Source organism: Heteronotia binoei, chromosome 17, assembly GCF_032191835.1.
Source record: "Heteronotia binoei isolate CCM8104 ecotype False Entrance Well chromosome 17, APGP_CSIRO_Hbin_v1, whole genome shotgun sequence".
In the NCBI taxonomy this organism is placed as follows: Eukaryota; Metazoa; Chordata; class Lepidosauria; order Squamata; family Gekkonidae; genus Heteronotia; species Heteronotia binoei.
Genome location: NC_083239.1, coordinates 14,412,886 through 14,689,461, shown reverse-complemented (window position 1 = coordinate 14,689,461; position 276,576 = coordinate 14,412,886). Strand labels below are relative to the sequence as shown.

Below are 276,576 nucleotides of genomic sequence, written 5' to 3'. Positions count from 1 at the left end.
CAGGAATCTATGAAAGAGCAGAAAAAGGAGAGTAATATTGTCCCCAAATAAGGTTTGATGGGGGGGAGCTTTAAAATACTAGGGGAACACTGGGGAAACTTTCAGAAGCCAAACGGGGAAGGCGGTGCTGGATAAATTTTCCAAGAAGCATCTGCCACATTGCTTGTCCCTCTCATCTGCAGCCAATTCGTAATAAATCAGAAAAGACCGCAGAATAAATGATGCAAAGAAGTGGTGCCAACATACTTAGTGTGCATAACATTTGCAAGTCACAGACTTCAGTTCTTCTTGGTTCAGAATTTGGAGGGGTGGGTAAAATTGCCCCCAGTTGCAGTGTTGAATTTAAAGTTTCATCTAGTCTAGAAGCTGCAAGGGGCTGAGGCACAATCAGGTCCTGAAGGGATTCCTGTCAAGCCTCAGAATATCCTGCAATTTCAAAAAAAAAAGGCATTATAAACACTTTCTCCCTTATCAGTAGATTCTAAGGACTCTTTAATTCCCTCCCCCCACCCTCCGCCTCGTATTTGCAAAGCCCTTCTCATACATCTCAGTTGCTGCCTCAGAAGCAGTCCAGAGGCCTCTGGAAGTGCCTCCTTCCTCGTATGACCATACCTGAGGGCTTTGTTAGAGCCTCTGTTGCTGCTTGTGCTGGGGAGGCGAGCGTTAAAGAGCCCTTTGCCCCTGACTCCATTTCAGATGAGAGGGTCAGTGGTCAGAGCCAACACAGCATACCTGTCAGCTTATGTTTAGCTCCAGGGAGGACCTCTCCTGAAACGTAGCTTGCCATCCAAGGGTGTAAATAGACGCAACTATTGCGTAGCAGCCAGTCACAGTGCTGGTGAATCCCCACCAGTGGCTTGTGCAAGCAAGCTGGCTGAGTCACTGTATTGGATTGTCCTGTGTCACGTGGTTTGTGGGACAGGTCATCCGGTGATGGAACCAATACAGCCTCTGATACAAACATGAGCTGTCACTTCTAGCATGTGGCGGGAGTGATTGGAAAAGGTCACTAGGAGGCATGATTTGAGCTGGGCCAATGTCAAGGAGTTGGCTCCTGCCTGTTTTACCTGCTGGATCCTTATTTGGAGAGAGAAGAGAGTGCAACATGACAGAGAGGCCACTGTAGAACCAAGGCAGGCGATGTGCTGCAAAGCTGCACTAACAGAATCTGAGTTTTGTTTGGCCAGGCATTTCACAGAAGCTTCTAAAATGAATGTGGTCGGAAACATGGGGCTGTCATCAAAAATTGCATCCCCATGTCACTTTCTCCCCTACTACACATAGTAAAAATTACCACATGCCCTACATTGCTCCACTCTCTTAATGGCACCCAGCCACTAGTGTTATGTGGCAGGTGAGAGACTAGTCATTACCAGGACTTTTTTGCACAGGAGCTCCTTTGCATATTAGGCCACACACCCCTGATGTAGGCAATCCTCCAAGAGCTTACAGGGCTCTTAGTCTACTGCAAGCTCTTGGAGGATTGGCTGCATCAGGGGTGTGTGCCCTAATATGCAAAGGAGTTCCTGCTACAAAAAAAAAGCCCTGATCATTACACAGAAAGGGAGAATTTAGCTCTGCTCTTTTGGGTGGCAGAGATAGCAAAATAAGCCTAACTCTTGCTGAGAGAGTAACCCACTGGTGGAACTGTACTACTGCAGAGTGCCCCTCTATTCCCCAAAATACTCCCTGCACATAGAAGGCAAATGTTAGCCCCTCACAGTAAAGAGCTCTGTGAAGATCAAAAGCCTGCACCTAAGCTCAATAAATAATATTCTAAATAATAATAATATATTAAACCAGCAAATGTGTGGCTCAGGATATATTTAAAAATTAATTCCAACATATCACTATCAGTAGGTTAAAGCTAGCAAATGAGTCAGTAAAACCTGATAACAGAAGGCAGAAGTGGAGTTCCAAGCATAGAGATGAAGGAAAGTCTAGAGCAACACACAGTGTGGATTTCTGGAACTGCACTCAAAGCTGCTTTTGAATAAAGATAAGGGCCTCATCTCTACAGCACAAGTTATATTTGGCTAGCACCAGTGTTCCCTCTAGGCTGAGTTAGTGTGAGCTAGCTCACAATTTTTTAATTTCTGACTCACACATTTTTGTCTCAGTTCAGGAAAAGTGGTCTTAGAGCAAGCTAATTTATGCAGTAGCTCACAACTAGTAGCTCACAATTTTAATGCCAATAGCTCATGAAGTAGAATTTCTGTTCATGAGACTCCACAGCTTAGAGGAAACACTGGCTAGCACTAAACCAGTGCAACAACCATGTGAGAGCCAGTTTGGTGTAGTGGTTAAGTGCGTGGACTCTTAGTGGGAGAACCGAGTTTGATTTCCCACTCCTCCACTTGCAGCTGGTGGAATGGCTTTGGGTCAGCCATAGCTCTAGCTTCTGGGAGAGCTCTCTCAGACCCACCCACCTCGCAGGGTGTCTGTTGTGGGGGGAGAAGATAAAGGTGATTGTAAGCCGCTCTGAGGCTCTGATTCAGAGAGAAGGGCGGGGTCTAAGTCTGCAGTTCTTCATGGACAAATCAAAACAACAGTGAACACAAAGGATTGGATCCTGTTGAGCTTTCCCATTAGCGAAGGTGCTTCCTGAAAAGACCCTTTGCTGGAGGAATGGATCTGTACCTAAGAGGTCAGCTCAGTGTCAAGGTCATTTCTAGCATTGCCAATGTCCAAGTGAGGCTTGGAGATCTCCCAGAATTACAACTGATCTCCAGACTACAGAGATCCGTTCCCCTGGAGAAAATGGCTGTTTTGGAGGGTGGATCCTGTGGCATTATACCCTGCCAAGGTCCCCTACTTCCCTAAATCCTCACCCTAGTTTCAAAGAGATAGATCCAGTGGGCTCAAAATTTGAGCTTTAGATACATGAGATGAAATACTCCACGGCTCTGAATGTTCAGAGACCCCTTCTTTTCTCTCCCCCACATCCTCTTTTTGTCAATTCTGACCATGTGCCAGTTCCCTGAAAACCACCTACATTCACCCTTCAGACCTATGCCAGACATACAACAAAAGCCCTCTTCACATGTTTTAATGAATGCACGTACAGCATGCATGTGTGTGTATATGCAACATTTGTAAGAAGGAGTCAGCATGTTCACTTTTACAAATGAAATCAGGGACCAGTCCTTGTATAAATGGGAGATTTCAACTGTACTTGTGTTGAATGCAACATGAGAGTTGCTCACCGCACAGCAGTGTACAGCATGCATAGATAGTTGTAGATAGGTTCACTGTAACTTGTGAACAGGGCTAAAAGCATCCACTGCAAAGCAATAACATATTAGGAAATGCAACACTCCCCTCTGCTGGCAGACTGGTGAATCCAGAAAAAGGCCCTCCCTTCTCTCCTTATGAGCCACATTCCCCTCTGGTCTTTGCGATTCCCTTTTTTCTTCCTGCTGGTTCCACTGCTTACAGCTGACCCTGGGAGCAGACCTGTGTTGGCAGGCCAGCATTAGCCAGGGAAAGCAATTCATTCTGTTTCCAGGGTCCTGCTAAGAGCCCACTGAAAATCTGTTGCAGAACCTCTGGCACGTTGCAAAGAATTCTGGTGAGCTGAGAAACCACAGGGTGGCCTGGCTTATAGTTTGAAAGCCACTGGCCTCAAGGTGACAAGCTGCACGGGAAGATAAAGATTGTCATGAAGTCTTTTTGAAAGCCTCTCAATTCAGCTGGGGCTTTCCACTTAGAACAGATTTTTTTTTTTTGCATTTATGATCCCATTTAAAAGCAAGCCAGTACCAGCTCCAGTTCCCACCCACCCCTCTTTCTAGTACAATACTGTTCCAGTAATCCTCAACTCCATGGGAAAACATTGCCATAAACTGGCTTATAATTTTTCTGTGGCTCCTTTTTCAAGGAATTGCAGTCTATTGTAATAAAGATGAGATTCAACCATGCCCCCAAAAAAGGTCAGCATATAATACTGTTTATTTAGAAGGGACTGAATTTTAGGTTTGCTTTATTCCACCACCACCACCACCCCACTCCCAAGTTCCCTCTTATGATATGGTGTGGTCTTCTTTGGCCCAAAGGTGCATAAAGAAAGAGGAGCTGGAAATGAGGGTGCAGTGTGGACTTCAGACTGCAGGTGGTGGATTTCACCTTTGAATGTGGGGCTGCCAATCCCCAGGTGGAACCTGGAGATCTCCTGTTATTACATTTGATCTCCAGGTGGCCAAGATCAGTTCCCCTGGAGAAAATAGCTACTTTAGAGAATGAACTCTATGGCATTATATATGCTGCTGAGGTCCCTCCCCTCCCCTCTCCGTACCATGCCCTCCCCAGGCTCCACCACTGAAATCTCCAGGTAGTTCCCGACTCAGAGCTGGTAACCCTATTTGAATGTTCTTTTGCACACAAATACAAATAGAAACCCAATGCCATACAAACAGAAAGCTAGCATTGCAGGAGGGGTTTTTTTCCCCTCCCACTTTGTGATGCCGGTTTTCTACTTGCAAGGAGTTTTTAATAGAGGCGCATCCTCCACCTTCAGTTTGAAGTGCTGCAGTGCACTCTACCACCCTCAAGACTCAGCCACTTCCTCCTGCTGTATATGCAACCCAAGCCTCAGCAGTGACCAAAAGGAAATCAGTGAAGTTGTAGAGTAGGGACCTCCAGGGTCATCTAGTCCAACCCCCTGCACAATGCAGGAAATTCATAAATATCTCCCCCCCCCCCGACATACACACACTCAGTGACCCTGTCTCCATGCCTAGAAGATGGTAAAAAACCCTCTATGATCCCCAGCCAATGTGGCCTGGAGAAAAATTGCTACCTGACCTCTAAAGTAAGGTGCTTTCACACATAGCCCTCAGACACACACAGTAAACATCAACAGTAAAGTATCAGGGAGTAAATTAACACTGTTTTGAAGCGTCCACACAAACCACAATGAAGTACTTTACCGCTGACTTTAAAGTGGAGACGACTGAGATTTTGTGACAATTTTTTCCTCTCTCTTTGGTTTGAGCCATGGTACAGACGAGGCCTTTTCCTCCTGCACCCACAGAGACCCCTTGCAGACAGTTCTGGGTGTGCTTGCTGTCCCTTGTGGAGCGGCATGGAATATTCTTGTGGAACTGAAACTAGAAGCTCGTTGTGTCTCTGCACTCAGCCACTAACACTTTTACAAGTTTAAAAACTACCAATAGGGTAGCCACACATCCATAAAAACCCAAGATGAAGATCTAGATAAATTGCATGACTGTATATAGCATCAAGGGATGGGGGTGGGGTCAATCTACAGCCTAGTTAATCATGTTTTCTATTCCTTATAGTTTATTTCCTAAAAGGCCAAGTCTAGCAGTGCCGCCAAATTTTGCCTAAAGTGAGTTTTAAAAAAAACAAAAACAAAAAGAAATCGGAGGTTCCGATGAAATAATTGTTGCAGAAAGGATTTCAATACGATTTAGTGAAATTTCTCAGGGGGCTTTTTCACACTTTTAAATTGCCACCAAATTTCACCCTGAAGACAACTTCAAGGTGGGTTTGGGAGGCACCGCTCAGGCAAAACATCTGTCAAAATTTCTAGAGAAACCTTTTAGACGTTTACAAGATGTCTCGGGGAGCAGGGGCGGGGAACCATTCTGCATCTCTAGCCAAGACTTTGTATGCCCGAGGGCTGGAAGTACCTTTGAATATCTCCTCAGCACCACCTTTGAAGACAGCTTACCTGATTATATGTAGACCCCTTCTGGTTATGAGAGCTCTAAGCACTGGGATGGGGAAAGTGCTAGGCTTGGTGATATGCAGGAACAGACCGGCCACTTAATGTACCAGGAAAGTTCCTGATGAGACCCTGCCCTGGAAGCCCTCTAGAGATGAATCGCAAGCTCAGGCAAGTAATCTTCACACCACAGGGGCATCTTGTCTAGGACTTGGGTCATGGTGTCAGCCATCATAGCCAAGTCAGCCATCCAAGCCAAGTGGATCCCAGTCTTCTCCTGGGGATACAGCTAGCAAGAAAGAGAAATGCCATCACTTCTGGAAGCCAGGTGATTCCTTCCAGCTCCAGAAGTTCTCATACATCACGTATTCCTGCCCTTCTCTTGCTTTCTGCCCATAAAGTCCACTCCCTGCCCATCCACAATGGAGCATGTTCCATGATGTTGTGGAAGAAGAACCTTCCCTGACTTTCTGTGGAAGCGGAGGGTACCAGCATCCTACTCAAGGGGAAGAGGGCTGGGTGGCAACTCTGCATCCCAGGAAAGAGCTACGCGCTACCTTTTTGAGGCTTCGAACCAGGGAGCCGCCTGCACTGTGAAAACCCTCCAAGGGGCACCCCTTTGTAATCTCACCCTCGGCTGCTGACTGGGGAGCGGCTCTGTCTCAAGCAGGAAAAGGGCCTGAAAAACAGACACACTCCAGACATCACCACTGGGCCATGCGTTCACAAGCAAGGACAACACCAGGTCTGCCTGGCTTTCTTCTGAGCATGCCATTCCCTGACTAGGTGCCATGATTGGACTTTGTAGACACTTTGGGACTTCCTGCCTAATGGATGCTGGGAAATCACACGGGTAAGCAAGGCGCTGTCTGCCGCTCCCCAAAGCAAGCATTGTCAGGGCACAAGACAGAAATGATGTTTCGTTCTGACGGCTGCTGTCCATCCCTCATCAGCAGGATTTTTAATGTCATTCCTTTACTGAAGGATTCTGAGTGACCAACAAGCACAACAACTAAGGCTGGTTGGGATTTTTTAAAAACCATTTCAGCAGAGCATAAAACTGCATTATAAAAGTTAAGTGCTAGAAGCAGACCCATCATGCATCTGCCCTTTATTTCTACATCAGATTTGTACACACCAACATGTCAAAACAGTGCGGGGGGATTAACAAAGAAATCCTTGGTTAAATCTTGATTTCGCCACAGGAGGTGTTTTTGTAGATCAGGGGAGAATGTGCAAGAATCTCTCTCTCTCAGGTAGTGGCTGTGGCTCAGTGGCAAAGCATCTGCTTGGCATGCAAAACGTCCCAGGTTCAATCCCCAGCACCTCCGGGTGAAAGGATCCAGAAGGTGGTATGAAAGACTGCTGCCCGTTGGAGTAGACAACACTGACCCTGATGGACAGTATAGGGCAGCTTCATGTGTCCTTGTGTGATGAATGCTCCCTTCAGTGCATTTATGATGCAAATTCATACTGAAACCTTAATAGAGCTGAACTAAAAGGGGGAGGAGAAACCAAAACCTAGCAATAAATCAATCAAATGTCATAGGTAACACAAATTGATTTTTTGGAGTCCAGATGAATGTCTTTTGAAATTTGAAAATATAAGGCAGCTTGGCCCAGCATATGTTGTGACCACTGGTTTCCAAAAATATTACCATCTCATCTGTTCCGCTGTTATTTCCAAATGACTCTGTTTTAATTTTACCTCCAATGGCTCTTTGCACTTCAGCAGGAAAAGTAGCTTTTCAGCAGCCTGTCAGTCACCTGAGAGGTTAGAGCAGGTAGTGCTCCTGCCTCTGCCCATTGATCTGTGGAGTTCAATATTGCCTATTCCAGCTGCCAACAACTGCCTAGGATTTCCCCTTCTACCAGAGATCCTTTAACTGGAAAAGTCAGGATTGAACCCAAAAACAACAGCATGCAAAGTGAGTGTTCTGCCCTGAATGATCCCCCTTCCCTGGTTATGAGGTCCCTACACACTCTCCCATAGGAAGGATAGTTCAAAATGTTTAGGAAAGTATGCAAAAAAAAAAAAAAAGGAAGAAAGGATCTATTCAATTTCCTGGTGGATCTGTCCCACTGCATTCAATTGAGTTGTCCGCTGATGGTGATTTCAAGCTCCTTCTCTAAACTTCCACCTTCCATGAAAGTATGTAAGCATTTTCCTTGTGGAGATATAAGAGAAAGTGTGTGGCAGTAGTTCAGCCCAGTTGCTCAGTAAGGAACTTGCACACCAGCTCCTACCTTTCAGGAATGCAAAGGAAATGAAATAGCCCTCAAGCATCAGCACCATGTATTTACATTTTATGCAGTTACATTTTATTGTATTGATAGTACAATCAACTTTACAAATATGAGGCTAAATTTAAGTACAAGTTGTTATGTACTGTTTTCCCCACCTCCAAGTGCAACTGCTAGGCTCCACACAGTTCCTGCTATAGACCTACTTTACAACTAGTAGGGTTGTCAACTTCCAAGTATGGATCTCACAGAATTACAACTCATCTCCAGACTATGGAGATCAGTTCCCCTGGAGAAAATGTCTGGTTTTGAGGGTGGATTCTGGGGCATTATGCTACATTTCCACAAACCATACCCTCCCCAACTTCCACTCTCAAATCTTCAGGAATTTCCTAACCTGGAGTTGACAACCCTAACAGCTAGCAGTGTTCCATGTGTATTGCTTCTGAGGAATCCCGTTTCTTGCCCTCCCTGTTCTACACAGAGAACTTCATGAGAGAGCTGGGGCAATTTCCCATCCGCCCCCACATTTTTAGAAATCGTTTTACCACTGACTGTTATAGAAGTTCTCATAAGACCTCTTTAAAAAAAATTTCAAGAGAAAAATCCCAAACAGCCTTAGGTACTCTGAGCACAGCCCTCCGGAAATGGTTTCCCCGTGAGTCCCTCTGAAATCAGTCGGAGCTGTACCGTCATTTCAGTGGGATTTGTGCTGGGAAACCTGACGGTGGGGTGTGCCCCAAATCTTCTCACCCTCTGGGTCCAGTCTGTCCTAGCAGTGGAAGGAATGATACCACAACCTCATGTCTTAGTAATTTCTTGACAATTGATGGATCTCAAAGGCTTCTCCCAGGACTTGGAGCCGCTCAGCCTGAGATCTGTCTGTAGCTAGAGACACGAAGGGGCTGAGACCCCCTCTTTTCTTGGGGCCCAGCCTGTTTTCTCAATGCCGCACCAGGGAACTGAGAGACTGTCTTCTCTTGACTCCAGCCTCTGTCCACACCTTAGTTCTTAGCAATGTGCCTGGAAGCAGAATCCCTTCCACTTGAACGACAAACAAAATACTGTACAGTGACCGTGCCATGTGGTTCCATTTTTATTGTAACAAAATTTAGCCGTAATGGGAAAATGGTAATAATAACAATTAAAAAATGACTCTTTGATTACTCCAGGCCTGGTGCGTTGCTTGTCAGGTGTGCCAAGGGCCAGGTCGACTGTTATTTCTTGCCTCTGGAGTTTTGCTTTCATTCCTCTGTGCAGGGAAAGGGAAGCCTGCAAATGGTGGGGGGGGGGGGGGTTGCATTCGGGACACCACAGATAACAGTTAAGAAAGCAGAGGCCGTGTGTGCCATGTGTGCCCTGGAAGGGTCTTGGGCACCCCTGGAAATGGCGAAACCTTTCAGGGGAAGAGAGGGGAGATCACCATCCCAGCAGGGTTAAGCCTTTTGCAGGCCAAGGTGTCTAATCCCAAAACTGAAAAGACAAGCTTGGGTGAGTTTCCAAAAGCCAATCCAGGCATCCCTTCGAAGGGAGCGTTCCTGGCAGGAATGGCTGCAGAGTCAGGAGCTGAAGCAGGTGCAGATTAGGATTGCCATTTGCCTGCTGTAAGTGGACAACTCTCCACCAGTGTTCCTCTCATCTGCCTCTGGTGCTCACTGGAGTGGCAGGAGGCAAAATGGGGAGAATGACATCATCAGGTCAAGCAACTTTCTAGAGCTTTTTCCCAATCCTTACCGTAGAGGGCGGGGGGATTCTTAGACCATCACTTGACACAGTGGTGTCACTCCTGGGACTTCATCCAGAAGTGACCTAGCGTTGCCAGGTCTTACCTAGCTGTCAGTGCCCAATGTGCCTGGCATAATGACATCACCTGGAAGGGGTACCATTGCATCAGGCACATTGTATAGGGGGTGCTCTAGCATTTGGGTAAAAGCTCTATGACACCATAGAGTTTTTTACCCAAGTGCTAGAGCATCCCCCACATGACATGCCTGGTGTGATGACATCACTTCTGGGTGATGTCATCACGCTGGGCACATTGGGCGATGATGGAGCTTTTGGGGGGTGGGGGTCTCTGTGCCAGTGGGTTGGAGGCTCCGGGGGCGGGGGAATGGGAACCCTGAAATGACCACTCCCCCTACCCCTATCCCAACAAGCTGCCTCTAGTGCCAAGGACAAGCCTGACAGCCCTAGCTCAAACTGGGTGATAGATAAGAGCGCTCAGCAATAGCATGATATAGAGGCCCAAAGTTTGCTAACAAGGAGTTTCGGTAGACACAAAAAAAGGCTATTAGCTCATCACTGTGGGTAGGAGCACAAGGAAGGGGGAAAGCCAGTAGAATTACTGGGGCCAGCATGGAAAAACAGTTTTGCAATAAATGTAAGAATAGCTCCAGGATCCAGCTCAGCTCCTGAGAGGCCTATGGTCCGAGTCCACCATCCAATGGGTCTGATAATACATTAGCAGGAGATCCAATTTCTGCTTTTGCCCTTCAGATGCTGCAGGGATCTTTGGCAGTCAAGATGGGGAGGGATGGAAGGGACAGCTTGCTGTTGTCTAGTAACTGAAGAGATGGTCTCTCCCTGGTCCTTTTGGTGTACCCTCAGAAAGAGATCAAGGGAAACGGGTCAATGTGTAGGTTCTGTAGAGGAGGGAAGCTGGTACGTGGGAGGAGGCCTAGTAAGAAGACACACAATTATATAGAGGTTCCCCAGTCCTCTCTCTTTACACATTGGCCTCTCTGCTGTAACGCTAACACCACCACAGACAACACAGGATTGAAATGAGGGCACTTGGTATGTTATTAGAAACCTCTTTTTCATGAGCCTACATCAACCACTTTTATTTGCAAAATCTCCCCAAGATTTTCATGAACAGAACATAAAGAGTAGCCATGATGGCTCAAATCATCTACTCCAGCATCCTGTTGCACAGTCTATCCAATTAGATACCTCTGGAAGGCCCATCAAGCAGGGCATGGAGATCAAATCCAACCCCATTTTGCCCAGGAAAGCCCAATCTTTTCAAATCTCAAAAGCTGAGCAGTGTTGACACTTGTAAGTACTTGGATGGGAGACCTCCTTGGAATACCAGCAGTTGGGAGGCAGGGACAGACTTGATTCAGTTACCTCTCTGAATATCCTCCAGGCCCCTAGTAGAGGTCAGTCACCAGAGGTCACCATAACTTCCAGGTGCAGACACACACTCACACATGCACATATAAAAAATGCAAACCCCCCCCCAAATTCCTCCCTGTTTTGTTGCCCTCCCAACACTCGTAGTCAGGGGGTTGCTGCCCCTCAACATGGAGGGTCCAGTCAGGCATTGAGGCTAATAGCTTCTGATGGGCTCTTAGGGTTGTCAGCCTCCAGCTGGAGACTGGAGTTCTTCTGGAATTACAGCTGATCTCCAGATGAGAGATCAGTCCCCCCCCCCCCCAGAAAAAATGGCAGGCTTGGAGGGTAGACTTTATGGCACCAGACCCCTGCTGGGCTCCCTCCACCTCCCCAAGTTCCACCCACAAATCTCCACCACTTTCCCAAGCTGGAGTTGGCAAGCCTACTTCTCTTTCAAGAATTTGCCTAATTCTCCTTTTAAAGCCAACTAAATTCCTGCTGATCAGTGCATTCTTGTGATCGCTACAGTGAATTACACCATCAGAGCAAAGACGTCCTTGCTTTTGTCCTGAATTTACTGCCCATCAACTAGATTGGGTAACCCTGAGCTCTCCACTCTGTGCGTAATGCTATAATCATGCCCCCCCCCCCATCTTTAATATTCATTTTGCTACACTAAAGAGGCTCAACCATCTTCGTCTTCCATCACAGGAAAGGTGTTCCAACTCTGATCATTATGATTGCTCTCTTATAGCACGTCAACTTCATTTTGAGGAGGAACGAGAACTGTACTCACCATTTCAAATGCAGATTCATACAAGGACATTACAATACTGGCCATTCTGTTCAGTCCTTTCCCTATGATCCCTAACATAGATTTGATCAGGACTTTTTTTGAAAAGGAATGCACAGGAACACAGGGGGTGTGGCCTAATATGCAAATGAGTTTCTGCTGGGCTTTTTCTACCAAAAAAAAAAAAAGCCCTGGATTTGATCTATTTCACAAGAGTGGCACAGTCAGCTTCTTCATTGAGCTATCCACCACAATCCTCAGTCAGGTCTCTTTTCCCAGTCACATAGTGGCAGCTGAGACCCCCTGTCATTAGGATTTTTCACTCCGATGTGCATTTACTTTACATTTGTACAGCTATAATTTGCTTGCTACATTGTGATCCACTCATCCAGCTCAGAAAGATTCTTGTGGAATCTGCTTTGGTTGAATGTTATTTGCAAGTCTGACAGCATCACTATTCACGTGCAATTCCTGATCACTCATGAGCAAATTCAACAGCGGAGGTCCCAGTATGGATTTCTGTGGAGCCCTACAGCAATCTTCCCTGTCTTGTGCGAACCGTTCATTCACTCCTCTTCTCAGCTCCTGTTACTTCTCTCGTTTCTAATCCACAACTCATCCTGTCACTGCTTACTCAGAAGCCTTTGATTGGGGCTTGGGTCAGCATACCCTGAGGTAGGGCAGCTCTCAGGGGTTTTGGTGGGGCCCACTGCCATCAAACCCCATCTACACACCTCACCTCCTGCTTACCCCTTCCTTCACCTGCTCACAAGTGCTCCACCACCTGCGCTTCTAGCAAAACACACGGCCCAGCATTGTTAGGAAAGGACATGCAGGCAGTACATCCAGCACTGCCAATTTAGGGTTGGGAACGAACTGGATATTTGGGGATCGAGAGTTTGGGGAGAGGAGAGACCACACCAGGGTATAATGCCATACAGTCCCCCCTCCAAAGCAGTTCTTTTATTAAGGGGAACTGATCTCTGTAGAGATCAATTGCAATTCCACAAGATTTTCAGGCCCCACCTGGAAGTTGGTAGCCCTAGGGGGATGACAGCAGTGTACCTGGCAGCCATAGCAACAGCACCTCCCACTACATACCTTGCCTTGTGCTATTGGGCAGAGGGCATGCCGGCTGCAAGTGCCAGTGGTGGGAAGTCTCTCACGCAGGGGGGGGGGGTGCATGGGTGGGGGTGGGAGATATGACTGGCCTAGTGGTAGGCAAAGTAGGTGGGACATGGGAAGTTTCTTCCCTGGGGTCCCCAAAACCTGGATCTACCCCTGCTTTTATAATGGACTGCATCAAAAGCTATTAGGCAACTCAAGCATATGTATGGTGTCTACCAAATGACCTTTGTTTGTTCATCCTCTCAAAGAACTCCAAAAGACTAGTGAGACAGGGCTTTCTTTTACAGAAGCTATGCTGATTCTTCTTCAGCAGGACTTATTCCTCTATGTGCTTAGTAATTATATCTTTAATAACATTCAGCATTTTCCACTGAACAGATATTAGGATAACTGGCTTGTACTTTCTGGGATCTCTTTTTAATCCATTTTTCAAAATCAGAATTATATTTGCTCCTTTTCTGACCCTACTGTAGGCAGGCTGATTTTAGTGACAATTGACTGTATTTGTTAGATCAAGAATTTCACACTAGAATTGCTTAGGAGCTCTTGGGGCCATGTCATCTAGGCCCAGAAACTTCTTAATTTGTCTATAAACCCTTGGATTTCAGTTCCTCAGTTCTATTTGACTTCCAACACATTTCCCAAAAACAAAACCTTTGGGATGGGTGACTGCATTTTCCCAAGGAAAACCAGCACAAAGAATTCATTCCATTTCTGTGCAATTTTCCTCTCATCCTTGAGTGGTCTTTTGCCCCATTATCCCTTTGTCTCTCTCTCTCTGACTGGCTTCTTATCATATATGTCAATAAATTCCTATTAGCTTTAATATTCTAGCAATCTTCTCATATTCTCTTGTCATCTCCTTTATCACCAACTTACATTTGTTTCACCAGGACCTGCGCTACTTCTCATTCACCTTGCTTGGTCAAGACTTGCACTTTTTAAATGAAACCTTCTTGCCTATTTTGGCTTCCTTGACTGTGCTAGTTAACCATGCTGGCAACCTCCTCATAGAATCACAGAGTTGGAAAGGGCCATATAGGCCATTTAGTTCAAACCGCCACCCTCCCGCACCCACACTCAATGCAGGATCAGCCTAATAATAGCATTTCCCATTTGCAGGGTTGTGACCCAGTACCGGGCCACACAAGCCTCAATGCCGGGTCGCCAGGGGCAGCCCAACTGCCCCCTCCCCCCCACTCTATCTATCTTTGGCACCACAATGTAGTGCCACACTCCAGTCCCTGCCCTCCACGCCGCTGCCAACTGTAGCACTCTCTGAGTGTCCCCCAGGTGGAGGATGCTCAGAGAGCACTACAGAGACCACATGCTGGCCAGAAGCCCTCCCCTGTCTCTCTCTGATGTTCGGAAACATCAGAGAGGGCGGGAAAAGCTTCTGGCCATCGCACAGTCTTTGTATCGCTCCCTGAGCATCCTCTGCCTGGAGAACACTGAGGGAGCGATACTGAGACTGTGCGCTGGTCAGAAGTCCTCCTCCATCCCTCTGTGATGTTTCAGAAACATCAGAGAGGGCGGGGAAAGCTCCTGGTCAGTGCACAGTCTCTATATCAATCCCTGAGCATCTTCTGCCTGCCGAATGCTCAGGGAGTGATACTGAGACTGTGCACTGGCCAGAAGCCCTCCCCTGTCCCTCTCTGATGTTTAGAAACATCAGAGAAGGATGGGAAAAGCTCCTGGCTAGTGGGCAGTCTCTGTATCACTCAGGGAGTGATACTGAGACTGCACACCAGGCAGGCACACTCCTCCACCCCTCTCTGATGTTTGGACCATGGGGAAAAAACCTCCGCCCGGACCTCCACCTGGACCACGGGGGAGGGGGGGACAGGCCACGGGGAGGGGGGGAGTTTGGGAAACCCTGGCCTAGAGCATCCTTGACAAGTGTTTGTCCAGCTGCTGTTTGAACACTGCTAGTGAGAGGGAGCTTACCACCTCCCTCAATATCTGATTCCACTGCTGAACAACTCTTACTGTAAAAGAAGTTTTTCCTAATATCCACCCAGTACCTTCCCATCCTTAATTTAAATCCATTATTGTGTGTCCTCTCCACTACAGCTCCTCTTCGATCGGGTGGTGCCTTTCCTAATCAATGGTATACATTCTCTCTGAAGCTGCATCCACAGATTATCAGACACTGTGCTATTGTCACACTATAGCAATCATTTGCCATTAGATTTTCCTGTGTGGACAAGAGAATCCAGGTGCAAATGAGTGCTATAATGCAACAATAGTAGAATAAGCAATGATGTATGGATGCAATTTGGAATAAATCCCAGTGGGTGCTTTGTGACATGTGCAATTGCTTGGCCAATGGCTGATCACTTGATTTGACTCACAGCTCTGCATCCCTGATCATTAAAGCCCCATTTCAACTAATGCATTTTTTCCAGACAATCGGCTTGAACCCCAACACGATTGCTATTTTCCTAAGACCTGTCCCATAAAGGAAAAGAAGAATTACTATCTATAGGCAGGTTCCAGTCAAAACAAAACAGTCCAGAAGATAGAGTGGAAGGTCAGTGAATTACACCATCAGAGCAAAGACATCCTTGCTTTTGTCCTGAATTTACTGCCTATCAACTAGAATGGGTACCCCGAGACTGGATGAAACCCCACTTCTTTCATAGCTTCAGCTATGAGGAAGTTAAAGAAGATGATCTGATACTGAGTGGAAATCTGTTTTCTGGGAGTGGCGGTGGCAGAGGTGGTGGCAGCGGGGGCGAGGGGAGCGGGAGGCAGCGTGTAAACTTCTGCACCATCCTCCACAAGTCAGTCCGGAAGCGCTTGATGGAGAAGCAATAGATAAGCGGGTCAATGCAACTGTTGAGGCTCAACAGAGCTACACTGAGCATGTGGAGGTTATCCAGGAATGACGGAGGCCTGCAAAAGGAAACGGACATCCAGGCAGCTACCCAAGGAACCAGGGAGAGGTGATAAGGAGCCACACAGACCACAAACACCAAGAGCATGCCCAAGACCATGGCACGAGCCCGCCGCCGGTGTCCCCCTTGGCAGGTGCTGGCTGCAGCCGAGAGGGATCTCATGATGGACATGTAGGCCCCTAACACCACCAGGAAGGAGGCCACAAAGAGAGCCACCATGGCATAGGCGTAACTCCTCTGGCCTGAATGCTGCTCAAAGCATTTTGTGTTTTCAGATCCTGCCTGGTGGGTCTGCTGAGTGGTCAAGGAGGGGACGGCACAAGCCAAGCACAACGTCCAGGCCACAGCGCATCCCACAAGTGCCCCCTGAGGCCTGTTCAATGCCAACTCCAGCTTAGCAACTGTGCAGTAGCGGTTCAAACTGATGAGGGTCATGAAGGCCATGGCGCTATAAGTGGCCAAGTAGTAGGTAGCACCAGCCAGGCGGCAAGCAACCTCTGGAAGTTCCCAGTTGCCCCCTGCTAGGTAGTAGGGGATCCAGAAGGGTAAGGTGAGGTTGAAAAAGATGTCAGCCAGCGTGAGGTTGATGAGGTAGATGCGAATGGCCTTCCTTACCCGTCCACTCTGCAGAAAGACAAGCAAGGCTGCCAGGTTGCCCGGCAACCCCACACACAACACCAAGCAGTAGATGGCTGGAACCAGGATGAACTGCATGGGATCATTGGGCTGGCACTGCCCAGCTACTAGCCATGAAGTCGTGGAGTTGTTCATTCCAGTGAAGCTGAAAGACAGTGAAAAGAGAGTCAGCCAAAAGAAAGCAAGAAGCAGAGGGAAATGAGGGAGATGGCCAGAGAAAACAACTCACCAGCTTTGAGATGCTGATTAATGGGTGGACAAAAATGTGGGTGCTTTGATGGATGGGTGGACAGATGAATGGGCAAGATAATTTGTATGGACGATGACTAGAAGTGTGCATTTGGATATTTCTGAACAAAAAAAGTCTCTGAAATCCCCTTTTTAGTTTTGGATCAAAATACCCAATTGAAAATAATGGGGCAATTCAAGCGCTGTTTCAGTTTCAAAATATCAGAATGCACACTCCTAGGACACATGATTATTGTGGATGGAGAAAGGGATGGAAAGACAGTACACTTCCTATCTACATCACGTTTATCTGACCCTTCCTCTAAGGAACTCAGAACAGCGTATGTCTATGTTACCCTCACGACATACCTGGGAGGTAGGTTAGGCTGAGAGATGGAGCAACTGGCTCAGAGGCAGCCACTGGGTGGCATAGCTGAATTTGTACTCAGGCCTCCTCATGCTTTGACTACCACATCACACTTTGTCAAGGGATGGTGGATGGATTAAAAAAACATTGCAAGACATCATGAATGGATGGGCAGTTAAAAGTGATGGACCTTTATGGATGGGCCCTTGGTGGATGATTCATTGAGTGGATGGACCTTTATTATGAATGAATGGATAGACCTTTGTAGATTATTGGATGGATGGACACCTGGAGGTATTGATGGACCATTGTGAATGGGCTTTTATGAATGGGTGGATGAAGCCTTGTAAATGGAAGGAGCGGCCTTTGTGAATGGATGGGAGCATCCACCTACAAAGGCAACAAACCTCTCCATACCAGTGCTGGACAGCAGTAGCAGGGAAAGCCCCCAGCCTCTATCCCCTGTTTGTTTGACCCTCCTACACAAGAAGTTAGCTGATTTGTGAGACAGGATGCTGGGCTAAATGGATCACTTCACTGGTTTGATCCAGGCAGGCTCTTTTTGTGTTCTTATGTTCTTTCTAAATGGATGAATGGATGAGCATATATGAAGACAGATGGATGGACCTTTGTGAATAAATAATGTATAGAGGAAATCTATGGACCAAGAAACGGAAGCTAATTTGGATAGCCATAAAGACATTTTGGGGATTGGATAAACATAGGGTACAAGGATGAATGTGAATCCTCAGACACTGATAGATAGGAAAGGCAAGAGAATAGGAGGGTATGGGCAGATGGACAGAGGGATGGATGGACACACACAGGCAAAAGAGGGCATGTGTTGAGAGAAAGGCAGGAAAGCAGAAGCAGTTGCAGCAGCTGTAGCTGACTGAACCTTCCCCACCCCCAGTAATCCTCAAATGGGACAAGGACAATTTAAGCCAAGAAAATCTCCATTCGCATTCCAGGAAGCGGGAGCGTCTCTCCTCCCAGCCCCACTCTCTGCACTCTGCTCTGAGGTTTGGAGGCAGGTTCTTCGGGAACCTACGGAGCCACACAGCTGCAAAGAGATGCATCCAAGGGCTGCCGCCCACTGTTGGAGACACGGCTCCTGGCTCCAGCTCACAGCTGCTGGGGCTTAGCACCAGCAAGGCCCCTGTGCCAGAATGTCTCCCTGGCTCCAGCCGCAGATCACCTGTTGTAATCCCAGGATCCCTGCCAAACCAGAAGCACAGCTGAGGCTGGGGACAGCAGACGGTTCTCGCTTGGTAAGCCTGACCCACTCCTTCCCCTTCATCTGTTTCTTGTCTTCCCTCAGATACAAAAAAGAAGAAACCCAATCCAAAATATTTCTCCAACCTGAAATTTAGTGTGAGTAGGTTTTTTTCCCCACATGGAAAAATTAGAGGATCTTGGGACAGAGAATTTGACTTCTCAGTGGACAAATTCAAGCCAGGCAGGCAAAAATGTTTAAAAAAAAGAAAAGAAATAAGAATTTTCTTCTCCATGATGTGTGTATTATTTGTAGTATGGAGCACAATGCAGCCAAAAATTATGCTTTTAATCTCCAATCGATTTAAAAGGGAAAGCTGTTTTAATACATTGATATAATGATACCACCTCTTTTTTAAAATGTCAGAGAAGTTTCAAAATACATATTGACAACTGAAGGATGGGAGACAGCATGCGTAAAGACCTAATAACTTCTGACTTGGCTTCAGATACGCAGGCCTGGTTTTCGGCAGCAGCATGTTCTAATCAAACTTAGGGAGGTCACTTCAAGACGAGCCCTGCTGCTCTCCAAAAGTTATAACCAGGGTTGCCAGGCAAAGCAACTGGGGAGAAGTCCAGGAAGGCAGAGACATGGGCACCATCAACAACGGCATGATGTCACTTCCAGGGAAATGACATCACGCCTCCTAGAAAGATTGGTGTCACTTCCAGGTTTTCCTCAGAAATTATGACACATTGTTTTCAGCTGTCAGGAGACCTGCAATTCTGTTTTTATCTGTCCACTTATATATACACTATCCATCACTGGAAATCAAATTTCAGTGCTGGCACGCTGAGGCAAACTTAAGCATTGTCCGTTTCTATGTTATTTAAACACATCCCCTTATTCTTATGTTATTTAAACAAATTACAGTCTTGGTGCCTGGGTGTTTTGTACAATTTTTAAAATTTAAAAACAAGGCAAACCATATTCTGAATCTGAAACTTAGGAGTTGCCAGCTTTTTTTCTTGGCCCTGTTCTTGTGCCTTTAACAACAGCCCAGTATGCAGCAGTTAAACTTTTTCCTGACATCAAGTGATGAGGATGAATGCTCGGATTGCCGTGTTTCTACCTGTCAGGCTAGTGGTCAAGGCACAGGAGCAATTATACAAAAACACTGGCAACTCTGAGGGGTATATCACCTCAGAAAACTGGTTCTAAGGGCAAATAAACATTCAACTTAAATAGTCTTTAAGCAAAACTGTATGGCACTAGCATTTAGAGAATGAGAGCTTCTTTTAGAAGAGTAAAACCAAGGGTTGTGCTCCAACTTCTACTGCCCATCCAACGCTTCCCTGGGATGGGAGGTGAATTTTCTTTATGTATTTCGCACCCCCCCCAAAAAAAAAAAAAGTTGTTCGTCTTACATGAAAAAAGGTGCATGAATGTTGGAAATCACTATAAAATTCTACTTTGTCTTATAGGTTTCTAATGGTAAAAAGTTCTAGGCAATAAAAGATACACCAAACCTACCACACAGGGTTGTTGTGAGGATAAAATGGAGGAGAACTATGTAAGCTGCTTTGGGCACCCATTGGGAAGAAAGGTGGGATATAAATAAAGTAAATAAACAAATAAATTTTGAGTTTTGCTACAGGATTCTAGAAGTTTCTATAGGTAGAGAAGGAAATCAAAGATGTTACCCTTTGTTCCTTGGAAGCATCTCCTGGAAAGAGAGCAGCCCCACCTAGGAAAGGGAACCCAGAGTTTCATTTCAGTCTCTTACCTAGCTGATACAGCCTGAATTCCACAGAGGGTGCCTGGATATGAATCCTTCTGTTCGCTTGGCAGTATCCAGCAATTGTGCCTCCGGAAAGCAGAGAAGCTCTTTCGACAGGCCAGCAAACAAACTCTGGTCGTTTATGTGGTTATTTATCACAACTGAGTCATTTTCTGCACCAGCTGGGGAATATGCTACAGGGATAAAACAGGTCGGCGGGAAACAGTTGTCCTATTATTCACAAAAGAAGCAAAGCCCAACTTGGGCTGCAGAGGGTGACGTGGGAGAAAGGGGGATTCTTTTGGCTCAGTGTGGTGGGGGGGATAGGGAGCATGGAAGCCACTACTTCAAAGTTACAAGTGTGGGTCATGTGAGGATTGTCCTTATAAAGCATCAATTGATGAAGTTCCCTAGGGCTATTTATTCCCTGGGAGGACTGAGTGGGGGGAGTACAGCTTGCACCTGCCTAGCAGAGGGAAGGCTGCAGGCACACTGTGAGGTCCCCTCATAAAGGTGAATCCTGGTCAAATGGAATGCCATCTTGGCTGCTCAAATTTGGCAGGAGTCATTATACCAAAGAGATGCCTACAACAAGTAAGAAGCAAGATCATTTTGCTTCATTTGACACGCTTGAAGAAGTCCATGCTGCAGCCTCAGCTATGGCCAGGCCCAGGCATGGCTAGGGGCAGAAAAAGCCCATCAGGAACTCGTGTTAGGCCACACATTCCTGATGCCAAGCCAATCAGAACTGCATTCCTGTTCAAAAAAAGCCCTGGTGGCTAGGGGTGAATGGGAGGAGCTGGAGCAGACCATCCCTTTCATTTACTACAAAACTTCATGGTGGGCCTGGAGTAAATGAAGGCAACCAGCTCTGGGGACAATTATGACTACAGCCAGCTTGCTCCAGAGTAGAGATGCCAGCCTCCAAGTGAGGCCTGGGGATCCCCTGGAATTACAACTCATCTCCAGACTACAGAGATCACTTCCTCTGGATAAAATAGATGTTTTGGAGAGTGGCATTATGCTCCACTGAGGTTCCTTGTCTTCCCCAGGCTCCATCCCCAAATCTCCAAGTTTTCTAACCCCCACCTGCAGCCCTATTTCCCCACCCTGTCAGGAGTTAGGGAGGACCTGGCAACCCAATGGATCCAGGGCTATTACAACTTACTAGCCCAAAGGAAGGAAGGGAGGGAGGAAGGTGGTTAGAGTGGATTGAGTATTTTTCTGATGAAGGAGGACAATTTTGGAGCATAAGGAAAAGGCTACTGAGCAAAGGAAGGCAGGAATTTGATAAACATATCAAAGGTGCCAAGACAGAATATGGCCAACAGATAACAAATAAAAAAGGTAGGCGCATAAAAGACCAAGATAAAAGACAGAAGCAGCAGCTAGAAAAAGACAGGAGAAAGAGAGACAGCTCTCTCTACCCTGCCAACTCAAAATTAATTTGAAGCGGACTAATGGTTGCTGCTGTGAACTCCTGTGGGACTCCTGTGAACTTGTCATTTGACACAGAAAAAATAAAAGCATATTGGAGATCACTAATAAGCAGTAGGGATGCCAGTCTCCCAGTGGGACCTTGAGATCCCCTGGGATTACAGCTCATCTCTAGACTACAGAGATCAGTTCCTCTGGAGAAAATGGTTGCTTTGGAGAGTGGACTTTATGGCATTGTATCCCACTGAGCTCTCTGTCCTCTCAAGCTCCACCCCCAAATATCCAGGAATTTCCAAACTTGGAGCTGACAACCCTACCCCCCCGCCCACTCCCATCAATGGTTGGGGGGATATGGCAACCCCAGGGAAAACTATGGCTGGTTTCAAGCTACTTTAATCTGGTTTCGACCCTGTTTTCAACCTGTTTAAATGTGTAGTTCACTGATTTAATTAATGTAAGAAACGTTTTCCAAATAAGCTGCTTAAGGGAGTGAGCACAACACGAGTCCCCATAATAACAATTCCAAAAGCCCTTGCAATATAATGCCAGCTCAAACCACTAAAAACATTAATCAGTATCTGTAAGAAAAGCAGTACAGCCTGTGTGCGGGGGAGCCTAAAATCTGTCAAGGGAGATACAAGAAAATAAAAACACTTTTTACCTGGCATCTAAAAAAAATAGAGAAGGCACCTGGCACACCTCCTTGGGATGAGGTTTGGAGGTGGCGTCGGCTCCCTGAACAAAGGAAGTAGGTCACGCAGGACTCTCCAGGCTCATCATCTGTCGCATGGAACTTTTAACTCCTACATGTGACATGGAAACGACTGCCAATGCCTTGCTATAGAGCAGCCCCAGGCATATACCCCAATCCAACCTTTACCAGTGGCTTCCCCCAAATTGCCACCTGCCAATCCAAGAGGCGTCAATATTTTTGTAAGTTACCCTTACCATGGCTTATCGCTTGCATTGTGGTATTCTCTTTCTTTAAAGAAGTCCTGTTAGAACCTATCTGTTGCGTCAGTCTGATTTCTCCCTCCTGAAGGGTCTCTCTCCTTTCATGTCAGAAGTTAATCCTTGTAATTGCACAAGCTCCCTAGCCGCTGGAAGGCAAAGCACCTGTGTGTGTATGTAAAAGCCAGTTTGACCAAAAAGAACAGGCAGTCACAGAGAGGAACCAGGAGACCATGCAGCCCACTCTCATGTCCCCCAGTGCCTCTCATGAACTCCTGCATATTAACCCACAAACAGTAGGTCCTGACAAGTGACAAGCAGTGAGCAGGAGCAAAATAGGAGAAAAAGTTGCAGACAGCTCAGCTAAGCGAATCCTGCCACATCTATTGCAGAAGACAAGCACTGGCATTGCAAACTCACAAGGGCAGGAATCAGGGCTTTCTTTACATAAGAAAATAAGAACAGCCTTGCTGGATCAGACCAGCAGTTTATCTAGCCCAGCATCCTGACTCGCACAGCAGCCAACCAGTTGCCCTGAAGGGCCAACAGACAGAGCATGAATGCCAAGGACTTCCCCTGATGTTGCCTCCTGGTGCTGGTATTACTGCCTCTGAATGTGGAGGTTCCCTTAGTGACTGTGGCTAGTGGCCACTGATAGACCTGCACAATATGAATCTGCCTCCCCTTCCCTCTTTCCTTTCCTCCATTCCATCCTTCCTTTTCTTATTCATACCTTTCTTTTTTCTTTCTTTCTTTCTTTCCTTCCTTCACTTTCTTTTTCAGATGTTTTTCTTTCATTTCTTTTTTTCTGCTTCATTCCTTTTTTGTTTGTTCTGTTTTGTTTTCCTTCCCATTTTCCTACCTTCCCTTTTTCCTTCTTTCCTCCCCCTCTGGTACTTTGTAAATTGTCATGTACATTGATGGTGTTATATGAACATAGCATTTTCCCAAAGAATAATGGCTGGAAATCTGTGAACAACTTCCATGTAAGTTAGATGGTCTCTGCTGTAGAGCACATTAGTGCTAGTGCAAGAGGAGCTGTGCTCCGTGGCAGAGATTACTTAGCATGTATGGATCCAAGCCAAAAATCTCAACAGCATATAACAACTATCCACCTAGGAATCTAACACAATTGGAGTATAAACAAATGAATTTATTCATGTCTCTCAGATGCTTCCAGAAATGTGCCCAAGGCAGCTTACAGAGCACTAAAAATACAAAGCCAGCCACAGTGGTACTGTTCCAAAAGCATTTAAAGCACTCAGAACCATTTTTCAGAGTTTAAATATCATGACCAGAACTCAGATTGAAAATGCATTTCAACATAAAGTCAGTCTTTTGCTGATGTCAGAAAGCCAGCAGTGAAGATGGTAAATGTGAGTCCAGTGGAAGGGAATTCCAAAGATTAGGGATTCTGATAACTACCGGTAAGTTGTCAGGCAGGGGAGAGAAAAGTTGTGCCTTTGAAAACTCCCTTCTGCACAACTTTTAAAGGTAATGGTATCCCCAGAGTTAATCTGGTGTTAATTATGCTGTAGTTTGAAAAGATATTTAATGCAAATGGTGGAAAGGGCTTGTAGGGGGTGACATTTGGTGAATGTGAAGGCAGCATATGTGGTTTCAGACCAAAGCAGTTGATATCTTAGGAGGTGTGTTGTCTCTTCCACTTTATTGTTACAACCTTGTGAAGTAGATTGAGCTGAGAGGGGCTGGCCCAAGATCAAGCTTCCATGGCAGAGCGGAGATTGAAACCTTGGCCCGATTCCACAGTTGTCTTTGCCCCGGCATCACGACTCTATAAGCCCCGAGGTTAATGTCAGATTCCGCACGTTTTGATCCAGCGCTGCAGTTTGACCTGCTTCTCTACCGTTTTTGCACCGCGCTGATGTGATCCTCATTTTTCCAGAAGTGCAACACTCGAACCACAGTGGCAGCTCCATCTTCTGCCTGGCTTGAAAGGATTTCAGATGACTGATACAGCCCTATGCCGGCTCATCTCCAAATTAGATTGGTATATCTGGAGATACATTAGTGGCAGCAGGGGGTAGTGGGGGGGGTTGGGGGGGGTTAGCAGGAACACACCAGAATGCAGTTCCAGCTGGTTTGGTGTCAGGGGATGTGGCCTAATATGCATTCCTGCTGAGCTTTTTCTACAAAAAAAGCCCTGTGCAAAACAAAGGTGATATCAGGGTGTGTGGCCTAATATGCAAATGAGTTCCTGCTGGGCTTTTTCTGAGTGGCAAGTTGCACTGGATCCATCAAAGTCTTGGGATAGGTCTGTCATCCACATGTTCCCTAGACTTAGATGTTACAGTTAGAATTTTTCCCTCCCCCCCCACACCCTACACACACATTAGCAAAGCAAAAAATTTCAGCAGATCGACATGGTACAGTCACACATTCTACATACTTATGACACAAAAGCACACTCATTTTATTTATTTATTAAAATTGACTTATAGCACTGCAGTGGTTATTTTGAGCTACAGGGCTCTTTTTTGTAGAAAAAGCCCAGCAGGAACTAATTTGCATATTAGTCCACATCCCCTGATGCCAAGCCTGCTGGAACTGTGTTTCTATGCATTCCTGCTCAAAAAAGCCCTGACCAAAATAACCATAACTGATGCTCTGAAACAATACCTATCCCTTTTTAAAAGAAAAAAGAGAAATGTTGACTGCACACACCAATAGGCTTTCATATCTTGCTGAGGATCTTCCCCACCACCCACACACACATCCCAAAAAATCTGAAAGGTAGCCCCACAGGGAAGGTGTTTCTATCGTCCATCCACCACCACCACCTCACTGCTTTCCTGTTAACAGAACTTTGTATCACAAAATAGCCAGAGCTAAGCAGAGAGACGTGGGGAGAGGATATGAATCAGCACTGGGGGGAAAGGACATCTGCTAACAAAGGCATGCTGCCCACCCACGGAACCCTGCAAGGTTTAAAGCTGAAGAACAGTAATATGGGTATCAAACAAAGGCAGTTCCTTTCAAGCCGCTCTCTCCTCACCATCCAAGTAAGAAAGATTAATCTAGCCTTCTCGAGTCCCAGTGAGCCTCGGTGTGAAAATCTGTTTCCCCTACCTACACACACCACATTAGCTGTTTCCACTATTTGAGAAGGATCATTCAAATCTGTTGAGTAGGTGCGGTGTCTCATTAGGGAGTCTTTTTGCTGGTTTCAAAACATCAGGCAGCCTGTGGTGATTACAGGGGAAATGTATTTATTTCATTTATACCATTTCTTTCTCCCCACCAGGAAACCAAAACAGCTCACATCCTTTTCTCCTCCATTTAATTCTCACAACCCTGTGAGGTAGGTAAGGCTGAGTGTGTGATAGGCCCAAGATCACCCACAGAAGTATGGGGATTTGGATCTGGAATCCCCATCATTCTAACCACTATGCCACACTGGCTCTTATTTAGAACAGTTAGGTCTCAAGAAGTGATCTCTGCCTGCAGAAAAAATCTTTGAATGCCCTTTCCTTCATTTGATTCCTGAAATTTATTTTTCTGTCTGTGGGAAGGTCATGTTGTTGTGGTTCAAGTGTTGGACAAGATCTTGGAATACCCAGGTCCAAAACTGGGTGACCCTGGGACTTCCAGGGTAGGAAAATGCCGAGCTGAGCCGCTTCTCATAAAGGGAGCAGGCTGGAACTTCTGTTCGGGGTAGTGGAAGGCAAATTAATGCCTACTGCCTACTTCTTTCAGTCAGAGATTAGTCCAAGATATGCACAGAAAACTTTGAGGAGATTTATCTTGGCTAAAAGGGAGTCCCGGGGAGGACTCCTTTGAGGGGTCTCCGGAGAAGAGTTGCATTTTCATCATCTGCAGAAGTTTACAGAGTCATTTATTTGACATAAGCTCGACAGAATCCTAACCTTCTTGGACATTACTAAACATCTAAAGCTATACAAGACCGGTGTGGATCTGGATAACTTGCAGAAAAGGTACAGATTACTATCTTTCATTCCGGGACTATTTAAAGTTAAACAGAATAAACTCAGAAGGTGGGAAATGGAAATCTAGAAAGCTTGAAAAAAGAAGGGATGAAGAGGTGAAATTTGGACTTTTTAAATTTAAAGGACAGTGCTAAAAAGCAAGAAGGAATTTATTGTTTGGTCTACTTGCGGTTTTGAAAAAAGAGCACCATCGTCACAGACCTGCAGTACACACAGTCAACACAGGAAGTACATCAAGTATCGTGAGATCTCTCTACCAGCGAAAACGGGATTTGGTGGCAAGTAAAGCAGGAAGCATTGGATGAAAAGCCTACTCTAGGATTATAATACCATAGAAAAACATCGGCGGCCATTACGAGGAGGTCAAAATTAAAATAATATTTTAAGGTGTTCGGGACATTAAAATTTATTGGAAATAATTGAGGTAGTGATGAAAAGATAAATACTATTGGACATTATTGTTAATAATAGATTTTAGAAGCTTTTAAAGGAAAAAAGAAATTTTTTTAAAAGGGAAGTAGAAAATCGTAACTGCCATTTTGAAAGAAATAAAAACTTTAAAAATTAATATCCAGCCTAGGAGGCTCTGAGGACGGCGAAATTAGGCTTGTTGGAAAAAGCAAGCTCTAATCTTTTGAACCTGATAGTTAAATTTTAAATTGGTGAGAATAAAATTTTCGGTGTTTTTTAAATGTCAGAGCATAAGCAAACCCGTAGAAGGGCTACTTCTCTGGAGAAAATGCAGGAACAATTAGAGGCAATGGAGGCTCGAATGATGAAAGGTATGAAAGACATGATAACTGCCTCTAAGAAAGAAATTATGGAAGAGATTAAAAAAGATATTGAGGATCTCAGAAATGAGACTGGGGAAACTTCTAAGAAAGTGCAGGAGGTAGAAGGGAGAATGAATGTACATGATTCCACCTTGTTGAAAATACAAGAAAAAGTGGCAATCCATGACTGCAAATTGATGGAGACTCAGATACGTCTGAGAGGAGTACCTGAAAAGGAAGAAAGTGACTTGAAAGAATATATAATAAAAATAATTGCAGAATTTTTGGAGAAAGATTCTGAAGAGACTAAAAATATGTATGACTATATGTACAGAGTGAATTCATTCTATGCAAAAAAAAATCTACCAAGAGATGTGGTCATAAGATTTATGACAAAGAAAATGGTGGGAAAGATTATGAACAAAAATTTTGAAAAGACATTGATAGTGGGAGGCAGTAGAGTAAGAATCATGAAGAAGTTACCAAGGCAAGTGATAAATGACAGAACATAATACAAAAAACTGACAAAGAAATTACGGGACAATGAAATGAGGTATAGATGGATAATACTTGAAGGTTTGAGCTTTGAACTTCAGGGGAAAAGAATTACAATTACAAATGAACAGGAACTGTGTAGATTTTATGAAGAACATAAAGAATTTGCACCATGATGGATTACAAATTATTATCTTGGAATGTAAATGGACTAAATTCACCACAAAAAAGAAGGGCAACATTTCATTGGATTAAAAAGCAAAATTGTAATATAGTTTGTCCACAAGAAATACATATAAAACAGAAGGATTATAAATTTTTATGGAATAAACAATCGGGATTAGAATTTTATTCGTTGGCTGAGCAGAAGAAAAGGGGAGTAATTTTTTATGTTAAACAGGAATTGGATCCGAAATTAGTACTTAAAGATAAAAATGGAAGATTTGTAGCAGTAGAAATAATGTTGAATGGGAAAAAAAACATTGTTATTGGGACTGTATGCACCAAATGGGGTGAAGGATGTATTTTTAAGGAAATTACACAACAACTTGATAAATTGACATATGATCAAGTTTTGACAATGGGGTACTTTAATGGAACAATTCAGAATGCATTGGATAGATCTGGACAAAAAAAATAATAAAGAAGGAAAATTGCCAAAATCTTTTTTTGAACTGGTTAAACGAGAAAATCTGGAAGATATATGGAGGAAATTTAATCCTGAAGTACGGGACTATACCTTTTTTTCAGCAAGACATAATTCTTTCTCTAGAATTGACATGTTGTGGGGCACTAAAGATTTGGGCCTTATAACAAAGAAAATTTCCAAAAGAAGATAAAACTATAATTTGGTACCTGCTCTCAGCTGCTAGGACAGTATATGTGCAGTTGTGGAAGCAAGAGAAAATACCAGAGAAATGGGATTAGATTTGAAAAGTTATAACATGGAGTGAAATGGACAAATGGATAAGAATTTTAAGAGACTATGATCTAGAAACTTTTAGGTTGGAGTGGAAGAAGTTTAGAAGCTGTATAGAAAAAGAGTGAAAAATAAAAGGACATTGGACAATTTTTGATAATGATTAAGTCTTAAAAGAAAGATAGAAATTTTTGTTTTATTAGTGGTACCTTTAAATATTAGTATTTTAAGTATATAATACCGGCGGGGGTCAAATAACAGGGGGAGGGGGGATTAGAAAAGTAATATATGGGATAGATAAAAATAAGTAATTAATAATGCAAATAATTGATTATTACCATATGTTATTGGAATAAAAAATTGTTTTAAAACAAAACTGGGTGACCCTGGGCCAGCCACATTGTCAGTCTCACTCACCTAACAGGATTGTTGTGAAGATAAAATGAAACTGGAAGGAGTAATGTATGCCATCTTGAGCTCCTCAGATAAAAGACAGAATAAAAATACTATTACTAAAGTAAAAAGTAATGTCTGAAAAAGTCTCAAAATAATTGTATTTACCTGTCAGTATTGTTCATTGAGTTGTCTGTGCAGGCACACACTGGGGACTGTGTTTGTGCAGGCTGGCCACTGGAGGTCTCTACCAGCATTTTCTTAGGAAATAGTTTTGTAGAAGAGCCTCCACTCAGGAGCATGTTAGCTGCCATTTTCCCACCCAAGCAGCCACATGCTCCAAAGAAGGCGCTCCCCACTCCCTCCGTTCTCCTAAGCTGCCATGAGCAGAAGCTCAAAAAGGAGAGTGCACAGAGGGGCAGGAGGGAGGGAATTGTGCTTGTACAGAAGACAACTTGATGAACAACAAGTAAATACAGCCCTGTCAGGCTCTGTAACTTTCCTGTGGTAAAAGCCATATAATACTAACCAAATGGACTCTTCATACTAACCCCAAAAGCCTTTGTTGTGTTATAGCTAGTATGCATATCAAAGAGAGACTGTTTGAAGTGTTAACCTTGTGTAGAGTGTGAAAGGAGCAGAAGAATGTGGCCGTTAATAGATACCATGTCTGGCCAGCATTCTCCCTTAGGCAAAGAGATAAGGGAGAGCTCTCATGTGAAAGTTTGAACCTTCAGTTTCTTTTGTTACGAGAACCACTTTGTTTAGACAATACTTTGATGTAGAATTCCATAAGACCCAGGGACCCCTAGTCTCTGGTATTAGTCTCAACTTCTGTATCTTGCAATGAGTTTCCAATAAAGTGTCCATTTTATCAATGAACACAGCCTTGAGTCTCCATCGCTTGACAAGCCCTGACCTGGATAATAGGGGTGTGCATTCAGTTCGGCCGAACTGCATATACAGCCGAATCACCACTGATTCGGCTGTATATGGAATCGGCTGTAGCCAATTCCCATTGAAGCCTATTATGCGGCAGCCGAATACGGCTTGCCGTAGACTGCCGAATAACTATAGCTAATACGGCTGTCAATGCAAAAGGCGGGAAAGTAGCTTCTGCAGCCTCAGGGGAGCTGCTTGCCTACTTTCCCGCCTTTAGTAGCCTCTTCCCGCCTCTCCCATAGCCTCCCTGGGATCAGGGATGGGGGGAGGGGGAAGAGGAGCCCCAGCAGCCAATCCAAAGCATGCATTTGCAAAATGCATTGCAAATGCATGCTTTGCAGGGCTGTTGTGTAGCTGATGGCCCAGCCATCAGCTACATTGTTGTTATTTTGATCTTTTGCTTACTTGGGTATCCAAGTAAGCACTGTTGTCTGGCCAATCAGAGAGCAGTGCTATTTTTTGAAATTGCTCTCTGTAGGGCCAGAGAACCTTTTAAAGGAGTCTTCCTGGCTGGACTCCTCCATTGCTGCTGTGTTGGTGTATGTTGGTTGGTGTGAGAGAGATTGTGCTGCTGCTGGCTGGCCCTTGGCTTCAGCTGCTGCCTGCTGCTCTCTCACTCAGCCTTACCAGACTTCCCTGGAGTAGAGAAGACAAGGTAAGAAAGTTTTGGGGTTCTTCTTGTTTTAGTTTTTGTTGGTAAAAGGACTAGAGCCCCTTCACTTATCCAGATTTGGGTGGGTGAGTACTGAGTGGGTAGCCTATTTGGGGTTGGGGTTAGGTTCTGCTGGGGATGGGGGCCTGGGGTGGGGGGGTTGCTAATTTGCCCATATCTTAATTTAGTGAGAGAATTTTTAAAAGTGCAGTGTCCTTTTACTTCTCCTGATTTGGGTGGCTTGGATTTCTTGGGGTGAGGGTGAAGGGTGTTTTTTTTGGGGGGGGGGGTTGGCAAAGTTCCTGTATTTTTAAAAGTTGAGTTTTTTACTGTTTTAAAAGTATTCAGTGTTTGATTTGTTGCTGCTGTGTTGTGCTGCTGCTGTTACTCTTCTCTTCTGGTTCTTGGGGGTGGGGTGCTGTTTGGCCTAATTTCCTAAGTTCCTGTATTGTTAAAAGTTATTTTTTTTACTGTTTTAAAAGTACTGTTTGATTTGTTTACTATTTGATTTGTTTACTGTTTGATTTGTTGCTGCTGTGTTGTGCTGCTGCTGTTACTCTTCTCTTCTGGTTCTTGTGGGGGGGGTGCTGTTTGACCTAATTTCTATTGTTTAAAAGGCCACTTTTGTCCCCCTTTTCCTGGTTCAGGTTTTTTTGGGGGGTGTTGTTGACTTACCCGTATTTTTCGGACGATTAGACGCACCGGACCATAAGACGCACCTTCGTCTACGTGCGAAAATGGCCATCTTCGGTGATGCGGGCACCATTGCAGCCTTCGGGCCGCCTCGGCCGGGGGCCGCACAGCCGGAGCCAGGCACGCAGGTGCGGGAGAAGCATGCCGGAGCCTGCGAAGTGCTGGATTTGCGGTGAGGGCGATCTCGCCGCTTGTCTCCCAGCCAGGCACGCAGGCACGGGGGAAGCATGCCTGGCTGGGAGATAAGCGGCGAGATCGCTCCCTGCGAAGTGCTGGGTTTGCGATGGGGGTGGAGGGAGCAATCTTGCCGCTTGTCTCCCAGCCAGGCGTGCTTCCCCCACGCCTGCGTGCCTGGCTGGGAGACGAGCGGCGAGATCGCTCCCTTCGCCCCCATCGCCAACCCAGCACTTCGCAGGGAGCGATCTCGCCGCTTGTCTCCCAGCCAGGCACGCAGGTGCGGGGGAAGCACGCCTGGCTGGGAGACAAGCGGCGAGATCGCTCCCTGCTAATTGCTGGGTTGGCGATGGGGGCGGAGGGAGCGATCTCGCCGCTTGTCTCCCGGGAGCTGCAGGCCCCTCCCCCCTCATCTTTTAGTATTCGGACAATAAGACGCACGCACTTTTCCCCCCACTTTTTGGGAGGGGGGAAGTGCGTCTTATGGTCCGGAAAATACGGTATTTGGCCTGAGCTTTCTTGTTGGTGAAAAGGCCACTTTTTTCACTTGGCCTTTTGTGATTCTGCTGGTTTTGTTTTGTTTTTTTTAAATTACCTCTGGTTGGTGTGGGGGTTGGCAAGGGTGTGTGTGGGCTGTGTGTGCTGGGTCACTTTCTTGTTTTTATAGAGTAGATTGTGTGTTCTGTGGCAGGGAAGCTGGCACCTGGGTGAGAGACCCAGAACCAGCAAGCTTGTTGTGGTTGGCCAGCTCTCCCCGTGTTGTTTGGGGCAGGGCTGGAGAGCTGGCATCTGTAGATTGCGTGTTCTGTGGCAGGGAAGCTGGCACCTGGGTGAGAGACCCAGAACCAGCAGGCTTGTTGTGGTTGGCCAGCTCTCCCCGTGTTGTTTGGGGCAGGGCTGGAGAGCTGGCATCTGGGTTTGCTGCAGCCAGGTCTGCAGAGCAGACCTTGAGCCGATTGTGTTTTCTGTGGCAGTGATGTTGGCAACTGAGTTTATATTGGTTCCAGGCCTGCAGGGTTCATAGAGTAGATAGAGGGATGTAGTGCATTTGGGTCCTATAGAGATTCTCTGGTGTGAAGTTAGGTTTGGCTTTGGGTGCCCCAGGAATTGGACCCCCTGGTCCAATTTTTTTTTGGCCTTGTGGGTTTTATGTGGGACAGTGCCCTGAAGCTGCACAGCAGTTTGGGGGGCTCTCCTCAAAACCCCCTGCCCCCCAGAGCCACTTTTCCTACGACAATTACAGTGAGGAAGTGGCTAATTGAGCTTTCCCCATCATTGTTGGCAATGGGCCTTTTGGGGAGCCCAAAGACAGGGACCCCCTGGCCCAATCTTATTGGGACTTGGGGGTTTTGTAGGGTAGAGTCCCCTGCGGGTTCCCTGCAGTTTTTGGGGCTCTCCCTCAAACCCCCTGCCCCCAAGTAGCCTCTAATTATGCCCTATGTTGCCATTGATTTCTATGGCCCATAGGGTATAATGATGGAATAGGGGCACCCTCTTTGGGTGCCCCTGGAATGGGATCCCCTGGCCCAATCTTTTTGGGACTTGGGGGGGTTGGAGGGGAGAGTCCCCTGCATGTCTCCTGCAAATTTGGGGGCTCTCCCTCAAACCCCCTCCCCTCCAGGCGGCTTCAAATATACCCAATTTGCCATTGATTTCAATGGCCCATAGGGTATAATAGGGCCGTATATTCGGAAATAGCTGCGCATCTGCCGTATATGCGGCTATTCCGAATGCGGTATTCGACAGTATACGGGGATTCCGTATTTTCTCCCCCCGTATACTTCCGAATCCGTGTAATACCGATTTTTTTTTTTTTTTTTGCACATCCCTACTGGATAAGCCAGGCAAGCCGGATCTTGTCAGATCTCAGAAACTAAGGGCAACTCTGGCAAGTACTTGGATGAGAGACCTCCTTAGAATACCAGAGCCGGAAGCAGAGCAGGCTTTATTCCCCCACCTCTCTAAATATCCTCCATCCTCCCAGTGGGGATCAGTCACCAGATATCACCATGACTACCAGGTGTGCGTATGGACACACACACACACAGAGAAATACAAAAATACCCCCCAAGAAAGGTAGAAGAAAGTGCAAACTGTTTTCATCTTTGGTCTTCTGTGCAGTTCCACATTGCGATATTAGCGAGCTACTCACCATGGAACAAAAAATGCAAAACCGCTTTTCTCATTGGAGTCTCTTCTAGCATTCACATCAACAGAATGATGCTTAAAAAACATGTCAGTGGACAACCACATGGCTGCCCTGCAGATGTCCATGAGTGGTGTTCTGTGGGGCTCACACGTTTGAGCCCCCAGACCCCACAAAGCCTGAAGATAGAAATGTGGGTAGATCATGCATTTGGCATATCAGCCTGAGCTGCCCACGTTGTGTCTGAAAGGCTAAAAAGGCGCAGACATCTTACACTCGTATTCACGCTTCCTTTTGCTGACACATGTATTCTTGACAACTGCTGAGCTGTAGACTAGGCAGACACGACTTCATGGTAAAGGGGGGGTTGTCTTCTGGTTAGTGCTTTTGTCTGTTCGATGCTGTAAGCTGGTTTATTTCTGGCGCAACTGATGCAGAGATAAATAAACCCTTGCTCAGAGAGGCAAGGCAGAAGCATTTTCTCCTCAAGACGCGTGTTGTGTGGTTCATTCCAACAGTGTTCCACAGTGAAAGACTGCCCGTGTTGTTTGTGGCCGTGTAGACTGAACACCAATGCTGAGAGGGCAGGGTAACTTGACTTGTTGATAGCAGATCCTAATAGCATCCATCCTGTTCTAATAACAGTAACCATACATCTAGATAAGGTTTGGGAAGTGGCTGCCCCAGGCCCGTAGCCAGAAAATTTCTGGTGGAGGGACCCCAGGGAAAAAAAATTGGGGGGGCCACGGGGCCACAAGAGCAGCAGTGGGGAGATAGGGTGGGGGCAGAAACGGCTCTAGGCTGGATAGCACCCTAGTCAGGTGCCCCTCCTGCGGCACTCCGTTCGCCCCCACTCGCTGCTGCCCTCTACCGCTGCACTCTGCTCGCCCCCACCCCCTGCTAGCTAAAACTAATTCCCTGCTGCTGGCTTCTTTTCGCAGCCCGCACCTGCGTGCTTTGTTGAGACTCTCTTAATATAAAATGCGCAGGTGTGAGCTGCAAGAAGCCGGCATCAGGGCTTAGTTGTGGTTATGGCAAGCGGGGGGGGGGGAGTGGAGCATCGCCGCGGGGGCAGCAGAGGTGGTGGTGGCAGGCCGGAGAGGGCTAGCAGCGACGGCAGCAGGGGGGAGGGAGGCAAATCAAGCACTTGCCTGACGAGGAAAGGAGGGGCCATACATGTTGAGGGGGGGGGTGGAGCCGGGCCCCCTGCCTCCTCCCCTGCCCCCTCCCCCTTGTGGCTACGGGTCTGGGCTGCCCTCCTTTTAGAGGGACTTGAGCAAAAAATAAACAGTTGTAGAGTTTTCTGAAAAGACTGTGTTCTATTAATGTAATACAATAAAGTCCTGCTAACATCCAACAAATAGAGAGTTCTTTCCACCTGACGTGGGACAGGGAAAGAAGACAGGCAGGATAATGTCCTTTGCTAAGTGGAAAGATGATACTGCTTTAGGGAGGAACTGTAGGCTAGTGCAAAGTTCTACCTTTTTCCCATGAAATTTAATAAACGGTGGGTCAGGCGGTAAGGCAGCTTCTAGCACATGTGATTGCTACTATAGACACTACTTTGATGGAAAGGAGGTTTAGGTTGCACGAAGCAAGTGGTTCAAAGGGTGGAGCATGAGCTGTGCAAGAACTGTGGATAGAGAGCATTGAGGCACAAATAAGTTAATAACCCCTTCAAGAACCGTTTAGAATCCTGATGGGAAAACATAGTTCTGACATCAACTAGGGAGTGAGAAGCAGATATGACTGCCAGGTGAACCTTTATAGAAGTCACTGCTAACCCTGAATCCCGTAGAGAAAGGAGATATTCAAATATGAGTGGAAGGGGGCAGGTAGGTGTGAGAATCCCCTTAGCTAATGCCCACTTGGGAAAGTGAGGCCATTTGGCAGTATAAGAGTACCTTGTAGAGGATCTACAAGCATTCAGGAGAATGTCAGTCACCCTTTCAGAAAAAATTAACTGTTGATTTAGCAACTACGCTGTTAAGTGCAACATGCGGACATCATAGTGAACGAGGGAGCCCTTGCATATGAGGTCTGGCTTGAGGGGTAGATGAATGAAAATTCCCTTGGAAATCTACAGTAAGATGTGGAACCATGTCTGCCTTGACCAAAAAGGGGCAATGAGGATATATGTGGCACTTTCCCATTGAATCTTGGATAGGATCTTGATTAGAGGTATGGAGGGGAAACAAAAAAGAGCTCCTGTTCACTGAAACGGAAAGGCATCCTCTACAGAGCGGCAGTTGCTGCCTGCCCTGGAGCAGAAAACTTGGGCCTTGGCATTTTCTGCAGTAGCAAACACGTCCACAGCAGGAGTTCCCCATTTGGCAAAAACGCAGAGGTACTCCATTCCTATAGACAATTAGTGATCTGAGAGCTCTAATCTGCTCAAAATATCTGCCCTTAAATTGATCGTGCCACCAATGTGTATAGCTTGCAGCATAGTCCCTTGAGCAACTGCCACGTTGGGCGGCAGTTTCTTTGGAGAGGAATGGTGGCTCAGTGGTAGAGCATCTACTTGGTAAGCAGAAAGTCCCAGGTTCAATCCCTGGCATATCCAAAAAAGGGTCCAGGCAAATAGGTGTGAAAAACCTCAGCTTGAGACCCTGGAGAGCCGCTGCCAGTCTGAGAGGACAATACTGACTTTGATGGACTGAGGGTCTGATTCAGTATAAGGCAGCTTCATATGTTCATATGCTACATTCCAAATGTCTGTTGTCTCCCTGCAGAGAGCCAATGAAGCCTTGCCCCCTTTGTCCGTTTATATATGCCATGACTGCTGTATTATCCATTTATATTTGAACCAGTTATCCTCTTGTGAGAGCTGAAAGGAGGTAAGGGCATATTGTACTGTATGTAATTCTAAAAGGTCAGTGTGCAGGGTTGTCATTTTGGGTAACCAGATATTTAAGATAGCATAGGGGTCACAGTGGGCACCCCAGCCCTCCAAGGAGGCATTAAAAGTTACCTGTGGAGAAGTGAAACTAAAGCAAACCCCCACCAACAAACTGGCATTGTTCAGCCACCAAATGAGCTGATGAATAATGTATCTAGAGGTAGACAGCCTAGTGTTTTGTGAACGTTAATAGTGCAAATCTTCTAATGAGCCAGTTTTGAAGGGGACACATTCTTAGGCAAGCTCAGGGAACTGTGGCTATAGTGGAGGCCATCAGTCCAAGTAATTTCTGGGGGGAAAGCACAAACTGGAATCTATTTCTTGTTAGTTGATGAATTAGGGTCTTAATTCGTATGACTCAGAGAGAAGGAACACTTGTGCCCTAGTGGAGTCTAAATGGGCACCTATAATGGTGGCTGGCCTAGCTGGCACAAACACTGGCTTTTTGAAGTTTTTGTATCACGCCAGGTACACTTCTTAAAAAGCACTTTCTGAGACATGATTGCAAGAAGCCCCCAACAAAAAAACCCCATCTCTCCTTGACTTTTTTCTTTTTTTAAAAAAAAAAAAAAAAGCTCAGCTTGAACTACTAGGAATCCTGTAGAGATGATGGAAGAATGACCTTCTGCCACTGCGGCAAAAGACAAAACAAGGGAGAGGGGAGCACCCCCTCTGGAGTACGTAGCCATTTGGGTGGGAAAACAGCCACTAATGTACTCTGGAGGGGAGGGGATCCCCTAAGACTGTTTCTTTCCTAGGAAAATGATGGTAGACCCTCCTGTGGCTGGCCTGTGCAAGTGCAGTCTCCACAAAATTGTGGGATTGCACAAAAGACCGACAATGAACATAATCTTCAATTACTTGGGATAATCCCAAGTATCTGCTGATCATAGTAAATTGTTGTGTGCTAAACTGACCACTATCTTTTCTATTAGCATTCTAAAACTGAAACAGTTGGCAGATACATGCCAAACTGCATGCCCTAACTCTGAAGCCATCTATTCTAGAAAAATATATTACTAGAAAAGAAAGCAGTGAATTGAAGACACCTCTGTTCAAATCCCCACTCAGCTGTAAAACTCAGAGTAACCTTCATTCAGACACCTTTTCTCTCTCAGCCTAATTTGTACCTCACAGGTAGTTGTGGCATGAAACAGAAAGAGCCGTGTATTGCCATACTGAACTCCATGGAGAAGGAAAGGAAAGGTCCCCTACGCAAGCACCAGTCATTTCCGACTCTGGGGCGGCGTTGCTTTCACGTTTTCACGGCAGACGTTTTACGGGATGGTTTGCCATTGCCTTCCCCAGTCATCCACACTTTCCCCCGAGCAAGCTGGGTTCTCATTTTACCGACCTCGGAAGGATGGAAGGTTGAGTCAACCTCGAGCCAGCTATCTGAAAACCCAGCTTCTGCTGGGAATTGAACTCAGGTTGTGAGCAGAGTTTAGGATTGCAGTACTGAAGCTTTCTCTGCGCCACAGGGCTCTTGCCCATGGAGAAAGGATGAGGTAAATCTTCTGCTAGATGCTCCTATGCCCACCAGCACCACATTCAGTATGAATTGGCACAGAGTCTCCATTAACACCAGCAACCATCAGACAGGAGAGGCACTGGCGAAGAGCTTCTCTGGACAGTTGCAATGTGCAAATTAAAAATTTGGGTAACTGGGAAAAGCACCCAATAAGCTAGTTATCAAGTATCATTTATTTACTTAATGTATACACCACTTTTCTCCACAGTTGGATCTCAAAGCAGCTTATGTTCTTCTCTACTCTGCTTTATCCTCACTACTCTGAGAGATAGGTTAGCCTGAGAGTGTACAACTGGCCCAAGGTCACCCAGCAAACATCCATGGCAGAGTGGGATTCAAACCTGGGTCTCCCAGGATCCTAGCCTGAAACACTAATCACTACACCATGCTAGCTTTCACAAAGAGGATGCTGCACAAAAGGTACATAACCCAGCACAAAGATATTACCACAAAGATACCTTAGAAGGAATCCTTAAACTAACTAGCTGCTAGCCAGCACCAAAACTGAACTGTAAAGTGCCAAGAGGATGAACTCCAGGATTTCCTAGTAATGCAAGGTTCAAGGGCCAGGACAGCCTTACAGAGCTTGGGAGCAATTTTGGTGAGCATCACCACAAAATGGCTGCCATGGGGAGGGTCCAGGGACAGTCATAAAAAATCACTGCCAGGGGGCACTGGGGCCAATTACAAAATGAGGGAAGGTTGTATGCCAAGCATCTTCATATGATGGAAGCAGCTGTTTGGGGGCACAAGGGCAACACCTCTTGGCCTCTTCTGAAGCATTTCCTGCTCTGCTGAGATAGAAGAAAGTCCAGATTGGATTTTAAAAAATAAAATTCTAGGTACCAGGAAGCCCATTGGTAGGTGCCACATTGGGGATTACCGCAATAGATTGCACAGTACTGCAGGGATTCCCAATGTGATGCCCACCAGATTAGAAAGTGGGGCAGGTCAGGTGAGGCTACTATTAGAGACTTGACTGGCTATGCAGATTTTTTTGGCTACCTCAGCACAAGGATTTTCAGTGTGATTGAATGTAAGGTGCAGCAGACATTTTGTGGCTGGCTCTGTCTCCTGCGACAGCCATTTTGTAGTAGCCATTTTGCAGCTGCACTACGTTTGCCAGCTCCATGTTGGAGATTTTGGGGATGGAGCCTGGGGAAGGTGGCGTTTGTGCAAGGGAGGGACTTCAATAGGGTATAATGCACCTTCCAAAGTGACCATTGTCTTCAGGTGAACTGAGATCCGCAACCAACACTAACAGGCCCTGTTCAGACGCAAAGTATAATCATGTCACTGCTGTTTCCTTCCGGATTTAAAGTGGCTGATCAGACAGCAACATCTGCCTCCCAGTATTAACTCGTGGTAGCCGCCCCCCCCCCCAATCCTTCTCAAAACCAGATTATTTTGTTACCTGCTCTTTTGTGGTGTTTTTTGAGTTTTCCGGTTTCACCTCATAGTTTTCTCCGTCTGGATAGTTCTGCTGCGATATTAACCAACTTCCGGATGTCTGAAGGCTGTCCCAGAGCAAAAGGAGCCTCAGACATCTGGTTTACGGTTGCCATTTTTTTTACTACTTAGCGATATGCGCATAACCACACATTTTAACCTATGCGCATAATGCGTGCATGTGCATAATAGCGGAGAAAAAAAGAACTGTATGGTGCTGTTGTGTGGACGGCAGAAGACGGTTTCACTGCGGAGTGATACGAATTGCAGTATGGCAGCCTGATCGATATTCAGAACAGAACTAGGTCAGTTTAACACGGACTCAACACTTTGTGTGAACTGGGCCACAAATTGGCAACCTCAGGTTGTACATACCATGCTGTGTCAGAATCCCAAAAGTGCCTACAGGCTCAAACAGGTCGGGGACCTCTGGTTTATCACATTGTTATCCTGCCCATCCTCCAAGGATGTCAGGGCATCAGACATGGCTTGCCAAGGCAGGAATCCTATCCAAAGTGGAAGGGACAGAGTCAACTCAGGGACTCTGAATGAGCTAAGAGAGAACTCTGCAGTTTGACACTTTCTGTTCCTGTTCTCCCCGGAACCTGTCAAAGGAAGCCAAGACAGCCTTAATTTTTCAAGGGCAATGGCTGTGAAAAAAAGGGAACAAGGAGACAAAAGAAAAAGATCAAAGATTAAAGCACTGGGACTCTCAAAGTGAAGTTCAGACTTCACTGGATCAAAAGGAACAGGCGAGGCTTAATGATACTTGTGTTTATAAAAAGCTTTGTCTTTGGCAAGCCCCACTTTTGCAACATGTGACAGATTCAGGAGAGAATTAAGAACAAATACTTTCAGACTCCAGTTCCCCATGCCAAGCGATCTGTAAAAAAGCTCTTCTGCAAACTGCCAACCTCAGAATCAGAAGGTTTGGGTGATTTGCTACTGTTATCTTCTGGCCAACCTGGAACATTTTTTTTTTTAAAAAAAAGACCATATAGAACAAGTCCATGTTTTTCAGTCAGGGTGTGATGCTCGTTTATCAGAAGCGTGCTTATTTTTGTACTACTCTATTTTCAAGAATGAGGCTTTCAAATCAGCTGGAGTTTTTGTTTTTTGAGACCAACTGCTGGGAGAATAGATAGCAGGAAAGTTTGTCAGGTTCTGTTCATACACTCACCTAAAGTGTATGCAGCTGGGAAGGGGAGCTGTTAATGCTCACAATCTTCTGGCCTGAAGGATGCATGGTAAATTAGCACAAGCTTCCTCCCTCCATCTCTGGGGTAAGGATCTTGTGAGACACAAGCCCCTCTTCCCTTCTGGCTCCCCTCAACCACACTGACCAACCAATCAGCCAGCATGGACCACTGCAATATCAGAGCAATGGTCACTGGTGTAGGACCCAAACCCATTAAGGGGTCAGATTCAGAAGCTTCCCCTGACCTGGATAGCCCAGGCAAGCCCAATCTCATCAGATCTCAGAAGCTAAGCAGGGCCAACTCTGGCAAGTACTTGTGGATGGGAGACTTCCTTGGAATATCAGCAGTTGGGGGGCGGGGTAGGCTTCATTCAGTCACCTCTCTGAATAACCTTCAGGCCCCCAGAAGGGATCAGTCACCAGAGGTCACCATGTCTTCCAGATTCACACACACAAAAAATACAAAAGAAAAATCAGAATCGCCATAATTCTATGGAAGTACATCACATGGAAATGGATGTATCATCTCCATTTCCATTTGTAAAAAAAAAAAGGTAAGTTCCTCCCTGTTGCAACTGTGAAGATATGCATAAAACACATGTACATTAAATTAACATTAATTCAGACAAGTAAAAAAAATCCATCAGTCTTAGCAGAATCTTGTTTATTTTGTGCAAAGTACACACAGTTCAGAGCTTAATCCCCACAAATATGGCAAAGCACTTCAGCAAATTTAATCCAGGGGTGTTTTAGCCACATATAAGGGCCTACTTCAGAGGTTATGGTGTGGTTGCATTCCATTTCTGTTACATGGGTTGCAGATCACAACCACGCTGGTGTTTAGACTATCATTTGTCCCAGCAAGAAACTAAGGAAGTAAAGAACCTCTAATTACTCACAGACTGTTTTCTCACTTCTACATTGCTTCCTCCTCAAATTAATCTCCTGAAGGCATACAACCTTCAGAAGTTAAAGTTAGGGAGTCACAATCATCTGACGCCACAAAGAATTTTAACTATAAAACTAGACTCCTAGTTTTGGGGCAAAGGAATCTGGGTAGAAAACTGGCTGTTTTGATTTTTTTTTTAAATGTAGGGCTGGATTGACTGCAGGGTTGATTGAGTGCCCCACATAATTAGGTACATATTTCCTAGCATATACTATTAGACAAGTGCCAAAAAATTCTAGTATTTGGAGAGGTAGATTTGTATGACATGTTGTAAAAACACTTTGGGGAGATTCTTGTATGCAAAAATGTATCTACATTACCAACATAAAACTGCTTTGATAACAGTGGAATTGTCATGACTGCCTTCAATAGGAGAGACTATTGCTGAACAGCAGAGGGCCCAGGTTCAGTCTCTGGCAGCTCCCCTTAAAACAGTCTTAGATAGCTCATCTGGGAAAGAACAATGCTTGAAGAACCACTGCAACTCAGTGCAGACATTACTAAACAAGATAGACCTAAAAGCAAATCTGTCTCAGTTGAAGATACGATTCTAACTAGTAGGATGGTTTGGGGGTGGGAACATGGCAGGGAGGTGACATCATTTGCATCACCAGCGGTGGAAAACCAGTCCAAGTGAGATTAGTAAAAGGGAACACAGGCTGTGGCAAATCAAATGCAAGACTGTGATCAGGCAGGCAAAAAGGGACTATGAGGAGCATATTGCAAAAAACATAAAGACCAACAATAAAACTTTCTTCAAATATATTAGAAGTAGGAAACCAGCCAGGGAGGCAGTGGGGCCCTTGGATGACCATGGGGTAAAAGGATTACTGAAGGAGGATAGGGAAATGGCTGAGAAGCTAAATGAATTTTTTGCCTCCGTCTTCACTGTAGAAGACGAGAACTTTTTGCCCGCCCCAGAACCACTAATTTTGGAAGGGGTGTTGAAAGACCTGAGTCAGATTGAGGTGACAAATGAGGAGGTCCTACAACTGATAGACAAATTAAAAACTAATAAGTCACCGGGTCCGGATGGCATACATCCGAGAGTTCTGAAGGAACTCAAAGTTGAACTTGTGGATCTTCTAACAAAAATCTGTAATCTTTCATTGAAATCTGCCTCCATTCCTGAGGACTGGAAGGTAGCAAATGTCACCCCCATCTTTAAAAAAGGTTCCAGAGGAGATCCGGGAAATTACAGGCCAGTCAGTCTGACTTCAATACCGGGAAAGTTGGTAGAAACCATTATCAAGGACAGAATGAGTAGGCACATTGATGAACACGGGTTATTGAGGAAGACTCAGCATGGGTTCTGCAAGGGAAGATCTTGCCTCGCTAACCTGTTGCATTTCTTTGAGGGGGTGAACAAACATGTGGACAAAGGAGACCCGATAGATGTTGTTTACCTTGACTTCCAGAAAGCTTTTGATAAAGTTCCTCATCAAAGGCTCCTTAGAAAGCTTGAGAATCATGGAGTAAAAGGACAGGTCCTCTTGTGGATCAAAAACTGGCTGAGTAATAGGAAGCAGAGAGTGAGTATAAATGGGCAGTCTTCGCAGTGGAGGATGGTAAGCAGTGGGGTGCCACAGGGCTCGGTACTGGGTCCCATGCTCTTTAACTTGTTCATAAATGATTTAGAGTTGGGAGTGAGCAGTGAAGTGGCCAAGTTTGCGGATGACACTAAATTGTTCAGGGTGGTGAGAACCAGAGAGGATTGTGAGGAACTCCAAAGGGATCTGTTGAGGCTGGGTGAATGGGCGTCAACGTGGCAGATGCGGTTCAATGTGGCCAAGTGCAAAGTAATGCACATTGGGGCTAAGAATCCCAGCTACAAATACAAGTTGATGGGGTGTGAACTGGCAGAGACTGATCAAGAGAGAGATCTTGGGGTCATGATAGATAACTCACTGAAAGTGTCAAGACAGTGTGCGTTTGCAATAAAAAAGGCCAATGCCATGCTGGGAATTATTAGGAAGGGAATTGAAAACAAATCAGCCAGTATCATAATGCCCCTGTATAAATCGATGGTGCGGTCTCATTTGGAGTACTGTGTGCAGTTCTGGTCGCCGCACCTCAAAAAGGATATTATAGCTTTAGAGAAGGTGCAGAGAAGGGCAACTAGAATGATTAAAGGGCTGGAGCACTTTCCCTATGAAGAAAGGCTGAAACGCTTGGGACTCTTTAGCTTGGAGAAACGTCGACTGCGGGGTGACATGATAGAGGTTTACAAGATAATGCATGGAATGGAGAAAGTAGAGAAAGAAGTACTTTTCTCCCTTTCTCACAATACAAGAACTCGTGGGCATTCGATGAAATTGCTGAGCAGAAAGGTTAAAACGGATAAAAGGAAGTACTTCTTCACCCAAAGGGTGATTAACATGTGGAATTCACTGCCACAGGAGGTGGTGGCGGCCACAAGTATAGCCACCTTCAAGAGGGGTTTAGATAAAAATATGGAACAGAGGTCCATCAGTGGCTATTAGCCACAGTGTATGTGTGTATATAACATTTTTTGCCACTGTGTGACACAGAGTGTTGGACTTGATGGGCCGTTGGCCTGATCCAACATGGCTTCTCTTATGTTCTTATGTTCTTACTACCTCACTTCTGTGGAAAATCCAGAAATGACTTGGAGTAGCTCTAGAAATCTCCAGAAACTATACTGTAAAACCATTGTTTCCAGCAGTTCCTAGAGTCATCCATGTCACTTCCAAGTTTTTCCCAGAACTGACATAACAATGCAGCCAATATCAGCCATTTTATTTTCCCTCCCACCACAACTTGGAGCAGCACCAGCAACTAGGACTGCTGGCAGGAGGCCTCCTGTCATGGTGGGAGGGCTGACAGAACTAGTAGAAGCCATCCCAGGTTGCAAATATGGGAAATGATTCTGCTATGGCCTTGGGGAGCAACAGCAAGTCAGAGTTCTCATCTAGGCAAGAGCCAACAGTCCATAACATAGTTTCACCAGAAGATCTGAAAAGTTTAGAAACATTCTCTGCTGTGCTGGACTCATGATGCAAAAAATTCTGGGTGGAAATCGGTCACTTCAGATCCTTTTTCTTAGGCAAAATTTAATAGTATGAACATAAGACGACCCATGCTGGATTAGACCAAAGGCCCATCTGGTCCAGCATTCTGTTCACACAGCAGACTACAGCTACTACAAACAAGACTGCATCATCCAGCCTGTGCTCCCTAGCAACTTTTAAAGAGACATATACTACCTCTGGTATTGGAGGGAAGAGATAGCCATCATTGATTAGTACCCACTCATAACCATGTCCTCCATGAATTTGTCCACTCCCCTTTTAAAGCCTTCCAAGTTGCCAGCCATGACCACATCAATGAGTTCCACAAATGAACTATATTCAGTGAATAAATATTTCCTTTTGTCTGTCTTTAATCTTTCACCCTTCAGCTTTGGGTGGATAGCCCCAGGTTCTAGAATTATGGGGAACGGAGAAACTCCCTGTCCTTTCTCTAAGAAATCTTTCTGATTTCTATTCTTCTATAATATATAAAAGCCATGCATGCTGGCACTTTCTGGCTCTCCCACTGGCTGTGATGCATATCACATCAGCCATTGCCCTGTGAATCACCAGTCAAGACAACTTGCATGCCGTTGGCTGGGTCTGCTCTTCTCCCCCACTGACTGCCAGCCCCAGGACAGACGAGGACTGGGCCACTGAGAAAACTGCTAGACAGTAGCTGTTAGGCAATCAAGTTTGCTTCTGTCAGTAAAAGGCAACCAACCTTGGTTCTATCAGTAACAGGCAGGGGAGAAGGCTCTTTCCAGGCCTATTTTGGCCTTTGAGGGAGAACACACTGGGCCCAGTCCTGACTACAGTTGCCAGTTCCAGGTTGGTGGGATATTCCTGGAGATTTTGTGGCGGAGTTGGAGGAAGGCAGGATCAGTTGTGATCCCAGGAGATCTTCAGGCTCCATCTAGAGGTTGGCTACCCTAGGTCTAGCTGCTTGCAACTGCTGCTGGGAAGGAGATAGGGTTGCCAATTCCAGGTTGGGAAATTCCTGGAGATTTGAAGGGTGGAGCCTGAGATTTAAGGAGGGGTGGGACCTCAGACAGATACAATGGCATTGACTCTATCCTCCGAAACAGCCAGTTCCTCCTATGTTATCATTGTTGTCAATCTACAGGAGAGCGCTGGAGACCACTCAAAATTGCAACTGTTCTCCAGATGGCAGAGATCAGCTCCCCTGGAGAAAATGGCTGGTTTGCAGGGTGGACTCTGTGTCATTATCCCCTGCTGAGGTTGCTTCCCTCCTGCTTTGGTGCACACTGTGATTTTGGAACACTTACAGACTTTCAGCCTAAAACCTACCTTACAGGGTTACTGTACATATCAAAAGGGAGAGAGGAGAATGATGTGAGCTCCACATTATGAAGAAACACTGTACTTTTCCTAGGTAGAAGCTGCAGGGAGGCAGGAGGAGATGGAAAGCTGAGGTTGGGGGGAGTAAATGCATTCACTTGGGTGAGTGGGTTGGAAAACAGCAAGGGAGGGCACTCATCCGGAGTCTCTTTCTAGAGCCTGTTGTATTTTCCATCACAATGGGCCTTATTCCTAGTAATTCTACAAACCACTATCATATATCCACCAAAACTTCCTACAAGGAATTTTGGAAATTGTAGGTGAGTCTGCTCTTCTGGAATACACTAGGAATGGCCCACTGCCTAAACTTGGAAAAGGGAACAGGGAAGCCCTTTCTCAACCAAGTCAATTCCTGGGTGTTTTCTCATTGCTAACCTTTGCACACAATGAAGAATGATGCATGGACAGACATACCTCCTGGTCTTTTTCTTCCATTCAGCTTAAGCAAGGGGAAAAGTATTACATAGTCCTACAGTTAAACAGTCCTCCTATCCCATGCAGGAAATCTCAAGAGCCTCCTTTTCCATCATTGTACTCAATGTTCAACTTTTATGCACATCTGCAGTATAGAGCAAAAGCAGAACAAAAGGTTAGGGCATCTTTGTCTTCCTTGGAGGGTTTCAGGGACAGATCAAATCACAGGTTTAATCCTATCCACGGGACATCAGTTGGCCTTCTCTGATTTACACCAGCACAGTAACCTCCAAAAATGGAGCTCACCTAACCATTTCCTGGTGCCCACCTTCTTCTTAAATCATGAAGATAAAATCCAAAGTATCTTGAGTGGAATAGGTTAAAAAAGGAGTCACTCCTTACAAGCTAACTGATTACCAATCCCAAACTACACATCAGAACTTGAGCCCTCACTGACCTTGCTAGAGTTCCTGGCTCACTCCAGTTTTTCTTTGTGTATATAAATTAGAGTCCTAAATGAATTTGGGAGTTACTAGCCTGGGAGAAATGATTGTGTGAAACCCAAGCCCTTATATAACTATCGCCTTCTGGCAGAACCGCATGTCTCAGTTTTCATTAGGTAAGGCTACAATCATTTTAAAGAACAATTCACATAAGTTCCATTTGACGCAAACACAAAATGATATATATATATATATATTTCCCTCCCAGCTGTGAAACCATGTATGCCAAAATATTAGGTTTCCAGAATTCTTGAGCACCGTATCACAAACCCCCAGAGAAATGGGTTGTTCTGGCTTCAGAAAGGAGCAACTATCTTCCACAGCCATAATTTTCATCAGACAAATGCTGAAAGATTTGATTATTTTTCCTTTCTTTTCCTCCAAACTGTGAAATTCATCAGACCTTATCAGTCTGGTCCAGGATGCCTCTCCTGGACATAGGAAGGAAACTACCAGAGAGAGCAAAGGAAGGCCTTACCAGCGAAAATCTCAAATTCACAAAGTCTTCCATGATAATTCATCACTGAGATGCAACTTATCTTATTAGCATGTTTAAGGGAATTAGGCCACAACAGGGGAAACAGGACAATAAAAACACAATTATGCCACCAAAGACCCCAGGCAGCATCATTTCTAGTCCCTCCTTCCTTTCCCTCCAAGTTGCTTTCTGGTCACTCATACTTGGACTTGGCACTTTTCCCCCTTCCCCGGATGTTCAGGAGAAGCAGGAGACCCAGGCAAACGGTGGCAGGGGCACACATGGCGATGGGTTCTTTCAAAACCAAAAGGGTATAGATGGCACCTGCAGAGAGAAGGGGACAAGCGATAATGCATTTGTATCCCAAAGGCCAGATCTGCTCCCCATTTATCCATCACCCCAGCAATCTCACCTGTACCCCTCAGTATGCCCCCCCTTTATTTTCCCTGTTGTCAAATCTTTTGCCTGATTTAATTGTGATGCCGGTAGAACCAAAGAACCTATGTATTTTCTTGTACATACCCATTGTCTTGTTTAAACTAGGCAGCTACACACACCAACAGCTGCGTCCACAACACTAGCACACTAACTGCCCAGGTCACAGATCTCTGGCACGTTAGGTCGCAATGCCCCCTACTGGAAATCACAATCTTGTTTCACACCACCCCATATCTTTAAGTAGTGGGAAGTTCCAGGGCCAACATTTTAACCAGTACATTTCCCTCAGAGGAGAGCAGATGGTGCCAAACTGCTTCGTAACAAGGGCATGAGTCAAGCCCATGGGAACCAAGCACACTCGCAGCCTCAAAGAATCTGCAAGTAACATCCACCCAGTTCCATAACCTCTTAGAGAAGCTACTTCTGAGAGGCAGAAGAAAACCTTGGCTACTTTCTCCATCCAGCCCCAATGTTCTATAAGTCTCCTGCAAAATTCAAGGCTGGAAAAACTGTTCACTGCTAACCTGACACAACATGACTGCAAAGGAGATAAGAAATAGTTCCCACTATGATTGTGCAGGTTAAAGATAGGCATCTCTTAAGCAAGTCTTGTGCGCCAGGCCTGCGTTTTCATAAATTAACCGCCAGACAACCCTTACCTATCATGATGATCGTGAGGACGAAATTGCTGATCTCTTGCAGCAGCTGCGGCCCAAAAGCCAAGAGTAAACCAGCCACCAATTCTGCCCAGCCCACCACTTCAAGGTACCGGCCTGGCTCTGGCTTGTAGCCAAACTCCTTCAGGGGGAAAACATCAGCAAATTGCACAAACTGGGATTTCTGGAAAAGAAGGAAGGGTTTGGGTTGCAGAGTCAAGGAGAATAAATCTGAAGAACAACCTCTAATGCAAGGATAAAATTCCAGGAGATTCATTTTCCACATTAAAGAGGTTCTTGGATTTCAAAAGATATGTTTGATTTTTAAAAGGAATATAATTTCAGCACATATAAATCATCTAGACCAACTTGGATTTTTTAAAACCATCTAAAACTAAATACTATATCCTTAGGTAAAGTCCCAAACCATGTAACTTTTTTTTAAAAAAAAGGTTTAAAAACAAGCAATACAGGGGTGTTAAGCATGAGGCCCAGGGGCCAAATCAGGCCCACATAGGGCTCCTAAGCAACTGGCTGTCATCTGTTTCCTTCTCCCTATCTCTTGCTTCCTTCTGTATAACAGCTTGCCTTGCCAGGCCTGCTCAATCGCACAGGAGCTACAGAGCAAAATCTCTGTTTTCTCCATTGGATGAGGTGCCTCCCTTGGGGAGGAAGGTGGGAAGGAGAGCTTGTTTTTCCAGGCTCTCTAAATCACACAGCACAGCTACTGAGCCAAGCCTCTCTCCCTTCTATTGGCTGAGGCTCCTTCCCCCCCCCATCCCCTGGGGAAGAAAGAAAAAATCCACAGCTTCTTTTGCCCAGTTCCTTGGATCCCATGGGAGAAATACAAAGAAAGCACCTTTAAGAACAACGTGCTAACATTTTAAGCATGTTGTATGTTTTTTTAAAAATATATATTTAATTGTGTTTGCCTGTGTCCTTTATAAAGTTTATATCTCTGCTACCTAATCTTAAATAGGTATACACATGGCCTGGCCTGACATGGCCCAGCCCAACAAGGTCTCATTTATGTCAGATCTGGCCCTCATAACAAATGAGTTCGACACCCCTGAAATATCTCCTTATAACAAAGCAAAGGAACGTCAAAATCTTTACTGAGGCACACAAATTAGATCACATCAACAAACCCAATTGCCAAATTAAATGAAACATGTTCACCAACAACAGACTTCAACAGATTTGCAATATTATCCACTGGAGCTAACTAATACTATACAAGTTATTTTGAAATCCACATATATCTTTAAAGGATATGTGCTTGTTCAATGCATACCTAGATTTTACGTATTACATAAAATTTTCACATCACCTGTCCTGCGCCCAAGGCAGCAAATGGTAAATAAGCAATAAATGAATAATAAAAATCTGCCAAAGTCTGCTGTTTGCAAAATACTGGGTGTGTTCACACTAAATAATGTGTTTTGCATCTGGGTTTTTACTGTGTAAGAATAGCAAAAATCCACTGTAAAACACATTTAGTGTAGTGTGAATGCACCCACTCTTAAAAACCCACTTTATGCTCTCGGCATTTGTTTGGAATAGAGGTCACAGACTGTGGGTATCAGTTTACGCAACTTTGCTAAGTTTTTTAAAACTTCTGTTCGTTTATATTTTTAAAAGGTTTTCATGAGTAGTTGGTTAATTATGGGGGCCACTGTTAATTTGTAAGAGCTAATTTTACACAGGAAAGGAAAGGTCCCCTGAGCAAGCACCAGTTGTTTCCGACTCTGGGGTGACATCGCATCACATTTTCATGGCAGACTTTTTACGGGTTGGTTTGCCATTGCCTTCCCCAGTCATCTACACTTTCCTCCCAGCAATCTGGGTACTCATTTTGCCAACCTCTGAAGGATGGAAGGCTGAGTCAACCTTGAGCCGGCTACCTGAATCCAGCTTCCACCAGAATCGAACTCAGGTAGTGAGCAGAGAGTTCAGAACGCAGTACCGCAGCTTTACCACTCTGTGCCACGGGGCTGCTCTAATTTTAAACAACTGTGGTGCAATTTAAGGGCATTCTTGACTATTCTTTGAAGTTTGTGTAAGTCTGGGTGTGTTACCATCATAAGTAATTAAAAAGAAAAAATATTCAAGACAGCCTGTTCTTCTAAGCACAAGTGGTGGCCTTTGTTTATTAAATAAAATGTTTCTGTCCATATTTCAACAGTGCAATATTCAGATTTTGCTAGTATAAACCTGTATTTTTGATTTTACAGCCTCAATTTATCATACAAAAGGGCAAAAAATTACAAAGAAATTAAGAGGAAAAACTGAATCAGATGTTGGCTTGAGTTTTAGAAACAGCCTTTGGTCCAAGTAGTTTTTATTTTGCTTTCTCCAAACATTTCTAATGCAATCATGAGTGGGGGGAAAGGTTTCACAGGGAATTAAAGGTCACTGTTCTTTAGAACTGCCTATATTTACAGGGCTCCACCATAATCTGGCAAATAACTCCCTCCTCTCCTCTAGATGCAGGAGAGAAGCTTCACTACTTCAGAATGTTTTGGAGGTTCTGTACAAGTTCAAGAAGAAGGCCCAACTCAGCTGAGAGCAGAACACATTTTGGATGGCTATCAAAAGCACCTCCCTGCTGTTTCTCCATTTGCAAGAAACCAACAAATTGTTTGTCCAGTGATCCTTCACATGGATGCTATGACATGCTCTGATGTGTCTCCATGTGTTCACATCATTCTTACCCAAAACAAAGAGCCAACCCTGGCTACTCTCCACCTTACTGGAGCAGGGATAGCTGCCTTTGTATCTATAGCCATTCACCTGAAATTGTAGGAGCACACTTGGCCTGGAACCTCCCAATATCTTGTGACTAGCCAAAGCATTTCATGGCAGTCATTTTGTGATTAAGTGCACCTCCATAGCAACCATCTTGTGGTGATGCCCCCTTCCCATTATCAAAATTCCATCATCACTCACAACAAAGTTGGAGAGCGTTTGCATATAATATGGGTGTACCACAGCAGAAAAGTCCATGGTACAAACCTCCTCTCAATCTTAAATTTGCAGTGACTTGTCTCTTAGACTCACCCCTTCTACACACACCTTTTATGAAATAAGAAGATAATAGCAACGGCCTACATGGCTGATTTACAATACTACGATAATGTGAAATACTGCATAAATGCTCAGATCACTCCTAGAATGCCAACATCTTGTTGGGAGAGAGGAATTTTGTGGGGCACGCTCTCTCTGAAAAAAGTAACAAATACTTGGGGGAAAAAATAACATATACATGAAGCTACCTTAGATGGATTCAGTCCATTAGTCTACCCAAGTCAGTATTGTCTCCTCTGATTAGTGATGGCTCACATACCACCAATCCTTTTAAACAGAGATACCAGGGACTGAAACTTAGACATTCTGCACACAAATCAGATGCTCTGACACCAAGCCATGGTTGGGACACCAAGAATGATCAGGCCAGTGAGCTTCTTACTTGAGTGGAGCTTTCAACCTGAGTAACCCTCATCCAACTGTATCTAACCACTGTGTTCCTTTTGCCCATCCTGAACCTACTGCACATTAGCTTCATTGGATGCCCTCGAGTTCTAGTGTTTTGGGAGAGGGAGGAAAAAGTTCTCTTTGTCAACTGTCTCCACCACACATAATTGTATAAACCTCTATCATGCCCCCCCTTAACCATCTCTTTTCTAAACTGAAAAGTCCCGGACTCTTCAGACTTTCCTCATAGGGCAGCTGCTCCAACCCCCGTAATCATCTTGGTTCCCCTCCTCTGCTCTTTTTCCAGTTCTGCAATGTCCTTTTTGAGATATGGGAAACAGAACTGTACACCGTATTCCAAATGAGGCCACTCCACAGATCTATACACGGGTATTACAACGTCAGTCATTTTATTCTCAATCCCTTTCTTTATAATCCCCAATATAGAATGTTTCTTTTTCACTACTGCAGTACACTGGGTTGACACTTTCATTGAGCTGTCCACTATGATCCCAAGATCTTTTTCCCTTTCAGCAAGTTTTTTTGTTCCATTGTGCATCACCTTTCACTTATCAACATTTGAACTTCATTTGCCATATTGTTGCCCACTCGCTTAGTTTGTGGAGGTCCTCTTGGACTTCTTCACAGTCAGCCTTGGTTTTCAATATTTAAAATAATTTTGTGTAATCTGCAAACTTGCCCTCATCCCTAGTTCCAGATCAGTTATGAATAAATTAAATACTAGCCCCAATACCAATCCTTGTGGAACCCCACTGCTTACTTCCCTCCGCTATGAGAACTGTCCATTGATTCCTATTCTTTGCTTCCTGTCATTTAACCACTTTTTAATCCATAAAAGAACTCGTCCTCTTATCTAATGACTGCTAAATTTAATCAGGAGTCTTTTGTGAGGTACCTTGTCTTTTGTGAGGTACCTTGCCTTTTGAATGTCCAGATATATAATGTCTACCAGGTTACCATTGTCTACACCAGGGTGTCAAACATACAGCCCACGGGCCAGATTAGGCCCACAGAGGGCTCCAATCAGGCCTTCCAGCAACTGGCTGTCCTCTGCTTCATTTTCCTTTTCCCGCTTTTTTCAGTCGCCATTTTGTGTTTCTCCCTGGACAGGCAAAGCAGCCTTTCCCTCTCCCCACTCCCTTTTCCCACAGGGAGGAGGAGGGAGGAGCAGCCTCAGCCAATGAGGGAGCTTGGCTCTATAGCTCTGCTGGGTGATGAAGTTTGCCAGGATCAATTAATCACCCTGCAGAGCTACTGAGACAAGAATCTCTTCCTTCTAATGAATGGCTAAGGCTCCTCCCCCTCCTCGTGCCCCAAGGAAGGAAAGAAAGAGCCAGAGCTTCTTTTGCCAGTCCCCACCATCAGGAGAGCTACAAAAAGTGCTTTTAAGACTAGCAACGTTTTAGTGAAGGTATGAGTTTTTTGCCTTGCTAGAGAGAGAGAGAGAGAGAGAGAGAGAGAGAGAGTTTTGTTGGGCTTGTTATGGGTGTAACTGAGTTCCCCTCCTCTTTTTCACTGTACTCATGCCCTCCAGTCTTTCTCAATAGGAAAGCATGTGAACTATTTAGAAAACAAATATCAAAATTAGGCTGAGAGTGTATTCCACCCCAGGTTTACCTAGCAAATTTTCCTTAATTTTTCTTTCACATTTTCCTTTGACTGGGGGTCTTGAATTTAGACTTCCCAGATAGTAGGCTGACACTGATCACTGTACATGGCTCTCTGTTCTTGTAGTAGTTTTTTGAGGGGAAGTTGTATTTTTTTTAGTTATAGTCATTTTTCTAGGGGAAATTATGATTTTGTAGACAAGCTCATAGCCCTCAGTCTGTGCCATGGTGCTTTCACATGTTCTTGACTAGTGCATGAAGCAACTTCTTTACAAAAGCTCACAGTGTCCAACTGCTTCATGTTCATCTGGCTAATAGCCTCAAAAATATCTGTAATGAGATATCTGTAATGTAGACCATGAGATATCTGTAATGAATTACAATGAATCAAAAGTAGGTTTGCAACTTACGGATGTGTGCACCTGAACAGCACATATTCAAGACTGGTACAGCACAGACATTGTCTGCAGTTTTTGATGCAATAATTCATAGCAAGAGGTGACATTTATCATAGACTGCAAAACAAAATATTGCAAGCTTGTTGCACCTAGATGAAGTCCCCTTCTTCCAAAACAAAGGACTTCCCAAACGACAGAGGCGCAGAAGAGTTGATGTGCAGATCTCTTTTATTGTTTTTTCACATTAATGTGGGGAGGAGAAAACAAACCATACACCCCGTTCTCCTCCAAAATTCTTCCCCATAGTCACAACATCTTATACCTTCCTGTAAACAAAGGCCAACTCACAGATTGGCTACACCAGTCTTCGCCTTTGACATTCTGATTGCATTCATTGGTCAAATAAGTCTCATATCCCAATTTAAAAGTGAGATGAATAGATATCACCCAAGGGCCGCTAATCTGGACCCCCATGCCCCACTTTCCCTATACTTCATATCTGCGGCTTCACCCCCTTCCCTGTTCAACTCCAGTGTAGGCCTCCTGGCCCAATTCCAGGATGAATACGCACAGAGCTCCTGCTGTAGCAGGGAGATTTGACCTTCTCCAAGAGATAGGCTCCCGGTGACTCCCGGAGGTAGAAAAATAGCTTACTTTCCACCGAAAAATGTTTACAGAATAAAATGACGATAACAAGTCTCTGCTAAAGGGGAGACTTCCTCTCGTATCTAACAGTAGCTCATTGTTCTTGGTTAGGACTTTGGAACCAAAATCATAGAAAAGGCCCTATAATACTTTTAAGGTGAGCTCAGCAAATATAACACTGCAAACATGATACTTTGAACACATATATAATACTTTGTTAAGACAGGTTAGTGCAATTCTATTTGGCACTCTGTCCATGCAAATCTGAATCTACGTCCAACAAGCGTGCTAATATTTTAAGCATGTTTTATCTTAAGTTAAAAAAAATCTTTGTGTGTCTGTGCTAGGGTTGCCAAGTCCAATTCAAGAAATATCTGGGGACTTTGGGGGTGGAGCCAGGAGACATTGGGGGTGGGGCCAGGAACAAGGGTGTGACAAGCATAATTGAACTCCAAGGGAGTTCTGGCCATCACATTTAAAGGGACAGCACACCTTTTTAAATGCCTTTCTTCCATAGGAAATAATGAAGGATAGGGGCACCATCTTTTGGGGCTCATAGAATTGGACCCCCTGGTCCAATCGTTTTGAAACTTGGGGGGTATTTTGGGGAGAGGCACTAGATGCTATACTAAAAATTTGGTGCTTCTACCTCAAAACATAGCCCCCCCCCAGAGCCCTCAATACCCACAGATCAATTCCCCATTATTCCCTGTGGGAATCATTCTCCATAGGGAATAATAGAGAGCCCAGTAGACATTTCCCTCCCCCTCCCCACGCTTTCTAAAGCAGGGGGAGGGCCTCCAAACCAGGGAATCCCCTGCCCCCTCCCTCTCTCTCACACACAAATACTCACTGGGTCTTGTTCCTGCAGAACTTTACTTGATCTGAAAACGAAAGCAAAACAAAGGTCGTTCTCTGAAGCCCTTCCTGTTTCCTGCTCAGCCTTAAAGGCACATATTTTAAAAACAGACCTGCAGGAGCTCTAAAACTACATGGTGACAGTGGGGGGCGGGGCTTCCCCCACTGGCCAGCTGGCTGGGGGTAGGGAGAAGCCTGTAAAAATGGGGGATACCCTGCTGGGACCTGGGGATTGGGAAGCCTAGTCTGTGCCCTTTATAAAGTTTATATGGCCGCTACTTGGCATTACATTTTATGATTCACATGGCCCGGCCCGACAAGGTCTCATTTATGTCAAATCCGGCTCTCATAACAAATGAGTTTGACACCCCTGGTCTACACGCTTGCTCACTTTCTCAAATAACTCCTGCAGGCCAATTTAGAATTCTGGTACAGAGCAGTGGTCATAACCACAAAATGGCTGCCACAGCAGGCACAGCCAACCACAAAATGTCAGGGAGTGAAATTATGCATAACTCTGATAGTAGCTGTTCACCATACCAGGCAAAAATTCTGTTTAATGGCAGATGAAAAGAGGAAATCCCTCTCACACTCTCAAACACACAAAGAAAGCCCAAGTGCAGGGAAGAAGAGGGGTAAATTTTCAAAAAATATACATTTACTGGGTAAGGGAAGCTAGAGAAAGTAAAATCAACAGTGTGGAAGCAGCTGTAGAGGAAACGACATTTTAATCTGTGAAGTCAGCCAGCTCTCCAGTAGCCAGTAAGAAGCCTTGCTGGATAAGAATCCCACTTTCTAAACACAGCAGGCTTCAGGTTGGGTACAGTGGTTCAAAGCATCCTGTAGAAGTCACCGTGACTCCAGATTTTGCCCAAATTAAAGCAGACTGGGGGACAGATCATTAACTGCCTGCCACAAAAATCAAAGCAATGTAGTCTTACTTGGCTGTGTGAATCCATCTCCTGCCTGGATCTAGTCTCCCTCCCTTCCAGCAAACCATTTTGGTGTGAATCCGGCTCAAATCTGAATGTCAGGATTCTGTCAGGCTAGAAATGCAGATTAATCTAAAGGGGTTCCCCTTGGGAATCAAGAATAGTTGGGGAGGTAGGTCCCCCCCCACCCCCCCAGCAAGAATCTCAGGGTGAAAGGCCTCCATCTAGACACCAGGTTAATAGTCATACTGGAGGGCCAATATTTCCCAATAGGCCCACAATCTTTAAAAAGACACAACGGGAATCTTTCTCTCCCATGCTCTTGGCTGGACTGCTGGAGTCTGAATCCAAGGGCAAACATTTATTTTATTTTATTTATATCCCGCCCTCCCCGCCGATGCAGGCTCAGAGTGGCTTGAGCAGATTTATGCCAGTGCACTATGGGTGCTTCTGTGCATATATATTACATTGTGCAACCTCATGTGCACAGTTTGCTAATAAGGACTCACAACAACCAACAAGCTGCAGAAACTGTACTGGTTATTATTGGTGTGTCATTTACCAGTAACCTTAAACTATGTATTTTCAGTTCTGCCAGCGGGCTTTCTTATACATGCTCTCTTGCTGACCTCTTGTTGCAAATTCTGACAGCAGTTGGCTCTTTAAGATACCTGACCCCTATCAGAAAACAATGGCATAATATCCAGCAATTTGCAGATGTCGTCTCTGGCTGTTCCTGTCTACATTTCTTTCCACTTACAAGTTTCTGAGCCCTTCCCCAAGCGTCAATAAAAAGCTGTGTTGGGAAAATGAGGTTCACGCGGGCTTACTAGAAGGGAACAAGAAGTACCGTACCTTCCCGCCTGCAACACTCAGGCCCGCCCTTCCTTCCAACAATGGCCCAAAGAAATCTGCCGAGTCAAGACAGGAAGCCAGATCACCCCCACCCCGGGGTTTCTGATTGCAGCAATTGTTGACTCGGAGACAATCTAGGTCGCCAGCTGACGGCTAGAAAGGAAATTCTCAGGAACGGGGTAAATGCCAATTCTTTGCAAGTGAAACTGATCCACAGTCCCAATCTACTAGAATTTATCAAATTCAAATCCTATTCGCGCCCAAACATTTCCGAAGGCGGAGGGCAAAGCGCCAGAGCCAGGCAGCAGCCAGATTCACACAAACCAGTGAGGAAACCCGCAGGACGCTGCCCTATGTGGGGGGCCGCTATCAACCTTATACCCCCACAACCCATGTTAAATCGGGAACCGCTGCGACTTCTCCATACCCGCTTAAAGAATTCGCATCCTGTGAACACGAGTCGAAAGACTCGCAGGAGCGTTTTGCGCTCGAAAGAGCCCAGCAGAAACCATTGCATTATGCTCATCCCTTTAAGCGGAGTGGGGAATGGTCTCGAAACGCAAGCGCCCAACGCGCACCTTACTTCCCCAAGCATGTTTATTCGGAAGTAAATTCCGATTTCCTCAAAGCAAGCCCAGTCCCAATCAAGTGCGCCTGGAACTGCAGCCCTGAAGAGTTCTATGGGGGGCACAACAGCGGGCACGCGCTGCCTTCTTTAGCCAAATTAAGACTGCAGCCCTTAGCTGCACGACGGGCACTTACTTCCGAGGAAGCCTCACAGATCGGGCTGCAGGGCTGCTGACTTGGAAGCAAGTCCCGTTACATTCGCAGGGCTTACGTCCGAGTAAGCGCGCACCAAGGCTCGAAGATGCACGCCCCAAGGCAAATCATGTTATCCTTGTGTTCCATACATGCATTAATTTTTGCATATTAGCCATTCCCTCCCAGTCTTGCTTTTCTGTTTTTATTTTTGCGCGCGCACTCTCCCCCCCTCCCCCCCTGGTTTGCCAATTGCAAAACAAGCATGGCCGGATCCTTTCGCGCTCCCCCCCTCCCTTTTTTGCCAGAAGCAGACGGCCACTCAGCAGCCCAGCCCGCCGCCGCGGCCACTCACCATCTGCTGATAAACTTCACTCGAAATCTGATCGGTCAGCTTGACGGATCCGGTGATCACGAAGAAAAGGCCCAAGACCACGCGGAGGGCGACGAAGATCAGCGCCATGACTTTCCTCTCTTTCTGTCTCTCTGCCTCCCCTCCCTGCTTGCTCGGAGGAGGGAAAAAGGAATGGGGAAGGGGGAGGAGAAAAAACACCGCCGGCCAAAAGGGGAATTCTCATCGCCGGTGGGAATCGAACTGGGCAGGGACGAAGCTCTGGAGTAAATGCAACACCCTGACAAGGGGGGGCCGTTTGTTTGCTCTGGAGGGTAAGAGAAACATGGATTGGCCTTTCATTCCAAGCTGCGTTCACAACTTCCGATGGAAGGAGGTGTATCGTGCATGTGAGGGGTACCAAAGATCTGCGGACTCAAATAGCACTTAATGGAGTTATGGGATACAGCAGTTATGAAGAGCAGGTGATACCCGTGTACAGCTGCGAAGGCAAAGTACAAATCCATTTGAAAGGGTGTGGAAATGGTTGGTAATCAATTAGAACTGAAGACAAGAGAATTGATAAATTGGCTCTTCAGAAACAAAACCCCCTGAATTATGGATAAGGAAAGTAAATTATGATGCCTCTGCGAGTTAGCAGCAATCTGTTATTTTTTTAAAAAAATACCAATCTATTTTAAATTCTGCCTATGTGCCTCTTCTGTATAGTGGAGGTCACACAACAGGAGTCATATTGCTTGTATCATGTTATGTAAACTCATCAGAAAGAACTTAAGTGTAAAGGAGTCTCTATGAAGGGAACCACCTTAGTGCCAGGGATATTTGCAAGAGATCTGTAGTGATCGCAGATAAAGGATCCATAACAGTAGCTTTCCAACTTTCTTAAATGTGAGATCTCTTCCTCTATACATTCTTACCAGCCACTGTAGAGAAGAAACCCTGGCACCAAGGGTCATTTTGTAGAAAAGCTCATTAGCACAACTTATTTGCATAACTAAGTAATTTGCATATGCCACACAGCCCTGACGTCACCGAAAGGTGTACTAAATTATTTCAGCTCAGAATCCATCTTAAAATGCTTCTTGAATTATAATTGCTATAATAAAACCTTACTCCCATCATACTTTTAAAATTACTTTCTCCTATGTGGCTACAGTGGCATGATGAAGACTTCCATCTGTCTGCTTTATGTGTTTTGGTTATTTTCCCATTGATGAATAGGGGGAAAGGATTAGCCAGTTTGTCAAATCTTAAGAGTTCAGCAAAATTCTCAACAACAATGGAGCCCAGAAGGAAGTATCTGGGGTGAGGTGGGGGGTAAGAAAGAAAGCACAATAAAATTTAGAGGCTCCAGCACTCTGCTCCTGTGAGCTCCTGCCCAAAATGAGGCTTACATAAGCATGGTTCGGTGTAGCTGGAGTGGCCAAGTCTAAGAGAGTTTGCTAGAGAATGAATTAGGATTTCATCTGCAACTAGTTTTGGCGGGAGAACAGAATTAAAATCCAACTCTCAACTCCCTAATAGCCTGCCAAGAAACCACTCTCTCCAAAATATTTTCTTTGCTTATGGGTTGGTAAGTGAAGGCCAGGCAATGTATACACCAGGGTGGAGGTGGAATTTGACCTAGGGAACTCTAGTTGCTTATCCTCATCTAGGACAATGGCTATAGAGCAGGGGTGGCCAAACCATGGCTTGGGAACCATATGTGGCTCTTTCACACATATTGTGTGGCTCTCAAAGCCCTCACTGCCCCGTTGGCTGGCTTGGGAGAATGCATTTAAAGTTGCTTTCTTTCCACCTCTCCTTTCCCCATCTATTTGCCTTCCTTCCTGTCTTGTGGCTCACAAACATCTGTTTATTCTATGTGACACTTAGGTTAAGCAAATTTGGTCACCCCTGCTATAGAGGTTAGATTCTTCTGGTTTCAATATGCTATTTTACAGGCATTTACAAAAGTCATTTCACATACACACTATCAGTCACCAACATCTATTTAAAAATCCCCATAAAAACCTTTCTCTACACTGTTCATGCTTAGGAAATGATCAAGAGAAGTATTTGTTCCCTTCATATGTCTGACATGTCCAAAGACATAATTTTTGTGATTTTGAACAAAAATAACATGTCCAGAGACAATATAAGTGTTAGTACTGCACTAATGTTAGTACTACAAAGATCTCACGACAGCTCATTAGCTTTTGAAATGGTTTTGTGCCTGCACGGAACAGAAATTTGGGGCTGCACAGAAATGATGAAAAATGTGTTACCTTTTTCATCACCACTAATCAAGAGAGATCACTTCTAGAACATAACCTAAGCTTATATAAAGGCATCTCCAGAGAAAACTTTTATAGGTGTTCCTCACCGCACTGCCCACCAATCCAGTCCAGTGTGTTCAGGGGATGGAGTCCTCCAAGCTGAGCATGCACAGTTTGTCAGTCTCTTCCAAGAACCCTTCATCCAGTGACTCGGCATCTGACCCCTTTTTTGCACTGGGGACATAAACATGGATCTCCATCTTGGGTCTTCTATACTGGTCTGTCCTGGGCAAAGGTACAGTCACCTCACTGATCACTAGATCCTGCACTGCAGGGTCAGCAGAGGACTGGAGTTGGAGATGCCGGTGACACCTTAGTGGGAAGCCACACCTAGCTTGAGGGGGAGGCAGCTTTACTTCAAGGCGGACAGGGCTGGAAAAGTGAAGGTAGGTGTATTTTCTCAAGTGACTTTGTGATCTCCTGTTGGAAAGGGAGTCATTCTGGTTTCCACCCCCTTTCAGCCAGTGTGATGTATCTGGGTGTTCTAGGACAGGCAGTCTCGTGCTCTTCCAATGACCTGGACATGCAGATTTCTTCATTCTGGTGTACTTGTTCTGTGTTAAAAAAAGGCCAATTGCTGGGAGTAATGTAGTACTTTGTAGCATTTGCATTTTTGTACAAAGGAAGTTATGCAAATATATGGGACATATTCTGTTGTAACACTCCTGCCTGCCACTCCCCTGGTATGTACGCTGCCTGAGATCCAGCACAGTTGAGGAAAAACACAACTCTAGGAAAGCATGTGGTACACTCATCACACACTTCAGACTTGTCTGGAAAAAGATCTGCCATTGCTATTTTTTAAATTGCATACTGCAATAACCAACTTAAGGGAATGACAATCACATTGCTAAGGTACAATCCATGTTACTGCAGCAGAGATCATTTTGCACACACACAAGCTTATTTTGTATTTAGTGATCACAGAAACCTATATGAAGCAGTTAGACCACTGGTCTATCCAGAGAACTGTGACCAGCAGTTCTCATTCAAATAATTTAAAAAAAAAATTATGACTATCCAAGAGATCCTTTAACAGAGATGGAAGAGCCTAAATTTAGGATTTTTGTGCATGCAAATCTGTGATCCAAGAACTATGCTCCCCAATATGCATTCTTGGATGTAGTAGTCTAGTTCTGAGGAGCTGGGCAGAAGCAGTGACTATCAGCAGGGGCTGTATTTGGTTATAGAGAAACTGGGGTGTATTATGTCCATGCAAAGCAGACTGATACAGCTGGTGGTCTTTTGTGTAACCACCTGCACTTTCCAATTGTAGATAGCTCCACATTATGGATTAGAAAACTAAAAAGAAAGTTAGAGATTTTCACCTTCAATCCCACTTCTCTACCACCAAAACCTAGCTCTCAACCAATGCCTGTTTTGTATTTTTTTAACTTGGCGTCTCATAGCCAAGGCTCTTTGGAAAAATCCAGGTACTCAGGGTACCCCTGGCAATTACAGAACACTGAAAAGACACACATTGCTTGCAATTGTTTCTCATAGGAAATATTCTGAAATGAGGAAAAACAGAAAATGGGACTTTGACCTAAATGATCAAGTAAGGTATTTATGGCACTTCACCAGCTGGACGTGATTCAACTATTTCTAGCCTGTTCCAGCCCTTTTTTTGCAGGCATTAGATCTAGAAATCTGTAGATTTCATCCATGTACTAAGCCTTGAAGCAAACCACTGTCCCATTGCAACAGTTCCCCAACTGTTAAAACATACTGCAAATCTACCGGTTTTGAAAAGGCTGAAAAATGCAACACATGAGCTCACCTGGAGAAGAGTCCCACTGTGTTTTCCAGTTGACCTCCAGTTGAAGTACTGGTAACTACCAGGATAGGAATGCTGTGTAGGTGGAGCCAAAGTGGTCCTGCTTGCCCCCAGGACAATGTGAGTACTATATTCCCTAATCAGCGTCATTTCTTGGATGACCTGGATCTAAATTATAAAACCCACTGGAACACTGCAGAACTTGAAGCTCTGAGCTAAATTCTCTAATGGTAATGTTTTCTAGATGCTTCCTTCCCCTGGTCCATCCCCGTTTCTCAGAGGCTATTCTCATTTTACAGATTAATAATTCAGTGTGAACTCTGCACAATATCCATCACCAAGGAGTGGGGTTAATTAGCAACATACAAAAGGAGTCAAAGTTGCTGACAGGCTGTGTAACTTGAGGTTTTTCCTTGTGGTGAAATAGTTGCAGTGTTAACTCAAGAGCCTCAGGTGGAAAAAGACCCAGATCTCATTAGTTCACAATATAAAAAACAGGTAAAAGAATTGCTATTTTTCGATCCTTGCATCTTAACACAATGCAAGAGAACCGTGGGCTTCGTAAAAGATGAAGTTATGGCTGACTAACTTTTACAAGTCACAGCCCTTCTGTCTGTTGTCCACTATAGAACCAATCTGTTGAGCTTGGAATTAATTTCTTTACAAGTTAGCATGCTTTTTAATTATGTTCAAAAGAGACTCTGCTCCAGTCCCTCCAGCAAGTTTTACAAGGCATTATGCAAAAACAGGTTTACAACAAAAAGAAACCAAGACAAAAAAAAAAAACCTCTGCTGCTAAATGTTGTGTGAATATAAAGATATAATGGCTCAGTTTGCATGCAGCCCAAGGTATATGCACATATATGTGCAATTTCTCATACTATGAGGCAGAGAAGAGCCCATTTATGCAGTATAATGGCTCAAGGTAATTTTATTTAGGTGAAATGCCTTCTGGCCAAAATGCCAAAAAAAATTACATCTGATAATTCAGAGGTCCCACAGAACCCTCCAAGTAAAACAATTCAGCTTCAGAACATAGATGGGTGACAAATTGCTTCCCAGTCATTAAAATTTTCTACCCTGCTTAAATCTATATACTCTTCAGAGTGCTAGATAGGGTTGCCAGGTCTGTGTTGGAAAATACCTAGAGACTGGGGGTTAATCTGGGAAAGGGTGGGCTTTGGGGAGAAGAGGGGCCTCAGCATGGTACAATGCCAGAGTCCACCCTTCAAAGCAGCCTTTTTCTCCAGAGCTCTTCCCTGCCAGCTGGAGATCAAGTGGGAGATCCCCAGGCCCCACCTGGAGGCTGACAACTCTAGTACTAGACCAGTCATAGAATCATAGAGTTGGAAGGGGCCTCCAGGGTCATCTAGTCCAACCCCTGCACAATGCAGGAAACCCACAAATACCTACCCCCAATTCACAGGATCTTCATCGCTGTCAGACAGCCATCTAGCCTCTGTTTAAAAACCTCCAAGGAAGGAGAGCCCACCACCTCCCAAGGAAGCCAGCTTTGGGGTGCTCAGTTACCACCCCAGAGAACTAAATATATGGCCTGACAGGTGAAGGTTTCTTGGAAGCTTGGAGAATTATTGTAGCTGGTTTCCCATGCTTAATATCAGTTGTTATAGTTCTTGCAAAAGAGGAGTTAACATGTGATGACTCATCATTTGAGTGGCACCCTTAAATCACAGAACAACAAAGTCTACCACTCAGCTTTACCCTGCTCCTTTCAGACACCCCACAACCAATCATTTTTGTAGTCAGCTAGCTTCAATCAGATACAGTTGTTCAAGTGTAGCACAGCATCAGCACTCTTATAAAGATCCCAATATTTGGATTCAGGCTTTTTTATGTTATAAACTGGTGTTTGATTGGCTGCTATAATATTTTTTCTACCTTCTGACTGTTATTTAGATGGGGATCCAGGAGTCATGTACAGCTGCATATGCCCAGCTAAGAAATTTGTAACCCATCCCAAACTCCCATACACTGGTCAATAAGGTACAAAGTCTTAATGTGGCAGGGTGGAGTTTGCACAACTCAAGGCAGCTTAACACAAGCAGTCCTGAAGAAAGGTGTGAGGTGAAGGCTAGGAAATACACATCTCTCACTTCTCTCTGAGGGCTATAACTGCATTTACTACCACCTAATGTTACTGAATTCCACTTACACAGAAATCTTAAACCATGGGTTTACTCAGTACACTCAAGAATGGTGGCTGTCTATGATGGCTTTGAATTTAAAGCAATTAGGTAGCTTGTTTCAAAAGTGGCTGCTATGCCATCTTTTCCCAGTTCCAGTATTTTCTACCAATTTCTATTTTAACTGAGCACTACAAGAGCTTCTAAAAGAACAAAGAAAAGTCATAGCTTAGAAGTTTCTTAATTTATTAAACATGTAAAGATGCTGTTTCAGTTGCTGAGTCCCCTGGACACTTCCTCTGTATTCAGGAACAGCTTCTTCCTGCAAAAGGAAGTTACAAACATTACTAAAAAAATACACATGTACCTACTGCAACAATAAGAATAAATTAATTTGGGCTCCATAAATTTATGTGCAGTGTCATTACCTAAGGCCTAGTGTGCTAGGAAGGCAGGGAGAAGCCTCCCTAGGAGTAGATACAGGGGCCTGCATCTCACAGGATTCCTTCTGTCCCTGATTGGGTAGAAGAATTTTGAAGGGAAAAATAGCCCAAGAGGGGTGGGACCTGGGAGGAAAGCATAAATAGGTCTGGCTAGAAAAGGAGGTTGTTTCTTTCTTTCTCTCTTGGCTACAGAAAAAGGTGGTTCTCTCTGCAAAGACTGCAGCAGGAGGGTACCTTCACCCAAGGGTGGTGAGTTTATAGTTAGAAAGGAACGTCTGACATGTCAGGACTTTTATTTAATAACAGTAATCCCCTGTGCAAGTACCAGTCATTTCCATCGTTTCACAATGTTTTCATGGCAGACTTTTTACAGGGTGGTTTACCATTGCCTTCCCCAGTCATCTACACTTTACCCCCAAGCAAGCTGGGTACTCATTTTACCAACCTTGGAAGGATGGAATGTTGAGTAAACCATGAGCCAGCTCTGAACCCAGTTTCTGCCAGGATCGAACTCAGGTTGTGAGCAGAGCTTGGACTGCAGTACTGCAGCTTTACCCACTCTGTGCCACCTTTACCATTTCTTAGTTCACTGTTGCACTAAATGTTTTATAACCACTACTGTTTGGGCACTTATTGTTAAACTGCCCGGGTCCTCATGTCTCTTTGATCATGGTTAAAAGGGTTGGGTGGCGCTCTGAGGCCCCCCAAACAGACCCCTTACCATAAGAACATAAGAGAAGCCATGTTGGATCAGGCCAACGGCCCATCAAGTCCAACACTCTGTGTCACACAGTGGCAAAAAATTTTATATACACACATACACTGTGGCTAATAACCACTGATGGACCTGTGCTCCATATTTTTATCTAAACCCTTCTTGAAGGTGGCTATACTTGTGGCCGCCACCACCTCCTGTGGCAGTGAATTCCACATGTTAATCACCCTTTGGGTGAAGAAGTACTTCCTTTTATCCGTTTTAACCTGTCTGCTCAGCAATTTCATCAAATGCCCACGAGTTCTTGTATTGTGAGAAAGGGAGAAAAGTACTTCTTTCTCTACTTTCTCCATCCCATGCATTATCTTGTAAACCTCTATCATGTCACCCCGCAGTCGACGTTTCTCCAAGCTAAAGAGTCCCAACCATAGTGGTGGCAGCCAATAGAAGGTCCTTCCTGTTCCCCTGCTGTGTGACATGCAGCAGCAAGATTTCAATTTGATTTTAAATGCTCTGATTTCAAATCAGAACAGTATTTTGCTCTCTTAATACACTACTAATGCACCACTAAATAATACCATTTGCGATATAGTTTTACATTTACTTCCTTGAAAATTTTACCCCAGAATTACGAAGGCTACAAAAACGAACGCTGTTTGACCAGCAGTCTTTTAAGTCCGCAACTTAAGTCAGAGAACTCATAGGAAAAGAAAGGCCTACCAGTATCATAAGCTATTTCTCTCAATACCTGGAGTTACAAACTCCTAATATCAGACAAGCTTCAGATACTGCCGTTTTCAAACAGGAGTACATTTTATTTTGTTTAAATACACATTGTCATGTATATTACTTCATTTATACCAGGAGTCAGCAACCTCATAATCAAAGAACCAACTTCAAAATTCTAAACAAATGATCAAACACAGTAGAGCAAAGCTCATTTGCTCAACAGAAAATATACAACTTAAGCACTACTACTGAGAAACTGATTAATGATCTAATATGTTTCCAGAACACAAACTGGTTGTTGCAAGTCTTTTTATAAGAGTCATAAATAAGCTATGACACAGGACTACACCAGCATAAATCTGTGAATGGCTGAAACTGGGAGATGGTGGAACAGCCACTTGGATTCCTGGCAACTATTCATCTTTCTCATTTCCCTTTATTAAAGCATCTAAGGCAAGCCTCTGGTTCCTTCAAAATCTTTGCCTGCCACTGCATTTAGATCTTGGTTATTTTAGAACTCCACCTATCTCTCAATATACCCACTTTAAAATTCTTCTCAGAAGAGCCACATCTGGTTTCAGAACCCTCCTAATCTAAAAAAGCCAACTGCTACTTACCCATTCATCATTATGTATGGCTTCTCCCATTCTCCATCATTTGACAGCTGTCATCTACTGGCCTATGTACTTCTGGGGGAAAAAATGCTTGAATTACCACCTAAAACAAACTGTGTCTCCCCCCCACCCATTTTAAAAGTGAATCACTTTTATAGTTATAACTAGTTTAATGTATTTAAACCTTTAAAGCAAGCAACTACTTTAGTTGGGGTTTCATTTTTATTAGACATTTCAATAGGAATGCTTCATGTCAAAGAAAATTCTGTATTAAGCAAATTCATCTAATTAAACCAGTCAATTAAAAATATAGTTGTTACATTGTGGAATACTGTCCATCAGACTAGTATATGTATATCTATAGATCTATATATATATAAAAAACCCACTAGTCTGGCGGACAGTATTCCACAATGTAACAACCAGTTTCTGCCACGCTTTTCAAGAATTCCTACAATGCAGTTAATATGCTTCAATTTTTATTGAACGTCTGCTGCCTTTCAACTTCTACAGCTTTCTAATGTTTACTGTTACATTTCCAAGTTGTGTCTAGAGAGAATTTATGACCTCTGGCATGTTGGTTGGGTGGAGCACCTAAAAGCAATACCCCTGCGAAGTGTACTGATTATTTTCCATATATATATGCCCCAGTAAAAGCACCAATTAGTTGTTTTTTCAGCTAAATAAATCTGCAACAGCTTCACGCCTCAAATCAACAGAGTCCACTGTTTCTTTCTTAGAATAATTCACTCAGAGGCCAAATTACTTCCATATCTGGCTGAAATTAATTACGGAACATGGCCAGCATTAATAGCATCTTTTAAGCCTTTCCACCTTGGATCCTGGAGGTGGTATGCCTGAATAAGTATATATGAATTCCTTTGGGTCCTGAAACAAAGAAGACTTCACATATGAGATGGTAATATTCAACCAGATCACTCTTGTGCTTTTCAAAATGTGTTCCTCCTGGCATGCTAAACTACCCACTCAGATGCCACTTGATCAGTACTGTAATGTTAATTAAGACTACTAAAGGAGAAAAGAATGTATACCTTTGTGTTAAGACTATGAATTCAGAAGATCCTCTCAAGCAGACCTTTTATAAAAATAGCGTCTTGCCCATGTGGCATCAACATCCTTGAGGACCCGATACACTATTTGGCCATTCTGCAACATGGACATCACACCTTGGAAGATCAAGTGTAAACCCAGAGCAAATTTTATCTAAACTCTGCAGGGCTGTGAGTCTGTGTAGCCACTGATTATGTTCCAGTTTTGTTATTTCTATATACACAAAATACATACATTTTTGTGTAACATTATTGTTAGGGACATGAATATCACCATATGTATATAGGATACATAGAGCTCAGATATCAACAGCTCGGACTGCTAAATTCTCCCTGAACTCTAGAATTTATAATGTAATCACATTCACTTAAACCCATCTTCCCTACATATGATTCTTACCTCATGAAGCACCACTCTGGTTTCATCCAGCAGGCATTACCTTCACCTAAAGAATAAGAAATGATGTTAGTAAGGAAATACATACACCTGAATTTCTGAAAATGAATATATTTTAACAGAAAAAGAAATTAATCTACAGACTGGTAAACTGAGGGGAGTTTACAAATTATATCAATACATTGGGAAGTATGGGGCACAAATAAAAGCTGGGTTTTTTTTCCAGACTGGAACACAGGATAGTGAACAAGCAAACTAGTCTTATAATGTTTAATCCTCAACTGCCAACCTAACATATTTGCAGCCAGAGGTATGATACCCCTTCTGTGCAGATGCAAAGCCAATTACTTGGCTGCTTCAATATATTAGTCCATTCATCCATCCTCCCATTCCCTCCCATGAAGTAAATAATCTCTGGTACTAGTTTAAAGCCAGTCCAAACACCCTCTGAACTCTTCACAATACAGATAGGAGTTTGAGTTTATTCACTTTCTACTACCTTGCTTTTCATGTTGCTGTTCCTCTACTCCCCATGTCCCCTTTTCTGTGAGCCTCATTAAGGGCATACAGTGGGTGAAAACACAATCTTTCCACTGGCAACTCTTTAACCGCCCTTAAAAAGGTAAAGGACACTACCAAGCCAGCAAATATGCCAGTTTCCTCAAGTCCACATCTTGGCTTGATACTTTTACAAAACAAAAAAGAATATATTTTAGGATATAGCAACAGAAAAGGTTTTTATCCTCCCATCACTAGCTAATTCACTTGCAGCCAACCCTTCCCACATTTCAGTGCTGATGTTCAATGTCATTAGATATCCGATGGGGATTTGTATGCACCATCATGAGCTTCCACAGGCATGCTAATATAGCAACCCTTATCTAATTGCAATCAGAGTGGGAGAAAGCTAATTCTCCCATTTCTCTTCGGTCCCCCTCCCCACCCCTTACAGTATTTACTTAACCCCACCAACTGGCATAAAGACAACTAACCTGTTGATTCCAACCTTGCTAGCTGTGATGGTGGAAAACAACCAATGGTCCAAACAAATCTAAAAAAGTACAGTCTCTTCATGTTGAGCTTTGTTTAGTATAAGTAACTACAGGCCTCCCTGACCTGCAGGCAACAACTGGCAGGCTTTCAGCCCCCCGTTGCTCAACTGGTATTTAACTATTGTTTTGGGGGGAAACTACAGCCAATAGCAGCTTTTCAAACAATGAAGTAAAGCCTCCCTCCCTCCCACAAGGTAAGAAGTGCTTCTCTCCTGACAGCACCAGTTATCAAAACTGATGGCCTAGCACATTACGCATTATGTATTCTGGCATCACACTTCTGAGCTTCTGAAATCAGCTTTTGCAAGCAATCAAAATCACAGAAAGAGGTGGGAAAAATATAAAAAATGGAACACAATGCAAGCACTTTTAGTTATTTCTCATGCCACTTACACACAGTGGTATTTCCAGCAGACAAGGGTTCTTATTACTGTTTGTCCTTGCAGAATACATAGCCCCAAGACCCAACTCACCTGTTCTGAGAGATACTAATTCCAATTACATACATTTATTAACCTCACACACATTCAGTAAAGCCTTGGCATACTACACAAAATTGAGTAAGCAGGCTCTCAACCCATTTAAACAGCACCCACACTGCCATTTTATTTTTAAAATGTGCTTAAACTAGTGGAGGTATTTTATTAAGCTTTGGTGATGGGCATTACTAGTCTGGTCCATACTGACAAGATTTTAAAGATACTTCTCAAACATCAAGACACAGAGGACCAGACTGCCCTGTCCAGTCTGAGAACTGGTTATTGATTTAAAAGTTCACTACTGAAACCTGTTGATTATTAAGTCCCTTTTCTTAAGATACAGCATCCCACTTTGACACAAGTCTTTAGTCCTAAATATACACAATAAAATGTTACTAACACAAACAGAGCAAGCCTTTCCCCACTGAACCAGGTTTCTTGTGCTTTGGCCAAGAACCATTATTATATGCAAACACTTTAAAAAGACAGCAAACTCCACTACCTAGCACAACAAAGCCAAGACCTGGAGGGCAATAAGCATTAGGTATGCAACCCCGCCATGTATTTTCACCAGTGCATCTTTTGATAAATGTGTATGGAACATGAAAAGTGGGAGTTCTCCATTTTGAGTGCATCACATGAACACAAAGCTGCATTATACTCCGTCAGACCATTGGTCTTTGAAGGTGAATATAGTCTATTCAGATAGGCAGCAACGTTCTAGATACTCAGGCAGAGGTGGTGGTCTCACATCACCTGCTACCTGACCCTTTATCCCGAGATGTAAGAGTTTGTGCCCAGGATCTTCTGCATGCCAAGCAGATGCTCTACCACTGAGCCACGTCCCCTCCCCCTATCATTTGACACAACATATCATCCAACATCCCACCACCCAAATACATTACATAACTGATCACTAAAGTTACAAGTTCTACTTCCTAACCACCAAGTACAGCAACCATTTATTCCCCATGGAATATTTATCAATGCATTTAGCTGCCTAGTCAAAGGGCTATAACTGACTTTGCCATGAGTCTACAATGCATTCATCAGAGTACTTATTGTATGACCAAACAGAACCTTTGGATTATTTGAAATTATTCAGACTCCCTTTTTCCCTTCCCACAAAGCTCTAATAAAATGTCTTTGACACACAGCAGTGATGGAAACAAGCCATATACACGAAGGAATCACGGGTCTGAGGCATACATCTGAACATCATAGTTAGCTTGCCTACTGCTGACTGCAGATTATGCCTCAAATCTAAGTATCATAATATCACACAGTACAAGCAGTGCTGCACTGAAATTCCACGGTCAGAAGGGTGATGCCAGAGTACCCCCACAGCAAGGTTACACAGAAAGCCACCAAGTTAATTATAGTGCTTTTTACCTACCTGTAACGCAGGCGACAATGAGAATCTCGGAGCAAGCAGGAATACTACATCCGGGTCCTAATGTCCACTGCCACTTGTGGTACTACGTTCCTCACAGTTATGCACTGCAGAAATGCTGTCTAAGTGCTGTTACGTAGCAGGCCACTACTTTTAAAGAGTGTCAAATTGCAGTCTCAAAATTCCAGCAAAAATGCCGCCACAAGTGGTTGCCAAGGAGATGCCAAGAACTTTTTAAACAAAGATACCACAAAATACGCACAGAAACAGAAATTCATCCTTTTGTTATCAATGGTAAAGATGTGTTCATAGCATGCTAATGGTTTTCTAGGTAACAGATGCGGAACTTGAGGAGAACCTGGTATTTATTACTGAGTCCCTTTTAGGATGGGACTGGAGAAGTTTAATGGGCAGGCAGACATGGAATACTGCTCAAATGTTAGGCCTGTAAAGGCCTAAACTCTTAGAATATGAATGGGGGGAGAGAAGCTTCTAACTAAATGGTATGCCCAGTTCAGTGAAAACTCACACTAAAGCATCAGGCTCAGAAAACTTGTTACTCGTTCTAATTTTAACATGTACTCCAAAGTCAGGCTACAAGTATTTTCAAGTGTGGACATGACAACAGAACTAATCACATAGAATCTGCATCTGCCTGATACAAGATCAGATTTAGGAAGAATATAACAAAAGATGAACCTGAGGAAGGTAATATGACCATCAGTCTCCTTCACTCTTCAAGGTTACAATACTACAAAAGAGCATGGTTTAGGATATGGGCCAGCATCCTAAGGAAAAATGGCATGTAATCTGAAAAATAAACTGAAAATTAGTGCCCACGTCCAGATGCCCCACCAAGCCAGTCTTAGAATGCCCAATGTTGGGTGTCCCAAGAACTCCACTAACAAAATGATCTGCAAGTGTATGTCCCTAAACACCATGAAGGTGCAACTTCCAATTTCACTGTATTGCATATAAGGGCTTTTCTACAATGGTATCCAGTGCCAAGAACTGCGTTCTACAGCTCAAATAGGATCTGATTTTGTGTCTGACCTAAATAGTTCAGGAATGTCTGACCTAAATGGTTCTTCAGGCCATCTGAGGAAGTGTGTATGCATACAAAAGCTCACACCCTGAATAAAATTTTGTTGGTCTTAAAGGTACCAGTGGACTCTTAACTTTATTCTACTGGTTCAGGAAATGTACCTCAAATCCAACCACAACACTAAATTAAGTGACTATTATCCAGCAACCTTGTCCATCAACAACAGCGTTCTTGAATTTAAATGTTTTGCTTATCATATAGCTTCATGCCAGTAGTTTGCAGAGCCAACATGCTTAGGAGCTGATGGCACCAAGGCTGTTTCCACAGTTCAGCAGTTCACAAAAATAGCCCATTCTTCCTTCCAAACAGAAGGGAACATATGAGTGATTAAAAACTATACAATACTCAGAAGTGTTGAATGCAAATACACCCATAATTCAATGCACAGAACAGTCTCCAACCAGGCTGATCGTCCTTTCATCAACCCATAGTGCACTGTTATCCTGGGAAATTGTTCCCAACATCTCAGGCACCATCAGTGTATAGCATCAAGGACATCTTACACATTTTTTTAAAGAAACAAGTTATGGATGAAAGATTCAAATCCTCCCAGATTCAATGTAACTTTATTTGTTATATATAGCCCTAGCAACAAAGTTCCAATTTTAGTTGCAGTCTGGCCCCCAAGAGGCAAGTTCACCTGGCAAACTATTACTACAGTGCAAGACACTACATAACTTTTATCATAACCCTGTAGTTTCAAAAGGATACTTTATTTTCTGCACTCCAGCTTCCAAAGGACACTAGTTACAAAATACAAGTACCCTCCCATACTCAGCATTTCTGCCAAGCCATTTTGGTTAGATTTTAAGCCTAATCCTACACACTAAGCCATGTTAAGGGAACCTCACACTGAACAGTCCTTTACACAAACACTCAATAGAAGCCGTGCTTGGATTTATAGAACCTGGAATGGAGAGGCTTTTAAGACCTCCAGCAGCAAATGCTATGAGGAACCTGCCAACAAATTCTCCTCCTACCTTGCTTTCAGTGCAGAGCTAAATTCTAGCATATTGTGTCTGCATAATTTGACAGTTAGGTCTATGTGCCATTTCACATCACTCCACCCCCTTGGTTTCTTTACTGCAGGGCACTTAATGCCCCAAGTACCTAAAAATCAAGATCAAATACTGATTGTGCTTCAACTTCTGGACAACTCATACTACAGGAATATTTGCAAGGGTAAGACTGCATCTATACAGCTCTTTCTCTGTAAATTAGGTCTCAGTATTTCATATTGAGCAATAGCAATAAACAAGTCAGACATTTTATGGCACAGTGGCTTCTGGCTATAGAGCATGCCAGACACCTGGCTTCTGTTCCAACCACCTCACTGCATGTTGGAGGATAAGACAATCTTTGCCTTGTATTTTTGAAGTGTGAACGGCAAGTTTACGATTCAGAATCATTACTACATTTAGTCTATTTATTTTAAGCACAGTAAAAAAAGTTTACACGTGGGAATTCAAATGGCACACAGTACACTGCCATCAAGGTAGGGATGTTATACATCAAAAAAGCTAAGTTTTGAACACTTACATAATTTTATTTTTCTTGCCCAGATCACTTACAAATTCTAGGTCATTAAGTTTCTAACATCCATAAAAACGTAGCTTTCTTACTAAAATGCAAGAATTAAAAAAAAGTAGTGTCTAAACAAGACCAACAAAACATACTGGAATGAAAATCTACGTTACATCTAAAATCGGGGCTTTTTGTTTGGGCCTTCATATTCTTCTCTCCCTCTCCCATAAGCTGCTGGAGTTCCAGGACCCATTCCTCTAGGGCCCTGGCCACCTACAGGCCCTGCACCACCCTGCCCAAATCGCTCAGGACGCTATTGGAAACAGTATTGTAACAGTTCATTATGTGTAGTTGATGTCCATGTGTGTTAAGTATATATTTTAGAAGGTTCCGTAGTCAACGTTCGTCGATACAATCACCATTGAGACGATCCACAGGTACCGGGAACATAGAAAGGAAAAAAGGGTAATTTAATAATTAGTTGATTTTAATACATGCCTTGAGGTATGTTCCCAACTTGATCCATTCTCAAATACCTGTTTCAGCAAACAGATACACCCTGAAGCGCTAAAAATGCAAGCATTAGTTTAGGCTTGAACCAAGAATCTTCTCAAAAAGAATTCTATTGATTGGCCACTATTACTTGTTCTCTGTACTACAGTGCAAAGTTTTCTAACAAGGCCCAAGTAAGCCTAGCTAAGCCTAGCCTAGGAAGGCCAGGTTCAGCTTACTGAAACACAAGCATATCGAGGTTAAAGCAGATGCCTACTCACCAGTTAAATGTACAAGACTGTCATTTGTGAAGACTCAAGATTATGTTCTGCTTATTTAAAATGCAAAAATTTTCAGAACAAAATAACAAAGTACAAGGAATAACATGAGTCTAATCACATATTTACCTATCCAAGACAAAACAAACATGAAATGCTTGCACAAAGTTGTGCTTTAAATAGCTCCATTTCGATAAAGAGCCCCCTGGGGCCACCTCAACAGATCATGAGATTTTGCAAGAAGTCCACTATGACTTCACAGTTGCCAAATTATTTCAGCTAGTTGCCACACACCCATAAAAAGAACAAGATTGCAACAGAGCATACTTTTGTTAAGTTTGCCATTTTATCTGCTGTACCTTCAGTTACCAAGCTATCAGGCACAAAGTAGAGTAATAGACTGGAAATTTTTTATGTTATATCAGTGCTCCGAGGCCAACTTAAAACTACAGGTTTTTACCAAAAGGCTTTCAAATTCACTACAGCTTACTATAAAGCCAATTCACTCAGTCTGGTTTCTTAACAGGCAGACTACTTTGTCTGAACGCGTTCCTGAACCAGATACATGTACAGATGTACTATGCAAATGGTTATGCCCCCAATTTTCTCCACACTGATCCCATGAATCAAAACCTACATTCTGAATGGTTGCAATCATGAAATCACTGATGATCCCAGCTGCATGCCTGAGCCACCCATTTGCAAAGGTATCCAATTCTAGGAGTCAAGAGAAGTATATTATTCCTACTATTCATGTGAACAAGCATCATGGTCAGATTTCCTTTAACAACTGGCTACAGTTAAAACTGCCAAAGACATCTAAACGTAAGATTTAATGTAATTTTAGCAGTGAATGCACACTACCAGGGCTTTTTTTGAACAGGAACACACAGGAATGCAGTTCCAGCTGGCTTGGTGTTAATGGGTGTGGCCTAATATGCAAATGAGTACCTGCTGGGCTTTTTCTGCAAAAAAAAAAAGCCCTGCACACTACAAGCAAAGCACTGTCTCTTGGACTTTCAAAGGGCTGTGATTCAGGAGCACAATTTCCAAGCAACAACAGCTTTCAAAAATATGTTCTATGTGTATTGTGATTTTTAAAAAATACATTTGGGATTTAACACATTATCCATTTAATTAACCATCTATGACTAAATTACAGGGTCATTTAGCCAAGGGCACCATCTTGAGAATTAGTATCCAGAAAGCATTAGATTTGTTTCTATGCAAAATAGTGCTTTGCGAGCTACAAGTAGCTCACTTTAACAGGAAAGGCTCAGTGCACAGTTAGCTTTCCCACCCCATTCCTGGTCAAGATTTAGCTCTATGTTAAAAGAGTGCACCTGTTCAGCAGGCTGAATTCCTACAACCACCAGACCACCACTAATTACATCTGGATTGCAGAAGAGATTTGCCGGTTATCAGCACTGCTGCAGTGCTACTGCAGTATCCCAAGCAGGCCCAGAGACCATGCCACACATCCGCTGTGTGGATACAGATATCTCTCCAAGTCCTACAAACCCAGGATTATGAAATAAGGTATTTTTAAACAGTACTTAAACCTCTTAACCAACGAATTGTATACTTAGTCCTTTGACAGTCAAATGACTTAATCAAGGAGTGCAGTACATTAAGAACCTGCCTAAGAGCAAAAACTACCTTCCTTAACCTTCAAAGGCAAACACCAATGTATACAATATGGTACACTGGCTTGCCACTGATATACTCACAACTCTCTATCTGCGACTAAATTCACTACATTAACAACAAGAACAGGTAAGAGCTTCAGAAGGTGTCTTAATCTTAACAACTGGTCATGAAGCAGTACTTCCATCTATTTTAAGTCTTCAGTTTTCATCTCTATGCAAAGTTTTCTCAACCTCAGAAAGTGGAAAGTGACAACGGAAAAAAATTCTGCTTATTAAACTAACTACAAAAGTTGTGTGTTCTTCCAGGCATATGATCTTTTCTCAAAACACCGCAAGGCTTGCAAGAGTTTCTTCCAAGCTTAACTGAAGAACTCCAACCCCCAGCTGCCCACAGAAAGATTACTAATATCCACAGCAGAAGTGTTTAAGCAAGCCCATTAACCATCATGGCAAAGACTAGGCTTGCTTTTATGATGCCCAACAAGCCCAAGCTATTGCATTATGTACAATGATGGCAGAGAGGGGAGCCTAACTCAGAGTGTAGATCATCTAGGATCCAAACCAGAAAGAAGAGTTTTACAGTTGCAAAATTGTTGGGTTATTGAAGGCAAGGTGCCACAGGATACATTACCATGTCACTTCCCATCATAGAGCCACTCATAGATGCTTGTCCAACTCCAGGACTGGTTTCATAGCCAAGGCCAGTGCTACCTCCTAAAGGTGGGAATTTCTGAGTAGCAGCCCCATAGGGATCTACAAAAAGAAAACAAAGTGGTTACACAGAGAATTAGTATCACCACTCAGGCAAAAGTGTGTTTGAAACACATACCTCCCATGTTCATTGTGCTGGTCCCGCCCATTCTCATGTCTCTCTCCCTCTGCAAAAGAAAAAAAAGAAGCAAATACGTCATTTTAAAACAAGTAAAATCACTTAAAAGCTCAGTTCTACCGATATACTAAATCAGTATAAACTACAGAAAACAGAATAAAAAAGAGTGATTCACAGTGTCTACAAGATAATTTACATAAGAAAGAAAACTGGAAAAATACAGAATTCTAAGCATAGAAGTCAATGAAATATTCTGAATTCCTAGTGATCAGCATTAAATGCAGGCACCTGAGTAACTAGACTATTGGGATTCTTCCAGTCCTGACTTACAGGGTCCATATAACCCATTCTACTGTAACTTTCTTCCCTCTGTCTTCTCATTTGTTCTTCCATCTCACGCTGGCGGAGCATCATTTCCTCTTCTCGCCTACGGCGCTCTTCTTCCTGCCTGAAAAATTCATATGTCAATAAGATTTCAAAGTACCACTGATTTCTAAAGATTATATAATGTACTGCTTAGTATTCCACAAGCACTGAATTGTCAGTTTTCTGTTGACATCAAGATCCATGATGGTCAAGACCATAATTAGAAAAACACAGGCTAAAGGAGCACTCAACTGGGAATCTATACATACCAAGTACTCAGCAAAAAAGTTACCTCAGCTGCATTTCTTTCCGTTTCTGCATCTCTTGGTTGTGAAGTTCTTCCATGCGCCTCAGTTCTTCCTGTCGCCTCATCAGATCTGAAAAAATTAAACGCCAATGCCTCAGGCTTTTTCGGAATCATAATTTAAGATTAGAGGTTGAAGCTATAGGAGTTATAACCATTATCTACAACCAACACCGTTCCTGAACTTTCATACCTACAATTTCAAATAGGTTTATTCATAAGACAGATCTTGCAAGAAGTTAGTACCAGCGTATGTCCTGTATGTACACTAAAGCAATGAATGGTTGACTGCCACAATAGTTATGTCTAAACATTTGCAAATGCATCAGTGTTCAATAATCATTCTTCTTATACATGACAAATCAGCAACTGTTTGCAACCACCTGTGGACACTATGGATGAAAAACAGTCTGCGCAACTGAGTCAAGTGTGTGGACTAACACATCGGCAAAAGAATGGAAATACGGAATCAGTACAAGACAAGAAGGAAAGGGGGAAGTGAGCAACCTAAAGAACATAAAGAATAAGCAGACAAAAACCTGTGCCAAGTACCTTGACGCAAGAGGTTTGCCTGATGCTCATGATAGGCATCTTCCATTTCACTTTCTAGCTTGTCCTTGGCATCTTTCATGTTTTTCTCCACCTGGTCTCTTTGCTGTTTCTCCATTTCATCCAATGACTTCCACCGCTGAGAATATTCATACTCAAAACTTCCAGGCTGTGCAAAGCGTGGAGGAGTCTCCCTCTCCCTAAAAATCCAGCATAAAATTCCCAAAAATAGTAAGCACAAAATTTATGTCAAAACATCACCAGCAGCATTAACCCTGAGCCTGGTTTGGAGGGAGGGCAGGATATAAATATAAATAATTTATATTAAGCCCGATATTTCTGTAGTGTATGACAGCATATGTGCCCACTACAACATAAAAATAAAGACACCAAATTTGCATAATGCTATTACTATACACTTTATTGCAATGGAATGCATGACTGCTGCTCCTATTTTAATATATCTATAATATAAAACATAATACATGACATATAAACTGGAAAAATGTGACACATTTTAACTACCAAGGTAAAGTCACTTAAAATAAAAAAGCAGCACCTTTAAGGTAATACAAGCTTCCAATAAAAATAAAGCTCCTACAACAATCTGGGAAGTATAGATGTGCTTACTTTTGATACATTGGATTCTTCTGAGCCAGTTTTTCTGGAAGCCCATCTTCATCATCCAGTTGTTCCAGTGGCTCCACTATAACTGGCCTGGGAGTACTAAAAAGCAATAAAATAAAAAAACCCACTCGCTTCAAATAATGGCTTATAAACTCAATATTTACTTGCTTCAAATTTTGTAACATGTATAACAATCAAGAAAACATGACTAAGTGGTTAATCTACTCACGTTGTCAATAAAAACACTCCTTCAGAACAGCGTTCAAAAGCCTTCCGTGCTGCAGGCTTGGATGCAAATTCAACTATTCCTTTCCCAATTGATCTGCCACGATCATCGACAATTACAATTGCTCTTTCAATTGGGCCAAACTGAGAGAATGCTTCCTCCAGAAGTTCATTGGATACATACGGAGAAAGATTTCGTATAGAGAGAGCAGCAGCATGCGTGGCGAAACGCACACGAAGCTGCCTTCCTCTCATAGGGGTATCATCAAGTTCAGCTTTTGCAATTTCAGCCAGAGCTCGGGATTCCTGCAGAAAGTTTCCCAGCAACAAAACCATTAGTATTTAAGCCTGGAGTTTTACTTGGGCCTAACAAACAATAATAATATATATTGAAATATATATATTATTCAACAATGCTTACTAGTTTAATAAATCCAAAGCCTTTTCCCTTGTTGATGAAGACTTCACCAGGTTCACCATATTTAGCAAATAACCTCTTAAACTCCTCCTCAGTGATATCAGCAGGCAAATTCCCAACAAAAAGACGACAACGCTGAGTGTAGGTCTTCTCTCCAGGCCGCCTCAGAAGTGACAAATTGGCTTTAAAGCCCTAAAAACAAATTAAAGATAGACATAAATTCCTAAAATGGACAGCTGTAAGCTATGTAGCAAAGAAAAATAGCACTGAATTACTCTCCTTTCTCCCTATAGAAGAGATTGGATTTATATCTTGCCCTTCATTACCAGGAGTCTGAGAGCAGGTACAATTTCCTTTCTCTTCCCCTCCCCACAACAGACACCCTGTGAGGTATGTAGGGCTAAGAGAGCTCTCCCAAGAACTGTTCTTGAACAGAACAGCCTTGAGTTATGGCTGACCTAAGGTCACTCCAGCTGTTGCAGGTGGAGGAGTGAAGACTCAAACCCACTTCTCCCAGGTAAGAGTCCTGGCGCTTAATCACTACACCAAACTGGCTCTCATATTTTACGCATACATGTCAACTGTCAAAATAATATATTTCTCTCTTGTAGGAAAGACTGTACTCAACAACTTTACAACTACACTATTTCAGTCTGTCTTTCCCTTTCCTTCAGTTTCCTTACACAATAAATCATATCTAGATACTACTCAAAAGCTATTCTACACAGATCTCCATTGAGAGAGCAACTATTTTCTATGTTAAGCTTTTCAAACTCCATGTTTCATCCTAAAAAATGTTCCCAAATCTTTCTTCTCTATGGTCAATAAAAAAGCATCTTTTCACAACCTGAGAAAGCCTTTTACCCCATCCAACTTATACAAGCCAAAAAACGTACATTTGTTTCCTTACCAAATGACTTGCTCAAGAAGAATTGCAAATTTATACCCCACCCTTCTCCCTGAATCAGAGCGGCTTACAATCTCCTGTGTCTTCTCCCCCACAACAGACACCCTGTGAGGTGGGTGGGGCTGAAAGGGCTCTCACAGCAGCTGCTCTTTTAAGGACAAGTCCTGCAATAGCTATGGCTAACCCAAGGCCATTCCAGCAGGTGCAAGTGGAGGAGTGGGGAATCAAACCTGGTTCTCCCAGATAAGAGTCCGCACACTTAACCACTACACCAAACTGACTCTCCAAACAACCACTCATACTTGTACATTCCACAATCACAACTCAAGTTCTAGTACAACCTTTTTATGCAACACTCCCAACCAATGTTCCCTCTAAACTGCAGAGTCTTGTGAGCAAAAATTCTACTTTGTGAGCTACCGGTATTAAAGTTGTGAGCTACTGCATAAATTATTGTGCTCTGGGGCTATTTTTCCTGAGCTAAAACAAAACTGTGTGAGCTGGAGGCTAAAAATCTGTGAGCTAGCTTACGCTAACTCAGCTTAGGGGACAAACTGCTCCTAACTATCATTTGCAATCAACAGCACCATCAAGTCCACCATTGCTGACATGAGCACACTCATGTACTATGCAAGATGTCTGAATGGCACAAAAGCTACATCCAGCCAATCTCTTCCTCAAGCGTTTCTGCATCTTTTGGCTCTTCTACAATTCCAACCACAAAATGATTCCACAATAGCTAGCCTGAGGGTACTAAAAATAAAAACAGGTTCCATTCTCTTCAAATACGTATAAATTCAAAAATTACCCATTTAAAAACACTATCAGCAGCATACTACTTTAATGCCATTTAAAATTTACACTGTTGTCTTGCTATATTTATATCCAAAAAGGCTATAAAAATCCCATAAAACAATTCCAAGTACAAGAACATGTAAATATGACAAATAAATATTTAAAGCTAACCATAGGAATACTGTATAAGCAGCACAAAAATATTGCTTATCTTCTACTGAATTCTCACTAGAATCAATCAAGCATCTGGACCAACTGCTCCCAAATGGATTAACCCACAACTACTGTATAACTCCTCCTTACTCTTTTGACATATTCTTTCCCTCTTCCCACAAATACTCTTTATATATTGCTAACTCTGTAACCTCTTCACTGGTAAGTTCCAGTAACAAGATGCTATGCTTGCCTGCTTTAGTAAAAAATCCCTACATCTGCCCTCGTTCTAGCTCAAAAACAAAGTGAAAAGTTATCTCTCACCCACTACTGCCACCAGATATTTCTGCGGTCACCTTCACAAGAAACTCATTATCTTGAGAGACCAAATTTTCCTTGTCTAATGCACTGTGGATTAGCTGCATCAGGAAATGTGGCTTCTAGTCAACAAATAGAGGATTCTTCTAAACTTTAGGACACTACAAGCCAGTTTTTATTACAACCACCTCCACAGTAACAATTAATGTGACGCATAGAAATACAGAGCTGCAAAGCAATTTTGGAAATCCCACTCAGCCAGCAGACACCCTCCCAGTTTAATGAACCTTCAGGGAACGGATCAAATTCGTTTTTCTTTCTCTTCTACATTTCATAGTTCCTGAAATATACACAGTAGAGCACGAGGTGGAGAAGAGACTGACTAGAAATTCACTCTCGTTTGGTTAACATGCCTGTGGACGTAGAAGCCCTCTTTCGCTTGGTTCTTAATGCTAAATAATCTGCTATGAATAAGCTGTTTCCAACTCTTTCGGTTAACTTAAGCGTTATGCATCCTTATGAAACGAGAACAAATCACTCTTTTGATTAACTTACTGACTGCCACACAAACAAAAAAGCTCTGCTGGCTCTGATCAGTATCCCACCTAGTCCAGCCTCCTGTCTCGCAGCAGCCAACCAACTACTCTCAGAAACAGCAGAAGCCGAGGCCTTTCCCCTCATCTAGCCTTCCAGCATTGCTATCTACCGGTTTACTGTCGCTGACAGACCTCTCCTTATCTGTCTAAACCTCGTTTAGAGCCGTCTATGTCATCACTACATCCGCCGATAAACCTAACAGCCCCGCCTAAGCATGAAGAACATCCCACTTCCCTCGGCGGTTAGCCTGATATTACCTCTTTGACGATCACAACGAGTGAAAGGGAGAAAAAAACCCAAAGACAATCTCTTATATGTTTTAAAGCGCCATCACAAATTAACACGCTTTAACAATAAAAGCGCGTCGAGCCCTACAAATCTGGCAGCTCCTTCCCCTCCCCCGCACATGCGCACAACGCCCCGCCAAGATGGCGCCGCGAAGCTGCTCGCGCAGAAAGCCACGAGCCGCGCCGCCATCTTGTCCCGCGCGCGTGGCGAGGGCCTTCGAGATGCCTCCCGTTTACCTCAGCATCCGACATTTTCTCCCCGCCGGGGCCTTGCGGTTGTTGTTGTTGCGGCTGTTGCTGCTGCTGCTGCTGTTGCGGCGATGGGTGCTGGTGCTGGCCTTGGCCTCCTCGCCTCTCGCCGCCGCCGCCACGGTGCTGGCCGGGGCCTCCGCCCTTCGGGCCTCCTCCTTGTTGAGGGCCTCCAGGGACTCCCTTCAGGCCGCTGCCGCCGCCGCCGCCGCCGCCACCTCCTCCGCCGGGGGACTGGCCGGGCCCTTTCTTCGAGCCGCCCTGGCTGGGGCTTTGAGTCGGCGGCGGCTGCGCCTGCTGCTGCGGGTCCCCGCCCCGTCCGCCGCTCTGCAGCCCCGAGGAGGCGGCGGGAGCCGAGGAGGAAGTCGGCGCGGGGACAGCGGCGGGCGGCGGTTGCGACTGCGAGGCACTCTGGTTCTGGGTCGGCCCTCCCACGGAAGGCGGCGCGCCGGCCTGGACGGTGGGGACAGAAGAGGAAGTCGAGGAAGGCGGCGTGGAGCTCGAGCTGGGCGGCTTGGGCGGCTCTGGCTTCGAGGGGACGCCGAGGCTGCCTCCGCTGCCCAGATGATGGTGCCCGCCGCGGGACTGGCCCATGCCGCTCCCCATGCTCGGCGGCGGGGAACGGAAATCATGGTTCCCTGGGAGGCCGCCTCTGCCTCCGCCGCCGCCGCGCCGATGAAACCCGCCGCCGCCGCCGCCTCCTCCGCGGCTACGGAAGCGGTCTCTTGACATGGTAAAAATGGTGGCGGTTGGGTGAAGGCCGGCGCTACACAGCTGGGGGTTTTGCCTACCTCAGACTCAGATCGGGCGCAAAATGGCGACAACCAATCTGGCAGAAAAACGGCTCCGCCGCTTCCTTTGTCTCTCCTTTATATAGCCTCGCCCTTGAAGCTCAATGCCCACCTCTTTTTCTTTTTTTGCAATAGGAAGCCGTTCCATCCGGATTGATGGGAAAGCTAGCCAGTCAGTTTTCAACTTCGCGTCCTCCGGCCACATCAGGCTTGACATTAACCAATACGTTAGGAGTGGCGGGTAATTTAGCCAATAGGAATCGAACTATGTGGCGAATGGGGTGCCAGAGGGCGGTTACCTTATCTCCACCGTGATTGGATTATTTGGTCAGCAAAAGGCGTGGCTTGCCGTTGGAGCTGGCTAATCAAGGTTATGCGCATAGGGTGGGAAGTCTCGCTGCATAGTGGCTCCTGGGTATAGAAGGCGCGTGGTTCTCAATGGGTGTAACCTAGTTTCTTTTATTATGGAATATTCTACAATAGCCTCAGTACCAGAGTGATCCTTTGAAATCCAAGGTCATGTAGGAAATGTATTCATTCGTTTCTTTTATTTTGGCTATCCAGGAAGGTGTTTCCATAAAAATGACAGGAAATATAAGTAAACAATTTTAAGTAAACAATTTTTTAAGCTCATCTGTAATTCGCTGTTAAAACTAGCCATCATTTCAAGGTACTGGAAAAGAACAGCCTCCTCAAATAACATGTCTGAAATGCAGCTGTATAAATTGGCTGTCACCAGAACAGGAATTTGGGGTCCCACCCCCCATGACTGATAAATCGGTTGGGGCACAAATTACTTCATTTCCCTTCTGATACCTAAAGAGCTATTAATTTGCAAAAGCGTAACCGCTGGGGCACAAATCTCTCTAAAAGATGCTCGATTTTATTTGGAAGATTCAGGATGTCAATATTGAGCAGTGGCTACTTAGTGGCAAGGCAAACACATCCTGCATAGAAGGATCTCTCACACATTCTGTGAATCGGTGTTGAAAATTGACAGGTCCTGAAACTCAACCAGTCAATTCCAGAGGTGAATCCCAGACAGCTTTAACTCATATCAAGCCTTGCAAACAACAACAAAAAAGAACATAGATGTCTTGCTTGTGGTTTGCATGACTTCTCTCCCCTCCTCCGTGTATTTTCATTTCATAGCCTTCTGATGCATTATGTCCTACGCCTGTTTACTTCTAGATGGAGATTTCAGCCTGTGATAAACATCCTGAATCAGAGCAGATGATATTTGCAAAGTACGCAAAGGGAAATAGGCCAGTCTCTAGGCTGATGCTGCTACTTCAAACAAGCAGGTCAGATCGACGTGGGTGGCACAGTAGCTGGCACTCCAACAGTGACTTGAGTTAATTGGTATGTTCTTTCCAGAAGGAACATACACACACTCTCAGAGATTGGAAGCAAGCAGCTTTCTGGGGCCAGGTAACAGATTGTATCAGATTGCTACCTAAAGCATAGACATGAACCAGTTCTAGGCATTTGTCACGTTATGGAGGTGGGTTGCTATATGGGGAGGGAACAGAGGAGGATTCACTTTACCATGTTTTCCACAAAGGGATCAGTTCTCCCTCCTGCAGTTTAGTGCATGTGCAGAACAAGCTGGGATTGATTCAGGTCCAAGAGCAGGGCCAGCCTTAGACCATCTGTCATCCTAGGGAATGCTAACTTTCTTCCCCTATTTCTTTATTGTGCCTTGGGATCTGAACAGCATTGTATTCCTCAAGAATTCTGATTTAAATAGAAGAGTTTTATCACTTCTGGAAAACCCAAGAATGACATCATTCATCTCTAAGATTCCCAGAAATGACATCATACATCTCTAGGAATAATAATAAAAAAGCACTCTATGAATTTACCATAGATTTTTGTCAGACTCCTCCGGCATTGGGCTGAAGTCCAGAGTTCCTTTAGTCAGGCTTTTGGGGGAAGAACCTCAGAAAGGAGCAAGGGGGTGATTTACAACACCCTCTCCTGCCTGTAAACTCTCCCTGGTTGCCATAAATAAGGTCTGTCCCTTCGTCTCTGATTCTCCTGGGGTGTACCTTTTAAAAGAGATTCTGGAAGTGGAACAACTCTGGCCTCACCCACTCTGTGTATCCTGGGAGATGGGCCTATGGGAGCAGTGGGTCATCCTAGGCCCAATGAGCAGCTGCTATTTCGCCAGCCCTGTTCCCATAGGAAGCCTTATAGGGCTTCTCCTCTGTTGCTGGCCCTTAGGAATTGGCAACTTGCCAACCCCTGGCATGCCCAGTGTTTCTGAGCGTTATAGTGAGCAGGGAGGCTGCTCCCACAGCATCACGTTGGGTTTCTGCAGTCCTCCCTGACAGTTGCCTTGCGAAGTCAGAGGCTGGGTTGCAGGCATCTCAAGAGCTCAATGCTGGGGTAATTATTTTTTTAAACTTTTCTAGCCCAGCCGTGTTAGTCCATAGCCCGCCAGGCCATCCTGCTAGTGGCCCATCCAGCTCCAGGAGGGAACTACCTCTGTGCTGCTGCTCCAAGATGCTACCCGCACAGCTCCTGGTGGCCTCCGTCGAGTCTGCTGGAGTGAGTGAATGAGTCCTGCTGCAGTATATTTATTGTATTTTTTTTAATTTTAATATGTATTTCATCTGGACAGGGCAACAACTCATTCTTTTACAGCAGTTCCTTGGATATTATGACCCCTTGCAACATGGGTCATAATATCCAAGGAAGTGCTGTAAAAGAATGAGTTGTTGCCCTGTCCAGATGAAAAACATATATAAAATTTTAAAAAAATACAATAAGTATAGGGGGTCCTGATGTAATGCATCGACTCACAGCAGTTTTCACAAGTGCAGCAGTCTTTTTTCTGTACTTGTCAACCTCAAGGGAAATCCATTTCTTATATATTTCTTGGTCGTGGGGCCTGGAAATGACCCAGAATCACAGCTGATCTCCAGACTTCACAGATCAGTTCCCCCCCCCGGGGGGGGGCTACTTGGGAGGATGGAATCTACAGCATTATATCTGTTGTGTCTTGCAATTCGGTCCCTGAATTTACAACACAGCGTGCACGCACAGAGGTGACCAGTGAGAAACTGCAGGTCGCTGGACATAAGGACAAAAATGCACTCCGCCTATGAAGATCTGTGGTGGGAAGTTTAACTGGCCAGGATTGGACCTGGCCAGGTAAGGGGGTTGTTCCGGGAGATGCATATAATTGGAGACCCGGCCCCGCCATGTTCTCTTTGTGATGTACTCGTCAATAAAGCATGTTGCCTTCTAAACATTTCAGAACGCAGTACATTACAATACCCCTCTGAGGTCCCTCCCCTCCCCAAACCTCACTGTCCCCAGGTTCTATCCCCAAATCTCCAGATCTCCAGGCCCCACCTGGAGGATAAACAATACAGAGAGAGAATCAGGGTTGTATCATAAACAAGAAGCAAAGCAAACCATGAAATCGACTATAAACAAGAAATATGTATTAAATACAAACTAATTAATTTTTAGAAAATATAAAGTGTGTGGTATTCTTTTCCCCACCTGGAAGCTGGCAACTTTACATGGAGTCCAATACGCCCTCTAATCTGTGGAGACTTGTGAGCAAGAATTCTGCTTCATGAGCTACTGGCATTAAAGTTGTGAGCTACTACATAAATTAGTTTGCTCTGGGGACATTTTTCCTGAGTTAGACAGGGAACACTAATAGAGTCTGGAACTCCTAGGGACATGATGTCCCCACCAAACACCCTCTTCAGGCACTGCACCAAATCTCCAGGACCTTCCCAAGCCAGAATTGGCAATTATATCCCTGCCCCAATTTATTGCTCTGCAAGCGCCAAGATGCTGAATTGCAGACAGGCAACTTCGTTTGTTCCAAAAGCACACAAGCCTTTCAAAATGCCCTGGGTGCAATTTACCCCGGTCACGGAAAGTGTTTCGACTAGGATGTTATTAGGGAGTGAAGACCCTCCTTAAACAAAATGGATCCTCTTCCTGGAGGAGAAGGGAGGGTGTTGCATTTGCTGAGAGCTGTACACATTTCTGCCACTAGGTGTCTCAGAGCACAGGAGCAGGATGCACTTACTAACAAATTCCTTTCAAATCCAAAATATGTAAGGAAGTGACATGTTCAGTTAGGGGTGGGTGAGTTGTGTGTATCTGTACCTCATGGGCACAGAAGGCAAAGCCAAAATACGCAGCAAGCGGAAGTGGTTTCTCCTCCTTTCCCCTTGCAGGCCAAAATTATTCACAGATGATCCTGCTAGATTCTCAAAGCAAAGACAGATCATCCTTTAGGGCAATAGTTTTTAACATTTCTTCTGGAGCCTTTTTGCCTTGACTGCTTTGCCAAGGGGCTCTTGTGCCCTGCAGTGGATATAGAGGCTCCTTCTAGGCTGCAAGCAGTTAGTATAGAGTAGAGCTGTTTGAGGGCAGGCCACTGGAACTATCCCATGCAAACTGGGGGAAGCTTAGAAAATCCTTCTCAGGGTTCTGATCCAAATCAAGCCACCACATGCACATGCTGAAAAATATTTACATTTATACCCCTTCTTTCTCCCCAATGGAGACCCAAAGCAGCTTATATCCTTCCCCTCTCTCTCTCTTTTATCCTCCTAACAGCCATGTAAGGTGGGTTAGGTTGAGAGCATGTTACTGGCCCAAGGTTATCCAGCAAAGTTCCACAGCCGAATGGGGATATGTACCTGGGTCTCCCAGATCCTAGTCCAGCTTAAAAAAATTAAGTCGGAGGGGGGGGCATCACTGTGCATTTCAAATAGGGAACTCCCATGCCTAGTTTGGTTCTGAGGATAAAATTGAGGATACAATGAATTTCTCTGTGGCTGCATGCTATTGGGGAAGATGGATGGGCCCCAGGTTGCCAAAGTTTAATTGGAAGTTTCATGGGTTTTGGTATGCATTGTGTTGCACTTGAGACAGGCACTCCTTGCAAACCAGGATCCTGAAGCCTGGAAGAACTGGCCAATCAGGATGCAAGACATGTAACAACTTGTAACAAAGAGATGCAAATGAAGGATTCTGGAGTGAGCCAATAGCGGTAACTGTTGCCTGCTAGAGGAGCCTGGTTAACCATGGCCAGAGTGTATATAATGAGTGAAGTGCCTGTGCTGTTTGTGACTGTTTCTTCTTGCAACTAAGTGTTCTTGGTTGATTCAGAGCTGGCTGAACTCACTTTACAATAGTTTTATTTTCCTTTTCAGTTTCTCCATGCAAAGGAATAAAACTGTGTCTTGCTTGACCTAAAGAGGGATCCCCAACATGATGGACATCAAAGCACCTGCTGACACTTTCCTTAGTGCCTCCAAAGTGTTTTCAGAAAGTGGATAAAGCCAGGTAGGGCTTTTGCCCAGCAAAGCTTCTGATTGATCACTAGAGATCTGATTGGCTGTGCATTAAAAAAATGTTTTGGCAGCCACCACAGCACAAGGATCTTCACTTTGTGACTGAAGGCAAGATGCAGCAGCCATTTGGTGGTTGTCTCTAACCACCTGTGGCTTGCAGGACCCCTGACCCAAAAAGAGCTTTTACTTAAGTTCTGCCTGCTCCCATGGCCATCAGACTATCAAGGGTTGCCAACCTCCAGATGAGGCCTGGAAATCTCTCAGAATTACAACTGCTCTCCAGGCAACAGAGATCAGTTCCTGGGGGTGGGGTGGAAATGGCTACTTTGGAGAGTGGACTCTATGACATTACATTTCACTGAGATCCCTCCCCTAGTCAAACCCTGGCTTCCCTAGACTGTGCCCCCAAGTTTCCACAAATGTCACATCCTGGCAATCCTATGTTCAACTTTGAACCACCAGGTAGATCCAACCTACAAGGCACCACCAGGCTGTCCCCACCAGGCTGAGGGCCATCCATGACTCTCCTACCCACCATGGCCAATCCTTTCCTCTGCCTGCTGATTCTCCAGTTCTGTCCCTCAAGGAATTTTGACTAGTGAAGAGCAAGCTGATCTTTTCTTTGAAAGAGAGAGAGAGAGGTTTTTAAACAGAAAAAGAGAAGAGAAAAAGAAAAAATCAGTCTATAACAATTGTGAAAAAGTAAGAAGAAATAATTTCCAATTTTCTCTGTGACAGAAAGATAATGTGTTTACATATTAAATTAAAAGTATATCTCATTTCCTGGTAAGCTTATTATTTTTGCCCCTTAATCTTCAAAACCACAAATCATCAGCTGATTTTTTCCTGTCTCACACAAGAAGTCTATAAGGGGTTTCCGTATAGGCATACATTTAGACAATATATTTTTCTTTAGCAAATAAGTAGTTCAGCCAACTCTGCAGGCACCATCATCTTCACCTACCATTTTTGTATTGTAGGTAATGTTGAAGTTTTCCATTTTGGGGCATATAACGATCTTGCTGCCATTATGATATATACACAAAAAAACAGATCCATTCGTTTTTTTCTAATTATTTATCCATTAGTCCCAGCAAAAACCCCCTCTGGATTCATTTGTATATTAGTCTTTAAAATCTTCAGGATAAATGAATGCATTTGCAAACCATATTTTTTTTAGCTTTGTTACAAGTCCACGTGATAAAATGTCCCTCCATGATGTTCACATTTCCAGCATTTATTAGAAACATTTTAAAACATGTTGGCTAATTTATCTGGTGTCATATACCACTGATTCATCATTTTATAAACATTCTCCTTCAAATCATAATTTAATGTAAATTTAAGCCCCTTCGATCACAGATTTTCCCATTGCTCAATTAGTATGTTATGTCCAAAGGGTTTTTTAAAACCATTTTATCATAAATTATTTTCCCTGTTCTTCTTCTGTCTCCAGTTTCGTGTTCTTTTCATTCCACAACCCCAGATTGGTTCCTTGGGGGAGGGGGAAATCCAGGGTTCTCTGTAACACAATTTTCAAGACTGCAGATCAAGATGCAAATTGGTGGAGAGATGCCCATGTCTGTTCTGTATAGATTGAACCTGGGACCTTCTGCTTCCCAAGCAGATGCTCTACCACTAAGCCACCATCCTTCCCCAGAAAGAGATGGGGTGTATCTATGGTTCCTCTTTGGATGGTTAGGCTTTTTACTATAACCATTCTTTACTATAACCATTTTTTACTATAACCATTCTAATTTCTGTAAAATTTGAGATTACTGTTCCAAACTTTTATCACTTTGTCCTATTATTATTACTACACTTAATGTTACAAATTGTTCTACTTTGATTGTTTCTCCTTTTGTTGGCATATAGGCTGATTTGTACTATTTTTTTAAGTGTTATGCCAATAAAGGTTTTTGGAATTGGAACTGGAATATATACAATTAACTAACTATATAAATTAATCAATTCTAAAGCAGGGGATTAAAAAATATTATACTTTTCTGATGGATCAAGCCATAGAGTTTACATAGCTTTGAATTGCACATGGAAACCTAAATGGGGGAGGGTGTGTGTTAAAAATACAATCCCCCTCACTCACCACCTTAAGTCCCTGCATTAGGCAACAAATCAGCAGCTGCTCTCTTGTTCCCTCTCTCACCCCACACTCCAAGCTGGAAAAAAACCAGGAAATGTCAACTGATGGGTGGGACAAAAGGAGGAAACTGAACTAAGAAAAAAGGGCTAGTGTTTCATCCACTTTCTCCTCTGCACAGCTAACAAAAGGCCTTGCAACCGCCAGTGATTTTTCTGCAGATAAAACTCGAGCCTAACACAAAAAGAAAAACAGATTCCTTCTCAAATAACCTACTTAATAGCTCTATAATACTGTATTTTGTAGGCACAACACTCTTTTAACTTTTAAAAGATATACACAATATATACATAAACATATACCATATACATAATATTCATACTATTGATGGTTTATAATATCAGTTTTAATCATTCTTGTAACATATTGAAATATATTTATATTTATGATCATTTACATTATGGAAGAAAGTAAATGGTGTCCCTTTCTTCTAAGAACTATCCAGTTCATCTTCCATTTGTTAACATATTTTGTGCATTTGTACATTAAGAATGCAAGACCAAAAGACAACTCTTGCTGCATCACATCAAAGATCCAGGTAATCCTGTTTCCCACTTTTGGCCAGCTGGTTCTCCCCAGGAATCCCTCCCCCCCACACACACACACTGTTGCCTCTCCCGAACAACTGGTATTTGGTGATGTATCACCTCTTGACATGGGCGGGACATTAAAATATTTTGGCCCTGAGCCAACATCTTTGCAGAAGCTGCAAGTGTGTGCAGATGGTGCTTTTAAATAAGAGGCCATGCCAAACTACTTCATGGTACATGAACCCAGCACCTCTGCCCCTCCTTCTGAGCAGCCTATCTTGGGATTTCAGCCTTTTTCCAAAAGAACTATGCAAGCTGTCTGAATTTCATAATTCAACAATGTTTTACTAAGATTGTAGTTGACAGAAAGGCCAGGGTTTTTTTTGCTGCAATTTGGGTTCATAACTGCAGTGGGCTTCCCCCAAACTTCCATACAGGTTACATGATTACTGGCCAGTCCTTGCTCTTCAGCAATTTGTTCAAGTTTCCTCTCTTCTCATGTGGACACATTTCTGACACATAAATGTGTTGCCATGGTTGCAGTTAATATTTCACATTTTGTAGTTGATATTGGAAACCTCCTCCTCTCGTATGCAGAGCTGCACTGTGGTAATCCTAAAAATGCCTATGGCAGGGGGTTGCCAACTTCTAGGTAAAGCCTGGAGTTCACCAAGAATTACAACTGATCTCCAGACTACACTTCCCTTGAAGGAAGCAGCAGCATTGGATAGTGGGCTCTATGGGCACTGCATCTCCACTGACCTACCTCTCCTCCCCCAATTCAATCCTCCCTGGGTACTGCTCCCAAATCTCTAGGAATTTCCAACCCAGAGTTGGCAACTATGAAATACTGGGATCAGTAGAGAATTATGTGAGCCATTTTGGGTTCACATGGGGGGGGGGGCGGAATTGGGATAAAAATACAAGAAATAAATGTATAGAGACACTATCAGGTAAACTGTCCGGTAAATAGGAATAGTTTGTGCGTAGATTCTATGTTTAGGATACACTTTTATGTTCATCTTTATAGGAGAGATACAGGGCACAAGTTGCTAGGAAGTAGTACATATTTTTTTCATGCTTCCCTGTCAAATTCTGTGGATTCAAGCCCCAAACAAATTTTATACACAAGCTGTTCTGTAAACATACTATTATGCACACTTCCACAAGAAATTACATGAGCAGCGCTACTGGATTTGGTTTTCTTTGGATGGAAGAGCACAGAAGACACCAGTTTGGTGTAGTGGTTAAGAGAGTGGACTCTAATCTGGGAGAACGGGGTTTGATTCCCCACTCCTACACATGCAACTGCTGGTATCACCAGTTCTCTCAGTGCTGTTCTCTCAAGAGCAGGTCTCAAAAGAGCTCTCTCAGCCCCACCTACCTCACAGGCAGTGTTCCCTCCAAGCTGAGTTAGTGTGAGCTAGCTCACAGTTTTTTAGCCTCTGGCTCACACATTTTTGTCTCAGCTCACGAAAAATGGCCCCAGAGCAAACTAATTGATACAGTAGCTCACAAAAGTAGCTCATACAAATTACGCTAGTAACTCACAAAGTAACTCACAAGACTCCACCGCTTAGAGGGAACATTGCTCACAGAGTGTCTGTTGTGAGGAGGGGAAGGGAAAGGAGATTGTAAACCACTCTGAGACTCCGAGTGAAGGGTGGAGTATAAATCCAATCTCCTTCCTCCTCCTCCTCCTCACACATATACACAACTCACCTCTGCTGGGCATGATTCCTTTTTCCAAGTCCTCCAGGGGTCCTAGTACAAAAAAGCAATTAGGATGCTGTCTCTTTACAATTAGCTGCCACTGGAAAAACTTCTTTAGCCCCTTATGGAATATTAACATTTATTTTGTCATATGTCCTGACCCTTTAATCAAACCCATAAGATCCACCTTTTCACCATGCTTGGGCAGTGAGCTCTCAACAATACCGATAATAAAACTTCCAACATTAGGTTGATTGATTTAGAGATGTTTTCATTATATTTCTACCCTGCCTTTCTCCTTATTGGGGACCCAAAGCGGCTTCCATCTTTCTCTTCTCCTCCATTTTATCCTCACAACAATCCTGTGAGGTAAGCTCAGTTGTGTGACTGGCCCAAAGTCATCCAGCCAGCTTCCACTGCAGAGAGGGATTTCAAACATGGATCGCCCAGATTCTGGTCTGATACTCTAATCACTACACTGGCTCTCACTTTGATTAAAAACTGAGGTTTATACCTTTATTTTCTTCCTGATGGGGATGCAACATAGTTGCCATCCTCCATTTTATTCTCACAACAACCACCCTCTGAAGTACCTTAGGCTTAGAGCATGTGACTGGTCCAAAATGTCCGTTGGCAAGCCTACACCATGATGCTGGGCCCAACGTAGGAAATGGGAGGGAAGCTGGGAGATGTGTGCTTTGTAAATACAGCACTGTTATACCCTTTAGCCCATTGACTTTAGTGGACTTGGAATGATATAACTCAGTTTAGTAGTATGCTGTAAATATACCTCTTCCTGAACCAGCAAGAGGAGTCTTACATTCAAACTGGCCGCTTGTTATAGGGCTGGTAACCTCCATGTGGGGCTTGGAGAGCTTCCAGAATTCCATTGGATCACCAGACAACAGAGATCAGTTCCCCTTTGGAGGATGGATTATGTGGTATTATACCTTGCCAAGGTCCTAGAGTTGCCAGCTTCCAGGTGATGGCTGGAGATCTCCTGCTACTACAACTGATCTCCAGGCAATAAATACCAGGTCATTTAGAAGATGGCATTATACCGCATTGAGATCCTTTTATTCCATTAGTTGTATCGATTATACTGTTGCATGTTCTGTGAATTGTCATTGGCCTTGAATCTTAGCACCTTTTAACGAGATGTCAGCAAAAGGGATGATGCATGTCCACTAGCGCTAAGTCATAGACACTGCATATTTGTTCTCACTGACAGATAGTAGATTCAGTGTGGTATATTGTCAGACTACAATTGGGAAGATCCAGATTCAAATCCTCACATTGCCATGGAATCTTGCTGGGTGACCTCTTGGGCTAGTCTCACACACACACACTCAGCCTAACCTACCTTGTTGGATTATGGTGAGGATAAAATGGAGGAGAGAAGTCCCTTGGGTCCCACTAGAGAGGAAAGTGGGTTGATAATGAAGAAAATAAATATCCTTGTGGACTTCACTGTCATGGGATATGGTGATGGCCAATAGTTTAGATGACTTTACAAGGAGACTAAACAAATTAATGGAAGAAAGGTTCATCAATGGTTATCAGCTCTTAATGGCTAAACAATATATCTATATTAGAAATCCCAAGATCCAATTTCTGGAGGGGACTACAGTGTGGGAGGTCTTTATCCTCTGATCAGGGCACTTCCCAGCAGGCACATCTGGTGGGTTACCTGAAGAAACAGGATGGTCAGGCAGAACTCTTCTTCTGTTGTCCTACATAACCCATCTGGGTCAGACTTCCCTAAACCAGTCCATCTAGATCTCTCATGCATGTAGGGTTGCCAGGTCCAACTCAAGAAATATCTGGGGACTTTGGAGGTGCAGCCAGGAGACTTTGGGGGGTGGAGCCAGGATATTTTCCCATTTCCTAAAAATAAACAAAACAACATACAGCAGTACAGTTTCCCCAATACAGTCTTCATTTCCTCCTCTTCTATTTTTAATTCAAATGGTTCCACAGCAGCTGCACTTCCACTAAAATTAAAGTGAACTCACACACATTCACAAAGCAATCCAAATAAACAGTTTGCATGCCCACTCTTTTTGCATTCTCCCTGGGGTAATGGTATAGATAGATTTGCTGAATGAAATAATCTGCTGTATTTCAACCAATTTATGGAGAGAGAGGTCTAGGGGAGAGGTCTTCTATTCCATAATCAGGTTCTAGTTAATTCTTTACTGTCCCTTTTGCTACACAGCTTCTTAAAGGAATGAAAAATTAACAGAGGGATTGAGCTCTCTAGCTTCCTCTCTCTCACACACACATGGCTGTTCCTGCTTGCCCCCTCCCCTAGCAGCTTTAATCTCACTGAGATTTAAAGACATACACACACCTTCCAAAACAGAAGGAGTTGTAAGCTTCTGAACCTGCCTGAGACCTAAAGACACATTGTGGCTGTTGTGGTGGGGCTTCCTCTTGCTGGCCAGCTGTCTGGCAGCAGGGAGGAGCCTGCAAAATCAGGGGATCCCCCGTCTAGATCTGGGGACTGGCAAACCTACATGCATGGCAGTTGCATGTAACTACCTTCTGGGATTACTTGAACTTCTACATGCTCCAGGTCATTGTACCCCACTGAAGTCCCTCCCCTCTTCAAACCCCACCCTCCCCCAGTTTCACACCCCAAATCTTCAGGAATTTCTATACATGTTAGCAGCCCTACCCCTTGCACAGCCGTTATATATTGATTGAGGCATGCTTTTATATCTTTGGTGTATTTTGATCCCATGTTTCCTCCAAGGAGCTCAGGACAGTGCTCTTGGGTCTTAATTTATCCTTTAAAAACCCTGTGAGTCACATTAGGGTGAGAGAGAATGATTGACCCTATGTCACCCAGAGGATAGGGTTGCCAGACCCTCACCAGGGGTGGGGAACCTCCTGCCCCCAACTGGCCCAAAAGGTGACATGATGATGCCACCTGGAAGTGACATAATCACATTGCTGACATTGCACATCAGTGTTCTAGTTTTTGGGCAAAACTATGGTAAAATTGGCTTCAAAACATAGAGTTTTGCTCCAAAACTAGAACATCCCCCCCCCCAATATCAGCAATGTAATGACATCACTTCCAGGTAATGCCAATGCACCATGTGCACAGAAGATCCCAGAGAGGATTAAGGATTCCCCGCCAGCAGCCAGGTAGGATTTGGCAACTGTACCAAATAATTTCATGGCAACTAGTGATCTGAACGCAGTTAGGGATGCCATCCTCCAGGTGGGACCTGGGGATCCCCTGGAATAACAGTTCATCTTCAGACTAAAGAGATCTTTTCCTCTGGAGAAATGTGATGCTTTAGAGGATGGTCTCTATGGCATTGTACCCCACTGAGGTCCACCCCCCCTCCCCCCGGCATCACTCCCAAGTCTCCAGGAGTTTCCCAGTCTGGCTTTGGCAGTCCTACCCTCCCATCCTCCACAGGCATTGAATGTTCAGGAAAGAAGACCAGGCTGGCTCCACCTCCTGCCTCCATGTTCACTGGGTCATCCACTCAAAGGATGTTTTTGTGTGTATGCTGCCTCCCTGTGATGGAGGACACTGTTTTCCAGAAGTTGCCAATCATGGTGAAGGAGTGTATACACAGATACTTCCTCCACATATAAGTGCCATGCACATGAGCAGGCAACTGTGCAGAAGTGGGGGACAGGTCACCAGAGCACTTTATACCCATTGTTCCTCCCCACACATTCGGTCAACATGCAGAGGAGTTGTGTGTAGAGGTTTATTGGCTTTTATCTTTGTGTATGGACCCAATACATATCGACACATAATGGTGAAGAGGGTAGAGCCAACAAGAAGCATTCTGCCCACTCCTCCCTGCAGTGACTATCCCCTGGATTTTCCTGTACTTTCAGAAACTTATTTGACCAATAAAATGTATCTAGCCACCTCTGGGTTTCTTACTGCATAGCCACTGGGTGTATTTTCCAGGTTGGTTTTTTTTTTAACTTCCTCAAGAGTGTGGGAAACAAAATCCATCTTAAGCAAAAGCCAGCTTCTAAAGAGATCCTTGTTGTTTGAGCCTATGAAATCTAGCTTTAGTAGTGCTGTTGTATGAATGGTTGGGAATAACATGGAAACCTGAAGGCTAATTGGGAAGGATAGATGGATGTATAGTGTGGAATGTGTGTAGAAGTTATGGAATCTATGGAATGTACAGGGAAGGAGAATGTAGTATGTAAATTGATTAGATAGTAGGATATATGAAGAAAGGCGACAGAACTAAAGGGAAGTGGTGAGAAGAAAATAAAAAGTTGGCGATTAATAGGGAAAGGGAAATGTAATTGAATTAGATATATCCTTATGTCCTCCAGTTTAACTGTTAATTGTTAGTTAGTGGTGTGTTATTTGTAGTCGTTATTTGTATTTGTTTCTCTTTTGTGTGTGTTGGTCAACTCTTTGTTGTGTATGGTGTTAAATAAAATTTGTTTTCCTGGAAAAAAAAGTAGTGCTGTTGTTGTCATTGGTATGCTACGAGTGCACATGATGTTTAACAGAGTGAAAGATAACAGGTCCTTTACTATCTAAAATTCAAGGAGGGCCCCAAGATATTCAGAAGGTGCATAATGCTGCAACCTTGGTGAAGTTAGGCAGGTCTGGTACTATTCATTAGGAGTCCCTCAAAACACTACTATCATCTCACATGAGATACAAAAGGCAAAAGTGGGCATCAAGAACTGACAATCAGTATTGCATCATTCTAGAGTGGTGAACTTGGACTGGAAAAAGGGGACCTGGGTTCAAATTATGACTCAGCTACAACACTCAGGTAGGTAGTCTTGTGCCAGTCAAAAACAACAGTCAAGTAATACCTTTTATTTTGTGTGTGTGACCAACCAACATGACACAAGGCAAAGGCAAGCTTTCAGTGTGCCAGGCTTATTAACCACACCAACCTACCTCATAGGTCTACCGCAAGAATAGAATGAGACCATTCAAATCTTTGTTTCTGGCATTTCTGGTCTGTTTTTCTTGCTACCAGGGACTCAGGACAGATTGCAACTTTCATTTTAAAAGGGAAACAAATGTCCATTTTATATTTCAAAATTCAAACAAAAAAAAATCTTCTAAATGACCAACTCTAAAAAAATGTGACAGATTTTTATTCTAAGTTGCTGAAAAATAAAGACTGTGAAAGCTCAGGGGATGGGAAGCGGATCAGCACTTTGGATGGGAGATCACTGGGTTGCCAGGGCTGCCAATTCCAGGTTGGGAAATTCCTGGAGATCTGCAGATGGAGTCCACCTCCGAAGCAACCATGTATTCCAGGACAAGTGATCTCTGCAGTCTGGAGATCAGTTTTAATTGCAGATCTCCAGGCCCCACCAGTAGGACAGAAATCCTAGGTCTGACAGAAGAGTGGGACATAAAATAGAACATTCTTAAAAGAGGTTTCTGCACCACTTTTTTGGACTCACTTGGGGAACATCTGGTGTTCATGAGCCATTGTAGCATGCTCTCACTCCAACCAAACCCTTCGCCTGGAAGTATCCTGCCCCTCCAGTTTAGGATAGCTAGCTGTGTCCCTAGTGGCCCTTAATGCAAATGTTGAATGCACATCTTGGTGGCAAATGGGACATGACATTATTTCACAGTTATGTGTGCATGATAAAAGACAACCAGATTTATTGTTTCATTCATATTCATGTGCTTCTTTACCTCATGGATCGCCTGCCTTTCTCCCTGAGGCTTGAGCTGGATTACAAAATTATAAAAATGATGGAAAGATGGTCACAACCAATATAATACATTCAAATGCAATAAAACTGGATCACATCATGAAAGTGGCACACCACATCCCGGATTTCACAGTTTGAGAACAGGGACCCAGTCAACTGGATTTCACAACTGGAACCATTCAAGAGAGACAGGCTCATATATATTCAATAAACAGCGAAGCCTAAAGGGAAAAGAAAGGAAAATGGCCTAAAATTTCCACAGGCCATTACAGTCAGAACACCATCATCTTTCTAGAAAGGGCCCTTCCGGCTGATTTTCCGATACTCACACACACACAACTCTCCTTATCAAAGGGATGAGTTGTGGGGAGAAGAAGATGTAATCACACATGGATTCAGAATAAGGAAGGGTCTATTATTGCTAAAATAGGGCACCATTTCAGCTTCCTGCCACTGGCTTTTGTGCTCAGCGCCTGCCTTGGTAGTTTTCCCTGCAGAGTCCACCCCCATGACATCACCAATGCTATGGCAATGCGAATCGCCCCTCCCCTGCAGCCAGAATTCCTGCCACCCCCTCGCTTGGCCGCTTTCATTCTCCTCCCTGCAGGCCTTGCACTGAGAAACAGAAGGATGGAATGAGAACAGCAGAGGGGAGAAGCAGGCAAACAGATTGCTCGCTCTGCCCCTTCCTAAGTGGTCATGAGTGTACATTGTAAAAAATAAAATTATCATTGCGGTGTGCCTCCCTCACGTTTCCAGAAGAAATTTGTCACATCACTTGTAGAGTCCTCAGCTGCCCATGCAAAGTCTGGCAAAAGCCCAGTGGCACCCTGAAGACTTACAACAGAGGGTTGCAATGCCAGCACTGGGCTGAACAAGTCCTAGAGATTTGAGGGTGGAGCCTAAGGATAGTGGGTTTTGAAGAGAGGAGGGACCTCGGTGGGGTATGATGCCCTAGAGCCCACCCTTCAAAGCAGCCATTTTCCTCCAGGAGAATTTATCTTTGGAGATCACTTGTAATTCCAGATTTCCTGGAGGCTGGCAACCCTACGCTCCTGGCAGTCATACCTGCCCTCTTCCTTTTCTTCACATAGCCCTCCCATCCTGCCCAGTAATCTGCCCCATAAGAAAGACTCTTAGTTTGATTTCCATACATATCTGAAGAAGTTAGGGTTGCCAAGTCGAATTTAAGAAATATCTGGGGACTTTGGGGGTGGAGCCAGGAGACATTGGGATGGAGCCAGAAACAAGGCTGTGTCAAGCATAATTGAACTCCAAATTGAATCTTCTTTAAAGGGACCATACATCTTTTAAATGCCTACCATCCACTGGCAATAATGAGGGAGAGGGGCACCTTCTTTGTGATCTGGTTTTTCTTTTTTTCTGTATATTTTTAAAAATAATTTTAATGTTTATGGCCCACACAAGGCAGCTTAGTCCTTAACCCTGGCTGGCTCCAACCACTTTTAATGTAGCAATAGTCAGACTGCAAGGCCTCTGTTGGGTCCAACATACTTGCTTGGCTCCAATTTACATTTGGAGGAATAGCTAATCTCTATTTTATTTTATTTTTCAGTTATGTAATCATTACATTGTATTTTGGAAATGGAACACCGAGGAAGAGCAGGGCCTTTGTTTTCTTGTTGAAATAGCCTTGTTTGTTTACTCACTTGCTGCTGCTGTTGCTTTTTGCTGGGTGTGGGATGGGTCTATATGTCCTTGATTGAGAAGAGTTCTTTTTTATGGTAGTGGGGTAGTGCTGCTTCTTTGAGAATGTTGTCTTCTGAGGAGAGAGGAGATCCTGAGGATATGGATATGCACAAAGTTTGTTGAGATTTGCTTCTTACTGCATGCTACAGTTATTGCCGCTTGCATTTGGTCATTTAAACACATTAAACACAGCTCTTCAAAAAAGTAATCTACAGTTCCATCAAACAGAATTTCTTCTTGCTTTTGGAAAGGAGAGTACAAAGCAACTGTGGAACAACTTTCAGCAGTTCCGTTTACAGACAGTCATGACAGCAAAAGACATAAGATGTGGAGAGTCCTAGTGTTCCTAGATGCAGAAAGCCTGCATGATGTGTTGATGCTGGGTATGATCTGCTACCTGTTTCTTCCTGCACCTCAACAAGGTCATTCTCATGCCTTTGTAGGATAAAGATCTTTCTACAGTCAAGCATGAGACAAGCAATGCTCAGTCCCATGGCTCTTCTTCATGGACACAAACAGATCTTCCAGGAAACTGATCTTAGTGCTATAGCTAATGAATTCATTTAAAGAACATCAATTAGAACAAACATTCAGTGTCATTTAAGTACCGTTTTTTAAAAAATTGTCACAACTTAACAAGTAGGTTGTACTTAGATGAGGCAATCTGTACAGGTTTGCTGCTAATCATATCAACATTATTGGGGTGGGGAGGTGAAGGGAAATTGGGAAGGATTGGTGAGATATGGCAGGAAAGTTAGCTTGTGGGAGCAGGAGAAGGAGTAATGGGGGGTTAGTGTCAGAACTGGAAGAACTCCAAACGAGGCCCAAAACTTGTTACAAAGTATAGGCATTTATTGAGAACTGCAGAGCTGAAGGTACAGGATAACACCGATGCCGAAAGTTAGCATTGGATACACTTTATGCGGTTTTGGTGACAACAATAAAACAATCTTTCACACGGTTAGAGACAACGGTCTGTTTCCCAGGGTTTGTTATCAGTAAGGGAGGATGGAATCCTGCTGAGAAAGACTGACCAGCTCGGCTTCAAAGAGCCATCTGCAGATGTTGACCAGAGGCTATCTGCCACCCTCCAGTGATCACAGTTTGTTTGAAATGCACAGAGATGTTAGTTAGTTGCTGGAACAAGGTTGCATGAGTTAGTGTTTGATTACAATATGGAGTCACATAGGCTAACAGCATATAGGAAAGTTACCAGTTCTGACAGTTAGGAGATAGGGTTGCCAAGTCCAATTCAAGAAATATCTGTGGACTTTGGGGGTGGAGCCAGGAGACTTTGGGGGTGGAGCCATAAGCAAAGTTATGACAAGCACAATTGAACTCCAAAGGGAGTTCTGGCCATCACATTTAAGGGGACCGCATACCTTTTTAATGCCTTCCCTACATTAGAAATAATGAAGGATAGGGGCATCTTCTTTTGAGGCTCATAGAATTGGGCCCCCTGGTCCAATCTTTTTGAAACGTGGAGAGCATTTTGAGGAGACCCATCAGATGCTACAATGAAAAATTGGTACCTACCTCAAAAAACCACCCCTCCGGAGCCCCAGATACCCTTGGATTAATTCTCCATTATATCCTCCCCCCCCCCCCCCGAGTTCTGATGACCCTGAAGCTCTGGAGGGCCTCCAAACCGGGGATCCCCTGCCCCCACCTTTGAGAAGTATTTAACTCTTTGTGCTGAAAGTTAATACAGTTTAAGGTCTTGCAAACCAATAGGAGAAAGAAATAACTATTCCAGGCAAGAGCTGGCAAATTCATTTCAGCCATCTGAGCCTGACATTTTAAGAAAAACTATATCTTGGATAAATCCAAGTAGGCAGCCGTGTTGGTCTGAAGTAGTAGAACAAAATAGGAGTCGATTGCACCTTTAAGATCAGCTTAGTTTTATTCAGAACATAAGCTTTCGTGTGCGTGTTCATAATTGAACCTTTATAACTGAACTTTATATAACCTCGGCGGGAGTCTAGTAACGGAGGGAGGGGGGATTGGAAAATATCATATGGGTTAGAGACAGTAATGATATAATTAGATATTGTTACCATATGTTATCAATAAAATTGTTTAAACACAAATTAAAGGTGCAATCGACTCCTGTTTTCTTCTATATCTTGGATAATTTTTTTTTAATTAGAAATGTTTGTTGTTATTTTTTTGACATGGATGTGTAATAAATGATAAGGAAATGAGAAAAAATGACTATGGGATGGAAAGAGTTGACAAGTTTTACTCCCTCGCCCAAAATACTAGAACTCAAGGGCATCCAATGAAACTGATGGGCAGTCGGTTCAAGATGGACAACAGAAAATACTACTTTACACAGAGAGCGATTAAAATGTGGAATTTGCTGCCAGAGGGTGTGTGTGTGTAATCCTGTTACTTTAATAGAGGCTTTAATAGAAGCAGCCATTGAGTCTCTGTGAGAAAAGGAGAATTAAAGTAAATAAATAAGATTAAATTATTTATTAAGTGATGTCATTAACGTTGCCAGGGCTTTTTTGGTAGGAAAAAAACAGCAGGAACTCATTTACATGTCAAGCCACACCCCCTGACATCACCATTGTTACACATAGGGTTTTTTGCAGAAAAAGCTCAACAGTGATTAATTTGCATATTAGGCCACACCTCCTGACACCAAAGCCAGCCGGAACTGCTTTCCTGCTCAAAAAAAAAGAGCCCTGCTTGTTGCCATGAAAAGTTGCAGCTGCCTCTTCCCACACAGTGTGTCTCTGTGAAAGAGACAGGACATTTTCCTCCAGCCTCCAGGCTTGGTGGCCACTGTTAGTAAAGAGACAATTATTAGAGGCACCAGCTCTACTATGGAAAAATCAACATGGGTGCTCTAAAGGGAAATGTCTAAACAACGTTTTGAAGCCCATTGAGAGGCAAAGAGTACATATACATCAACTGACGAATTTTGTAGGCTGTTGCACAAAATTTTGTGACTGAGGCTATAGTTGTTGGATTTTTCTCTTCTAGAAGTAGCCTAACATAATCCAAACTCATTCTTCCAGGTATTCTGTTAATCAAAGTGGTGGTGGTCTTAGTATGAGCATCTTGATAAAAGGGACAACATAGAAGAACGTGATCTACATTCTCAATTTCTCCTGCACTGCAGGGGCAAAGCCTTTTCCCAAAGGGAATTCTATTAAATCACCCATCTAAAACAGCAGAAGGGAGTGAAGCACACCTTCAAGTGTAAAGGCCCTCCTGTGACTATACACCTCCAAGAGGGCCAGATCGGCAGCTGGCTTGACTATATATCTGGTGTTCACGGAGGACAAGAAAGTAGGGACCCTCCTTAAGTCAAGCTGGCATTCAGTGTCCAATATCCTTTGCCTGTTTTGCCTGGTCAAAACCCATGCTGGAGAAAATGCCAGCCATCAGGTAGCTATCTTGGGATTCCTTGGTGGCCTCCCATCCAAATACTAAACAGGGCCAACCCAGTTTAGCTTTTTAGATCCAACAATACCAGGCTAGCCTGGGCTATTTAGGTCCAGGCATTATGGCTACTAGCCATGATGAATAAAGGGAATTTCTATATTCAGACTGGCAGTCGACAATAGTGCTAGGAGACAATATCAGGGGGCAGCCAGGGATTCTTTTTTGTTTGTTAGCTCTCTGGGTAACTGGTTGGCTGCTGTGTGGAACAGAATACTGAACTAGAAGGACCACCAGTCTGATCCAGCAACTTACGCCATGACCTTGAAATGCGCCAACTCTTTGAATAGCCAGAGAAGGATATGGAATGAAGATTGAAACCTGGTGGAGACCATGGTACAAGACAACCCAAAGTGGGAAAAAGGTAAAAGTCAGATCTACACAGATCTTCATGAATTCATATGATTTTAACATTGAAATGAAATAAAATCACTATTGTTCTGTAGATCCTGTCTTAGACTATAGACAAAAATCATGCCTCCACAGATTTGTGGCACCTCACCAGTGCAAAAACAGGGTTCCAAAGAATGGATCCTCATGAATTCATATGGTTTTTATGCTGAAATGAAATAAAACCACCATCTTGCTGTAGAAATAGTAGGTCCACGGCTTCGTAGCAGCACTATGGACCAAAACCTTGGCTGTGAACCATGGATCCTCATGATTTTTGTTTTGGATCCCCCCAAGCACACCATCCAATCACATATCATGTCCATAGGCAGAGCTTGCACCACAGAAAACACAGATCCACTGTTTCGTGGTGGCACCATAGATCAAAAACTTGGTTTTGGACCATGCAGTCTCATGGATCCTCATGATTTTTGCTGTGGGTCACCCCAAGCTAACCATTTAATCAAATATCATTTCTATGGGCAGAGCTTGCACCACCGAAATTATGGGTCCACGGCTTCATGGCAGCACCATGCAAGAAAACTATTATTCCAAAGCACAGATCCTCATGAATCCTCGTGATTTTTGTTTTGGATTCCCCCAAGCACACCATCTAATCACATATCATGTCCATGGGCAGAGCTTGCACCACAAAAAATCACAGATCCATGGCTTAGTGGCAACACTATTGAGCCAAAACATGGTTTTGAAACACAGATCCTCATGGATCCTCATTAGTTCTGCATAGGTCTCCCTAAGCTCACCGTCAAATCACATGTCGAGTTCATGGGCTGAGCTTACAACACAGAAATCATACCACCACGTCTTCGTGGCAGTGCCACAGAGCCAGAACATGGTTTTGAAGCATGAATCCTCATTATCTTTGCTTTGGGTCACCCCAAGCTCACCATCCAGTCACATACCGTGTCCATGGGCAGAGCTTGCACCACAGAAATCATGGATCTCTGGCTTTTGTGGCAGCACCAAGGTGTCAGAACTTGAAGAACTTCAGAAGATTCCTAAACTTGTTACAAAGTATAGGATCTTTATTGAGAACTATAGTGCTGGAGGTACGAGGTAACAGTAATGCCAGTACTGGCATTTGGTTACATTTTATGCAGTCAGAAGAGATACCATAAAGTCATCTTTCACACGGATTGCAGACAAGTGTCTCCTTCCCAGGCTCTGTTATCAGAAGGGAGGATGCTCTCCTGCTGTGAAGGCCGAGCGGCCTGGCTTCAAAAGGCCACCTGCAGATGTGGACCCTAGGCTATCGGTTACCCTTCAGTGATCACAGAGTATCGCCAGGCCCTGGAATCTTGTGTTAGTTGTTTATACAGCATAGCATGGGTTAGTATCAGGTTACAGCATGGAGTTGGTCTGGCTAACAGCACATAGGAAAGTTACAAGTTCTGACACAAGGAGCCAAAACGTGGTTTTGAATCACTGATCTTTCTTGAACTTAAAGGTTTTTGCATTGGGTCAAGCAAAACTCAATATTAAAGCCGTGGATACACCATTTCTGTGGTGCAAGCTCTGCCCATGGACATGATGTGTTTGGATGGTGAGCTTGGGGTGTCCCAAAGCAAAAATCATGAGGATCCATGATTCAAAACCAAGTTTTTGGTCCAAAGTGCTGCCACAGAGCTGTGGATCCACTATTTCTGTGGTGTAAACTCTGCCTATGGACATGATATGTGATTGGATGGTGAGCTTGGGGGATCCAAAGCAAAAATCATGAGGATCTATGAGGATCCTTGCTTCAAAACCATGTTTTGGCTCAACGGTGTTGCCATGAAGCCGTGGATCCTTGATTTTTGTGGTGCAAGCTCTGCCCAGGGACAGAATATGTGACAGGATGGTGAGACTGGGGTGGCCTGAAGTCAAATCATGAGGATCCATGCTTCAAAGCCATGTTTTGGCTCCAGAGTGCAGCCATAAAGCTGTGGATCCTTGATTTCTGTGGTGCAAGCTCTGCCAAAAGACACAATATGTGATTAGATGGTGAGCTTGGGGTGACCCAAAGCAAAAATCATGAGAATCCATGAGGATCTGTGGTCCAAAACCAAGTTTTTGTTTTATGGTGCTGCTACAAAGCAGTGGATCCATGATTTCAAAGCAAAAATCATGAGGATCCATGATGATCCGTGCTTCAAAACCATGTTTTGGCCCCTTGGTGCTGCCACAAAGCCATGGGTGCAATTTCTGTGGTGCAAGCTCTGCCCATGGACACAATATGTGTTTGGATGGTGAGCTTGGGATGGCCCAAAGCAAAAATCATGAGGATCCATGGTTCAAAACCAAGTTTTTGGTCCTTGGTGCTGCCACGAAACCGTGGATCCATGATTTCTGTGGTGCAAACTCTGCCCATCGATATGATGTGATTGGATGGTGAGCCTGGGGGATCCAAAGCAAAAATCATGAGGATCTGTGGTTCAAAACCAAGTTTTTGGTCCATGGTGCTGCCACAAAGCCATGGATCCATGATTTCTGTGGTGCAAACTCTGCCCATAGACATAATATATGATTTGATGTTAAGCCTGAGGGCATCCAAAACAACAATCATTAGGATCCATGCTTTGGAACCATATTTTTCCATTACTGTAGTGCCATGAATTTGTGGAGGCATGATATCTGTGTTGCTATTTATAGTCTAAGGCAAGGTTTACAGCATGATGGTGGTGTTATATCATTTCAATCAAAAAAATCATATAAATTCATGAGGATCCATGGTTTGAAAGCATGTTTTTGCGCTGGTGAGTCACCACAAATCCGTGGAGGCGTGAATTTTGTGATGCTACCTATAGTCTAAGGCATGTTCTACTGCATGATGGTGACTTGATTTTGTTTCAGTGTAAAAATAATATGAATTCATGAGGATCCGTTTAGATCCGACTTTTACCCAGACCCCCCAAAGTGTAAGCACTGAGGCCTGGTGGGACTTTTGCTCTACATCATCACAGGCATTGGCATGTACCTCCACTTGATGGCTGGCCTCTAACTCCCCCCTTTTCTTCTCCCTCTCCCCCCTTGACTTTCTTTACTCCAACTCTTCTCTACATGCACACATTGACTTTCCTCACCCTGCATTCTCCAGTCCCACCCACACAGGTATGTTTCCCTTTAAGAAGAAGCCATTCTGGGACCCGTCCTAACTCTCCCCAGCTAGGTTAGCCTTCTAACACGCCTGCGCGATAGGGAGGAGAGAGAGGGAAAAAGGCTGGGCGTTAGGCTTAGCGCATGCGTGTTGTCATTTTCCCCGCCCCTCGCAGCTTGGGCTGGTCTTTGCAGCTTTAACAGGCTCGCGCGGCCTGGGGAGTCTTGCTCTAACGCCCCCTCCCCCCCGCACCTCATCATTTTTGGGGTGAGCCCTCGCGCCGCCCCCTCAGCGAGGCACCTCCCATCCCGCCGGCCGAATCCGCCCCCCACGACTGCCGAACTCTCTGGGGTGCCCCTTGAAGGGGGGGGGGGTTACAGTGACCACCAGCCTCCCATCTCAACCCAGAGAGGGTGAGGGAAACGGAGGCCCGCTCTCTCCCCACCTCCTTGAGGCAGCGGGGCCCCCCCAGTATGGCGGCGGCCAAGGAGGAGGGGCCAGGAGCACGCGCCAGAGTGAGTGGGCGGGACCAAGCTCCAGGTGGGCGGGGATAAGGGCTGGGTGGAGGATGGAGGCTCTGGGGCTGGGAGGGTGTGGGTTGAGAGATGGGGGAGGGTCTTTGGTTGGAATGTGGGAAGATACTTAGGGGTAGTGTAGAATATTTGGGGTGGGAAAGCAACAGGTGCTAGTTTTTGGGTTGGTCTGTGTTAGGGGGCCCTTTGAAGAGGCAATGGTTTGAACAGGAGGAAATGGTTGGGTTGTTGAAGAATATTTGGGGGATCCTAAGTAATGTAGGAAAGATAGCTAGTAATAGTTTGGGGGTTGGAATCAGTGGTTGGAGTAGGTGGAGGTACTTAGGTGGGAAGGGGAATTTGGAGGGGCTAAGAAAGGTAATGATTATTGGTTTCTGGGTTGGCCTCTAGTGGGGGTTTGCCTCAATGAAATTGGGGACAGGAGAGAAAAAGAGCAAATAGTAAGGAGCAAATGGGCATTTTGGGGAGTGAAATGTGTTTAGAAAGTAAATTGATGTATTGATAAGTATCTTGAGTGGGAATGTGTTAGAGAAAGCGGTTATTGTCGATGGGATGGTTATTGATCTTCTGAGGTTGCCAGTATCTGCGTGAAATCCAATGAGTGGAGAACAAAATCATAATTTGGAAGGGTTGGGTTGGGGTGACTTGGCAATCATTTCCGGGGTTTCTGGAGGAACTCTCTGTGCATTCTCATTTGTAGAAAAAATGTTGAGAACTGGGGACAGAATATGGTGGAGTTGGTTATTGAAGGAAAGAAAAAATAAGCATCGTTAAAAGATTATTGCTTCTTGGAATAGTTCATGTGTCATTGGAAGGAAAAAAAGAGTATGTCAAAGGTCAGTCGGTCAGGGAGAAAAGCATGTAAATGAAGTAGAGGCATAAAATTTTTGGAAATTTTGAATTCATGTGGTAAAAATAGGGTAGGTTTTTAAAAGATGAAACTATTGGAGAAAACTGAATGTGTTGCAATGATTTTATTGCTTTAGCAACAAAAATATCATTTATAGCTTAGAGTATAATATTGTATGATTTGGTATATTTATGAAATGTTAATGTATAAATGTCTTAGTTTTGTACAGGTGAACTGCTGCACCTTGTGTCACCTGAGCTGGTATATCTTTGACTGCTTCCAAATGTGGTTTTTCTCTGCCTTGGTTTTCATACTTGGGGAAAGGGTCTTCCACACAATGTCATGCTATAATTGTCCTCTTTACAGTCCTCCCCCCCAACTTGATGTGCTGTTTCCCAAATCTCCTTTACTCCAGTCTTTTTGGAAAGAATGCTGTCCAAATGTGTTATTGTGCCATTTGAAATGAATGCTGTGCATTTTGCTGCTTTGCAAAGGTTCTGATTGCATCAGTGCCATTTTCCAGTAGTTAGCCCCTTGTGGCCACCATTTTGTCACTGTTTTTTCCTGTGCTGTGCTAGCACTGGACTTTTTGCTGGCTTTGCTTCTAAACTGGTAGTGCTGTTGCGCTATAGGGCAATATTGTTATAATGACATATTGCCCTTTGTCTATTTCCGTTTCAAGTTTTTGTTCCTCTGAAATCCCAGTTCTCATCTAAAAGACAAATGATGGTTCCATCCCTTTTTATTGCGGAAATATAAAGGGAAAAGTGTAGACAAAATGAAAGGTTTGGGGAAGTTCTTCTGGTGGAGGGATATTATTCATATGTCAATACTGTGCTGTATTTCATCCATAAAGAAAAAAGAAGGAAGGTAATGAATTGCCATCACAACTGTGATGACCATATCTCCAGGAGCCAAAGCAGAGTTGATGCAGATTATGTGTAGAAAAGCACAGTCAAAAAAGAAGACCAAACAAAATGTGCAGAAAACTCCTTGTCATTGTATGTGCCTCTGCACCAATAATATTGAAAGGAATGTGGAGAATCCTCGCTGTCTGGAAGTAGCCTTAATTTTAAAGGTCACTTGATGAAGGCAAGTGACAATTCAGTAGCCCACAAGATTTTGTCAGCTACTTTTTAAAAAGATGGCTGCACTTTCTATATGTGGATTTGAAAGTCTAATGCATTGAGGTTATTCTCTAATTGTGTGAATTGTCTTGCATTAAAAATATACGTTTTCTTGCCTTGAAACCATTTCATTGTGAAAGAGAAAATATTTCATAGAAGTTCTTTTTTCCTGTGCTCCCCTACATTTTGTAAAAAATGTACTGGGGGAAGGTCCTCCTCCTCAGTTTTCTCTTTTTCTTTTAAAAAAGACTTTCATCTCACTATGATTTTTACATCACTTTTCACATCACTTGTCAGGATTATTAGCTGGATTATTACATTGTAAATAGCAAGTTAAGTTTTGAGGAGAAACACTTATGTTTGGATCCTGTGGAAGGAAGAACGATGTAGAGAATACATGGAGAAGTAATCCTTGGAGATTTTTATCTGCATATAGAAAAAGAAAAAGAGTTTGTTTTTATACTCCTCTTTTTTTCTAAGAAGTCTCAAAGTGGTTTACAATCACATTCACTTCCTCTCCCCACAACAAGCACCATGTGAGGTAGGGCTGTCCGAGAGCTGGTAACCTCATACCCTTCCACAAATTTTGTTAGTCTTTAAGGTGCTGCTGGATCTTGCTCTTTTCTATTGCTCCAGATAGACTAACATGGCTGCGCTTCAAGATTTGATACAATTAATTTATTTTCTAAGCGATCAGAGCATTGAGCTACCTAGCAGCTATGCAGTGTAACTCAAGGGCTCTTTCTGTGGAGCTGGTGTGGTAGGACTCAAAAACAGGAAGGCTTTCACACTCCTGACAGTGCATTCAGACTAGTTGGGCAGGCCTACTGGAGAGTTTCTGAGTTATGTTTTGTTCCATTTTGTTAAAGGGTAGTTTGCTTGCATACTTGATGTTAGGAATCAGTGTTAAACAGAGTATGAGCAGGATGGGAGGGGCGGGGAATCCCCATCAAGGATTTTCAAATATTTGATGCTGGTTGTTGAGTACTTTGGTTAGTATACCAGCTGAGTTTCATCCTGGGGGAAAAGATGGTCTTCTTGACATGGTTATGCCAAGAAATTTCCAGACTGGATTATCTCAATACACAACACCATGAGACAACCTTTGAAAAGTGTTCAGAGTATATCAGCTAAGTGGTTTACTGAAGCTTCACCCTTTTGACTATTTGCTCTGGTGCTTAAACATCTTTGCTAGGATTCGGAATGTGTTTCTGGGTGTAGTTCAAAGTGCTAGCGTTATCCTGGTCCAAGGCCATTGAGAACTTTATAGGTTATCTGAAGAAATCTTCTATGAGCCTGCCTGTTTGCAGAGATTGTTGGTATAGCAGAAATTATTGTATACCAAAGTGCATCGAGGTGTTGCTGGTGGCTACCGGTGGCAGGGTCTTTTGTGGGGGTGTGTGCCCAAGTTGTGGAATACTCTGAAAATATTTGCTTGGCAGCCAGTCTTTGGTTTTTGTTTGTTTATTTTAAAGTACCTACTAATATTTGGTCTAATTGAATGATCTTTTTGTGGGAGACAGTTTGAGATTTGTTTTCTCCCATATATTCTGTTCAATGTTGTTGTTGCTTTGTTGGTGAGTTTTAATGTATTTTTGTTCTATCGTTTATATTTTATCACTGAACTGTAGTTTCATTTTTTATTTCAGCCATCTTGGAAACTGTATGTGGACAAGTGACATTGGAATGTTTTAAAAATATTTAAATGTTTTCTCAGTTGTGACTTACTATTGTTTGCCTAAAAATTAGACATTTGTTCCACTGATGGTTCTTAGGCACTATAGAGGTCCATTTGGATATCACTTAATTCCTGCTCAAGTATGTATTGAGAAGAAAATATCCTTGTCATGGCCAGATTGTCAGACATTTTTTATATAGCAAGAAACCTAAAAGGTTAATATGCAATTAAAGGGCTGAACATTAAAAACAAAGTGTAAAAAAATCGTAAATCAATATACATGTATTTATTGTTGAAAGCTAAAACCATTTAAGGGCCCATCATAAGCCTCTATCCTATGTAAAATCATAAAACCTCAATGGGAACCCACTCAACTTGACCTGACGTGTTTTGACCTAAATTGTTCTTCTTCACACAACTCTTGGCACATAGGCTCTGACTTTACTTGATCAATTCTGGACCACGTGGCATACAAAAAAACACTGAATGCTATAGGTATGCTCTTGATTAAGACATAAGGCTATAGAACAAGAGGCCTCAAGAATATCTCTAAGCCTTTGTTACTTCACTAAATTTCCTTGTGGTCCAGCATTGCTCTATTTTTTTTTCTGTTCTGTATTATGAACCAATATGTGTACTTACCTTTCTGACCTCTGAAGAAGATCAATTTAGGTCAAAACGCGTCAGGTCAAGTTGAGTGGGTTCCCACTGAGGTTTTATGGTTTTACATAGAATAGAGGCTTATGATGAGCCCTTAAATGGTTTTAGCTTTCAACAATAAATACATGTATGTTGATTTATGATTTTTTTTACATTTTGTTTTTAATGTTAATGCATATTAACCTTTTAGGTTTCTTACTCCAGTTTTTGGGTTAAGTTTCTTTCCCTTTGTTTTTCTTTGATTTTTTATATAGCACCAACAGATCAGCTTCAAGCAACTGGTTTAGAAAAGGGAAAAATCCCTCAAGTGGTTCTGCACTAGATTCCAACATGGTTATTTCATGATAATGGAATCATTCATATTGATGACTCCTCACAGTTGTGTAATCCAGAATAATTGGCTTCCTGAGAGTTGCAGTTGAAGATCTGTCTCAGCTCTCCTTTTGCCCACTCCAGGTCTGAGCAACCTGCTTGAAACTTCCTTCTTACTGTTGTCAGCCAAAATTTGTTTGCACCTCCTACTGACATTTTGTGATGTTACAGAATGTAGTCGTGGGGCTTGCTGTATAGAGCAGAGGGCAAGGCTCACTTCCCTTCTTGCATGAAAGACCATGATGTCCTAACACACCAACAGAGACTCTGGCTGCCCTACTAGACGCTGTATCTGCCTGGGCATTGAACTACCGCAGGCTGTTGGTCCTGGGGGATTTCAATGTCCATTTTGACAATGCTGCAGACCACTTTGCCCTGAAGGTCCAGCTGGGCATGCCGAATCCTCCCTGTTTAAATGGTGAGTGCATTTATAATTACCCAGGGAGCCAGATGAACCCTGAGTAGCTTCAGGAAGCTCTGTAGGATCCAATGTCCCCTGATGGGTTATTAGATGTCCTAGTGGAGAACTGACATTCTCAGCTCTCTGCAGCCATTGATGATATTTCCCTCTGGCACCCTCTCCACGGCTGCACCAAAGCAGCCTGATGCCGTACTTTGGAGCTGTGGAGGATGAAGTGACAGCTGAGATGTCTAGAATGAATGTGGATATTGCCTGTGAGACTTTTGTGACCTATTTCACAGATAAAGTCTTGTCTCTATGCCAGGACTTCCTGGCCACTGTTGATACAGTAAGGGAACTGGAAGCCCCTTTTCCATTTTCAGGTCCAATTTTGGATCACTCCCAGGAAGATTCCTGGCAGCTGTGAAACCAACCACTTGCCTCTTCAACCCATGTCCATCCTGGTTGATTAAAGCTTGCGGGGATGCATTCAGGACACCCTGGGTGGAATTGTCAACTTGTCTCTTTCTTTGGGGACTTTCCCAGAGGGGTTGAAGGAGGTGGTGATTTGTCTGCTTTTAAAGAAACCAACATTGGACCCTATGGTCCTGGCCAACTACTATCCAGTTTGAAATCTTCTGTTTCTGGTAAGGTAGTTGAGAAGGCGGTGGCTGAACAGTTTCAGGCTTTCTGGAGGATGCATCCATCCTTGATCCATTCCAGTCTGGTTTCTGTCCTGGCTGTGGAACAGAGACTGTATTGGTTGCCCTCACAGATGACCTCCAGAGGTACCTGGATTGAGGCAGTTATGCACTGCTTCTGCTTTTAGATCTTACAGCATTGTTTGGCACAGTCAACTATGATCTCATTACCCACTGTCTCACAGACATTGGTGTTCAGGGGATTGCCTTACAATGGTTATCCTCCTTTCTCCATGGTCGGGGACAGAGGGTGGTGCTTGGTGAGCAGATCTCCTCACACCCACTTGAATGTGGTGTGCTGCAGGGGGCAGTTCTTTCACCAATGGTGTTTAACATCTATATGCGCTCCCTTACCCAGCTAGTCTGGGGTTTGGGCTAGGTTGTCACCAGGCTGCAGATACCCAGTCCTATCTGTTGATCAGTGGTCACCCAAACCCCACCCTGGACTATCTGGCTGAGGCACTGGGAGCTGGCTGAAGCTTAATCCAAGAAAGACAGAGGGTTCTGTACCTGAGCCAGGGTGGAATGGAATTAGGTTCTTAGCTCTGTTTGGCACACCATTTGTGCTGGCCCAGAAGGTAAAGAGCCTGGGAGTGATCCTGGATGCCTCACTTTCTATGGAGACCCAGGTCACCACAGTTATCAGGTCAGTCTTTTACTGTCTTTGGCAGATCAGGCAGCTGGCACCCTACCTCTCCCCTCAGGACTCAGCCACAGTGACCCATGCAATGGTCACTGCCAGATTGGATTAATGTAACTTGCTCTATGTGGGCTTGCCTTGGGGTTAATCTGGAAACTCCAGCTGGTGCAAAATGTGGCAGTGTGCCTGCTAAACTGCATCACCTATCGAGTACTAGATTCATCTCAAGGTTTTGCTATTGACCTTCAAAGCCCTACACGGCCTGGGACCAACATATCTGAGGAACTGACTCACGATATGTGCCCCAAAGGGCTTTAGCTCAGTAAATCAACATCTGCCTAGACTTGACTAGGGCCAGGGCCTTTTCTGTTCTGGCACCAGCCTGGTGGAACATGCTCCCATTAGAAATCAGGGTCCTGTGGAGCCTGCTACCTTTCCGCAGGGCATGCAAAGTAGAGCTGTTCTGCCAAGCCTTCAAGTGAGGCGGTGGGTGTCCAAATTAAATTAAATTGACCTTCCTTGCTTCAGTATTTCATCTTCAGATGGCCCAATCAAAGTTTGATGCCATCCTTAGAATCTGTTGGTTCAACGTGAAAGTGTATATAATTCAATCAATTCAGTCTTCTGCTCTGAAACTGGGTGGTTTTAATTGTTTTAACTGTTATGTTTTATTGATTTTAATTGTTCTGATTTTGTTGTAATCTGCCTGTTTGCAGGATAGGGTGGAATAAAAACCCACTAAATAAATAGATAAATAAAAATGTAGGCTATTTATTTAACTTCATTTACCCCACCTTTCTCCCTTATGGGGATCCAGAGCAACTTATGTTGTCCTCCTCTCCTCCCTTTTATCCTCACAACAACCTGGGAGTTATTTATTTATTTATTTTATTCGATTTATATCCCGTTAGATTGTTAGATTGTGTTAGTGAGTGTGTGTGACTAGCCCAAAGTCACTCAGTAAGCAGTTATGGCAGAGTGGGAATTTGAACCTGGATCTCTTAGATCAGGGGTGTTGAACATGCAGTTTGGGGGCCGAATCAGGCCCCCGGAGGGCTCCTATCAGGCCCCCAAACAACTGGCTGTCATCTGCTGTCTTCTCCCTATATCTTGCTTCCTTCTGCATAACAGCTTGCTTTGTAGAGCTACTGAGCCAAGCCTCTCTTCCTTCTATCCAGTCCCCTGAGGAAGGAAGGAAAGAGTCAGAGCTTCCTTTGCCCAGTTCCCTGGATCCCATTTGAGAAATACAAAGAAAGCATCTTTAAGACCAATGAGTGCTAACATTTTAAGCATGTTTTAAGTTAATATATTTATATATATATATCTGTGTTTGTGTTCTTTATAAAATTTATCTCTCTGCTACCTAATCTTAAATAGGTACACACATGGCTCAACCTGACATGGCCCAGCCCAACAAGATCTCATTTATGTCAGATGCGGCCCTTACAACAAATGAATTCGACACCTCTTTCTTAGATCCTAGTCTGACACTTTGACCACTGCAACATGTTGGCTTTCTGGCTGTACGTGTGTGAACAACTTGTAGGGGTTTTTAAACTAAACTTTTCCACAAAACAGTGGAGATTGGTGTATCATCTTCATAGTCCATTTGTGTGTTTACTTGGAAGTACATCCCACTGAGTCCAGTGGGACTTACTTCTAGGTGTAGATGGTTGCAGCTTTTAGTGGCTCAACTTCTGCTGTAAGAATATTCATGCTCTAAGAATCCAACTCAAAAGATTTTGTATTCATACGAACCACAGAAGGTTAAAATATATTATTAGCTAATTCATATCACCAACACTGTAGACCAGGGATATCAAACATATGGCCTGTGGGCCAAAACCATCCCGCCCATGTCTTTAATCTGTTCTGAGGCTCTTTTCTCCCCCTCCTCCCTGTCTCCCGCCTGCCCTCCCCCTTTGAAGATCAGAGACTGCCAAAGTTCCCAGCTCCCTGGGCCTCTGGGCTTGCAACTTTGCACAGAAAATGCAGAATGGATTTTACATTAAGCTCTCTGACAAGATAGAATATTCTGGTAGAGTACTCTTGGACTGTTTCTAGCAACAGAATCTGTGTTCTGGGACCTTAATGGAAAATCCATTCTGCATTTTCTTTGCAACTTTGTGCTGCAATGTATTTCAGTGGAATGGAGCACAAATAGTTTCACATTCCATTGTCTGTATGCTAACTCAAACTGGTTAATATACTGGTGTTTTTAGCCAGCTTGTCTCTTGAATGAACCTGAGAATGGGTGCCTGAGTGAGTACTTTAACCTGGGAATCCACAGCCAAGGGGAACATTGCCCTGGAGAGTCACTTTTACTCTGAATAGACGGGGATGGGGGGGGAAAGAGAGAAGCTTGCAATACCCAGCCATTTCATGTTTTTCTAGGCTCAGAGTATTTCATATTTTTAATTTCTGCTGTGCTCCTTGTGCTGTTCCTTGATTATTTATTTTAAAAAGTGCATTGTCATATCCTATTATTCTCCACCTTTCCATTTTAAAGAAAATATCGCAAGAGTTTTAAGCATGTTTATATTTTAAGTTTTATATACAGACAAAATATATATAGCTGCTCTGAGTCTCTGATTAAGGGAGAAGGGCGGGGTATAAATCTGCAATTTTTCTTCTTCTTTATATATAGTGTTTGTCTGTATCCTTTTTAAAGTTTATATCTCCACCATCTGGCATTTTATGACACACATAGCCTGGCCCCACAAAGTTCCATTTATGTCAGATCTGGCCCTCCTAACACATGAGTCCGATACCCCTACTCTAGACAGTTTTTATCTTGAATGTTGCTTAAAATATGTACATTTTTTCTAATGCAGTTTGATCTGTTGCTTCCAATTAAGCTCAAGTAGCCAATGAACATTCCCAAGGAAAGATACAAATGAGTGTTACTTGATTAGCTATTGTGATAATCAAGTAGCAGAAGTTTTCATGCCAGACTGTAATTTCTCTAGATGGAAATTGTAGTTAGTTGTAAAAAGTTCACTTACGCCTCTGTGTACAGCTTAGATCTGAGCTATAATACAAAGTACCTTGAATTGCACCATAATAACAGAGCTTATATTAATATGTTTAGGATCTGGGCACTAGGTTGAAAGTGGTTTGAATTGGACAGGTTCACTTTCCCATTTCCACTGTAAATGGAAATTTAAGGTAAACTTTTTATTCCATAAGAAAAGTAGTGTTGCCAGGGAAATTTAAGTAACCCTTTCAGTACAGTTTTGAAACATCCATTGAAAAATACAACACTGTAACCCACAGGCATTGTAGCAGTTTAGGTGCCAGGTCTTCAGCCATCTTTCTACACCTTCCTGACACTTAATTGCTTGAAGATGGAGCCCATAATATTCCTATATCTAAATGGCCCACAACTTTTCCCCCTGTGGATAAAAAAAATCCACACAATGATACCAGGTGTATATACAAATTAATGTTCTTCAACCCCCTGGGAAACTGTCCCCCTAGTTTGCAGCAAAATCTGGCCTTTAACCCCATCTTATCTGGGGGCAACCCCCACCAAGTTTATAGTGCAAAGAACAAAAAAGAAGCCAGATTTCAAGCAGTATTTTCGGTTGCTGTAGTAACCCAAAAGAGACCGTTAGTGGAGGTGATATTAAGCAAAGGGAGGCTGGGGGGGGGTGGTGGTGGCGTCAATGGAAGGAGGGGGGAGAGAACCAGCAGCAGTGATGGTGAGGTGGAAGACCCAACGCAAGCTGTAAGGAGAGGAGGAGGAAAATAGGATTTCCTCCCCTACACAGTTATCCCCCTTTCTTGTTTATTACAAATCCATTTTTCTTCCTAGAGTAGTATATATAAGGTTGGTACAGGCTTGCCATTCAGGTACTGATCAGACATAGACATCTCATTTTTGCAAGATTAGGAATCTAGGAAGAGCTCTGCTAGATTGTATAGTGGTGCATCTAGTCCAGCATCTTGTTTCACATGGACACCAACAAAATAAGCATAGAGACCAAGGTCTTCCCCTGATGTTGCCTTCTGGACTAGTATTCAGAGGCTTGCTGCCGCTGGATGTGGCAGTTCCCTTTAGTCATCAACTAGTAGTCATTGATAGACCTTTGCTCCCCCATGAATCTCTCTAATCCCCATCACTGTACCAATTGGCAGTGAATTCCACAACTTAATTGCTAATTGAAAAAAGAAGTATTTCCTTTTGCCTAGGCTGAATCTGTTGCCCTTTGACTTCACTCTGAACCCTCAAGTTCTAGTATTATGAAAAAAGAGAGAGAGAGAAATTCTATCTGCTTTCTCTACCCTTTTTATAATTTTATAAACTTCTGTCATGTCCCTGCCCTCACAGTTGCCTTTCTGCTTAGAAAAGATATTCCAGCCCCTTTGTCATTTTTGTTCTCTTCTACACATTTTCTAGCTTGTTGTTGAATGATGAGCCTTCCAACCATAACGTTGAACTTTTAGATTGTATACAGAGACTGTTGTGTTATATGATTCCTGATGCCTGAAGGCATCTCTGGAAAAGGTTTTGGATTGCAGTAATTTATCATCCCTAATGGTTGCAGGACCATGTGTCACTGAAGCATGTAATTTGGCTCTGAGAACAGGAAATACATGACCAGAGTGTGGCTAGGTATATCTCTATATGTTGTTCATTTATTTGCAGTCCAGCTTTCTCGCTGAAACTCAAGATGACTTACAAAACATAAGACAGCATGAGACCTCCAATAAACAATCCAATAGGTCTTAGATTAACAAAAGAAAAACTAGTACAAAATCTGACGTACCATAAGCAGTGTAGAAAATGGAATGGCAAAATTAGATAGCAAAGCCTCCTAAAGGTGTTGAACTGCAAATGGGTGCAAAATCAGCCGTTTCCTATTCACATGCATTTTCAGAGGTGACTCTCACCTTGTGGAATGACCCACCTGAGGTCAGGAAAGCCTCCATGCTTCTATCATTCTGCAGAAGGTGCAACACAGAAATGTTCAAGAGGACATTTTAAAGGAGAGAATAGAACTGTAGTGGAATGGAACAGCGCAGGAGGGCACCTTTATAATGGAACAGGATTATAATCCATTCCTTCAGATGTCACCAGCTTTTACTGCAGTGTTTTATTCCTTGTAACCCACCTTCTGTCCTGTTTATAATAGTGTATCTTTCCTTAGGCCATTTGTTGTTTGCATTGTCCCCTAATTACATAATCCAAGGCCTGCTGCATTGTTCATTGGTTATCTAGACACTGTTTTATTATCTGCCTTGTGTCACCATGAAAAAGATAGGCTATAAACCAAATAAATAAAAGATAATACATACACCGAGCATTGGAATAGGTTGCAGACCTATTGCCCTCCTGAACAGGACTGCATTGCCCACCAGGCTCCATTGGACTCTGCTAGATTAATCCTTTCCTCCTGCTCAAGCACTACTACTGCCCTCTCCTTTTGCCTTTCTGAGCTCTGCCCTGTGTATGCCAATTGAAATGCGCCATTCCAGCACTCATTCCAGGAGAGTAGCCTTTGCCATACTAGTCAATGGGTTTGAGCTGGAATAACTCTGGAGTTGCATTGCTAGCCTTTAAGGTGCCACAAGGCTCTTCGCAAACAGTGCATTCAGGAATCTAATGTTGCTTAGTATCTTTGTCACTAAACTGAACCCCTGCTGAATCAGACCCCTGCTTTATCAAGTTAGTATTGTCTACTCTGGCCAGCACTGGCTTTGCAGGTGACTTGAAACTGACCGAATTGGACTATTTCTGAGAAAGGGCTCTCTCGAAAACAAATAAATTCCCTACAACACTTCTCTCCCCTCCTTTAATAAAAGTCCTTGTGCCCAAACCTAGATGCATTTACTCAGAAGTCCCCCAGTGCTCCATGGGGCTTACTCTCTCATCCTCAGGGCCACATATTTCGGCAAAGAAGCCTTAGAGCTTGGCCAGAATTCAGTGGGGAACATTAAATAAAGTGTTTGGAATTAAATTCCTGGTTGGCAGCATCACATACGTTAAGAGGGAAGTCATGACAAACTTGGTCTCTCATAAGCATGCAGAGGATCACATGGTTCAAGGCAATGCTGCCTTAGATACAGCAACCATGGTGTGTCAGGGATATGCATTCCAGTAGGGATGCAGAGGACAATTACTTCCATATTAGTTGTTTTTGGTTATTAAGTAGTTGTTGCAGTCCAAAAAGGGCAGTTCCATATCTGGTCTGCTTCTAAAGCACAACCGTTTGGGTGGGATGATGCCACCGGAAAGGGGGTACTATACTGACAGAAATGAAGGTTTTGTTATATGGAGTTCTTCTTTGAGTGTTATACAGCGAGTCATCAAAGTGACCGTCTGTAGTTTGAATTTCATTCTGTGAAGTCGTCTACCAAAAGGGATATCATGTAGACCAGGGGTCCCCAACCTTTGTAAGCCTGTGGACACATTTGAAATTCTGACATGGCATGGTGGCTGCAGCAACAAAATGGCTGCTGCAGGAGGTGGAGCCAGCTACAAAATGATTTCCACAGCTTAACTTCAGTAACACGGTGCACATTCTTGTGCCGTGGAGGCTGGCAACTGCTGTTAAAGTAACATTTTAAAAAATCTGCGCAACCAATCAAATCTCCAGTAATTAATTGGAAACCTTGTTGGGCAAAAGCCCTATCTGACCCACCCATTTCCTAAGAACAATCGGTGGGCTCCAGAAAGGGTATCAGTGAGTGCCGTGTTGGGGACCCCTGTGGTAGACATTCCATGAGGCATGCAAGACTTATTCAGAGTCATTGTGGAGTAAATCATCTGGTTTGGAAAAGGACTGGAGAGACACAGGTGCAGGTCAGTGGAGTCTTGGCCTAGCCTACCTCACAAGGTTTTTCTGAGGGTAAAATTCGGGGGTGGCTACATGCCATCTTGAGCTGCTGGGAGGAAGGATGGAATAAAAATGCAATAAATGGTTTAAAATATATTATGGTGGGCTTTTTTTTTTTTAAATTTTATTCAACACCACAGAAACACGAACATAAAATAAAATTGTATACATACAAAATAGTCAAAAGAATCCTTCTTAAAAATATGTGTACATGTATCCTCAAAAACTCCTAAACAAATTGTAACCAAATATTTCGAATTACAACCAAAAGGCCTCCCCAAAACTAACCATATTTACATTAGTAACAGAAATTTATAACTCTCACATTTCAAGAGTGAATTTACATAGCAAGGATTGTTGTCTAACTTTTCAATTATCGGAAACCATTTTGCAATAAACTTTTCATGTAGGGATCTATAGAATTAAGACCTGATGCAATTTTTTCCATGGTCATATGGTCCCAAATTTTGGAAAACCATTGATAACACTTAAATAATTAGGGCTTTTCCATGTGGTAGCTATGACAGATTTCGCTGCTGTCAGCAGAGTTACCAACAATGAGCAATGCCTAGATGGAATTTTCGAATCTAACCAGTTATACAATAATATGAAATCTGGAGTATATGGAATGCGAACACCCGTAATTTCTGACACCTTTTGGATAATACATTTCCAGAAGCTTACGACTTTCTCACATTCCCATTATGGTGGGCTTTTTATGCCTTTTACAGTGGAATGTCATTGATTTTGATTAGTTTGGACTGGAGTAGCCCTGTGTACGATTGTATTGTCAGAGTGCTGAATACTGTTGATTGTCCATAAATTTGACACATTGTGTGTTTTTAGTTATTTTATTGTTTTCATTGACAAATATACATTGCCTTGAACTCATGAAAAAGAGAGAACTTTAGAAATAAGTGACATAATAAATGTATCCATAAATATGTTTTTATGCCAATAAAGGCTTGCTATTTGCATAAATATGATAGGGCATAACTGTCAAGATCGACGAATAACGACTTAAGACTGGGGGATCATGGCCTTCTCAGGGCCTGAGGTGGGAGGAAGCCTTGCATAACAATTCAAAGGCATTTGCTGGATATGGCCTGAGAAAGTACCTAGTAGTTATGTGTGAATGTTCCCTCCTGTAAACCCCCCCCCCCCGTAGGAATGGTTTTGAAGTGTAGCTTAAAACCCATGTATCAGTCTATTGGTTTCATTCTTAGCAAGCTAGAGGCTTGCACCAGAGTACCGGTTATCAATAAATGGGAACTTAGTATCAGCTTTGACTCATTCTTGAATCCGTCGACTTGACAATAACTGTTTTCTATTACTATCTATAGCTCCCCCCCCCTTTTTTTTTAAAAAAAGCATTCTTTTTCTATATCCTTAAATTGAGTGTTGATGTTCAGGAATATGAGAAGTTTTTCCAAGCCTGTTTTGGTAATTCTGCCCAATCTCTAAAATCGTTGCGGTAATTACATGTCTGACTGATGGTTGGTTTGAAGAATGGATGAGATAGATGAGCGGGATTGTAAAGACAGTTGGCTGTTAAAATGGCGTAGAAGCCTTAGAGGAATGAATAATTCTAATGACAGTTGTTCTGATAACTCTGGTGTTACAGACACACCTCGGTGAAATTAACTCTCATTTTCCAAGCTGTTTTATTTGCACAAAATTGCTTTCATCAAGGGGAATCCACTTGTGTTTGTGTAGTTTCTTATTTGGGAGATGCAAAGGCAAGTAATTTGTTTAGCATCGAGGGCCACATTGAAAATGCAAATTAATTTAATTGGAGAACCATAGATGATTTGTGAATCTTCTAAGCATAATTTGAGTGAATATGGCAGATGCCAGATCGTTGGGGGAGCGGGGATGTCTTGTTTAATCGGTGAATATTTCCTGCCAAAAACTAAGTCACCAAGAGGGTTGATGTTTCGAGTCCCATATGGTCAAAAGCTATAGTTGGACCCTGAAATCCCTTAAAAGCCATTGTTGGACCCTGAAATCACAGTTTGAAAACATGATGAATGTCTGGGATATTTATCTGCCTCCACCAGACTTCAGATGGTCACATTTTGGGGATCTCTGTAAATGTGAGGACTCAAATGAAAGATCAAATGCCAGAACAATTTATAGTTTCAGAGGGTAGCTTTGTTGATCTGCAGTAGTGTGTTAGATTTTAGTCTAGTAGCACCTTAGAGACCAACAAGGATATAAGCCCAGGGGTTGCCAAACTGTGGCTCAAGAGCCACATGTGGTTCTTTCACACATATTGTGCGGCTCTCGAAGCCCTCACTTCCCATCTGCTGACTTGGAAAAGGCATTTCTCTTTTTAAATCACTTCTCCAAGCCAATTGGCGACTTGGAGAACATATTTAATGTTAAAGTTGCTTTCTTTCCAACTCTCCCTCACGCCTCCCCCATATGTTTGCCTTCCTTCCATCGTCTTGTGGGTCTCAAACATCTAACATTACAGCTTTTAAACATCTGATGTTTATTCTGTGTGGCTCTTTCGTTAAGTGAGTTTGGCCACCCCAATATAAGTTTTTGAGAATCAAAGATCTCTTCATCAGATGACTCTCAAAAGCTTATATCCTGAAAATCTTGTTGGTCTTGGTGCTTCTGGACTCAGGTCTAACCAAACAGTAGGTTCTCAGTTAATCCAAAGTGTGCCAGAGGCTAGGTGGGATTATGTTATGCTGTGGTACAGCAAAGATGGGGGATTCAACTGCACATCTAGATACAAGGAACAATGAATATTTATGTTACTAATGTAGTGTCACAGTGATGCCACATTGCCTAGCTCCATTCTGTTTCCCAAGACAGCAAAATTCAGAGTCCGTTATACAAAAAAGGAAAACATTGCAAATTTGCCCTCATATTCCCTTTATTTGCATAATCCAGACATGTTGCTGAATCCAGTTTTTCTCTGTGAAAAGTTAAAATATTTATAGTGCAAATCAGTGCTTGCACAACTACGTATATTATTCAAAACTTTTTAATGCCACCTTTCCACCCTGTTTAGGATCTCTAAGGCAGTGAACCATCAAACCATTAGAACAAGTTTTTTAAAATACGCATATGAAAAACAGCTAAAAACAACAAAACACATAAGCATTTGCATACGGTGGAGAGAGAGAGAGACTCCTGCCCGACATAACTGTTGTACTCTTAAGCATTCACAAGCCATGTATCTCGGATTTGGCAGTAGCGAGGAGTAATGGTGGAAACAGGTGACTACCCAGCAGTGGAAGGACTAGAGCTTTAGCCCTCATCTGTGCCCCAAGCAGCTGCTGTCATAACTCTTACTCTGGTTGAAGCATATTCAATGGCCTGCTTCAGATGTAACAACAAATGATGCTTTGTCATAAAAGCAGATTTTAATTAGATTGCAATGTGCAGTGAGGGAGGCTTTTTCTCATATTGATAAACCACGGTTATTGTTGTGTTCAAAGCACTAGGTTATGTTTTGATATTTTTCATGTCCTGGTGTTGTTAGAGGCATTGTTTTCCTGAAGTGGCTGTTAATATTTGTGTTATGTTTTTCTGCTCTTCTGCTAAATGAAGAATACAGTGTAGCATCACAGCTTGTATTCTCTTCCTCAAACATAAATGTATCCAATGGTATATGCCTGCTTACTCACTTTTTCAAGGCTGGAAAAATCCCTGCCTCAAAGAGGTATTGGAAGTATGCCCCGCCCCCCGGTCTAACTGTTTCCCCGTAGTTCCAGTTTTTTGGGTTTTTTTTAAATTGAAATGCGTCACATGCTCAGTCACAAGGTAATGCAACAGACTTGGTCATTAGGGAATAGATGGTAGTATGGAGTCAAAATGAAGTCTGAACACATGCTAGAAGTGATATTTTTAATCAGTTTTGTTTTGTGAAGGAGTGATTTATCAGTATGTGGGTGCCTTGAAATAATAGCCTTAAGACTACAGCACAGTTCAGGTGTATATGAGTGTATATGATGCGCAACCCTATTTCCTTCCCTTTGCAGGGCCAGAACCAATTAGTGACTTCCACTTCAGCACAAGCTGTAGTTTGGTGTTACATCTGAACTTGTTGTTCAGTCACACAGTCGAGTCTGACTCTTTGCGACCCCATGGACAAAGTCACGCCAGGCCTTCCTGTCTTCCACCATCCTCCGAAGTCTGCTCAAATTCGTGTTTGTTACATCAGTAACACTGTCCAGCCATCTCATCTTTTGCCATCCCCTTCTTCTTTTGCCTTCTGTCTTTCCCAGCATCAGGATCTTCTCCAGTGAGTGCTCCCTTCTCATTTGGTGGCCAAAGTATTTGAGCTTCAGCTTCAGCATCTGACCTTCCAGTGAACAGTCTGGGTTGATTTCCCTTAGGACTGACTGATTTGATCTTCTTGCAGTCCAAGGGACTCTCAAGAGTCTTTTTCAACACCACATCTCAAAAGCATTTATTCTTCTGCTCTCGGCCTTTCTTATGGTCCAGCTCTCACAGCCATACATTACTACTGGGAATACCATTGCTTTAACTATACGGACTTTTGTTGGCAGGGTGATGTCTCTACTTTTTATTATACTGCCCAGGTTCGCCATAGCTGTCCTCCCAAGGAGAAAATGTCTTTTAATTTCATGGCTACAGTCACCATCTGCAGTGATCTTGGATCCCAGAAATGTGAAGTCTGTCACTACTTCCATGTCTTCCCCTTCTATTTGCCAAGGTGTGATGGGGCCAGATGCCATGATCTTAGTTTTTTTGATGTTGAGTTTTGAGCCTACTTTTGTGCTCTCCTCTTTCACCCTCAACAAGAGGTTCTTTAGGTCCTCCTCATTTTCTGCCATTAGAGTAGTGTCATCTGCATATCTGAGGTTGTTGATGTTTTTCCCGGCAATCTTAATTCCGGCATGTGCTTCTTCCAGGCCAGCATTCCGCATGATATACTCTGCATATAAATTAAATAAGCAGGGTGACAATATACATCCTTGTTGAACTCCTTTTCCTTTTCTAAACCAATCAGTTGTTCCATATCCCGTTCTGACAGTTGCTTCTTGACCCTTATACAGGTTTCTCAGGAGACATGTGAGGTGGTCTGGTACTCCCATCTCTTTAAGGACTTGCCACAGTTTGTTGTGATCCACACAATCAAAGGCTTTAGCATAGTCAATGAAAAAGAAATAGATGTTTTTCTGATACTCCCGTGCTTTCTCCATAATCCATCGAATGTTGGCAATTTGATCTCTAGTTCCTCTACCTCTTTGAAACCCAGCTTGAACTTCTGGTAGTTCCCGATCGACATACTGCTGAAGCCTAGCTTGTAGGATCTTTAACATGACCTTGCTGGCATGTGCAATTAGTGCAATTGTGCGATAGTTTGAACATTCCTTGGCATTACCCTTCTTTGGGATTGGAATATCAACTGATCTTTTCCAGTCCTGTGGCCACTGTTGTGTTTTCCAAATTTATTGAGATAATGTGTGCATCACTCTAACAGCATCATCTTTTAGGACTTTGAATAGCTCAACTGGGATACCATCATCTCCGCTCGCTTTGTTGTTAGTAATGTTTCTAAAGCCCATTTGACTTCACTCTCCAGGATGTCTGGCTCAAGGTCATCGATTTCACTGTCATGGTTGTCCGGGACATTGAGATCCTTCTTGTATAATTCTTCTGTGTATTCTTGCCACCTCTTCCTGATCTCTTCTGCTTCTGTTAGGTCCCTAGTACTTTTGTCCTTTATCATGGCCATCTTTGCACAAAACGTTCCCTTGATTTCTACAATTTTGCCTTGGATTTGCCTTGGATACGGACCGAGATCATTCTGTCATTTTTGAGATTGTATCCCATTACTGCCTTCCTCACTCTTTTGTTAACTATAAAGGCCACACCATTTCTTCTATGGGACTCTTGGCCACAATAATAGATGTAGTGATCATCTGAGTTAAATTCACCCATTCCCGTCCATTTTAGTTCACTGATTCACAAGATGTCGATTTTCAGTCTTGCCATCGCTTGTTTGACCACATCTAGCTTACCTTGATTAATAGATCTTACATTCCACATTCTGATGCAGTATTGTTCTTTGCAGCATCGGACTGTTCTTTCAGCATCAGACACCTCCACAGCTGAGCATCCTTTCGGCTTTGGCCCAGCCGCTTCACTCTTTCTGTGGTTACTTGAACACTCTTCCCCAGTAGCATATTGGGCACCTTCTGACCTGAGGGGCTCATCTTCCAGCGCCATATCTTTTAGTCTTTTGTTTCTGTTCATGGGGTTTTCTTGGCAAGAATATTGGAGTGGTTTGCCATTTCCTTCTTCAGTGGATCACATTTAGTCTGGATTCTCAGCTGTGGCCTGTCCATCTTGGGTGGCCCTGCATGGCATAGCCCACAGCCTCATTGAACCACGCAAGCCCTCTCACCATGACAAGGCAGCAATCCATGATAGGGACATCTAAACTACCAATCTGTAATCTACATTCTCACTTCGTATTGAGGTTGCAAACTGTGATTTTTTCTATGGTTGGAAATCCTGGTTTGGAGGTTGAATGGAAACCCCACAGTTCATTCACTTGGAGATAATGCTAAACTAAGACGTTATGCTAAAGGAAGTCAGTAATTGGTTCTGAATAGGCAAGGAGTGGGCGAGTATGAAAATATATAATTCATACAGGCAGTGCCAAGCTATGCCTATGTGGTGAAGTGCAGAACACATTAGAAATATCATGAGACTATGGGCTTTTTAGTTGGGGAATAATGCCTTTTTGTAAAATTATAAGTGCAACAAACTTAGTTCATGCACGCACTGAGTCTTTTATACTGTCATATAACTGACAGAAGCTAAATGTGATCTCTGGATTCTACTGAAAAGCAAATGTTCCATCTGTGGCATTATGTCAGTGATGTTGCATTCACACATGCAAGTAATTGCTTGATAGCCACAAGCATGTGTGAACCAGCCTTTAGAAGAGCTAAAGGCTAATGGCTCAAGAGTTTTATAAAAATGTGCAAATAAAGAAGATGATAGAATGTATCCACTACAACTAGGCTATTTTTGATCCTGGTGGACAGCCATGTTGGTCTGAAGCAACAGAACGAAGTTGGAGAGTCCAGTAGCACCTTTACGACTAACAATTTTATTCAGAATGTAAGCTTTTGTGTGCGTGCACACAGTACTGTACCCCATTTCATTGTCTGATGAAGTGTGCACGCACACAAAAGCTTACATTCTGAGAATAAAACTTTGTTGGGCTTAAAGGTGCAACTGGACTCCAACTTTGTTCCATCTTTGAAGGGGCATTATGACATCACTACCAACAGATCCATCAGAACAAATCCGCTGTTTCACAAATTCCATGGATGATAGATCCAGCAGCTGTGTTTCTTGGGGAGGGGTCAAGTGAGAGGCTTCTCCCCACAGTTGCAAGAGTGAATCTGTGAAATGTTTCCCCCTGTTTTCTATGACATGCCGACTAGAAATGTTGATGAGTTTGTAAAGATGTGTAGAATGGATGGTCGAGATCCAAACAATCATGCAAGTAGACCACATGGCCAAGGAAGGGGACTTTGGACTTGAGAGTTTTGAATAACCATTTTCTATGCCACACAGCCAACTGCTTTTGTAATGGAATGGTCTTCTCAAAGCCATTTTGTGATGCAGCCCAGAGAGTCTGCAATTTAAAGAAAAAAGTTGAAAGATCCAACTGGATGGGGGCTAAGATTTCTAACCTCTAGGTGGTGGCTGAAGATCTCCTTGGATTACAGATAATCTCCTGGTGACAGAGATCAGTTCACCTGGAGAAAATGGCCACTTTTGAAGGTGGACTTTATAGCATTATACACCATAAAAGTCTTGCCCTCCTTAGGCTCCACCCCCAAAATCTCCAGATATTTCCCAACCCCAAGCTGGCAACCCTAGTGGGAGCCTATCCCATTGGCATCCCTAAAGCAACTCTTCAGATCCGGCAATCGACGTAGTTTTGTTCATCTTGCTGTCTACTGTCTTGAAGGAAATATTACACTATTATAATTAAGCAAAACATATCCTGCATTGTCTGTTAGGCTCAGGAAATCCCCTAGCCTGCCCAGTTTCCTAGTGGTGATTGTATTCTTCATATAGTGGTAATATAGAGATTATAAAGAAACAGACCATTGAACAGGGAACACAAAAATATGTCTATATTTATTGAGTATTCTTCTGAAAAGTTCTGAAAGGGACAGTTTCTTAAGGGAATCTGCAAAGCTTGACCTAAACTTGATTAAAAAAAAAAAATTGGTCAAAGCCCATTGCTACCCTCAACATGGTTGAATTTATTTAAATAAGGATTTAAATTATAAGGAGAATGATGGTACACACTTTGGAACCCCAGTGGGGAGAAAAGCAGGGCATTAATGGAGTGCTGTTGGTTTATTTCTGTTGCAAAGACTGTGGTCTATCTAGTTTTTCCTTATAAATATCTACACATTCTTTATTCTTCTTATATGCAAGGATTTAGTTTGACACTATAATATTTTGCATGTTCTCCTTTTGTTACAGTGGAGATGGAACCATGAGAAAGAGCATGGTAATTGTAAAAAGAGTAGCCCCTCTTTTTCTAGCCCTGCTCCTGTGTCTCCAGCATACCTTGCAGAAATTGGACAGGTGAAGTTTTGCCAAGTGTGGCTATGAAGTGATGGCAAAAGCTTCACCCACTTAATTTGTTTGTCTGGCTACTATTAAAGTTTTGGGAGCACGACTGAAAATCCCGAGCAACTAGGTCTCCTGCTTCTCTGCCCTTCGTCCCCTCCACTGCTCAACATGATGGTGGGGCAAATGGAGGAAAGCCTTGCACCAATGATGCAGTGCAACTTCCAGCTTAAACTTGGAAACGATGTCATCATGCTGGCATGATGCTCTAGGAGCCCCCTATAACTCTATGATAAAATTCTCTGTCCCCACCCCTCCCTCTCCTGCCAATGCTGGCATCCTTACAGTGGCAATCTTAGTTGTTCATAGTCCTGTTTGAGCTTTATAGTGAATGCACATACATTCTACATGCACATGTGAACATCTGTTTGTAAGAAAGAGCCAACATGCATTCACATTACAAATGGAAAAGAGGATCACTATGTGGATAACGTGTGATTTCAGTTACATGTTTATCTTACATGCGTTGAATGTAACATGAGAATTACTTAACACACGTTAAGAAAAATCAAGTGTACATGGAACATGTGTGTTCACTGTAATGTGTGAACAAAACTAGTGTATTTGACATATATTTGTATGCTATAATTTAGGGTTTTTAAAAAATTTTCACCTCAGCGTTCTGCATTAACAAAGAGCTACATTTTCAGAATGTTTAAAATTCTACATGTGAACCCACAATCCCAAAGAAACCAATTGTTTGGCAGTGCAGTGTTCATTAATTTGAAAGATGGGAGTTGCGGGCAGTTGGGAATAAATTTAATTTCTCTTTTCTGCAAGTTGAGAAGAATCAAGGGTCTTGTTTTAGTGGTGACTGTTGCATTGGCTGTGTTTCTCAGCATAACTGGTATACTTGAACAGACTCGAGGATATTATTGGGAATAAATCCTGAGGAACATGTGACCTTTTTGTCCCAACTTTTTTTTATTGAGACAAAACCAGGGATGAGCTTTCAGGCGGCTGGAACGGCTGATGCTGCTAGGGGGCTCTCCAGTTCCAGCAAAGCTCTTCTGAGTTCACAACTCATGCAGACTTCCCTTCTTAGCAGCTCTCTATGGCTCTCCTGACCTCTAGGGGTTCGCTTCCTGTTGGAAGTGCTTCTTTTCCTGCAGCAGGTATATGCAGCAGGCTGGCTCTTTGTTAGCCAGTGCACTCCTCTTCCTCCCTAGATGCTTCGAAGGTAGGAATCGGTGAGCTGCTTTTCTGATCGTGTAAACTTAGACCTGGGAGGGAGCTCCCAGAAGAGCTGCAGTTCTTTTTTTCCCATGCTGAACAAGGTTTCTCAAACGTGGGAGGGGCAATGAGATTGACTTTGGTATCTCCCTCTTTACCTCATCCCCTTCCAATCAGTGCTGCTGTGAGCCTCAGTGATAGAGAGCAGTTCCTTCACCCCCTCGCCTCAGGCAGACAAATATCTCAGATTTTAATGGCACAGCCACTGAATTCTCATAAATTATTTGTCTACCCTCCTCCCCCCCCCCTGTTTATCAACTTGGAGGCATTCTATGTAAAAGTTTTTTAAAAACAGAAAATTGCTGGTAAAAGTTCTATAGATTCTTTAAGGTGTATTTTTATAAAATAAATAATAACAGGCTTGTAAAATAAACAGAAAGCAAATTCTAAAAGCCAGCTAGGTCTGACAGATTTCTGAAAAGTTACTTGGTGACTGAGTGATAGGTTTTCTAGTAATAAATTCAAACAGGAAACTTGACTGTTCATGTTGCAGAAAGCAAGAAAACGGAATATGTGATGTTATAAATGTGTGGCGTTTTACTGGTTTTATTTTATATATTTTTACTCTTTGCCTGAAGAGGCTCGAGGTAGGTAATATGTTTTTAAAACCAGGAGTAAGAGAACAGAATTAAAGGATGTTAATGAAAATCCTGAGTATGACTTTTGTTTATTGCTTTGTATATAGCATTTTTTCCTTTGTGACCTGAGAGTTCTATCAGTAATACTTGAAGAATCCTATAATATTATTGAATCTATACCACTGTTAAAAGATGTAAGATTGCCAGTGACCTCTGAGTGAATCCATGGGTGGAGACAGAGATTTGAATTGGGGATAGGGTTACCAACAGGCCTGGAGAAAAGTGTCCCTTTTAGTAGAAGCTGATGATGGGATGTTATTAACCTCCATGCAATGAAAAGTTTCAGCTGTCCATTTCCATACATTAAGACCTCTGTTAAAGAGACAGGGTCCGTTCCCCCCCCCCCCCCCCGGCTCCTTGCCAGCCTTAACTGTGGATTACCTTCCCTATAAGTACCTAACCAAATTAGCCAGCTTGGCTTGAGTTTCTGCTACCAGAAGCACTTCTGTCATCCTTTACCTGCAGAAGATTACTAGGATGGAACATGAAGGAACCATTGGGAAACCCTTGAGGTGACTGTCAAGAATATGGGGGGGGGGGGAGGTGGCAGTGTAAAGAAGTGCAATTGGGCTTGGGGAAGTGTGCCATCTCTGAGGAACACTGGCTACAAAGTTCAGGGCTAGCTGCTTAGAAGCTGTTTTGTGAACCAATTTGAGAATGTCACATGTGCATTGGCAAGAGGGACATCACGGCAGAAAGCTTTGGCATGCTCCCAATAGCCATATATTATCTTGAAGACATCTGAAGGGTACGGAGAAGTGTACAGACCTCTGTGTGTGGGTTGAACCTTGTGAAAAGCAGATTTCCCTGTCACAGGGAGAGTGCCCTGCATGCACATTGTTAAGGTTGCCAACTCAGGGTTGGGAAATGTCTGGAGATTTTGAGGTGGATAAAGGGGCTTGGGAGTGGGAAGGACCTCAGCAGGTTGGAATGACATAGAATCCATCCTCTGTAGGAGCCATTTTCTCCAGGACAACTGATTTCTGTTGCTGGAGATCAGATGCAATTCCAGGAGATTTCCAGGCACCTCCTGGATGTTGGCAACTAACCATTGTGCATGCATAGGGCTTTTTTGTGCCTTCTTGTGAAACAGCATGTGTGGATTGGAACATCACCACTACCACCATACCACTAACCGCCTCAGATATACATTGCATCTTCCTGGACTGCTGGGTGTGAAAAGAAGAGAATGAGTCCCAAAGGCCAAAAGAAGCCAGGACAGATCCCAATCCTGTGTATTTATCATTTCTAATGGCTCAGTCCTGTTAAGAAAAGTTACCCCATCTTTGCCTGCTTTTAATATAAAATATGTCAGGACAATGTTGTTGCCGGTTGGTTTTTCTACAGCCAGGAGCTAGTACAGTTACATTATCTGCTTTTATTTATTGTAGTAGCGCTATGCTGTGATGGTGATAATCTTATTTAGTGCTTCTGGCAAAACGGTGTGTTAATTGTTGAAAATTTGTTAGGTTTGTGGGTTGGGTTCACATTGTCCCCAGGAGCCTGAACTGCCCCCATTCTGTGCCATGGAAACCCATGTTAGGAAATCAGTGTCTTTCTCTCTTTCTTCGGAGTCCTTCCACCTTTTTGCTTCAGGTTTTGCTTATCTTCCTTGGCTTAAACAACTTCCCCTGCTGAAATGAAGGTTTAGTTACATGCATTTTGCATTTGCTTCCATTCCTGACTTCCTTTTCTCCTTCCTTGGATTCAGAGAGGGGCCCTTCTCCTGTATGAACTTGAATCTGCCCCATAATGAAAGTTTTCCACCACTGAGGCCCTGTTCTGTACGTTCCCACCTTCTGAAGCTGTTGGGCATCATGACCTTTTCTGCAGTGGTTTTGCCCAACGAGCACCTGATTTATTAAGTTTCAGGTGTTGGATTAAACATTTTCTACCCAGACTTTGGATTTTGTTTGTTCTTTATGAGTATGCCATTGCCCTGGAGTTGTCTTCTTTTTTTTCTTGAACCAGTATATAGTCTACTTGATTGTTTTGTTTCTTGAATTTTTGGATTTTAATTCATTGTTGGCTTTATATCTTGTCATTAACCACTCTGAAATGGGGAATAAATCTTTTAAAGAAATAAATAGAATAAAACACAATAAACTTACATTTTTGTCCTCTGTATAATTTTGTTTTTACTGAGAGTTGGGAAAGAGGGAAGGGTTTTTATTTTATATGAAACATTCAGAATAATGATGTGACCCTTTTCTCAATTGCAGTTTGAAGACAAAACTGATGCAGTTTTTGGAAACCTTGGAGAAAAACGTAAGCACTTGTTTCATTCCTTCAGTTACAACCTTCCTCTCTACATTTCTTGTGAATCACAGTTATTGTCCCTATGTTAGAATTCTCAAATCCTGGTTTCTTGTAGCTCAAGAGAGTGATCCACATATTGCAGAGTAACCAGAAATCTTCTTATGTCATCAGAAAATCTGAAAATTCCTTTCTAAAGTAAAATTCTTTTGGCCCCTTTGGGTTGCATCTAGACTAAATTGGCATTTTCCACCAGTTCTTCCCTTCCAGCTGCTGATACCTGTCATGCCAGTCTTGAGGGTCTCTTGCCCGCCAGAAATAGCAATTCATGGAAATCCCCTGTAGTGGGAGAAGGAGAAGTGGGAAAATTCCATTCCATAGATAGAAAATGGAATCTGGATGTAGCCTTTGGTTATTTGACTGCTCAGAAAAGATATATTTAGTCCAAAGCACACTTGATTAAGGAGCAAGATCCATTGAATAAATTCTTAGGATGACACTATTATTTGAATGCTCAAACACAGTCTTGTGAAGATCAAGGGTTTAAGAATGCCAGAAGAGACCTCAGTTATGAGCAAGGTTGATACTTAAGCTAATGACAAAAGCAAATAACATACCTGTTATTGTGAAACAAGGAAATCATTACACATTTTGGTGCCGTTTCTATAAATATGAATGATTCACTGGGAAGTTAATCTCTCTGGCTTTTAACCTGGAATGTCAGATTTGCTGTAGAGACATACATACATAAAGCATATCTGACAAAGGAAGCTCTGACTCAAAAGCTCCCACTCCAAAAATCTTGGTCTCTATAATGCTACCGGCCTCTAATTTAGTTGTTCTACTGAAGACCAATATGGCTACCTATTGAAACAATACATAAAATATGTAATTAATAACTTAGCATGTACAATTATACTGTTCGGCATGTTTTTGGAATTTAAAAGCATAAATGCAGGGTTGCCACTTTCAGGAAAGTCAGGGAAATGGAAATAGGTCAGGGAAAGTCAGGGAAATTGGTCTGAAGTCAGGGAAATTATGATTAAAATATATTCAAGCAGTGGATTTTTGACCTGCTGCAAGAGCATGATCTGTTCTTGTGGCAACTTGCATAGAGAAGTAGCAGAATACAAGTAAAATTTAATGATGCCCTTTCCCAGCTCCACATTTTCTCAGCTCCACCCCCAGCAACCAGCCTAATGTGTTTGTTGAGCTGTGTCCCTGCCTGTAGTATTTGCAAAGCAAGGCTATTTTAAATGTTTAGCAGTATAGAAACTTTAAACATCTAAGTGTTTTCATCCCTACCTGCTAGTACTGTATTTAACTTACATATAAAGATAAGCATGTTTTGGGGTCATGCTTGTGTTGCAAAAGAGTTTTGCCGCACAGTGTTGCAAAAGAGTTTTGCCGCTGTTGGATTTCACAAATAACTAGCACTTTCTACTCTACACCATACAAAGTAAATTTTGCAAATGTGATTGCTTTTTCCTGCTGGAGTTTACGGAGTACCAGCTATCTCACCCTCTTTCCTGACTTCTCCCATGCATGAGGGTTGCAAATGAGAGTTGTCTGCTTCTCTAGATTGCAGAAACTCTACCTCCTTTCTTGCTGCTGATCTGCTCATTACACCTTCTGGAACCAGAAAGTGAAAGTGAAACTTTCCCAGCTTTGGGCAAGTTCCTACTTGTTAGCATTCAGAGTTTATTTGAATTGAAGTTTGTATCTTGGTGTAATTTTTGGTGCAATTGCAAAACAGATGTTGCTGCAGTTAATGTTGAAAGAAGCTGATATTAAATCTCTTACTTTGACAAATATTTTCGCAGTGGAGACTTGTGTAGTTGTAGAGTGGAACATTTCATTAAGCCTTGCATTAATGCAACATGACCTATTCATTTTTTAACTTGCGGTTATATTTGAATGGTGGTCAGGGAAATTGACAAATGTTGGTCAGGGAAATAAAAAATAAGATTTTAGTGGCAACCCTGAAACGCCTTACAGTCCAATCCTAAACAGAGTTACACTCTTCTAGGTCAGAAGGCTGCATGTGCTGAGCATTGCATTCTTCCCTTTTTACGAACAAACTTACAAATATGCTCGGCATTCCTGCTGCACCTTATGTAGCCTTAGCACACATATTCTTACTTTTGCTATGTGAGAAGCTGAAATTAGGAAACAAATGTCATACACAAAAGAAAATATATTATTAGAATATCTAAGTTAAACTTGGTATAATGTTGAAAACTCTGGTCTCCTTAATAATATATTATCAAATATATTACAATTAATTGTTGCCCATAAAAATAACCATGAAAATATGTTTAAAACATATTTTAAACAGTGTCCTTAGAAATTATCTAATGCTGTTGATTGTCTTATATTTAAAAATTGTGCTTCACATTTTGATTGCATAAAACCCTTTCTTGAAAAACATTTCTCCTGCCCAAAGAGTGTATTTTCATGGACACCACCCCTCAACTTCCCAAATGTTTCATTGGGAAAAAACACTGTTCAAGTAACACACTACATAAGACATGCTTTTGGGCACAGACATAAGAGTCCCCTTCCACTCACAATCAATACTCCCTCTAAGCTATGGAGCCTTGTGAGCAAAAATTCTACTTTGTGAGCTACTGCATAAATTAGTTTGCTCTGGGACCATTTTTCCTGAGCTAAGACAAAAATGTGTGAGCCAGAGGCTAAATAACTGTGAGCTAGCCCACACTAACTCAGCTTAGAGGGAACATTGCTCACAATGTATTCAGCCTCATATCTGCCTCCAGAATCCAAATGAGAGTGATTTCTCAAGACCTCCAATTTTCCTCCTCTCCAGGTGCTGACCTTGTTCATACGGAAATGGCTGAGAAAACAGTCCATGGTCTAAGCCCTGCCTTTGACAGCATAGCCTACAGAATGCAGAACCGGACAGGCTCTACAAACTCGCTGCTGGATGACAGCGATTACTTCCTGAACTCGGGGGATCTTACAGGGATTCCTGTTGTTGGGAGTGATAATGAGGATGAACAGAACTTTGCCCCAAAGGATGGTCTCCCTTCTGCCATTCGCCCAGACGATAGCCGAGGAGACGGGCGGAGGGTTCGGGATCATGCCATGGACAACGAGAAAGACTTGCAAATGCAAAATATGATCCAGAAGGACCTCTCTTCCCCTTTTGACAAAGGACCCCCTGTATTTAAGCCCATTCGGAAAGATTTCAGCATAGCAAGAGATGATGGTAAGGAGGCTTTTTTGTCAAAGGAGAAAACGAGAGAAGGACCTTTTCAGGAGCGGGATAAACGCTTAGAGAAAGTGCCGAAGGATTTGGATTCAAGATTGAAAAGCAGTTTTCTCAATAAATCAGGTAAATGTTCGATCACTTAGAGACGTACATAGAGCAAGCTCTTGATCAGTTCCTGTTTGTTTTTCTGTGGTTTGGGCAGGAAACTTGCTGTTGGATTGGACCAGATCAGTCTCTCTCTCTCACTCAGCTAGATTTGTGAACCATTAAGGGCAATGGACTCCTTTTGTCTCACAGCAAGAACTGCCTTTGCCCTGACCTTGATGGCCCTAGCAAGCCCAGTCTTGTCAGATCTTGAAAGTCAAGCAGGGCCCACTCTGGTTAGTACTTGGATGAAAGACTACCAAAGAAGTCCAGGAATGCTATGCAGAGACAGGCAATGGCAAACCACCTCTGTTTGTTTGTTTCCTTAAAACCCTCATAAAGGGTCACCATAAGCCGACTGTCACTTGACAGTAGTGTCCACCACCAAGTACTTCATCTAGTTATTTGTTGAACATTTATGAACTTTTTCAGAAATTAAAGAATAAAGGTCAGAGGCCACCAAGGCCTGCTAGATGATTTTAATTCCTTCAGATACAGTCTTCACGTAATATTCTTAAAAGCCTCACCAGAGACTTCACACAAGTTTTGCAAAATTTTGCCAAATGTTGTTAACGGAATCTATGCTTCCCCCATAGTTTCTAATCAAGTAGAAGAAACATTACGGATGCAGTTAGCACCACAAACACCAGATGTTAACTTCAGGGTAAGTTGTTGCGTTTTCTTCTGCATAACATAGTACAGGGGTGGCCAGTAGTAGCTCTCCAGATTTTTTTTGCCTACAACTCCCATCAGCCCCAGCCAGCATGGCTGTCATTGGGTGAGGTGTTCTGATCTTAAAGAGGGAGGTCAAAGGAGAAGGGTCTAGGAAAGGTGGAAGAAGCAGTGACCTAGGAGACGAGGTGCCAAATTGTATGAGAAGGAAAGGGACTTTTAGAAAGAGAGGGTGATCCATAGCAATAAAGGGAAGAGTCTGAGGATGGAAGCAAAAATTAGAAATGTAGAACATCTGGACCAGCAGATGTGCTGCTGGCTGAAGTTTCCGATTTGACATAAAACATCCAGCCAGTTTGCTCAGCTGGATTCCCTTCTAATTTATGCACCCTGCCTGATTATTCATATGAAATTTTAGCACCTTTCTGTCTGCAGTGTCTTCTTTTTTAACATTACCAGAGGAAGATTTTATTATTGAACAGCTGTAACTATTCAGAGGGAGAAACTAATGAAATAAGGATTGTCTTCTTTAAGCTTTTTTTTATTTTTAAGGTGTGGGCCAAAGTAGAGTTTGCATCTTTGGAATTGGTTTGAAAACAATAAATACAATGGAATGGAATCATATTTGGGGAGGGAAGGAATGTGTGTTCCCAGATGTGCCTGCTAACAAAATTCTCATTGCTCTTGCATGCCAGGAGTCTAACTATCCATTTGCTATCAAGGAATCAGTCAGTCAAGATCTCGGGAATTCCTATGCACCAAATATCCGAATAAAGGAAGAGCCTTTGGACAATGACTATGACAAGGCGCTGGCGCCTCAGCAGGGGCTGCTGAACAAAATTAAGGATGAACCAGAAAATACTGAGGTAAGAAGAGCCTGTATTCCTGATAGTGGTGACTGCTGTGTGGCTCAAAAGCCTTTCCTCTCTCTTGAGGCTGCCTTAAAGCTGAGCTTGAAGGGGAATAGGTTGGAGTCTTGGAGTCTTTTTGATATTATTATTGGATCACACGGAGGATTTCCACAGATGGGAGGAATTTCTACATAGGAGTGTAATTAATTAATTCTCTCTCTCTCTCTCTCTCTCTCTCTCTCACTCACACACACACACACACACGTGCACACATACACACACTGCTTGTGCTGCAGCCTCAAATAACTCCTGAAATGCTTGCCGGGGGGGGGGGGCTCCCAGGAATAGATTTTGGTGGGGGGGGGGGAGTCAGAGGACTGTGCAGGAGTTGGGGTGTGTCACCAAAATCTCCTCTTCTTACACTGATAGAAATCCCCCATTGAATCCCTGAGTCAGAGCTTTAATGTTTTTTCAGGTAGCTTTCTGTATAACTTGGATTTGTGAATTGGAGGATATTGGCAGAAGCCATGGGCAATGTGGCTGCTGTTCACATTGTGTGCCAGGGGAGGGGACTGTCATGGCAGGGTTCTTTGGGCAGGTTTGCCTCCTCATCAAACTGGAGGAAGATTCCATGAGTCAGATATGGTCCGGAACCAGCACGGGTTGGGTGTTGCTAATCTTACTGGCTGGAATTGATCTTTGTTTCAGGAATATGGCCGGCAGCCAAAAGCTCAGGAAGGGGAGCTGAAGATAAGTGCTGTGTTTTCGGTCAGCGGTAGTCCTCTCGGTAAGTACATGGGAACACTGAAGGGGAGAAGGGTGTGGAATGGCAACCAGTACATTTATTGCATCACAAAGAGGTCATGCTTTCCCTCACTCCTGTTCCAAGAACTGCAATAGTAGTGGACTTTCTTCTCTCTTTTTTTGGGTAAGCTCCACAGCTGACGTCGAGTTTCCCACCCAATGCCCCTCCCTCTGGCATGAACAAACTGCTTCCTTCGGTCCCAAGTGCAGCAGTTCGTGTTTCCTGTTCGGGCTGCAAAAAGATCCTCCAGAAGGGGCAAACAGCATATCAGAGGAAAGGTTCCACTCAGCTCTTCTGTTCCACACTGTGCCTGACTGGATACACGGTTCCAGCCACCCGACCACCAGCTTCTACCAAGAAAACCTGTTCCAGCTGCTCAAAGTAAAGAAGCCCATGGCAGTGATTAACATTCTTGTGTATCTTGCTAAAGGTGGCCAGATCTGAAGAAGAAAAGGGTGGAGGGATTGATGGGATGTTCTAGCCTGAGGGCCATAGCCAGGGTGCAGCCAGCAGAAGCCTGGGAAACATTGGGGATGGATTGGTGCTGCTCCTGGAAAAAACCCCAGGAGTGACATTACGCCTCCAGCCCTACTACTTGCCCTTTTAACCAGTGCTGCTGGGGACTGAGCATGAGATCATCTATGTGCAGTGTGCGTTCTCTGTTGCCTCTCCCTTCAGTAGCTGTGCTCATGTGTTAGAGTGGACACATGTACAACCTTCATGTGCATGGATACCCTATTTATAAGGAAGAACCAACATGCAGTTGTTTTATTTATTTTTATTTATTTATATCTTCTGTTTCTTGCTGAGACTCGAGGCAGGTTACATGGCTAAAAGCAATGTAGTGAGATAGGATGAGACATCTAACAAGCAATGCAACAGGACTAGGATTACCAGTTAGAAACAATGCAAAAAAGTATCAGACATAATATGTCAAACAAAGCAGAATGTGGAACTCCAAAGCAGAAAATCATGTAGCAAGAGCAGGTTAGTATATACAGTAGATGGGTAATACTACATGTTTAAACAGTGGTGTAGGCTTTTGATTCCCTTTATGAGAGTGCTTTCCTGACCCACTCTGTTATCCTACAACCATATTCTCTTTATTAAAATCCCCCCCCCGAGCAAATTCTGTTTTTTACATAGTTTGTGTTTGCTTTACAAATGAATGCAGAGACAAGTACCTGGATAAATGTGCATTTTATCTTTTTTAGTTCTTCAGGTGTGCATGTGTTGAATGTCATATGGAAATTACTCCAACATGGATATAAAGAAAAATACACAGATTGTATATGTATTCACTGTAACTTGTGAACTGGGCTGCTATGTGTGGCATTTTTGTTTTGTGTTTATGGGGAATTTCAAATCCAAGACAGTTGAGAAATTTCTTCTCCTTTAAATTGTTCAGGGAGATTCTTAACCCAAAGGATGTGATCACTGCTCAGTTCGACAACACAAACTCCAGCAAGGATTTCTGCAGTCAGTCGTGTCTTTCCCTGTATGAGCTGAAAAGGAAGCCTGTTGTCACTATCCACACGAACAGCATTTCCACCAAGTGCAGCATGTGCCAGAAGAATGCAGTGGTAACTGAGTTTGCAAACCAGGTGGTTGGGCAGTGGGCAGGGTTCCTGTAGAGGCTGTGGACATTGAGCTCCTATAATTCTTTACTGAAATCCCTGTTAAGTTACAAAACTTCCTGAGCAGCCTTAAAGTCAGTGCACTCTACCTCAAGAAGACATTTTAAGACTGTGTACTATTCTCTGAACACTGAAGAAGCAGAAAATGAAAGTGATTTTCTTGTACCCTGTCCAGAATAGTTTCTAGATTCAAAGAAGAGACAGATTAGAAATTTGGGGGATGGTGGAAAAAGGATGAGTAGGATTTCTTTGGCTGTGATCACCTCAGCAAGCAATTTCACTGCAATTAAAAGAATGTCTCATGTATCTTCAGCCTTCTTAAAGCAGCATTTGGGGGGTGGAATGTATAAACCCCAGTACACAGCTCTGTTGAAAGTAGTGTTTTGGGGACAGGGCATAGGGGACACTGGCAGCACACATACCATGGTTAATTTCTGCTGGGAACTGGAAACAAGGTCATGTCACTCTAAGAATCACTGGGAACAGTATGGAAAAATTATTGTTTCTAGTTATGCCAAAATGCCATAACTTCCCCAGAAGTGACAGATGTCAGACTGCATGCAATGCTGGTATTTTAAAAACAATTTTCTCCTAACACTGTTTGCAGTGGTGGCAAACAACAGAGGTTGCCAGGGAACCTTAGTTGAAAGTCTGAGATGGCATTTGCTTTGGTCAGCATGCAAGGACATGCTGCGGAAGGTTCAAGGAGCAAATAGTGTCTTCTCAGAATGGAGAGCCATTCATGTAAAGCAGAGACAGGTGATGTCAGGAGACTTTTATGCACTGTTGTTTGCAGAACAGGAAAGTTTCTGCTGTTTCTTGTGTGACAAACTTTAGTTCTCCCTCCCCCCCATCCCATTTTCAGATTCGGCATGAAGTGAACTACCAGAATGTCGTGCACAAGCTCTGCAGCGATGCCTGCTTCTCTAAGTTCCGCTCAGCGAACAACTTGACCATGAACTGCTGTGAAAACTGTGGGGGTTACTGTTACAGTGCCTCGGGGCAGTGCCACATGCTTCAGATAGAGGGACAGTCCAAGAAGTTTTGCAGCTCAACATGTGTCACTGCATACAAACAGGTTAGGGTTTCTTCCCTGTCTCTCTGTCTTTCTTTGTTTTGTTTTTTAAACACAGCTCCCATGTTCACTGTTCAGCTGTCTGGGGGAAGGGGAGGAGAGCCCCAGCGTTTCCCTTGATAAGCATGTGAGAAGTGGTATGGACTACCTGCATGTGGAGAAGCTCGCTTTGGTTCCCTGAGAAGGTGGTGGGCTATAACTGTGGCAGTTTTTCCACTAAATGTTTATTTTAAATGACTTTTATTTATTTAAAAGTCTATCCCGCTTCACCCTACTTTAGCATTGACTTCCAACGGGATTGTAAGATTTGAAAATAAGAGCAGACAGTGTTGCCAGGACAGTAGAGAAAAACATCAGGGAAAGGCATCAGCCAAAACGTAGTGGTTAGGGAGTCAGACTCTCATCTGGGAGACCCGACTTTGAATCCCCACTAGAGCTCAGTGGGTGACCTTGGTGTAGTCCAGGAGATCCCAGCTGTTTTTGAGCCTGTGGTTCAAAACCACGGTGTGGTTGGGTACACCCACAAAATGACTGCCACAGGGCATGGGGCCAGCCACAAAATGGTTTTCACAGTAAAGATCTTTATGCAGGGGTGGCAGCTGCTGCCAAAGCAGTGTTTCTAAAAATCAACAGAGCCAATAAAATCTCTTGTGTCCAGTCAGAATACCTACTGATAAAGGCCCTACCCACTTTCTTAAAATGTTTGGTGGACCCCAAGAAAGGTGTTGGCAGGTAGCATGGTGCCCATGGGCACCACATTGGGGACCCCTGGTGTAGTCACACCCTCTCTGCCTAGCCTTCCTCACAGGGTAGTTGTGATGATAAAATAGAGGTGAGGAGATCAATGTAAGCTGCTTTGGGTCCCCCACTGTGGAGAAAAGCAGGAAATAAATAAATAACATTTGTTATGTTAGGGCCCAAAAACAAACGCAGCAGAGGGTGATTTGCAGCAAATATCAGCTGTAAGGAGGGTTGTGTTGGAAGAGCAGCAGGTGTGGGGTTTAAGCAGTTCTTTCCTACTTAAAGATGTGAAATTTCGGGAATTTTTAAAGTCACGGGGTGACGGCATACATTTCCATTTTGTTTCTTTTTCTTTTCCCTAACGGAAAGTTTGGGAAGAGCAGAAAAATATGCAGTATTTTAGTAATAACTGTAAACTCATTTTACTGCTTTTATAACATTAACAATGCATATCCTAAGCAGAGTCATGCCTTTCTAGTGGACTAGAAACAAAACTGCAAATACAGCCAATATGAGAGGGAGCAAGAGAGCTGCAAACTGCTGCACGGTATGCTACCTTAGCACATATGTTTTAGTGTTGACCTACTGAGAGGTAGGAAAGGTTGAAAGGAGAAAATGCAAAAAATAGGTATTATTTGTAGAGAAACTGTCCCTTGTAGTTGCTATAAGACTATAGCAACTATAAAATCTTCACAGTTACAGTATATCCTTGTAAATATGTTGCATATGTCAAAAATATTCACAGGAGCTGTATTTTTAAATCTAAAGCTATAGGTTCATACTGCATGTCTCAAGTGACCAGACCTTAGTTCTGAACAGGAAACAAAAATTATTGGAGTTTCTTTAGGGCTCTGTTAGAAAAAGATTGGAAAGGTCAAGGCTGATGGTGGTCTTATCCCTGCCCCCAATCTACTACTTCCTGATGTTGATCTACTGTTAGTCACATGGCCTCTTTCTAGTGATTTATTGGACACTTGGAATTTTGGCCTCATTGACATGAGATTCTTGGGTAGAAGTACAGCAAAGATAAGTAAGAGTGTACTGTTTTACTAAACAACACCTTAGCAAGGTTTGAGCATGCTGTTCTTATTTTATGTGCATATTTTTTTGTGACCTCTCAAACTTGTCCAGATGGCTAATTTGTGAAGTAAATAAACCTGTTTCTGGTCCCAGCAAAAGACCCTGTCATATTACTCTTTCCTCAGAAATCAGCAAAAATCACTCCTTGCGCACTGTGTAAATCGCTGAGGTCTTCAGCTGAGATGATTGAAAGCACTAACAATGTTGGGAAGACAGAGCTCTTTTGCTCTGTGAACTGCCTCTCTGCACACCGAGTCAAAATGGTCACATCTTCAGGTACGACACCGCTTTGTTCTTCCTCACTTAATGCTCTTCTGAAAGCAGAACATTTTTAAAAGTTTCATGTTTGCTATGATTTTCCTTTACAAGCCTGTGTGTCTGGGTGTTGTTTTCTCCAACAGGTGTCCAGGTCCAATGTAACAGCTGTAAGACCTCAGCCATCCCTCAGTATCACCTAGCTATGTCTGATGGGAGCATACGCAACTTTTGCAGTTATAGCTGTGTGGTAGCTTTTCAGGTAGGTCTTGACTTTTTTTAACAGCATCATTTATTTATTAACTTCATTTATGCCCTGCCCTTCTCTCCGCGGAGGACCCACAGTAGTTTACTTTGTTCTCCTCTCTTCCATTTCGTCTTCACAATGCTTGCCTACTGAGGCAGGGTAAGCTGAGAGTGTGTGACTGGCCAAGGATCACTCAGCAAGCTTCCAAGGCAGAGTTTCAGATCAGTTCCTAATCAGACAGTCTCAATACACTTCTGATGACTGTACTGTGGGGCAAATCGTCATTGGGGCCTGTTTCAGAACTTCCCAAGGGCATCTGGCTGTTCACTGTTCAGAGTGGAGTGCTGAACTCAGTTGACCTTTAATTTGATCCTGCATAGCTGTATGTTTTCACACATACCCTTTTCTGATAAAAACATTCCAAGTAGCTTTCAATGCTTAAGCACTGGCTTTCCTTGGCAAGTGGCCACTTCCATGATCTTTTCCAGTACCCTGATTTGGTACAAAGATGGATGGTGGTGGATGGGCAGGGATGGGCTTATCCCCACAATGGCTGACATTTGCTTCCTCTCTAACTCTACTAGAACTTATTCAACAAGCCCGCAGGAATGAACTCCTCAGTGGTGCCCTTGTCGCAGGGCCAGGTGATTGTCAGCATCCCCTCGGGACCAACGGTTTCAGCAGCGGGCAGCACTACCTCAACGGTCTCCCCCAGCTCTGTGAGCAGCTCAGCTGCGGCCGGGCTCCAGAGACTCGCTGCCCAGTCCCAGCAAGTTACCTTTGCCCGCACAGTTGTCAAACTCAAGTGTCAACACTGTAACCGCCTCTTTGCAACCAAGCCAGAACTGCTTGATTATAGGGTAATTAACATTTGTTGTGTGGATGTGCATGTGTGAGCCACAGAAAGAGAACCTGTAACTGTTACCAGAAGCCTATGTACAGGCAGGACCTCTGACCTAAATGCATAAATAGAATATTTGCATGATTTGTTCTTTGGGGATTTTGCATAATTTATTCTGGTTTAGCTAGGCAGGGGAGGGGCAAGGACATAGAAAGATCCCAGGTGGATCAGACCAGTGGTCCATCTAGACCAGCATCCTATCTCATACAGTGGCCAACCAGCTACTCCTGAGGGCCAGCTAGCAGGGTGTAGAGGCTTCCCCAGATGTTGCCTGCTGACACTGGGATTCAGAAGCTGACAGCCTCTGAATATGGAAGTTCCCTTTAATCATCATAGCTAGTAGCCACTGATAGACCTCTCCTCCATTCATGTCTAATCCCCTTTTAAACCTCTGTGCCTGTGGCCGTCCTCTGGTAGTGAAGGACACTGAGGTCCCAGCCCTAAAGCCATTAGAGACCTTACTTTGGCCACTTTTCTGGCTCCTGCTCTGTTTAAATTTTAAATTCTCAGGATGTTGGATTCTGTGCTTGCTGGCACATTCTGTGCTCTCACAGAATCACAACACATACAGTCTTTGGTTTATAGGCCCTGGGAAGGTGTCGGCATGACCTTTGTACTGATAGTTGAATGAAAGTTGAGTGAATTTGCTTTCTTCCCAAACAAGGGCATGATGGAATGTCACCCTTCCTAAATCCACCAAATGGTGGAGGTATCATTTTTACGATTCTCACTCAATTACAGGGCAAAATGTTCCAGTTCTGCGGGAAGACCTGCTGTGACGAATACAAGAAGATAAACAGCGTCATGTCGATGTGCGAGTACTGTAAGATTGAGAAGATTATCAAAGAAACAGTGCGGTTTTCAGGCATCGACAAGTCATTCTGTAGTGAGGGTAAGGAGGGACAAGACTGAGTCATGTGTGAGGTGAACATCCCAGTAATTTAGGGCTGGCAAGATTTAGCGATAAAACCTCTCACTTTGGGACCTAAGAGAGTTTGTAAGGAGTTGGATCTGTGATCCTCAAGGGAAAACAGTCTGACAAAAATTCTTGTGTTGCTGATTCCTTTTCTCAAGCTTCTACTTCAATTGCTGTCAGATACTGGTACATGTTTCTACACCATCCATATTCTGGAGTGAAACTTTGCCATCAGTTGGGGTTCTTTGGTGGGCGGGGGGGAGAAGGAATACTTCACTATTGCAAACCATAAGTTCTGCAAACATAATGAAGCTGTCCTTCCTACTTCCCTTTTGGGGAGAGGGGGTTTTCTTCATTCACAAGGATGGTGAAACAGCATAACGTGTGACCTTGTGGTCCTTCTGTGGCTGCTTCTGTGACCTGGGAAGTACGCCTTAGTGTCACAACTGGGATTTGTGAACTCCCTGATCCATGAATGAAAGTGGTAGCTCAAAAAAACATCAGAATAATCTGTTCCTGTGTGTATTTGCAAGCATATTTTCAGACTTTTTCTCTGCAGCCAGAGTGACTAGAACCTTTGTTTTTTTAAAAAATGTGCCCACATCTCCCATGTGCCATAAACTGGTGATGCTGGCCATCTTATTCCTGTACATCATAGCTGGTTTTTGAAAAACTTCTTTAGGCTTTGTGTCGCAGAGTAGTTTCATCCCTGAAAAGAGTTTACTCTTAAAAGCTGAGGGATGTGTTTTGGAGCGGGGGGGGGGGGGGATTATTTTTGCCTGGTGGTTCTTTGTTCTCCTCTCTGATGCTATTTTTTGTTTGTTTTTAGGCTGTAAGCTGCTGTATAAGCATGACTTGGCCAAACGTTGGGGTAACCACTGTAAGATGTGCAGCTACTGTTTGCAGACGTCTCCCAAGCTGGTTCAGAATCACTTTGGGGGCAAAGTGGAGGAGTTCTGCTCAGAAGACTGCATGTCAAAATTCACGGTTTTGTTCTATCAGGTTAGCCGCTCTGGAGACAAATTTCTCCTGGGTTTTGGTGCGGGGAGGGGGACAGTGTCTGCAGTTCTGGGAGCATTGTTTTTAGGTGTGATTTCCTAGCAATTGCAGAATGTGTTGCTTCCCCCTAATACCATAGTTAGGTAGTTGGGCATCTTTCTCCAGCTCTGATGCTCACCTCCAGGATGGTTAAATTTAGTATTCTTTAAAATCAAGCATCCTGTATCTGTTATACCCGCACAGCTGTCTGCAGGGAGTGAGGGATGGGGAGAGCTTTGCTTTCTAAAAGGATGATGGTGACATCATTTCTGCTGGTTGCTGAGTGCCAGCTAAATAGTTTTTAAAGAAAACCAGAGATTCTAAAAACAATTCCCTGCCTGTTCTCTCTGTCCTCCTTTCTCTCTTCTTTGTAGATGTCCAAATGCGACGGCTGCAAAAGGCAGGGGAAGCTCAGTGAGTCCCTGAAATGGCGAGGGGAAATCAAGCACTTCTGCAACTTGCTTTGCATTCTCATGTTTTGCAATCAGCAGTGTGCATCAGACCCACCCCCACCTCCACTGCCACCTCCGCCTCCACCCTCCCAGAACAACACAGGTACGAGAAGTCTCCACTTAGTCCTTCCTTGGCTTGTGAGCGGTTGCTGTGGGGCAGATTTTGAACCAGTGAATGTGTCACACAGTGGACTTCCTGTGTGTGTCTGTGTGTGTGTGAGAGAGATAGAGATGCTTCCATTGCTGCTTCTAGCTGTCCTCATTTTCCTGAAACTAGACAACCAGACACCCTCCTTTGTGAAGGAGCATGCAGTCAGCCTGCAGTGTGGGGTCCCATGAATGTCAGAGTCATGTGAGCATTCAGTTCAAAGCCATCTCCTCATGTTTTGGCTTGAATTTACGGCCCTTCTGCTGGAAAAATTTACCACTTTCAGATTTTGAGTAGGAGTGTCTGAAATCCAAAATGCTCAGACAAGAGGCCTTTAGTTCTCTGTTCTGGTCAACAGATAACAGTTCTGAGCTTAAAGGTGGAAAACAAACATCAAGGATCAATTTGCTGAATAACATGCAATATCTCCCCCTTCCCCAAATAATCTGAATTGAAAGTGACAATTCCAGTCCTACATTGGTATTAAATTCCAGCAAAATAATAAACAAGTCTGGGCAGTCATGAACACATATGTTAATATTCAAATGAGATATTTTTAAAGTGAGGCTGGGGGGAGTTGATAAAAATAAAAATTAATATATTTTCAACAACGGGAAAAAGAAGTTCAAGTTTATTTAGTTCAAGTAATGACTTCTTTCAGGCTAAAGAGAGAGAGTAAATCTAACCAAGCTATGGCTGTTTGGATCGCCCTCTGCAAAGAGAAAAAGAGAGAGAAGTTGTCTGAATTCACGATAAAAATAAGAGTCTTATTTCTCTTTTAGTTATAAGGGTTTAATTGCCAGTATAATTCTTCAGAGCCCCATTAGATAACATTATGATTGCTTGTTTAAAACATAGGGAACTGCAGTCCCTTTCACAATTGCTCTGCTGATCTCAATGCCTCTTAGACTGATAACTGTAGGATGCACAGCAGGTTGGGTTCAAACTCACAGTCTTCAGTCATTTGGTCTTGGGGGCACACTACCTGCAGCAACAGAATCCCCCTTTCCAGGTAGTTTGCAAGGGCTAGTGCACTTTGGGGCTGGGTCGCATGTACATGTTCATCAGTATGATTGCATCATCAGATGGCCACCTGCATGTATGAATCACAGATTTAGTGCAAGAGGTAAAGCTTCCTTGATGCCTCACATTATTGAAATACCATGCCCTTCTGCAGCTGATTCATACATTTTTCCTACTCTTGGTTCTTCATTAATCAAGCACATGTACACATCACATTAACATCCTCACAACGCCATCTCTTTCTGCTCCTTCTCTCCAGCAAATCTTTCCATGACACCAGCATCTTCAGCAGGCCCTCCTCCCTCTCTCAGGAAGGATTCCACCCCAGTTATTGCCAATGTGGTTTCCCTCGCCAGTGCACCAGCTGCCCAACCCACAGCAAATTCCAATAACGTTTTGCAAGGTATTTATGTTATGTATGTATTTATTTCATTTATATCCTGCCTTTCTTCTCAGTGGGGTCCCAAAGCAGCTTATCTCATTCTCCTCCAATTTATCCTAACACCCCTTTGAGGTAGGTTATTCTGAGAGACAGTGACTGGCCCAAGGCCACCCAGCAAGCTTCCATGTCAGAGTGGAGATTAAAACATGGGCCTCCCAGATCTTAGTCCAACACTCTAACCACTGTACCATGTACTGCTGGAAGGGGCTTGAATGCACCTGAACCTATTAATCCCAGTTGTCTCTTTTATTTTCTCGGTGGCTTCCTGGGATTCCAGTCAACAGTCTTATATTATTTGCTGTAATCTCAAATTCATGAGCCCACAAAGGATTGACTATTCAAGCTGTTATGGAGAGATAAATAGTGCTATTCTCCCCTCCTTTTTTCATTTAACAGGTGCAGTTCCTACTGTAACAGCAAAGATCATTGGAGATGTAAGTTTATCACACAAATTTTATAGGATCATTTATTGCAATTTTTTTTGCTTTTCTCTGTGTTGTATCACTTTCCTGCGGTGAAGCTTTAGGAAGTTTTTTGTAGCTATTGATCTGATTGTTTTAACATTAAAAAATGTAAACATGTCCTGCCATGTAATGGGGGAAAGGCCTCAATTTACAAATAGGTTAACCAAACAAGAAGAATAAATGTGGGTGAACTCAGCAAAAGAGCCTGCATAAAATTAAAGACCATACCAGCAACATCATTGAAAGCAAACAACCACCAAGATTTCAGGGGGGGGGGGGGGGTTGCCAGTTTTCTGAAAACCAGGTGAGAACTTCATGGGTTGTATTCAGTATTGAAGAGATATTAGAAATGGAAAGGAAAAGAGGTGACTTGCTTGACAGTGAAGGGAGATTCTAGCTGGATAGGAGGAAGGTAAATCAGAAGTCCGTTAGCACCCTAAAGACTAAGAAAATTTATTCTAACGTAAGGTTTTGTGAGTCAGATGCATGGGAGTGTAAATTCATCAGGGCCAATTTATATACACAGGACGGGGGACAGTGGTGGCACAAAGAGAGAGGCCTATTCAAGACAAGGTCCAATCCAAAGAAGAATCAGTTCACTTAGCATGAAAGTGATAGACTTCCAAATGTTAATAGATAGCCAAAGAATAAAATCTAGTGAAGAATGAATTAAGCCAGGCAGATACAGATATAGTGTGTTACCAGGTGTATTGCTGAAGTAAGGGATGGGCAGTGCAGGGTTTTAACACCCATAGTAAGTCCCTGTTAAAATCTACCTGAGAGATAGTGTTAAGTTTCTCGATGATGCGAGACGGCTTGTCTTGATCTGGTTTGTGTAGCTGATTTGTGTAGCTGGCAAAGAGTTACTGGCCATATTTTTCTGACTTTGAAACAGGCAAGTACCCAGACAGATGCTCTTAAGCTGCCCCCTTCGCAGCCTCCCCGGCTTCTAAAGAACAAAGCTTTGCTGTGCAAACCCATAACGCAGACAAAGGCCACTTCTTGCAAGCCCCATACCCAGCACAAGGAGTGCCAGACAGGTGCGTATTTCCTTTTGCACTGGAGAGTCCACTTCTAGAGAGTGAAAGAGATCAGAACAGTTCCTGTGGGGCTTCCAGACATGCCACATGTGTTCCCTTCCCCCATACTTTACAAGGCCTTTGTTAATAATACTAATCCTAGCAAACTGGTTGCCAGATGAAGGGGGGAGGCCTGTGCCTAGGGGGCAGGGGTCTGCAGCCTTTCTCAATCTGTGGGCATCTTTGGAATTCTGACATAGGATAGTGGGTGCAGCCACAAAATGGTTGCCACAGGAGGTAGAGCTACACTCAGAGGAAGCCCAAGTGCAGGATTTTAAAAGAACTCTGGGGAAAATGAGTGTGAGAGAATAAAGCCTATACCCTGGGAGCAGGTCCCACTGAAACTACCTTATTTTAAGCTGCATGACCAATCAGCAGCCCTGCCTGCCATGACCACACATGGCCCCATCCACTATCTAAAAATATTTGATGGGTACCAGGAAAGGTGCCAGCAAGCACTGTGGTGCTTATGGGCACCACATTGGGAACCCCTGGCTTAGGGCCCGGGTTGCAGGTTGTACTGCTGGCCTATAATCTGTCTCTCATTTAAGAATCCCATATGCATGAGCCCTAGTGGTCACATGAAGAGCCATCGGTTACAGAAAGGCTTGGTGAATTGGGAGCAGTGGTTGTGGTAGGCAGAGAAAAGTTAACAGCCAGCAGAGAAGTATTGATGAACCCTATTAACCTTCTCCCTTCCAAGGACCTCACTTCTTATTTTAATTTCCTTTAATATATAACAGAGGAGGAGGAGGAAGTCCCACCAAAGGTCATTATGGTGCCCGTTCCTGTACCAGTGTTTGTGCCAGTTCCTCTTCATCTGTTCACCCAGTACACACCATTTCCACTGGGACTGCCAATACCTGTAAGTGATGCCGAAACACTGTGGCTTTGAAGGTGGGCTGGCAGCTGAAGGTGGTCTTGTGGCTGTCTCTGAGCATCCCAGATGCCTCTCTCTATGCACGTCTTTGGAGCTGAGAGGAGTGTAGTATGTTAGGGTGTGTCTCAAAGTGCAGCACACAGATTAATATACTCAGGATCTTTTAACAGTTGAGGCCTAGGTAGTCTGTGCCAAGTGATCCTGACTTGGCAGTCTTGCTTAAGAACAATAAGGAGTGCCTTGCTGGGTCAAACAAAAGCTGCCATAGTCTATCACTTTTCCAGAATCCCAGCAACCAGTAGGTTGTTGTTGGCCCTCTAGACATTAGCTTTTGGCCCAACAATAGATCATAATTTGCCCAGCTCTTCTTTAAAGAGGATGGGGGAAAGTATGCCCCATCTGAGACTACGAATGAATCCTTAGGTAGGTAGTAAGTGGAAATAACTTAAGTAAGTATCCTTTACAATGGGCTTCACTTCAGGGGTGAGGCTGGGTCACCAGGGATTTCTGTGGCAGGAAAGGCATTATTTTCCCCACAGCCCAGGGACCTGCAGCTTTTCACGTTAAAGAATTTTAGTCTTAGAGTAGTTGATAAGTATTTATTCTTCCTTGCAGAAGTTGCTATACAACATCCTCATAAGGCCAGCTTGACTAAGGGACAATAGAGCCATGTCATCAGGATGCAAGAGGATAGAGGCTTGCTGTTGATCAAGTGAGGGTGGAAATCTCACTACTAGATTGCTGAGATGTAAACAGAAAAGCAGTGGAGTTTTTATTGCGGTTTTGTTGCAGTTTTATTTATCACAATTTGGGCAGTTACTTGAGCAGTTGACCATATATAAAAATGTTTGTTTATCTACCTATCTACAATTAAAGAGCCAAACAACATCAAAATTCAGAACATAAGAGAAGCTACGTTGGATCAGGCCAGTGGCCCATCCAGTCCAACACTCTGTCACGCAGTGGCCAAAAAAACCCAGGTGCCATCCGGAGGTCGATCAGTGAGCCAGGATGCAAGAAGTCCTCACACTGTTGCCCCTCCCAAGCACCAAGAATACAGAGCATCACTTGCCCCAGAGAGTTCCAACAATACACTGGCTAATAGCCACTGATGGACCTCTGCTCCATATGTTTATCCAATCCCCTCTTGAAGCTGGCTATGCTTGTAGCCTCCACCACCTCCTGTGGCAGTGAATTCCATGTGTTAATCACCCTTTGGGTGAAGAAGTACCTCCTTTTATCCATTCTAACCCGACTGCTCAGCAATTTCATTGAGTACCCACAAGTTCTTGTATTGTGAGAAAGGGAGAAAAGTACTTCTTTCTCTACCTTCTCTATTCCGTGCATAATCTTGTAAACCTCTTATCATGTCACGCCTGAGTCGTCATTTCTCCAAGCTGAAGAGCCCCAAGCGTTTTAAACTTTCTTCATAGGGAAAGTGTTCCAACCTTTTAGTCATTCTAGTTGCCCTTTTCTGCACTTTTCCCAGTGCTATATCTTTTTTGAGGTGCGGTGACCAGAATTGTACACAGTATTCCAGATGAGGCCGCACCATGGATTCAGAGCAAGAGATGACCTGACCTGGAATGCCCAGGCAAGACCGATCTCATTAGAAGCTAAGCAGGGCCACTGCTGGCAAGTACTTGGATGGGAAGCCTCCAAGGAATACCAGGGCCAGGACACAGAGGCAGGCAAGCAGGCCATCTCTCTGAAATGTCCAAACCCCATTAGGGCTCACCAGAAGTCAGCTATGACTTCCAGGCACATGTGCACATGCACGCACTCACAAATACTCACAACCCCCCCCCCCCCGACCCTGCTTACCCCCCCAGATCATCTTAACTTAAATGTTTGGTTTTCGTTTTTTAAGAACAACATTTGGTTTCATAGTCAACCACAAGTGGCTCTTGAACCATAAGATGAAGCCCTCTACCCTAAACTCCCTTCAAGTTAAGTGATTTCTTATTGGTGTTCTGGACTGACATTATGAGATTTACAAAGCTTGTGGGAAACCATGGCAGTTAGAGGAGAAAAATGTTTCTCTTGCCAGCCTTTTCTCATAGAGAACTAGGAAACAAATTATCACTCCTCAAGTGTGTGTTTTTCCCTCTGCCTTTGAAACTTGCTTTGCTTTTTCGTCTGCCTAACCATCCCATCTGCCATAAATCAAACCCCCTTTTAGGTCCCTGTTCCCATGTTTGTCCCCCCTGGCCCTGAGAATGCTAGCAAGGTGGTAGAATCCATTCCAGAAATCAAGGAGAAGAACTCTGGCAATCCCTTCGAGGCGGATCTCCTCCAGGTGGCAGAAATGATTGCAGAAGATGAGAAGGATAAGGAACACTCTCGAGGAGGTGCATGACTCTTCTTACAAGGCATTTGAGGGGTTGGTGGAGAGACAGCCACCTGGGGAAGTTGGTTGTGTGTGTAAGTTTATTTCATAGCCCAGGGGTCCCCTGTGAGCTTGTGGGCGGGCACCTTTGGAATTGGGAGAGATGGTAAGGGGTACCATACCGCCATCAGCACATAGGCGGTAGAGTGAGATGGGAGAAGCTTTTCTCAGGCAGGATCTGAAAGGAAAAGGCTGTGCCCACTTTCCTCAGACACAGTGGTGGGTACCAGAAAAAGCTCTGATGAAAACATAGTGAATCACTGTCATAGCCTGAAACTGGCTCTTCCAGCTCTTTTCTTGATTCTGCCAGCAAGCGACTCTATCATGGTGCAGTCCTAAGGAGAATTACTCCCTTCTAAGTCCATTGAGGTCAGTGTGCTTAGAAGACTGTGACTCTGCTTATAGTTGTACTGTTGATCTCCTAAAGGGGGGCTTGCTTATGGAGAAGGCTGCACATATTTTTCATTTGAAGTCTGAAAGCTTTTTCTCATCCCTGCTCAATTCTGAGATCTGAGCATATTGAGAGTGGAGGTAAGGGCTGAAGGGAAGTGGAGGGGTAGGAAATGTGTCATGTGAGGGGAAAGGACAGGATCCTGTCCCTCAAACTCCCACTTTTGTGCCCATGACATTTCACACGCCCTTTAATATCAAGCTAACGGTAGCTTGCTACTTAAGAGGCATGTAAAATTAAGTTGCAAGCTAATAATGCAAGAAAACTGCCCTCCACAGCTTTTGAGATGTAATCATTCAGCTTTGGGGGTTCATTTTGTTTTTACTCCAACTCTACTGGCACATCTTATTTTCTTCTCCACTTTTGCAGGCTCCCAAACCTCTGACCATGAGCTCTTCTTGGACCCGAAGATATTTGAAAAAGGTTGGTAGTTAGGTTTGCAAATAAGACCATGTAAGTTGCTTGTGTGGTGTAAGGATGAGGGTTCTCTTCTCCTAGGAAAAAGAATGAAATGCAAATTGTATCAGTCAGGAGAATGCTAGCTTCTCTGAGCTCTCTTGACCATGCTATAACTTCTTGTTTAAATGCGAATACACCCCCCCCCCTCCAGCACATACAGAAACAAATCTTTATTATGTTCCCTTACCTGGTGATGGTACTTACCTGGTGATGATCACTGTCAGAACCCTTTTATTTATTTTATTTTATTTCTGCCCTACTTCTCAGCCGGGGTTGACTTCCATTGTGTTTAATTAGAAAACCTGTACATGGGACTATTAAAATATAGCTCACGTCTTCTGTGGGCAGGGGACTTTCAACTGAACTGGATATCAGCTTGGCTCGAGGGGTGCTTGGTTGCTTCCTGTCCACTCTCTGGTAGCTGCTCCTTGGCATTTGAAAGCTGAAGGAAAGGGATTCTCATGTGGAGCTGGAACCAGGCACAATGGAGGTGGTGCTCAGAGCTTACTAGCCTCCCCCTGATAGCCTGTCCTTGACACTCAGAAACTGAATGGAAGGGATTCTGTGTTGGAACTGGAACCAGCCGTGACGGAGGAATTCCTAGTTCAGAGGTGTTGAACTCATTTCTTATGAGGGCCAGAACTGATGTAGATGTCACTTTGTCAGGCCAGGCCTTGTGCTGGATGGTCCATGGAGGAGGGAGACCCAGCTGCCGAATTGTGTGCTCAGTGGCAGGACTAGGCCCCCAGTGTGTGGAAGAAACTGCCAAAGAATGCCCCCACCATGGCCAAAGCACAGCTGCTGCATGGAGGGGAGAATGAATATGGCAGTGGAGCAGGTGGCAGAGGATTGTTCCCCCCCCCCAACATGCAAATGCTGATCCCTTGCAGCCATCTGGGACAGCATCCCTGGAGCTGCATGTCGAGTGGAATGCAGCTGCAGTGGCTCCCAACTTACCAGTGAGGCTGCTGTGCTGAAGCCACAATCAGAGTGTCCACCCACCCCCCGGCCAAGCAGCCTCCTGTTCGCTCTCTTGCACCAGTTGCTCACGGCCCCGCAAGAGCCCCTGTATGAGTTGGTTCTGATTCCCTGGCCTTAAGTTTGACACCCCCGTCCTATTTGTTTCCTGTCCTACCTGACCTCTTCCTGGCCTTCGTCTGAAGAATGGCACTCAGTTGCTGGAGAGGAGTTTAAAAACATGGCTTTGCTGTCTAGATTCGAGCCCTTTTGGTCTTCTCGTGTTTATGCTCATCGTCCCACTTTGTTTACAGACCAAGGCAGCACATACAGCGGTGATTTGGAATCTGAAGCTGTGTCAACTCCTCACAGCTGGGAAGATGAGCTGAACCATTATGCCTTACGCTCAAATGCAGCGCCGGAGCCGGAGCCAGAGCCAAGGCAGTTCTCCAAAGGGGAGCTGGAGCAGGACTTGGAGGCTGACTTCCCCGCAGGTTTGTCAGCCATGGAGGAATATGCTCCCAAGTGTGAAATGTACCGCCTCTCCTGGGCAACAAGTGTGTGTTCTCTGCACCCATAATTGCAAGTAACTAATCTGCTATCAAAGTTAATTAAATTTTAGGCAAGGCTTCTTGACTGATTGTCCTGGGAACCATCACCTGTCCCACACACCTCCTATGTTAATTGCAGCAGCCAGTTCAGCTGTCCTGGCTGCCAGGTAAATGCAAAATCTCTGCTTTTGTTTCAAAACTAGACTCCTTTGACCCAATCAGCAAAGGGCTAGGTCTTCACTCGCGTGCACGGGCAAGGCGGAGACACAGAGATGGTTTCCCACAACCGAAAAGAAGGGTATGGAGGACTGTCTTCTTGAGTGTATTTTATGTACCTTTTCTAGGGAACAGCCCCTGGCATTTCAGGGGTGGGGCAGTGGTCTGGGGTGAAAAGATGGCCCCCTTCCATTTCACCCCTTTTTTGACCCTGCCCCCCAAGCCTTCCTTCATTCTCAGCCCTCTCCCCCAAATCCTTTTCTTTTAATCAAGAGTTTGGGAAACCTAATGGCTCACTTCATATCCTGCCTGCAAAATGGGCCCCAATTGAGGGTGGGGGTGGGCAGGAAGATGAATTTCTCCTCCTCTTCACCCCTCCTCAACCAGTTCCTAGCATCCTTAGTCACATTGGTCACAGCTCAAATTGAAAGTCAGGAAAATATATACAGGGGGGAGGCCAAATGGAATGGGGAATGGGGGTAGAGGAACAATTCTGAAATCTCCCTCTCCTGGATTCTGCAAGTTGGGACTTGAGCATATTAGGGGTGACCAGATTTGGTCTTGGTTCTTCCACTCGCTGATTTCCTGAGAGATGATTTTGGCAGTTGTGACCCAGATGCCACCCCATGCCCTCTGTGTTTGGGGGAGGGGCTTTTGTGTTACTATTTGGTGTGGCTTTGTCGGGATGTTTGCACACTGTTTGGGTCTCCAACAGGGGAGGAAGAAGTCCATAGTGGCTGTGGAGCCCCGGATGTTGATGCAGAGCTCCTACCCTGGCTGTTCTGTTTCTGGGATGAGTCTCAAGTACATGTACGGGGTGAACGCCTGGAAGAACTGGGTTCAGTGGAAAAACGCACAGGAAGACCATGGAGATTTGAAATTTGGAGGTAACCATATTTGGGGGCAGGGAGTTGTCTGCATTGAACAGAGGAGGAGGGAGGATCAGGTCTTCTGTTTTCCAGCAGAATCATTCTAGGGAGTGATGGGATAAGGGAATGGATATGCACACGATGATCCAGGAAATGTATCATCCAAGAATGTTGGATTGAGTGGGGGAGCTTGTGCTAAGGAGATCAGGGTGACTTACATGGTTTTCTGCTCCTCTATGTATCCTCACAGCAACTTCGTGAGGTAGGTTGGGCTGAGAGAAAGATACTGGGCCACGGTCACCTATGAACAATGTAGCTGAGCATGGATTTGAATCTAGGTCTTCCCAGTCCTAGTCTGACATTCTGATGGCTTCCTTACACTGTGTCACCAAATTCTATACATGAATACTTGTGCCATAGTTAGTTTGTGAAGTCAGTGTTGATATCTTGGGTGCTTCTGTTCCTTGCAGTTCGGCCCGTGAAGCTCAAAGAAGACATCCTATCCTGTTCTTTTTCGGAGCTGAGTTTTGGCTTATGCCAGTTTATCCAGGAGGTGCGGCGACCAAATGGTGAAAAGTATGATCCCGACAGCATTTTATACCTGTGCCTTGGAATTCAGCAGGTAACCATTCTTCCTCAGGGCTACTATCCAGTCCTTCATTTCTGTATCTGTGCCTTGGGGAGTGGCCAGCAAATGGGATTGTTTACATTAGGCTTCCACAACATGGCATTGATGGCTACCATGGTGCCTAACAGTACTTCCCCTGGTGCCTGCCAAGCTTTTCAGAAAGCAGGTGGGGCCATTGTAAGCAGAGCTTGTTATTGGCTACCATCATTCAAAAGGAAGCGGTTTCCCTGACTGAAGCAGCAGCCAGAAGCTGGGCTTCTGGTTCTACTCCCTCTTGAGGTTTTCGTTCTTTTAATTCTCCCTTAACTTTCTCTCTTCCTCCCTGCCATGTTTCCATTGTTTCTTTTTATTCCTCTTCTGTGATTCCTTTGCAAAGCAAAAAGGAAAGTATTGGGTTTGGCTCCACCTTCCAAGGCAGCTGTTTTGGGGTTGACTGTGCCTACTACAGAAGCCATTTTGGGGCAGCCCTCACCACCCCATTTCAGAATTCCAGAGGTGACCACAGGCTCAGGTTTGGGGTTCTCTGATTTTGTGATCAGGTTTGGGGTTCTCTGATTTTGTGATCAAGACTTGGATTGGAGTCCTTTCATGGTTAGCCTAGGGCCTCCTTTCCTGAAGCTGTGCTCCATTGATAGCATTTCAGAGATGTCTGCTGAATTGGGCATAGCTTACCCCATTCCAAAGACTGTGGTTGAGTAAGCAGTATTCTTTTTCATCTTGTCCCTGGCAAGCAAAGAATAAAAATCTTTTATACCGCTTCCAGAAGTTACACAGGCCTTTGGCAGGCCTCTGGGGAAGAGACTTTTCTGCACAACCGAAGGGTCCTGTCTCAGCATGTTGTTGTGCATAAGAGAGACTGGGAACATAGCGGTGGAGGCAGCACCCCATTTCCCTGGCCATTCCCTAAAGCAGACTGCTGGCCAGAGAAGAGACCAGCCTTCAAGGATGCTGAAGGGGTGACTTCCCTGCTTTAGAAGGAAAAAACAACTGTCTGTTAACCTTTTTCTGTAGAAAGCACAAGCTTACGTCATTGTTTCTTTCTTCCCTGACAGTACCTGTTTGAGAATGGTAGGATAGACAACATTTTTACTGAGCCCTACTCCAGGTTCATGATCGAGCTCACTAAACTGTTAAAAATCTGGGAGCCTACGATACTTCCAAGCGGTAAGCCTTTTGTCTTTGAGTGCTTTCACACATGTGAAATAATGCAGCTTCAATCCACTTCAGGGACTGTTTGCAAGTGGGTTTTGCCATTTCACACGGGAAAAATCCAGTTGCAAAGTGGATTGAAAGTGTGTTATTTAGTATGCATGAAAGTGCCATTTGTTTTGTACAGAATGTTGTGGTTCTTTTACCGTATATCTGGGGCATGGTACTGTCTCAGGAAGGAGATTATGGTGTCTAGTAAATCAAGGGTGGGTTGCTTTTAGTGGTGTGTTATGCCTCGCTCCCCATTTTTTAAACTAAATTCCCTGTGATCTTCTGACATTTTTTTTAAAAACTTAATACGTAAATATTCCAGATCTTATAACAGTTAAAACATTAATTCATTTGTGTTCCATGGTATTCTTGTGTAACGTGCCTCTCTTCAAGTTTCATTTAGCCCAGCAAGTCCACCAAAAATTGGCCAGTCGTAAATGACTGACTGGGTCTCTCTTCTTCATCCCCCCCCCCCCCACCTCCCAGGTTACATGTTCTCAAGGATCGAAGAGGAGCATTTATGGGAGTGCAAGCAGCTGGGCGCCTACTCCCCCATTGTTCTCCTGAACACACTACTTTTCTTCAACACCAAATACTTCCAGCTGAAGAACGTCAGTGAGCACATGAAGCTGTCCTTTGCGCATGTCATGCGACGCACCCGGACATTGAAATACAACACTAAGCTGACTTATCTACGCTTCTTCCCTCCTTTCCAAAAGCAGGAGATAGAATCAGGTGTGTGGTTAAGTCTTGGGGTTGTGTGGGCCTGGTGAGTGTGTTTGATGGAAGGGCAGTTTCCTGGTTCAGGCAGGCACGTGAGGGCAAGAGGCATTGTTGAATCAGCCCAGGATCAAAGTACAGACGTTCGAGTCCAAACATCATACCAGAAGGGCAAATCCAAAGAGCCTAAGCCAAGTCAAAGGTCAAAGCATAAGGTCCAGAAGGTCAAAGCATAAGAAGTCTACAGCATAGAATCATAGAGTTGGAAGGGACCCCCAGGGTCATCTAGCCCAACCCCCTGCACAATGCAGGAAATTCACAGGTTCTTCCCCCTAAGGTCACAGGATCAGCATAGCTGTCAGATGGCCATCTAGCCCAGGGGTGTCAAACATGCAGCCTGTGGGCCAGATCAGGCCCCTGGAGGGCTGCTATCAGGCCCACGAGCAACTCACCGTCATCTGCTTCCTTCTCCCTGTCTTCCTTTCTTCTGTGTCACAGCTTGCTTTGCCAGGCTTGCTCAGTCAGGCTACAGAACAAAGCCTCTATTTTCTCCATTGGCTGACCAGCACATGAAGCAACATGTACAAAAGCTCCCAGTGCCCAGCCATTTCATGCTTTCCTTTGGGTGTTAGGCTCAAAGATTTCTGTAATGGATGTCAGTAAATCAAAAGTAGGTTTGGAACTTAACAGATGCACACCTGAAGGACACCTAACAGCATACTCGCCATAGCACAGGCATTTTCAGATTTTGATGCAATAATTCAGAGCAAGAGGGGTCAGTTATCAGAGACTATTAAATAAGAACATAAGAGAAGCCATGTTGGATCAGGCCAATGGCCCATCCAGTCCAACACTCTGTGTCACACAGTGGCAAAAAATGTTATATACACACACACACTGTGGCTAATAGCCACTGATGGACCTGTGCTCCATATTTTTATCTAAACCCCTCTTGAAGGTGGCTATGCTTGTGGCCACCACCACCTCCTGTGGCAGTGAATTCCACATGTTAATCACCCTTTGGGTGAAGAAGTACTTCCTTCTATCTGTTTTAACCTGTCTGCTGAGCAATTTCATCGAATGCAACAAAATCATCGAATATTGAATGATGAATTTTCATCGAATAAACAAAATATTGCAAGGGTGCTAATATTTTAAGCATGTTTTAAGTTTAAAAAATTATTTAATTGTGTTTGTGTCCTTTATAAAGTTTATATCTCCACTGCCAGGCATTACATTTTATGACACTCATGGCCCGGCCCGACAAGGTCTCATTTAAGTCAGATCCGGCCCTCATAACAAATGCGTTCGACACCCCGATCTAGCCTAAACCTCAAAGGAAGGAGAGCCCACCACCTCCCTTCTCTGGTTGCTTTAATCAGGAGTCATTCAAGGCCAGGTGCAACTCCTCAACTTGCTGAGTCATCCAGGGACAGGTGCAAATCCTCAGTAACTCGAGCAGCCTACAGGGCTTGCAAGCAGAGGTTGCCCTGGGCTGGGCTGCCTGCTTCACACTCCAGTGCCAGTCCTGCACGTCCCTCTGGGCCCACCTGGTGGGGCTTCTGCAGCATCCAAGGGCTGGGGTCAGCTTCCTCCATCACTTCCTCATCCGTGGAGGTGTTGGCAGGCAGGCCCATGACAGGCAGATTGGTCTCTTGTAATAGTATTCTTTGTAAGATTTTCTATCTTCCCAAGTTCCTAGTCCTTAGGATTACTTTTTAAAATGTAGAATCTATGTTTGCAGACCACTGAGTCCCACTGTATCCATGATATACTAATAAGAGTATTGGTCTAAGATTGGGTTCAAATCCCCCCACTCAGCCATAAAGCTAACTGGATCACCTTGAGCCAGTCACTCTCATTCAGCCTAAAGTGCCCCACACAGTGATTGGGTGGATACGAATGATGGCAGGGAGAACTGTGGGAGCTGCTGCTTGAAGAAGAGGTGGGATAAAGTTGAATTTGGGTCCTCCAGATCCTATGCTGGCACTCTAAACACTACAGTACGCTGTCTCTCTAGCCTGAAGGTGGTCTCATGACTTGAACGTTTCCCTCATTTAACACAAACAGCCAGACTGTTAAATAGTATATCAGTGCAAAAGCTTGAGGTTCTTCTTGCACATTAAAGCACCTCCCCCCCCCCCAATATGTTAGGGGATAACATCTTCTCAATAGGCTGTTTTGTTTGTTCAGGCAGGGAGTCCCCTCCCAATGGGTGGCAGTTCAAGAAAGGGACCTGCTAAACCATCTCATCCAAACTCTATTGCTAGTAGTTACCCCACCTTCACTCTCCTTTTCTCTACTAGTGAGGAACACTTTGCAACCATAGTTAACATTGCTATAGCTTGTTGTCAATTTTGCTGTCCATAGCGACCGCTGTTTGGTCGTTGTGGTAGCACCCTGTTTCTTTTCTCTTCTTCCCACAGATAAATTAGTAGGCAAAAGAAAACGCCACGAGGGTGACGAGGTCCCAACAGCCGTGGAGATGGTCGAGAACACTGATAACCCTTTGAGATGTCCAGTCCGGCTCTATGAATTCTACTTGTCAAAATGGTGAGTGAATGCATGAGTCTTTATTTCCAGTTCCCCTTTCCTGTCCTTCTCAAACAAGCCTTGTTGTCCAAGAAGGTGAGAGGGTTTGCATCCAGACATGGCAGAAGGATGCTGTTCCTTTTGGCCAAGTTTACAGATCCTTTCCCGGTCCCAGAAAAAAACAGCAAGATCTTCTTCGTGGTCTCTGTGCATCACACTGATGGGATATAGGCGCCCGCGCCGATCTCGATCGGTAATCTTGAAAGCTGCGGATTTCCGCGCCCCAGGCCCAGTGCGCATGCGCCAAAGCCCCACCGCGCATGCCCACAGGGACCGGAGCGGACATCCCGCCAGTTCTCTTCTGACCGCCGCTTGGATCAGTCGATCTCGCGTCACGGTCGGTAAAACCCTTTTTTTCTTGGAAGTTGCATTCGCTACTCGAACTTAATAGACTTTATACTAAAACAACAGTCTTTTTAAAGACTCAGGAGCGGGGAAGCGGTGAAAAATTCTTTTTCGGACTTTTTACCTCACCCTTCCTTTTTTCCCGCCAACCCCCCCCCCCCAACCGCATGGAAAAGCGGTGGGGCTTTTTCAAAAGGTGCAAGAATTGCGGCAGCAAAATCGCCCCTCCAGACAGGCACGCTCTCTGCCTTTTTTGCTTAGGAGAGACGCACATCCCTGACGCGTGTGTGCACTGTGCTAGATTTTCCCGCCAGACGAAGAAAAATCGAGCGGGTCGTTTAGCAGCGGCGCTGATGGAGAAAGCGCTATCGCCTAAGAAAATGACGGCGACACATAAGCCGTCGACACCGGAGTCGGGCGGTATCGAAAAAACCCCCTCCGACGCCGATCGCCCCACTAAAACGGGCTCGACAACTAAGTCTGCCTCCTCCACTCCTGCAAAACAGCCAAGGGAGGAGAAGGGACTTCAACCGGAAGCGAAGAAGAAGAAGAAGTCGGACAAACATCGATCATCCGCAACTTCGCTCCCGACATCACCGCCGGAATCGGCGACGAGAGTACCACCTCTGAAGCTCTTCGCTTCACCTCGCCGCCGGTTAAGCCCCCCGGTACTGGCATCGATGTCGACACAGATCGCCATTTCTTCAGACTCTGATCGCGATCTAGATCTGACGCAAAGATCGGGGACGGAGGGCAGTCCACTGGAAATACATACTGTGGAAGACACCGTCCGATCCCGAACTCCACCTTGCGACCCCTCGGTCAGCCCAGATCACCGTTGGGTCCGGAGCCCGGAAAGGGATCGATCCACCACTCCCGGTCGTGAGAGCCTCAGGCGTGACCGTTCCAACAGCCCTCGTAGAGATCACCATAGCATTCGGCGTCGCCATCGATCCCGAGATTCGGAAGAGAGATCCCCCAACAGAGATCGCTCCCCGCTTCGGAGACCACCGCCACCTATGTCTTGGGACCAGAGACAGTGGCAATACCTGTATGGGTCCTGCCCTATGCCTTCCATGTTTCCGTGGTTTCCGGCTAAACACTTGGATTGGGACCAGCAGTCCGAAGCCTCGGTTAGGTCCCGGACTTCGTATCGACCCCGACACAAGCCATCAGCGTCGGTATCGAGGCCACAGGATACAACGCCTCCAAGGAGACAAAAGACCCCCCCACGCTTCCGGAGCCCGGAGCGTCGGAGGACACCGGAGTCACCAAGAGCTCCAGAGACCCCTAAACATTCCTCAGGACACTCAGACTCAGGTGAAGGCTCACACGGATCGGAGGAAGGCTCTATCCGGGAAGAACAGAACATCTCCTCCCCGGATGAACCAGCGCCATCGAATAAGGTGGGCGAAGAACTACCCATATCCCCTTCCGAGGACCTAAAATCCTATGGGGATCTAATAAAACGTATGGCACAAACCCTATCGCTCCCGACAGTCCAACCAAAGCCGATAGTTACCGACAGCGTGTTCGACGTCGTAAAACTGGACACATCGACGGCAGTCGCCTTACCTCTCACGACAGTCATGCTCCATACCACAAAATCTTCCTGGGACAAACCGGCTTCAACGCCGATAAGCTCCCGAAGGCTGGACCACATGTATCGGGTCCAGGAATCCACAGCCGAGTTCCTGTTTAACCACCCAAGACCAAACTCTGTAGTTGTAGCCTCGTCCTCAAAGGCTAGAAAGACACACGCTTCTCCACCTGACAAAGAGGGGAAGAAGTTGGACAATTTAGGCAGAAGATTTTACATGGCTGGCTCGATAGGAGTGAAAGTGGCAAATTACGAAGCATGTATGGGCCGTTACCAATACGCCCTATGGGATCAGTTATCAACTCTACCAGACCTGTCAGAACAAGCCAAACAGGCACTAAAAAAGATTCAAAAGGAAGGCTTAGCGCTTGCCAAACAGCAGATCAACACTGCCAAGCATGCAGGGGACATTTCCGCAAAGACACTCACCTCAGAAATTACTTTAAGACGTCACTCTTGGCTAAGGTCGACAGCATTGCAGCCAGATACTCAATCTTATATCGAAGATCTCCCTTTTGATGGAAGTGGATTGTTCAGCTCCAACACAGATTCTGTGCTGCAAGAGATGGATAAAAGCATCAGAACATCTCGCAATCTGGGAGTCCCCATCTCATCTAGAACCCAAGGAAAACGTACCTGGAACAAGCCGTGGAACAAGAAACCGTTCCCCAAACAGCCTACCGAACAACAGTGGAGACCTAAGGGTTCCACAACCTTCTCCAAACCTCCCTACAATCCCAAGTCGAAATACTCACCGACTTCCGCACAACCAACTAGACAGAAGGGGAACAGATCATCTAAACAGGGTCTTTGACTGCGCTTCCCCCTGTTTTCCCCCCTTCCCTTCGGACCCGGGCCATACCAGACTTTTCCCACATTTCCAGGCCTGGTCAACAATCACTATGGACAAATGGGTCCTGTCGATAATCCGGACGGGTTATCAAATAGAATTCAGAGAAAACCCGACAGTCCCCACTGTCGTTCACACCAGGGCATCCCTCACTCTGCAGGCAGAGGTCCAATCCCTCCTCAAAAAAGACGCAATCGAGCAAGTGCCAATCAGCCAGACTGGGCAAGGCTTCTACTCCCGGTATTTCACCATACCCAAAAAGGATGGCGGCCTTCGGCCCATTATGGATCTCCGAGACCTGAATCATTTCATACCAAAACAAAAGTTCAGAATGATCTCCCTGCAAAACATATTGCCCCTATTGAACCGGGGAGATTGGATGGCAACCCTGGACCTGCAAGATATCTACTTCCATGTAACTATTCGTCAAGAAGACAGGAAGTTCCTCAGGTTCTCTATTGGAGACAACCATTACCAATACAAGGCCTTACCCTTTGGCCTCTCCACGGCACCGAGAGTGTTTACAAAGACCATGGTGGTGGTGGCAGCTCATCTGCGTCTACAAGGAATCGTTATTTTTCCCTATATAGACGATTGGCTGCTAGTGGCGCGCTCCAAACCTCTGCTACTCCAGCATATAGAGATCACCCTAGCCCTTCTACGGACACTAGGCTTGCGGGTCAACTTAAAGAAATCGGCTCTGCAACCCTCTCAGAGGGTACAATTCATAGGAGCCATATTGGACTCTCAGGCCTGCAAAGCATTCCTCCCGTTAAAAAGGGCGGTAGACATCGTAGCACTGTCACACACGTTTCTGTCAAACCCTACGGTTACGGCGTTCCAGGCCCAACGCCTCCTGGGCTTGATGGCAGCGACAACAGCAGTGCTGGAATTCGCCAGGTTCCACATGAGAATTCTGCAGTTGTGGTTCCTACAGGTATTCAATTGTCAAACGGACCTTCCCTCGCGCCAGCTGACTGTCCCAACGTCGGTGCTCCAGACCCTGTCCTGGTGGCGGGAGAAAAAGAACCTCCTCCGAGGGGCCCCATTCCACAGACAAACTCCTACCTTGACCATAACGACAGATGCATCCTTATGGGGCTGGGGAGCACACGCGAACAACATGTGTGTGGGGGGCAGATGGCCACCGGATCTTCGGCGCTACCACATCAATTTCCTAGAGTTGCTGGCCATACATCATGCCGTTCTCTCATTCAAACACCTGATTGGGGAACGGATGGTAGCAATTTTAACAGACAACACAACAGCCCTATCCTATGTGAACAGACAGGGCAGCACAGTCTCGAGGAAGTTATGCCTTCTAGCGCTAAGAATCTGGGAAATTTGCAGAGAATCAAACACATCTCTAGTAGCCTCGCATCTGCCAGGCAATCTGAATTCTTGTGCGGACTACCTCAGTCGGGGAGGAGCCTCACTCCACGAATGGGAACTCAATTGGGAGTTTCTTCGACCGGTGTTCCAGAAATGGGGCACGCCGGACGTGGATGTCTTTGCCACGCGCAGCACCTCGAAATGCAACAGTTTTTGCTGCAGGGGCAGAGCAGACCCTCTATCATTGGGAGATGGACTACTGATCTCATGGACTCATCTACATGTGTACCTCTTCCCGCCGATTCCGCTAATCACGAGGGTAGTCCACAAGATATACCGCGAGCGCCCCAAGGGGATTCTCATCACACCGTGGTGGCCCAGGCAACAATGGTTCTCCCCTGTACTGCAGCTGGCTCACGGAACGTTCCATCAGTTTCCGATGACCTCGGACCTTCTACTGTCCCACGAGGGGCGGGTGGTACACCACGATGTGCCTCACCTGAAACTCACGGCGTGGAAGCTGGAGTGACGAGGTTGTCGGATAGAGCTCTGCAAGTCATGCTAAATAGTAGGAAATCGTCCACTAGGAAATCCTATGAATACAAATGGGGAAAATTTGTCCAATTTGTAACCAAAACTGCCAGAGACCCAAGGAAGGCTGACCTTCCTCTTATACTGGACTTTCTACTCTCGCTTCTTGATAAAGGACTAGCTGTGTCGTCTCTGAGAGTGTACCTAGCAGCCATATCGGCTAATCATGACCAACTGGAAGGCCACTCGGTGTTCTCGCACCCTGATACCAAACGGTTCTTCAAGGGGTTGTCGAGGTTATACCCTGCGGTAAGAGACCCAGCCCCCGCTTGGGACCTCCCGGCAGTGCTACAGGCGCTGACGGGGAAACCCTTCGAGCCTATGGCTACTTGTTCCCTGCAACTGCTATCTTGGAAAACTGCCTTCCTAGTGGCCGTTACTTCAGCTCGCAGGGTGGGTGAGTTGGCTGCATTGCGCTGTGACAAGCCATATTTGAGGTTCAGCACTGAGGGAGTGAGGCTACGCCCTGATGTAACATTTCTCCCGAAGATAACATCCTCCTTCCACCTGAATGCGGAGATATGTCTGCCCACTTACTTTCCAAACCCGAATACAGACTCGGAGCGAAGGCTCCACACATTGGACGTAAAAAGGGCACTCTCGTTCTACCTACACAGAGTAAGACCGGGACGTAAAGACCCTAGACTGTTCGTCTCGTATTCCACAACGTCACAAGGTGTTAGAGTTTCGTCACAGAGAATCTCTAAGTGGATAACTGAGACCATAAAGTTGTGCTACCTATTGAACAAGAGACCCCTGCCGAGACAGATCAGAGCTCACTCTACTAGAGCCCTAGCAACGTCGGCTGCCTTTATGAGGGGAGTACCCCTGAGAGACATTTGTGACGCTGCCACATGGTCCTCCTCGCATACATTCGTGAGACATTATGCATTGGACCTGAACTGGCGTAGACGTTCATCAGTGGGCAGTGCAGTGCTTCAGGAAGTTTCTCGCTGATGGACCGTTGCACCCTCCTCCAGGTAGGACTCTGGCTTGCTAGTCTCCCATCAGTGTGATGCACAGAGACCACGAAGAAGATAAACAGGTTTCCTACCTGTAACTGATGATCTTCGAGTGGTCATCTGTGCAGTCACACTACCCGCCCTCCTTCCCCTCCGCTGCCGGTCCATCTCTAGGGCTTACGCAGCGGTCAGAAGGAACTGGCGGGATGTCCGCTCCGGTCCCTGTGGGCATGCGCGGTGGGGCTTTGGCGCATGCGCACTGGGCCTGGGGCGCGGAAATCCGCAGCTTTCAAGATTACCGATCGAGATCGGCGCGGGCGCCTATATGCCATCAGTGTGACTGCACAGATGACCACTCGAAGATCATCAGTTACAGGTAGGAAACCTGTTTCTCTATCTGACTGCGCTCCATTACTGCAGTAGCCCCAATCCCAATCGGTTGCACCCATGGGAGATCTTCCTCTCACAGTCCCAGCCAGTCAGCAGCTGATTCTAGACAGAAGCTCCTGGGGGGCAGCCTTAAACTTCCATCTCGCTGCTTCAGGTTTCCAGTTCAAATCTTGCCTCTGCTACAAACTCAGTTTGTGGCCTGAGGCAGCTGCTATGCTATGAAGAAAATAATTCCTCTTAATTTTTGTAAAGTTTATTGAGGTGCAATATTTTGAGCAGTATTATTTTGTGGTGGAGAGAATTGGCACTGATCATTAATGACATGCACTGGGGAGAAAAAGGATGATTGTATTCCCTTTTTTATACTTGTTGGTTTTGTGATACTCCTCTCCTGTTCCAGCATTGTCGGAGAGGAATAGCTGTTGATCAGTGTTCTACTCAGACCCCTTCACTTTCCATTGTTAAGATAGCTTTAAAGCTCTGACTCTTCATAGTTCACAAGGAATCTGCATTCTTTTTGCATCTTTGTTGTAAGTGAGGATGTCTTAATGCTGCCACCTTTCACAAGCCCTGTTTCTTTTCTGCAAAACAGTTCTGAAAGTGTGAAGCAGAGAAGTGATGTCTTTTACCTCCAGCCGGAGCGTTCATGCGTCCCCAATAGCCCCATGTGGTACTCCACTATGCCAATAGACCCTGGGACTTTGGACATCATGTTAACGCGCATCCTTATGGTCAGGGAGGTACATGAAGAGCTTGCCAAAGTCAAACCGGAGGACTCTGATCCTGAACTTTCAGACTAAAGATGGGAGGAGGAGGTGGCGTTCCCTCTCTTTTTTTGTGGTTTTATTTTTTATTCCTTACCCTTTCCAATAACAACTTGCGAAAGCACCAAACTGTGAAGCCTTTGGGATACATTCTCTGTCTCGTCGCACCAACCAGAAACTTCTCAGGAGGTGCCATGTGAGCCATAATGGAGTGCAAGCTAGAGTCTCAAAGGACAGAAGTACAGCAAGAAGGCGCAAGAAACAGGATTCTAAGTGGCTGGGGTTGGTCCTGAAAAACACACTCGTTAAGATAAAATTTCGTACCTGTTCTCCCCTCCCCACCAGTGGTGCTTGTTTTGGGATAAAAAATGATTATGGATTTTTTTTCCTTAAAAGGAAACCTGTTGTGTATATCCTCTTCCCTGTAACCATGGAAGCAAAGAGAGCTAGAGTCGGTTTTCGGCTGGTTTTTGTGGCCTAGCTGCTGGTGATACATTTGTGGAGTTTACAAAATTTTCCATATGGTGCAAGGCAGAGTGTGATAAAGGTGCAAACCAGTGGAAACGGTGTCTCTTTCTCACACATGTACACACACACACCAGTTCCCTTCCTCCCTCATTATTTTTAAAAACTTGTATCTGTTTAGTAAGGCTGATGTCAGCCAGAAGCTGGAAGGAGGGTGTCCAAGGACTCTGTTGTCACAGGGGAGAACTTGGCGGGGATGCTGCAAAATTCCCTTGCTTTTCAAATGGTGGTTTTGTTGGGCCTTTCACTGGGCAGCTGCTGTGAGCCAAGCCAATTGTTTTATTAGAAGATTGGTAATTCCAGAGTGTATGTATGCAAATGGCTTGCCACCAAATTCCCTCCCCTATGTCGCTCCCCTGCCCATTGTCAAATTCCAAGATGCACAAAAAGGTAGTTCAAGGTGTCCCTTTCTCTCACTGGCAGCTTAGCTCCCCCCTCTATCCTGTCTGAAATTCTTCGTTGATATATATACACTGCTATTTTGGATGGAAAGGCCCTTAATTTTCAGGTCTCTTTTTGTTTGGAAAGAAAAGGATATTTTCTCTCTCTTTCCCCCGTCTATGCTATTTGCCCTCCAAAGACACAGAAAAAAATGTCTGTCTGAAAGAGAATTTTTGATGGCATGTCTGTTACCCTCTCTCTTTCTTTTCTGTTACCTATACTCCTCTCCCCAGGTGGAAATTCCCTCCCTTCATCCCTCACCAGGTTAAATGCATTTCACCGCATTCTCCAAAAAAAGTTTTGGGGTTTTTATGTCTCAGTGATAACATTTAAGTTCAGACTATTTTTAAAAGCAGAGAACTGTATATACCGACAGTTTTGTCCAAGGATCATATTTCTAAAACAGAGTTATGTTTTTCTTAAGAAACAAAACCCTCTGGCTGAAAATCTCAACAGCTCTGAACAAAAATCTCCTTGTGTGTGTGTGTGTTCACGCGTTTGAGGTTTTCTTTTTTAGCAGTAACAAAGGTAACAATAAAAGCAGAAAATTTAGAGTTTTGCCATTGTGTCCTTGGTAGTACTGTTCCTGCTGTAATGAAATTCACTAATGTATTTTTAAATACCGAAAATTGAGTGAAATAAGTTTGTTTTTTGTATCCCCATCCCTGCTCTCAATTTCTGTACAATCTGTCTCCTTCTTCCCACCCCACCCCAATGTTGATAATTTCTGAACACAGATCTCATTTAATTTTATATCCTGAGCTAAAAATAATTTCAAAAAGAGGAAGAAGAATTGAAACTGGGCCATAAACTCTCCAGAAAATGTCCTAGATTTTGAAATTCATTAATTTTTTTCCTAAGTGTTTTTAATGCTAATTTCCCCCCAGCCTTCCCCCTTCCCGTTGTAACTGTATGAATACGTAGCTAAATAGCAAACACACTGTTACTGGTTTTTCACAGGGAATATGGTTTCCTTGAAGTTTAAAACAAAGTCCCTCACAATTTTTTTCTAAACCCAACTTTTTTTTAAACAACAGATACAATCCATTTATTGTACGGCTATTAAAAAAAGAGAAAAATTTTAAAAAATGGTGTCTTGGTTGCATGTAAGTTTGCCCAGAGTCCTTATACTAATCTGTAATTGAGAAAGCCCACAGTAGGTGGGGGATTCCTCAGAAGTGCAGCTATTTATGTCTGTCAGATTGTTTCTTTATTTTTTTTTTCTTAGAAATTGTGTGAATTAATTTTTTTCTTCAGGGAATTAATAAGCAAGGGAAATATCCAAACCATCTTGTTGAATTCTTAAATGGAAAAAAAAAACTTTTTGTGGGTTTTCCCTTGATAGGAGTTAACAGACAGATTCCCGTAGAATAAAGCAGTATATTTGTATATGATGGATGAGTTCAGTTTTCTTTCTGCCTGTAGACCACTGCTTGTTTCCTGTTTACTTGGAGGGGGTGGGGTCTGGTATATTTAAGAAGCTGAGATGAGATTTTTTAAAAAAGGTAAAGATAGTCTCCTGGGCAAATACCAGTCGTTTTCGACTCTAGGGTGATTTCGCATCATGATGTTTTCACAGCAGACTGTTTGCCTTTGCTTTCCCCAGTCATCTACGCTTTTCCCCCAGCAAGCTGGGTACTCATTTTACCGACCTTGGAAGGGTGGAAGGCTGAGTCAACCTTGAGCCAGCTACCTGAGTCCAACTTCCACTGGGATTGAACTCAGGTCGTGAGCAGAGTTTGGACTGCAGTATTGCAGCTTACCACTCTGCGCCACGGCACCCCTGAGATTAGGGCTCCGCTGAATTGAGAAGGGAAGATATGCAGCATTGATTACCGTATGTTGGTATCCCTTTAAAAGTTATTGTGCTAGCCATGCATCCCCCTGGCTGATTGAAATCCCTGACCTCTCACTGGCCTTTCTAGACTCTAGACCAGGGGTCCTCAAACTATGGCCCGCGGGCCAGATGCGGCCCGCTGAGGAAGTTTATGCGGCCCGCCGGGTTATGGCAAAATCAGACCGGAAGTGACATTTGACCTAAACTCGCGTTAGCAACGCACACTTCCGGCACTGGGCTGAGGCGGCGGAGACAGAGTGTGAGGTGATACCGAGGTGAGGTGAGTTCCCAGGCGGGGGTGTGTGGTGTGGGGAAGGGAGAGAGATGCAGAAGACGGAGAACTGACGGCCCGCGGCCTTGTACTGTAACGGCAGTCCGGCCCTCCAACAGTCTGAGGGACAGTGAACTGGCCCCCTATTTAAAAAGTTTGAGGACCCCTGCTCTAGAGCATCAACAAGCAACATAGATAGGGTGGACCTGCTAGACATTGTATGCCTGGATTTCCCAGAAGCAACTGACAACTGACCAATGACACATCCTTTCATAGATTAGTAACTGGTTAAAAAAGAAGCAAGAATAAATGGTCTGGTGTTCATAGTGGAGGGAAGTTGAGCAGCAGGGTCCCTTGGGGATCTCTGTTGGGACTTGTGCACTTTAGCTTATTCATGAGTAACCTGGAACTGGGGGTGAAACCATGAGCCAAATTTGCAAATGATAACCCATTGCCCAGGAAGATGGAAATACAAATAAATTGTTAGGTGCCCTGAAAGGACCTCTCTAATGAGGGTGAATGGGCAAAAATGGGTGAATTCATTAGAAGTGTGCGCAAAGTGATGCATGCTGGGCCAGAAAGAATCTTTGTTAGGTATATATCTGCAGGACAACCTCCTCCACTATATCCCTGAAAAAGTGTTATGCTCTGCGGATAACAACTGATAACAACTGTCCTCAATGAGGGCCGGGCTTTTTTGGTCCTGGCCCCAATCTGGTGGAACTCTCTGCCAGCTGACATCAGGGCTTGCAATTTTGCCGTTTCACAGGGTCTGAAGGTAGAGATGTTTCTCCAGGCCTTCAAGTAAGGACAGCAACAGTTGCCAAGCTGGTATCTCACTTTGCCGGGCTACCCCCCCCCCCCCCCCCACTGAGATGAAACAGTAGAATTCGAAAAGAAGCCATTAGGGAATCCATAAGATGCAACATTTTATTTGGAATGTTTTAAATCAGTGTATTTTTATTGTTGTACATCGCCTGGCCTCATATGGGATGGGGCGATCCATTAAATAATGATTTTTAAAAAAAAAAAAAAACTGGCGAGGTCTGAACAGGCCGTTATATTTTATGCCATACTGGCTCTCATGTCATAGAGGAATGGCGTGTTCTGAAGCCCAGAAGTAATTGCTGAGGAGAGATGGTTGACAGAGAGTTGGATAGTTTACAGCTACCTGGCAATTCCTGTCAAATCTGAAAGATTCCATATACAAATGCTAAGCCTTCAAAAAAATATATCAGCAGCTTTGTAAGGACCCTGTAACCGACTCAGTTCACACTACTAATTTGAGGAACTGATTTGTGTTGAGTGGCAGACTCTTGCTTCTCCTTCCCATGGGGGGGGGGGCAAGTTTAGCCTGACAGTGCACCACTGAAACTGCAGATAGTATTTGGTAAATGACAGTCTGGTATGAGAGAGATTTGGATTCAGATCCCTTCTTGAGCAATTAGCTGTCTTGGGCCAGATTCCACATGGCTGTTTCAGAGTTTCTGCCTGCAAAGCTAATACATCTGCAAAGCAAGGTTCAAACAGCTGCTATAGCTAACACTACATACAGAAGTGAGCATGGCCTGGTGGTAGATCATGTACTTGGCATGCAGAAGGCCCCAAGTACAATCCTTGGCATCTCCAGTTAACAAGATGAGGTGGGTGATGTGAAGGACCTCAAGCTAAGACCCTGGAGAGCTGCTGCCAGAGTAGGCAGACTTGACCTGGATAGATTAGTGGTCTGGCTGTCTCCACATAAGGCAGCTTCGTGGGTATAGCCATTCCTGTTTCTAACCAGATTCAGTGGTGGTATGCCTATAAGGGATCCCCAGAAATGCACAATACAAGATGGCTGCCTTTTTAGGGAAGGAGCCCAATTTCAAGGCTGGACTCCTTGGAAGATCTTACCTGGAGCTGTAGCTAAGAAAGCATCAAGAATCCAAATGTAATGGCTGACATGCTTGGGGGTGAAATGTGCTCAAAGGCGTACATTGGTTGCCAGAGAGATGCAAGATGACTCGTTCTACAGCAAAGCCAGCGACGTCATAAAGGATATATTTAGTTGGCTTTCAAGCAGCCCACATAACAAAAATTGAAGTGCCTCAGCATGTCTGCACTTTATCATTCAGAATGATGTCAGACAGTGCTGGGTTTTTAAATGGCTCAGCACAGAATCTGTGTGCCAGGTGCTGGGTTGAATCCAGGGATCTATTCTGTGAATGGTGGCACTCCTGGGGCAAAGTGCCATACCTTGCTGCAAGGGTAAAGTAGTGATTCAGCTTCCATCATCATTCCCAAAAAAGGGGGGTTGGGCTGTATTTTCCATTCATTCCTGCTGAGAGACTTCTTCAGCTAACTTTTGTGGAATGTGCTTCAATTCCTTAGCAGCCACAGCTTCTGCCACCAGCGTACTTAACAGAATGCCTTCCATAAAAGGAGGGGAGTTCTAATGCCTAGCTCACTTCTGCTGGGTACAATGTAGAGGTGAATTGGTGGAAAAAAACAGACTAGGTTCCTTTAAAGTTCTAAGGGCCAAAAATTGGCTCACAGAAGAAAAACCCAAGCAGAAAGAACAATGCAGAACAGATTTCCTGAGGAACATATTCTCGTTACTAGGTAGCCCTTCTTCTGAGGAAACGGTCTCTCCACAGGAGATGTCCAAGTAGGATGGAGGTGTACTTGGCTGCTTCCTGCCCTCCCTCTGGAGTCTCTCGGGTCTTAGCTTGAAGTCCTTTGCATTACCCACCTCATCCTGTTAAGTGGAAATGCAAAGGATTGAACCTGGGACTTTCTGCATGTCAAGCACATTATCTACCACTAGGCCTGCTCACTCATGTGCAGTGATACCTCCCTTGATAACTGGAAGTTGGAGTTGGGTGGTTGTCCATATGGAGAAATCAGAGGGCATTTGACATTCATTAAGCCCCCAAATGGACATTTCCAGTGGCCTTAACGGTGCTTTGTTACCTGTCTTAAGGTACATTGCTCCCACCTCCTAATATATATATATATATATATATATAGCAGCAAAGCAGGGCCTCACAATCTTTCTGACTTGTTTTTTTTAAAAAAAGTCTTAATAGCATGTCCAAATAAAAACCTCTCATGCAAGGTCCTCTTTACTTGGGGGGGGGGGGGTGTCTCCCAGTTTTTCCAGAGTAGCACAAAACTATTAAATCTGTCCCAAAAGAAAGCAACATATGAGCTCAGTCTGCTCCAGCATCAGAAGAGCCATGCTGGATCAGACTGAAGGCCCATTTAGTCCAACATTCTGTTCACACAGTGGCCAACCAGCTACCTCGAGGAAGCCCATGAACAGGAAGACTGCTACATCTTTATCCTGCTTGTGTTCCAGGGAAAAAAGCCCCTATTTATGGTTGACTGATTTAAAGAGGCATACTTCTCTGGTACTGGAGGGAGCAGGTACCAATCATAATTAACCATTGATAGCACATTCCTCCATGAGTTTGTCGTCTCCCCCTTCCAAGTTGACATCCATGGCCACATCCGTTGGCAGCAAATGCCACAAATTAAGTACATGTTATGTGAAGAGAAGTACTTTGTCTGTCCCAAATCCCTCACCCTTCAGCTTCTGTGGATGGCCCGGGATCCAGGTCTGAATCCTCACTTTGCCATGAAAACTTGCTCGTGATGTTCAGTCACACTCAGCCTCCCTACCTCATAGGGTTGTTGTGATAAAATGGAGCGGAGGAGAATGGTGTAAACTGCTTTGGGTCCCCATTGGGGAGAAAGGCAGGGCATACAAATGAAGTCAATACATAACAGTTCTCATCAAAGCTTTATTGAGTTTTGTATAGCAGAATCAGTGGAGTGCACTGAGTGGACTTGAGCAGAGCTAGCAAGGAGGATTCAGCTATGGTCTTACAAGAGGGCACAGAGAACTGCTCCTTTTGCATCCTTCATTTTGGAATGGCACCCAGCAATGCTCCTCCAGCTGTTATTGCAGCTTTTGCAGCGACCGGCAGACCTGCTGCACCTGGAAAGATCAAGGGACACCATTACCATAATCTCTTGATCCCTGACGATGCAAAATAGTTACTAACTCTGGCTTCGAAAATTCCCGGAGATTTGGGGGCAGTGACTGGAGATGGCAACATTTAGGGAGGGAACGGGCCTCCGTAGGGATGTGATGCTATGAAGTCCACCATCCACAGCAGCCATTTTCCCCAGAGGAATTAATCTCTGTAGTGTGGGGATCAATCATAATTTCAGGATAACTCCAGGCCCCACCTGGAGGTGGACAATCTTTGTGCCCACTAATAGGCTTTCTGATGCCCACTGATTGCTTTGCTGAAGACACCATCTCTTCCTCAAAGCAAGGAGCCTCTCCTGGCTTTTCTCCACCTCCCCATAGCAGAAGGCACTCTAGAAGGGCTTAGAAGATCTTTGGGTCTACAAGGATGGTGCCCATTCAGAAAGGTGCCTTCATCATAGGAAAATGCTTGGTTTGCAAATTCCTAGTGTTTGAGGAAACATAGCAGTAGTTTGTGATTGGACTCAACTCCCCCCCTCCCCCCAACACCAATTTGTGACTGACACCTGCTCTGTTCCCAAAATTGTAAATGTGCAAACACGCTCAACCCCTTCTGGCATGCAGGTCTTCAGAGGCCCAATCCCCACCTCCTCAAGAGAAGCATGCATACCAATTGACTGCAAGGTGGCCACAGCACTCCCAGCAGCCACTCCTCCACCATTGGCGATGGCAGCTGCCGACATCATCTTTGCAGCTGCAGATCCAGCCGCAATTCCTGCTCCTGTGAAACCCAGGACTCCAACTGCGACAGGGATCCCCACGGTGGCAATCACTGCATTGTAAGAACTGCCAGATTAGCTTGTGCTTCACCACAGCAACCTCAAAAAATCAGTCCTTATGATACCGTCCCTTAGAAAGGTTGTATTAGCCTGCTAGCCCAGACCTGAATGGCCCAAGCTAGCCCAGTCTCATCAGAAGCTGTGTAGTGCAGGTCCTGGTTAGTATTTGGATGGGAGACTACAAGGAATTCAAGGTTTGCTACAGAGGCAGGCAATGGCAAACCACCTCTGTTGTCTTTAGAGTGGGGTGCCAAACATGCAGCCCATGGGCCGGAACTGGCCCTTGCAGGGCTAGAATCCATCCTGCAAGCAATTGTCTCTCTCCTGCTTCATTCAGCCAGGCTGCTGCTACGTAGCCAAGCTTGTCTTCCCTTCAGTGGCCGATATCTCTACTTCTTTCGGGGAAGAAGAGAGGGGGAAGGAAAGAGAGCGCACAACCGTGCACCACAGAAATGCTTCTTCAAAATTTCTCTGGCTTCGTCATATGGGGTGGCTGCTGTGACTGAGATATCTTTTTCCTCCTTTGGAGATGAAAGGAAGGAAAGAGAGAGCATGCATTCATGCACCACATAAAAGCTTTCTCAATCACTCTCTCCTGCTTCATCCTCTGGAACTGCTGCTGTGTCTCCAAGCTTCTCTTCCCTCCATTGGCTGAGATCTGCTCCTTTGAGGGGGGAAGAAAGGGGGAAGGAAAGACGGAGCATGCGAGAGAAAGGCACCTGTAGGACCACCAAAGCTTCATTCCAGGTATAAGCTTTTGTGTACATGCAGTTCTTCAGAGGGAGGGAGGTTCTTTGGACAAGCATAATTTACATTATTCCCCAGCGCTGCTGTTTACTTGAGTCCTGATCACACACACACACATTAGAAAAGGAAGGGGGTCAGGAAAGAGGTGCATCTGGGATAATGGGTATTAAAGCTGCCCTGAGCCTGCTTCAGCGGGATATAAATCAAAGAAAGAAAGAAAGATTACTTTGGCTTATTCTGAAAAGGTTCTTTTAAAATATTTCCTTGAGCCTATCTGGGATTTTATTTTCTTTCAAAAAGACCCTGATTAGGTATTACAACACTGGAAGTAGATGACTTTTTGTTGTTGTTCAGTCACACAGTTGAGTCTGACTCTTTGTGACCCCATGGACCAAGTCACACCAGGCCCTCCTGTCTTCCACCATCCTCCGAAGTCTGCTCAAATTCGTGTTAGTTACATCCGTGATGCTGTCCAGCCATCTCATCTTTTGCCGTCCCCTTCTTTTGCCTCTTGTCTCTCCCAGCATCAGGATCTTCTCCAGTGCTCCCTTCTCATTTGGTGGCCAAAGTATTTGAAATTCAGCATCTGACCTTCCAGGGAACAGTCAGGGTTGATTTCCCTTAGGACTGACTGATTTGATCTTGCAGTTAAAGGGACTCTCAAGATTCTTCTCCAGCACTAAGTATTTAAAAATACATTTATGGTTCCAGTTTAACATGTGGTCTCCCTCTCTTCCCTCCCACATCAGTGGCTGCCTTTCTTCACATTAACAGCCCCACCACCACCACCCTTTAACTGTTTCATTATCATCACCAGCACTGAGTGGATTTTGTCCAGTCTGAAACCCACACATTATTTCACTTGGAGAGATCCCCCTTTCCAGTTCTAAAAAATGAAAAAAGGAAAGAAAAAAAGGAACCTAACAGCACAGCTTGCAGTCTTTACTAATGGAAGGGAACAAGTGTTAACGACTAACTAGAATGTGAGTCCATTTCTCCTATCTTGGAGAGTGAAGTGATTTCAGACACCCTTGGTGTGTTCACACTACACTAAATAATACGTTTTACATGCAGATTTTTGCTATTCTTAACAGTAAAATCTGGATGTAAAACACATTACATAGTGTAGTGTGAATGCACCACAAATGACAATAGCAGGCATTGGTGAGAGATGAAACCTAGGTCTCAATTCAATCCAGGAGGATGCTTTGTCTCAGGCTTCATTATCAGTTGCAATTCAGCAGTCTCTAGTCTCCCTTTGAAATTCCATTGTAAAAGAACTCTTAGGTCAGCAACTGAATGTCCTGAAAGGTTACAATGTTTCCCCACTGGTTTTTGAATGCTGTGGTTTCTAGCAGCAGTAAGAAAGAGTAAGAATCCAGTAGCACCTTGAAGACTAACAACATTTGTGGCAGGGGAAGCACTCGCGTGAGTCACTGCTTACATTTTCTGACATGTCCATTTATTTGTTGCATTCTCCTGGACTGAAACCTCCTGGAGCAAACTGAGACCTAAGTTTCTTGTCTCATTCGCAGTGCTGATATCTCCATGCCTATTACCCCTGTGCATATCACACCTAATCCAATGAAGCCTGCTATTGCCATTCAGCATCTGAAATCATTTTATATAGTTTATATCTCCGGTACCTTGTGTTACATGTTATGGCACACATGGCCAGGCCAGACATAGTGGCATTTATGTTAGATCCAGCCCTCATAAGAAATGAGTTTGATACTTCTGCCCTACAGTGTTGACATAAATCAGCTGTGAGTTGACAGCATGTTTCACCACCCACCACTAATTGCTCATTGGTCATTGGCCACCTACAAATAAACAGCCACTAATATTTAGAAAGCTTCGCTGCCTGCTTGGTAGGACCCAGGCAACCACTGGCTTCCAAACTTGCACCGTAGACTAGTTCCTCACTGGTGAATGCCTCATCCCCAGCCTCTCAGTGGCCTTCTTTCCAAACTTTTTTTTAAAAATTCCTTTGTCATTTGAAAGCAGAACAGGTACTAAGAACCTAAAGTTTCTTAAATGCATCATTACTAAGTTAAATTGTGCCGTGGAGTGGCAAGAGGTGAGCAGAGGTGGTTTGCCATGACCTTCTGCTGCAGGGTCTTCCTTGGTGGTCTCACATCCAAAAACTGGAGTAAGAAACCTAAAAGGTTAATATGCAATTAAAGGGCCGGACATTAAAAACAAAGTGTAAAAAAAATCATAACTCAGCATACATGTATTTATTGTTGAAAGCTAAAACCATTTAAGGGCCCATCAAAAGCCTCTATCCTATGTAAAAGCATAAAACCTCAATGGGAACCCACTCAACTTGACCTGGAGTACCCATCCAAGCAATGACCCCTCTTAGCTTCTGATAACTAATGAGATAAGATGGAGGGGGAAAAGGTAAAGGAAGTCCCCTGTGCAAGCACCAGTCATTTCTGACTCCGGGGTGACATCGCTTTCACAATGTTTTCATGGCAAACTTTTTACGGGGTAGTTTGCCATTGCCTTCCCCAGTCATCTACACTTTCCCCTCAGCAAGCTGGGTATTCATTTTACCGACCTTGGAAGGATGGAAGGCTGAGTCAACCTTGAGCTGGCTACCTGAACCCAGCTTCTGCTGTGATCAGGTCGTAAGCAGAGCTTAGGACTGCAGTACTGCAGCTTTACTGCAACCCTATTATATTATTGGTAGTAGTTAAAAAAAAACCAGACTGATCAGTGCAGGCATAATCCAGAAAAAATCTCTAGCTAGAAATCTATTTTGTAGTAATGTTACAGAATAACGGCTAATATGAACATATGAAGCTGCCTTATACTGAATCAGACCCTTGGTCCATCAAAGTCAGTATTGTCTTCTCAGACTGGCAGCGGCTCTCCAGGGTCTCAAGCTGAGGTTTTTCACACCTATTTGCCTGGACCCTTTTTTGGAGATGCCGGGGATTGAACTTGGGACCTTCTGCTTCCCAAGCAGATGCTCTACCACTGAGCCACCGTCCCTCCCCCAATTGACTGGAAACTTACCTAGGCCAGCTGCAGCCCCAAGACCAATTTTGGCTAAGGAAAGAAAGATGTGTGTTAATAAATGGATCACATGTGAAGCACTTGGAATCTGAGCTGGCAAGACAAAAGCACTTATCCCAAGCAAGCTAAAAGCCCAGTTTCTCTAAAACACTTAGCAACTAAGCCAGCCACACTTTTTATTATTTATATTTTTCTATTATTAAACTTTACTGAAGATACAGCATAGACATTTACAGCTGTCAGCAGTGACTAATTTCTGAGAACACTTTCCTGGAAGTTAGCTCCATCAAACAATGGGACAGACTTTTGAGTGGACCTACTTAGGATGACTCTCCAAGAGGTCTATTAAGCCGGTTTACCTGGGTCTATTCAGTGAGGTTTACTCCTGGAAAGGGTTCTTAGGATTGCACTGTCAAGGGTAGTCATGCTAGGACTTATTGAACAACAGGATGCTAGAGATTCCAGGTTATCAGTGAAGTTAGACCATTTGCTCAGAAGTTAGGTGTGCAGAAGATACTCATATCTGTATAAGGAGTAGTTAGGCTGCAGTAACATCTTTCTTAAAATTACTCATAGGAGAAGAAGAGTGTGTCTCCCCACCCCACACACCCAGCTGCTTTATCAGATCATTGGTCTATCAAACCCTGAGTCTTTCACATCCCTTACTCCTGATATCTTAACTGAAGATGCCCGGGATTGGACTTGGTATGCCAAGCAGATGCTCTAGAGCAGGGGTGGCCAACGATAGCTCTTCAGATATTTTTTTTGCCTACAACTCCCATCAGCCCCAGCCAGCATGGCCAATAGCTGGGGCTGATGGAAGTTGTAGGCAAAAAACCATCTGGAGAGCTATCGTTGGCCACCCCTGCTCTAGAACTAAGCCATGGCCTTTTCCCTCTGCAGAATGGAGTTCTTGTATTAGTTCAATTTCTTAAGGAAGAGGGAGGGAAAACAACGTTCCAGGGTTCCCCAATCTTGCTTCTTGCTATGACCCATAGATGTGGGGGAATCCTAGAGGCATCATTATGGCATTGCCTAGAACTCAAGGGTCCTAAAAGAGGCAAACAGGACTGGCTACCTTGTCATTTCAAAGTAGATCTTCCCCTGTGGTTCCATGGGAAAAAATATGCACACATTTTTTTTTACATGAAGCATGCCTCCAGTTTTAATCAAGGAAAAAACAAGTGTTATGAACCATTGGGAAACACAGCTGTGGGCCCACAAGAAGGTACAAACTGGCATTCTTACGCAGCATTGCTTCTTCTGCCGTACAAGACTGTCAGTCAGCTATGTGTTGTGCGTGCCACTGAGTTGAATGACCTGCACAGAGATATCAGATACATGGTTAGACTAATCCAGGAGGAAAACTGGGCCTACAGTCATACCCAGGGCTCACTTTGTAGCAGAAGCTCCTTTGCATATTAATCTACACACCCCTGATGTACCCAGTCCTCCAGTAGGCCCTGTAAGAAGAGCCTTGTAAGCTCCAGGACGATTGGCTACGTTAGGGGTGTGGCAAAGCAGCTCCTGCTACAAAGTGAGCCCTGGCCACACCCACAATTCCCTGCTTTAATTACTCTGCCCACCATTGCTAAGGGGCAGCCACATTCCAGAGCCATCCTATGCAGAGTTATTCACCGTTGATTTCACTGGGCTTAGGCAGAAGTAACTACAGGAGTGGACTATTTGTTGCAGAAAATCCAAAAGGCATCATTTAGCATCTTAAAGTGTAACAGATTTATATTGGTTATAAGTTTCAGAGGGTAGCTGCATTGGTCTGTGGTAGGACAGCTAGATTCAGGTCCAGTAATACCTTGGAGACCAACAAGTATAAGCTTTTGGCAGTCCAAGTTCCCTCTGAAAGCTCCCAGTCCAAATCTGGCCCTTGCAGACTCCAGGAATTTAATTCCCAGCAGGATCAGCGGTCATCTGATGGTAGCCCCATTCACATGTTACATCCTGCTTGTATATCCAAAGATTTGTAAGATTGTAAGTTTGTATGAAAGCGACAAAGTGCATCCACTATACAAATAAAACTGGGACCAGCACAAGGATAAATGGATGGTTTCTATCACATGTGAAACTTTACATTTGTTGAAAGATAACATGAGAATTACTCAACACATGTGCAATGAAAAATCAAGTGTACACTGTATGCAGATTGTACATGCATTCAGTGTAACTTGTGAATAGGGCTGGCAGAATGATGTGATGGTTCCCCCATCTTGACTTGTGTGGGGAAAACATCACCTCTAGACAGGTCCAGATTGAGACCTTCAGAGGCCCTAGGCTCTGAAAAAGATTATGGTATAATTAAAAATACGTGATTCAAAATTAAAACAATATGAAACTAAAATTTTATTTTTTGAAATGACACAAAACTTGCATGTATTCTGAATTTAAGGTAGCTTCTTGAACCTGGACCTTCTACAAGGCCACTGAGCCACAATATGTCGGGACAGCCTGGATTCACTTTCCGTACTGTGTATGGGAGTGGACATGCTTTGTTGAGCCAGCCTCAATGAACTTACCCAGAATGCTGCAATCAGAAAATCTGGAATGGAGGATCTGATTTCACTTACCATGAATCTTCCATCTTGGTGATCTAGGAGTGGGGCAATCACTTCCTCTTGAGGGCAGGCTTGAAGAACACAGAGATGATGTTTTATCTTTATGTCAAGGAGGTTGGCAGTTGTTGTTTATATACAACTGATACTACCTTTCACATTGACTCTGTTCTGTCATGTAATGTTCTTCCTTAAATATGTCAAGGTTCTTCTACTTTGGGGAATATTCTTACCTCTTTTGGTCTGATATTCCCTAAGTGTTTGTAAAGGGAGAGACACAGCTTGGTGATGACTAGAGTGGTTCCAGGGAAGAAGGCCACTCCCCCTCTTGGATTGATTTAAAGGAGCTGACCCTGTTTTAGAAGAAGGGGCTTCCCAGAGGTAATTGGTACTCCTGGACCTCCAAGAAGGAAGATTCATGGTAAGTGAAATCAAGTCTCCTGTTCTAGATTTTCTGATTGCAACATTCTGGATAAGTTCATTGAAGATGAGTCAACCACGCATGTCCACTCCCATGCACAGTACGGAAAGTGAATCCAGGCTGTCCCGACATATTTTGGCTCAGCTGCCTGCAGAAGGTCCAGGTTCAATCCCTGGCATTTCCAGCTAAAATGATCAGGTAGTAGATGATAGAAAAGACCAGGGCTTTTTTTTTAGCAGGAATGCAGTTCCAACTGGCTTGGCATCAGGAGATGTGACCTAATATGCAAATGAGTCCCTGCTGGGCTTTTTCTACAACAAAGCCCTATATGAAACAATGGTGACATCAGGGGGCTTTTTCTACCAAAAAAGCCCTTGAAAAGACTCTGGAAAGCTACAGCCAGTAGATAATACTGACCTGGATGGACTAAGGGTCTAATTCAGTATAAGGCAGTTCACCAGGCATTCTTTGCTGTTTTCTCAGGGTTTTTCAATTATTTTCAGCTGAGAAAAGGAGCATTTGGCAGAGCAGCTGGTAATCATCAGTGTTAGAAAAATATATTGTCCGATCCATTCGAAAATAGAAATTATATTCTTTCGTTATTGTGTCATAAAGTTCAATGTGACTAGATTTCGTATTTCCTTTTCCATTAAACTTTGCCCACATATAACAGTGGAACAGCTGTAGATCTCCACGGAGATTCATGTTCAAGTCTACAGGGTATGAGTCACCTGGCTTTTGTGAACCTTGTGAATATTGTTTATCAGATAAGTCTGTATATCATTTAGAAAAGAAAATCTACCTGCTACTTCTTTGCACCCCTCTCTTCTTGATGCGAGCTTTAAGTGTAAGTAACAGCATAGTAAGTAGACCTGCAAAACGTGTCTCTAAGATTCAGAGCTGTTTCTGGTGCGCGGCCGTCCATTTGCCTGCTTTTTCCTGATTTGCTTGCGAGACTGGGCTTTTGTGCATCAGGCAAGATATCTTTTGCTATGTGTTCAGATCTTTCAAAATCATTCCTCAAAGCACGTAAGTGTTCTGCTAATGACTGAGAGAGGAATCTGCTCATGTTTTCAGGCCTATTTCATGAGGAGTTTTGACTCAAGTGGGGAAAGTGCTATAAAATTTCATTCCACATGATCAACATGAATGCAAACCATAGTTCTTCTTGTTAGCAATTTTTGCCTCCTGTATAGTCTCTCCCCTTGGGGATTGGTCTCTAGCTGTACTCTCTAATGTGCCCATAGTCTTTGAGTAGGACTCCAGAATGGCACTAGTTGTCACTGCACATTCTCATAAATGCCACTGCACATGCTCCTCTGTGAATATTAGAAAGAGATCTCAATTGCCGATATGTTTTAAGAACTGCAGATTGGTATGCTGAGACAGAAAAAAAATGTATAAAGTAACTTGACTATTGAGAAAAAAACGTATTGCCACTGGACAAAAAAATCAACAGTGCTGGCTCTGACCTGGATAGCTCAGGCAAACCTGACCTTCTCTGGTCTGGGAAGCTAAACAGGACTGACCCTGGCAGTGTTTGGGTGGGAGACCTCCTTGGAATACCAGGAGGCGGAGGCAAGCTGTATCAAGCCACCCATCTGGACAACCTCCATGCCTCAGTAGGGGTCACCAGAAGTCCCCATGCCTTCCAGGCATGCACACACACAGAATACAAAAAATCCCCACCACCAATCAGCAGTGCTGCAACTGACAAGAAGAGATTGGATTTACACCCAGCCCTCCACTACCCAAAGGAGTCTCAGAGCATCTTACAATCTCTTTCCCCTCCCCACAACAGACACCCTGTGAGGTAGGTGGAGCTGAAAGAGCTCTGAAAGAGAGATTGCTCTTGAGAGGAACAGCTTTGAAAGAGAACTTGTGACTAACTTAAGGTCACATCAGCAGGTGCATGTGAAGGAGAGAGGAATCAAACCTGATCCTCCCAGTTAAGAGTCTGCACACTTCACCACTACACCAAACTGGCAGTATAGCACATGGTATACATATGACATATTAGTTCTGTTTGAAAACCTTTCACATTATTGACAATGGCCTGACCTGTTGGCAGTGTTGTCATGAATCTAGTGTGGAGCTCAGCACAGATAATGCAGTTCTTGAACTACCTTTTCTTCACCCAGTGTGGCTTTTCAAATTGAGGGATGTTATAAATTCAACTGGTTTTCCCAAGACGGGTAACCCTGTTAGTCTGTCAGTAGCAGTAGAAAAGACCAGCAGCACTTTAAAAACTAACAAAAATTGTGGCAGGGTATTGTATGAGCTTTCTTAAGCCACTGCTCGATTCAGAAGTGAGCATTGACTTGCGCTTTTCAACCGGTTCTGTTCAACTGGTTTTCTATCTGTGGGAGACAGGTAGCTTACTACAATAATCAGTGAAAGATCAGGTACAAGCTGACTGATAAATGGAAATGCTCGGCAATATTTCATTTACAATAGCCGAATGTCACTCATTAAATCAATGAGACCATTAAATACTATCTTGGAAAGATTTGCAGGGCTGCGATTTAACAAAAGCTTTCCCAAGAAGGCAATGTTAGTAGAGTCCCGATTACGACAAGATCTGTTTTGGTTACATGAAATCAAAACCAAGGAATGGCACAGTGGCTGGTTCCAAGGAAACTTGAGCCTAAAGACCAACTCGGCAAAACTGCCCATCTGTAGAGCTGACAACCTCCAGGTAGAAAGACCTGGAAAAATGAGAGCTGAGTTCCAGCCTTCAGAGATCATTTCTCCTGAAGAAGATGACTCCATGAACGTTCCCCTCTAGGGTTGCCAAGTCCAATTTAAGAAATATCTTGTGACTTTGGGGGTGGAGCCAGGAGACTTTGGGGGTGGAGCCAGGAGACATTAGGGGTGGAGCCAAGATCAAGGCTGTGACAAGCATAATTGAACTCCAAAGGGAGTTCTGGCCACCTTTTCAATTCCTTCCTTCCATAGGAAATAATGAAGGCTAGGGGCACCTCCTTTTGGGGCTCATAGAATTGGACCCCCTGGTCCAATCGTTTTGAAACTTGGGGGATATTTTGGGGAGAGGCACTACCTCAAAAAACACCCCCCCCCCAGAGCCCCAGATACCCGCAGATCAAGTCTCCATTATTTTCTATGGGAATAAATCTCCATAGGGAATAACAGAGTTCTCAGCAGACATTCCCCTCCCCTCCCCCTGCTTTCTGACGACCCTGAAGGGGGGGGGAGGGCCTCCAAACCGGGGGATCCCCTGCCCCCACCTGGGGATTGGCAACCCTATTGCCCTCCCTTTCCTTCGGCTGCCCGCGGCGCTTCCCACGAGCGAAAGGAAGAGATGCAGAGGACATCCCGACAGCTCTCGCAGCTTGCAAGCCAGTGTCAGCCGAGAATCCCCGCTCCGCGTACCCGCGCAGCCCCCTAGAGGTATCAAAAGCGGGGCGCGGGGCTCAACAGCTTGGACGACTGCTCAGGTCGCCCCTCCATCCCCTCCCCTTGGCATGCACCCTCTGGGTCTCTTCGCTACCGGACAACGCGCCTTACCTTCCCCTGAGCAGCAGCTTCTGCGGTCGCCGCGGCCGGGCAGGGCGGAAAGGTGGGAAGTCCCAACCAGTAGCCTCAGCCAATGGGACGCAGAGGTTGCCGGCGTCACACCTCCCACCCTGGAAGACCACAGCCCTCCCGCTGCAAAGTTTCGTTTCTCTGGGTCTGTCGCAGGAAGGTGTGGCCAGCGATGGAAGGCGGCGGCGGCGGCGGCATCCTCACTGCATTTCCCAGGAACCCCAGGGCTGGGCGATGTGCGGCGCAGCAAAAAGGAAGAGGCTCCATTCCGAAGGCTGAGGCTTTCCCACCAGGAGACCACCCTGCCAGCATGGATTTGGTGGGCCAACTACGGAGCAGGCTGGCCTGAGTGACCGCTTGGGGGGCGGCATAACGAGGGAGGTGCCACTAAGACAGGAGGTCTCCTGGGCTGCTGGCTAGGGTGGCCAAGTCCAGCCTGTGAAATTCCCCGGGAGTTGTGGGGGGTGCCTGTGGAGGGGGAAATCTCATGCAAAGTCCGCCGTATACCACCGGGTCCGCCCTCCGCTCCGAAGCTGTCATTTTCCGCAGGGAAATTGAGCTCTGTGATCTGGGAATGGGTTATAACTATGGGAGAAGGCCAAGACCCACTTGGAAGTTGGCTGCGACCAAGTCAGCCCAGGAGGTAAAGGCTTGCCCGTAAGTTGCTTCAGGTTTAGCCCCCCTCACCCCCAATCCAGATGTTGCTGGGGCTTATCCCCATGGTTACTGATCTGCCCAGCTACAACCATGCAGGAGCATCAGCGGTCCCCTGACAATTATTGGCCCCCTTTAGACCCATAGCCAAGAACAGGCAGTTTTCTACTCTGCATCAGGAATAGTCCTTGCAGGATGTGTTGCCTCGGAGGAAAGGCCCCGATTGCACTGGAGTCAGCCTTCATTGTGGCATGTAAGGGGAACTTCTAAGTGAACAGGCAAGGGCCATTTTGTATTGAAAGAGGATCGTCCCCTCCCTTTCTGGCTTTTGGTATGAGAGAAATTAACTGTTCTTGGAAAGATTTACTTAACTTATACACCACTTTTCTCCCCAGTGGGGACTCCCAAGTGGCTTACAATATTCTCCCCTGTGAGGTAGGTTAGGCTGAGAAAGAGTGTGTGACTGGCCCAAGGTCACGCAGTGAATTTCCATGGTGAAGTGGAGATGAGATTCTGGGTGCAATCACATGGAAGATTTGGCCCAGCCTAACCATGCTTCCCAGCCCGATTTTATGTGCACAACCAAATGTGCACATCTGCTCTCTCAAGTCCCACCCACACCTACTTCATTTTATGATGGGCGGGGACTGGATCAGTAGCAAACCTCTAAAACATCTGTAGGGCACATTTCCCAGCTGTCTGAATGGCTGGGTGTAGGAAGCACCTACCCCACATGTGCATGAGTAATCTGAATGCTCCACTTGCATGTGTTCAGCCTGTGCTTGTCCTGGCAGCAGCGAGCGGGCTGTGTGAATGTTGGGGCACAGATCAAGAGAACCAGCTTTTTCAGTTCTGGGATATTGCAGTGCCAAATCTCTTGTATGATCCCACCCTCTGGGTCTCTCAGATCCAAGTCTGATACTCTGTCCTCTATGCCACATGGTTATGCAGATACATGTAACATTTTTGTAAATTTTCATGGTAGTGATGATACATACTTTGCACTTATGGATACTATGTCAAGTCGGCTGAATTCAATAACGAGTCTCTTGGTGAAACAGAGTAACAAGTTTATTGTAAACAGAACTAGAGACCATGGCAGAGATTGAAGGACTGAAATACATAGGCACTAAACCAGCATTTAAGGTATGGATCAAAGGAATTCCTACGGTGGGGGTAATCTATGCAACACATTTTCGCACTAGGATGCTACTCCCTTCATTCCCAGGCCAAAGCCTTGACACCCCATCCTCCCACAGAGAACAAGGCTGGGAAGGCGCCATTATCTTATTCACATGTTAGCATTTCAAAGCAGACTACACAACAAAGGCCTCTCTAGTGAGGGGGCAGGAAAGTGAGCTAGCAGCAATCGGTGTACACTGTAAAGTACCCAGACTCCTTCACTTCAGAACCAAACTTAATACAGGTATTGAGTAATTCATAGCAGACTTGACATACTAGAGTTATCAAAGGAATTTTTACTGTGCATTTTTCTCAGGCTGTGTATGGAACTTTATATTAATTTTCAGTCTTCCATGCAGTCCCACATTCGGACTATGCATGCATAGGCCAGTTGTGGAGAAAGAACTTTCTAGCTGTAGTGAACTGGAAGAGTACCCCTCCCCTCAGGCATGCAGAGTGGTTTTTTCCTGCTGAAAATAGCACACCTGGGGAGAGGCATCATTTCCCTCAGTTCCTTCTTTGCTGTCACTTGCAAAAAGCTCTTCTTTTTCATTCTCCTTGAATTTTTCTTGTTTTTCTGGTGTTAAAACAATTTTATTTGGTAACATGTGCTAACAAATTATATTTCTTGCATCATTAATAACTTTTTATCTATCCCATATATTACTTTCTACCCACCCCTCCCCCGTTACTTGACCACCACCGGTGTTATTTACTTAAAGTACTAATGTTTAAAGGTACCCTTAATAAAAACAAAAAATAATATTCTTCTTTTTTTCTAAGACTTAATCATTATCAAAAATTGTCGTGTCCTTTTATTTTTCACTTTTTTTCTACGTATCTTCTGAACTTTTTCCACTCCATCTTAAAAACTTCTAAATCATAGTCTCTTAAAATTCTTATTAATTTGTCCATTTCACTCCATGTCATAACTTTTACACTCCAATCCCATTTCTCTGGTATTTTTTCTTGCTTCCACAACTGCGCATATAATGTCCTAGCAGCTGAAAGCAATAGTTCTATCTTGTTTTGGAAATTTTTCCATTTGTAATCCCAACAGAAAAGTCTCTGCAACTTTCTTAAATTCATATCCCAAGATCCTAGAAATTTCTTGTTGAATCAGCTGCCAATACTTTTTTGCTCTTTCACAAGTCCACCACATATGGTAGAAAGAACCTTCATGTTTTTTACATTTCCAACATCTGTCTGGCATGTTATTATTCATCTTTGCCAATTTCTTAGGAGTCATATACCATCTATACATCATTTTAAAACAGTTTTCTTTAATACTATGACATGTCGAAAGCTTCATAGAGTTCTTCCACAAATATTCCCAAGTTTCCATCTGTATTTCTTTATTTACATTAATTGCCCACTTAATCATTTGAGATTTCACTACTTCATCTTCCGTAGACCATTTTAAAAGTAATTTATATAATTTTGAAATTAATTTTTTGTTGTCTCCAAGTAGAACTTTTTCCATTTCTGTTTGCTCTTTTCTTATTCCTTCAGTTTTAATGTCATTCTCCACCAAGCTCTTTATTTGTTGCATTTGAAACCAATCATATTTATTATTCAGCTCTTCAGCAGTTTTCAATTCTATTTTTCACCTTTGTATTTTTAATAGTTGATTATATGACAACCACTTTTCTTCACCCGTCTCAGCTGTTATTTTTATCACTTCGGCTAGCACTATCCATAATGGTTTTCTCTCATCTCCATATTTCTTATATTTCATCCATGTATTTAGCAAGCTGTTTCTTACATAATGGTGAGAGAAAAAGCCGTCTATCTTTTTTTCCCATAATACATATAAGCGTGCCAGCCAAATTTATTTCCGTGACCTTCCAATGCTAAGAGTTCTTTTGTTTAACAACATTATCCATTCTTTTATCCATACTAAGCAAACTGCCTCATGATATAATTTTAAGTCTGGTAATTGAAATACGCCTCTCTCTTTTGCATCTGTTAAAATATCTGGGCTCAGATATTAATTTTTAAAGTTTTCATTTCTTCCAAAATGGCGGTCGCAACTTTCTGCTTCCCTTTAAAAAAAAATTTCCCTTCAAAAGGCTTCTAAAATAATTATCAGCGATAATGTCCAATAGTATTTACCTTATAATTGTCACCTCTGTCAGCTTCACCAATTTTTAATGTCCCAAACACTTTAAAAACTTTATTTAAATTTTGACCTAGCAATGGCCGCCGATGTTTTTCTATGATATTATAGTCCTAGAGTAGGCTAGCTGCTTCAGTGATTTCCCTCTTCCATCCAACACGTCCTGCTTTTCTTGCCACCAAATCCCATTTTCACTGATAAAAAGATCTCGCGATGTTTGACATATTTCCTGTGTTGACTGTGAGAGCTGCAAATCTGTGACGATGGGGCTTTTTCATCAAAACCGCAAGTAGACAAAACAATAAATTCCTTTCCACTTTTTAGCACTGTCCTTTAAATTTACAAAGTTCAAATTTCGCCCCTTCTCCCCTTCTTCTTCCAAGCTTTCTGAATCTCTATTTCCCACGTTCTGATTTTATTTTGTTTAACTTTAAATAGTCCTGGAATGAAGATAGTCATCAGTACCTTTTTCTGCAGTTATCCAGATCCAACACCAGTCTTGTATAGCTTTAGATGTTTAGCAGTCTCAAAGGTGGTTAGGGTCCTGTTGCGCTTATGTCAAATAAATGACTCTGAAAACTTCTGCAGATGATCAATATGCAACTCGTCTCCGGAGACCCCTCAAAGGAGCCCCCCCCCCAGGACTCCCTTTTAGCCAAGGTAGATCACCTCAGAGTTTCCTGTGCATATCTTGGACTGATCTCTGACTGAGAAAAGTAGGCAGTAGGCATTAAATTGCCCTCCACTACCCCGAACAGAAGCCCCAGCCTTCTCCCCTTCTGAGAAGCAATTCAGCTCGGCATTTGCCAACCCCGGAAGTCCAATTTTTCTTGTTTTTCTGATGGCCCAACAGTCCCTCTTCAAGAAGTGTGACAAATGTGGCATGAAGATGGCACAGTCAGATGAACATTATGTCTTTTTTGCCTGGGGTAATTGCACAAGGTAGGGTCTTGCTGCCATTGTCAGCCAAAGACTGTTTGGATAGGGCTTTTCCTTTGGGAAAACACCTTGACTGGCTCTCGCACCCCAGCAGCAAACCAGTTAGCCATTGGGGAATGGTCTTCCCAGCCAGAATCAGTCTCTCTGTTCCAATCAGCACCCATTGATCCTGATCACCAGTTCCAACTTCATCAGTAGAGTGCGTTCGAACTGCCTCCAAAGAAATCCAAGTCAAAGCATTCGTATAAGACTTCCAAGACATCAGAGGGTACAGATCAGGAATTGAGGGCTTCAATTCCAGCCCCTCTGATGGATCTGATCATAATGGAGGAGGACCTTACCCATCTTGCCTCCCCCCACCTGCAGGAACAGGAGAGCTACTTTTCTGTGGGAGAAATGCCATTGGCTCAACCTGACCCTCAGTTCCAAAGAAACCCCATGCACTCCGTCTCTGCCTCAGCCCACTCAGGGAGTCCCACTCATGGCCGGTTCCGTACCCACCCAGTTCCATGGCAACCCTATCCTGATGCTCCATCTCTGGCATATGGACCTGTCTGGGGAAAACCTTACTATCCTTAGGTTTCAGGTGCTCCTTCAGTTCCATTCCACTCCATGCACTTTACACAAGACCTCCCCAGTCAGCAGGGTTCAGGTTCGGAGGATGACGTCTCCTCACCTTCTGATCCTGGCTCCACATTTCCGACCTGTCCCAAGTTGAGGCTATAGGGGGATATCTCTCACATAATGAGGACTTGCGCCTCTGTTCTGAACAAATGCTCTGAATGGCCAGATCCCTCAATATGGATATGATATCCTCCAATCCTAAACCTAGAAGTAAGATTTTGAATGCCCTTTACTCCAAGGCTCCTGCTTCAGTTGCCTTCCCAATATTGGGAAGGACTTTTTGGATCTGGCCTGGTTGTGGGGAGAAACCCATCTTCCATCCCTCCTACATCATGAAAGATAGAAAACATGTACAAGATAAGGCAGGAAGATAGCCCATTCTTGTTTATTCATCCTGCACCCTCTTCCTTGGTGGCTGAGGAGGCCCAAAACAAGTCTCATAAGTGGTCTCATTCCGCCTGAACAGAAGAGGTCATAAGCGTGATGCTATTGGTCAACTTTTCTAACTCCTCTGCTGCTCTCAATATGGACATAGCCACTACCAGGCTATTAAGGCAGCATATCAAACTCATTTTGTGGGATTGCATAACAACCTACAGTGATCTGCTGCGTGAAGATAAAGTCTCTATCAATGGTTCTGCATGCAGAAGCTGTGAAATGTTTGAAACAGCAAATAAATGAAAGCAGACATACTACTGATAGTTCTACACATGCCATAGCTCCTTCTGTAACCCTACATCGGCACCCTTGGTTAAGATCAACTAACCTACCTCCTGTGACCAGAGCTAAAGTTGAAGATCTGCCTTTCAAGGGCTCCCAGTTCTCTGTGAAGACCGAAGACACTCTGGCTCAGCTAAAAGAAACGGATTGCCAAATCTTTGGCAATCTCTCTCAGCAACACAGGCCTTGCTATCAGTCTCAGCTTCCACTACTGCACCAATCCTTGAGGTAGTCTGGATACGCAACTCATCATTACACTTCCCAGAGTTCCTTTCAGCATCAGACACAGCATAGAACATCTGGATCCAAGACTAGGGCCATCTTGGTTGCAGTCTCCAAAAGATATCCAACATGGGCAGAAATCTGTTTTATAACTATATTTGGGGTGGCTGATTTGCCTGCCTTTATGGACATACTGGTTCCCTTCTTCACTGAATGGTGCAGCATCACAGATGATTCTTGGGTGTTGGCTATAATAATAATAACATTTAATTTATATCCCGCCCTCCCCGCCAAAGCAGGCTCATTCAGCTCTTCCCTGCCAGTGGACACTCCCTCCGGCCTTTGAGAGAGGCTGTGCAAGATCTTTTGCTCAAGGGGGTGGTCCAGCCAGCTTCACCTGAAGATGGGACTGATGGCTTCTATTCTGTATACTTTGCGGTGTCCAAGATTGATGGTGGTTTTAGGCCAAGTTTAGATTTGAGAAAGTTAAACAAATTTTGAATAGTGTTGCTTCCAGTTACCCTTCAGTCTCTCCAACTAAAGCTTTTACCCACTGTGAAGAAATTCAGTTTTTCTTTAGAGGTTTGAAATGAGCTAAACCTTCACTCTTGAGTTTAAAAAGCTTTCCCCTCTTTCGGGCTGGGAGGGATCAGTTCAATTGTTTTCATACAAATGCTAATCTGTCTAGACAATAGGATGGTCAATTTCCCCCTCTTCAAGCAGGGAACAGAGATTTGGAGAAATTAAATAATAGAGACTTCAGGAAGGAATTCCTGTAGATTTTCAGGAAAAGCTTCTTTGGCTCACCCTGACTTGGTTAGTGGGTGGGAATAGAGAGGATAAAACTGGAAGCAAAAAGGAGGGTCTCCTTTAGTGCTGAGTCCATCAGGGCAGGCAGAACTCTTAACTGAGGTCTGGGGGAGACGGCCATTAACCATGTGCTAGCCTAAAGAGCTGGAGGAAGCCGCAAGGTAATGGTAACTCTGTACAGATCTATTACATCCTAAACTAAGGAGCCAATCCTATATTTTAACATTTGATAGGACATGCATAGAGCGAACAGAGGAATTGTGTTTGACCCATATCTTTTTAATTCCTTGCTAAATCTAGTGCTGAGCTAAGTATGCTTGAGAACATTTTCTCTTTAATAAATACATTATAACTATAATGTTGGAAGTGGGGATAATGGGGCTAAAGCCCTGATTGCCAGAGGCAGGAAATGGACCTTTTCTTTCCAGATGTTCAGCCCCAAAGAAGAGACAGCCACAATCATTTGTTATCTTTATTGTCCATAAAAGGTTGTTCAGATGTATAATACTGTCACAATGACACCCAGTGCGACGTGTCCCAGCCATCACACACGCAGACATACACACGCACGCAGAAACAGCAGCACCCAATAAAAGCACAGTGTGTTGGACAACGGCAGTCGAGTGGCTTATGGTGCAAACACACACACAACTCTCCAGGTATCCTGGCTGAGACCAAACACTGAGAGTTTAAATTACAGCTCCAGACTTGCCTGCTTTTGCACTGGCTGTAACAGACACACACACACACACGGACCCCAGCTTGATGCCAAGATCCTGTCTCCCCCAGCTATGACCCAGCCTGCATCTGGGGAAAAAAGAAGTCCCAAAGGAATCTACTGCAAACACACATGGGGGGGCAGTGAGACCCCACCAGTGATGCTGTTGGCGCAATCTGTGTTAACACTGAGCTTTATGTACATTATTCACATCCTTTTGTACCCAGCCAGTTAAATACCTATGTGATTATATAGTCTTGTGGGATGAAATATGAGTAGGGATCAGTCTGATAAGGTGCATATTAAAAATAATAATAAAAACAAATAGAAGAACAAGAGAGAGAAAGAAAGAAAAAGAGAGAGAGAGTCTGTGGGGCTGGGCTGTCCCTAGCCAGCCTGGCTCCCTGTGCCTCCTGGATCCTTGTGGGTTGGGGAGCATCTGGCAGATCGAAGCCTGCAGCTGGCACATGGTCGCACCCGTCCTTTGGGGGAGGGAGAGGGGGCATCACTGATTACAGGACCTCTGGAAGAGAGAGGAGGAGAGATTAAAATAATTAGAGGCTTGACGGGATGAAGACAGAATCGATCGAGACTGTGGAGTCAGTTATGCTGAGGGCGTCTGACTGATTTCAGGTGTTAGTCCTAAAAAAACAAAAAGATCAGGCCAGTTTTCTCGGTGGGAGCATCCTCACTCCTATGAGGTTCCCTGTTCTTGGAGGTCTGCTGGGAAGGCTTTGCCTCTGCTTCCATCAGTGCTCATTACCAAGGATCACACAGGGTTTATGGCAGGCTCTGCTTGGTGGTTTAGAATCAGCTTCTGAAAGACGCCCATCTGGCCCCCTCACGAGAATTCCTGTGAAGGGGTTTTTCCCCCCAGGTTGCCCAACTATCACATTTTGAAACTGAACTGCTGAAATGACATCTGGTTTTGCCTTCTATTTATATTTTTTCTTCTATTGTCCACCTGGTAAACCATTGCAGAGGAATTGCTTTGAGTGTCCTTTGAGGTAGAAGGGCAGTCAATTCAGAAGATGAAGAAGATATTGGATTTATATCCCGCCCTCCACTCCGAAGAGTCTCAGAGCGGCTCACAATCTCCTTTCCCTTCCTCCCCCACAACAGACACCTTGTGAGGTGGGTAGGGCTGGAGAGGGCTCTCACAGCAGCTGCCCTTTCAAGGACAACCTCTGCCAGAGCTATGGCTGACCCAAGGCCATTCCAGCAGGTGCAAGTGGAGGAGTGGGGAATCAAACCTGGTTCTCCCAGATAAGAGTCTGCACACTTAACCACTACACCAAACTGGCTCTCCAGTTTCTGGCTCTCCAATTCAAGCCTATATGGTGAGCCAGTTTGGTGTAGTAGTTAAGTGTGTGAACTTTTATCTGGAAGAACCGGGTTTGATTCCCCACTCCTCCACTTGCACCTGCTGGAATGGCCTTGGGTCAGCCAGAGCTCTGGCAGAGGTTGTCCCTGAAAGGGCAGCTGCTGTGAGAGCCCTCTCCAGCCCCACCCACCTCACAGGGTGTCTGTTGTGAGGGAAGAAGATAAAGGAGATTGTGAGCTGCTCTGAGATTTGGAGTGGAGGGCGGGATATAAATCCACTATCAACTTCTATAGATGTCCACTGCTTACATTATAACTTTGTGCCATTCCTCTGATTTTGTTCTCCAGTTCTCATTCATTCTTTGTTGTATTGTACTGTTTATGAGGTTTTGATGTGATAGTTGTGACTTCAGCCAATTTATGGCAACCCTGTCAGGTTTTCAAGGCAAGACATGAACAGAGGTGTTTTGCCATTGCCTGCCTCTGCATAGCTACCATATACCTCCATGGTGGTCTCCATCCAAGGACTAACCAGGGTCGACATTGCTTAGCTTTCAAGCTCTGACAAGATCAGGCTAGTTTGGGCTTTCCAGGTCAGGGCTGGAAGTAGTATTCTTGTATTTCATAGTTTATGGTGGTCCTCTGTTTCTCTTGTTACATGCATATAATCAGTGATCTACCTCAAATCTTACTGGGAATGGCAGATAAGAACACAAGAAGAGCCCTGCTGGGCAGACCAGTGGTCCATCTAGCCCAGCATCCTGTCTCACCCAGCAGCCAGCTAACAAACAGGGCACAGAGGCCAAGACTTTCCCTTGACATTGTCTCTTAGCACTGGTATTCAGAAGTCTGCTGCATCTGTATATGGAAATTCAGTCCCCATGGCTGGTGGCATTGATGGGACCTCCCCTCCATTGCCCCCTTTTAAAGCCATCTGTGCTCACAGCCCTCACTGGAAGTGAATTCCAAAATTTAATTAGAAGAGACTGCATTTATAAACTTCCTTCACTCAAGAGTCTCAGAGCAGCTGACAATCTCCTTCCCTTCCTCTCCTCACAACAGACACCATGTAAGGTAGGTGGGGATGAGAGAGCTCTGCGAGAACTGTGACTGACCCAAGGTCACCCGGCTGCTGCATGTGGAGGAGTGGGGAATCAAACCCAGTTCTTCCATATTAAAGTCCACCGCACCAAACTGGCTCTCACAAAACAATTACCCGTTGAGCAAAAAAGTATTTTCTTTTGTCCATTCTGAATTGGTTTCCCATCAGCTTCATAGGATGGCTCTGAGTTCTGGTATTTTTGGAAAGTTCTAGTATTCGATTTGCTTTTCTCCACCCTATGTATAATTTTATAAACTTCTGTCGCATTTCCCCTTAGCTTTCCCCTTTTTTTCTAGACTGAAAATGATACACTAAGTAAATAAAGAAGCAAACAGAGCTTGAACCTGGAGCGCCAGTTCTTGTACAACTGGGACCTGCATGTGCTCAGGCTAGAACACCAGCACTATAGAAAAGCATCCTCCTAACTGGGAATCGGATGATCCCAAGAAACTAGTCCCACTGCCTGCCATACAACTCCATGGTCAGACAGGCGGGGGCTACAGCTCAGTGGCTGAGTTGTGTTCAGGTCTTGGGATGGACAAGGGGCAGCATCTTACCTGTGACTTGCGGGGCCTTGGTGAGGAAGGGCTCCTTGTTGGCAAAAGGCAGAATGGCCTCTCCGGCCATGCCCAGTCCAGGACTTGCAGAGTGCTCCCGGCCACTGGGCTCCTTGGCAGAGGAAAATCCATTCTCGTGTTTCCCCGTCTGCAGGCCATTCACCAGGGAGAGAGCAGGTGTCACAGGGGAGCTGCAGGGGAGAAGTGGGGAAAGGGTCACATGGTCATATCAGTCCTGGATGAGAGCTCTGAATTTCAGACATAAGAACAGCCCTGCGGGGTCAGACCTATGGTCCCTCTAGTCCAGCATCCTCTCTTGCACAGTGGCCAACCAGTTCCTCTGGAAGGCCAACAACAGGGCATAGAGGCCGAGGCCTTCCCTTGATGTTGCCTCCTGGTTCTGGGATTCAGGGGCTTAGTGCCTCTGAATGTGGAGGTTCCCCTCAGTCGCCATGGCTAGTAGCCATTGATAAGACTTATCCTCCGTGAATCTCCCCAGGCCTGTATCTAAGGAAGGAGAATATGAGGCCTTATGAACCACTGCATGGCAATTTAATGTTCTTCATCACTGATGGTATCGTAAGTTTGCCACATTCATTTATTTATTGACCTCATTTATATCCCATCTTCCTTCCCAGTAAGGGCACAAGGTGGCTTACATAGTTCTCCTTTCCTCCATTTTATCTTCACAACTGTGATGTAGGTTAGAATGACTGGCCCAAGGACACCCAGCAAGCTTCCCTGGCAAACGGGGGATTCAGACCTGGTTCTCTGAGTTCCTAGTCCAACAAACTAACCTCTGCCCCATGCTGGCTCTCAGTTGCACATACAGTAGAGCAAAGAGCTATGCAAAGTTTTCCCAGCTACTCAAAATCTGCACCACAGAGATACATACACAATGCTCAAGCCTGTCTGTAACCACAGGGGGTGGAAATAATTTTTTTATGGACAAGTGAGGGGGAGACTGAAGTCTGCACCTAACATGAAATTCTGTGCTTGGCTTATAACCCCACACAGTCCTGGGCAAAAGATCATAACAAGACCCTCCCCCCTTTCTGTCCTCTTCCCAAATGAGAGAAAACCGATCCATTAACAGTCCGATCCTAAACTGAGGAACACCATTCTAAATCCACTGAATGGACTTGCAAAGGTTTAACTTTGCTTGGGGTTGTCCTGTAAATATTGTACTGTGACTTCCTAAATCTTTATGAGAGTATATGCTTTAGCCATCTGAAACTAGACTTGGCTCTTGGGATGCGGGGAGAAAGGAAGGTATATGAATATTTTAAATAAATGTTAAATTGGAAACTCACTTTCTCTACTCTATATGTCTTGAAAAATTACAAGATAATCTTTTTACTGCAGCCTCTGTATCTGTCTGATAAGCTCTCGGCAAAGGGACTCATCTCACTGGCATCTGAAGCCCACCCCACCACCCTTCCATCATTTATGGGCACATTCTTCTGCTATAGGAACAGTGTGGCTGCTCTTCTCCTCCAGAGCATCACCAAGGATCACAGAAACACAAGAGCCACAAATCTTAACACATGCCAGGAAATGGCTGATGGAGAGAAGCTGTAGGCCAGAGTCCTTTAGTTCATGCCCCACCTTCAGGAGAAACTCAGGCTAATCTTGCTCCATCCCAAGGAGATGTGTGAACTGGCTAAAATGAAGGAGCTGATCTTTGTAAAAGGTTGAGACTCAAAGCAAGTTGAGTTACAGTATTTGTTTGGGTAAATCTTGACCCCATCCCCATTTTATGACACACCACTCCATTTACACCTGAACAAGCGTGTAGGGTCCCTGTGGAAAGAGTGCCAACTCTGATTCCCGCCCCCCAACTCTCTAGCCTCTGAGAGTCCTTGCCACACTATCTCCTACCCCACATGATTTGTGCATTCCCAACATGTTAGTGACATGGAAGAGGATCCTGGCAAAGTGCAACCATGCTGCTCCAGTACCATTTGGATCACACACACCAATTCAGAGTGTGTTGCCTCTCCCAGACGTTGTACCTGTGCTGTGTTCCTTCAGGGGGTGTCACTTTGCGGCCAGCGGGGCTTGAGGCCTGCATCTCAGGCAGCTCTTCTTCCTTGGGGAGGCTTCCAGGCCGCTTCTCACCATCTAGGAAGACAGGAAAGGGAGGGGCATCAGGAGCCATGGCAGACTTCTGCATCCACGGCAGCCGCCCAAGCCAGGCAGCTATCCTAGGGGACCTCGGATTCAGCACAACCTCTCTGCCCTCATTTCTTTGACATTTCTCAGAAAATGGCTGCTTTGTCACAGCCTTTTAGCTGCCTGGAAGGTCAAGTCAGACCAAACTAATTCATTTTTGCTGTCTATCTCCAGTTACCAGATTTTTGTACCTTTTGAACCGGCTGCTGCCCTCCCCTGTCATGTGGCGCACCTGGCATGCCTACTGCTTCAGCAAGTTACACAGGCAAGGCAACAAGTCCCTGCCCCAAGGCACTTATGCTCTGAGTTTCAACACAGGAAAGGTGAGCTGCATGGAGATGAACAGGAACAACTGCAGATTTCAGTTCCCATTCACTTTGGGTTGAGGACTAAGTAGGTTAAGGACTGGCCAGGGTAGAAGGACAGTGGCTCAGTAGACAAGCATTTGTGTTGTATGCCAGAGGTCCCCAGTTCAGTCTCTGGCTAAGGGGATTGGGTAGAAGGTGATGTGAAAAAAACCGCTGCCTGAGACCCAGGAGAGCTGCTGCCAGTCAGAGCAGGCAAGACTGATCTAGGTAGACAAAGGATCTGACTCTGTATAAGGCAGCTTGTGAGTCAAACACTTATTGAAAAAAGTTACTTTGGAGGAGGGAAATAAGTGGCCATTGCTGCTTCTCTCTAGGATAACAATCCAAGACCAATGAATTTAATGGAGCAAATTTGCCCCCAATGGTTTTTACTTTAAAAATATGGGAGCTCAGAGCAGCTTACAACATCATTTTCTCCTCCTCCATTGTCCTCACCACAGCCCTGTGGGTAGGCTGTGCTGAGAGTGTATGTCTGGCTCAAGGTCACCCAGCAAGCTTTCGTGACAGAGTGGGGTTTCCTAGATCCTAGCCTGACACTCTCAACCGCTCTACCACACTAGCATCTTCTGCCAAAGAAGGACCTGAATTTCCCAATAAGCCCTGGTTTTGTTCCAAAAGTTATTACAACTGTTGCAAAGAACAATCAGGTGGGATGAAGGCAACTCTTACCTATACTGAGTTCAGGCTCTTGTTCCCCTTTCTTCCCATTCACCAGTTTCTTGTCTTCTTTCTTCTGCAAAAAACACAAGCCACCTGTAAGTACATCTGACCCACCTGGCAACCAATCCCAGAGGCCAGAGAGCAAGCAGGTTTGATATTAGCATATGAGGGAGCTCAGACACAGTCTAGCCTGCTCTTGGGAATGAGGAAGGACCCCTGGCCCCCTGCAATGGAGAGCTGTCAAGACCTCAGAGGTGCAACCTTGCCATGAGGCAAGATAAGGCTGTTACCTCAGATTGAATTTGGGGTACCAATAAGGGTAGCAGCATGGGAGACCGGCAAATCTGGTCCCAGGGCACAACCCACCAGGACCAGATCTGCATGTTTTTTGAGGGGAGTAAAATTCAAAAATGACACCTCCTTATGGGCCATTTTATCTTATGGTCCCATAGAATACAATGGACTCCATACCCAATTTGGTGCCACCCCCTCCATTGGCGCCCAGGGCAAGCACCCCCCTCTGCCCCCCCTATATCCGGCCCTGCGACCCACCAGGAAGCATGCCCCACAGAACACATGGAAGCTGTGCATGAACACTAGGGCGTTTTGTACCCTGTGATAATTGGTGAGGTGGAAAACCAAAATGTCTTCCACCACATCAAAATAGTCAACTTCAGTGCAAGTCAGATGAAGTCTCCCACCACATCTTTGTGGATGCTGTGTTACAGGAAGAGAATGGTGATGAGATGGGGTGGAGACTAGGGGTGTGCATTTGGTTCGGCTGAACCGAATAGACAGCCGAATACCCCCTGATTAGGAAGTATACGGTGTCGTATACTTCCAAATCCAATTAGAAGGCATTACACGGGAGCCGTATATTCGGAAGTATACGGAACTCAATGTAAATGGCAGGAAAGGAGCTTCTGCAGCCTCAGGGAAGCTGCTTGCCTCCTTTCCTACCTTTGGAAGCCTTTTCCCACCTCTCCCATAGCTTCCCTGAGATCAGGGAGGGAGGGGGAGGGGGAGAGGAGCCCCAGCAGCCAATCCAAAGCATGCATTTGCAAAATGCATTAAAAATGCATGCTTTGCAGGGCTGTTGTATAGCTGATGGCTGGGCTAATCCCGCAGCCATCAGCAACATTGTTGTTCTTTTGTTTACTTGGGTATCCAAGTAAACACTGTTCTCTGGCCAATCACAGAGCAGTGGTATTTTTTGAAACTGCTCTGTGTAGGGCCAGAGAATCTTTTTAAGGAGGCTACACTCCATTCCATTGCTACTGTGTTGGTGTGAGAGAGAGATTGTGCTGCGCTGGCCCTTGGCCTCAGCTGCTGCTACTCTCTCTCAGCCTTGCCTGACCTGCCTGGAGAAGACATCTAAGGTAAGACAGTCTTGGGATTCTTGTTTTTATTTTAGTTAGGATAAAAGTAAAAGGACTTTTTAAGACATAGAGTCCCTTTACTTATCCAGATTTGGGTGGGTGGGTAGCTTATTTGGGGTTAAGGTTAGGGGGTTCTGCTGGGGATGGGGGCCTGGGGTGGGGGGGCTGCCAATTTGCCTATAACTTTAGTGAGAGGACTTTTAAAAGTGCTGTGTCCTTTTACTTTTCCTGATTTGGGTGGCTTGGATTTCTTGGGGTTAGAGTGAAGGGTTTTTTGGGGGAGGGGGGTTGGTTAATTTCCTGTATTGTTAAAAGTCAAGTTTTTTACTGTTTTAAAAGGATTCTGTGTTTGATTTGTTGCGGCTGTTTTGTGCTGTTGTTCCTTTTCTCTTCTGGTTCTTGTGGGGGGGGGCTGTTTGGCCTAATTTTTATTGCTTAAAAGTTCAGTTTTTAACAGTTGAGTTTGTTGGCCTTTTCTCTGTTGGATTTGTTTGGATCTGTGTTGTTGTTGGTTTTGCATCCTGTCCTATTGTCCCTTTTCCTAGTTCTGGGGGTGTTTTTTTTGGGGGGGGGGTTGTTGACTGATTTCGCCTGAGGTTTTTTATTGTTAAAAAGTTCAGTTTTTTAACAGTTGAGTTTGTTGGCCTTTTCTCAGATTTGTTTGGATCTGTTGCTGTTGGTTTTGCATCCTGTCCTGTTGTTCCTTTTCCTGGTTCTGTTTTTTTTCTGGGGGGGGGGGGGTGCGTTAAAAGTTAAGTTTTTTTCTGTCATGTTTTGGGTTTTTTTAATTACCTCCGGTTGGTGTGAGGGGGTTGGTGTGTGGGCTGTGTCACTTTCATGTTTTTATAGAGCTATTTGTGGAATCTGAGGGTTTCATGCAGTTGTGGGGGCTCTCCCTCAAACCCCCTGCCCCCCCAGTAGCCTCTGATTATGCCCTATGTTGCCATTGAGTTCAATGACCCATAGGGTATAATGGTGGGATGCCCCTGGAATGGGAACCCTTGGCCCAATCTTTTTGGGACTTGGAGGGTTCATAGCAGAGAGTCCCTGCAGATCCCCTGCAAATTTGGGGGCTCTCCCTCAAACCCCCTCCCCTCCAGGCGGCTTCCAATATACCCTATTTTGCCATTGATTTCAATGGCCCATAGGGTATAATGGGGCCGTATATTCAGAAATAGCCATATATCTCCAGTATATACAGCTATTCTGAGTACCGGTATTTGGAAATATACGGTATTCCAAATATTTTGACCCCGCATATTTCTGAATCCGATTATTTCCGAATATTTTTTTTTTGCACACCCCTAGTGGGGACCACTCACTTTGGCATCAGCTCCATCTGCTTTCCGCGTCCTCTTCATGATCTCCTCCAGACGCTGTAGAGAGAAGGGAAGCTACCATGTCTAAATTGTTACACATTTAAGATATCCAGATGTAATAATGGAGTCTATCAAGCCCTAACCTTTGGAGTATTTTATTATTATAAAGTTGCAGTTGCCAGACGAAGTTCAGGACCTCAATAATTGTAAAGGGCAAGTCATTCTGCAGAAATCATTCTTGTTCAGCTTCTCTTTGGGCATTGTCTACTTATTATCAATTACTCTGTCTTCACAGGCAATCCTTGGGATTTTAGTTAAGGTAAAGGGAGTGGGAAGAGAAAGAGGAAAGGTTCTCTAACAGATTTTTCAGGACTTCCTCAAACTACATTTCCCAGGATGCTCTGGGAGAAGCCATGACAATCAGAAGTGTTATAAACCCAATATGTGGGGAGTGGAGCTTTGCCCAGCTGCCTTTCTGGCAACCAGTGGGAACTTTGGAGGTGGGGACCTGGGGTGGGGGGACACATCATCTTCTATAACATGTTATTGGGTAGTTCTAAGAATTGCTGGGAAATCTATGGTAAAATCCTAGTTTCCAGCAATTCCATGAGCTACCCAATGTTATTTTTCTACCAAAATAATGCTGAACTGCAGACCTCACCAGGTTTTTTTTAAAAAAAATTCTTTTGGGTTTTTCTACAGTTACTTTGCTATCCATGCAATAAAAACCCTTCCTGGACTTTCCCAGCTTAACTACCAACTCTACTCCTCGTGTACCAAGATGACCCACCCTGCTTACCTTCTTCCGCTCAAGCCTTTCTTGCTCCTCCCGCTGGAAATGCTTCTCACGCTCCACCCGCTGGCGCTCTGCCTCCTCACGCGCTCGGGCTTCGGCTTCCTCCCTCTGCAACCAAACAGTAGAGGTTAACCCTACTGCTGGAATCAAGGTGCACATCCAGCCCTGGCAGAACCAGCCATGAAGTGGCACGAGAGCTAACAAGGAGACTGAGGGATATTCCAGCCCTGACTCCAGGGGGGAAAAGGCAGCCAATCAGTCCCAAGACCCCCTTGCTCAGTGATCTCAACCAGCCGTTAAATGGCAGGATGGACACACTGGCTCTCACATTTGGTTATCCTTGTTCTTCCTGTTACCTCCAGCAGAAAGCTCACTCCTGTTAAGCACAACCCTAGAGGTTGAACCCTTCCCCCCCCCCCATGACAGATCTTGCTCCTCCTGTTCTGAGTCACACAGCTAGAAAGGTTGGTGTGTTCATTCATTCACTACTTTGGAAAAACTCCATTCGTTCAATGTAAAGTGTGCTGTGAAGTCACAGATGATTCAAGGGTCCCTGACCGTTTTGTGCCTGCGGGCACGTTTGGAATTCTGGCACGGCGCGGTGGGCAGAGCAACAATATGGCTGCCACAACATGGCTGCAGTGGGGGGCGGAGCCAGCCCAAAATAATTGCCACTTCAGTTACACAGTGTGGATCCTTGTGCTTTGGTGGCTGCTGCTGCCAAAGCAACATTTTTAAAAATCTGCACAGCCAATCAAATCTCCAGTGGCCAATCAGAAGCCTTGCTGGGCAAAAGCCCAACTTGGCCCCACCCACTTCCCCAAACACTTGGTGGGCACCAGGAAAGGGGTTAGTGGGCATCCATGGGAGCCACGCTGGGGACCCCCGCCTTGAAGTTTCAATTCATCGGGTGTTCAAGGCAACAGCCAAACAGAGGGGGCTCGTAGCAGCCCCAGTCTTCTGTGGTGATCTCCCATCCAAGCAGTGCTTGGCACTAAATTCTGGCTGTCAGGGCTGCCGCTATTCCATTCTGTTGCTCCTTTTTCAAAATGTGAAGTTTGTTAACATTGTGCGAGCCTTAGCCATGGAGCAGAACAGAATAAACAGAATGGGACACGCTCCCACCAGGAATGTGGGGGCCAGATGTGTGTGTGTGAATCTGTATATTAAATCGGGGGGTGGGGGGTAGCTATGGCAGATCAAATCTGCCATGTGATCACACCCTGAGGTTCTTACTGGTTGTTTTGATTTCCTTTCCTCTTCCAAGTACATTTAAATCCAAGACTGTTGCTGGAACTCCACCTCTTTAAGGGCTCTCAGACTGTCTCAGACCCCCCCCTCCCCCCAAAAAAAATCTTTGGATCACCAGCCTCACAACTATATGCTTCCACAACGAAGTGGTTGGAGTGTCAAAGAGACCTAAGTTCAAATCCCCATTCTACTGAGCAAGCTTGCTGGGTGACCTGGGCCAGACGTGCACCCTCTCAGATTAACCAACCTCACAGAATTGTGGTGAGTATAAAATGCACAGGAGTATTATAAACCACTTTGGGCTCCCAAAGTGGAAAAAAGTGGGATACAAATCAATAAATCTAAAGATAGGCAAAGCATGGTTTTTACTACTGAACCCTTGCCCCAACAATGTACTGATTTATTCAGTGCCAACAAGGCACCATGAAATCCACCAATATGTTTTCCCATCACCCACTGCTTCCTTCCCCACAGCAAAGAGCCAGTCCTGGCCTTCCTCTACCTAATTAGAGCAAGAGGTGCTTTGGAGGGGCCCAGTAGCTCTGCTGTCAAACTCACCAGCCTATATTGTAGCAGGATGCTTAGCATGGAACCTCCCAACATCTTGTGACTGGAACTGGCCTCACTGGCTGCTGTTTTGTGGCACTCAGAATTCCAAAAGTACCCAAACGTTCAACGAGATTGGGAACCCTATCCCACTCCCTTCAGATGTGCACAATTCCCATCCAAGAAACTGTGATCCATTTCCACCACTAGATGGCAGTGGCACCCCATGCTGTTTCCTATCTTCCTGCCATTAACAAGGACCTCTACAACTCCTGACTCACACAGGGTTGCCAACTCCAGCTCAGGAAATTCCTGGAGATAATGGGGACGATGCTTTAGGAAGTGGACTTTGGAGAGGGGAGTGTTGCCATAGTGTCTGCCCTCAGAAGTTGCCATTTCCTCCAGGGGACTTGTTCTCAGCGGTCTGGAGATCAGTTGTAATTTCAAACAGCTCCAGGCCTCACCTGGAGTTTAGCAACCCAACCCTTTGTGGTCCCAGGCATTGCTTCCAGTGCCCCATCAAACATTTGTGGCAGGTAAATTCAGCTTAACAGGCCTGATAACAGAACCCCCATCTACCATCAGTCCTCCTCCCGCCAATCCCTCTGCTTCTGTTCTCTCCATTCCAGCTAACGCACCTGTTTCTGCAGCCGCTGCTGCTCTTCCTGCTCAGCCCGAGCCCGCTCCTGGGCTTCCCGTTCCTCCCGCTGGGCACGCTCCTCCTCTTCCCGCCGACGCTCCTCCTCCAGCCGGGCTAGCTCTGCCTGCTGCTGGAGCCGTTCCTTGGCTTCTTGCTGAGCGCGTTCCTCTGCTAGCCGCCTGCCAGGCACAGAAAACACCCATCATCCAAACTGCTCCATCCCAATCAGAGGGTGAAAATGGAGAGCACATGGCAGGCAAGAGAGATGTGTCTTGTTCAGCTGGGGTGGGAGCTGTCTATATTGCGGTAAAACACCTGCTGAGGAGGAAGCACCCTTAACAGGGATGGCCCAGGCTAGCCCAGTCTGGTCAGATCTTGGAAGCTAAGCAGGGCTGATCTTGGTTAGTACTTGGATGGGAGACCACCAAGGAAGTGCTACACGGAGGCAGTCAATGACAAACCACTTCCCTTGGAAACTCTGTGGAGTTGCCATAAATTGTTTGTGACGATGGCACTTTCCACCACCTAGCAGGAAGCTGGACAAACACCCTCTGCTCTGAAAAGCCCTTAGCTCAAGGCCAGAGCGCCTCCTCAATGAGAGGGGCACAATCATCACTTTCTGGGTTTCAGACCCTGAAAACAGATTTATGAGCCTACTTGCTCTGCACATGAGAGGGGCACAATCATCACTTTCTGGGTTTCAGACCCTGAAAACAGATTTATGAGCCTACTTGCTCTGCACATGAGAGGGGCACAATCATCACTTTCTGGGTTTCAGACCCTGAAAACAGATTTATGAGCCTCCTTGCTCATAACAGTGTAGTTGTCTTGCATTGAAAGTAAATCAGATTCTTCACCAAAACGATGGCCACATTTTGCAACTGGAAACAATCTGCGCTTTTCTTTTCTTTTTTTTAAAGCACAGTAAAAACACTCCCGTAATAGTGAGACATCGTGAGAATCCAGTTAGCATTTTGTCGTGCAGGAAAAAGAAGGGAAGAACAAGCTTGTCTATCGCTTTCTCACAATAATCTAAAAGGAAATTTTGCAGAATCCAAGGATTGGCCTTGGGAGAAAATGAGTACAGAACAGACTGGGAACAAGGGAATGGTTGAGCCAAGAGTAAACACCAGTCTTGGGGGAAGAAAACGGAATGGCAATCCCTGATGTCGCCATCAGGCACCACGTAACAACAGGAGAGAAGTCACTACAGGAACAACAATATACACAACTCAATCATTATAGTGACAAATTACTATGTAATAAAGTGCATATACAAAATAAAAAACATAATTCATGACATTTCTTCCACAAGGAGTCCCAATGTGCAGGCTGTTGACTTTAAAAAGTCCTGCTTCAATTGTCACTCTTCCAGCAAATGGTGCTCCATAAATTTTCAAAAAAGACGTCCCAATTCAATGCCACTCACTGTTGATCTTTCCAGTGCATTGCTTACTGCTAAACATTTTTTAAGATAGTGTGGAAATGTAACTTCTCCAGGAGGATTCCAGATTGGCATAATGCTCTAAGGTGGCACAACGATTGAATTGTGTATATTGTTGCAATCAGGCATCAGGCAAGAAGTTTCAAGAGTTTCTCTCCCCCTTCCTCAGAGGACTAGAACCCAGTAGAATTTCCTGCCTGAGGACTCACCGCTCCCGCTCCTCCTGCTCCCGGCGTTCTTGCTCCTCCCGTTCCCGCTGCTCCCGGGCTTGGCGCCGTTTCTCAGCTAGGAGCCGGGCAGCCTCTTCTCGGTCTGTGGTGCCTGCCATGGGTTTGCCTGGCGTGGCAGCAGGAGGCGTTGGCACAGGACTGGCTGTGCCAGAAGGGTTAGTGGTATCTGCAGAGCCCCAAACATATAGATTAGACGACCACAAAAAGAAGATGAGAAGACGGAAAATCCCCGAAGGCCCTTCACTGTATCTTTGGTTCCCTCTAACCCCTGTAGTCATTTCCTAACATGTTAGTGACCCCTTAGGTAAAACACAAAGGTCCCAAACCCCAAAGGCCTCACCTGGTGCCACTTCAGCGCTCCCTGTGACCTTGGGGGTCTCAGTCAGAGCAGGAGAGGACACTCTTTGTTCCTTCTCTTCGCCCTTCGGGACCTTTGGCTGACTGCTGTGCTCCTTGCGGGATCGCACCTTGGGTGAAGAGTGAGTGCTGCGGGTCAAGCCTGGCCGATGCGGAGAACTGGGGCCTGTGCTAGGTGAGGCTGGGCGATGCTTGGCAATAGCTGGAGAAGCAGGCCTCGCCCTGGGGCCTGGGCTAACAGAGGATAACCACAAGAGTGTTAGGAGGAGGAGAAATGGCCTAGCCTCACCAACCAAGCCGCTCTATCCTATTATGGGCTGTAGCCCTGACAACTGGTGTAAGCCAAGAGTACAGGTAACACATGAATCTGCCTTTGAGTCAAACCCTTGGTTTGTGAAGGTCAACGTGGTACATTCTGACTGGAAAGAGCACTGCAGGGTCTTCCACATCACCTGCTGCCTCATCCTTTTCCACCTGGAGATGCCAGGGATTGAACCTGGGACCGTCTGTATGCAGGCAGGTGCTGTGCCACAGAACCACAACCCCTCCCTAGCTGCCTTATAGCAAGTCTGTCAAGGTCAGTATTGTCTGACTGGCAACGCCTCTCCAGGGCTGCAGGTAGAGAGCTCTTCCCCATCCATTCCTATCTGATCCTTTCGATTAGAGAAGCCAAGGATTGCAATTGGGGTCTTCTGCATGCCAAGAAGATATTCTGCCACTAAGCTGTGGCCCCTCCCCATACAAATTGTCTGTCAAGGTCACCGTTGTCTTCTCTGATTGGCAGTGGCTCTCCAGGGTCTTCTAGCTACCTGATCTTTTTAACTGGAGATGCTGGGAACTGATCCTAGGACCTTCAGCATGCAAAGGAGATGATCTACCACTGAACCACAACCTCCCCCCATATACCCCCCCCCCTTTTTGGCAGCATATATGAGACTATTTCCACATTCTCCAAAACAGGGGGCTTTGAAAAGTGGGATAAAGTGTAGTCAATGACCAAAATGGTCACTGCTGCTATGGCAGGAAACCTTTAAATATGGGGCAGGAGTATGGCTTTGTTGCTTCTACCTGCTCTCAGGTGTGCGCAGCTGGCGAGCCTGTCCAGCGGGCATAGACTGTCGTTTGCGTAGGGCAAGGGCACTCTTCTCTTGGGCATTCTCCCGCTCCTTGTCCTTCTTTTCTTTCTTTTTCTGAGGATGAGGAGAGAAGGAGACAAGGGAACAGCAGTCAGAGACGAAGATGTGTAGAAAAAGCAGGGCCAGAGGCTTTGCAATTACATCTCCAACCCTGAAAATGTCTCAGCTGCTAAAATACAGCCTCCGTGTTCAATGGCAGAATGCTAGTTGGAGAGCATTAGGGACCCTTCCCTGGTGGGCTTTCCTTGTGTAGGACCCAGATACGGCTGCTGCTATGGAGAAAAGAGAGCACAGGCTCACTTACAGGGGAGGCATCAGGTTTGCGCCGAGGTGTCACGTCTGGGCTGCTGGTTGCTGGCCGCCGTCTTTCTGAGCAGCGGTGGTGCAGGCGCTGGTTATTGCAGGGGCTGAGGGGGGTGGCAGAAGCTGAGCGGGGGCACACAGGTACTGTTGTGGGGAGAATAAAGAGACGGGTGGTCAGTAGGCCAACTACAGAGTCCAGCCCTTATTAGGGATGAGACCCAAGAGCAGTCATGAAATTTAGGAAGGAAGGCTAACAAGACACACAATTCCTCTCCCCCCCTCCCCCAATATGTCTTATCCCACTTTTCTCTTCAACCCCAACAATTCAAATACATTTTAGATAGATTTAGAACACAACCCAAAAAGACAACCATTTGCTGCTGCTACTTCAGTGGATGAGAAAAAGGAGCCGGAAGATGCAAATCTTCCAGTTTTGCAATGTGCTAGTTGAGGTGGCATCTGCTGAGGGGATGCTACTGCTCTAGAAATGGCTGCTCTGGGCAGGCACAGAGGCCACAAAAAGTCAAAGGTGGCTCTTTCCCGCCACAGTTTAAATATATGCTTATGCACAGAAGAAGAGTTCAGAGTTTGGACTTGGGAGTGGCAGAAGAACAAAGAGCAGAGTTGGGTTTGGACACAAAAAGAACTTGGGTTCAAATGCCCATTCAGCCATGCTCATGGACAGCTCAAGGTGGGATGCCCCCTCTACCCACACAAATCTCAGCCTTTCCACCCTACATACCCTGATCTTTGCCATTGCCGGCAAGCGTCACAGCGCTGCGACTGCGGGCCAAGAAAGACAGTGTTGGCGTCATGAGCCGGTCAACGATGCTGCTCTCCCAGGGGCTGAGTTGGAGGCTGCGGTCTGGTGATGGAAAAAGAGAGGGAACAGTTCTAGTGAGCCAGGTTTCAAGATATACCCAACCAACCCTCGAATATGGGAGCCTCAGCACTATCTGAGGCTCCCCACAGTTTTCCAGAGAGGGAAATCAGTTTTCAACCCTACTGACTTGCAGAGTTTGTCTGCAAGGCATTTTGTCTGCCCCAAATCTGCCAAGGCTAGCTGCTGAGGAATAAGCAACCTCTCGGGAGAAGGGAAGCTGGTAGCACCGGATTCAGAGTTCAAGATGGGTGGTGTAAAGTGGCTATCAAGTCACAGCCAATTGATGGTGACCCTTCCTGGGGTTTTCAAAGCAAGAGAGAAATAGAGGTAGTTTCATATTGCCTGCCCCTAAGTGGCAACCTCGGACTTCTTTGGTAGTCTTCCATCCATGTGCTAACCCAAAGCTGACCATGCGTAGCTTCCGAGATCTGATAGGATCCGGTTAGTCTGGGCTGTCTAGGACAGGGTGGCACTCAAAAGGAGCGACTTCTTTCCTCCTCCGCTTAGGTTCCAGGAATGAAAGGCCTCTGTGACCATTCAGAAATGCAACATTTACTTTCACAGGATGGCAGACAATCTTGCTAACCATCTTGACACATGTCAAGATTGTGGCCCTCGGCTGCCTCAGAAAACTTCAACATGAGGATGGAAGCATGAAGCAGTAATAGAGACAGATGTGCCCCTCTCACCGAGGAGGACGAAAACCCAGATACCGCAAACAGCCAAGGACACAGAGGATCAGTTGCTGCTTCACAACGGCAGGGTTTCTCCTCTTGGAAGATTTGCCAGACCCAGAAGATTTCACAAAAAAATTCCCAACGTTCAGGGCCTGCTGTTTTGCCATTACCACAAGTTTATTAGATTTCTTAGGTCCTGCTATCTATACCAGGGCTGCTAAAGCCACCAGTAAAGAAACAAAGATAACAAAGACAGACATTCTCAATAGTGACTTGGGTGATAGAAAATTGGGGATGTGGCGACAGGACATGGCACAAATGTATCACGTGGTTGTATGAATTGCCTTTATCCAAAATCATCAAGAAAACATTGGGGAATTGTTTTTTTTTAAAGTTATCAAGTGCCACAGCCTTTGATGGGACCTTTGCAAAGCAAAACACCTCCCCCCCCCCACGCGCACACACACATACAGAGGCATGTGTAAGGATGACCGTCTGACTGACCCTGCCATGGGCACCGCCCAATTCCACTCCCATGAACAGTCCTCGCTGGGGCTCTCAGCAGGCCGGCTCAGACACAGGCCGTTCCCTTGGACTCCTCCGGGCGTCTCGTTCAGATGCCCAGGGTATTTTTAATCATCGCTAAGCAACTGGGAAACAAAAACAGCTATGGGAGGAAATACTATCCTGAGCAGCAGCAGCAGAGAAGGGAGCCAAGGGAGATCCAGCATTGCTTGACCTGCTTAGGATGACCAGGCCCTGAAAGCCCTAGGCTGGGGTTGGGGAGGAGTCCTTTGAACCTCAGTATGTAACATGCTTTGCCCACTGAAGGTCCAAGGTTTGATTCCTGCTGTTTTCAGTTAAAAGGTTTAAGGAATTGGCAACAGGGCAAGTCTTTTGCCAGAATTTTGGAGAACCACTACCGGAGTACAGAGCTCCTGGGCTAAGGCAGATCATTAGCTTGAATTGACTGACCACAAGTTTTCATATTTTTATCTATATCTATATATTGATGTGACCCGCCTCAAGAAGGTCTGGAGAGGCAGCTTCTTCTTCTGCCATCAAGTCGTAGATGAATTATGGAAACTCTAGGCCTATATATGTGTGGCTCCACCTCCCGGGGCAGTCATTTTGTGGTTTGCTTTGTCTCCTGAAGCACCCATTTTGTGGTTGTGCCCACCACCCTGTGTCAGAATTCCTAACATGCTTGCAGACTCGCTGCTGTAGGGTTTTCAAGAAAAGAGATGAACAGAGGTGGTGCACCATTGCCTGCCTCTGCATACAGATCCTGCACTCCTTTGGTGGTCTCCCATCCAAGTATTAACCAGGGCCAACTCTGCTTAGCTTTCAAGATCAGGTAAGATCAGACTAGCCTGAGCTATCCATGTCAGGACAGAAGCAACATACACATTTTCTAAATATATATGCAGACAATAGAGCTGCCAAGCCCCTGATCAGGATTAGGAACCCCCATGCCTGCTCCCATGGGAAAATACCATGCCAGTTGAAATGTCTTCTCACTTTCAGCAAAAAAACAAACAACCCCCCCCCCCCCCAGGAAGGATACAGGGCAAGCTCAAATTGCTGGTTTCTGGCAATTCTCAGAACAACGCTACCATAGAGTTCACCACAGAGTTTCCAGCAATTCCTAGAGCAATACTATGTCATTTCCATTTGTTTAAAAAATGGAAGTGATGAGGCAACCAGCGTCATGCTCCCACCATATCACTGTGCACAGCCCTCTTGCCAGTTGCCACGCACTGGCAACCACAGCAGAGAGCTCCATCTTGTTAGCATGTGCCCCTTTTGGGGGACATGTCACCATCCCACCCAGCACTGCCCCAGTGCCAACTGCTACTCAGAACCCCCCAAAATCTCACACCCATGACGAGTAAACAGAAGAGAGATATCCAGTGACACTGTTTCTGTACATTATATAGTTGCTGAGTACATTATCTTTCTCCCCTCCCTCAGCTGGAGCAAGAGAGGAGGCACACAGTCAGTTAGACTGGGGCCTCCTGAAGCATTTCTCCACACATGCAATTGGTGGTTCTCATCTCTCACCCCAATAATCTCTTTCCTGCCTAAGGTTGCCGGTCCCCAGTTGGGGACAGGGATTCCCTGATTTGGAGCCTCTCCCCACCCCCTACCCCACTTCAGGTCTATCAGAAACTGGGGGAAATTACCCTGCCCCAACAGGCAAGAAAATGAAAATAAACACAACATACCTACGTCACTGGGAAATTATGTAGGCACGTTGGCAACACTGGGGGACGATGCTCTGGTTTTTGGGCAAAACTCTCTGGCAAGAAGCTAATCTACCATAGATTTCTGCCCACAAACCAGACTATCACCCCCAATGTGCCAATGTCACTGTCAGGACCTAGCAACCCTATTTCTGCCTGACATGAGTTGCTAACCCAAATCTGGACTAAGATGGTCTTGCTTTTTCTGAGACACCACCTGACATCCATGGAGCATTTTCTTTTCTTTAAGCAGAAGAACTTGTCTCAGTATAAAGCAGCTTCACGTATTGGCAGCAGAACAGCAGCAGCGAGAACATGTGCCTCCCCAGGGCAAGAATAAGGAAATCTGTTCCCCTTTAAGTGCTTGGGAGTTAATACCCAACCCCATCTTCTGGGAAGCAGTGCAGCTTGGCAGAGGGCACCAAGAATGGGGCTTTGGGCAGCTGCCAAACTTGGAGTTACCTGTGGGAAACTGGGAAGCAGCAGAAAGCTCTCCCATGACCAGGAAAAGGCCGCAGCCATGAAGAATATAAAGCTTGAAGACAGTCTCGATATTGGATACTGGAGCAGCTTTGGCCAAGAGGGGTGGGGGACATCACTCCTTGGCATCAGGGCCCTTATTGTCTCCCCATGAGTAGAGTTGGGGGTGAGAGGGCTGCAGTAAATGCAGGACTCAACTGTTTGCTTGGATGGGGTCCCTTGTTCTGAATGCCCAGGGCATGGAAGATCTAAAGCCCTAAAAAGCTAGAACTTCTCAAACTATCTCTCTTAGTTTTACACTTTGCTGCTCACTTTGAGATAATAACAATTCCTTCTAGATGCAGGAATGAAATATATATATATATAAAGACTCACTAGCAGATATAGATAAATATCTCACTAGCAGATATTACTGAGTGCTAAATGTCCTGCACAAAGATGTCTCAAAAATCTGCAGCATAGTAGTCCGAGTTCCACATGATGGAAACCAGAATTTGGTGTAATGTACATATGGCTCAGAGTGGTAAGCTGCAATACTGTAGTTCAAGCTCTGCTCACGACTTGAGTTCAATCCTGGCGGAAGCTGGGTTCAGGTAGCCGGCTCAAGGTTGACTCAGCCTTCCATCCTTCCGAGGTCGGTAAAATGAGTACCCAGCTTGCTGGGGGGGGGGGGAAGTGTAGATGACTGGGGAAGGCAATAGCAAACCACTCTGGTAAAAGTGCCAAGAAAACGTCATGATGTGACTTCACCCCATGGGTCATAATGATGCTGTGCTTGCACAGGGGACTACCTTTACTCTTTTTTTTTTACATATTATGCAAATTAAACCTGTCTGCGCAGTCCTGCCTGTTTGCATATTTTATTGTATTTCTGCCAGTCTTAAGAGGGACCCAAAAGGTATGCAGAGGGATGAAACCCTCCCATTGGGCACTAGAAATCCCACTGACACTCATCCTGGAAACTGCACACACACCACTTACACAATTTTTAGCTTATCCGTAATCACAAGAGCTTGAAACCTGCACAAAAGCCAATACCCTCAACTGCTGAATTCCCACGATCTCCTTTGCTTGCGTGGATGGCACCAGGCATGCCCAGCCCCAGCTGTATCACATTATATGTATCTTTTAAAGGGGGTTTTCTTCATTTTTTAAACAGACTTGTCCCACCCTGACCTTCTCATGTGCACCTGAAGTTAGTACTGCCCCCTACCCCGCCCTTCTCCCTGGCATTGAGGGGTGCCCCCAGAGGGGTCTCTTACTTCTACTGGGTGAGTTCCAGAGTGTGGCGGAAGATTTGGAGAGGCGCTTGTTGATTATAGAATCCACGTGTTTAGGGAGATTTACAGCAGAGAGGGAGCACCTGCTTGCACCTACGAGAGGGAAAAGACACACGGGCGTTAAGGGCAGTGGGGCAGGATCTGGCAGACATGCGGGCATGCAGCAGCAGAGGGCAGGAGTCATGCGGCAGAGGGAGAAGGGCAGAGGAAGCTTGGTGGAGTATTTAGAGGTGCAGGGTTTAGGTGCTGATTGACGTCACTACCCCCCCGTGTGTGCTCAATGGCCTCGCAAGGGCTCGGGTGTGCACATGCTGCATCCAAGGCACAGGCGAGTGTGGCAGGTGGGAGCTTGGTTGAATTGCCAGCACACTTGTCCTTGGAGAGTTTTTGCAACGCCCAGCTTAACCAGACATGAAGAACTTGGCTACCTTTCCTCCTTCATCCAGGCAGCGGCAGGTAGAGACCAACAGCCCAATCCTGTTGCATGGCTTACAGTGATGTGAAGCTCACTGATTCAGTGGGGATTACTCCCATGGTGAGTGTGCATAAGATCAAAGCTTTAAAGGGAGGCTTTTAAAATACCCGGCTCCAGGGGTCTCCAGATACACTCTAATGTGTTTATGATCATAGTAGCAAAGACAAGTTGGAAGCAGAAGAATGGTAAGAAACAGTTTGTACTTCCTTTAGCATGTCACCTACAATGCTCAGAAGCCATGCAAACAGGCAGCCTTGGACTGCTTTTGTTGAACATAACTCACAAGGTTTTTTCCCTATTAAAAATAGCAAGATTTGTGAGTACTTGATGGGAAATCCATTCCCAAAGGCCAACGATGACATTTGGTCCATTAGGATAAATAGCTAAGTAGTTGTGTCCTTTTTTTAAACACTGAAGACTTGTTGCCATCAGGGCAATTTATTTATTTATTTCATTTATATCACACCAATCTAACCAATGGGGACCCAAAGGTGCTTCCATTGTTATTTCCTCCATTTTATCCACACAACAACCCTGTGAGGCAGGTTAGGCTAAAAGTAGGCTGGCTAGGGGGGGGAAACAGGCATTTTTCCCAGCCTGCAACATCACTTCTGGTGCAAACCAAGAAGTGACATTACTGCATTGATGCAACGCTCTAGGATTACACCAAAATTCTATCGTAAACCATACAGTAATCAGGGCAATCCTACAGCATCATACAAATGTGATGACAAACCAACCCCAGAGTGGTGGTGCCTATAAATGTTCCTGCCCCACTAAGCCTCCTGCTGGTTGCCAGTGCTCTTTTGGGAAATGGGGGAGGTTTCCCTCAGGCACACAGCTGACAACATGAGATTTCTGTGGTGAATGCATCAGCCCTGAACAATGGAAGAAAAAGAAGGGCTATTGTGATTTTATTTTGCAGCTATGTTATTTTGTCCCATGCTTTTCCAAAACTTTTCTTTGAATGTCAGGAAGCAAACAACTTTGTCACACAACAAAAAATGGTGGCTATGCTTGGACTTCTTCCAAGTTTGCATAATAAAGAAGTTGAGATTTCCATGAATGAGGGAAGAGTAATCTGTCACTTGTATTGTTTAACCTTCATGTTTTGTTTTCTTACATTTACTCCAGATCTCCATTCATTTACTTCATTGACCAGAAAGCTCTAATTTTGTTGAGTATTTGGGGGAAGGGATTGCCACTAATAGTTTCCTTGTGATAACAGTCCATTCTGGGACAGATCACCCTGCCCCGTGGTGTAAACTGCTCCCATGGCAGTCTCCTAGAGATGCTAAACCCTGAGGTGGGGGCAGGGGTCTCTCGCTACCAGGTCCCACCTCTCTGCCATGGACCAGCTGGCTGGTGGAAGGGAATTACCCTCAAAACGTGGGAAGAATACCCAACATTTTAGCAACATGCCTACATGACTTCAATGTGACCCAGAAGTGACATTGGGCAAAACTCTATGGGCAAAACTCTATGGCAGAAGCGAATTTTACCATAGAGTTTTTGCCCCCAAACAAGAGCAATGCCCTAATGTCCCCGATATGACTAAGTCACTTCCGGGTCATGCTGGAGGTCATGTGGGCACATTGCTGGAAGTGTGAAGAAGCTCCCAGCTCCCAATAAGCTAAGTCTCCCCCCTCCCCCCACAGTTCCCTGCAGGCTGCCCAGAGGGACAAAAAGCAAGGGCACTAAATGGAGTGCAGAGATATTTAGTTGGCAATACTTTCCTTAGCATTAAGATAAGTGATAGGAAAAACAGGAGCGGCTATATTTATCAGGTTGATGCTAGAGGCCCAGGAAAAAAAAATGGCACCTTAACTGTGAAGGGTACATGTAATTTGGAGCGAACAGGTCAACAAAGTCATGTCGAACCACTTTCTCCCTGTAACATTTCATTCTTCGATATAGACAGAACTGTGTTTTGTACCTGCCACGCTTGAGAAATATACACAAAGCCCCTTCATCGTCTCCGGTCCAATTAAAGACCCCTAGCATTATGGGCAGATGCGCACTGTCCTCACACTTGCAACTCTCTGCTCTGCAGGTTTTGCCCTCTGTATAGCCAGAAGGCTCTGCTTCTCCCACCAGAAAGTCAGCCAAACTGACAGCTTCCTTCCCAAAGATGGCCCCAAAGTGCCCCCTCCCTCCAAGAACAGCCTCAGGATCAAGGACATACTGGGAGACATTTTTGGTTGCTGAAGTACTTACGGAAAGATTTTCACCTCAAGCTTCAGAGGGTGAACTGTTTTAACCAGCAATATTTTTCTACCGTATTTGCTGTTGTTTTTAAACAGATGCGAAGAAAACAATCATCGTTATGATAGTACAATGTGACTGTACCTATAGAGCGTATGGACTTGTATCCAGAACTAGGATGAGAAATGCAACAAAACCGCATGGCCCTTAGCAGTGAGAGCTAGGCAGCAGCGGTAGCTGGGAGGTTTTTAAACCTCTAACTTCCCGCCTGTAGACAATGCCAGGGTTTGTTTGTTAATGTGCAACCAGACACAAAATGTGCAGCCCCAAGGCGGGGAGGAAATATGCTGTTGTACAAACACATTTGTGCAATTCAAAAATGAAAACCTTCTGCATGAATGCAGTCAAATTCCTAGCTGACAGGACTTTCTCCCACTCTGTGTAGGCTTCTAAATGCCATGGAATGCGGCTCTAAGGAAAATAAAGCATGTGCACAAACACAAAAGAAAAATGTATAGGTGTGCTGTATTGGCATATGCAATGCGTGCAAATTACAACTGCATACCACAATGCATTTCCAAATTTTCCTTCAGGAAAAGCTCTGGTCCTTCATTCTGCCAATTCTATAAACTGGCTGTTAGCTGAAAACAAGTACCAGAAAATTCTTAAGATTCCCAACATGGTATCTCTGGCGCTGTGGCACCAGCACTGTGTTTCCTGGTGCCCACTTCTTTCTTCTCCAAAGCAAAGAGCCAGTCTTGACTATCCTCCACCTAGGGGTGCGAACTCTGGGTTGGGAAATTCCTGCAGATTCTCTCCCCACCTCACTAGCCCAGGAGTTGCTTCTAGGGTTGTCGGGTCGAATAGTTGTGCAAGTGGGGAAGAGGGAGGGACTTTCCGTGAGTGGGGAGGAGCATCGTGATGTGCCTACGTGATGTAGGTGTGTCAAGGATGTCGGGGTGACGTTCTGGTTTTTGGGCAAAACTCCATGGGTAGATTGTACTTCAAATCATAGAGCTTTGCTCCAAAACCAGAGCATCATCCCCCAACATCCCCATTGTGCCTACATCATGTCAGGTTTTTGTAGGCATGCTGAAATGATTTCTGGGTTCCTGCCAAAAAGAGGGGGTGATTTGGGGAAAGAAACCATGAGACCACCCATGCGCATGGGGGACAGGTGTCTGGCAACCCCAGTTGCTTCTGAAGAACTCAGGAAACCTTTGAGTTTGCCTGGAGTAAACCTTCAGAAGCAGCTTCCTCTGTTCTCCCGAGACTGTGACTGCCTCCCCCACACCCAGGCAGCCATTTTATAGTATCCTGCACCCTTCTCCCCTAGCAGCAATATTATGGTAGCACCCACCACCTGTTCTGAAATGCCCCACAGGCTCAACAAGTTTAGGGATTTCTGTTGTAAGCTATCAGAGTGAAGAAAGTGGTCTGGCTCAACAGTGGACTTTGCAACCAATGTACACAACATCATTATGGACATTATGCGACAAAAAAAGAATCTGTGTTCCAGGAAAAACTGTGTGTGTGCGCAACAGTCATACAAAAACAGCCGCATTGCACACAATCAGGAGAGACAACAAAGAACAGGAATTATACAACCACATCAAAATTGGATGAGAGAGCCAGCATCCATCTAATTTCCTCTGAGCGCAATGGACAGAGCATGCTGGACTTAGGTCTACGGAGACCCAGGCTCAAATCCCTGCTCAGCCATGCAGTTCACCGACAAGCAGTATAAAAAAGATCTCTGAGCATGAACAGAGGGTTCTTTTATCAGCACTGATTCACCAACCCACCCACCAAACCTGACACACACTTAAGATGAGGAGAAGAGCTTCCAGGTCAGAGGGCATGTTTCCAAGTCGAAGGCATAACATGGGCCCTACTCGTTTCGCAAATTGGTTCATTTATTATGAACAGAACATCTACTGCAATCAATACAGCTACAATATCAAACTGCACACCAAAGAAAGAGAGAACAACTGAATGTGGCCTTTCGTGCTTCAGCAGACCCTTGGTAGTGAGAGGTTTTTACCCCACCCCATCCCTACAATCAGGAGTGCTTAGAATTTGGGGCATTCTTAGGGGACCATTCAATATGTTGCAATGAAAACATGGGATGGAATAGCTTCTGATACACCATCGGAGGAAGTTACAGCTTTCATGAGTAGAGATACTCCCTGATACTGGATATAGCATAGCTAGACTCAAAATAGACAGGCAACACCGTTTCAAACAGGAGCACTGTTTAATAGTTCTGTTTCTGTCTGGAGCTGCAATAGTTGATGAAGTTTGCATTCACATGAAAACTTATACTCAGAAGTTAACATTGTTGGGCTTAAAGGTGCCATTGGACTCTTTGCCCACACCAAATGCTGGAGTGGACTCTGTATGTTTGTTAAGTGCCATGAAGTCACTTCTGAATTAGGGCAATCCTATGAATTAATGTCCTCTAGGGAAGTCTGAAACACTGGCCTGGGTTAAAGGAACAGAGTTGTTGAAACACCACAGTTCAGAGACCAATCTAGGAAAGAGGAAGTCCTTGGCTCAAATCCTGCATCAGTCATTACATATTAGGTGGCTTTCATGCTAGCTGCTGTCTTGCAGCCTTACTTCCTCCTTAGTAATATGGAGATCATGATATTGGCCTGCATTACAGGGCTATTTTAAGCACTGCAACAAGATTACTCTATGAAGTGCTTTGAATGCTATAAAGTTCTATACAAATGCTATTTCTGTTATTATGTACATGTCCCCAGCTGATCAGGACTGAAGCGAGCCCTGTAAATAACCCCACAAAAGTTACTAATCCACAGACAGTTTTAGTGACATGTCTGCTCACAAATAGATCTAGGCAGGAATTTTTTTTCTGGGAAAAGAGTTGCCGGAACTCTCAAGAGGGAAATTTAGAAGAAACACACAGCTGCCCCTCGTGAACTTGTAAACAGTTTTTGAGAATTTTGCTTCTAAAAAGAGGTTACGAAACTCCATTCCACCGTGTTCCCCAGAAAAAAAGCCCTGGTTCTAGGTGAGCAGCCACATTGGTCTGAAGCAGCAGACCAAAGTTTGAGTCCAGTGACATCCTTAAGACCAACAAAGTTTTGTTCTGGGTAGAAGCTGTTATGTGCATGCACACTTCTTCAGGTGCATTGAAACAGAAGTCCCCAACCATTACATACAGGTAGTGGGTGAGGAGGATGTTGCCAGGGAGCGCCAATTAGTATCGTGATGCATAAGCAGGGCTATTTTTGAGTAAGAAGGCACAGGAACGCAGTTCCAGCTGGCTTGGTGGCAGGGGTGTGGCCTGATATGCAAATGAGTTCCTGCTGGGCTTCGTCTACAAAAAAGCCCTGTGTGAAACAATGGTTGTGTCAGGGGGTGTGGCCTAGTATGCAAATGAGTTCCTGCTGGGCTTTTTCTACAAAAAAAGCCCTGTGCATAAGTAACCTGAGCAATAAATATAGCTAAATCTGTTTGAAGGCTATTGAACCCGTGAACACCAGCTATAGGCTATCTATCTGCCTGCCTCCTGTTCTAAATATGTCCTGTATGCTAATTTGTTGATCACCATCATCCGGTTTTAGCTATATTTACTACTCAGTTACTTATGCATTTGGACTCTAACTGGCCTTAATGGCAACATACCTACATACACACACACACAACAGCTTAAAACCAGAATAAAACTTTGTTGGTTTTAAAGATATCACTGGACTCAAACCTTGTTCCACAAACAGATGCTGGTCATACATATTCTACAAGATACCAGTAACCAAATTTTGCCAATTTCCCTTGCTCCATCATCTGGAGGCAAGTGCTATGCACCACAGATGACTAGAGAAGTGGCTCTCTTGTCGCTTTCCAGCTCCCCATTGGTTTCTACACTTCTTTAAGAAACACCACACACACTTCTAAACTTTCCTCCATAATCATGAGACGTCCCCCCAAAAACACACACCCATAAAACAAACTTTTCATGCTGATGGATGCTGAGCTCTTCTGTGTTTGTGCAGCAAGCTGCAGATTTCTGACAACCCTACAAATATCCTGACATTAGCAGTGTCTGAGAACTAAATCATTTTGCCACAGCAGCATCGCAACTAAGCATTTATGGGTCACTTTTTTGCAAATTCTGACATCCAGTCTTATGTGACTGGAGCTACAGACAGAGGAGGAAATAGCTGTAGGAGATTTCAGGGATCTCACAGGTAGGGAAAGGAAAGCATTGTGCAGAATCACCGCACTACAGCATCTACGGGAAAGCAGCCCACTTACATCAATATATGCAATATATGGCCCATCTACAAGATAAAGTTACAAAGAGAAGCCCCACATTTCACATGCAAATTGGCTGGTCTTTGATTTGTCTCCAACCACCAATCAGGGCACCAAGGGCCCTTTTCATCCACATGCATGCATGTGCGGAATTGCCCAGCTGTGCAAAAGCATTCAGGCCCGCCATGCCCACATGCACTACTCCCAAGCACTTCTTGGCCTGCATGCGCATACATTTCCACACACACAAACACACACCCCGAATGTGTCAAGAGAGGCCATGCAGACACTGTCACTCACCATCTTTGTGAGCAGGGGAGCTGTGGTGCAGTGCACCGGCCCATGACCACCGTTGCTGCCGGATTTCCGCCCAAGTTTTCTTTGTTGAGCGTTGAATGGCAGTTTCATAGCGTTCCTGACAGAGAAGGGAGAGAAGTCAAGAAGAGAAAAAAAAACTTGAGGAGAAACACTCAGCTGTTACAAACAGTACCGGACAAGGATCCAGACACTGAGGAAGGATTAGGGTTTAACTTGATCAACCATCAAGGACAAAAAATACCGCAGTTGTTTATTTTAGGCTTCTAATTTGCCCCATGATGAAAAAGGATAACATGGCTCGAAAAACCTTTTAAAAACCCAGAATACAATTCCAGAGGTGCTCACAGATTGCTATGTGAGGTGATTTCCACCTCACGTCTGCTGAATCTAGGATCTATTTGTTTTCTTTTAATACAGCTGAGCGATAGATCCTTGAAGTTAAATCTGGTCTTACTTTCATGTATGTTTATATTTGTGTGCATATTTGCAACTGTTCTCCCTCGCCAGCCAAAAATTGGATTAGCATTCTGGTAAATGTTTTGTTCTTATTTTTACTTTTTGCTGGGGTTTTATTTTATTTTTTGAAAAATACAGCAAGGTAATATGGATCTTTGTACATTTTAATAAACATCCCTCATGGGTTTTTTTGTTTGTTTGTTTGTTTAGTTTTTTTGGGGGGGGGGGAAACACCATAGCCAAATAGAATTAAATTAGGACTCATCCTTATTAAATCAATGTTTATTAGATCCAAAAGGCACATCCATGGATGAAAAGAAGAAATGATTTTGGGTGATTCTCCCTCCCACTACAGACCCTACAGAGATTTGGAGGTGGAGCCTGGGGAAAACAGAGTTTAGGGAGGGGAGCAACCTCAGCAGAGTTTCATACTATACAGTCCACCCTCCAAAGCAGCTGTTTTCCCCAGGCAAACTAATGTCTGTAGTACAGACATCAGTGGTAATTCTGGGGGATCTCAAGGCCCTACCTATTCACACAGCATATTGCTCTCACTGGTTTTTTGGGGGGGAGGGGGAAATACCTCTGACTCCTAGTGAGGGCATTTCCACTGCAAAGCAGAGGGAGACGGCAGGCAGGAAAATTCCATTCAACTCATGGAGTTTTTTTATGTGCAATGATGGAGCCGAGCCAAATTGTTGTACAGCCTATAACTTGCTTGCAGCCCTTAAACCATCCCAGGAATGATGCCCTGTTCTGCCACCCCCAATCCTCAGTTCTTCACTTTTGACATATGTCTTGAAGGCCAAGATACAAAGTTGGCTCAGAGGTTAACAATAAACCCGGTTCACACAGCTCCACAGCTGAGTCTGGGGATTATGGAACTTCGAGCCTCCCTTTGCACACAGCCAGGTAATTAAGCATTTTCACTTCTGGGACGCTATGTCAAAGATGGTAAATTATAGCTTGCAGTTTCCAAGCATAGTATCAAAGGATACCATGTATAGTAAATCTGGATTCTGAACTCAGGTTTAATCACAGTTTGCAAGAAAAGCGCAAGCTCGGATTTACCAGTTTGGACTTAACAGCAAGCGATATGGAAATCTCTCTTTATCCAACTGCATGTACCTGGGTTTGGGGAGAGGGAAGGAGCAATGCCCTAGGCTCATGCACATAGTCCCAAAACAACATAGCGCCAAAACAAGGCTATGTCTGAACTAAGCTAATTGAAATTTAAAATAAGTAAACCTTATACTTGGACCAGATCTTTCATTTATGTTTTCTCTACAGCAGCAAGGCCTAGAAACCTGGCAAGTTAAAACAAAACTGATACTTTTGAATCCATATACCAAGTTCTGTGAAAAATCTCTACACACAGCCCTCCCCTTCTCTCTCCTTTTTCCATCTCCCAGTGCCTGACACTGTCCCTTCATCTATTCCAGTGACCTATAGACCACCATTTTCCACCATACCCTGGTGGCCACATCCCTATGCTCACCCACTTATTCTCGCCCGTATCATCCTTTACCCACCTTGTTCCTCTCCAGCTTTTGTCTTTGGCGCTCCTCGAGGGCAGCACGACGTTTCTCAGCTCGAACTCGCTGCTCTTCAAGCCGGCGTCGGCGTTCTTCCAGTTGCTTTTCACGTAGAAGTCGTGCCTTCTCTTCCTTCTCCAGCCACACGGCTCGCTTGGCAGCTAGCAAGGAGAAGATCAAGGAGAAAAAGTTTACATGGTGCCTGCCCCCCCACACACACACACACAAGCCTGGGGCATGCAATGCCATATATAGACAGGCCAGAATCTATCACAACATCCAGTGCTCTTTAGCAGTTTTGTTTCAATGTGTCCTTTTCAATGAAAATTTCTATTGTTTTTTAACTTATTGCTGTGGCCTGTAATGTATTGGACCTGGTGGTTTTAAAATATTAATACAAAATAAAAAACAGATATATATCTACCCCATCCTACATTCCATATTTTCTAATCCCCAACATATTGAACTGTCAGGGTGTTAAGATCAGCTGGTCTATGGAATTTTTATTACATCTATGTCCTGCTGTTTTTTCCAAGGAGTATATTTGGGGTTTTCATTTTATCCTCAAAACAATTAAGCCATGAATTAAGGATGCTGCAGATTTGCCTCTCAACTAGGACTTCCTTTGAGGCCTCTACATGGACACATGAAGCTGTCTTATACTGAATCAGACCACTGATTCATCAGTTAGTGCTGTCCACCCAGACTGGCAGCGGCACTCCAGGCCAGGGCAGGCTTGCTAGCACCCTAGCCTGGGAGGGTGGGGGCTGCCCCCTCCCTCCTGAGCAATTCGAATCACGTGAGAAGGCATCCAGCAGCAGCCACTGCCCTTCCCGTGCCAGGTCCTGCCAATCAGCTGGTTGGTGGAGTCTTTAAATTGTGCGGGATGCTGCAGATTCTTGTGCAATTTGAATTGCCAGCAGGGACAGCCTTCAAGCTGTAGTGAAGGTGCTTGAAGGCGGCCCTCCACCCCCTACCAATAATTCAAATCGCACAGGAAAAGCGGCAGGAGTAGCTGCATGCAGTTTAAAGACCCTACTGACCAGCTGGTCAGCAGGCTCTTTAAATGAAGGGGAAGGTCAGCCCAGTTGCTTCTGCCAGCACTACCCATGATCAGGAGAGCACTCAGGAACAGGTACTGGCCTCTCAAGCGATTTAAAGGCCCTGCTGATCAGCTGATTGGCGGAACCTTTTCCAGGCATCTTCCCACGTGATTTAAATCACCCAAGAGGGAGGAGGTGGCCCCAATTCAGTGCCCCCCAGGGCTGCATCCTAGGCAACCGCCTAACGTCACCTAGCAGTTGCGCCAGCCTTGGTGGCACTCAAGAGTTTCTGGTAAAAGTCTTTCACATCACCTGCTACCTCATCTTTTAAAGTGCAAATGCCAAGGTTTGAACCTGGGACCTTCTGCAACCCAAGCAGATGCCAGTTTTGTGTAGTAGTTAAGTTCACGGACTCTTATCTGGGAGAACTGGGTTTGATTCCTCACTCTTTACATGCACCTAAGTGACTTTGGGTCGGTCATAACTCTCTCAGAGCTGTTCCTCTCAAGAGCAGTTCTTGGAGAAGGTGTCTGTTGTGGGTAGGGGAAGGGAAAGGAGACTGTAAGCTGCTCTGACACTTCGAGTGAAGGGCCAGGTACAAATCCAATCTCTTCTTCTCCCTCCACTGTTTTGCCCAAAGCAACACATGCATAGTAGAAGGAGTGGTCTTAGCCGGTGGGCAAGAAGGGCAACTGCCCCAAGCCCCACAGATGTGGGGGCCCAAACCAGCTAATGCCCCATCCCCAAAGGAAGCGGGGGGAGAACAGAATGAGCAGGCTCCTGATGCACCTTGCATCTACCCAATCTGGGGCTCCTGAAGATGCCTTCCAGTGGCTCCTGCATGGGGCAAGTGGTGGTAATTGTGGGTGCCCATCCTGGATTTTTCCCAGGGACCCAGATTCACTAAGACCACCCATGCACAAAAGAGAGCAATCTATGCTGCAGCTTGAGATAGACAAATGTGTTTCTATTGCATTTGTGATGCCTTTTCTACATTTTTAATGATGGTAAGTATTGAGTCAGCAAATTAGGAAAAGCAGGACATATGATATTTTCATGAATGCATTAGATATATCAATAGGGGTCCAGCCACAGTGGAACACTGGTGTGGTGCCTCAGAAGGGAAGGCACAGAGAATCCACTGAGTTGGCTCTGTGTTAGTGTTACTGAATCCTCAGCTAGACAGTATGTTGGGGTGGGAGACATCCAGAGCTACAGCAAGGGGCAGGATGCTAACAGGAGGAAGGAAGGAGAGGCCTAGGCGGGTCAGACACAAAGGGGAGCGGGAAGCTGGCTTGAAAACACATTCAGGACGAACAATGGGGGAATGAGGGTGGAAAGTGATTTATGCTGGAGCCACCACAGAGTGTGTGGGGGGGGAGTGTATGGGGAGAGGAAGAGCAGAAGAGAGGCTGCCAGAGTGGAGAATAGCATCAGGCACTTTGCAGAATTAAAGACTGTAGACCCCACCCCAGGTTGAGAAAGGGAAGTTCTTTGCCATTAAATTACCTGCCTAGCAGAAGAATACAATATGGTGAAGACTACAGAGCAGAATGATGATTTAACTAGACTTTGTGTGTGTGTGTGTCTAGATGCTGGGGAAAATAGTATGATTTCTGCCCACAAATTTTCTCAAATCAAAACTGAATCCAATAAAAGTCAGATTTCCTTCCTTCCTTCCTTCCTTCCTTCCTTCCTTCCTTCCTTCCTTCCTTCCTTCCTTCCTTCCTTCCTTCCTTCCTTCCTTCCTCTGACTTTCACATGAAAGGACGAGGAAAGTACAATGCCACCTGATCTTGTTTTACATAATGGATCGCTGGGAAGAAAGCTCCCCTCTCCTCAAACTGCCACTCCCATTTTCTGAAATAATTAGTATTTTATTTACACAAAATTGGGTTTGAGTGTTCCAACCAATGGAAACCTCAAGAAAGGAAAATCGTGTTTGTGATGCAAAACATTTGCAATTGTGCTGCTGAGAACAAAGATACACAAGTACCAGTTTTGCTGTGAGGGACCATAATTTAACACAACACATTGAAATGTCCAATATTATATATTCCTTATGACAATCCTGTAGTGTTACCCTCACACTGTAAAGGCATGCTTGTGTAGAGAGGAGATTTGAACTTGCAACTTCCTGAATCACAGTCATGTTCTTGGCCCTGGTGATACATTGGCACCTTACTTGTTGTACGTTCTTGAAAATGGAGGATACATCTTTTAAAATGGCCATCCTTCTCTGTGACACAAAGTGAAATGGTGGATCCAGAGGGTCTGACGCCTACTTCCATGTATTTCACAGGTTGCATTGAGGGGAGTCTCTTATCATGATATGGCTTGACATTTTATTTCTTTCCCTTCAGCAGCTCAGAGGAAAAGCAAGAGTGAAAATGGAGAATTCCTGATTTGGAGCTCAAGACTCTTAGACTGCTTTTGGAATTTGCAGAAACAACAATGGTGCTATCACAAAATGGCTGCCAAGGCAAAGGAAATAATAAAATGGCTACTATGGGAACAGGGCCAACCACAAAATGTCGGGACATTTCAGTACTACCTGAGATCATGGACAGCCACTAAGCAGACAATACTGACTGTGATGGACTAATGGTCTGACTCAGTACAAGGCAGGTAGCATGGTGTAGTGGTTAAGAGTGTCAGACAGTATCTAGGAGACCCAGGTTTGAATCCCCACTCATGCCACAGCAACTCACTGGGTGACCTTAGGTCACTCACACTTTCTGACACTAATCTAACTCATGGGATTGTTGTGAGAATGAAATGGAGGACAGGAAAATGAGGTAAGCCACTCTATGTCCCCACGAGGAAGTCCAAAAGCCAGTCAGAGAAGCCACAAGCAAGCAGAAGTCAGAAAATGAGTCAAGGAGAGCTGAGTATGATCGATGAGCTGAGATAGGCCATTTGACTCCTCAGCTGTCAACCCCAAAGAGATCAGGATGTGGTGTGAATGATCAGCACCTGGGTCTTGGTAACAGACCATTTTGAGGAAGAGGGGGGCTTTGGGAACATTCATCAACACAGCCTTCCTACATAATATATTGTTGATCAGTGCAATTAAAAGTTAATTTCCATCATTCAAAAAGCATTCATTTTTCCTCACAAGCAAAACTGTTCCCCATCTTTTTGAATCATACATTAATTAAAAATTTGGTAAGATGTCAGTGAGCATGATGTCATACACAATTAATTCCAGGCCCTCCAGTTACCCATTCTGGGCTCAAGATATTTTGGCAGCAGTGGGTGAGGGAGTGATAGAAAAGCCAAGTGGCAATTTCCCAGCATAAAAAAAAATTAGAAAACCATTAAGGACTAACAATTTCTTGTTCTTCAACAGCATCCAAAATCTGTTGCTTAAGGTAGTCAACTAAAATAGGCCACAGTTAACTCAGGTGACCAGAAAACAAGCCCCCTAATAGCACCCCCTTCAGGCCCAGCAAAGAAATGCAGGCAGAAGGCAGAAAATGCCTTTGCTCATCAGTGTCAACCTTGTTCATGATTCTTGGAATGCGATATGGTCTTTAAAAGACTCCTGAAAGAAACAGGGACTGATGAAAAGGATGGACAAGTATGGGGTACTGCATCAGCATTCGTATCTATGAGCCTGGAACTTCAATTATGCTGCTAAACTCACCTCACCTCAGTACACTGCACCCCCCCATAGACCAAAAGATACAGGGGCTTGATCCTTACCTAGATGCTTGGCCCTCTCTTCCCGCCGCTCACGGGCCAACTTGTGCCGGGCTTGAGCCTTCTGGGTATCTGTAACAGAGGGAGATAGGGAAAAAGTCAAAAAAGCCAGTGTGGTGTAGCTGTTAGAGCATCAGGCAGGGATCTGAGAACCTGGGTTCAAAACACCACTCTATCAAGAGAGCTCACTGGGTGACGTTGGGCCAGTAATATATTCTTAGCCAAACATACTTCTCATGATAAAGTGGAGAAGAACAAGGTACACCACTTTGTGTCCCCATGGAGGGGGAAGCAGAGTATAAGTGAAGTACGTAAGTATGTTTGTTTACCGCTGCACTTATGTGTTTACCACTACACAATGTATGTCAGTCTTTCTTTGCTTTTTTTGCAACTGATTTCAAAATCACTGGGTTTCGGTACTGGTGGATTACACCCTAAATTAAACAAGGGTTTGTTTGGTTTAGGACTTTAAGTGGAGGAGAAAGATGTAAAGAAGACACAGTAAAAGGAAAGACGTGGGAAGAGAGAGAAGAGGAGGAGGACAAAAACTAGAAAGAGGGAAGGAGAAAAATGAGCCTAAGATTAGTGGCTGGAGGATTCTATGGCATTATGCCCTGCTGAGGCCCTCCACTCCCCAAACTCTGACCTCCCCAGGCTCTGCCCCCCAAATCTCCAGGGGTTTTCAACCTAGAGTTGCTAATCCCAGGTGGCACCAGGAGGGAAGGAGAGTGTTGGTGAGAAGATCACAGCTCCAAGCTGCTCTCAGTCCAGAAGACTAGTCAGTAAGCCTTTCAGCCTTAAGTCTGAGTTTTCACAAACAGTGCCTGAAAAGAAAGGGGGAATCCCCCTTCTATAATCACTCTGGTTGCCTCCAAGCCAGAACTTTTTTATTAGATTCACTCATTAGTCTGTTCCTGTTCCAAAATGCTGTTTTTATAATGGAACGGCAAACCATTATATTAATTAATAAGGACATATTATGTATAGTTGGGCATTAATCTATTTACCCCATGAATATTATATAGTACATTATATTAATTATATAAGGACATATTACATATAACTGGGCATTAATCTATTTACCCAGTGAATATCATACAGTACTTTAAGCCAATGATGTAGGAGAGGCCCATTAGTAGCTATTAGGCAAGGTGAGTAAAAGGAACCTCCACAGCCAGAGGCAGTCAACCTCTGAATACCAGTGCTAGGAGGCAGCATCAGGGGAAGGCTTTGGCCTGTTTGCTATTTGTTGACCCTCCAGGACAAGTGGTTGGCCAATGTGTGAAACAGAATGGTGAACTGAACAGGCCATTTATGTTCTTATCCTGTGCCCATTTTTTTAAATTTAAAAAGACAATAGACAGGCCCTCTTCTAAACTTGCATTAAAACCCAGAGCCAGAACAAGCAAGACCCAGAGCCAGAACAAGATATGGTGGGCCACGGAGAGAGCATGGGAGGACCAAAGAAGAATGTGAAGGGTTATTGAAAAGAAGCACCCCCACTCCATGGAAGTGGGAAGGGGATTACCTATCAGCCAAGAATGGTAAGTAGCAGCATTTAAAATGGGGAAATGTCTCTAGCATTGCATACATACTATTTGCTCCACAGAATCATAGTTTGCTCCATAGAATCATGTTCCCTGGGGAAACTTACATGTATTGATGAACTATATACACTCCCTGACTCTAACCTAAACAGCTTCTCCACGGGACCATTTCCAATTGTGAAAATGGTATGGTGCTTGTACACCATCGTTACAACTGAACCTGACCCCTACATGCCTGGGAATCGTTCCATCGAGGGTTGCTAACTCCACGTGGGAAGTTTTTAGCTATTTGAGGATGGAGGCTGGGGAAGCCTGTTCAGCAAGGATGTGATACCATAGAGTCCGCCCTCTGAAGTGGCCATTTTCTCCAGGGGGGCAATCTTGTCATCTGAAGATCAGTTGTCATTCCAAAAGATCTCCAGGTCACACCAGGAGGCTGGTAACTCTTGTTCCAAGCAGGAAACTCCCTGAGCATTTCTGGTTGGTAGGACCAAGCCACATGAACACACAAAGCTGCCTTAAACTGGATCAAACCATTGGTTAGTATCATCTACTCCAGGAGTGGCCCATGGTAGCTCTCCAGATGTTTTTTGCCTACAACTCCTATCAGCCCTAGCCACTGGCCATGCTGGCTGGGGCTGATGGGAGTTGTAGGCAAAAAACATCTGGAGAGCTACCGTTGGCCACCCCTGACTACTCAGACTGGCAGTGGCTTTGCCAGGGTCCCAGATGGAGGTCTTATGCATCACTTAATGCTTTCTTCTTTTAACTGGAGATGCAAGGGATTGAAGCTGGGGCCTTTTGCTTGTCCAAGCAGATGCTCTACCACTCAGCCCCAGACATGCTAGGAAAAGACTCTGGAAAAACATTTAGGCCCCAGGCCTCCTCTTCTGATATTTGCAAATACAGGTAATTCAACAGAGTGCAGTTTTACAAGTCACACAGATCAATACTGACTGGCTGACAACTCAAATGCCAAGATACTCAACTGAGGTTGGGTGGTGCAAACAAAACAGGCTGGATTCAGCAGCTAGACTCTCCGGGGGCTGGAAGCAACCCCAAGAGTTTCCCCTAAACCAGGGTTTCCCAAACTTTTCTTTCCCATGGCCCAGTTATTTTTACACTTTTCCTTCGTGGCCCACTAAAATTCGGGGGTGGAACCAGGAGACTTTGGGGGTGGAGCCAGGAGACAGGAATTATGTCATTTCCTGTGGGGTCACTTCCAGGTCAAGGGCCAAGTGATGTCATTTCCAGGGCACAATGAACCAAAACTCCACCTTTTCCCGTGATGTCACTTCCATGGCACTCCCCCAAACCTGCCTCTTCTTCTGAAGTAACTTCATTTTCAGAAAAATCTCTCTGAAACTTATGCTGAGCCAAAATGGAGGTGGAAAGTGGGTGATCTGCAACTTTTTCATACATTCCCAAGGTCCTCTCTTTCCACCCTCACACCTGCATGCACCTATCTGTTTGTGTGTTCTTCTCCAGCTTGCAAGCACTCCTAATGCCCGTTTTCAGTTGCCTGCACCACCTACACACCCCTTCCTCAACAGCACTGGCCAGTGTATGCAGTTGGAAGTGCTGTTGCCACTGCCATCAGGAATGCCAGTGCTGTGTACCACCCACACTGGGCCCTGGCAGCTGCTGTACCTCAAAATATGCTAACACATTTAGTAGGCCCTTCCTTCAGCTGCTACTACTGGAACTCTTCCTCAAGCTACAACCAAGCTTGCTTGGTTTCAAGAAAATCTTTTGACAGCTATTTTTCATACTTTTCCTTGATTGAAACACCGGGAAATTGCTGTGAAAGGTAGCAGAGAATTGTACTGCAATTAATTAATTAATTTCAAGTTATATAAAGTTCATACAAGCTTTTCTGCAGTTATCCCAAAAAGGATATTTATGAGGGGCTTGCAGCTTTTTACCGGCTGTGTTTCCCATGCCTTTAAAAGCAACCTGTTGTGCAGATATTTAGCCAGTAAACTTTTTTCATCCTTTTTAATATCTACAGGAAGAGTTTAATTTTGGTGTCAGACAGCTGTTAAAAACAGGACCAGTAAAATGGTGCCAAGTTCATAGTACCATCACTTCCAGTGCTGTTGAGATATACAGCAGTAATCTCCAATAATCTCTTTCTGCCCCACACCTCTCTCACTTACACAGAAATCTCATAGAAAGGCCAACTGGCTACGACTGGGGGTGCCAATTTTTCACTGACAGAGCTCCTATGTCTGCAACAACAGTATGATGAACAGAAAAGTTTCATCCAGTAAAAATTGAAGGAAAGAAAGAACGGGAAAGAATGAAATGGAAGGAAAAGAAAGATATGGAAAGAAAGAACATAAGAACATAAGAGAAGCCATGTTGGATCAGGCCAGTGGATAATCTAGTCCAACATCCTCAGAGCTCAGGCTTTGCAACCTCTCCCAGTGTTTGCTTTTCTTGCAAACACTGGGAGAGGGGGAGAAGGAAGGAGAGGCAACCCAGCTCCTCTCTGCACAACACAGAGAGAGGGGAAGGAAGGAAGCCAAACAGAGCTCAGGCTTTGCAGCCTGTGTCAGTCTTCAAGGCTAGCTTTTCTCTGTCAAGTCTGAATATAACTCTGGCTCAACCAGAGAGCATGCTGGGTAGAACCAAAGTAGAACCAAATGCTGCTAGTGCCTCTCTACTGTTCCCCCTCCCTTTTCTTAGAAGCTCTCCCTGCTTTGAAATGGTGATGTGTGAAAAGTCTTATCTGAACCTTCTCAGCCCAGGCCTGTGGGAGTCATAGGAGCCTAGTAAAACATCAAGGCCACTATGCCTAATCAACATGAGAATGTACTAGTAACATCTATGTGTGAATGTCCCCTGCACAATTTCCCTGCCCGTAGGAATGCTTTTGAAGTGATCTTTATATGCAATGTATTTACTGTATGGTTTTAGTCTCTTCAAACCCTGGCTCAGGCCACAAGCATCCAGTATCAATAAATTAGCTTCTTTGTATCTACATCGACTCATTATTGAATCTGCAGACTTGACATTCTCTGCACAACAGAGAGCTGGTGGAAGGAAGCAGAGCAGAGGTCATGCTTTGCTGGGGGTGGGGCTAGCTTTGGCTTTTCTTGTGACCCGGTAGTGAGGCTTCTGTAGCCCGGTACGGGGTCCCGACCCAACAAATGAGAAACAGTGCCCTACAGCATTCCTTTTTCATTTTCTCCTAAATAAGAGTTTTCATTTGCTACTCTGGGGAAAGCAAAAATGCCACAGTTCAGGACACCTTCTTCCATCCTCAACACTGGAAAGATGGCCCTTATAGGTAGATACAGATGGTCACTTTGCTACTCCTTAAATAAAAGGAAGTGAGCCCTCCGTTCCATTTCTCCCACCAGGAAGATGAAGAGTCATGACATCACACTAGGCATTTTCAATTGGCCTTTGATCAGTTTCAAGAGTTTGGAGCACCACGCCAATACCCCAAATATACCTTGTTTAGTCCGTGGGCTGGAAGGTCCCGTACCAGAGGAAGGCTGTTCGTTCTTGGATGGTGTTCGAGCACTTTCTGGGAGGGTTGTTTCTTCTGTGGAGGGCGTGGCCTGGGCACCTACTGGTGGGGGACGTTCACTTTTGGGGGTCAGGGTCTCCTCAGCAGGAAGTGTTGGGGCAGGCTGGAGGCCAGCCTGGTCAGTTTGAGGGGGAGACCTTGATTCAGCTGGAGCTGCTGCAGTAGTCTTGGGGCCTGCGTGCCCATTCTGGGTGGGCAGCGTTGCCGCCACAGGAACAGCCACAGAGGGAGGAGGGATAACTGCCGGTGTGGAGGGAGTGGGAGACTGGTCACTCCAGCAACATCCAGTATCGCTAGCTGCGGCAGGCAAGGAGCTAGTCCGTTCATTTCCAAGAGGCTGCGTTACATCCTGGAGGATCTCCTTTGTGGCTGCAACGCAGAAAGAAACAAGAACTATTAGCATGCCCCCCTCCACTCACCAGTGTGCAGCACTCTCCCCACAAAGGGCCCCCACCCAACCACGAGCCCCATCTTCAAGCTGAGATGTCCACTAGCTCAAAAAGTGTCTCTTTAGACACTGTACTCTTCTTTTCCCAAGAGGGACCCAAAGCAGCTTACAACATCGTTTTCCCCTTCTCCATTTTATTCTCACAAAACCCTGTAAGGTTGGTTAGGCTGAGAGTGCTCAACAGGCCCAAAATCCCATAGGGCTTTTCCACATGAGTTGTTTAGTTGGTTGTGGCCCCAAACTGTTTTGGTTTATCCCCTGATTTCCACATGTTTTTGTGACTTTAGTTTTTACTTCAGAGTTTGTTTGGTTTTTTATCTTTTCCTTCATTTCCTCCTGTTTTTTTTGATACCACTTTTATCTTGATCTTTTTTCTGTAAGCCTTTTTTTTTTGTATTTTATGTTTATGTGTGTGTGTGTGTCACCTCTGGTGACTGACCCCTACTGGGAGCCTGGAGGATATTCAGAGAGGAGACTGAATATCGCCTGCCCCTGTCCTCTCAACCGGGTATTTCAAGGAAGTCTCCCATCCAAGCACTAACCATAGCGCACCCCTTGCTTTTGGGACTTTGCGGAGGCCACCCGAGCCTCAGGCGACCTCTGCAAAGTTGCAAAGGGCAGTGAGTGCGCTCTGGATGCTCCCGCTGCCTTTGGGACTTTACAGAGGCTGCTCAAGCCTCGGCAGCAAGTGCGCTCTGCATGCACCCGCTGCCTTTGGGATTTTGTGGAAGCTGCCTGAACCTCGGGCGGCCTCCGCAAAGTCGGGAGGGGAGGGGCGCGTGACAGTGACATCATTGTGATGCCATTAGTGTTGGGGGGGGGCGCTGCAAACTATAGCACCAGGCCTGATCACATCACCACTGAGCTCCCTCCAACCCCCAATCATCATCTTTCCCAGGCTCCTCTCCCAAATTGCCAGGAACTTCTCAACCCTACTGCATATGTTTGTTCATAAGGAACACTCAACGCACATTCACTTTACAAATGAAGCTGGAGGCCAATCACTGGAATTGGAGATGAGGGAGCAGAGACAGGGGTGCATGGGCGGTGTATGCAATGCAACATCACTTCCTGGGAAAACTTGAAATGATGTCATATTGTTCTAGGAATCATCAAAGTGTGGTAAAACTACAGAGTTCTTGGCAATTCCTACAGCAATGTGACATCATTTCCAGATGTTCCCTGCAAGTGACATCATGTCACGTGTGATGGCAGCTTTTTTTCCCCTTTTCCTTTCCTCAGTTGCTTGTGCTTGGAAGATCGGGCTGCTGGCAGAAAGTCCCCTGCATTAGTGAGAGACCCGGCAACCCAGCCCTGGATAAAAGTGCAATTTCAATCACGTGTACAAGCCAATGTAACATAAGAATTATTCAACCCATGTATAAAGAAAAATCTCGTGTGCACAGTGTGCTGATCCCACATGTGTTCACTGTAAGCTGTGAAGAGGGCTACTGTTCCTTGAAATGCCCTTCCAGAAAACTTGTGAGATACCAGCTGTATTTCTTCCTTCAAATCCAGCTCAAAACCTACCTCTCCATTAAGCCTTCGGCATAACAGCTCTTGCTCCTCATCTCAAAATGAAACAAAGCTTAAACACACGTAACTACATTTCCTCAATCTGCCCTTCCCTCCCTCTGCTGTCTTCCTCATGGACAACATTACAACACCCCATAATCATCACAGAATGAGAATTGCAAAAGCACATTGCTGTGCAAATAAAACACAACCAATAAAGAGCAGGTCATCTCCCATCATAATGCCTTCGCGATTTCCCCAGCCTTTTAAATCTTTAACCTTCTCCTGCATCGTGTAATTACCCTGCACATGTTGTGGAGTCATCAGTATCGCTCTGTTGGGCAATGATGGATGACAAAGAAGGAGGCAGGAGAAGAGGATCTCATAGGAAGCAAAGAAAAGGAAATATGAATAAGTGGCAGATGGCTGGGTTGCCAACTCTAGGTTGGGAAATACCTGGACATTAGGGGGGTAGAGCCTGAGGGGGGCAGGATTTGGGGAAGCAAGGAGCTTCAACGGGGTATAATGCCATAGAGGCCACCTTCTAGAGTAGCCATTTTCTCCAGGCAAACTATCTCTGTTGCCAGGAGATCAGTTGTAATAGATCTCCAGCCACCACCTGGAAGTCACCAACTCTACAGGTAGCAGGAAAGGTATATAGAGTGGAGTTTGGCAAGGAGACCTCAGAAACAGACCCTGAAGTTCCTGGGAACAGTCTTCCAAATGGCTGTTTCCCCACACCCATTTCACAGTAACCCTGTGAGGTAGGTTATCTAGATAGAGGTAGGTTACCTAGATAGCAGTCATGAGCCAAAGGTCTTTATGGGAGACACAAACTTTGAATTTGGGTCTGCTCAGCCTAACACAAAACCCACAAATGGCAATGTCTGTCTGAAAGTATTGTGTGCAGGGATGCCAGTGTCCAGGTGGAGGCTGCAGCTCTTCAGCAATTACAACAAATCTCCAGGCTACAGGTCGGTCCCCTTGGAGGAAATGGCAGCTTTGGAGGGTAGCCTCTGCAGCAATGGATTCTGGCTGAGCTTTGTCCCCTCCGTGAACTCCACCCTCCTCGGGCTCTGCAGCCAAGTCTCCAGGAATTTCCCAATCTGGATCTGGTAACCCAACCAGCATAGCAAGCAGGAGGGTGGGGAATGCATTCAGTCGCTTTCCTCTCCAGTTTCAACTGGATGTCCGTGGGCACTAGAGGATCCCCTGGCTTGGAGGCCCTCCCCCTGCTTCAGGGTTATCAGAAAACAGTGGGGGAGGGAGGAAATGTCTGCTGAGCACTCAATTATGCCCTATGGAGACTGGTCCCCACAGGGTATAACAGAGAATTGATCCATGGGTATCTGGGGCTCAGTGTGTGTGTGTGTGTGTGTTTTGAGGTAGAGGCACAAGATTTTCAGCAGAGTATCTGGTGCCTCTCCTCAGAACGCCCCCCACCACGTTTCAAAAAGATTGGAGCAGGGGGTCCAATTCTATGAGCCCCAGAAGAAGGTGCCTCCATCCCCCATTATTTCCATTTAAAAGGTGTGTGATTGATGGCCAGAACTCCCTTTGGAGTTCAATTGTGCTTGTCACAACCTCCTGGCTCCGCCCCCAAAATCTCCTGGCTCCACCCCCAAAGTCCCCAGATATTTCCTGAATCAGACCTGGCAACTCGAGTGGGTATATTGCTTGCAAGGTCAAAGTGAAGTCAGTTTGCAGGTCCAAGGAGGAACAATGTGTACAGGATACACAACTGCTATATTAACTCTTCCAGATATCATCACCTGGTTATATGGCACCTAAGACAAGGCACATCACACCCTGAAGCACCTGACTTGCAAAACTAAACAAAAAACTCTTTAAACTTTGCATCTCACCCATGTAAATAATCTTCAGGAATCTAATTGTCATACTTCCTCCCAATTCAGCATGGGTTTCGGAGTACAGGGGAGGGGGTGTTGTAGGGAAGAGAAGAACCACTTTCTGTCACCTCACAGCAATGATGGAGTCATGGATTTCAGTGAGCTGGGGAGGGGGTGGGAGGGGCTCATGGCATCTGCTTAGGGGGCAAAAGGTCAGCAGTTCAATGTCCAACAACAGCAGTGGCCTTGATAAATGAATGGTCTGAGACTCAGTATGAGGCAGCTTCATGAGCTTGGGTGTTCAAAAGGTATGAAGAGGTTCCAGCAAGGGATGGTCTGAGAATTTCCAATATAAGGAGAAGAGTGATTGGTGGAAGATCAGTAGTCTTTAACTCATAGAGCCACCTTTGCTTCTGCTGCTTTTTGGAAGGACCTGCTGCTAGTGCACGTGTGTAGCTAGTACAGCCAGGCCTCCTGTCTCTTTTGGCATGCAAGCGGAGAGAAGCAGTGCATAAACACATGATGCTAAATAAAGTGAAAACAAAAACGGTATCTCTAATGTTCTACATTTGCCCATCAACCCTTCCTGCCCCCAAATGGAATCTGTTTCCAATGTCCAAAGTTCTTCAGGTTTCCTAGAAGCAGCACAAGGGAAAATGGCATTTGGTTGCGCTCAGAGGGGTTTCTGAAGATTTGAAAACAGTCGCAGGCCAAGTCTTCAGTTGTGCTTTTTTGATCACACTCTTGGAAAAAAGAAACACAGAGACAGAGTAACCTCCATCAGTACTTTTTCAGTGCACATCTCTTTCAACTATCAGTGAAGAAAGGCTGGGATATGGAGTTCTTTTCCATCAGTGGCAACCTATCATTCGCTGTTTTGAAAGGGCCTGTTTTCTATCCATGCACACAGCACAGTTGTGTTCCTCTACTAGGAGGAAGCTTGCAGGATCCCACAGTTGGCAGTGCTTTTTGCTGGTCACAAGATCTCCCTTTTCTCTGGGTATTTGTTCTGCACCCGTGACTCTTTCCAGTTTACAGAGGGGGAAGGGTGGGAGGAAGAGGAGAATTGCAAAGGGGAAAGATACGAGCTGTTATTCCGAAACACAGGCACACACAGACAAATTAGCAAGATGGAAAAGGCACAGTGGGGGTGAGGAGAGAAACTCAGGGCGGGAGGAAAAGGGAATCACTTAATGGAAAACTTCAGAGAATTCATCAGAACGGTGGATGACTGAAATGGGGGAGGGCATGGTGGATTTGGGATGGTTTCAATATTGTGAATGACAACTGACTGCAACACTTTGGCTCAAAACATACCCCCCCACACACACACATCACATAAATACAGATTCATGTGTATACCAATTGCAGGTAAATGCATTCATATCAAAACAAAATCTAAATGCAACAAGCTATAGTTGAAATATGTGAATACCTGGAAGACTTGGAAATTTGGAAATAAATGCAATATTTGGAAATATTGGAAATAACTTGGAAATAAATGCAATATTTTTCTCTTTTGAAATGAGCTAAACACTTAAATCAAGGTTTTGTTCAAAATGTGTAGCAAGAAATTATTCATGTAAGATGATCAACTGTAGTAGATAATGCAAATTGTTTTGTAGGCTGTGGACATGTACAACATATTTTCAAAGATCTGTTTCCTGCTTAAATGTGACTAATTTTGGCATCAATTGATATATATGTACAATGATAATGTACTATTGAATAATTCAGTGTTTTCAGTGTTAAGATGTTTAACATAATGTCTTAATTTTCTGTCAACGCTATTGCAACTGTTTCTGTCCAAATAATACATTTTCTTTACTACACAATTTGTATTTTCTATTTCTGAGTTTTATTTTTTTTATACCAGATGGCTAATACAAAATACCTTGCTGCTCTCTCTATGTGTGTCTCATTAGGTAGTTGCAAACTGGCTTGCAGAAAACAAAGGAGTTACACTTGTAAAGTCCATACATATGCAAAATAGTTCACTTTTACATGCAACGATATAAATAATATATGTTATATCATTAAAGTAGTAATATAAATTTAAGCTCAATAAGAAAGTATTCCATATATTTCCATTGTCCTAAAACAACAACAACCAAAAAGTGTTTTTTTCTATTTCCGAGTTTTCAGAAATGTTACATCCCCAGCAATACCTTTATTAGAACCAACAAAACAGCACACTACTGTTGGCTTTGGACCATAAATGAGGATGCCAGAGAGACCTGAAAGCTCTTTGGGGCAGATACCTGGTATCCCCCCCCCCCCTTATGTTCTATCATAATATACTGGTTACTTAACCTAACTTTCTTCTGAGGAACTTAGCAGGACGCCTTTGCCTGAATAACAACCTCATGAGGAGTTTGAAAGAACTTAGCTTGCCTAAGGTTATCTATCAAACTTTGTGTCTGACTGAGGGATTCCAGCCTCAATTCCTCTGACCCGGATAGGGAAACCATCTAATATGGTTTCCCTATGGACGGCCGACCGGTCTGCGCTCCAGATAACTTAGATCGGGCATTACAGGCCGTGGCCGAGTGGCTCAGACTGAGTGGACTGACATTGAATCCTGCGAAGACAGAGGTCCTTTGTTTGGGCCGTCGGGGGCCGGGGGGGGGGGGAAATCCCCCTGCCAGCTTTTGGCGGTGTCCCGCTGAGGCCGGCGGACAGGGTCAAAAGCCTGGGGGTGCTGCTGGAGCCGTCCCTAAATATGGAGGCCCAGATAGCGACCACTGCCAAGTCCGCGTTTTTTCATCTTAGACGGGCAAGGCAGTTGGCCCCCTTCCTGGACCCCGACGACCTAGCAACAGTGATCCATGCTACGGTCACCTCGAGGTTGGATTACTGCAATGCCCTCTACATGGGGCTGCCCCTGTGCCGGACCCGGAAATTGCAGCTGGTGCAGAATGCCGCGGCCCGGCTGTTATTGGGCCTCCCAAGATGGGGGCACATTCGGCCGGGTCTTCGGGCTCTGCACTGGCTTCCAATAATATACCGAGTCCGGTACAAGGTGCTGGTCATTACCTTTAAAGCCCTATATGGCCTGGGACCTGCCTACCTGAGGGACCGTCTCTCCCCACACGTTCCCCAGAGAGTACTGAGGTCTGGGACTCAAAATCTTCTCACCATCCCCGGGCCCAAGGAAGTGCGCCTCAAAATAACTAGGGACAGGGCCTTTTCCACAACGGCCCCTATGTGGTGGAACCAGCTACCGGAAGAGGTGAGGGCCCTGCGGGATCTTACTCAGTTCCGCAGGGCCTGTAAGACGACCCTCTTCCGGTTAGCCTACGCCTGACTAGACAAATGTAGCTTTCTAGATCTTAGATTTTTGTGATTATACTGCACAGTTTTAATGTAAAATGTAAAATTTTAAGGTTTTTAGGTTTTAAATGTTTGAATTTAAATGTATTAATTTGTTCCGATTTTATTGTTTTATTATTTGTTGTAAGCCGCCCTGAGCCACTTGTGGGAAGGGCGGGATATAAGTTACGGAATAAATAAATAAATAATAATTGTGTGCCATTAAGCTACAGCCAACTCATGGAGACATCAGGACCATAAGATTTTCAAAGGAAGAGATGAGCAGCAATGGATTGCCATTAACCTCTTGTAGTATAGCAATCATAATCTTTCTTAAGTCTCCTTAATGGTCTCCCATCCAGTTACTAACCAGGGCTAACCCTGCATAGCTTCTGAGCTTTGAAAAGATCAGGCAGTTCAGAGCTATTCAGGTCACCTGGAAGATACCTTTTGGAAAAAAACAAAAAAGAAGGATAAGTACTGGGAAGGAGTCAACGGTCATGGTGCATGTTGGCACTGATGACATTGGGAAATGTAGTCATGTAGTCCAGGAGAAAAAATTAAGTTACTAGGCAGAAAGTTGAAGGCCAGGTCCTCAAAGGCAGTGTTCTCAGAAGAGCTACCAAGTTCCACTTGCAGAGCCATTAGACCAGGCACAGATCAGGGGTCTCAATGTGTGGATGAGAAAGAAGCATTGGGAGGAAAGGTCTGGATTTCTAGGACAAGCTGAACCTGTACAAAAGAGACAGGCTTCACTTGAACCAAAAAGGAACCAGGCTGCTGGCGATTCATATCAAAAAGGTGGTAGAGCAGTTTTACAACTAACCTTGGGGGCAAAGCTAACAGGAGCTGGGAAGCCTCCAGGTTGGGACTAAATGCAGCCCAGAAAACTGCAGAGCACCCAATGTTAAACCAGTTTTTAATAGGGGATTCAGAGAGGGACCAAGGAATTACAGGGCAATCAGCCTAATGTCTGTCCCAGGCAAATTAGTAGAAACTGTAATCAAAGATAGAATTGTTAGGCATATAGAGGGCCAAAGCCTGCTGAAGGGAAATCAGCATGGCTTCTGCAAAGGGAAGTCCTGCCTCCCCAACCTTTTGGAGTTATCTGAGAAAGTGAACAAGCATGTAGACAATGGTGACTTGGTGGACGTTATATATACGTGAACTTTCAAAAGGCTTTTAACAAGGTACCTCACGAAAGATTCCTGAGTAAACTTAGAAGTCATGAGATAAGAGGACAGGTTCTCTTATGAATTATAGTTGGTTAAATGACAGGAAGCAAAGAATAAGAATCAATGGACAGTTCTCACAATAGAGGGAAGTAAGCAGTGGGGTCCCACATGGATTGGTATTGGGGCTGGTAATATTTCACTTGTTCCTAAATGATCTGGAACTAGGGGTGAGTAGTGTAGTGACCAGATTTGCAGATGACACAGAATTATCCAGGATGGTAAAAATCAAGGCTGACTGCAAAGATCTACAAGAGAATCTCCCACAAACTGGGTAAGTGGGTGACAATGTGGCAAATTAAGTTCAGTGTTGGTAAGTGTAAGGTGATGCATGCTGGGACAAAAAAATCCCAACTTCAAGTATAGGCTAATAGGGTTTGAGCTTACGAAGACCTGAGAGGGCAAAAGATTTTGGGGTCATAGTGGACTGCTGAATGAAAGTGTCCACCTAGTGTGCTGCAGCAGTGAAAAAGGCAAATATGTTAGGATTAGAAAATGGACTGAAAATAAAATGGATGATATTATAATGCCACTGTATATTACCGTATATATTATAACGCCCCTACAATGCTGCCTCATTTGGAATACAGTTCTGGTGACTATCTCAAGACAGACATTGCAGAGTTGAAAAAAGTACAGAGGAGGGCAACCAAAATGATTAGGGGGGGGGGGTGCAGCACCTTACCTAAAGAGTCTGAAGAGTCTGGGAGTTTAGAAAGGAGATTATTAAGGTGGGGACATGAGAGAGGTTTATAAAATGACGGATGGAGTGGAAGTTGGTAGAACTTTTACTCCCACTCCTGAAATACTAAAATTTGGGGCATCCAACGAAGCTAATGGGCAGTAGGCTCAGGACAGACAAAAGGAAATTCTACTTTATGCAGAAAGTGATTAAAATGTGGAATTCACTGCTGGAGGTTGTAGTGATGGCCACAGAAAAAGATAGCTTTAAAAGGGGGTTAGACTAATTCATGGAGGATAAGTCCATCAGTGACTACTAGCCATGGTGAGTGAGGGGAACCTCCACATTCAGAGGCACTAAGCCCCTGAATCCCAGAACCAGGGACGGCCTCAGCCTCTCTGCCCCGTTGTTGGCCCTCCAGAGGAACTGACTGGCCACTGTGTGAGACAGGATACTGGACTAAATAGGGGTGTCAAACATGCGGCCCAGGGGCCATATCAGGCCCCACAAGGGCTCCTATCAGGACGGCGAGCAAGTCTGCTTCCTTCTCCCTCTTTCTTGCTTCCTTCTTCATCACAAGCTTGCTTTGCCAGGCTTGCTCAATCACCCAGGAGTTACAGAGCAAAGCCTCTACTTTCTCCATTGGCTGAGGCTCCTCCCTTGGGGAGGAAGGGGAGGGAGGAAAAGCTCGCTTTGCCAGGCTCTCTCAATCACACAGCAGAATTACTGAGCCAAGCCTTTCTTCCTTCTATTGGCTGAGGCTCCTCCCCCTCCTGGTCCCCTAGGCTTCCTTTCTCCAGTTCCCTTGATCCCATGGGAGAGATACAAAAAATAATCTCTATGTCCTTTATAAAGTTTGTATCTTCACTTCCTGGCATTACATTTTATGACACATGTGGCCTGGTCCAACAACATCTCATTTATGTCAGATCCGTCCTTCATAACAAATGAGTTAGACACCCCTGGATCAGATGGGCTATTGGTTTGATCCAGCAGGTCTCTTCTTATGTTCTCATGACAGGAGCCTTTGAAAAAAACACACACACACAATTTGCAGATGTTATAAAGGTGCTAATTCACATCTCATTTGTAAATACAAGTCTTAGTCTGGGGCAGCAAGTGGAGTTCCTTAAGTGACAGCTGATACTCATATGTTTACAGAAATGCTTAAACCGCCCCCCCCCCCCCCATCCCCAACACACACCGAGGCTTTGGCTGATACCAGGCAAAAGCAGAAACCTGGGACATTTCAGCAGATTGGTATTAGGCTACCCCCAGGTCCAACCCAGTACTCAAAGCAATACACAACACTAGCAGTGTATGTGCTGTGTAAATGCATGCATTAATTGCCAGTAGTAATACCCTCTCCCCTTCCTCCATCACTAACCCTCAGTCCTGCAATACTAGAAAAGTCCTAGTCTTTATTAAGGAAAGGCACCATAGATTGCAGATTGAATCAGCAAGGCTGGGAAACGCACATGCTGATACATGTGATGGATAAACAGCCATGGAATATGCAAGGAGTGGGGAGAAAAAACAGACAGCCCTGGGAAAACTCCAGTACTCTGCTATTGACTAGGGTTTAATTCTCAAGCCTGGCATTAGGGTGCTTGTATTCTTTAAGGCCTCAGTGTCAGAAAAATGATCCACAGACACGCCACCCCCATTCATGCAGTGGTACAGACCTAGTTCCCATGTGACTGGGCTGCACCACTTCAAGGTGGGGGGGGGGGCACCCACAATATTCCCTCTATTAAAAACATACATCCACCTAGAACACTGTATGCCAGTGAAAGCTTCATTCCTAGCTAGCTTCCTATCTTGATAATATGCTAAAAAGTGAGGAGCATTTAATCTTCAGAAGTGTTCTCACTATAGTCTGACTTGGAACAATCCAAATTAAGGCTGGACATCTCAGTGAAGGATTGGCTATTATTCTCCTTGTTGGAGAAGTGGAAGGGAGCTTTATTCATGGAAATCTGATGGAGGGATGGGGGAACTTGCACATTTTCTAGCTTAGAACACTTAAAAGATTCAGGCATCTCTCAAAAACACAAGCAACAGAGTGCATTAAAAATCTATTCAAACTCAGTAATGGGAACAAAATTGTGCATTCTTATTTCACTTCATTTATATCTCTCCCCCCCCCCAATATGGACCCAAAGCAGTTTATGTCTTTCTCCCCCCCCCCCTTCCTTTTATTCTCACAGTGACCCTGTGACTAGCCTATTGTCACTCAGCAAGCTTCCACTGCAGAGCAGGGATTTGAACCTAAGACTCCAAGATCCTCGTCTGGCACTCCAATATAAACACTTAAATTCTTCCTTTCCCTATGGCTCAAATTATGAACAAGTGATGCTTTTCAGGATGTCAGGGAAGATGAAAAGGATCCTGGAATTTTCGGGGCACAGGAAGCAAAAGAGGAATGGGTACAAAGATCACATAAACTGGTCAAACCCTGTGTGCAAATCTTGGCACAGCAATGGCTAGTTCAAGGTATTTTGCTGCTCCGAGCAAACAACAACCTGTCCTCTCCTGGTAACCTCCAACCAGGAGGGCCCAGCCAGCATGGGGTCAGGTAGGGATGTCAGTCATTTCAGGCACAGGCTGGCAGATACCTGGTAGTGAGCACCCTCCTTATCCCAAGCAGTCTCCTCAGTGGCTGGTAAGGGTGCCAGCTCTATGTTGGCAAATTCCTGGAGACTTAGGAATTAAGTCTTGGGAAGGTGGCATTCAGGGAGAGGAGGGAACTAAGCAGGGTGTAATGCCATAGAATTCACCCTCCATTTTCTTAAGAGATCAGGTGAAATTCTGGGAGGACTCCAGGTCCCACATGGAGGTTAATAACCCTAGCAGCTAGGCTACCCTGAGGAAAGCTGGGGCCCATTTCCCTTTCTGAGCCTAGCCTACCTCCACAATGTTGTAAGGAAGATACATGACCATATGGAGCTGCCTTATACCGAATCAAATCATTGGTTTGTCAATGTCAGTATTGTCTACTCAGACTGGCAGCAGCTCCCCAGGGTCTCAGATAGAGGTCTTTCACATCTCCTACTACTACGCAATCTTTTTTCACTGGTAATTACAGAGACTGAATGCAGGACATTCTACATGCCAAGCAGATGTTTTACCCCTGAGCCACTGGAAGGGGTGGGAGAACCACACACACACTGCCCTGAACTCTTAGAGCAAAGACAGGGGGGAAATGGAAGCTCTTTCAGAAGAAAACAAAAGCCTTTGAAGGGTCAGGAGACGGGTAAAGTTCTGTTCTCCTTTTCCCAGATAGCCCCCCTGCCTTGCTCCATTTTGAGATCCCCCCTCATATACAGACACACTCACTTCCTTAGACTTGCTTACTTTTCTGCACAACTGCAAGGGTCTAAAGAATACATTTTAGTTTTTAAAAGAAAGCTCAGAATCTGCTTCAAGCCAGACTTGATAGTGGTGCTGCCTGGCGATTCCCAAACAGACCACGTGCATCCGAAACAAAGGTCTGAGGCTTAAAATAGACACATCCACTCGCTCCACCATGTGCTCCTCATCTGGCAGCAAGCAGGGGCAATTTCCTGAGTGGTGGTAAGTAAGCTGCCGGCTTGCTATTTCTGAGAGACCATCTTTAGTTCATCTCAGGGGTCCAGGATGGATTTATGAATGGAGACGCCTTTCCTTCTTAATGGGGCTTGGCAACATGGGAATTGCAGCACTTAACTGAACTATTCCAGCAGCTGCAGGAGCACAAGCCCCTGCAGCCACAGAGGTCAGAGACAATATTCCAGTCAGGCAACCTAATAACTACGGTTCCCAACTTCCAGATGAGGCCTGTAGATCTTCCAGAATTACAACTGATCTCCAGAGTTCGGTTCTCCTATGGATACTTTGGAGGGTGGACTCTATGGCATTATCCTCCACTGAGGTTCCTCCCATACCCAAACCCTGTCCGCCCAAGGCTCCACTCCCAAATCCCCAGGAACTCCCCCAATGTGGAGTACGTAACCTTACTAGTTACTGTGGGACTCACTGAGCTGGGTTAGGGTAATTTACTTTTCTATGATAATTTCAGTTGAATACAAGAAAGAGAGGTAAAATAAATTAAATGCTGTGCAAGCCCTATGCAAACCACATTGTCAACATGGGTAAAAGTCAGAGTATGAATGGGGAAGGCCTGTGTTCAAATCCCCACTCAGCCATGAAGCTCTAAGTGTGACCTTGGGCCAAGCATGTTCTCAGCCTACCCTACCTTGGATGTTATATGGATGGAAATGGTAGATGAAGGGGGGGTGTTTGGGGGGGGGGTTTGCCAGTTGGCAGGTCCCAGTGGGGATCCCCTGGTATTGCAGGCTTCTCCCTGCCACCAGCCAACTGGCCAGCGGGGGAAAACCCTGCCCCAACAGCCACCATGTGCCTTTAAACCTCAGCAGGCTTAGAAGACGGTTGCAGCTGTTTGTGTTTTGGAACATGTGCGTGCCTTTTAATCTCAGCAGCAGAAAAGCAGGGAGCAGGGCAAGCATACAGAGCCACGAGTTTGTGAAGCTGTGAGAAAGGCAGAAAGCAGAGTCTCTCTGTCTTGCATTCGCTTCAGAAGTCATTTCTGTAGTAAAATGGATGGAAAAGAGTTAGCTAGAACCTGATTATAGAACCTAGGCTGCTCTCCTTTCCTGTTCCTGAAATACAGCACATTGTTACATTCAGCAACTCCTGTGAGTAAATTTCCCCAGTGAGATCACAACAGTGGGCTTTCAAACACTTTATTTTGACTGCTTTGTGAGTATTTCACCACACCACAATTGGCATGATGGCATGCTTCTCAGCCCCACCCCCAAATTCCAAAAGTGACTGACACAGAAAAAAGGGAAGGGAGCACTCAAACCCACACCAATTGTCTGACAAGGTATGCAAACAACTCTGCTACATCAAGAGATAGATAGCAACTTCCTGCATACTTGTGCTTGCCAACCTCCAGGTGGGCCCCCCAGAACTACAACTGATTTCCAATCTAAAGAGATCACTTCCCCTGGAGATAGGAATGCGGCAGCTTTAAAAGGTAGACTCCATGGCTTCTTACCCCTGCTGCACTCCCTCCCCTCTCCAAACTCTGCCCCCTCTAGGCTCCACCCTTGAATCAGCTGAAGTTTCCTAAACCCGCAGAAGTTCTGTTTCTGCCAAGGGTGTTTCTGAAACCTATAAGGCAGCCTGAAGCAGATTTTCAGAGACCTTCTTAAGAAAAAAAAAATCTCCACAATAGGAGAAAACAGCCCAGCAAACAATATCCCCAAATGGCTTTGGATAAGGCCGGAGCAACTGTACTTACTCATTTTGGGGAAACTGTCCACTCAGTTGCAATAATCTACTGCAATCCAAGCTCTCAAAGTTACCTTGCTAGTGCCTTTGACTACCCAATGATGAGACTTTGTGTCATGGAGAAAACAAGACATCCTCCAAACACACAGCAGCACTACTCCAATACAACTATACAAGTCTATAAGTCTATAAGTACAGGTACCCAACTACAAAGCTCTTTCACCAGACAACATTGCCATTTGTGGGAAAGGGACCAGTAGGACTCCTTCCTATTCTTCCCTCCCACTACAGACTGTCATTTTGCCCCCCATACTATTCCTGGGGTTCTGCAGGAACAAAACTTCCACGGCCAAAGTGAGTTGTAGTAGGAAGGGATCTCTCACTCTATGAAGAAGTTCATGGATGGCTGGATACACTTGCACAACTCCATACCTAGGGCTTCATCTAAAATTAATTTCCATCTTTTCTATTAAGACGGCTGCCACGTTTTGCTTTTATTTCTGCTCTCTGCTTAAACAAGAGGCCCTAGAGAGGAATTGGAATTGGAATAAGTGCTGATCTGTGTATCATATTCAAAGGCAAAGTGCCCCGAGGTTTCTTCCAGCATGCTTTGATGCAACTGAGCATAGGCCAACTTAACTACTTTGCAAAAAGCATCACAAATCAGCAGTCAAAAATGCCACCTGCCACAAACAAGCCTCCATCACACTCTGAACTAGCAACACCTATTTGTGTTAGCATTGCCAATCCCCAGTTTGGGGCAGGGTATCCCCTGGTTTGGAGGTTCCCTCCCCCCACTTCAGGGTCATCAGAAAACAGGGGGGGCAAGGGGAAAGGAAATGTCTGCTGGGCACTCCATTATACCCTGGGAGACCGATTCCCATAGGGTATAATGGAGAATTGATCTGTGGGTATCTGGGGTTCCGGGGGGGGGGGGCTGCTCTTTGAGGTAGAGGTACCAAATTTTCAGCATAGCATCCAGTGCCTCAAAACACCCCCAAGTTTCAAAAAGATTGGACCAAAAGAAGGTGCCCCTATCCTTCATTATTCCCAAACGGAGGGAAGGCATTTAAAAGCTGTGTGGTCCCTTTAAATATGATGGCCAGAACTCCCTTTGGAGTTCAATTGTGCTTGTCACACCCTTGCTCCCAGCTCCACCCCAAAGTCCACAGATATTTCTTAAGTTGGACCTGACAACCCTATTTTGTGTGTTCTGTGAAACCAGCAAATTGGCTTACTGCCTGGGGACCCTTGCACCTACAGAATGCCCTGTTTTAGCTAACACGTCTCTCTCCATCAACAGAGCCCAATTTTTAGATTATTCCTAGTGGCCATTTCCCTCATATGTGACTCGCAAGCCTGGAAGCTAAACCTCAGGACCTCAGCCTTCTCATCCTGGATCAGACCAAAGGGACATTCACTCCTAACATTCAATTTCCAGCAGCATCTGGTACTTTGAGGTAGACTGCCTCCGTGCATGGAGGTTTGTATCCAAGCTCAGCAGCTTGCTCCACAGATGGCAAAGCAGAAGGGTGCCATTGGAATTGGGATCTTTTCAGGGGATGCAATTAGACATAGCCTGCATATTCTCTGAAACACAACAGATGCCAGGCACCAGTTGGCAGTCACATCTTGCTGGAACTGGGAAAGCCTCTTCTCTGGAAATGTTTACCTTTTCCAAAGACTGAAGACCCTCCGATCACACTTGGAGGAGGGGGCTTTGATAAATAACAGAAAATAAGCACTTCAGTCCGATCACACTTGGAGGAAGGAGTTCTTGATAAAAAGCAGAAGCGCTTCAGTGCCACAGAGCAAGTGTAGGTGTGGGTGGAAAAGCCTGAATGTTCCACAAAGCAAAAACTGATTTTTGGAGGGGAGGGGGTGGGGAATTCAACACATGGCTGACAGCAGCAACCTAAAGAGGAATCAAAGGAAACAAACTCTGTTGTTGGGAAATGCAAAGCTTGAAAGGGAGAGGATGACAGGGTTGCTTTCAAGAGTGCATTGCCGATTTTGGTAAGCTGCCAAACAAACCTGCCATCCAGAGAAAGAACAATAGGGGTGGAGGTGAGGGGGGGGGGGTGCTGGAAGACACACACATGGAATTGGTGTATAGTGAGCTAAAGCACGGATCCATTGCACTCAGTGCACCCAACAGCAACAACCTGATTGTTACAGCCACACCACATGCTACACATTTCATTGGAAACAGCAAGGAATGAACACAAAAAACCTATTGTTTATATATTTTTTTTCATTTACATCCCACCTTTGTTGCCAGCGGGGACTCAGAGCAGCTTACATTTTTCTCCTGTATTTTATTTGTACAACAACCCTATGAGGTAAGTTAGGCAAAGTGTGTGACTGGCCTGAGGTCACCTGGACTCAAACTGGGGTCTCCCAGATTCTAGTCTGACGCTCTAACCATTTAGGGTTGCCAGGAAATATCTGGGGACTTTGGGGGTGGAGCCAGGAGACTGGGGATGGAGCCAGAAGCAAGGATGTGGCGATCAGGATTAAACTCCGGGCCATCACATTTAAAGGGACTGCATTTCTTTTAAATGCCTTCTTTCTATTGGAAATAATGGAGGATGCTCATAGAATTGGACTCCCTGGTCCAATCTTTTTGAAACTTGGGAGGTCTTTTGAAGAGACATATCAGATGCAATGCTGAAAATTTGGTGCCTGTACCTCAAAAGACTGCCCCCCTCCCCAGAGTCCCAGATACCTGCAGATCAATTCTCCATTATAGTCTCCATAGGATATAACGGACTGCTCAGTATACATTTTCCCCTCCCCCGCTTTCTGATAAACCTGGAGTGGGGGGAGGGCCTCCAAACCAGAGGATCCCCTGCCCCCACCTTGGGATTGGCAACCCTATTACTACACTGCCCATGTGCTCTGTGTTTTCTTTTTCTGGCTGTTTGTCTTACAAGAAGATCTTCTGGTTCTGGACTCTGGGATTGCCCTTGTCATGATCCTAGGCCTAGTGAGGCCTACAGGCTCCAGAGAAGCCCATGTAAGAGTAACTAAAGAGCCTATATCTCCCAGGATTCCTTCTGTCCCTCTGATTGGGTAGCAGAGTTTTTGAAGGAAAAAGTAGCCCAGAGGGGTGGGACCTGTTAGGGAAGCAGTAAAAGGCCCAGCTAGAAAGGGAAGTTGTTCTCTCTAAAGAAAGAAGGGGGTGGTTCTCTCTGGGACTGCTGAGCTGAAAGCCGATTGCAGCAAGAGAGACTCCTCACTCAAAGGGGGTGGTGAGTCTTTGGCAGCAGAAGAAAGGAATGTATAGGTAGTTGCATCCAAGTTTTTATTTCTTTGCACCCTCCTTTACTGTTTATTTACCGTTGCACTAAATGTTTTACTACCCACTTGTTGTTCCAGAGCACTTACAATAAACAATAAACCTTGTCCCGGACCCGGAAACTGCAGCTGGTGCAGAATGCCGCGGCCCGGCTGCTATTGGGTCTCCCAAAGTGGGGACACATCCGGCCGGGTCTCCGGACTCTGCACTGGCTTCCAGTGATATACCGAGTCCGGTACAAGGTGCTGGTTATCACCTTTAAAGCCCTATATGGCCTGGGACCTGCCTGCCTGAAGGACCGTCTTTCCCCACATGTTCCCCAGAGAGCACTGAGGTCAGGAACACAAAATCTCCTCACTATCCCCGGGCCAAAAGAAGCCCGTCTGAAAGCCACCAGAGAAAGGGCTTTCTCCGTTATGGCCCCCGTATGGTGGAATCAGCTGCCGGAAGAGGTGAGGGCCCTGCGGGACTTGGCGCAGTTCCGCAGGGCCTGTAAGACGACCCTCTTCCGGCTAGCCTACACCTAGCTATGATGACAACTGATGTAACTGGCCAGCCATCTGTTTACAGGAAATTGAAATATTCTGTTTTAAAGTTTTAACTGTTTAAATATTTAATTGTTTTATACTTAATATTGTTTAAATTTTATGTTTGATTAAAATTGTTGGAAGCCGCCCTGAGCCATTCGTGGGAAGGGCGGGATATAAATCTCAAATAAATAAATAAATAAATAAACTATTGTTATCGCTAAACTGCCTGGGTCCTCACATCTTTTCGGTCACAGATAAAAGGTTTTGTTAATAAGGAACACAGGGGCTGGGTGGGTACTCTAGGCCCTCCCAGACAGACCCTTACCAGAGTGGTGGCAGCCAGTAGAAGGCCCTTCCTGATCCCCTGCTGTGTGACAGCCCTATTAGGAGGCCTTCAGGCTCTGGAGGAAGGCTGTGAGTGGACTACATTTACACTTTTATGCAGCTACGGTACCTGTGAAATGGTGCCGAGGAACTGTTCAAAAATCCAGCTTGTGCTTTTAAAAAAGTGTCTGGCAACCAAACCCAAATTCTGGGTTTAAAAACAGCAGGGAAAAAAATCTGGCAGCTGACCCAGAAGCTGGAAAAAAGCAAACACAAACTAAAAAGCAGCTGAGTCATTTTTTTCCTACAATCCACAGCACCAAGGAAGTGAAGGGGAATCACAGAACCTGCTTCTGCTCTAAAGCGTGTGTTCACAAATTTCAACATCTCGTGGCTCATTAATTGCCTCTTGTCAATCTTCAGCTGCTGGGTACAATTAAAAATCTGAAAGGCAAAAGGGCATATTGCCCTGGGTCTTTTGAGGCATGCTTACAATTCAAACAGGAACCCTAATCGATGCAAACCAGTGGCCATACCAACAATGGTTCCTCTTTCCAGAATGAACACAGAAAGTTGACTTATACTACCCTTGGTCCATCAAGATCTCCATTGTCTACTCAAACTAGCAGCAGCTTTCCTAGGCCTCAGGCTGAGGTCTTTTCAAATGGGAACCTGCATTATTCTGAATCAGAGACTATTGGTCCACCAATGTCAGCATTGTATACTCTGGCAGGGTCTCAGACTGGCAGGGTCTCAGGCAGAGATCTTTCACATCACCTACTACTACCTGATACTGTTAACTGCACATGCCAGGGATTGACCCTGGGACCTTCTGCATGTGGTCTACCACTGAGCTGGTCTACCACTCCCCTCTCTCGAAACCAGTGCATTGCATAAAGGCATACAGAGCTGTGTTCTACAGACCATTAGTCTATCAAGGTCAGTCTTGCCTACTTTGACTGGCAGTGGCTTTCTGGGGCCTCAAGTGGAGATCTTTCACATCACCTCCTACCTGATCCTTTTAACTGGAGATTGAACCTAGGATCTTCAACTGGTGTGCTACCACTGAGCTGCGGCCAGCTCCTGATATTGCACAGATAAAGCAAAGAGAGACCAGGCAAGCATCAGACACAATTTTTGCCTAAGCCAGTGACTGTCGTGTTGTGGGTTGAGATCCAAAAGGGGATTAGAACTTTCTCACGACTGGGTCACATAAACCAAGAGGGTAACTTTGGAGGCAAGACTCAATGGCAAATGTGGATTTCCCTCTGCATGATATGAGAAATGGCCAATAGTTTGCTGCTCAACATTGCTCAATAGTTTTATAAATATTAAAAACGAACACTATAAGCCTATTCAGTCTTCAGAAATAACATTCTTGTGTTTTAGGTTGGGAAGAGAAAAATAAGATGGATTAATTTTGCATTTGGGTCAGGTCCTGAGAAGTCCACAGGACCAGCATGTCCATTAGGTGACAGCAAGTGGTCACCCACAGGCATGGTCCTGAGGGGGACGCTGAATTGAGCACCCCCCCCCTCCTGGGGGCAGGTGGGGGGAATGACTGAGCAAGCAAGGAAGGGAGAGCTGCTGCCCTTCCTGCTCACAAAAAGGCTCTGCCAGTCAGCTGATTGGCAGGCCCTTGCAGCACCCTCCCTCGGGTTTTAAATCACTCGGAGGGAGGAAGCAGCAGAGGTAGGGAGCAGGTGTCCAGACATGCATCTGGATCACAACACCTGCAGCCAGGTTGTGTCTCGCTGTGCTGCCAGAGCTCAGGTTGGTAAGGCTGCTGGCGGGGCACCTGCGGGGGGGAGACCGTAGGGGTGTACTTTGCCCACGGGGGTGGGGGCGCCTTGCCTGGGACAGTGGGCACAGTGGGGTACCCTAGTGCTGGAAGTACAAGAACTTTAGAAACAGGTCCTACTTCAAAAAGTTTCAGGAAGCCAGATAGTCAGGTAAGGGAACTGGGCTCAGTGATCAAGACTGCTTCCTTTTATTCTGAGCATGTGAAAAAGGAAGAGTATCAGGAGATTCCTCCCCCATCCCTCCCCGTTGCTGATCCTCAACCTAAAGGCAACAAACCATCAGCAGAGATTCTGCAAAGCAAACGGGAAAGACGGCCGGCCAAGTTTTTACACTCAGTAGGATCCCTGGCTGCATCTGTCCCCACCCAGCTGCTGATTACAGGAGAGGAGCAACAGTGGCCCCATCATTAGAGGGAGGCTCCAAGATCATAACAACAGGGTTTACAAAACCACAACTGGAGCACAGACAGCCCTCGCTCTGCCTCTTGAATTCCAGCCCACAGTCATGTGCTGGACAAATCTGTCAGGCTCTTAGAAGACTTACCAGTACCAGGGAGCTCCACATCTAGGGCTACCTCTGCCAGGTGCCAGCTGTCTGTTGGTGTGCAGTAGCTGTGGTGGACTCTAATCTGGAGAACTGGGATTGATTCCCCACTGCTCCACACGGAGCTGCTGGGTGACCTTGGGTCAGTTACAGTTCTCTCAGAGCTGTTATCTCAAGAGCAGTTCTCTAAGAGCTCTCTCAGCCCCACTTACCTCACAGGGTGTCTGTTGTGGGGAGAGGAAGGGAAGGAGATTGTAAACTGCTCAGAGACTTCGAGTGCAGGGTAGGGTATAAATCCAATTGTTTCTTCTTCCTCTTCTCCTTTTTTCTATTTTTTTTCCTTCTTCCTCTTCCTCCACTGCACTGGGGGAGGGGCAGCTTTGGAGCCCTGGGCACCCTTGCCTAAGGCACCCCAAATCCTCAGATCAGCCCTGGCACTTACACATCAGTTGTGGCAGACACTTATGCTACCTGCTTGCAAACAAACTGGAATCCTGCCAAACAACAGTCAGACCCATACACAATGCCCAGTAGTTGAAAAGGAGTTCACAGAAGTTACCATTGCCATGCATGGGATAGAAATACTTCCCCCCCCCCCTTTCTCATAATACAAGAACTCTTGAGCACTCAATGAAATTAATGGGCAGTAGGCTTAGAACAGATAAAAGGAAGTCCTTCACCCAAACAGTAACTAACACATGAAATTCACTGCCCCAATAAGTGTTGGTAGCCACAATCATAGACAGCTTCAAGATGGGACTGGATAAACAGAGCAGAGGTCCATCTGTAGCTATTAGTCACAAGGTATAGATGGTTAGACAGTGTTATCAATGCAATGAATATGAGTGAACTTAGGAATATGGTGGAAGATAGAATGGCCTGGCGTGATGTGGTCCATGGGATCACGAAGAGTCAGACTCAACTGTGACTGAACAGCAACAACAAATAGATGGAACACTATGTCTGGGGTAGAGATGCCCTGTATTCTTGGTGCTTGGGGGGGAGGCAACAGTGGGAGGGCTTCTGGAGTTCAGGCCCCACTAGTGGACCTCCTTATGGCACCTGGATTTTGGCCACTGTGTGACACGGTGCTGGACTGAATGGGCCATTGACCTGCTCCAACATGGCTCCTCCTATGTTCTCATGAAAGATCGACGTTTATAGCATGGCTTATTGGGAGATGGGCCATAAATCAGTGGGAGGGCTGCTAACCAGCATGCAGACAATCCCTGTTCAAGGTCTTCTGTCAGCTCCAGTTAGAGTACCTCAGCAGTGGGAAACATCCTTCCCACTGCTGTAAAATGTGTAAAATGGCTGCCAGTCAGACTAGGCAATATTGTATCTGTAGTATGTGGCAGTCCCCCCTATCCAAGGGTTATTTATCTGGACTATGGCTGCATTCAGACATCACAAGCCATGACTAGCAGCTAGGACAAGTAATCAATCCCCATTTCTGTATCGACCACAATTTAACTGCTTCCTACCACCTAAGCAGGGAGAACATCTTCCCCACAACTTCCATTGCTACAGTCAGGAAACCACTCAACAAACTGTAGTCTGAGAGAATTCAGATATCACAAGGAATCACAGTATGAGCGCAGATAGCAAACTGGCAATGAGCCCAAGCTTGAAACTCTGGCTTGGTGTCTATCAACAAGTCTGTGTTTGTTGAATCATCTGCATTGACAGCTGACTGGCGTTTTGATCAAATCTAGGTTTTTCATGTCAGAATGCAACTTCCTAGCTATTCTCTTTTTTTATGTGTGCTGGGATGTGGCTGGCTCAAACATCCACCAATGCAATTGGGTAGCTTTCAGCAAGCTGCTAGCCAGTTTCCCCTTCAGTGTCCTCACCTGTTGTTAGAATACCTCATATTGTAATATGATGATAATGCCTACCTGATAGGGCTGTTTGATGGAATGAAGATCAGATTGGAGAGCAGTGGTCCCTCAGTGGTAAAGCACCTGCTTGGCATGCACAGGTCCCAGGTTCAGTCCACAGCATCTCCAGTTAAAATGGTCAAATAGTAGGTGATGTGAAAGAACTCCATCTGAGACCCTGGTGAGCCACTGCCAGTCAGAGTAGACCAGGCGTGTCAACCGAGGGCTCCTATCAGGCCCCTGAGCAAGTCTGCTTTCTTCTCCCTCTCTCTTCTGAGTCACAGCTTGCTTTGCCAGGCTTGCTCAGTCGCACAGAGCAAAGTCTCTATTTTCTCCATTGGCTGAGGCTCCTCCCTTAGAGAGGAAGGGGAGGAGGGAAAACTTGCTTTGCCAGACTCTCTTAATTGCACAGCAGAGCAACTGAGCCAGGCCTCTCTTCCTTCTGTTGGCTGAGGCTCTGCCCCCTCCTCATCCCCTAGGGAGGGAGGGAAAGAATCAGAACTTCCTTTGCCCAGTTTCCTTGGGTGACTACGCAGGGATTCTGTGGATGCCAGCACTCAGCTTTGGCCTAAGGAACTTCCACAAAGGAAGCAACAGGCCAGAGCAGATCGGGTGATGTTCCATGGTGCCTATAAAAGCTTCCTGGTCAAATTTATGTAAGAAGGCAACATTGCTGCCAGATCCTCTGAAAGAGACTGCCTCTGCTTGCACCCACAGGGAACACACTATACACATGCTTATATGCAGGGCTTTTTTTGAGCAGGAACTCAGTTCCGGCTGGCTTGACTTTAGGGGTGTGTGGCATAATGTCCAAATGAATTCCTGCTGGGCTTTTTCTACCAAAAAAAGGCCCTGTGTGAAACAATGGGGATGTCAGGGGGTGTGGCCTAATATGCAAATAATTTCTGCTGGGCTTTTGCTACAAAAAAAGCCGTGCTTATACGTTTGCTCTCCTGATCTCCAGCAAATGCACAGCCTCCAAAAGAGATATGCAGCACTTGCACTAGCACAAAACACCACACTGCGGGGACTACTGGAACTTAAGGAGAACGAACTGCAAAAAATTCTCCCATGCCATGGGTGGTTGGTGGGTGGGTGGGGGCAATAGCTGCACCAGGCTTTAAAGCCAAGGCAAACTGGATGACACCCTGTCCAATTTCATATTCAGCTGCTACCCCCATTCTTCTCCCCAAAGTGGGGTGCACAAACATCTTTCCCCTTTACCCTCACAACAACCCTGCAAGGTCTGCTAGGCTGAGCAATAGCAAGTAGTCCAGGGTCAACCAATGAACTTCACAGCAGAGGGAGGACTTGAACCCAGTTTGCCCCAGCCCTAGTTGTGGCATTCTAATCACTGCCCCACAGTGGCTCCGTCTTACCTCTGGCCTGAGAAACATCATTTTGTTTACAGAGAGCAGTCAGATAAGGCAAAGGGGAAGCAAGAAGAGATGAGGAAAGGAAAAGGGGGAACTCTTGAAGACGACTTTCAAGCTGAGCTTATTAATGGAGTCCAGCTAGCTACAGCTAAGCTCTGAAAAGTGCTAGACTGGAATAAACCCTCCCCCTTCCCCCCCACTATGCAGTGAAACCAGCTTTGGCAGAGAAACAGTATTAGCTGTTTCCAATATATCTCAGAGTGGCTTCTTCGGTAATGCTTTTCGTGGGCTAGTTTCAAAGCCCCTGTCTCATGCCGCATGCGAAGGTCACTTTTAAGAATGGCTGCTGCCTGTTTTTAAGATTACCCAGGCAAGCATCTAAGTGGCTGAGCAACAGCATTTTTTTCTGAAACTCATGGTTTTGCTTACAGTCATTTTAGATGACATTTGGATGCACCTTAATCTGAAGGCGGATAAATGCACTTCAGAGCAAAACAATTAAAGCAGGATTTGATAAAAGATGAGATGGATTCAAAGAGGATAGGTCTACCAATGAGAGTTAAAGGCTTCAATCCCAAGAATACTTTCCTGGGACAGAGCCCAATGGCATGAGCTCAGCCTTACAAAAACATGGCTGCCTACCTGGATCCACTGTCCATGGGACTGGCTTCTGACCGGTTTAGGATTGCTCCCTAAGGAAGTCTCCAAGTCCAGAGACAGCAGACCTCTGAATACCAGCTAGAGGGAGGGCTCTTCTTAGGTCGTGCGTTGCTGATTTTCTTGCATGTGCATGCATTTCTGTTACTTGATGAATGCACACAGCCAGGGCCGGCCCAAGCCTTTCTGGCACCCTACGCAGGGCAGCAGAGTCCCCCCCCCCGGGTGTCTGCCGCTTACTCATGAGTAGCCCCGCGCCTGCTGGTCCAAAGGGAGGGCAAATGGGAGCTGGCGGCAGTGGCAGGGCGAGTGGGGGGAAAGGGCGAGTGGGATCTGACGGCAGCAGGGCAAGCGGGTGGGGGGTCGAGCGGGAGCTGGTGGCGACGGCAGGGGGAGGGTGAGCGGGAGGCGGGAGCTGGTGGTGGCAGGGTGAGGGCGAGCAGGATCTGGCAGCGGCAGGGTGAGTGGAGGGGGAGCGGGAGGCAGGATCTGGCGGGGGAGGGCAAGTGGGATCTGGCAGTGGCAGGGCAAGCGGGGGGAGGGGGGCATGAGCTTGCGGCAGCGGCAGGATGAGCTTGGGTGAGCACTGGCAGCAGCGGCAGGGGGGGGAGGGAGGCAAATTAGGTGATTGTCTTGGGCACCGGGAGAGAGCCCAATTCGGCTCACCCTCCCTCCCGGCGCCCTAGGCAACCACCTAGTTTGCCTAGTGGGTGAGCCGGCCCTGCACACAGCAGCTGATGGCAAAAATATATAAACAGACAAATCAAACAAACCAACCCAGACATCACGTTCAGATTACTTCTGATTGCTTTAAGTACCTCAAGGGGAAGGGAGGGACCTCAGTGGGGTATAATGTCATAGAATCCGCCCTCCAAGGTCACCATTTTCTTCAAGAGAATTGATCTCTATGGTCTGCAGATCAGTCATAATCCTGGGATAAGTCCAGTGCCCACCTGGAGAATGGCAAGCTTATCCCTAGCCTGAGGGCTGCAACCCAATTGTTCCCTGCTTATCTTATCTTTTCTGTTTTTACCATTTACTCTGCAATGACCTCCTCAGCACACGCCTTTCTTGTCTTTCTGATGTCCCTGAAGATGTTCTCTCAAGGTTCTGGATGGCCATTTTCCAATACCCAAGCATTCTGTTATCACCTCATATCCCTTACTCTTCTCTTTCCCAGCCTAAATAAGCACGGCTGTTTCAGCCTTTCTCCCTGAACCTTGCCCTCTCAACCCATTTTTGCTAGTTGGATCCCCATGCCCTCCCTAGCTAAGCTTTCTCTGATTCACCTTCAGCCACATTCCAGTATGACATGATACACTCACTCACCTAGACATGTTTGTCAGACTGCACAAGTGAAATGCTTGGTACCTCAAAGACTGGTAGGGGGGAAAGAGACTGCACTTTATACGCATTTACCTCAACCCTGTTTTTAACGCTGCTTTGCAAACAGAACATAAAGAATGTGAGCAGAATTACATGTCCTTCAGCATAGAAGGATGCTCAACCATGTGTCTGCAGAATGGGGCAGGGGGTGTTTAGTCCATTCCATGGCCATCTTTCTCTCAAGCACACTCTTCTCTCAGTTTATTTTCTTCATTCATACTCCACCCTTCTCTCCAGTGGGAACCCAAAGTGGCTTACATCCTCCTCCTCCGTTTTATCCTCACAACATGTGTGACTGGTCCAAGGTCACCTAGCAAACTTTCATTGCAGAGAGAAGGGATGCAGAGCTGGGTTCCTCAGATCCTAGTTAAACCATCTAACCACTGTACCGCACTACCTCCTAAGTATTTGTAGCCAATTATTTTCTCCCAGAACTAGGCTGCATGACCAGACACAAATCCACTTTGAGTAGATATTATGGCAGGAAAAGTTGCCAAGGAAATGGAACAGGCAGGAGAAGGGCAAAGCACCTCTTTCCCACTCTTGACTTTTACCTTGAAATGTTGCTCCCAAGCCCATTCTACATTACTCAGCAAACATAAGAACTCATGTTTGCTGAAGTAACCTGTATTGTCCCCCCACACACTGATGAGTTTGTGAGGGAGAATTGTGTGGAGCAGGTTTGCCGATATGCAGGTGGGGCCTGGAGTTTTCCTGGAATTATAACAGATCTCCAGACCAGAGATCAGCTCCCTGGAGAAAATGGCAATTTCAGAGGGCAAACTCTATTGTATACCATAGATGTGGGGAAAAATCCCTCCCCAAATCCCCCCTTTACCACCCCCAAATCTCTAGGCTTGAGATGGCAACCATACTGAGGAGGGACTTTCCAATTTATGCTGTTAACAGCTGTGGGATACCCACTGTCAATTTGACTTCCTCCCTCTGAGGAGACTAGAGGCTGGCTTCTTTCAGTGAAGCTTTGTGCCTAGATAGGAAAGGACTGGTTTAGCTGCTTCTCTTGCTAGAGTATCTTCCCCTTAGGGCAGGACTGCTGACATTGCAGTAACAGGTGTGGTCAACCAGGTGTGAAAAGATACATTTCCCAAAGTAATCTACAGGAAATGCTCAATGATCCCAGCAAATGAGCTGTGACGCCTTTTGCTCTGGGCAACCAACTGTGACTCTCAGATCACCCTGCTAGAAGGAATTGAACTAGGGACTTTCTCCCTGTGAGACTGGCCCAATCAAAACACCAAAACACTACTTCCAAGATGGAGGCAGAAACTGCCTTACTAGGCTTTTCAGGATCTATACTTTGCTCCACAAACTTCAGTGTTGGAAGGATGCTGGATCACTAGCAGGGAACTGAAGTCCTCGCTTTGGATTTGTACATACAACTGCCCCAATAATCAGCTTTCCAGATGGCAGAGAAAGAAGGAAAACCAACTGGAGGGTCTGAAGGTGCTAGTAGATTTGAATCTATCATAGAAACAGAGTGCCAACCCGAAACAATGTTAGTAGGACTGACTACAAAAATTTCATAATGTTGTTCTTAATACTCTTTCATTAAACTTGGGACTAGTTCATCACATTTGCATATCAAATAAGCAAAAAATACAGTCATGAAGTCTTAAAATATAAAATCTGTTTTATTAGGAGAGGGACGGTGGCTCAGTGGTAGAGCATCTGCTTGGGAAGCAGAAGTTACCAGGTTCAATCCCCAGCATCTCCAAAAAAGGGTCCAGGCAAATTGGTGTGAAAAACCTCAGCTTGAGACCCTGGAGAGCCGCTGCCAGTCTGAGGAGACAATACAGACTTTGATGGACCAAAGGTCTGATTCAGTATAAGGCAGCTCCATATGTTTACTTGCCATTAAATGACCACAGGCAAAGTGACATTAAACTCAGAACAGTGACATTAAACTCAAAACAGTTCCGCCTGAGAATTTAATAATTTAATTGATGTTTATATTGGTTATGACTTAATGGTGTTTTTATTGCATTGCTTTGATAGTCTGTCATTTGCCTCAAATCTCAGGCAGAAAGGCACATTATACCTAAAGTAAAATTAATAAATAATAAACATTCTTATGTCCCCCCACACGACACTACAAAACTTTTCTTAAACGTTTTAAACAGCAAGGCAGGATTTGCCATCATTTGCTGACTGGAGACTGCACACAAGATGGAAGACAGAACATCAGATCATGTTTGTAAAAGAGATTCTGTCAGACCGAAGGATATCGTTTTGCTAAGGAATTCATTTTTTTCCTAGCCTATCTGGCAGCTCACTTGATACTAAAATAAAAGATAAAATGTCTGATCCTGTTTTTGCATGAGGCATATTGACTCTTCTCTTCCCTCAACAGCCATATACACAGGATTTCCCTTTCAAACTATGCAGTTAACGGCCTCTCCCTGTCTGCCCCTAGCATCTTTTCACAAGAGGTAGACTGCCTCTAAACATAGAGGTTCTGCTTAGCCATCATGGCTGACAGCTGTTGCTAAACCTATCCTCTGTGAAGTTCACCTAAACTTTTATTAAAAACCATCGACACTAGCGCCACGACTCATCATAATGGAATCATTTGCTCCCTAAAGTAGTAGTTCTTTCATTTGTCCCGGACCAACATCCAAAAATAGCCCTAATTGGTTGACTCTGAGAAGTACCATAATGGAAAGAAAAAGTAATGACTCCCCTTCCCCTAACTTAAATTCCACAAAAAAATGGATATGCACACAAAAGCGTTCCCAGCCGGCAGCATTTCTTTTTGAGAAAAGCATTTAGAGAGCTACAGAAGAACAGGGTCTAATGGCTTAGAAAAACCTAAAGCAATGTCATTTTGAGAAACCTCATACAAAACCCCAATTTGAGAGTGCTGTGCTACTGAAACAGCCTTTGTGGAGGTGCCCGTGCATGGGCACACATCCTGGAGATGAATTGGGAAGGAACAAGGGCCGGGTGTGTATGTGTGTGCAGACTAGAGCTGTGCTTGCACTTTGGCATGGCTTAGCAGCAGGCTTCAGCTTACATTCTGGCTCAAATAGACATGGGTGGGGAGGGGGGGAGCCAGCCAAAGGAACCTGAGATGCCCTGCAACGCCTGTCACTCCGGATTGCAATGATGGAGCACTTGTGCAGCTGTATGTGAGCTGAAAGACACAGGGAGCTCAAGGAAGAGAGTGCCAGGACACCTGCTACCTCTTTTGCCCTGCCAAAGTCAAGGTTGAGCTAACTCTAGGAGAATCAGCCCCAATAAGATGGTGCAAGCGGTGCTACTGGCCTAGAGAGTGGGGGAGATTTGATCGTAAAGAGACAGGAGCTGGGAACACCGTTATGCTTGGCATCCATGCCCTTTGAAGTAGAAACCAACCCACAAGGCTGAACATGAGCCCTGCTGGATCACACCAGTGGTCCATCTAGTCCAGCACCCTGTTTCACTCACTGGCCAACCAGCTGCCCTGGAGGGCCAACAAAGAGGCATAGAGGCTACATGCCTGAGGAAGTCAGGAAGGCTCCCCGTCTCCTGACTTTCTGCAAACTAGGCAAAACTGCATTACTCAAGATGGAGTTTTTCTGCACAGGTAAAAGGGTTGTGCTGTAGATAATGGTTTAGAGAGCAACTTGTGTAGGAACTGTGGCCTTTCCTACTAGATATAGCTCATACTGCTTGTTTTGTAAACAGCCTCCTACTTAATTGTTTTAAATGTTATGTTAATACTTTGCTTCAGTTCCATTTTCAGATTTCTGATTGGTTCCAGCTTTTTACAATACAAATCCTATTGCATTGTTTATTGGATGCCAAATCCTGTTGATTGTATTGACTTACTCTGTGTTATTGATCCCCAGTGAGAAAGGCGGACTATAAAGAAATAAAGACTGAGGTCTTCCCCTAATGTTTCCTCTTAGTACTGGTACTGACTGAGAGGTTGGCTGCCTCTGAATATGGAGGTTCCATTTATTTTATCTGTTTATTTACAAAATTTATAACCTCTCTTTCTGCCCAAGGGCTGCCAAGGTGGCTAACAATTTAAAACATACATGATAAAAGACATTGCACAACTATTAAAATAAACCCCTCTGCCAGACCTATACCTCATTAAATCAACTTTTAAAAGAGAAAACAGAGTTAAAATGCATACAAAACATAAAAGAGTGGTTAGAAAGGAGGTTGAGGAATGCCAAGCAAAACAAAAGTCTTCACCTGCTGGCATAAGACAGCAACAGAAGGGGACAGACTAATTTCCCTCTGGAGAGAGTTCCAGAGCTTTGGTGCCATGACTGAAAAGGCCTTCCTTTCAGGTTGCCACCTGTATAATCTCAGAAGATGGGGCACCCGAAGCAGGGCCACCAAAGATGACTATAATGGTTGAGGAGTAGGATTGGCAGCTTTCAGGTGGGCTTTGGAGATCTCTCGCTTTTACAACTGATCTCCAGGTGGCAGAGATCAGCTCCCCTGGAGAAAATCATTGCTGTGAAGGGTGGACTCTATGGCATTGCATCATGCTGGGGCCCTTGCCCTCTCCCAGCTCACCCCCAAAGTCTCCAGGTATTTCCCAACACAGACCTGGCAGCCCTGTTGGGGAAGTTCATAAAGGATTAGGTGGTCCTTCAGGTATGTTGGTCTAGAATCAAATCAGGCTTTGAAAGTCAGGGCCAGCCGCACCATGAATTGTGCCCAGAAGCAAACTGGGAGCCAGTGTAGGTGGGCTAAGACTGGAGTGATATGGTCTTTATGACCCATTGCAGTCAGCGCCTTGGCTGCAGCGTTCTGTACCAATTGAAGTTTCCAAATACTTCCAAATAGGGCAGCCCCATCTAGAGAGCATTGCAGTAATCTAATCATTTAGTCATTGTAGCTAGTAGCCATTGGTGGACTTTTTCTCCACGTATCTGTCTAATCCATGCTGTCCTATAGCACCTTTGAAAGAAGCAAAAGCAAATTGGTGTATTACCCACAACAACCTTGGGACCTTATGGGAAAAGGGAGCCAAAGCCAGTCTTCTGCCTTGGTTCATCCACTTTAATGTGCAGGCCTCTGCCAGGAAATGGCTGAGCAGGAATTCTGGCCCTGTTTGAGAAACACTGGCTTACACAGCCCCATGGAATACACTACTGTTAGCCCAGCCTCAGCTTGACATCAGCAAAACCCTCCCAAAGTAGATGGACCCCATCGCACAAAAGCTCCCCCTGCTGATCAAAGGCACTTGCTCTCATTTGGGCAATTCCCCTTGTGAAACCTCATTGTTCAGTGTGTATACATTCCAGCCTGTGCCTCCTCATCTGGAGGACATCAGGAGAGGAAGGAAAGGAATGTCCCGCTCTACTCTAAACAATGGAAAGCTCAGAACTCATCTGCCGGAGAAACCGGCTGCCGAGGGAGCAAGCACAAAGTTTTGATTGCTTTGCACAATCAAAATAATAATATTAATTGAAAGCAGTGGCTTAAATGCTGCAAAGATCCCAGCGGTTTAGAGTTTGGGGTGACTCAGCTGCCTCTGCAAGAGGAAAACAGAGCGGTAGGTTGGTCTTTTGATTCTTCCACGCCACAAAAGGAGCCCATGAAGCCATACTTAGCCACATCCTGTCTGGCAGAGTAATGGGGTGGAGCTCACAGAGTCAACCTCAGCTTCAGCACAAACTTTGATTGTGTATTTTTTCAGAGAGGGGGGGAGGGGTGGAGAGACCCAAGTACATTATGGCTGCTTCTGTGCCACTGCCAAGCATGTCACAGGGCCATAATTAATAGGGCAGGAGGTTGCAGGACTCATACACCCCTATATCCCAGGAGAAAAAGAAAAGTAATTCAGCCTCTTAGTGGTTTTACTTATGGAATGATAAGGAAAACATCAGCAACAGCAAGTGACCCAACTGTTTAAAGGATCTGGTTCCAAACTGATGGGTTCTTGGATGTTATTTTGTTTTAATTCAATAACTTAAAGTGTACCAGAGTATTTGCACACAGGTGCCTGCTGTTCCACAGGGACTTCACTGCTCCTGCAAATCCCACCCCCCAATCTTAAGGATTCTGGATGCAAAATCAGCAAGGCACAAGAGAAGGAACCCTCCCTTAGTGTCAAAATGGTAAAAAAAATAGCAGTGTGGTGGCCAGAGTGTCAAATTAAGATAGAGGAGAACTTGATTTGAATCCCCACTCTGCCATTTTACACTGACCTACCTAACAGGGCTGTTTTTTACAAAGGGAAGTGTGAAGTTACAGGCACCAACCTGTGCTCTTTAGCAGAAAGGGTAAGGATAAATAAATAAATGTCACACAGCTCTCCAGTGCAGGAAACTCCATCCCCTCCACGCTAGTGCTCCATGCAATTCTGAGACACCAGCCTCATTACCACCTGGATGCCCCAAGCTTGCTTATGTAAGAATTTATTTAGATATTTACACCCTGTATTTTCTTCTCAGTGGGGACTCAAAGCAGCTTACAACAGTATTCTCCCATTCTCCATTTTATCCCAACAGTCACTCTGTAAGGTAAGATAGGCTGAGAGAGTGTGACTGGCCAAGGTCGCACAGTGAGTTTCCATGCCAGAGCAGGGATTCAAACCTGGCTCTCCCAGATCCTAGCCTGACACTGTAACCACTACAACACCACATCAGCAAAACATTGGAAGCAGGTGGTCAAACCTTCTACATTCTAAGAGCCAGTTTGGTGTAGTGATTAAGAGTGCAGACTCTAATCTGGGAGAATCAGATTTGATTTCTTCTCCTTCATGTGCACCTGCTGGCATGACCTTGGATCACCCACAAGTTCTCAGCAGAGCTGTTCTCTCAAAAGCAGTTCAGCGAGAGCTCTCTCAGCCCCACCTACCTCACAGGGTGTCTGTTGTGGGGAAAGGAAGGGAAAGGAGATTGTAAGCCACTCTGAGTGAAGGGCAGGGTATAAATCCAATCTCTTCTTTTTCTTCTAACCTCAGTCATCAAAGGCAAGCACCTCTGTCCAGATCTCGAGGCACCTTCAGGAATGACTGTGTGGCAAAGTGAGATGAGAGGCCCCATCAAGATCTACTCCAGCCCAGGGTCAACTCAGCCAGCATGCCAACCCAGTGCCCACTGCCATCCTTGGTAGGGAAACCAAAAGTCAGTCACAGTGCTGATGGAAACGTTGCCTGTTGAACCTGCCATGCCCACTGGACTGTGCCTATGAATGGAACCCGGTTAGGATATACTCTTGAAGTTTGCTCTTTTGAGATGGGCAGGTGGCCTAGAATCCCACATTACCACAAAGCCTGTTAGGTGGCATTGGCCATTCTCTCTCAGCCTAATCTACCTCACAGGGTTGTTGCGGGGATCAAATGAGCTTCAAGCTCCTTGGGGAAAGGATTGGATGGAAACATGACAGACTGATAATTCCCTGTTGCCACGCTGTTCCTTTTAATTTACTTTTCCTTAAAAAAAAAAAAAAAGGAAAATCACTACTGCTATATATCCACACATTGTTGGATGCTGCAGTATAGCCATTGTCTGCAACTGAGTTGTCTTAGTCCGGGGGTAGGGAACATTGGCTCTCCAGATGTTTTTTGCCTACAACTCCCATCAGCCCCAGCCATTGGCCATGTTGGCTGGGGCTAATGGGAGTTGTAGGCAAAAAACATCTGGAGAGCTAACGTTCCCTACCCCTGTCTTAGTCTATAAAGGGAAACACAAACAGTTGCCATAACATGACGGTGGCACAACATCTCATGAAGCTCATGTGTCCCATTTTACAGAAATGGAACCAAGGCAGCACGATGCAATTTTGCTCTTGCATTTGTGGCTGGGAATGGATCTGAAGTCTGGTCCAGTTCTGGTGCTCTACCCACTGAATCAAGCCTCCAAAGCAAACAAGAGCCTGTTTGGACAAGCAAGTTGGCAGTTGCAGGGCAATCACAAAACCTATAACAGGCAGGCAATCGCAACTGGGCAGCGGTCAGAACTGGCATAAAGATGAGATCAGCCCTCAAAGCAAGAAAACTACAAACTCTGTCAACTAGTCAGTTTGTTATTTTATATTTTTAAGGCCCACGCCTGAAACAAATCTTAGGGGTCAACATGATAAAATTGACAAAAAGCCCACTGGGAATCAGCCACAGTTTGTTGTAGAGCATACCTCCAGATGAAAAGCCATATTTACTACTGCCCAAGGTGTGAAAAGTTCTGATGCTGCTGGAGCCCTATTTCACAAAGGAGGAGGGAGACTGTTGCCAGCCTCATATAGATCACCTCTCACTAACACCTCCTTCCTTCCTCTCAAGAGAATTCTTACTCTACACCCATGGTGAAGTCTGTGCTGCCCAGAGCATTCGCCTGCACACAACATCCAGAGCTGACGGGCAGACAGAGCTACAGTTGCCAAATGCCAACAAGGTCTCTCCAAGGGCATGGCTGATAGTCTCAGGCACTTGAGAGAATCAAATTAGCTCCAAAGGTTTTGCCTGTCGAACACCCTCCGGAAAGACAAAGGAAAGGGCTCCAGGCCTAATCTCCTAATCATGGCCTCTAGGCCCCAAACTGCTGCCCATGTGCTGTACTGGCTTGTGAAGGAAGCCACACGCATGCTGCAGGTCCCCCTGAAGGGACACAGACTGATTCTCTGCACTGGCACCGTACTCCGGCCCTGCTCTCTAGTGAGCAAGGGAGACTGAGAATAGAAGACATCACCCTGGGTTGGTGTCCTCTTATACCCCATTATACCAAAGAGGAAACTGACCCCTCTTCGCCTCTTGCTGATACTGTTCCCCTCTCTACCCTGAGACTGAAAATGGAAGCAGGCCTGAACTAAACAGGTGCTCCCCCCCTCCAGACAAGCTCAATGGCCAAGAACACAAAAGCTGGGATTTCTGTGGGTCTGCTTCTTTTCTTTTCCTTGAGTCGGGATCACCTTTATTTGTATAGCAGCAGCTCAGAAGGAAGCTTTATTTTGATAGGGGTCTTTGCATATCTATAATAAGCCTCTAGAAGTCTCCATTGATGAGCCCATACATTTAGTGCTAAAAACTGGTGCTGGGAAGACCCAGAAGTCTGCTGGGTTTGCTACTCCATGCTCCCCCCCACCCCAACACTACCATGTGCTTAAGAGTCACCAAGTTACTCACCCCAGGCATGTCCAAACAGGCCACGCCTCAGGCTTGTGGAGAACTCAGAATCCAGCAGCACTCTCCCCACCCCCCCACTTGCTGGTTCCACGATCCCTTCCCCCGCCCCCCACAAACATTCTCATAGTTGGATTCTCCTAGATGATTACACCAAAGTGGCATCTTCACTTTGCAAGCAAACACACAACCACAAAAGCTTTCCACCAATTTCTTTTTTTTAGCAACATCACTACTCAATTTTCAAATAACATTCCACCTTTTCCATTTTGGTTACTTTTATTCTGCAAAAAAAAAAATCTAAGTCCACATTAAGGGAATAGTACACTGAAATAAAGGATAGTGAAATCAAATGCTAATGAAAGAATGGGGTGAGAGAAAGAAAGAGTCAGAGATTTAATAGCCTCTTGATAAACAAAAAACAAAGGGAAGAATTTTCAACCTGAACTTTTAAAAGAAACAATTTGCAAGCCTGCCACAGAAGAATCATGGGATTTTCAACATGGGAGTCCGCTGATTTAATTTCCAAACACCTGTCGTGTTTTTTTTTAAGTTCTTCCCGCAGCTGAGGACAAAGAAAACCCAGAAACCTAAGAGTTTCCAAAGGAACTTTTAGCCCAGAGTCCCTCATGAAGCCAGCAAACTAAGCTTCTCAGAGATCTCAAACACAAACATCCAAAAAGCGATACTACTTTTTTAAAAAAAAACTACAGAATTAAAAATGTTGTCCAAATTTAGAATGGACACCCCCCCACACACACGTCTGCCACACACAACCAGAGTGTGCAGGGCTTGACTTTTGCAGACAAGCAGAATATTTGTGTCTAGGGGAAAATTTGCCAAAATACATATATGACTGTGAAGACAGATAAGATTGGGACAAACTTTACTAGCAGAGACAGCAAAGTCTGGCAGGCTGCATTCCCCCAGTTACCTCGGGATGGGAGGGAAACAGCCAGAAAACTAGAGATCACGCCCCCCCCCCCCCCCAGCAGACGCATGTAGCTCTGTGCAGGGTTGACCCAGCCCCCTTCCTTTGACTCTGTCCTCCCCAGTGAATTCCCAGTGGTGTAGACAAGAGTGGAGTCAGGCCTTAAAAGCCTCTGGCCCATCCCAAGGGCCAGCCTACAGCTATGGGGGGGAGGGAGTTTTGACCTCGCAGGTCAGCCAGAAAAGGGGGCGGGGGGGGGGTCTTGAGGTCTGGGTTGCCTCCCCAAAAACAGCTGTTAGAAGATGCCAATCTGGGGTTGGGTAGCATTTGGGAAAGTGTTATTTATAACTCTGCCCCCCGCCCCGCAATGAAAATCAATTCATGACCCGCAGAAGACCGGACGAGCCCTGTTGCAGGGTCCCGGTTGTTCCTCTGTGCCCCTTGTTGGAGGAAAGAGAACAAGCATCAATATCACTCTCCCCCCAAGTTAAATGCAAGGTCCATCTTTGCATCCAGTCGCCAATCCAAGACTTTCTCCTTAGCTCTGTAGGTTCCAGCAGCTACCACATCCCTACCCCCCCCACACACACACACCGCGGTCTACCCCACTAGCAACGCACACATGCACGCACAATGACCAAGCGATGAGTTCATACTGGAGGGGGGATAGCATTAAAAGAGGCTGTTCTTCAACCGGCTGCCGCAGCAGACATCCTCCCCCCCTCTCCAAGATCTAGAGGGAACCCAGGAGAGCCCGTTCCCTTCCCAGACGGTCGCCTCCTCTTTCTCGCTCTCTCCCCCCGCAACAATTTGCAACATCATCCTCGAAGTCTCCTTAGCTGCACAAATATTTACCTCGAAGATCATCCGACTGTTGCTTCACGGCGGCGGCCTTGCCCACCTCTTCCCTCTTCTCCATGGCGCTTTCCTTTGGGGGGGTGCGGTGGGGCGGGGTGGGGGGCGGCTGTGATTTCTTCTGCTTTGCTGTCGCCTGTTTATAATCCCCTCCCCAAACCTCTGATTTAAAAAAAAATAAATTAAAAGAATAAAATCTATATAGACAGATAGATTTTAAATATTAGACGTATATATTATATATCACGTTCACGGCTTTTCTTCTTTTCCTTGTGGGTTCATTCTTCCTAGGTGATGCTTTCCGTTTCCACGGGGGAGGGGGGGGTGAGGAAACAACCAGTTTGCTCAGTCTGAGAACATAGAGGGAGCTTCTTCTAAAACACTACGATGCAAAATAAACCAAAATTCCCAAATTCAAAAATCTTGGGGGAACGATAGAGCCCACCACCCCCCTCCAAAAAAAAAAAAACCTTATAGTTTTCTCCGGTGCTGTTGGAATCTGGAAGGCAGCAAAATTTTCCAAAGAGGAAAGAGAGAATCGAAGCAATAAATAATAAAAAAAAACCCACATCAATCCAGCCACCCCCTCCAGTTGCTTCGTTGGAGCAGCTGATGTTGCAAAGAGACCGGAGAATCTGAACTATTGTACATTGCCTGACTACTGGCCTAGCCTCGGAAGCGGGAAGCAACCATGGCAAGGTGGAGGGGGGGGGGAAGCTTGGATCATCCAAAGAGACTAGCAGACGGTCCAGCCCTCTTTCTTCGCAGAGCATGTAGGGAGAAACATTTTTTTAAAGGGGAGGAATTGTTTTGCAAATATTTGATAGGGCGTGCAAACCCAAGCTTTCTTTCTTATATATATAAAGGAAGTTTGGGAAAGTCCAGATGGGCAATCTCTCCCCTTGTAGCTTCTACCACTTGGTCTCACCCATAGACATGGTGAGGCTATGTAGGGAAAGTTAGATTCTTTGCCTAGCAGCTGAACGGGTGACTCATTTAGCAAAAAAGAAGAAGAAAAGGGGGGGGGGGGGCTTGAATGGCCAGGGATGGGCAGGGAGGATGGGCGGAGAAGACCCAACCCAGTTTCCTAGCTAGAGGAGGGGGGGATTTCCAGAGCTGCTATGCCTGCGTGCTTTGCAGGAATTTGAGAGCCAGCATCACACACAGCCTTTGCTCAACGTAATACATCGTTGCAGTCAGCGGGGAGGGGGAGCGTTCTTCCTTCTCCTCCTGTTCCCAAAGCCCCTCCACCGCCGCTTTCCAGTGCAACAGCTGGCCGGTCTCCCCCCCCCGCCCCCTCCCCATTTGTATGCTTCCCTCTTCCAGGTCTGATGTACTTACTATGAACACTGCCCATATTTCCTCTTTTTAAAACCCCTGAGGCAGTTTATGACATTATCATGAAAACATTAACCCAGCAGACTTTTTAAAAGCTGAAGTTTAAATGAAAACAGTCTGGCAGATGCTATTTATTATAAAAAAGACGCTAAGTGGGGAAATCAGACACAACCAAGCACAGAAATATAAATAAAATACAGAAGCTGTAACACAATAATACAATACAGTGAAGCAGGCTTCAATGTTTATTACTGGCTTTTAGAACATAGCATCTCTGAGCATCAAGGTGGTGTCTGTAATCATATTCGGAGTGCTCTTGCACTCAAGCCAGAAGAAGCTTTTCATGTCAATGTATCTCAGCCCTACAGATTTCCCCACTCTCCAGCAGGATAAAACTAACTGCGTGCTGTGATCACACACACAAAATAATGCACTTTCCAACTGGGTTTTGCCAGTTAAGACAGTAAAATCCAGTTGAAAAGTGCATTGAAAGTGGATTCAAAGTGCATTATTTTGTGTGTGTGATCACAGCCATAAACTGTTTTATCTGCCATTTGGCCTGGCAGATCTGCAATTTCTTTTTTAAAAAAATCTAAAAGGATGCCTTGACCTGGATATATTATGGGAAACCACCAAACCCCATGAGGGGTCAGCTGTGACTTGTTGACAAAAAAAGAAATAGAAATAACAACATTTATTTACATGTATCTTTTTCTGCTAGTGACTGAAATGGCAATTCTAAGAACAGCTTCCCAGGAGAAAATGTGACTTATTCCTGAGTAGACCAGCTAGAATTGTTTCCCGAGGCTTTTCATGTACCTACTTCCAGTTATAACTTACTCTAACCAAAGACTTTGGGACCAGTAGCATTGATATTATTAATCCATTATACACTGTTTTAAATAAAAGAAGTGCTTTATGGATTCTAAGCTGAACAACCACATTAATCCCAGTGTGCCAACTGCATTGGCCAAAGAACAACACAAAAGCCATTCTGTGGTCTCAAATCACAGCAAAACACTTCATAATCCACATTTTTAGTTTTGTTTTCATTTATCATTTATTTTGTTTTTCCTCAACACAATGGTGTGGGGTAACCACTGA

General features: G+C 44.9%; 6 protein-coding genes across 16 annotated transcripts; 1 reads left to right on the top strand and 5 right to left on the bottom strand.

Annotated features, from left to right (window-relative positions):
- Positions 1-15,610: 15,610 nt before the first annotated feature.
- LOC132586171 (platelet-activating factor receptor-like) lies at positions 15,611-16,657 on the bottom strand. The gene has a single exon (XM_060258146.1). The coding sequence runs from the start codon at positions 16,640-16,642 to the stop codon at positions 15,623-15,625; it is 1,020 nt and encodes a 339-aa protein (XP_060114129.1). The 5' UTR covers positions 16,643-16,657; the 3' UTR covers positions 15,611-15,622.
- Positions 16,658-47,343: 30,686 nt separating this feature from the next.
- Positions 47,344-58,610, bottom strand: TMEM35B (transmembrane protein 35B). Its single transcript, XM_060258404.1, has 3 exons — positions 58,458-58,610; positions 48,557-48,737; positions 47,344-47,783 (listed from the first exon to the last, which is right to left on the bottom strand). Exons 1-3 carry the CDS (start codon positions 58,563-58,565, stop codon positions 47,653-47,655), a joined length of 420 nt encoding a protein of 139 aa, XP_060114387.1. The 5' UTR covers positions 58,566-58,610; the 3' UTR covers positions 47,344-47,652.
- Positions 58,611-64,922: 6,312 nt separating this feature from the next.
- SFPQ (splicing factor proline and glutamine rich) lies at positions 64,923-84,659 on the bottom strand. 4 transcript variants are annotated; one of them, XM_060258084.1, is made up of 12 exons: positions 83,246-84,659; positions 79,955-80,143; positions 79,538-79,839; positions 79,312-79,407; positions 78,685-78,881; positions 78,121-78,205; positions 77,751-77,910; positions 77,463-77,511; positions 77,265-77,386; positions 68,665-68,710; positions 67,198-67,269; positions 64,923-65,015 (listed from the first exon to the last, which is right to left on the bottom strand). In XM_060258084.1, exons 1-10 carry the CDS (start codon positions 83,987-83,989, stop codon positions 68,687-68,689), a joined length of 1,968 nt encoding a protein of 655 aa, XP_060114067.1. In that variant the 5' UTR covers positions 83,990-84,659; the 3' UTR covers positions 64,923-65,015; positions 67,198-67,269; positions 68,665-68,686. The 4 variants fall into 4 exon arrangements, with proteins under 4 accessions (XP_060114067.1, XP_060114068.1, XP_060114065.1 ...); XM_060258085.1 differs by having other exon boundaries at positions 77,793-77,910; XM_060258082.1 differs by lacking the exons at positions 64,923-65,015; positions 67,198-67,269; positions 68,665-68,710 and adding an exon at positions 74,103-74,527.
- Positions 84,660-108,279: 23,620 nt separating this feature from the next.
- Positions 108,280-173,034, top strand: ZMYM4 (zinc finger MYM-type containing 4). Of its 4 annotated transcripts, none has more exons than XM_060258646.1 (29): positions 108,280-108,647; positions 134,690-134,735; positions 137,554-138,081; positions 138,699-138,766; positions 139,470-139,640; positions 140,334-140,412; positions 140,559-140,811; positions 141,839-142,013; positions 142,933-143,145; positions 145,089-145,239; positions 145,365-145,480; positions 146,050-146,325; positions 147,108-147,258; positions 148,112-148,284; positions 148,695-148,875; positions 150,203-150,346; positions 150,782-150,819; positions 151,745-151,889; positions 152,672-152,793; positions 154,991-155,159; positions 156,018-156,071; positions 157,379-157,558; positions 157,819-157,913; positions 158,547-158,718; positions 159,171-159,322; positions 160,381-160,492; positions 161,015-161,263; positions 163,675-163,801; positions 170,503-173,034. In XM_060258646.1, the coding sequence occupies exons 1-29, from the start codon at positions 108,606-108,608 to the stop codon at positions 170,708-170,710; spliced, it is 4,590 nt and encodes a 1,529-aa protein (XP_060114629.1). In that variant the 5' UTR covers positions 108,280-108,605; the 3' UTR covers positions 170,711-173,034. The 4 variants fall into 4 exon arrangements, with proteins under 4 accessions (XP_060114629.1, XP_060114632.1, XP_060114630.1 ...); XM_060258649.1 differs by having other exon boundaries at positions 108,607-108,672; XM_060258647.1 differs by lacking the exon at positions 108,280-108,647 and adding an exon at positions 131,679-131,776.
- Positions 173,035-177,519: 4,485 nt separating this feature from the next.
- LOC132586189 (interferon alpha-inducible protein 27-like protein 2A) lies at positions 177,520-189,064 on the bottom strand. Of its 2 annotated transcripts, XM_060258173.1 has the most exons (6): positions 188,857-189,038; positions 184,923-184,981; positions 183,589-183,660; positions 182,341-182,373; positions 178,398-178,559; positions 177,520-177,730 (listed from the first exon to the last, which is right to left on the bottom strand). In XM_060258173.1, exons 3-6 carry the CDS (start codon positions 183,593-183,595, stop codon positions 177,654-177,656), a joined length of 279 nt encoding a protein of 92 aa, XP_060114156.1. In that variant the 5' UTR covers positions 183,596-183,660; positions 184,923-184,981; positions 188,857-189,038; the 3' UTR covers positions 177,520-177,653. The 2 variants fall into 2 exon arrangements, with proteins under 2 accessions (XP_060114156.1, XP_060114155.1); XM_060258172.1 differs by lacking the exon at positions 184,923-184,981 and having other exon boundaries at positions 188,857-189,064.
- Positions 189,065-196,602: 7,538 nt separating this feature from the next.
- Positions 196,603-274,840, bottom strand: MAP7D1 (MAP7 domain containing 1). Of its 4 annotated transcripts, none has more exons than XM_060257600.1 (18): positions 274,135-274,840; positions 237,046-237,492; positions 232,039-232,107; positions 227,285-227,448; positions 225,279-225,393; positions 217,997-218,107; positions 213,191-213,313; positions 212,450-212,595; positions 212,078-212,199; positions 210,993-211,243; positions 210,632-210,818; positions 208,977-209,157; positions 206,545-206,649; positions 205,749-205,802; positions 203,057-203,120; positions 201,860-201,968; positions 199,845-200,035; positions 196,603-197,385 (listed from the first exon to the last, which is right to left on the bottom strand). In XM_060257600.1, the coding sequence occupies exons 1-18, from the start codon at positions 274,196-274,198 to the stop codon at positions 197,375-197,377; spliced, it is 2,514 nt and encodes an 837-aa protein (XP_060113583.1). In that variant the 5' UTR covers positions 274,199-274,840; the 3' UTR covers positions 196,603-197,374. The 4 variants fall into 4 exon arrangements, with proteins under 4 accessions (XP_060113583.1, XP_060113584.1, XP_060113585.1 ...); XM_060257601.1 differs by having other exon boundaries at positions 212,450-212,592; XM_060257602.1 differs by lacking the exon at positions 217,997-218,107.
- Positions 274,841-276,576: the final 1,736 nt, after the last annotated feature.

Excerpts from the sequence above, each read along its gene's own strand:
- LOC132586171 (XM_060258146.1), bottom strand. The coding sequence starts at position 16,642 with ATGAACAACTCCACGACTTCATGGCTAGTAGCTGGGCAGTGCCAGCCC.
- TMEM35B (XM_060258404.1), bottom strand. The coding sequence starts at position 58,565 with ATGGCGCTGATCTTCGTCGCCCTCCGCGTGGTCTTGGGCCTTTTCTTC. Across the intron at positions 48,738-58,457 it reads GTGAAGTTTATCAGCAGATG|AAATCCCAGTTTGTGCAATT; the intron begins GTGAGTGGCCGC and ends CTTCTTTTCCAG. Across the intron at positions 47,784-48,556 it reads CCTCACGATCATCATGATAG|GTGCCATCTATACCCTTTTG; the intron begins GTAAGGGTTGTC and ends TTCTCTCTGCAG.
- SFPQ (XM_060258082.1), bottom strand. The coding sequence starts at position 83,989 with ATGTCAAGAGACCGCTTCCGTAGCCGCGGAGGAGGCGGCGGCGGCGGC. Across the intron at positions 78,882-79,311 it reads AAGAATCCAATGTATCAAAA|GGAGAGGGAGACTCCTCCAC; the intron begins GTAAGCACATCT and ends CTGGATTTTTAG. Across the intron at positions 77,387-77,462 it reads CAGCACAATGAACATGGGAG|ATCCCTATGGGGCTGCTACT; the intron begins GTATGTGTTTCA and ends TTCTTTTTGTAG.
- ZMYM4 (XM_060258646.1), top strand. The coding sequence starts at position 108,606 with ATGGCGGCGGCCAAGGAGGAGGGGCCAGGAGCACGCGCCAGA. Across the intron at positions 145,481-146,049 it reads GCTGTGTGGTAGCTTTTCAG|AACTTATTCAACAAGCCCGC; the intron begins GTAGGTCTTGAC and ends TAACTCTACTAG. Across the intron at positions 155,160-156,017 it reads TAAGGAACACTCTCGAGGAG|GCTCCCAAACCTCTGACCAT; the intron begins GTGCATGACTCT and ends CCACTTTTGCAG.
- LOC132586189 (XM_060258172.1), bottom strand. Across the intron at positions 178,560-182,340 it reads TGGGGCTGCAGCTGGCCTAG|TGATTGCCACCGTGGGGATC; the intron begins GTAAGTTTCCAG and ends CTTACAATGCAG. Across the intron at positions 177,731-178,397 it reads GGCCACCTTGCAGTCAATTG|GTGCAGCAGGTCTGCCGGTC; the intron begins GTATGCATGCTT and ends TGATCTTTCCAG.
- MAP7D1 (XM_060257600.1), bottom strand. The coding sequence starts at position 274,198 with ATGGAGAAGAGGGAAGAGGTGGGCAAGGCCGCCGCCGTGAAGCAACAG. Across the intron at positions 232,108-237,045 it reads CAGCCCACGGACTAAACAAG|ATACCCAGAAGGCTCAAGCC; the intron begins GTATATTTGGGG and ends CCTCTGTTACAG. Across the intron at positions 201,969-203,056 it reads AGAGCCTGAACTCAGTATAG|ATGGTGAGAAGCGGCCTGGA; the intron begins GTAAGAGTTGCC and ends CTGTCTTCCTAG.